This window comes from Leptodactylus fuscus, chromosome 9 (assembly GCF_031893055.1).
Source record: "Leptodactylus fuscus isolate aLepFus1 chromosome 9, aLepFus1.hap2, whole genome shotgun sequence".
In the NCBI taxonomy this organism is placed as follows: Eukaryota; Metazoa; Chordata; class Amphibia; order Anura; family Leptodactylidae; genus Leptodactylus; species Leptodactylus fuscus.
This window is the reverse complement of record NC_134273.1, coordinates 7,987,050-8,275,407: the sequence shown is the minus strand read 5'-3', so window position 1 is coordinate 8,275,407 and position 288,358 is coordinate 7,987,050. Positions and strand designations below refer to the sequence as shown.

Genomic DNA, 288,358 nt, shown 5'->3' with positions numbered 1-288,358 from the left:
GTCTGAGTCAAGGAAGAGCAGTGTATAGCTGCATCTAATGGAAATACACTGGAGATCCTGCACACAGCACTCACAAATAGTATAGGCACATATTACTATACAGTAACCTCCAATGGTTCTTTTGAGCCAATCTCTGGTCAGTAAAGATGGGGGTGACCTAAGGAGTAATGCTGGTCTGGGTCATGTCCTCTGCTGGTCTTCTCACCTCATCTCATGGGGGTCTCCAAACGAAATTAGGCAAAAAATTAGGCAAAACCTCAGCCCAGCCTCAACCTCAGCCCAGCCCCGGCTGTATAACCTACTAGGTGACTCCAAGCTCAGAAACGTCCGATGGATTGAAAGTTTATGCAGCTGAAAAGTCTCTGAACTGTGTGAAGAGCAACGATGAGGTCAGAGAGAATCATTCCTGGCAAGTCAAGTTTAATCTTAGAACGACCGTGATCCTCGCAGCCAAAGTCTTCAAGATAAAACTTCAGAGTAGACGCTCGGCAGCTGTTCTCTAAGGAGATGATAATATCAAGATATCTGACATTAAGACGAACAAGTTACATGGAAAAATCCCCAAGCCCGGGTTTCCATATCCTCAGACCCGCCATTTACCCCTGGTCTTGGCTCCTCTTGGTTCCAGTTTCCATAGAGTAACATGATGCTCACTACCCAGGGTCACCATTAGGGGGCACAAACTGAATCAAGATGTATAAAGTTCACAATGAGCCCTGTATTGAGCCAAGGAGCTAATGACAATGGACTCTTTACAGCAGCAGTAAAGCAAATTCCTGTAATGGATGTGTACCTGTTGTGGCGACATCTTCTGGACAGTATCAGGACTGCAGTCATGCAATCTCATAAAATCCTAAAATAAAAAGTACCTGAAATTAATTCTTAGTGTTCTTATGACTGTCTCAAGAAAGTAGCACTGCAGGGTAAAGCATGGAGGAAGGAAAATAACCAAAGGTAGATTTCAGACCATCTTAGGCTGCGAATGACTATACGGGGTCACCAATGTGCCCATAAGGGGCTGAGATAAAAAGGACCAGACACTGAAGACAATCTATATAAGAAGTAAATATAAACCACATGTAGAAATGTAAATATCAGTGGTGATGATAATACTACATGATGTGGGTGTTACGGCAGGAACATGTCTGATTAAACCTCTGTGTATAGAAGACAAGTCACTGTCTAGTTCATAGGGAGTGTCTGATGAGTGAGACGTTCGTAGCTGGAGGACATGATCCGCACCAACACATGAACTGCTATCCAATCCAGAAATTCATGCCAGTCTCATCATGTATTCTGGACAGATCAGTGACAGACGCGGCACATGGCAAGAATTTATTTTACTGCCAGATCTTGTCTATAATCCATCTGTATCAATTATCTATCTATCTATCTATCTATCTATCTATCTATCTATCTATCTATCTATCTAACTATGTTGTATCTATTTACATATAAATCTCTCATCTATCTGTCATGTATCTAATCTCTCTCTTAGTCTCATTGATATCATTGATCTTTCTACCTATTACATTCTTTATCCTAAGAAAAATCCTGTATTATACTCCAGAGCTGCGCTCACTATTCTGCTGGTACAGTCACTGTGTACATACATTACATTACTTATCCTGTATTATACTCCAGAGCTGCGCTCACTATTCTGCTGGTGCAGTCACTGTGTACATACATTACATTACTTATCCTGTATTATACTCCAGAGCTGCGCTCACTATTCTGCTGGTACAGTCACTGTGTACATACATTACATTACTTATCCTGTATTATACTCCAGAGCTGCACTCACTATTCTGCTGGTGCAGTCACTGTGTACATACATTACATTACTTATCCTGTATTATACTCCAGAGCTGCACTCACTATTCTGCTGGTACAGTCACTGTGTACATACATTACATTACTTATCCTGTATTATACTCCAGAGCTGCGCTCACTATTCTGCTGGTGCAGTCACTGTGTACATACATTACATTACTTATCCTGTATTATACTCCAGAGCTGCGCTCACTATTCTGCTGGTGCAGTCACTGTGTACATACATTACATTACTTATCCTGTATTATACTCCAGAGCTGCGCTCACTATTCTGCTGGTGCAGTCACTGCGTACATACATTACATTACTTATCCTGTATTATACTCCAGAGCTGCGCTCACTATTCTGCTGGTGCAGTCACTGTGTACATACATTACATTACTTATCCTGTATTATACTCCAGAGCTGCGCTCACTATTCTGCTGGTGCAGTCACTGTGTACATACATTACTTATCCTGTATTATACCCCAGAGCTGTGCTCACTATTCTGCTGGTGCAGTCACTGTGTACATACATTACATTACTTATCCTGTATTATACTCCAGAGCTGCGCTCACTATTCTGCTGGTGCAGTCACTGTGTACATACATTACATTACTTATCCTGTATTATACTCCAGAGCTGCGCTCACTATTCTGCTGGTGCAGTCACTGCGTACATACATTACATTACTTATCCTGTATTATACTCCAGAGCTGCGCTCACTATTCTGCTGGTGCAGTCACTGTGTACATACATTACATTACTTATCCTGTATTATACTCCAGAGCTGCGCTCACTATTCTGCTGGTGCAGTCACTGTGTACATACATTACTTATCCTGTATTATACCCCAGAGCTGTGCTCACTATTCTGCTGGTACAGTCACTGTGTACATACATTACATTACTTATCCTGTATTATACTCCAGAGCTGCGCTCACTATTCTGCTGGTGCAGTCACTGTGTACATACATTACATTACTTATCCTGTATTATACTCCAGAGCTGTGCTCACTATTCTGCTGATGCAGTCACTGTGTACATACATTACATTACTTATCCTGTATTACACTCCAGAGCTGTGCTCACTATTCTGCTGGTACAGTCACTGTGTACATACATTACATTACTTATCCTATATTATACTCCAGAGCTGCGCTCACTATTCTGCTGGTACAGTCACTGTGTACATACATTACTTATCCTGTATTATACTCCAGAGCTGCGCTCACTATTCTGCTGGTACAGTCACTGTATACATACATTACATTACTTATCCTGTATTATACTCCAGAGCTGCGCTCACTATTCTGCTGGTACAGTCACTGTGTACATACATTACATTACTTATCCTGTATTATACTCCAGAGCTGCGCTCACTATTCTGCTGGTACAGTCACTGTGTACATACATTACATTACTTATCCTGTATTATACTCCAGAGCTGCGCTCACTATTCTGCTGGTACAGTCACTGTGTACATACATTACTTATCCTGTATTATACTCCAGAGCTGCGCTCACTATTCTGCTGGTACAGTCACTGTATACATACATTACATTACTTATCCTGTATTATACTCCAGAGCTGCGCTCACTATTCTGCTGGTGCAGTCACTGTGTACATACATTACATTACTTATCCTGTATTATACTCCAGAGCTGCGCTCACTATTCTGCTGGTACAGTCACTGTGTACATACATTACTTATCCTGTATTATACTCCAGAGCTGCGCTCACTATTCTGCTGGTACAGTCACTGTATACATACATTACATTACTTATCCTGTATTATACTCCAGAGCTGCGCTCACTATTCTGCTGGTACAGTCACTGTATACATACATTACATTACTTATCCTGTATTATACTCCAGAGCTGCGCTCACTATTCTGCTGGTGCAGTCACTGTGTACATACATTACATTACTTATCCTGTATTATACTCCAGAGCTGCGCTCACTATTCTGCTGGTGCAGTCACTGTGTACATACATTACATTACTTATCCTGTATTATACTCCAGAGCTGCGCTCACTATTCTGCTGGTACAGTCACTATGTATATTAGTGTGTACTTGTAGTGAGTGCAGCTCTGAAGTATAATACAGGATTTATCTTTCCCCCTTCCACACTCACTGTCAACCTATTTCTGCATCTCTAAGTGTGCCATTCAGGAGCTTGGGAAAGCTGGGTTACAACAACACATTGACAGTAAAGGACTTTTGATTGCAGATAGAAATGCCAAATCTGCAAACAAATAAAGAAAACCAAGTTGGTAAAAAAAAAAAAAATTATTGAGTGAGAGAATAAAGCGTGAGCCGCAGCGGACTAATTGAATGGCAGGCAGATATCAGATCTTTGTAGATCGCACCCAGGAGCGGCGGTGTATTCAGCTGGGGAGATCTCTGTGATAGACAGAACACAATGAAACGCAACCAGCAGAGAAGTGAAGCAGGGGACATCTCCCACCACATGACAGCCTGACGTGACAGCTCTAATGACGGCTTCTAACGACCAAAATAATTAATGAATGCAGCCCAGGTATTAAATTTACATCCTACGCGGTCTGTCGGGACTCGCTGTGCAAGCGGCAATGAAAGTTTGTTGAGTTGCCGCCACTTTCATCATCGCTGCAAAAATAATGTTGATTTGAGTTGTCAGTTTTACGGTGACATTATGTGTAGAATAAACCTGAATCCTCAATTATAACAAATGCGCAACGTTCGGAGAGAAACCGCTGGAAACTTCTAGACGACAAGTGAATTATTTACAAATTGGAATATAGAAGAAGCAAAAATGTGATTTGTGTTTTTGGGGAAGAAGCCCAGGAAATATCAGCAAAGAGTATATGACTATATACAGGGAGGTGTATAACTTCTACTGGCTGTATATATATGATTATATACAGGAGATACCCAGGTTATAGCGGCTGTACATATATAATTATATACAGTATATACCCAGGTTATACCGGCTGTACATATATAATTATATACAGTATATACCCAGGTTATACCGGCTGTACATATATAATTATATACAGTATATACCCAGGTTATACCGGCTGTACATATAAAATTATATACAGTATATACCCAGGTTATAGCGGCTGTACATATAGAATTATATACAGTATATACCTAGGTTATACCGGCTGTACATATAGAATTATATACAGTATATACCCAGGCTATACCGGCTGTACATATATAATTATATACAGTATATACCCAGGTTATACCGGCTGTACATATAAAATTATATACAGTATATACCCAGGTTATAGCGGCTGTACATATAGAATTATATACAGTATATACCTAGGTTATACCGGCTGTACATATAGAATTATATACAGTATATACCCAGGTTATACCGGCTGTACATATATAATTATATTCAGTATATACCCAGGTTATACCGGCTGTACATATATAATTATATACAGTATATACCCAGGTTATACCAGCTGTACATATATATCATATACAGTATATACCCAGGTTATACCGGCTGTACATATATAATTATATACAGTATATACCCAGGTTATACCGGCATGCTCCATATCACTATGTGGTTGTGTCCTGTGGTTTGGTACAATTCACATTCTCCTTATTTGGGGGATTTATATGTATTTTATCGCCACAGCCTGATTTTCCTCCCACTGAGTATCAGATGTGACCTCTGCTGAGTCTCCGCTCCCGATTCTGGAGATTATTTGCATTCATTGTCTGTTGCGTTCCCCCCCCCCCCAGTATTGTACCTATTGTTGCCCGAATCGCCCTCCTCCTCCCCCGCTCTGTAACATCTGAATATAGTTTAGTGGAACCCGATCCGGCTTTCCTGTTGGGCAGACGCCAGGAGATCGCATCATCAAGTCATTCAGCTCCGATTTACAGAAACTCCTCCGAAATGTCTCCCTGTACTACACAATGAGGGGTCCATGATGAGAGTGGTAGTGAGACCTCGTACAGGGGACAAAGAGTAGGCCATTGTCTTTAGACATATCAATACCAGGGGAGTGCATGGATAGGACATGGCCCCACTGCAAAGGTGGGCCTGGGGGCCCTACTAGTGCTGGGTCATGCCATCACTTACAACATATATATATATATATTTGCTTCAAACTTCTTCCCCCTAGATATATTGCTCTTCCTACGTTCATAATAGATCTTTATAGTGCTCAGTTTTTCTGATATAGAGCCCCAAATCCTCTGCATGGACATAAATGATTACATACTGGCTGCCACTAGGGGGAGCTTTCTGTATACATCAGTTGCTCTGAACCTTATGATCGTACAGTCTGCCGGAACCTAATAAAGTGGGACTCTGCCACTCTGGTGGGCTCTTGGTGTCTGTGTATTTATCTACATTCCTGGATGGCAAAAATTCCCCCAAAAATCAGCTGCTGGCCGGGGATGCCGTGCTCAAGGGATTGTCTGCTCCTTTAAGATGGTTCCAGGATTCTGCCTCATAACTATCATGTAAATACCTAATTTCCCAAAATGTCGAAAAAGGAAAAAATGTTCAATCCAGTGACATGTGATAGAAATTATATTCTTCTTGTAAAAGGAATTTTGTTATTTTCTGCGGTTAAAATTCCACCCAAAAATAAATAATGTGAATGAAAAAAGTAATAAAATGTGGAAAACGTGAGAACACAATGAACACGGGCAAAATGTGCGGCCCCGGCATCATGGGTGACTACTATTAGAGACACATGTGGGATTACATAGTGGTTTGTGACTAGGAGCTGTAGTATACGGGGAGAAGAAACTGACTAGAGAGATCCAAACTAGAACAGGGCAAGAAACATCTGTCAAGACAGCACGTCTACATATATAATACATACATGACATTACTTATCCTGCATTACACTCCAGAGCTGCGCTCACTATTCTGCTGGTGCAGTCACTGTGTACATACATTACATTACTTATCCTGTATTATACTCCAGAGCTGTGCTCACTATTCTGCTGGTACAGTCACTGTGTACATACATTACATTACTTATCCTGTATTATACTCCAGAGCTGCGCTCACTATTCTGCTGGTACAGTCACTGTGTACATACATTACATTACTTATCCTGTATTATACTCCAGAGCTGCGCTCACTATTCTGCTGGTGCAGTCACTGTGTACATACATTACATTACTTATCCTGTATTATACCCCAGAGCTGCGCTCACTATTCTGCTGGTACAGTCACTGTGTACATACATTACATTACTTATCCTGTATTATACTCCAGAGCTGCGCTCACTATTCTGCTGGTGCAGTCACTGTGTACATACATTACATTACTTATCCTGTATTATACTCCAGAGCTGCGCTCACTATTCTGCTGGTGCAGTCACTGTGTACATACATTACATTACTTATCCTGTATTATACTCCAGAGCTGCGCTCACTATTCTGCTGGTACAGTCACTGTGTACATACATGACATTACTTATCCTGCATTACACTCCAGAGCTGCGCTCACTATTCTGCTGGTACAGTCACTGTGTACATACATTACATTACTTATCCTGTATTATACTCCAGAGCTGCGCTCACTATTCTGCTGGTACAGTCACTGTGTACATACATTACATTACTTATCCTGTATTATACTCCAGAGCTGCACTCACTATTCTGCTGGTACAGTCACTGTGAACATACATTACATTACTTATCCTGTATTATACTCCAGAGCTGCGCTCACTATTCTGCTGGTACAGTCACTGTGTACATACATGACATTACTTATCCTGCATTACACTCCAGAGCTGCGCTCACTATTCTGCTGGTACAGTCACTGTGTACATACATGACATTACTTATCCTGTATTATACTCCAGAGCTGCGCTCACTATTCTGCTGGTGCAGTCACTGTGTACATACATTACATTACTTTTCCTGTATTATACTCCAGAGCTGCGCTCACTATTCTGCTGGTGCAGTCACTGTGTACATACATTACATTACTTATCCTGTATTATACTCCAGAGCTGCGCTCACTATTCTGCTGGTACAGTCACTGTGTACATACATTACATTACTTATCCTGTATTATACCCCAGAGCTGCGCTCACTATTCTGCTGGTACAGTCACTGTGTACATACATTACATTACTTATCCTGTATTATACTCCAGAGCTGCGCTCACTATTCTGCTGGTGCAGTCACTGTGTACATACATTACATTACTTATCCTGTATTATACCCCAGAGCTGCGCTCACTATTCTGCTGGTACAGTCACTGTGTACATACATTACATTACTTATCCTGTATTATACTCCAGAGCTGCGCTCACTATTCTGCTGGTGCAGTCACTGTGTACATACATTACATTACTTATCCTGTATTATACCCCAGAGCTGCGCTCACTATTCTGCTGGTGCAGTCACTGTGTACATACATTACATTACTTATCCTGTATTATAATCCAGAGCTGCGCTCACTATTCTGCTGGTACAGTCACTGTGTACATACATTACATTACTTTTCCTGTATTATACTCCAGAGCTGCGCTCACTATTCTGCTGGTGCAGTCACTGTGTACATACATTACATTACTTATCCTGTATTATACCCCAGAGCTGCGCTCACTATTCTGCTGGTACAGTCACTGTGTACATACATTACATTACCTATCCTGTATTATAATCCAGAGCTGCGCTCACTATTCTGCTGGTACAGTCACTGTGTACATACATTACATTACCTATCCTGTATTATACTCCAGTGCTGCGCTCACTATTCTGCTGGTGCAGTCACTGTGTACATACATTACTTATCCTGTATTATACTCCAGAGCTGCGCTCACTATTCTGCTGGTGCAGTCACTGTGTACATACATTACATTACTTATCCTGTATTATACTCCAGAGCTGCGCTCACTATTCTGCTGGTACAGTCACTGTGTACATACATTACATTACTTATCCTGTATTATACTCCAGAGCTGCGCTCACTATTCTGCTGGTGCAGTCACTGTGTACATACATTACATTACTTATCCTGTATTATACTCCAGAGCTGCGCTCACTATTCTGCTGGTACAGTCACTGTGTACATACATGACATTACTTATCCTGCATTACACTCCAGAGCTGCGCTCACTATTCTGCTGGTACAGTCACTGTGTACATACATTACATTACTTATCCTGTATTATACTCCAGAGCTGCGCTCACTATTCTGCTGGTACAGTCACTGTGTACATACATTACATTACTTATCCTGTATTATACTCCAGAGCTGCACTCACTATTCTGCTGGTACAGTCACTGTGAACATACATTACATTACTTATCCTGTATTATACTCCAGAGCTGCGCTCACTATTCTGCTGGTACAGTCACTGTGTACATACATGACATTACTTATCCTGCATTACACTCCAGAGCTGCGCTCACTATTCTGCTGGTACAGTCACTGTGTACATACATTACATTACTTTTCCTGTATTATACTCCAGAGCTGCGCTCACTATTCTGCTGGTGCAGTCACTGTGTACATACATTACATTACTTTTCCTGTATTATACTCCAGAGCTGCGCTCACTATTCTGCTGGTGCAGTCACTGTGTACATACATTACATTACTTATCCTGTATTATACTCCAGAGCTGCGCTCACTATTCTGCTGGTACAGTCACTGTGTACATACATTACATTACTTATCCTGTATTATACCCCAGAGCTGCGCTCACTATTCTGCTGGTACAGTCACTGTGTACATACATTACATTACTTATCCTGTATTATACTCCAGAGCTGCGCTCACTATTCTGCTGGTGCAGTCACTGTGTACATACATTACATTACTTATCCTGTATTATACCCCAGAGCTGCGCTCACTATTCTGCTGGTACAGTCACTGTGTACATACATTACATTACTTATCCTGTATTATAATCCAGAGCTGCGCTCACTATTCTGCTGGTACAGTCACTGTGTACATACATTACATTACTTTTCCTGTATTATACTCCAGAGCTGCGCTCACTATTCTGCTGGTGCAGTCACTGTGTACATACATTACATTACTTATCCTGTATTATACCCCAGAGCTGCGCTCACTATTCTGCTGGTACAGTCACTGTGTACATACATTACATTACCTATCCTGTATTATAATCCAGAGCTGCGCTCACTATTCTGCTGGTACAGTCACTGTGTACATACATTACATTACCTATCCTGTATTATACTCCAGTGCTGCGCTCACTATTCTGCTGGTACAGTCACTGTGTACATACATTACATTACTTATCCTGTATTGTACTCCAGAGCTGCGCTCACTATTCTGCTGGTGCAGTCACTGTGTACATACATTACATTACTTATCCTGTATTATACTCCAGAGCTGCGCTCACTATTCTGCTGGTACAGTCACTGTGTACATACATTACATTACTTATCCTGTATTATACTCCAGAGCTGCGCTCACTATTCTGCTGGTACAGTCACTGTGTACATACATTACATTACTTATCCTGTATTATACTCCAGAGCTGCGCTCACTATTCTGCTGGTACAGTCACTGTGTACATACATTACATTACTTATCCTGTATTATACTCCAGAGCTTCGCTCACTATTCTGCTGGTGCAGTCACTGTGTACATACATTACATTACTTATCCTGTATTATACTCCAGAGCTGCACTCACTATTCTGCTGGTACAGTCACTGTGTACATACATTACATTACTTATCCTGTATTATACTCCAGAGCTGCGCTCACTATTCTGCTGGTGCAGTCACTGTGTACATACATTACATTACTTATCCTGTATTATACTCCAGAGCTGCACTCACTATTCTGCTGGTACAGTCACTGTGTACATACATTACATTACTTATCCTGTATTATACTCCAGAGCTGCGCTCACTATTCTGCTGGTACAGTCACTGTGTACATACATTACATTACTTATCCTGTATTATACTCCAGAGCTGCGCTCACTATTCTGCTGGTACAGTCACTGTGTACATACATTACATTACTTATCCTGTATTATACCCCAGAGCTGCGCTCACTATTCTGCTGGTGCAGTCACTGTGTATATACATTACATTACTTATCCTGTATTATACCCCAGAGCTGCGCTCACTATTCTGCTGGTACAGTCACTGTGTACATACATTACATTACTTATCCTGTATTATACTCCGGAGCTGCGCTCACTATCTGGCTATACGCTGTTGCTTTGCACATTAGATATTTCACCACTTATTCTGACTTTTGTATTCTTTTCCTACAGAAAAATCATCAGAACATGATGGAATTGTCGCTGCGGTTATGTGACAGTGCGGGATCTTTTACACGCTGTCAGTATGATGGCGGTTTTCCATAGACAAAGAACATGTCAAGACAGATCCGGCCTTTATCTGCGTGTTGTTTACACTGGCCGGAGTTGAGAGAAGGCGGCAGAGATCTGTAACTCGGGCCCTGACAGATTTCATCAGCCAAGGTCAATTAGCTAAGTCATTAGCTCAGATATTACAGGTGACATATTCTGTTCTGTCCTTCTCTTAAAGGGCCCAGTCACTATGGCAGACCCCAGCCCCTGGACTGAGAGGTGAAGAGACGGCAACAACTGCACCAAGGGCCAAATGGGGACACGTGTGGTCAGGGAGGCCTAGGGCAAATGGTGCACCTGCATTGGGTCCTTTGGGTTTTGGAGCCTCTGTCTCAACAGAACAGTTTTGGATTTTAGGATTGTCCCACTGTCTTGTGGCAGATACTGACATTACCTCTATGTGTGTCTTCAGGTCGCTGTAATGGCGCTCTAAAATAGAGGCCACACAGAGGGAGGGAGATCTGATTCTTGGAAAGTGTAGTATTAGCTTTAGGGGGCATTATACTTCATGTGGGGACACTATAGGTGTATAATACTGTGTTGGGACACTATAGGGGGTATTATACTGTGTGTTGGGACACTATAGGGGGTATTATACTGTGTTGGGACACTATAGAGGGTATTATACTGTGTGTGGGGACACTATAGGGGGTATTATACTGTGTGTGGGGACACTGTAGGGGGTATTATACTGTGTGTGTGGACACTATAGGGGGTATTATACTGTGTGGGGGAACACTATAGGGGGTATTATACTGTGTGTGTGGACACTATAGGTGGTATTATACTCTGTGTGTGGACACTATAGGGGTTATTATACTGTGTATTGGGACACTATAGGGGGTATTGTACTGTGTGTGGGGACACTATAGGGGGTATTATACTGTGTGCGGGGACACTATAGAGGGTATTTTACTGTGTGTGGGGACAATATAGGGGGTATTATACTGTGTGGGGGGACACTATAGGGGGTATTATACTGTGTGTGGACACTATAGGGGGTATTATACTGTGTGTGGACACTATAGGGGTTATTATACTGTGTGTTGGGACACTATAGGGGGTATTATACTGTGTTGGGACACTATAGGGGGTATTATACTGTGTGTGGGGACACTATAGAGGGTATTATACTGTGTGCGGGGACACTATAGGGGGTATTATACTGTGTGGGGGGACACTATAGGGGGTATTATACTGTGTGGGGGGATACCATAGGGGGTATTATACTGTGTGTGTGGACAATATAGGGGGTATTATACTGTGTGTGGGAACAATATAGGGGGTATTTTACTGTGTGGGGGGACACTATAGGGGGTATTATACTGTGTGTGTGGACACTATAGGGGGTATTATACTGTGTGGGGGGACACTATAGGGGGTATTATACTGTGTGTGTGGACACTATAGGGGGTATTATACTGTGTGTGGGGACAATATAGGGGGTATTATACTGTGTGGGGGACACTATAGGGGGTATTATACTGTGTGTGGGGACACTATAGGGGGTATTATACTGTGTGGGGGGACACTATAGGGGGTATTATACTGTGTGTGGGGACACTATAGGGGGTATTATACTGTGTGTGGGGACACTATAGGGGGTATTATACTGTGTGGGGGCACTATAGGAGGTATACTGTGTGGGGGCACTATAGGAGGTATTATACTGTGTGGGGGCACTATAGGGGGTATTATACTGTGTGTGTGGACACTATAGGAGGTATTATACTGTGTGGGGGCACTATAGGGGGTATTATACTGTGTGTGGGGGCACTATAGGAGGTATTATACTGTGTGGGGGCACTATAGGGGGTATTATACTGTGTGTGGGGACACTATAGGGGGTATTATACTGTGTGGGGGACACTATAGGAGGTATTATACTGTGTGTGGAGACACTATAGGGGGTATTATACTGTGTGTGTGTGGACACTATAGGGGGTATTATACTGTGTGTGTGGACACTATAGGGGGTTTATACTGTGTGGGGGCACTATAGGGGTATTATACTGTGGGGACACTATAGGGGGTATTATATTGTGTGTGGGGACAATATAGAGGGTATTATACTGTGTGTGGGGACAATATAAGGGGTATTATACTGTGTGTGGGGACAATATAAGGGGTATTATACTGTGTGTGGGGACACTATAGGGGGTATTATACTGTGTGGGGGCACTATAGGGGGTATTATACTGTGTGTGTGGACACTATAGGGGGTTTATACTGTGTGGGGGCACTATAGGTGTATTATACTGTGGGGACACTATAGGGGGTATTATATTGTGTGTGGGGACAATATAGAGGGTATTATACTGTGTGTGGGGACAATATAAGGGGTATTATACTGTGTGTGGGGACACTATAGGGGGTATTATACTGTGTGGGGGCACTATAGGGGGTATTATACTGTGTGTGGGGACACTATAGGGGGTATTATACTGTGTGTGGGGACAATATAGGGGGTATTATACTGTGTGTGGGGACAATATAGGGGGTATTATACTGTGTATGGGGACACTATAGGGGGTATTATACTGTGTGTGTGGACACTATAGGGGGTATTATACTGTGTGTGGACACTATAGGGGGTATTATACTGTGTGTGGGGACAATATAGGGGTTATTATACTGTGTGGGGGGACACTATAGGGGGTATTATACTGTGTGTGTGGACACTATAGGGGGTATTATACTGTGTGTGGACACTATAGGGGGTATTATACTGTGTGTGTGGACACTATAGGGGGTATTATACTGTGTGTGGGGACAATATAGGGGTTATTATACTGTGGGGGGACACTATAGGGGTTATTATACTGTGGGGGGACACTATAGGGGGTATTATACTGTGTGGGGGGACACTATAGGGGGTATTATACTGTGTGGGGGGACACTATAGGGGATATTATACTGTGTGGGGGACACTATAGGGGGTATTATACTGTGTGAGTGCACTAAGATGATTCTAGTATTTGTGGGGGCATGATACCGTATGGGGGGCACTAAAGGGGTAATAGATTGTGAGTGAGTAAATTAAGGGGTACTATGGGGGATGATACCATGTAGAGGACATTATACCATTTTGTACCACTAAGGGGGCGCTGTACTGTTTTAGGGCACTCACAGAGCACTATACTGCGGGAGGACTATGGGACATCATACTATGTGGGGCAACTAAGGAGGCGTCACTGTTTGTTACACAAGGGGGCGCTATTATTTTGTGAGGGTACAAAGGTTATCGCACTGGTACTTTATTGTGGGTGGAGCTTTCCCCTGTGCTCATGGTCGCCCCTTCTGTGCGCTGTATGAACTGTCTCAGGTCCATTGAATGTATTTCTCAGCAGGTCGTATATGGAGAATATCCTGAAGTGACCCGACCAGTCCGTACCATCTGTACTATATGTGGGGGGTAACGGAGCTCCAATGGGGGCAAACTCAAACAAAATGTAATGACTGACTACACCGCACGTGACACTGAACACCCGCTTTTATTTTCCGATGATTGAATTTTCGCCGCGCACATCTGACACATTCCAGGTCATAAAATCCTAATTGTGCAGATCTGTTCTTGGACGAAGGAAGTCACGTGACCGCGGCCTTGGAAGGAGATGAGAGTCTTACGCTCCGCATTTGTTTCCAGAACACAGTAACTTAATTATATGGGATTTTTTATTTAAAGGGATAGAAACAAAAATGGGGCGTTTTTAGGAATCTGGGCAACTAGATGAGGATCAAAAAGGCAACGACCCCCCCCCCCAATAAAAAATGGCCTTGTCCAATAATTGTGTGAAATCCGACCAAAGAAACTCAAAACATGTCTTACTAATTACTATTATAGTTACTATTAACTCTATAAAGTTCAGTTTGTCACTTGGCAGCTACGGACCCCAGACCCCTAAATGTATTCCGACCCCAGACTCAACACTAAAATAATTTGTACCCCATACCCGACCCCTAAATGAATTTAGACCCCAGACCACAACCCTGAATTCTGACCCCTGACTGGGAGAATAAAATTAAATTCAAACCCAAAATCTTTTCATCTCCAAAAACGAATTCAGAACCCAAACCAGACCCCTACAGTGATGAGACTCTAAGGCAGGATCCTGCATGTATTCACATCCCAAAATAGACCCCTAAATTAATTCAGATCAGCAAAAAATATTCAGACCCCAGACCAGACCAATACACTGAGTCCTGATTACCCCAGCAGCTCACAGTAGGGGGCGCTCTACCGCTTGGAGTCCAAGTAACCATCAGATCTGAACTAATATTTGACCCTTGGTTTATAGATGAGCTGCTGCATTTGCCACCACGTTTTGCACTAGCACTTAAAACAGCGCCACTCATAACTAGGTGGTTATGTCAGGTACTGCAGCTCAACCCAATTTACTTGAATGGTTGGTACATTGGTGGAATCTGCAAAGAAGGGTTGTGATGCTCCTACAAATGCTGCAACCCCTTTGCTTAGCAGGAGTCAGACCCCAGGAGTCAGATTCTATTGTATGAAAAATTCAGTGCTTTTTATGTTGTTTTTTTTTGTTTTTTTTTTAGTATTTGTCATGTACAGGCGCTCACTCACTCTTCACAAACACTCAGTGAGAACCGATGGGAATTATTTCCAGTATATTTTTGAATGTAAATGAACCTGCACCCAAAAATATTGCAAAAATAAGCGAAGTTATAACCACTGTATGATGTCGCCATCTAGTGGCACATTGAGGAACATTCACACTCGGGTTCAGCTGAGTTTATTACCAGGAATCACAAGGGCTGAAATCTTACAAATACACATTGTTCTCCTGATCGGTAGCCATAGGTCGCTATATACATTGGACAGGTATATGGAGCACAGGCCAGGGCATCACTGGCTTTATGCTGTAGATTGCTTCACTATGCTCCAGAGCTGCACTCATAATTCTGCTTTTGGAATCTTTCTTCGTCAGTCTTCCAGTTGTTCGGTGCTGAGGGTATTCGTCCAGGCCACCAAATCCTCCACCTCGTCCTCCTGTGGGTCTCCATCCCGGGCAAATGCATCGTATGTCGCCATCACACTGTCTCCACGATGTCTCTTCTGGAGATGATTTGCTGTTTCTATATTTGTGATGATCCGAACATGGAAAAAAAAACATATAAAATAATAATAATAATGATAATAATAATAATAATAATCATAATCATAATAATAATAACTGCAAACAGCTACATATAAGACGCCCCCAGCACCCGCATCAGCAGACACATCTAACACATGCCCTCTAGTGACAATAATGGGAATTACATGCACACAATTCACTAAACTGAACATTACAGTAATCTCCAACATGTAACTCAGAATACAAGACGACAACTCCCAGTCTGAAAGTGTCAGGACACCGCCTGACACCGCATCATACCTGACAACCTGCACAGAGCACACTCATGAGGCTCCTCCTCTAATCTCATACGCGGCAGAAGTCCATGAATAATAACGTCATATCTGCAAATATAAAATGTGTCACATATCCCTATTATATATACATACACTGCAATAACCTGGGCATATACTGTATGTAATTCTATACATACAGATTGTATAACATGGGTATGTATAACCGATATGTAATAAGTCATTGTGAATTTTACTGACTGGCATTAATTTACACCGCCCTCAGTACTTACGTTTTTTTTCCATTCCTCAGATCTTCCATGTCTTTAGTGAATAATCTTGATTCTTGTTCTCTGTATTCTGTTATAGACACAGGAGCAGTATTATAGTAGTTATATTCTTGTACATAGGAGTAGTATTATAGTAGTTATATTCTTGTACATAGGAGTAGTATTATAGTAGTTACATTCTTGTACATAGGAGGCAGTATTATAGTAGTTATATTCTTGTACATAGGAGTAGTATTATAGTAGTTATATTCTTGTAAATAGGAGGTAGTATTATAGTAGTTATATTCTTGTACATAGGAGGTAGTATTATAGTAGTTATATTCTTGTACATAGGAGTAGTATTATAGTAGTTATATTCTTGTACATAGGAGGTAGTATTATAGTAGTTATATTCTTGTACATAGGAGTAGTATTATAGTAGTTATATTCTTGTACATAGGAGGTAGTATTATAGTAGTTATATTCTTGTACATAGGAGCAGTATTATAGTAGTTATATTCTTGTACATAGGAGCAGTATTATAGTAGTTATATTCTTGTAAATAGGAGGTAGTATTATAGTAGTTATATTCTTGTACATAGGAGGTAGTATTATAGTAGTTATATTCTTGTACATAGGAGTAGTATTATAGTAGTTATATTCTTGTACATAGGAGCAGTATTATAGTAGTTATATTCTTGTACATAGGAGTAGTATTGTAGTATTATAGTAGTTATATTCTTGTACATAGGAGGCAGTATTATAGTAGTTATATTCTTGTACATAGGGGGCAGTATTATAGTAGTTATATTCTTGTACATAGTAGTATTATAGTAGTTATATTCTTGTACATAGGAGGTAGTATTATGGTAGTTATATTCTTGTACATAGGAGGTAGTATTATGGTAGTTATATTCTTATACATAGTAGTATTATAATAGTTATATTCTTGTACATGGGAGCAGTATTATAGTAGTTATATTATTGTACATAGGAGTAGTATTATAGTAGTTATATTCTTGTACATAGGAGTAGTATTATAGTAGTGATATTCTTGTACATAGGAGTAGTATTATAGTAGTTATATTCTTGTATATAGGAGTAGTATTATAGTAGTGATATTCTTGTACATAGGAGTAGTATTATAGTAGTTATATTCTTGTACATAGGAGCAGTATTATAGTAGTTATATTCTTGTACATAGGAGCAGTATTATAGTAGTGATATTCTTGTACATAGGAGTAGTATTATAGTAGTTATATTCTTATACATAGGAGTAGTATTATCAGTGGCGTAACTAGGAATGGCGGGGCCCCGTGGCGAACTTTTGACATGGGGCCCCCCCGACACCAAAGATCTCGACTGAGTCCCTCCTACGCATTCCTGCGCGCTCTATTATGTCCCATAGTGGCCCCTGCACACAGTATTATGTCCCTTAGTGGCCCCTACAGGACTAAATACTGTCACCGCTGACCGCTATACCAGGACAAATTGTGGATAAAAAAAAATCTGGTCCTGTGCATTACAATTTAGTAACTCCATGTACCTCATATTAATAGCAGTTAACCCCATCATCTCCCTCACATTAACCCCTGTTTGCCTCACCATAAGAGTTACTGATATGTGAGAGACATGGAGGTAATAATAAAGCATCTTCATTACTATTACCCCCATATGTCTCACATATCAGTAACTCTTATGGTGAGGCAAACAGGGGTTAATGTGAGGGACATGATGGGGTTAACTGCTATTACTATGAGGCACATGGAGTTACTAAAACACAAGTAATCCCCCCAAATGCCTGATAGTAATAAGTAACCCCAGTACGTACCTGTGTAGCTTCAGTTTCATTTTCCTGGAGCAGCTTCTTCCTCTTCTCTTCTGTGCTGGACGGCAGGGATAAGCCCCGCCTCCTCCTCTCATTGGTGGGCAGAGGACAGCAGAGAAAGGGAGGGGGGAGAGAGGGGGGGAACGTCCTGCAGCGCTGACAGGAGCCAGACCTGCAGCTCCTGTGTCTCAGCCGTTGCTGCAGCTTCGGGGCCCCCTGTTGGTGGAAAGTATTCCACCAACAGGGGGCCCCGATCATTATACTCGGGGGTCCGAAAAGACCTCCGAGCATAATGATAGCAGCAGTAGCAGCTGTCACCGGGCCCCTAATGTCCCGGGCCCTGTGGCAGCTGCTACCGCTGCTATGGTGGTAGTTACGCCACTGAGTATTATAGTATTTATATTCTTGTACATAGGAGCAGTATTATAGTAGTTATATTCTTGTACATAGGAGCAGTATTATAGTAGTTATATTCTTGTACATAGGAGTAGTATTATAGTAGTTATATTCTTGTACATAGGAGTAGTATTATAGTAGTTATATTCTTGTACATAGGAGCAGTATTATAGTAGTTATATTCTTGTACATAGGAGGTAGTATTATAGTGGTTATATTCTTGTACATAGGAGCAGTATTATAGTAGTTATATTCTTGTACATAGGGGCAGTATTATAGTAGTTATATTCTTGTACATAGGAGGTAGTATTATAGTGGTTATATTCTTGTACATAGGAGCAGTATTATAGTAGTTATATTCTTGTACATAGGAGCAGTATTATAGTAGTTATATTCTTGTACATAGGAGGTAGTATTATAGTAGTTATATTCTTGTACATAGGAGTAGTATTATAGTAGTTATATTCTTGTACATAGGAGTAGTATTATAGTAGTTATATTCTTGTACATAGGAGCAGTATTATAGTAGTTATATTCTTGTACATAGGAGGTAGTATTATAGTGGTTATATTCTTGTACATAGGAGCAGTATTATAGTAGTTATATTCTTGTACATAGGGGCAGTATTATAGTAGTTATATTCTTGTACATAGGAGGTAGTATTATAGTGGTTATATTCTTGTACATAGGAGCAGTATTATAGTAGTTATATTCTTGTACATAGGAGCAGTATTATAGTAGTTATATTCTTGTACATAGGAGGTAGTATTATAGTAGTTATATTCTTGTACATAGGAGTAGTATTATAGTAGTTATATTCTTGTACATAGGAGTAGTATTATAGTAGTTATATTCTTGTACATAGGAGTAGTATTATAGTAGTTATATTCTTGTACATAGGAGTAGTATTATAGTAGTTATATTCTTGTACATAGGAGTAGTATTATAGTAGTTATATTCTTGTACATAGGAGTAGTATTATAGTAGTTATATTCTTGTACATAGGAGGTAGTATTATAGTAGTTATATTCTTGTACATAGGAGTAGTATTATAGTAGTTATATTCTTGTACATAGGAGGTAGTATTATAGTAGTTATATTCTTGTACATAGGAGTAGTATTATAGTAGTTATATTCTTGTACATAGGAGTAGTATTATAGTAGTTATATTCTTGTACATAGGAGTAGTATTATAGTAGTTATATTCTTGTACATAGAAGCAGTATTATAGTAGTTATATTCTTGTACATAGGAGTAGTATTATAGTAGTTATATTCTTGTACATAGGGGCAGTATTATAGTAGTTATATTCTTGTACATAGGAGTAGTATTATAGTAGTTATATTCTTGTACATAGGAGTAGTATTATAGTATTTATATTATTGTACATAGGAGGCAGTATTATAGTAGTTATACTCTTGTACATAGGAGGTAGTATTATAGTAGTTATATTCTTGTACATAGGAGTAGTATTGTAGTATTATAGTAGTTATATTCTTGTACATAGGAGCAGTATTATAGTAGTTATATTCTTGTACATAGGAGGCAGTATTATAGTAGTTATATTCTTGTACATAGGGGGCAGTATTATAGTAGTTATATTCTTGTACATAGTAGTATTATAGTAGTTATATTCTTGTACATAGGAGCAGTATTATAGTAGTTATATTCTTGTACATAGGAGTAGTATTGTAGTATTATAGTAGTTATATTCTTGTACATAGGAGGCAGTATTATAGTAGTTATATTCTTGTACATAGGGGGCAGTATTATAGTAGTTATATTGTTGTACATAGTAGTATTATAGTAGTTATATTCTTGTACATAGGAGGTAGTATTATGGTAGTTATATTCTTGTACATAGGAGGTAGTATTATGGTAGTTATATTCTTATACATAGTAGTATTATAATAGTTATATTCTTGTACATGGGAGCAGTATTATAGTAGTTATATTATTGTACATAGGAGTAGTATTATAGTAGTTATATTATTGTACATAGGAGCAGTATTATAGTAGTTATATTCTTGTACATAGGAGGTAGTATTATAGTAGTTATATTCTTGTACATAGGGGCAGTATTATAGTAGTTATATTCTTGTACATAGGAGTAGTATTATAGTAGTTATATTCTTGTACATAGGAGTAGTATTATAGTAGTTATATTCTTGTACATAGGAGTAGTATTATAGTAGTTATATTCTTGTACATAGGAGTAGTATTATAGTAGTTATATTCTTGTACATAGGAGTAGTATTATAGTAGTTATATTCTTGTACATAGGAGTAGTATTATAGTAGTTATATTCTTGTACATAGGAGTAGTATTATAGTAGTTAAATTCTTGTACATAGGAGTAGTATTATAGTAGTTATATTCTTGTACATAGGAGTAGTATTATAGTAGTTATATTCTTGTACATAGGAGTAGTATTATAGTAGTTAAATTCTTGTACATAGGAGCAGTATTATAGTAGTTATATTCTTGTACATAGGAGCAGTATTATAGTAGTTATATTCTTGTAAATAGGAGGTAGTATTATAGTAGTTATATTCTTGTACATAGGAGGTAGTATTATAGTAGTTATATTCTTGTACATAGGAGCAGTATTATAGTAGTTATATTCTTGTACATAGGAGTAGTATTATAGTAGTTATATTCTTGTACATAGGAGTAGTATTATAGTAGTTATATTCTTGTACATAGGAGTAGTATTATAGTAGTTATATTCTTGTACATAGGAGTAGTATTATAGTAGTTATATTCTTGTACATAGGAGTAGTATTATAGTAGTTATATTCTTGTACATAGGAGCAGTATTATAGTAGTTATATTCTTGTACATGGGAGTAGTATTATAGTAGTTATATTCTTGTACATAGGAGTAGTATTATAGTAGTTATATTCTTGTACATAGGAGGTAGTATTATAGTAGTTATATTCTTGTACATAGGAGGTAGTATTATAGTAGTTATATTCTTGTACATAGGAGCAGTATTATAGTAGTTATATTCTTGTACATAGGAGTAGTATTATAGTAGTTATATTCTTGTACATAGGGGCAGTATTATAGTAGTTATATTCTTGTACATAGGAGGTAGTATTATAGTAGTTATATTCTTGTACATAGGAGGCAGTATTATAGTAGTTATATTCTTGTACATAGGAGCAGTATTATAGTAGTTATATTCTTGTACATAGGAGCAGTATTATAGTAGTTATATTCTTGTACATAGGAGCAGTATTATAGTAGTTATATTCTTGTACATAGGAGGTAGTATTATAGTAGTTATATTCTTGTACATAGGAGGTAGTATTATAGTAGTTATATTCTTGTACATAGGAGCAGTATTATAGTAGTTATATTCTTGTACATAGGAGCAGTATTATAGTAGTTATATTCTTGTATATAGGAGCAGTATTATAGTAGTTATATTCTTGTACATAGGAGTAGTATTATAGTAGTTATATTCTTGTACATAGGAGCAGTATTATAGTAGTTATATTCTTGTATATAGGAGCAGTATTATAGTAGTTATATTCTTGTACATAGTAGTAGTATTATAGTAGTTATATTCTTGTACATAGGAGCAGTATTATAGTAGTTATATTCTTGTACATAGGAGGTAGTATTATAGTAGTTATATTCTTGTACATAGGAGTAGTATTATAGTAGTTATATTCTTGTACATAGGAGTAGTATTATAGTAGTTATATTCTTGTACATAGGAGTAGTATTATAGTAGTTATATTCTTGTACATAGGAGTAGTATTATAGTAGTTATATTCTTGTACATAGGAGTAGTATTATAGTAGTTATATTCTTGTACATAGGAGGTAGTATTATAGTAGTTATATTCTTGTACATAGGAGTAGTATTATAGTAGTTATATTCTTGTACATAGGAGTAGTATTATAGTAGTTATATTCTTGTACATAGGAGTAGTATTATAGTAGTTATATTCTTGTACATAGGAGTAGTATTATAGTAGTTATATTCTTGTACATAGGAGTAGTATTATAGTATTTATATTATTGTACATAGGAGGCAGTATTATAGTAGTTATACTCTTGTACATAGGAGGTAGTATTATAGTAGTTATATTCTTGTACATAGGAGTAGTATTGTAGTATTATAGTAGTTATATTCTTGTACATAGGAGCAGTATTATAGTAGTTATATTCTTGTACATAGGAGGCAGTATTATAGTAGTTATATTCTTGTACATAGGGGGCAGTATTATAGTAGTTATATTCTTGTACATAGTAGTATTATAGTAGTTATATTCTTGTACATAGGAGCAGTATTATAGTAGTTATATTCTTGTACATAGGAGTAGTATTGTAGTATTATAGTAGTTATATTCTTGTACATAGGAGGCAGTATTATAGTAGTTATATTCTTGTACATAGGGGGCAGTATTATAGTAGTTATATTGTTGTACATAGTAGTATTATAGTAGTTATATTCTTGTACATAGGAGGTAGTATTATGGTAGTTATATTCTTGTACATAGGAGGTAGTATTATGGTAGTTATATTCTTATACATAGTAGTATTATAATAGTTATATTCTTGTACATGGGAGCAGTATTATAGTAGTTATATTATTGTACATAGGAGTAGTATTATAGTAGTTATATTATTGTACATAGGAGCAGTATTATAGTAGTTATATTCTTGTACATAGGAGGTAGTATTATAGTAGTTATATTCTTGTACATAGGGGCAGTATTATAGTAGTTATATTCTTGTACATAGGAGTAGTATTATAGTAGTTATATTCTTGTACATAGGAGTAGTATTATAGTAGTTATATTCTTGTACATAGGAGTAGTATTATAGTAGTTATATTCTTGTACATAGGAGTAGTATTATAGTAGTTATATTCTTGTACATAGGAGTAGTATTATAGTAGTTATATTCTTGTACATAGGAGTAGTATTATAGTAGTTATATTCTTGTACATAGGAGTAGTATTATAGTAGTTAAATTCTTGTACATAGGAGTAGTATTATAGTAGTTATATTCTTGTACATAGGAGTAGTATTATAGTAGTTATATTCTTGTACATAGGAGTAGTATTATAGTAGTTAAATTCTTGTACATAGGAGCAGTATTATAGTAGTTATATTCTTGTACATAGGAGCAGTATTATAGTAGTTATATTCTTGTAAATAGGAGGTAGTATTATAGTAGTTATATTCTTGTACATAGGAGGTAGTATTATAGTAGTTATATTCTTGTACATAGGAGTAGCATTATAGTAGTTATATTCTTGTACATAGAAGTAGTATTATAGTAGTTATATTCTTGTACATAGGAGCAGTATTATAGTAGTTATATTCTTGTACATAGGAGTAGTATTATAGTAGTTATATTCTTGTACATAGGAGTAGTATTATAGTAGTTATATTCTTGTACATAGGAGTAGTATTATAGTAGTTATATTCTTGTACATAGGAGTAGTATTATAGTAGTTATATTCTTGTACATAGGAGTAGTATTATAGTAGTTATATTCTTGTACATAGGAGCAGTATTATAGTAGTTATATTCTTGTACATGGGAGTAGTATTATAGTAGTTATATTCTTGTACATAGGAGTAGTATTATAGTAGTTATATTCTTGTACATAGGAGGTAGTATTATAGTAGTTATATTCTTGTACATAGGAGGTAGTATTATAGTAGTTATATTCTTGTACATAGGAGCAGTATTATAGTAGTTATATTCTTGTACATAGGAGTAGTATTATAGTAGTTATATTCTTGTACATAGGGGCAGTATTATAGTAGTTATATTCTTGTACATAGGAGGTAGTATTATAGTAGTTATATTCTTGTACATAGGAGGCAGTATTATAGTAGTTATATTCTTGTACATAGGAGCAGTATTATAGTAGTTATATTCTTGTACATAGGAGCAGTATTATAGTAGTTATATTCTTGTACATAGGAGAAGTATTATAGTAGTTATATTCTTGTACATAGGAGGTAGTATTATAGTAGTTATATTCTTGTACATAGGAGGTAGTATTATAGTAGTTATATTCTTGTACATAGGAGCAGTATTATAGTAGTTATATTCTTGTACATAGGAGCAGTATTATAGTAGTTATATTCTTGTATATAGGAGCAGTATTATAGTAGTTATATTCTTGTACATAGGAGTAGTATTATAGTAGTTATATTCTTGTACATAGGAGCAGTATTATAGTAGTTATATTCTTGTATATAGGAGCAGTATTATAGTAGTTATATTCTTGTACATAGTAGTAGTATTATAGTAGTTATATTCTTGTACATAGGAGCAGTATTATAGTAGTTATATTCTTGTACATAGGAGGTAGTATTATAGTAGTTATATTCTTGTACATAGGAGTAGTATTATAGTAGTTATATTCTTGTACATAGGAGTAGTATTATAGTAGTTATATTCTTGTACATAGGAGTAGTATTATAGTAGTTATATTCTTGTACATAGGAGTAGTATTATAGTAGTTATATTCTTGTACATAGGAGTAGTATTATAGTAGTTATATTCTTGTACTTAGGAGGTAGTATTATAGTAGTTATATTCTTGTACATAGGAGTAGTATTATAGTAGTTATATTCTTGTACATAGGAGTAGTATTATAGTAGTTATATTCTTGTACATAGGAGTAGTATTATAGTAGTTATATTCTTGTACATAGGAGTAGTATTATAGTAGTTATATTCTTGTACATAGGAGTAGTATTATAGTATTTATATTATTGTACATAGGAGGCAGTATTATAGTAGTTATACTCTTGTACATAGGAGGTAGTATTATAGTAGTTATATTCTTGTACATAGGAGTAGTATTGTAGTATTATAGTAGTTATATTCTTGTACATAGGAGCAGTATTATAGTAGTTATATTCTTGTACATAGGAGGCAGTATTATAGTAGTTATATTCTTGTACATAGGGGGCAGTATTATAGTAGTTATATTCTTGTACATAGTAGTATTATAGTAGTTATATTCTTGTACATAGGAGCAGTATTATAGTAGTTATATTCTTGTACATAGGAGTAGTATTGTAGTATTATAGTAGTTATATTCTTGTACATAGGAGGCAGTATTATAGTAGTTATATTCTTGTACATAGGGGGCAGTATTATAGTAGTTATATTGTTGTACATAGTAGTATTATAGTAGTTATATTCTTGTACATAGGAGGTAGTATTATGGTAGTTATATTCTTATACATAGTAGTATTATAATAGTTATATTCTTGTACATGGGAGCAGTATTATAGTAGTTATATTATTGTACATAGGAGTAGTATTATAGTAGTTATATTATTGTACATAGGAGCAGTATTATAGTAGTTATATTCTTGTACATAGGAGGTAGTATTATAGTAGTTATATTCTTGTACATAGGAGTAGTATTATAGTAGTTATATTCTTGTACATAGGAGTAGTATTATAGTAGTTATATTCTTGTACATAGGAGTAGTATTATAGTAGTTAAATTCTTGTACATAGGAGCAGTATTATAGTAGTTATATTCTTGTACATAGGAGCAGTATTATAGTAGTTATATTCTTGTACATAGGAGCAGTATTATAGTAGTTATATTCTTGTAAATAGGAGGTAGTATTATAGTAGTTATATTCTTGTACATAGGAGTAGTATTATAGTAGTTATATTCTTGTAAATAGGAGGTAGTATTATAGTGGTTATATTCTTGTACATAGGAGTAGTATTATAGTAGTTATATTCTTGTACATAGGAGTAGTATTATAGTAGTTATATTCTTGTACATAGGAGTAGTATTATAGTAGTTATATTCTTGTACATAGGAGCAGTATTATAGTAGTTATATTCTTGTACATAGGAGCAGTATTATAGTAGTTATATTCTTGTACATAGGAGTAGTATTATAGTAGTTATATTCTTGTACATAGGAGTAGTATTATAGTAGTTATATTCTTGTACATAGGAGTAGTATTATAGTAGTTATATTCTTGTACATAGGAGTAGTATTATAGTAGTTATATTCTTGTAAATAGGAGGTAGTATTATAGTGGTTATATTCTTGTACATAGGAGTAGTATTATAGTAGTTATATTCTTGTACATAGGAGTAGTATTATAGTAGTTATATTCTTGTACATAGGAGCAGTATTATAGTAGCTATATTCTTGTACATAGGAGGTAGTATTATAGTAGTTATATTCTTGTACATAGGAGTAGTATTATAGTAGTTATATTCTTGTACATAGGAGCAGTATTATAGTAGTTATATTCTTGTACATAGGAGCAGTATTATAGTAGCTATATTCTTGTACATAGGAGCAATATTATAGTAGTTATATTCTTGTACATAGGAGCAGTATTATAGTAGCTATATTCTTGTACATAGGAGTAGTATTATAGTAGTTATATGATTTGTATATAGGAGCAGTATTATAGTATATTCTTGTACATAGGGGGCAGTATTACAGCTACTGTTGGCAGTACTATAGAATCTCATTATTTGTACAGGACAATAACAGTCATACATAAAGCTTCTTCTTGGGTGAATATAATGTGACATCTTCCTCCCCTTTCATGTAGATTGCGACACTTCTCTATCACTTATCTCTTATTAATAATCCGCCTCGCTCCCTCCTTTATATCACATGACGTCACCACTTTCAATGTCCCAAGTGAATGTGACAAGGATTAATACTATATGGTAATGTCACCCAGAATTTTACTTTGTCACTTACTTTTCAGCTTTTCTTCCCGGTCGGTCTTTGAGGTGCCAATTTCACTCCATGTCTTGTGATAATTCTCAAAAGAGACAGATTTTACCTTTCTAAAAAAATATTAAGATATAATACACAGGGGCATCACAATGGCGCAGAGACTATTATGGGATTATTGTGGTGTATAATGGTAAGTACCCGTAGGCCGTCATATTGATACGGACATGGCTTGTGTTGTTATTATTTGTGGGATAAAACTTACTACTGCATAAGCTCAGACACATCCGTCATATGTATGCAAAATATAGTTACCGTAAATAGTTGATATCCTTTGTTACTGTACATGCAGACTTGTAGTGTAGCGACACAGCCACCAGGGGGCAGCGTCAGCATATTGCTGGTCGGGGTGGCCTAGGGCACAATGCAGACTGGTATTCTGTTTGTTTATTTGCTTTACAGCTTCTGCACCAGGAGACATGGCTGCTCTTCCAGGATATTTTCAATAATACAAGTCAGGCTGGAGATTTCCTGTAAACTAAGATAATGATTCCTGCAGAGCCGAGGGCCGTGTTCACACAGGCTAACGGGGTAGTCACCACAACCTCTCCCTAGACAGGCCACTCTTATGGGCACACTGTCATGGAGGCTCGCTGTCACTGTTATGGGAGCAGCGGGCAATGTTATGGGGCACGAGCAGGATTATGTGCCGACGGGTCAGTGGTGTTATCTATAGAGGGTTTATCTTCTATTGTGACACTATCTATGATTTAAATCAGATTATTTTTTTAAAGAAAATCCTTACAGAATTGGTAAGTGCCAGTCTATTATTAGGCTTAGTAGCCAGAGTAAAAATTTGCAAAATGTAGAAAATTATAACATATAGATAGAGACATGGAAAATGTGACAATAAATAAATAAATAAATTGATTCCTTAATAAATATATTTACCAAAAAAACTAGGTCATTCCCTTTAACGCCCCGAGGGAGATAATATATAAATATCAGATCCATCAACAGCAACTTGCTGACAGTTTCCAAAACACAAAATAACTGGAAATAGCAAGAGAGACTTGGAGATAAATGACAAACAGTTGGATGACTAGATAGTGAGAAGAGGGAAGTAAAGTGAGCGGGTTACACACCTGGGCGCAGGGTTGGGGGCCAGGGCTGGGGTCTGTCTTATCACAAGGCTTTCTTGTACTGATCCATCTGTAATTCACCAGTAATAAGATTATCTTAGGACACGTCAGACAGGATCTTACTGCACCTGATGGTTACACCCAAACTACATGTTGACAAGCCACAACGCTTCTGGGAGAATGTCCTATGGACAGAGGAGACTTCTTGGCAAAGCAGATCAGCTCTATGTGCACAGACGGAAACATGAAGCCTATCCTGAAAAGAAGACTGTCCCTACTGTGACACATGGAGGAGCTCTGTTATGTCCCTACTGTGACACATAGAGGAGGCTCTGTTATGTCCCTACTGTGACACATGGAGGAGCTCTGTTATGTCCCTACTGTGACACATGGAGGAGCTCTGTTATGTCTCTACTGTGACACATGGAGGAGGCTCTGTTATGTCCCTACTGTGACACATGGAGGAGCTCTGTTATGTCCCTACTGTGACACATGGAGGAGCTCTGTTATGTCCCTACTGTGACACATGGAGGGGGCTCTGTTATGTCTCTACTGTGACACATGGAGGAGGCTCTGTTATGTCCCTACTGTGACACATGGAGGAGCTCTGTTATGTCCCTACTGTGACACATGGAGGAGCTCTGTTATGTCCCTACTGTGACACATGGAGGGGGCTCTGTTATGTCTCTACTGTGACACATGGAGGAGGCTCTGTTATGTCCCTACTGTGACACATGGAGGAGCTCTGTTATGTCCCTACTGTGACACATGGAGGAGCTCTGTTATGTTCCTACTGTGACACATGGAGGGGGCTCTGTTATGTCTCTACTGTGACACATGGAGGAGCTCTGTTATGTTCTGGGGCTGCTTTGCTGCCTCTGCCACAGGGTGTCTTGAATCTGTTCAGGGTACAATGAAATCTCAAGACTATCAAGGGATTCTAGAGAGAAATGTGCTGCCCAGTGTCAGAAAGCTTGGTCTGAGTCGCAGGTCATGGGTCTCGCAACAGGATAATGACCCAAAACACACAGCTAAAAACACTCAAGAATGGCTAAGAGGAGAACATTGGGCTATTCTGAAGTGGCTTCTATGGGCCCGCACCTAAATCCTATTGAGAATCTTTGGAAGGAGCTGAAAGCTCGTCACGGGACCCCACCATTCCTAGTTATGCCACTGGATAGATATATATGAGGCAGATAGATAGATAGATAGATAGATAGATAGATAGATAGATAGATAGATAGATACAGTGGCGTAACTACCGCCGTAGCAGCAGAGGCAGCTGCCACAGGGCCCGGGACATTAGGGGCCCGGTGACAGCCGCTACCACTGCTATCATTATACTCAGGGGTCTTTTCGGACCCCCAAGTATAATGATCGGCGGCCAGGGAGAGGTAAGAAACATAAAAATCATTGTTACTTACCTCTCCACGATCCGGGCAGGCTTCGGCCTAGTCGTCTGATGTCTCATGACCCCGGCCTGTGTCCTGGGTCATGTGACATCTGACGTAATTGAAGATGGACGACAGCGGAGGAACTGGGAGAGTAACAAAGGTTTTTTTTATGTTTTTCTCCCCTGGGTCTCCGATTATTATACTCTGGGGTCTGAAAAGATATATAGAGTATAATAATTGTTTATGGGTGTCCACTATGGGACATAATACTGTGTGCAGGGGCCACTATGGGACATAATACTGTGTGCAGGGGCCACTATGGGACATAATACTGTGTGCAGGGGCCACTATGGGGGATAATACTGTGTGCAGGGGCCACTATGGGGGATAATACTGTGTGCAGGGGCCACTATGGGACATAATACTGTGTGCAGGGGCCACTATGGGACATAATACTGTGTGCAGGGGCCACTATGGGGGATAATACTGTGTGCAGGAGCCACTATGGGACCTAATACTGTGTGCAGGGGCCACTATGGGGCATAATACTGTGTGCAGGGGCCACTATGGGGTATAATATTATGTGCAGGGGTCACTATGGGGGATAATGCTGTGTGCAGGGGCCACTATGGGGGATAATACTGTGTGCAGGGGTCACTATGGGGGATAATACTGTGTGCAGGGGCCACTATGGGGGATAATACTGTGTGCAGGGGCCACTATGGGGGATAATACTGTGTGCAGGGGCCACTATGGGGGATAATACTGTGTGCAGGGGCCACTATGGGACATAATACTGTGTGCAGGGACCACTATGGGGCATAATACTGTGTGCAGGGGCCACTATGGGGGATAATACTGTGTGCAGGGGCCACTATGGGGGATAATACTGTGTGCAGGGCCCACTATGGGGGATAATACTGTGCGCAGGGACCACTATGGGGGATAATACTGTGTGCAGGGGCCACTATGGGGGATAATACTGTGTGCAGGGGCCACTATTGGCGTAAATACTGTGTGCAGGGGCCACTATGGGGCATAATACTGTGTGCAGGAGCTACTATGGGGTATAATACTGTGTGCAGGGGCCACTATGGGGCATAATACTGTGTGCAGGGGCCACTATGGGGTACAATACTGTGTGCAGGGGCCACTATGGAGGATAATATTGTGTGCAGGGGCCACTATAGGGGATAATACTGTGTGCAGGGGCCACTATGGGGCATAATACTGTGTGCAGGGGCCACTATGGAGATAAGACTGTGTGCAGGGACCACTATGGGGCATAATACTGTGTGCAGGGGCCACTATGGGGCATAATACTGTGTGCAGGGACCACTATGGGGCATAATACTGTGTGCAGGAGCTACTATGGGGTATAATACTGTGTGCAGGGGCCACTATGGGGCATAATACTGTGTGCAGGGGCCACTATGGGGTACAATACTGTGTGCAGGGGCCACTATGGAGGATAATATTGTGTGCAGGGGCCACTATAGGGGATAATACTGTGTGCAGGGGCCACTATGGGGCATAATACTGTGTGCAGGGGCCACTATGGAGATAAGACTGTGTGCAGGGACCACTATGGGGCATAATACTGTGTGCAGGGGCCACTATGGGGCATAATACTGTGTGCAGGGGCCACTATGGGGCATAATACTGTGTGCAGGGACCACTATGGGGCATAATACTGTGTGCAGGGGTCACTATGGGGCATAATACTGTGTGCAGGGGCCACTATGGGGCATAATACTGTGTGCAGGGGCCACTATGGGGCATAATACTGTGTGCAGGGGCCACTATGGGGCATAATACTGTGTGCAGGGGTCACTATGGGACATAATACTGTGTGCAGGGGCCACTATGGGGCATAATACTGTGTGCAGGAGCTACTATGGGGTATAATACTGTGTGCAGGGCCACTATGGGGCATAATACTGTGTGCAGGGGCCACTATGGGGTACAATACTGTGTGCAGGGGCCACTATGGAGGATAATATTGTGTGCAGGGGCCACTATAGGGGATAATACTGTGTGCAGGGGCCACTATGGAGATAATACTGTATGCAGGGGCCACTATGGGGCATAATACTGTGTGCAGGGGCCACTATGGAGATAATACTGTGTGCAGGGACCACTATGGAGATAATACTGTATGCAGGGGCCACTATGGGGCATAATACTGTGTGCAGGGGCCACTATGGAGATAATACTGTGTGCAGGGACCACTATGGGGCATAATACTGTGTGCAGGGGCCACTATGGGGCATAATACTGTGTGCAGGGGTCATTATAGGACATAATACTGTGTGCAGGGGCCACTATGGAGATAATACTGTGTGCAGGGACCACTATGGGGCATAATACTGTGTGCAGGGGCCACTATGGGGCATAATACTGTGTGCAGGGGCCACTATGGGGCATAATACTGTGTGCAGGGGCCACTATGGGACATAATACTGTGTGCAGGGGCCACTATGGAGATAATACTGTGTGCAGGGGCCACTATGGGGCATAATACTGTGTGCAGGGGCCACTATGGGGCATAATACTGTGTGCAGGGGCCACTATGGGGCATAATACTGTGTGCAGGGGCCACTATGGGGCATAATACTGTGTGCAGGGGCCACTATGGGGCATAATACTGTGTGCAGGGGCCACTATGGGACATAATAGAGCGCAGGAATGCGGACGAGGGGGTCTGTCGAGGGCGTCGGTCTTGGGGAGGGGGGACCCATGCCAAAAGTTCGACATGGGGCCCCGCGATTCCTAGTTACGCCACTAGATAGATAGATAGATAGATAGATTCATAGTGTAAGCCGATGGCTGGTCAGGTAATGGAGGGGGTGTACTGTACATCTCACACAGACTACTCTGGTGGGTAAGATGGGAAAACTCCAGGAATGTTTGTTCTCAGTAGACAACATTCGTCTGCTGAGCATTTTGGTAAATGCTCAGTACTGGGCTGGATTTTTAGGAATGACAGGTAGGTTGGTAGTGGGACCTGTCATTCCACCCCCCTCTAGTCCACACTTTGGGGATGTTCCGGCAGTGACTCAGCTGCAGAGAGTCTCCTCTTCAAGGAGGCTTAAGAACAGTGGCGGATCCAGGGTTTGCGGGGCCCTGGGCAATTGACTTTGGCGGGGCCCTACTTACTGGGGAGTCTCGCACTTCTAACCTGTACTTCCCAACTGTTAAAGACTAGAAAGAGAGAAAAAAACATGCAGCGCGCCGCAGCAAATTAGGTCCCGCACACTTTTATGTTGACTCCGCCCATTCTCATTCAATTTTCATGTGATTCCACACAGTATAATCCTCCTACAGTCACCTGTAAATTATATGTCCCCCCCTCCATCTCTCCCCCATTTTCATATACACCCTTCATCTACCCCTAGTTTCATGTCCCCCCCTCTATCTCTGTACCCCAGTTTCATGCCATTCTCCCCCTTTATCTTCCCACAGTTTCATGTCCCCCCTGTCTCTGCCCCAATGTCATGCCGTTCTCCCCCCCTTCATCTGCCCCAATGTCATGCCATTCTCCCCCCCCTTCATCTGCCCCAGTGTCATGCCATCCCCCATTCATCTGCCCCAGTATCATGCCATTCTCCCCCCTTCATTTGCCCCAGTGTCATGCCATTCTCTCCCCCTTCATCTGCCCCAGTGTCATGCTGTTCTCCCCCCTCCATCTGTCCCAGTGTCATGCCATTCTCCCCCCTTCATCTGCCTCAGTGTCATGCTGTTCTCCCCTCCCTTCATTTGCCCCAGTGTCATGCCGTTCTCCCCCCCTTCATTTGCCCCAGTGTCATGCCGTTTCCCCCCTCTTCATCTGCCCCAGTGTCATGCCGTTCTCCCCCTCCATCTGCCCCAGTGTCATGCCGTTCTCCCCCCTCCATCTGCCCCAGTGTCATGCTGTTCTCCCCCCTCCATCTGCCCCAGTGTCATGCCGTTCTCCCCCCTCCATCTGCCCCAGTGTCATGCTGTTCTCCCCCCTCCATCTGCCCCAGTGTCATGCTGTTCTTCCCCCTCCATCTGCCCCAGTGTCATGCCGTTCTCCCCCCTCCATCTGCCCCAGTGTCATGCTGTTCTCTCCCCCTCCATCTGCCCCAGTGTCATGCCGTTCTCCCCCCTCCATCTGCCCCAGTGTCATGCTGTTCTCCCCCCTCCATCTGCCCCAGTGTCATGCCGTTCTCACACTCACACACACACTCACCATTCCTCGTTCCCCCGCAGCTCTCTCCCTCATACACATATTGTAGGCGCGATGTGGGTTAAATTTTGGGGATTCTAATTATAGTACGGAAGGGTTTACGTTAGACATTGTGATAGGCTTGTCTGAAAAGATGTGTCTTTAGTTTGTGTTTGAAGCTGTAGAAATTGGGAGTTAATCTGATTGTCCGGGGTAGAGCATTCCAGAGAAGTGGTGCAGCTCGGGAGAAGTCTTGTATACGAGCGGGGGAGGTTCTGATAATAGAGGATGTAAGTGTTAGGTCATTGAGTGAGCAGAGAGCACAGGTTGGGCGGTAGACAGAGATGAGGGAGGAAATGTAGGGAGGTGCGGCATTATGGAGAGCCTTGTGGAGGAGGGGGGTAACTTTATATTTTATTCTATAATGAATAGGCAGCCAATGTAGTGACTGGCACAGACCCGAGGCCTCGCTGTAGCGTCTAGCCTGATAGATGAGCCTGGCCGCTGCATTCAGAATAGATTGTAGAGGGGAGAGTTTAGTGAGGGGAAGACCGATTAGTAAGGAGTTACAGTAGTTATTATTTATTATATTATTATCCATGGCCCCGGGTAGAGAGGGGTTAATGCTATCTGGCCCGCCGTCCATGGGGCTGAGCAGCACCTGATCCCCGTCCAGCACGTAGCGCGATAAGAACGTCAGAAAGGCTTTTTATATATCTTTTTGGGAACAGAACTTGAAAGCAGAATAATCAGCAATGAGTGCGAGCGCTGCCAGGCCGTATATATCAGAGGAAAGGTCTACACTCAGCTCTAATCTCAGGGCGGAAAGTCGTATTACTTGTACTCTGGAGGGACTTTGTGCTAAAGCCATTTGCAAAGCTTTTGGTGCCAGAAGACGTCTCCCTGTGAGCTCACCAGGATAGGCTGCCAGAAGGAGCAACGTGCTGTATGAAGGCTCACGTAGAAGGAGGCATTAATGTCTAGAATATAAGAGGCGTAATATTTCATAGATGTTATCTGTACCCCCACCAATGTTAGCCATGAGTAATTACTCCCATCATCCCAAATGTTGTGGTTATAGTCAAGAAAGATGTCTATGGAGAAGGGGTTTCCCACAATATAGTGGTAAGATAGGTATTTATAGTGATATCTATAGGGATCTGCCAATCTCACCTTTCTTAAGTACATTACTTATCCTGTACTGATCCTGAGCTATATCCTGTATTATACTCCAGAGCTGCGCTCACTATTCTGCTGGTACAGTCACTGTGTACATACATTACATTACTTATCCTGTATTATCCTCCAGAGCTGCGCTCACTATTCTGCTGGTATAGTCACTGTGTACATACATTACATTACTTATCCTGTATTATCCTCCAGAGCTGCGCTCACTATTCTGCTGGTGCAGTCACTGTGTACATACATTACATTACTTATCCTGTATTATACTCCAGAGCTGCACTCACTATTCTGCTGGTACAGTCACTGTGTACATACATTACATTACTTATCCTGTATTATACTCCAGAGCTGCGCTCACTATTCTGCTGGTACAGTCACTGTGTACATACATTACATTACTTATCCTGTATTATACTCCAGAGCTGCGCTCACTATTCTGCTGGTGCAGTCACTGTGTACATACATTACATTACTTATCCTGTATTATACCCCAGAGCTGCGCTCACTATTCTGCTGGTGCAGTCACTGTGTACATACATTACATTACTTATCCTGTATTATACTCCAGAGCTGCGCTCACTATTCTGCTGGTGCAGTCACTGTGTACATACATTACATTACTTATCCTGTATTATACTCCAGAGCTGCGCTCACTATTCTGCTGGTGCAGTCACTGTGTACATACATTACATTACTTATCCTGTATTATACTCCAGAGCTACGCTCACTATTCTGCTGGTACAGTCACTGTGTACATACATTACATTACTTATCCTGTATTATACTCCAGAGCTGCGCTCACTATTCTGCTGGTGCAGTCACTGTGTACATACATTACATTACTTATCCTGTATTATACCCCAGAGCTGCGCTCACTATTCTGCTGGTGCAGTCACTGTGTACATACATTACATTACTTATCCTGTATTATACTCCAGAGCTGCGCTCACTATTCTGCTGGTGCAGTCACTGTGTACATACATTACATTACTTATCCTGTATTATACTCCAGAGCTGCGCTCACTATTCTGCTGGTACAGTCACTGTGTACATACATTACATTACTTATCCTGTATTATACTCCAGAGCTGCGCTCACTATTCTGCTGGTACAGTCACTGTGTACATACATTACATTACTTATCCTGTATTATACTCCAGAGCTGCGCTCACTATTCTGCTGGTACAGTCACTGTGTACATACATTACATTACTTATCCTGTATTATACTCCAGAGCTGCGCTCACTATTCTGCTGGTGCAGTCACTGTGTACATACATTACATTACTTATCCTGTATTATACTCCAGAGCTGCGCTCACTATTCTGTAGTCACTAGCTGATATATACAGATTGCTCACCCATAAAGCTGGCACAATATGCAGACACTGAATAAGCAGGGAGTCCTTGGGAATTTTTACTGTAAATCCTGCAGAGTTGTGAATGCCGCTCTGGATCATTTGATACAATGTTGTGGAGTTGATCACATCTCATATATAGGTCTTCTTACCCTCAATCTGCCGGCTCGCCTTCACACAGTTCAGAACAATCTCCCTGTATAGAGATGAATTATTGGCCACCATCTTGGCTGCTTCTGGGTTTACTGAATTCTCCAGGACTGGATTGGAAAGCATTGCCTGCAGCACAGGTGTAGATATGACTATGGAGATATCTATATACACACGATATGTAAGTACATCATATCAGACATCAGGACATGGAGTCACAGCTGTACCTGGATCACTAGTAAGATGTACGTCATGGTGAAGGACCGACTCCATCCTGCAGGGTCATCCAAAAAATCAATGCAGGGTTTACCAGAGGTCTGTTCCACTGTAATATAAAGCCCAGATATACAAGTAAGACCATATATACCTACAGGACATTGACAGGCTGATACTTGGGGTACAGGACAATGACAGGCTGACCCTGAGGAGGAGACCCCCTATATTGGCTACCAATGTGGCAATGTGGCTTCTTGAAACAAACATGGAAAAAATAGATAAAACCAGATATCAAGAGCCCCAAGATGATTGAGCCAACCCCAAGACTCCTGAGCGATATCCCATCTGATGGAGTAGAGTCCTCCCCCGATGTACATGGTTCCTACATGATCATATGCCTATATCTTAATGGTCTCGTCGCCAACGTCTGTCAAGCCCGTCTTGCCCTTAGTCTACAGATTAGTTACAGATCCTACCGCCTGGCACAATCTCGGCCGCTCTCAGATGTTTTTCATAAGAGATATAAAAAATAGATCCATAAATCTCCACGCTCAGTTCATTATTGAAACCTTCTCCAAGATTCCAGCCCTCGGACCACTAATAAAGCATTATGTTTATCTTTCGGCATTTATTTTACCTCTCTGAAGTCCATATGGTCATTCATCAAACCACAGAGCAGACTCCGACCTCCTCATAATGCTATACAGATCAGGACCGCGTCAAGACAAAGATTCAGAAGACATTAACTTGACAAGACGTCTCTGATGTTGGCATAAAGAATCTCGTTCTATAGGACGACGGGGGAGCTCACGTTTCCCATCCATTTTATTTTAGGGCTTTGGTACTTTGTTGGCCGAGGACTTTGGTGCTAGTTGGTTGTCTGGTAAGTGAGACCAGGGTGAGGAGATAATGGTGTAATATGGTGGAACACGCTATGGGGCAAATTCCTTGCTAAGCTTTCCAAATCTGAGCAATGTATTTCCTCCATAGTCCACCACAGCGAATTGATATGTCTTATATGACTTTAGCTTCCCTTTGCTGGTGGCATATGTGTCCTGTTTTTGCTTTAGAATGATGATAGGAGATTCCACCATATCCAGGGTTAGGTAGAGTCTTGCTTCGGCAAACAAGGCTCTTGGCCCAATTGAGAACACAAAGGAAAGGGTATGGCACCGTTTTATGTGAAGAGATTGGTGACCAAATTTTGGTTGACTCCTCACAAAGACATGTCAACCAGCCAGAGACATTGCTCAAGAGTTGGAAAAGACAATGACTTATACCACGGGAACAGCAAAAAGAGACCACAAACATGAGGACTCCTTGGCCAAGTGACGACAAGGCTTGAGTGAAGGAAGGCATGGTAGTACAAGAAGAAGAGCGTCTAATGGGCCATGACTGGGTAGAAGAGAAGAGGGCTAGTGGCTACCTACGTGAAAACCACAAATAAATCCAAAAGACAAATTAAGGGCAAGGTCAGAAGGACATTTGACTTGAGACATCATTGGGGTCCTTTCCCGTTAATGACGTCACTGGGATAAAGTGTGAAGGTGACATAGATGTCCCTGGTTTGTCTTCTCTGTCACACACATGGTCAGTAATGGTTTGGACATCATCATCTCTGCATCCTCTCAACTCAAACATCTACGGTGATCTGTTCCTTTGCTCCAAAACATACGGAGCCCTAAAGAAACCTTTTGAGATAAATTCCCTTCCACATCTCTTTCTTCTTAGTCTTCAGATACGCTCTTCAAAGAACATCCAGTGGGCACGGAGGTAAATACTTCACATACTTGTGTGAACACAAAACCCAGTCACAACCACCAGTGTCATGAAAATTACCGACCCCCGGCTTTATTGAACACAGATATCGGGATCCTGACTGAGCTACTGTGTATCTGCTTACAGAAAATCCTTCTTGTCCTTGGGAAGCTGAACCTGGCCGGAGCGTGGTGCGATTCTACACCATACAGTAAGCAGTCTTACAGAATAACTGAAGTTTCCAGTTACTGGTTTGATACTTTGGGGTTTTAGATGAGGAGTGTGACCTTACAGGCCAGTCATTTCACAACATCTTATATGGTTTTCCTCCCAAAGTCTTATTTCCATCATAAATACAGAGAGAAGTGAAAATCTGAGAAGTTGAAATAAAGGAAATAGTTTTTTTTCCAATCTCAGCTTTACAGCTTTACAAATTGTTTAATGGGCCAAACTATTTAGTGATGACGTGTCCTGATCATAGCCGCTACTGGTGTAGTGGGATTAGATTGAAGGTGTTGGTCCCACAGCAGATGAGTCAGTTGTCCTGAAACACATGGTCCGTCCACGTGTCGTGGAATTTGAGCCTTACAACTCATCATCCCTTGGATAAACCTGCTATGACCCCATTTACTTCTGTTGGATGTATCTATGGGTGGAAATCAAGTCTTCAGATGTCTTCTAGCCATGGTTTTAGGGTCTTCCAAACAAATGTTCTCCAACCCATACAACTCAATTTTCTTCTATGGATGAAACTCAACTCTCAAGTATCTTCTAGTCATTGACAAGATACATGATAGGACTCACGTTTTCAGTGGTCTGCTAGCTATAGTGTTCATATGTTCTAGACACATGGTCTCTTATCTGGGCTGCTCAGCCTACGAATGGATTTCAACTTTTCACAAAAAGCCATAGTCAAGATCTTCTGCTCTAGACCAGCTTTCTTCAACTGGGTAATCAAAACTAAACCACTGAGTTGTCTTCTTGCCATTGGCAGTGCTGGCCACTCAATATTTGCAATGGATTAAAAAAAACTTGCCTTCTGATCTCAAGTCTTTTCCAACCTACTCAATATTTTGTTATGGATAAGACTCAAGCCCAAACTTATCTTCCAGCCATGGACGACCTAAGATCTTCTAGATTCGTTTTTGTCTAACCAATGCTATACAATGTTTTCTGTAAATGGTTCTCAAGTCCTTAATGACCTACCCATAGGTGAGATCTTCTAGACTTGTGTTCTCCAACCCACCCAAAGAAATCTTTTTGTATAGATAGCATTCTATTCTTCACTTGTCTTCTAACCATGGTCTTCAGGTCTTCTGGGCCACTGTTCTCCACCATTAGTAACTGAATGTTTCTAAGATAGAAATGAAGTCTTCAATCTTTGATATTTTGTAGCCTGCCCTACGTAATACTTTTATATGGATGGGACTCAAGTGGTCAGATGTCTTCTGCTCATTGACTAAAGATCTTGTAGACCAATGTTCTCCAACCTATGCTGCTCCATGTTCCTATGGATGAGATATAAGTCTGTAGTTGTCTTCTAGCCATGGATTTTGTAGAGCGTTCAGTAACCAGAGCTACTCGACTGAAGTCTTTGATCATCTTCTCTCCATGGTCTTAAGGTCTTCTGGACCAGCGTTCCCCAAGCTACTGTAAGCTACTAAATATTTTCCTACGGATGTAATTGAAGTCTTTACTAAGGCCCAAACAGGTGGCAATTCATTAGTGTGTTGGGGATACCAGGCCGCTGTTAAATCTATACGGTATGTATATTATGGATATAGTGTAATGGTACATTCCAAATCTGTTACTCAAATGGAAAAATTATGTCATATTGTATAGTTCTCCAAGAAAAGACACAAGAACGCAGGTTAAGTGCCGCCATTATATATGACATGTGATTTCTTTCCATGTCCTTCAATCAATGGACCTCAAGTATCAAAGTTCAAGGTAACATCTGGTCAGAATTAGACAAAATCTACAATAAATGACTTTCATATATGACTCCTGCGCCCTCAACTCCGCTGTAATTTGCTTTAAGAAGAGCTTGTCAACCCCATGTGAAGTCACATCACATACTGTACGTTATATATGAAAAGAAGAGAGCGCAAATTATGTTATTCCATCCAGTATGTAATGTGATACAAACATTATATATCACAGGATGCTCAAGTTATACCAGCACGGTCCATATCACTATATACAAGAAGATGTATAACTTATATCAGCTGTACATATAGAATTATATACAGTATATACCCAGGTTATACCAGCTGTACATATATAATTATATACAGTATATACCCAGGTTATACCGGCTGTACATATATAATTATATACTGTATATACCCAGGTTATACCGGCTGTACATATAGAATTATATACAGTATATACCCAGGTTATACCGGCTGTAGATATAGAATTATATACAGTATATACCCAGGTTATACCAGCTGTACATATATAATTATATACAGTATATACCCAGGTTATACCGGCTGTACATATATAATTATATACTGTATATACCCAGGTTATACCGGCTGTACATATATAATTATATACAGGAGATACCCAGGTTATACTGGCTGTACATATATAATTATATACAGTATATACCCAGGTTATACCGGCTGTACATATATAATTATATACAGTATATACCCAGGTTATACCGGCCGTACATATATAATTCTATACAGTATATACCGGCTGTACATGTATAATTATATACAGGAGATACCCAGGTTATACCGGCCGTACATATATAATTATATACAGTATATACCCAGGTTATACCGGCTGTACATATATAATTATATACAGGAGATACCCAGGTTATACCGGCTGTACATATAGAATTCTATACAGTATATACCCAGGTTATACCGGCTGTACATATAGAATTATATACAGTATATACCCAGGTTATACCGGCTGTACATATATAATTATATACAGTATATACCCAGGTTATACCACCTGTACATATATAATTATATACAGTATATACCCAGGTTATACCGGCTGTACATATAGAATTATATACAGTATATACCCAGGTTATACCGGCTGTACATATAGAATTATATACAGTATATACCCAGGTTATACCGGCTGTACATATAGAATTATATACAGTATATACCCAGGTTATACCGGCTGTACATATAGAATTCTATACAGTATATACCCAGGTTATACCGGCTGTACATATAGAATTATATACAGTATATACCCAGGTTATACCGGCCGTACATATATAATTCTATACAGTATATACCCAGGTTATACCGGCTGTACATATAGAATTATATACAGTATATACCCAGGTTATACCGGCTGTACATATATAATTCTATACAGTATATACCCAGGTTATACCGGCTGTACATATATAATTCTATACAGTATATACCCAGGTTATACCGGCTGTACATATAGAATTCTATACAGTATATACCCAGGTTATACCGGCTGTACATATAGAATTATATACAGTATATACCCAGGTTATACCGGCTGTACATATATAATTATATACAGGAGATACCCAGGTTATACCGGCTGTACATATATAATTATATACAGTATATACCCAGGTTATACCGGCTGTACATATAGAATTATATACAGTATATACCCAGGTTATACCGGCTGTACATATATAAATATATACAGGAGATACCCAGGTTATACCGGCTGTACATATATAATTATATACAGGAGATACCCAGGTTATACCAGCTTGGTCACTATATCCCCAGACTATAAATGTGAAGTATTTCCTTACCATTTGGATGGAACGGGATGGTATTGAACCTGACACTTGGAGGATGGTGGTTATACTCCTTGGGGTACGTCAGGGTGAGTTGCAGAACGGCCCCTTGGACACATAAAAGAAAATCAAAATTAGAGTTTTTTGTGATTTTTTTTTTTTTAATCTGAAATTCATTTCTTCCGGATCTTGTTATAACTTTAGTTTTCTGAACTATCCTCACATAGAATATCCATCAGGCCCGGCGCTCAGCACAGGAGAGATCGGTGCATACCCTGGGCACCTTGGGGTCACCTAAGAGACTTTGGGGTCCCATCCTCAATCTGCAGGGTAACTTTATAGTCGTAGCCTAAATTTTTTTTTTTTTTTAACATATGTTTATGTGTAATTTTTTATTCTACAACTGTGAGTATTTTTGGAAATGTGAGGGATCTGCCGCCATATTGGCTGTTACTTTTGCTCCTGGGCCTGATGACAGGTTGTCCCTTTATTATCGTGCATGATGGGATAGTGAGAGTATGTCATCAGGTGGCCAGGACTGGAGGTCACTACTGCAAACATTGCAATAAAAATTTGTTGCAAAAGTCTACACGCCCCAATAGCTGAATTGAGTAATACAGACCTTCCCACAGCGAGTCCTTCAGCCCCCGCACCTGAGCTATCCATTTGAGCAAGTTGTCAGATATCGGCGTCACACTGATCCCCTAAAACACAATTGAAGGATACGTATTATACGTCAGTCGTCGCCCTGACGTCTCGCTAACAATGAATAATTGATCCCTGCACCGGGTGCTGAGTACAGAGGAACAATGGCGCACGCCCGTCTGACTTATATGCGGTTTTCAGGCCAACATTTGCAAAGCTAATGTGCGAGTTCACAGCGGTGTAAAAACAAGTCAATGTTATCCTGGCACGTAAGGCCGATCTCCGGCATCTTGGTGAGGGCTCAAATCTAGCAGAATATGCCGAGTGGGCTGATTACAGGGGGGCGGCGCGCGCAGGCGGCTGCTGGGGTGGTCAACATGTGTTCTGCAGATGCTGCTCGACTACAACCCTCATCACCCATGGACGCAATGGGGCATCCTTCTTAGACATTGCTCCAAACCTGTTCCAAAAAAATGGTGCACAAGGAGCACGGCAAATTTATTTTTCACGCTTTTTGTACACTTTTTGTGTAACCTTCCCGCCCCACCAGGCTGTGCACCTGCACTGGAATCAAGGATCATATATCTGGTCGGGGTGGTCACACCCCCTTCCAGGAAAGGGCAACGCAATTGTGAAAAAAGTTGCAAATTTGCTGTCTCAAGGCATGATGATTGAGGCTGATTGATCAAGACCGGGGTGCACAACTCATCATAAATTTGGTGCATCCTCCTGGGTTCTACTTTCTGGCATCATTTACCCCAATGGCCCCAATCCTGGGATACGCACGGCACGCTCCCTTTGAAGTAGTGTAAGGGGCGCAAAATGCAAAAAGGTGCAGTTTTGGTAAAAATTAACTTGCACTAAAATTTTGCAAGGATTTATGGTTTGCACACACCATAATAAAACAGCACAAAGTGATGCAAGGTCATTAGTTATTGGACGACCCCGATACATCATAAAGTGCATCGTTTTACAAGATGGTGAAAATGACACAATGTGGGACAAAATTCTGTCTGTAGAAAATGTCACTTTGTAAATAATATCACACCCCAAACTGAAAAAAATGGATGAAAGGTAAAAACTTTGCACCATTTGTAGCTCCGGGCATCAAGCAGAGATCTGCACTAGACTGCTCATAGGCTGCAATCTGAAGATGTGCTGCAGTGTAAAGCATGGTGCAAGGGATACAAATACAGAATGAACCATTGATGAGACAGGAGATGGATTTCAGACTATATCAGAGTCCCATAGACCATGCACTTCAGCCGGAGTCACTTCTGTACTTCTGACTCCAGTATGATGATGTCTCCTGGTCCAGCGTTTCGCGGATGCGGCCGGTCGGTATATCGCTCTCATTTACATAATTAATCACATTGAGCGATATCAGCAAACCGCGGATTAAAGAGTCGGAAGATGGCGGCGCAGGCAGTGAATATACTCACATACAGCCCAGCTTCCTGCAGCTCCTGATATTCCCTCTCTAGTAATAGGTAGCTTCTTGAATGCATGTCCTCCGGCTCTGCACAGTATACAGATATAATAGTTATATTCATTCCAACAGGAACTACAACTCCCAGCAAGTCCTGACTTCTGGCGGCAAGAGCTCGGTATATGAGAGTGCAGACCAAACTTGGCAACTATTCACAAGGGACATCAAGGCTCAGTGATTTATTAGAGGGGAGTTTATGGCTTAACCTCAGGATATTTTGCGCTACTTTTTGCTACTTACAGCTCAGGCCCCATGTTGACAAGACGCCGCTTTTTTTGCTGCAGATTTTGCTGAGTTTTTTGAGTGGATTGAGCAGAAGGGAGAAGTATAAGAGCGTCTTATAGAGTTGCCATTTTTTTGTAGCCATTCTTGGTCTTGGCTCCAAAAATCTGCAACAAAAAAGCTGCATTTCTGCAACGTGGGGGCCTCATACTTAACAGACGTTATTACTTTAGTACAGCATATGCAATGTTTGATAGATGTGGCGCCCACTGCTGGACAACCTCCAACCTGCATGAAGACATTGATGGTAATACCCTTTAAATTGGCAACAATGTATCAGAGTTTTCTGTTTCCTAATGGTTGAGGCTTACGTGTGGCCATCAACCCCTTGGACATTGCTGGAGAGTTGTCATGTCCGGTGTAGACTATATACCCTGGACTCCACCTCGTATAGTCGGGGGTCTTGTCTTTGAGCATATGACTGGGGCCTGTCAGTAGCGTTTAGCGTGCAGGGGCCGCTATGAGAGCGCAGCGGATGCCGAATACTTTCATGCTTGTTTAGTAAATTGTATTAGTCACTTCTCATGCTCGGCTGCTCCTCACATATGGGAACGTTCGGGATTACACGTCTTAAACTAGAGGCAGATTTTATTTCACTGCGCAGCCCAAAACAATCAGGAGAAGGTAAAGAAGAGAAATCACTGCGGCCGCATCTATATATTCACCCCCAGGCACCTAAATAGACCTCTAAGATTTGCTGCAACCCATCACTGGTCCACCTCATAGTAGACTGGACCACCAGACCCAAAACATGTAACACGGCCCCCACTTAACATGTGCTAGCTATAATACTGGGCTCTGTTTGGGTGGTTGAGAGGCTTTTGGACCCCCGGAGTCTCCCGGACCTGGTAGCGATTGCAACCTCTGCACCCTCTCCAGCTATGTCCCTGGATCCAATCAATGTCTGGTTGATGGGGAGGAGAGCACATTGCTTGGACCCCTATAAGGGCCAAGAACACTCCTTCCAAAATGAGCCCAAGGTATCCAACTCCCATACTGATCGTATCCAATATCTGACGTACCACACACGTCCTGGTGCTGCAGCTCATCTTCATTTAGTGGAATAGGGTCAGGCTGCAATACTGGACACAGCCCATAGACAACAGTGGAGCTATTGAGCTGCAGTATCAGGCACAGCCTACGGACATGAGGGGCACTGTTCACCTGCAATACCGGACACAGCCTAGAGATAACGGTGGAGCTATTGAGCTGCAGTACCAGACACAGCCTATAGACATGACTGGCACTGTTCACCTGCAATACCAGACACAGCCTAGAGATAACGGTGGAGCTATTGAGCTGCAGTATCAGACACAGCCTATGGACATGAGGGGCACTGTTCACCTGCAATACCGGACACAGCCTAGAGATAACAGTGGCGCTACTGAGCTGCAGTATCAGACACAGCCTACGGACATGAGGGACGCTGTTCACCTGCTATACCCAACATGTCCTAGAGATAACGGTGGAGCTATTGAGCTGCAGTATCAGACACAGCCTATGGACATGAGGGGCACTGTTCACCTGCAATACCGGACACAGCCTAGAGATAACGGTGGAGCTATTGAGCTGCAGTACCAGACACAGCCTATAGACATGACTGGCACTGTTCACCTGCAATACCAGACACAGCCTAGAGATAACGGTGGAGCTATTGAGCTGCAGTATCAGGCACAGCCTACGGACATGAGGGGCACTGTTCACCTGCAATACCGGACACAGCCTAGAGATAACGGTGGAGCTATTGAGCTGCAGTACCAGACACAGCCTATAGACATGACTGGCACTGTTCACCTGCAATACCAGACACAGCCTAGAGATAACGGTGGAGCTATTGAGCTGCAGTATCAGGCACAGCCTACGGACATGAGGGGCACTGTTCACCTGCAATACCGGACACAGCCTAGAGATAACGGTGGAGCTATTGAGCTGCAGTACCAGACACAGCCTATAGACATGACTGGCACTGTTCACCTGCAATACCAGACACAGCCTAGAGATAACGGTGGAGCTATTGAGCTGCAGTATCAGGCACAGCCTACGGACATGAGGGGCACTGTTCACCTGCAATACCGGACACAGCCTAGAGATAACGGTGGAGCTATTGAGCTGCAGTACCAGACACAGCCTATAGACATGACTGGCACTGTTCACCTGCAATACCAGACACAGCCTAGAGATAACGGTGGAGCTATTGAGCTGCAGTATCAGACACAGCCTATGGACATGAGGGGCACTGTTCACCTGCAATACCGGACACAGCCTAGAGATAACAGTGGCGCTACTGAGCTGCAGTATCAGACACAGCCTACGGACATGAGGGACGCTGTTCACCTGCTATACCCAACATGTCCTAGAGATAACGGTGGAGCTATTGAGCTGCAGTACCAGACACAGCCTATGGACATGAGGGACACTGTTCACCTGCAATACCGGACACAGCCTAGAGATAACGGTGGAGCTATTGAGCTGCAGTATCAGGCACAGCCTATGGACATGAGGGGCACTGTTCACCTGCAATTGAATTTCTTGCCAAAACAGCAGCATCAGCACGGTTCACATGTCCTGCACATGCCTATAGACATGACTGACACCGTTCACCTGCAATACCAGATACAGCCTATAGGAAACAGTGGTGCTGTTGAGCTGCAGTACCTGACACAACCTATTGACAAGGGTGGTGCTGTTCACCTGCACTACCAGACAGTGTATAGAGAAGAGTGGGGCTGTTTCTGTGACATAAGGAGACCCCTTTTCCTTTTAAGCTCTACCATCACAAGTATCAGACTAGAAAGGAGCGATCGTGTCTTACGCAGAACTTGCGGCGACTTCCAGCAGCGTCCCCGTTACATTACCACTTCCCGTCTCTCGCCGACCTGCGCTCTCTTATGTCTCCTGTTTAATGTTAATTGTGCAAAAGCGAGTTCCGTGCGGGGAATATTTCCCATAAATTCATCGTCAGATCCCGAGAGGAAACACCGAGAGAAGTTCCGTCCCCCTTACTGGGATCACAGGTTTCGGTGTAACTGGGAGCACTGGTAACAGACATGGGAGTCGGGTTTGTTAGACTCCATTGTCTGCGTTTCTATAGCACCGAGGCTTCCAGCCAACAGGGGACGGAATAAAGATTTAACCAGTTCATGACTGCACAGTGACTACATACGGTACGGTGCGACTACTCAATCGGCTCTGCTACATCAGGGTCTCTGATAATTGACCCTGATGACGTGGAGCGACGTCGATAACTGGGAAACGCACTGGAACGGGAATAGATAACCCAGTGAGGGTGTTACTTAAGGCTTCTGTCCCCGCCATGTTCCTATACTTGTCACCTGTGCTCGCAGCAGCATCTGCACAGCTCTCATGTCCTGCACCCCAGAGGTCACAAAGACGGATCAGCGATGGTCACAAACGCACCGATGTTTCCGTCAGAACAATCTCTGAGGCTTCTGATAATTGAATCTTTTATTCCATTTCCCCCATTTTGGGTTTGCAGGACTTGACGTCTCGCGCCGTTTGATGCGAGTGCATGAGCTCTGTTTTTAATAACGCGCTGCAGGCAGGGATATCGGCGCCGGGCGATGGCGGACTGGAGCTTAATATGAAACGATCCATTGGGGAGCGAAGCCTGGCCGGAACGGAGAGTTATCCAAATATTAAGGAATGTGATGTTTGTCCAATTTCCTCATTGTAACACATCAAATGTGAACGGCGCGATAAAAAAAAAACGTGTAAAACACAAACAGGATTACAAGGTCAGAACAGGATCTTAGTGCGGGGAATAAAGCGAGGCTTAAAGTGATAGACACCAGTCATGACGTAGAGATGAGGACCAGATATACACAGGTATACAGATATACAGATATACCGCCCACCTGACCACACACCGCAACCAGCAACACCAGGAACGGGCGACGCAACTTTTTGTTTCTGGTTTTATTTTAGGTCACTACTTGGTGTCAGAAAATGGGAACAGAATATGTAGAGTATATATATATATATATATATATATATATTTATATTTATGGATGTAATATAGCTTTACAGCTGAGGGTTTGTTATATTTGCATCTAGTCTAGACAATTCATATAGGAAAAACCTGAACTATTCACCGGTGCACTATACACTACACTATAGTTTGACATTTTCTGATTTTCTGCAGCTTTACTGTGTGGACTGGCTGAAGGGCAGCAGATTCATCTCATTAACATTATAGGGCAGGGTCAGCAGAGTCATCTCATTATCATTATAGGGCAGGGTCAGCAGAGTCATCTCATTATCATTATAGGGCGGGGTCAGAAGAGTCATCTCATTATCATTATAGGGCGGGGTCAGCAGAGTCATCTCATGGTGATTATAGGGTGAAGTCAGTAGAGTCATCTCATTATCATTATAGGGCGGGGTCAGAAGAGTCATCTCATTATCATTATAGGGCAGGGTCAGCAGAGTCATCTCATGGTGATTATAGGGTGAAGTCAGTAGAGTCATCTCATTATCATTATAGGGCAGGGTCAGAAGAGTCATCTCATTATCATTATAGGGCAGGGTCAGCAGAGTCATCTCATGGTGATTATAGGGTGGAGTCAGTAGAGTCATCTCATTATCATTATAGGGTGAGGTCAGCAGTCATCTCATTATGATTAGCAGGCAGGGATAGCAGAGTCATCTCATTGTGATTATAGGGTGGAGTCAGTAGAGTCATCTCATTATCATTATAGGGTGAGGTCAGCAGAGCCATCTCATTATGATTAGCGGGCAGGGACAGCAGAGTCATCTCATTGTGATTATAGGGTGGAGTCAGCAGAGTCATCTCATTATCATTAGAGGAGAATGTCAGCAGAGTCATCTCATTATCATTATAGGGTGAGGTCAGCAGTCATCTTATTATCATTATAGGGAGGGGTCAGCAGAGTCATCTCATTATCATTATAGGGTGGAGTCAGCAGAGTCATCTCATTATCATTAGAGGAGAATGTCAGCAGAGTCATCTCATCATTAGAGGAGACTGTCAGCAGAGTCATTTCATTATCATTATAGGGCGGGGTCAGCAGAGTCATCTCATTATCATTATAGGGCGAGGTCAGCAGTCATCTCATTGTGATGATAGGGTGGAGTAGGCAGAGTCATCTCATTATCATTACAGGGCAGGGTCAGCACTTTCTTTACAGTGTGAGGTCAATAACCTCGTTATTATTAGAGGATGGGATCGTTAGAGTAATTTCATTATGATTACAAGGAGACAGCAGAGTCATCTCATTATCATTAGAGGGCAGTGTCAGGATTATCATCTCATTATTTTTAGAGCACAGGGTCAGCAGAGTCATCTCACTATAAATAGAGGCTCGCACAGCACAGTAATCCCATTATCAATAGAGTGTAAGTACAGCAGAGTCATCTTATGGTGATTATAGGGCGGGGTCAGTCATCTCATTACTATTAGGGGCAGGGTCATTGCATTATTTTAATTACAGACAGCAGCTCTTTGTACTGCTCAAGGCTCCAACAAGGCAGGATATGAAAATGATGTCCTGTATATTGTGAGTAGCCGATACGGGGCGAGACGACTGCTTATTATCTATGTAAGTAATGGGAGATCCGTGGCTATCCTACACATGACACTGGCTACACTTGTGTATTATACGGCCCTGTGTACATTACCCGGCAGAGCGCTCATTAAACCATGGGAGGTTTTGTGTGCCGTGCTGCGGTTTATTGCCGTTGCGATCCGTGGTGAATGGACGGTCTATGACTTGACGTCTTACCGTACGCAGCGAGCTTTTCCTGCACATAACTTTTTAGGATCCAAAAGAATGATTTTATGAATATGGATAAATCTCCCCCAACACTCGGGCCTGTATGTCCTCATCGGCTGGAAATATATCTTCCCCTTCAGCTCTGTACATTAAACTGTAGCATGGCGTCCAAATTTCCTTGAACAGGCTGGCTGTGAAATCTGCAGCCAGAAGGTTCCTCAAAGTTCCCATTCATTGTGCAGTCGGCTAAAGGTGAAGCGACCACGGCTGACTCTTAATATTCGGTGACACAAGGAGTATAAATATTATTAGTGTGAGAAGCCAAAATGCGTCCAGCCATCCCCCCTCGGCGGCTCTACGCGGCCCTGACACCTCCGCTACGGATAGTTAACACTTTTGTAGCCACAGACTGGGAGATATTGAGAATTTCCCGCAAGTCCTCTGACACAAAGCAAAAACAGGCGCCGTCCCTTTAATTAGACTCCGCCCTTTCCAATATTTTAGCTGAAACATGGAGCCAGCCCAGTTGTGACGGGTTTCTTCTTCTCCGACAGATTTCTATTCCTCTGTAGACTGAACTATAGACAAGACACCGCTATATGGTTTTATAGATGTATTTCTTATACTTTATTTTCAGCTGTTTTGACCCTTTAATTGGCACAAAAAGTTTTCCATAATTCAACTTACATGGACCTAAGATATACTCTCCATGGCCAAATCTAGTGACATCATACCAGGGTTGGACTGGCCCACTGGGGAACCGGTGAATCCCCCGGTGGGCTCCGACCCCAACTGTTAATACCTCATTTAGCCACTGCAGATGCATTGTTCAGGGGCCCGAACTGCGATCCTGAGCAATCAACACACAGGGGCCCCCATTAGCTAATGCAGAAGCTGTACATGGTGCCCTCCCGATATATAGGGAAAGTATATATATATATATATATATATATATATATATATATATATATAGGAGGACACCAGGTAAAGCTTCAGTATTAGCTAATGGCCACTTGTAATCCCTCACTTATCTGACAAAGGTGAGTATATTCTTTTGGTAAAATATGTATGTTTAATATGTATATATGTGTGTACATTTGTTTAAAGTATGTGTCTTGTATACGGTGTGACTATTGAGTGTTTGTATACAGGTATGTGTGAGTATATATACAGTATGCTATAATAATGTGTATGGGTGAGTGTATGTATATATGTGAGTATATATAGTATTCATGTACATTCATAGAAGTATATATATGATATATATGGTATATGAATGTATATAAATGTATATGTGTGAGTATATATGCTATAATGTTTATGTGTGAGTATATATAGTATATGTATAAGGCCTGGTTCACATTGCATTTGGTAATCTGTTCGGGGAGTCTGCATGGTGGCCCCCGAATGAACTACAAAAGCATTAGCAAGCGATGTGCAGTGATAGCACATGGACCCCGTAGACTATAATGGGGTCCATGTGGTGTCTGCTTTAATCATGTGGACAGGAAAGTAGATCGTGAAGTACTTTTCTGTCCGCATGTTCTCTGCAGACACCGCACGGAAAGCACACGGATCCCATTATAATCTATGGGGTCCATGTGCTTTTACTGCACACCACTTGCTAATATGTTTGGTAGTCTGTTTGGGAAAAGGGGGGCCATGCGGATTCCCCAAATGGATTACTGAACACAGATGTGAACCAGGCCTGAGTGTGTAGGTATATAGTGAGTGCAATCCCATCCACACATTGCAGAAAAATACATGCACTGCAATTTCTAAAACTGTTGTGGTTTTGTAAATCACAACGCCAGCACGAGACTGAACGGACAATGGACACAGATGAGTGCGCTTTTTTATTTGTTTTTTTTATTTTACACCTCCCGCCCGGCACATGAGTTGCTCCAATTCCTGGACAACCACTTTAAAGGATTTATCCATGTTTCTAATAGTGATGGGCTGTCCTTAGGATATTTTCTGATACTGTTACTTAAAATTAAGGAACGTCTTGGCAAATTCGGGACACTTGATAATTGTACTGTAGACCAGGGTCATAACTTTGGAAGTAGTTTGTGGCTGCGCCGGAGTCTACGGTGGAGTCTTTGCTGCAAAAAGTTCTGTTTGAACTATATTTCAGTATAAAAACGGTAGACCCCCAGTGGACCCCATTTTTGTCTATGTGGTCCACAGGTGTGTGTGGGTAGCCCCTGTTTTGGTGGTATGACTCTTCCCACTACAGACCCCAAAGACAGTGACACGTACACAGATGTGATCCGAGCCTGAGCCCAGTTCCTTGGCCATGTCACGGTAGCCCCGCCCCAATATTTGCCCCACCAGTGCCCCCCATTGTAGACAACCAGTAGAACCCTCCCCAAATGTAAGAAAAGAAGAGCAGACAAGGAGGTAAAAGGCAGATTTGTATTTCCACTTCTGCGGTATAAAACATAACACTTTTGTGCAAAACTCATAATACAAAACTGTAGATTTATCAGCTGCATCTCCCCCCTCCCCCATAATTACAAAAAACTAGTATTTATATACAGAAACCAACAGTGTGAAGATCATAATAACATCAAAAATACGGTCTGAACATTGCCGAGTGGTTTTCATAAGAACAATTCATATTCACTACAAAAATACGGATCAAAAAGATTCAATACAAGGAAAGAACAGAGGACGCGGGAGGGGGGAAGAGGCAAGTACCAGACTGTAAGCAGGCAGCTGCAGCTCGTCGGTGCGAACGTGTTATCTAGGCAACAGGAAGAACTTTTTGAGGTGGTGTAGGAAATCAAAAACATCTGGATACATTGTATAAAGAGGAGTGGCCTCAACCCCGTGGCTCTCCATCCGTGGCGGAGCGACAACTCCCAGCATGCCCTGCGGCAACATAATAAATAACAAAATATTCTCCCCTTCCAATCTTGTTTTTGTTCGGATAGACCCCTTCTTAAAGAGACATGAACAGTTAGAGAGACACTAAGGTCGATCCTACCCTTACAGGGACATGTAAATGCAGCCGACACGATGAACCGATTCTTGTCTTAACAATGTAATCATCTAAGAATTCAAAAATTTTCAAAAATATTAGTTTCTTCCAAAACAGCGCCACACCTGTTTGCAGGTTGCGTGTGGTATTGCAGCACAGTCCTATTCCTTTTACCACGTACCACCTATGAATCAGTGCAGCGCTGTTTTTGGAAGAAAGCCGTCATGTTTTTCTAATCAAGGACCTTTCACCAACTCCAACTTTTTGAACCGTCCCGGGATTCTTTCTCTAGCCCCCACCCTTCCTGGGCAATGATTTCTGTTAGCTTCAGCAACAAATATTCTAATTTGTCTCTCTACTGTCAGATGGGCGGTCCCGAATGGGAACAGATCATCTGGGACCTGCCACTTGACAGTAAAGAGCAGAATTAGCATATTGGGTGCTACATGTTACAGCATCGATTGCTCCGGAAAGGTGGGGGCTAGAGAGAAAATTACAACTGTGCTGGAATCAGTGGAGGGTCGGCTATCGGAGGATGCAAAAACTTGGGTTTGGTGGAGGTGGCGAAACGCAAACAGCCACCTTAGCGCTGTAGGCGGTGCAGAATATTGCATTATATTACACTTTTGGTTATGAATCTTTCAGGATTTTCTAACAAGAGTCAGACACTACATGAAAAACGTACGGCCACCATAAAAATTCACAACTTTTTAATAAGTCACGGCTCACTTGAGATCTTTGGCAACATTAGAGATGCATATATTGTATAGGATTCGAAAATACAGCTGCTTACTTCCATATACAGCGCCACCTCTGCCAATAGGTTGTGTCTGGTATTGCAGCTGAGATTTATGAAAGTAAATAGGGTTGAACTGCAATACCTCACATGACCTGTGGACAGCAGTGGCGCTGTTTCTGGGGGAAAAAAAAGCTGCAATACTTCTCCAATCCTGGACCACCCCTTTAAGGGCCATCCCCTAAGGCAATGAGATCGATATGAAACAATAGAGCCACCACATTTCTGAACTGCATAGAAGTCCGCCTGCTGAGGATAAGATTATAACTTCACAGAAGATACCTGAAGGAAACATCCGCCGAACATCTGGAATGACCTCAGTTCAATAAAAATACTTTATATAAAACTTTTTTTTTTTTTTACTTAAAATGTCCATTCGATTGTTCTCCTGCATCTGGTATGTACACGTCTACCACAAAATATTACAGCTCTGCCGAGATCATCGAGTCGTTGTGTCCATGGAGGTCTGAGTCCTCCAGTAAGGAGGACTGTTTCATGTCCACTTTGTAGGGTTTCATATTTTTGCCCCCATAGGATTGCACCCCTATACTACTGGGATGGCTCTGCATAGACATATGGGATAGTAAAGGGATGTTTGCATCCTGATTGGATCCTGAAGATGGTAAACTGGTCACGTGACCAGTACTTGTCGACCCGCTTGCACTACTCGGAGAGCGGCTCTTTGGCGGTGGGCAATGCTGGATGACCCTTGGCGGCCCAGGTGGTTGGTAGTGAGCAGTTGGAAAAGCAGCATATCCTGGTGGGATAGGGTATCCATTGATAGGTATGAATCTTTGATTTTGAGGTAATGGTGGCCCAATAAATCCAGTGATCTGGGCCTGGGGCATCCCTTGAGCGGAAAATAGGAAATTAGGATACCTTTGATTGCTCAAGTTGCTTACAGGGCTCGCACTCAGAGATGTGGTCTGCGTTGTGGCATTACCTCCCGATGGCGTGGTGGAGCTTGTGTGGCTCGAAAGTCCTTCCCATGACCTCAACCTCATGTGGATATCCTTGAACCTCGGCCTCCTGGATGGTATCTCTTGCCAACACTCAGTCATGAGACTGTACATTCTCGGAGGACAGTCTTCGGAACATGGAAGCAGTTGTCTCTTCCTGACCATCTCGATGACTTCTTGGTTACTAAATCCATAGTAGGGTTGAAGACCAAAGCTGAAGATTTCCCACAATACCACACCGTAAGACCAGATGTCCGAATCGGTGGAAAATTTCCCGTACATGATGGCCTCTGGCGGCATCCATCGGATAGGCAGAAGGGACTTGTTTTGGACTCTGTAGTAATCAGCGGAATAGATTTCCCTCGAAAGTCCAAGGTCGGAAATTTTTATATGAAGTTGTTCTCCAACTAATATGTTGCGAGCGGCAAGGTCTTTATGGACAAAGAAGTGGCTTGCCAAATATTCCATGCCGGCGGCAATCTGAACAGCAATGTGGAGAAAATCACCATGATCAAGGCTTGATTTCACCGTGCCATCCTCATCGCTGCTGCAGCCAACGTCTGAATGGGGCGACCTCATGATGAGGAACTCGTGGAGATCCCCAAGATTCATGTACTCGAACAACATACACACCGGCTGCTCCTGAGTCACCACGCCAAGAAGACACACAATGTTGGGATGGTGTAACTCCGCCATGAGAGACGCCTCCTGCTGGAACTCTGCCCACTGCTGGGGATTATTATAATCCTTCAACGTTTTGATGGCCACAAGTTGGGCATGATCCATCCCGGGGAGGTAGAGGTGACCTTTGTAGATCTTTCCAAAGACGCATTCACCCAGTTCTTCCATAAATCGCACTGCAGACAGGGGGAGCTCTTTAGCCTTGGTCTATTTAAAGTAAAAAAAGAAGAAAATCAGTGACCGGGAAGCCTTTCCACCCAAACAGTACATGACACCATAAAAGTTACCACCTATAAGGCTATAGTGTCTTACTAGCTACAATATCCAGAGAACAGATGAAGAACTGTCACTTGGTCACCTGCCAGTCTCCTACTCATACACACAACCATTGCCTGTGATTCCATCTTGTCTCTAGGCTCTATGTTCTCTGGACTCATTCCCAATACCTTACTCTGCTTACTGGTTCATCTCCTGGGTTACTGATTTTTGTCTTCTTGGTTTACGCCTCTTTTGCTGATTTGGCCTTATCTCCACTTCTTGTACTTCACCCTGACTTTGTCTATGGAAACTGCTTTGCTTTCTTCTGGGCTATTCTCCTACTCTCCTGGTTTCTGACCCTTCTGGGCCGTTCCATTCCAATGACACGTAGCAGAATACAGCAGGTCCTATCCCGCTCTCTGTCATTATAATGGATCGGAAGCTCCCATAGACATGAATGCACCATATATATATAGCAGCCCCCAGAACATCCAGGTTTCTGTCCATAGCTGTGGTAAATTCCCAGACACCTATTAATAGGCGACTATCATCAGAGCTACCGGCTACAACTACAAGATGGAAACTTCCCGGCATCTGATCTACAAACAAACAGATTGTAGGACATGTGCAGGGGATGATGAGGTTTATACTCCGGTGTATACAAGTAGTCAGAGCGCTCCAGGCTATGTGACTTACATCATGTATAGAAATGGTGGGAACTACGACTGAGACATCAATGTCCTTCTATTATATACTGTGCATACATGTCCTTCTATTATATACTGTACATACATGTCCTTCTATTACATACATATACTTATATTATATACTGTACATACATGTTCTTCTATTACATACAAATCTTTCTACTATATACTGTACAGACATATCCTTCTATTATATACTGTTCATACATGTTCTTCTATTACATACATGTTCTTCTATTACATACAAATCTTTCTACTATATACTGTACAGACATATCCTTCTATTATATACTGTTCATACATGTTCTTCTATTACATACAAATCCTTCTATTATATACTGTACATACATGTCCTTCTATTATATACTGTACATGCATGTTCTTCTATCACATACATGTCCTTCTATTATATACTGTACATACATGTCCTTCTATTACATACATGTCCTTCTATTATATACTGTACATACATGTCCTTCTATTACATACATATCCTTCTATTATATACTGTACATACATGTCCTTCTATTATATACTGTACATACATGTTCTTCTATTACATACATGTCCTTCTATTACATACCCGTCTCTCCACTGCTACCCTTGTGACTTGCACTAATAGTAAACACTATGATAAAATTAAAGTGTGACCATTAAGTAGGAAAAACATTTGTGTTTGGGTCCGATAATATCCGAATAGGGGTCAGTATTTTTATCATCTGTTACAAAGCTCCAAATCCCCTGCAGCCCTTCATACAGCCAGACTTAAAGGGATTATCCAGGAAACATGGCTGCTTTCTTCTTTTTCTCAGGAAGTGACATCACCTCTGTTGATCACATGGCCATGCAGCTGCTCATTTCACTAATAATATTCTGGCTGCTTCCCGCCACCACTAGGGGGAGCTCACATCATATGGATTTGTTATACAATTTAATGGGAGCTGTATAAATATGTCTGCAGTGAGCTCCCCCTAGTGGTGGCTTCAGGCAGTTGCGATTTTACAACTCCTATTCACAGCTAATAATTTTACTACCAAATTGGAGAGCGACTGCAGAGAGTGTCTCTCTGTCTGGAGGACCCGGCATGTCCCTGCTCTATATAGATGCGGTCAATGGCCCCATGTAATGCCTACTTTTACCTGTGGTGGCGCTGCAGGAAAATTTTTAGCAACTGCTTCAAGGTTCCACCAAGGACCACAGATGGAGATCCTAGTGTGAAAGATACTCTGTGATCAGCTTATCTTTGGAGGACCCTACTGGACAAACCCTTTAATCGAAAATTAGGGGTATCTCCAAAATCTCCTGGCACTACTGTATGGACTTGGATCAATACACACAATGTATATTGATAAAGTAGGGCCATCATCATGTGACATGATTGTGATTGGCTAATTAACTCTGGTTCAAAAAAATTGTGAAGCGTGAAATTTTGTGTGAAAAATTTATAGGGCCAGTTACCCAATATCTGATACCCCTAGCTTCGCCGTCCTCATGGCTCTTTATGCAGCCGAGATCTTCTGAATATGACACAGGCGTCCAATTTTTCTCCAATTACTAAAATATCGTGCCGATGTAACCGTAGCCGGAGGAGTCAATAGCCATGTCACTGCCTGATTTCTCTTCACACAATTAGTACGGAGAGGATATCGGACCCCGGTACTGAAATATGGAGCCAGTTAAGTGTACGGCCATGTCAGGAAATTAGCTGTGTTGTCGGACGCCAGATGGTTTACGTTACACAAATCCTTTAGGCCAAACTTGTTTACATCTGGCGTATTGTAAATTATATCCCAGTAATGAAAGCGAAGTGACCTCTCCCTCACCTCCGCAGCGCTCCGCCTGATCCCACATCACAGGAGCCTAATAATACTACCAAACCGGCCAAGAGCCGGCGCTGCCAACTGCACCGCGATGTGCGATATGACGATGTGCAACACAGACACAATAAAATAACACATTACTTATTGTGGACTGTAAAATCCAATTTTTCTGCAGAATTCTGGGATCCGACAATTGCTGGATTATGAAATCGACATAACAACATATTAGTGGAGCTCGGCTGTAACACGTTGGAAAAAAATGGCAATATAATACTACAAGAGTCTATCCAATGTTAGCACATTCAAAATGGCCGCCTGTATGACACGTATCTGACACACACAGGATATCTCACCTTTGGTTTATATGCGTTTAACATGGACATCTCGACGTTCTGCCCGCGGACATGCTTGGGTTGTCGCTGTACTGCCGGAGAAGACGCCTTCTGGTTATTGCGACAGATACAGATGAAGAAAAACAGCAAGGCGATCGCCAGCGGGATTGTGACGCTCGGAACCAGGATGTAGAGGATCTCCATTTTGTTTTTTTCTTTAGAGTCCTGGGTATCTAATATGGGAAATAAATGAAATGAATCGGTGGCCTTCAAAGTCTAAAGGAAGGATGTAGCTATAGAGGCGGACGCTGAATGGGAAGACAAACATCACTGCGCCGGACAATCAGAAAGGGACATGTGACTGTCAAAGTCTCGCAGTAGGTGCAGCCTCAAGCTTTAGGCCTTCAGCCTTGAGTAAAATGCATTTCTCCTAGGTTTAGGTTGGACTCTCTAAATGGTAACAGACAACAAGCCTCTGAGGAATTGGAGTCGGAACCACTTTTGGGTAGAGTTACCAAGTCTGATGCCGGATTCCAAATAGAATCGTGAATTATTTTTAATCGTATTTTGTATCATTAATTAGATACATAGTTACTAGAGATGAGCGAGTACTGTTGGGATCAGCCGATCCGAACAGCACACTCCATAGAAATGAATGGATGCACCTGGTACTTCCGCTTTGACGGCGGCCGGCCGCTTAACCCCCCGCGTGCCAGCTACTTCCATTCATTTCTATGCGAGCGTGCTGTTCGGATCGGCTGATCCCTACAGTACTCGCTCATCTCTAATAGTTACTTTCCTAGGAATTCAGTCACTAGTTACAGGAGCTTTCACGTTTGGGTCTGTCCGGGCCTGTCGGCCATTTTTGAAGGAGTTGAGTGGAATGGGGCTGTGTAAAAACAAAGGAGTCGGAGTTGGTGGCTTGGACTACCTACTCGACAGACCGGACCCCACTGCCCCCTACATGTTAGGAACAGAATGGGTCAAAGAGGAGCATGACTGTATGGTCAGATGACATGGACCTTGCTTGTTGTCTGTTATCATAGAAACATATAGCCCTGCATAGGATCTCTAGACACATAAGGCCGGGTTCACATGATGTATTTTGGCACGTAATGTGGCATGTAGACGGCACAGGAGCTTTTGCGGGCCATATATGCTCCCATTGATTTCAATGGGAGCCGGGACCGTATACATGGCGCTATTTTGCAGCGGCCGCAAAACAGCGCCGCGTATACGGCCCCGGCTCCCATTGAAATCAATGGGAGCGTATACGACCCGTAAAAGCTCCCGCGCAGTCTACGTGCCACATTATGCGCCAAAATACATCGTGTGAACCCGGCCTAAGAAGAAATTTTTAGTGAAAACGATTTACAAAGTTGCGTCATTTTTCATTCTTGATACATCAAAACAAAAAATGTTGCATTTCTAACAAGGACACCGAGACATCCGACACATTCACAACTGCAGCCGATGCGAAAAATCGGCACACGGAGGATTCCAGCGCATATAGTATCACCATTGTGAATAGAAACCACAGGGTCACCGATGGGAAACGGGCAGTAATGGGAGCAATTAGTGCCGTCACTGGGGCCCTTCCGCAATCTTCGCAATGCTTTGGGCCTTAGATATCAGTGCGGATATTTTCTTTCCTTCATCTAGAGTGGGAATATTTCATGTAATTTCGGGCACACATGGCGCAGCGCTGAAGCTTTGCCTTGTTGGGGAATTTCCTGTTTGAGATGTTGTGGCTTTCAGATTCAGGCTGCGCTCGGTTCCTCAGCAAGGCTCGTTTTTCATGTACTACAAAGGCGGCCTGTGTGCCGGGGCGGCCGCATCACACAGCACAGTAGCAGCGCTAACACGAAACAGGCGCCTCCCTCCATCCACAATAAAGGGACATATCAAACCTCCAGGCGGAGGGATGTGGATGGTACGTGCTACTGGGGTAGAGGCATGAGACTGCAGGGGGGATTCTAAATGACTGGGAATGTATCCTATGGGCCCGTCTAGGGGGTTTCCAGAAATGGGGCCCATTTATCAAGTCTGGTATACAAGACAGATTGCTCTTATGGATGCCAAACGCCTCTGAGTGCTCAGCAAACGTATGGACATATTTTACTGATATGTTGGTTTTGGTGAATGGGGGGCCGGGGTGCTGAGACCACCGCCTCTCACTAGGGGAGCTCCCAAAATCCCTTTGATCAAAACTTCATGTCCCTATGATTGAACCATCATAGAAATCTGCAGCAGTCGTTGCCACATTTTTCAATGGCTGTTGCCATTGGCTGCTCATCTTCCCTGCAGCGACCACTACTGGAGATATATAGTATTACATGCCGCCAGTCAATATGTCAATTGACCACGTCTGCCAGAATATCATATTCAGGAAAAAGTCAAGCTCATGGAGGCTTCAGGCCCAATGCACATGATATATTCTGATGTCCTCGGCAGGGACAAGGAGCAGGTCCCTCACCAATAGGGGGGTTATGCTCAATAATATCAGAATTTTGAGGGATTGTTCACTATTGGACTACCATTTTTGCAATAATTGTACTCATTACACGGGGGCGCTGTTCCTTCCGTTTATTCTTCCTGTAGCTCCCTCTGCAGGAAAAGTGAGGCCTAGCAGTCTGTCCATAGTAATCAATAACACTTTATGGGGCAGGCTGGCTCACTACAGGTAGATCTATCATGGACATTTCCAACATGGCGTCTCCTACTTAGGAATATCATATGCAAGGTGAATAAATGCTTACCGCAGGCGGGAATGTCGCACACCTCGTGCTTGACGTTTTCATCCAAGGTGAAGCACCAGGGGGCTTCTTTCTGATTTCCGGGGTTTCTGCAGTAGGAATGACCCCCATTAAGCTCCGGGTAGCGCATGGCGTTGAACAGGTGGGTATGCGGATACTGCGAATTCCACGGTTGACACTGACGTCCTGATTTGGTGACGCTCACTGTACCGCGATAATCCACCCCGGTGCTGTTATAGCATTTATGGTCTGCAATGAGAAGGAAAATCTTATTAAGACGGTGTCAGACCCGACCAATCACAGGTCACCCAACCGGGGCCTAGAACAACGGAACGAGGGGGGAAAAAAACGGATATCTTGATTGGACGACATAGACCGTCATCTTGTGGTATGTAGTAAAATAAGAGCCATGTGTTACTGTGCGTAGGGGGCCGTTATGTAACATCATGAAACCATTCAGTCCGTGGTTTGTAGCACATATCAAATTGCCGTGATGAAGAGCCAGGGCCGCAACCATTTCTTAACATGTGAGGGTAAGGTCTTGTTTTTGCACGCAAAAAAGTACACATGTTGTTGTAGGTGTCTTGTAACAAGAACAAAAATTTTGTAAGAATCTGCATGGATAGCAAGCCTAAAAAATTCTCATTCCAAACAGGTGGCGTCCCATGGTTTGTAGTGCTGAGCAGACTACTGGGGGCGCGACCATGTGTGACCGACAGATCTGCGCTCCGGACTTCTATGTCTTTCTCAGTGTGAGGTGGGAAAATCAAGCGATCTGAACGACTGTGACCGCGGCCTGGTCATTGGTGTTAGACTAGTCGGGACCAGGATTTCATATTTGAGGGGTGGCAACATGGGGTCTCCTGGATGTTAGAAGATTACTATGCGAGAATAGGAACGACAAGTGCACCATTATCCTTTAGGTGGAATCATTGTATTAACTCCACCAAAGAACCAGCGGGAACTCAAAACAACGAACAAGCGAACACTTGTGAGTCGGAGGAGCTGCGCGCTACGTAGTGTGGTTGGTACATTGGCAGAAGATTATGAGAATTTTGTTAGGTTTATATCCAATCCGATTTTTTTTTTTGACACAGAGCATAAGCTAAACCATGTCCTGAACTGTACAAATGACTATTTGCTTCTCGGCTGAGGTCACCACTTACTCTTATTGATGGGGTCCGCCATCGGTATGCCGATCCGTATACAGTTACTGGCCTCGGGACTATCTGGCTGCGGAAGGTCCTCACAATTGGGCAGCTTTAATGTTCTTAAAATCATAGGGTTGGATCTGGCGAAGATGTACTCGGCCTGGCACAGGAAGTTCTCCAGGATCTCGCACTCGTCCCGGCACAGGTCTCGAGGTTTGGGAGACGAGGATGTTTCGGAGCAGTATGGGAAGGCGTAGTGGCAGAGAGACGGGATGGCGAACTGAGAGCATTTATCTGATAGGTGGTTGGAGGTTCCGATCATCGTGAAGGCGGCTGAAAGAGAAGAATGGGTCAGTAGATCAGAAAAGACTATAATATAAAGCAGGTCTGCAGGTATACACAACTTCCCTGTAAACCTGCTGTGAAATTACAACTCCCAGCATGCTCCATTCACTTCCATGGGAGTTCCAAGAACAGCAGAGCAAGTATGCATGCTGGGAGTTGTAGTTTTGCAACAGCTGGAGTGCCAAGGTTCCCTACCCCTGCTTCAGCATATCACCCATCAGTTGTGGAAACATTTTCATGGTTATAGTCTGCTTTTTACCAGTCTGAATACAAGCTCCGCTCTATTCTGGGTGGCAGTGCCCGGTATTGCAGCTGATTTTTGCAGCCACATTGATCAATGGTTATTAGCTGCACTATCAGACATAGCCCATGGACAAGGGTGGCGCTGTTCCTGAGACAAAAGGACATTTTCTTTTCTGATCCTTAACTACCCCTTTAAAGGATTGGATAAGAAGGGTCCGTCACATTAGCAAAATCAGATATTTTATATGGCCTTTTCTATAAAGTTGCAAATCCTATTTGGTCATGTCTACTACTTGGAAACCAATGTGGTTGATGGTCGGGGTTGTTACTCAGCTTTCTTAGAGCTCTGAATGCCAAATCTGCCTTAATTAAGTGATATGACCTGTGCACAAATAACTTGCAAGCTGTGCCATTGAGGAGTCTGGGAAAGCAGAGTTACGTTGCATATATGTGAGCTATCACTGACACCACTAAGTAACCTAAAAATTCTCAATAGTTCCCGTACCGGTAATCTGGTTCTCTATTTCTCCTTGCATGTGCAGAGACTCCATGTAGATGGTCCGGTTCCCAATAAATCGAGCGCAGGCGATCCCTCTGTACGGCTGGCAGTATCCGTCCTCCTCAAACTCATCCCTGGTAATACAAAAATATTGATAAAATTCTGCTTTACCACAAGAGGGCGCCAGAAAACAGAGCATCAAACCTTCCAAAAATTTGAGAATCAGCAAAATAGTATCATGTGTAAAGAGGAGGGCGTCATGGAGCGGACGGGAAGCAACACAAGCTTAGCATAGTCTAAAATGTTCTTAGTATAGAAAGGGGTTAAATTTGACTCCTGGGCCCAATGCAAAATGTATATCAGGACCCCACACGTGCCATTTATATATTAGCAATGCCATATGGGGCAGAAGGGCTGCAAACTCCCTTTATGCACAAGGGGCCATCTGGCCTGGATATTGGTCGGGCTTCCTGATCCAGCCCCAGTCAGGAGTCCAGGACTCCTTGATCTATGATGATTATGTATAGTATGGCATCATAGATCATATAGCCAGTCTGGATTGATCCGTGTGCATGGGACTTAAAGGGGTTATCCAAGAGTAGATATTGACGGTGACCAAGTGGTCTACATATCTGTCTCCTTACATCGCACATAACCCAGTGGCAGCTGATCGGTGGGGGTGCCAGTGGTCAAATTCCCAAAGACCTGATATTGATGACCTACCCTAACCCACCCTACAGCTATACCACTGATATATTGTGCAGTGCCTGTGAGGCCTCGTTCACATTGTGATTTACTGCACTAAGCACTTTTCAACCTCAGTGACTCTCGGCCTCGGTAGAACAGGCGGACCCTGACCATAAATTTTGTTAATTGGCTTCTTTCATCTACCACCCAGCGGCCTCCATAGGTCCCGTGTTCAGCAGATGTTCTGGTAGTTTTTTACTACAGTATTTGGATGCTGAAAGGGGGAAACGCTGCAACGTCTGCAACAAACAGAATGCGCACCCTGCTGAAAATTGTTACAATTGTTGCAGACACCTCGGAGTGACACATGGATGTCCCCTACTGATTGATGTCTCCAGGGCGATAGTTTGTTACAATGTACGTGTGCACTTACTAATGTATCACACCAGGAATACATTCATGGTGGAGGATGGATTGCAGAGAGAGGGAGGGGCTTAAAGGGGTTTTGCATAATAAAATATTAATGACCGATCTCTAGGATAGGTATACGTGATTGGTGATGGACCAACACAGACCAGCAGCTCATTGGTGAGTGACGGTTTTGCTTCATAGTCCAGTGATACCACATCCATTGGTCACATGGTACGTTTGCACATCAGTCCCATGCAAGTGAATAGGACTGAGCTGCAATACCAAGCAAAGCCACTATACCATGTATGGCGCTGTGCTTGGTAATAGTGGAGAGGTTGTCAGCTGTAGAATGAGGAATGTGGAGGAACAAAAACTGAAAGTGGGTACAATGCACCAATTTTTTTTAACATACATGTGACTTGTAATATCTGATGCAGTTTTGGTTGTCTGTGCACCATAACATAAGATCTGCACGGCCTACGAGTTGGCAAAACTTGCGCTAAGATATATCACAATTTTATGCATAAATTATAATGAACCTCAAGTCTGTGGTAGGCCCCGCCCCTTTATCTTAGCCCCACCTATTTTGACAACACATAAAAAGTGGCAAAAGACACAAAAAGTTGCAGTTGTAATCCATAATGCCATGTGACAAAATGAGCTTTAGAATATTGGAAAATATTTCCCTGCACGAAATGTAACAGTTTTGTGTAAGTGCTGCAGAACCTAGTTTGGACCATTAGAGGGCAGTAGAGGTATAGGAGGCTCTTTACTTAGAACTTATGAATGCAGCAGAATTGTGAATGCAGCTCTGGATGTAAAGTGTTGCAGAAAGCCTGATGTAACTCAGGGTCCGCACTGCCAGATACAGTACAGGGTTGTACGCATCATATTTAGGGTAGGTGACAAGTTACCTGGCCCCAGGTTAGATCTGATCCTAGCGACTGCCCATTAGGTGGGAATTGTACACGGGTACGAGTGAATTGAGGGGAGTGATCTGGCGACAGCATTCAGCCTGGACGACTCCACTAAGAAGACGTATATGGGGACATTCAGGAGACGCCAGCTGTATTCACAGCGCCCCGGATTATTATATTGTCTGCTGGCGCTCTATGAGGTGGCGGCCGATGGCTAGGGGGCTTTGTAATATGAAGGCAGGGGTTTTGTCTCTCCTAGTTAGATCATGTGTTAGTCGGAGTTCAGACTCTGATTTCCTGGCTGGCCTCCATGCGTGGTTGGTAAAAGTACTGTAAGACATCCAGGACTGAAAGGCTGGACGAGAAAACCAGAAAGGCGCTGTGTGCCGCTATCAGGACGTCTCGCTGGTCTGCATACTCCTCCACCTTCTCTCACATACAGCCCGCTCCTCACTTATATAGACAGGGGCATTTGCTCCAGTTCTGCCACCATTTAGGGATTTCACTTTTGTTCCTGTCATGCTTGGCCCACTTACTAGGGACTCCATTTAGTGGGTCATATTAAAGGGGAAGTCTCCCTGCTTACAAGGGAAGCTGGTGGGGGTCAGCACCACATGTAGTATTACATGGCAGTCAACCACAAAAAGGCTGTCAATGGCAATGCAAAGATCTATAAGGGCCACTAGATCTTATAATGCCACATACAATGTATCCTGCCCCTATGGCGATATGGAGGAGGTTTTATATAAGCACTGTAAATATAACACTATTACATGAGCACTGTATAGCACTATTATATAAGCACTGTATAGCACTATTATATAAGCACTGTATAGCACTATTATATGAGCACTGTATAGCACTATTATATGAGCACTGTATAGCACTATTATATGAGCACTGTATAGCACTATTATATAAGCACTGTATAGCACTATTATATGAGCACTGTATAGCACTATTATATGAGCACTGTATAGCACTATTATATGAGCACTGTATAGAACTATTACATGAATACTGTATAGAACTATTACATGAATACTGTATAGCACTATTATATGAACACTGTATAGCACTGGGCTCTCCTCCTCAACTGCACCCTGTATATGCCAGGCCTGGGCTCACCTCCTCAACTGCACCCTGTATATGCCAGGCCTGGGCTCACCTCCTCAACTGTACCCTGTATATACCAGGCCCGGGCTCTCCTCCCCGACTGCACCCTGTATATACCAGGCCTAGGCTCTCCTCCCCAACTGCACCCTATATATGCCAGGCCCGGGCTCCCCTCCTCAACTGCACCGTGTATATGTCAGGCCTGAGCTCTCCTCCCCAACTGCACCCTGTATATACTAGGCCTGGGCTCTCCTCCCCAACTGCACCGTGTATATACTAGGCCTGGGCTCTCCTCCCCGACTGCACCCTGTATATGCCAGGCCAGGGCTCACCTCCTCAACTGTACCCTGTATATACCAGGCCCGGGCTCTCCTCCCTGACTGCACCCTGTATATACCAGGCCTAGGCTCTCCTCCCCAACTGCACCCTGTATATGCCAGGCCTGGGCTCCCCTCCTCAACTGCACCCTGTATATGCCAGGCCTGGGCTCTCCTCCCCAACTGCACCGTGTATATACTAGGCCTGGGCTCTCCTCCCCGACTGCACCCTGTATATGCCAGGCCCAGGCTCCCCTCCTCAACTGCACCCTATATATACCAGGCCTGGGCTCTCCTCCCCGACTGCACCCTGTATATACCAGGCCTGGGCTCTCCTCCCCGACTGCACCCTATATATACCAGGCCTGGGCTCTCCTCCCCAACTGCACCGTGTATATACTAGGCCTGGGCTCTCCTCCCCGACTGCACCCTGTATATGCCAGGCCAGGGCTCATCTCCTCAACTGTACCCTGTATATACCAGGCCCGGGCTCTCCTCCCTGACTGCACCCTGTATATACCAGGCCTAGGCTCTCCTCCCCAACTGCACCCTGTATATGCCAGGCCTGGGCTCCCCTCCTCAACTGCACCCTGTATATGCCAGGCCTGGGCTCTCCTCCCCAACTGCACCGCGTATATACTAGGCCTGGGCTCTCCTCCCCGACTGCACCCTGTATACATGAGTCCCCCTGCGAACTTCCGGTTGGCACATGCGCAATGGAAGGGCGGCAAGAAGACTTCCTGTTCCTTAGTGAATTAACCAGGGTTGGGTATGTACTTCAGGGTATGGTCCTCGGGTTACGACGAGCCTGCTGCAGAACCTCATTTTCTGAATGCTATACAGTGTATAGCATTCGGCAAATGAAGGCTGATTGTGTAGCAGGCTCGTCCTTGCTACAAGCAGGTAAGTATGCTGTTACCAGTTGACTTTTTCTCATTGAAATGAATAGACCAGCGTTGATTGGCCAGTTGCCAGTGATTTGGCCAATCAACGCTGGTTCTGCCAGAGGCTCGTCTGAGGAGGCGGAGTCTAACATCGGACTATTCATTCCAATGAGAAAAACTCTTGCCTGCCCGTAGCAAGGACGTGCCTGCTGCAGAATCAGTGTTCATTTGCCGAATGCTATACATATATATAGCATTCGGCAAATGAATATATATACTGTATAGCATTTAGCAAATGAGGTTCTGCAGCAGGCTCGTCGTAACCACGAAACAGTATGCCTATACCCCTGCTAGACATGGCAAACTCTCAAAACCGGAAAGAGATCTTCGACCGGAAATAGGAAGGGCGGGACTTAATCCTTTGTTATTGTTGTCAAAGGGGGACTCATGTATATGCCAGGCCCAGGCTCCCCTCCTCAACTGCACCCTATATATACCAGGCCTGGGCTCTCCTCCCCGACTGCACCCTGTATATACCAGGCCTGGGCTCTCCTCCCCGACTGCACCCTATATATACCAGGCCTGGGCTCTCCTCCCCAACTGCACCGTGTATATACTAGGCCTGGGCTCTCCTCCCCGACTGCACCCTGTATATGCCAGGCCCAGGCTCCCCTCCTCAACTGCACCCTGTATATGCCAGGCCTGGGCTCTCCTCCCCGACTGCACCCTGTATATACCAGGCCCGACTCTCCTTCCCACCTGCACCCACTATAAAGGGTACAACACACAGACTGATATAAACATGCCCACAGATGCGGGTCTGATCGCCATCTGTGATTGAGCGTGCCAAATCCTGGCAATGACTTTTATTACTGAATGCTAATTATTTGTTAGACGGCGCTTGTAAACCTCTGGAGTTTGATGTTTCGGAGCAGAACATCTGATTTACATCCATACACAGGCCCGCGTATAACCGCGATATACAGCGGTACAGTAATTATGGGACCAGATGTAGTGAGATCCAGATGATCCTGACGATAATCCCATTCTTCTCATCAACCACAGAGCTGGGACGTGTCTCAAGATGCAACATTTTAGGTGTGGCACAAAATCAGATTATCACCTACCTCTGGCTACACCGTGCCGTCCCCTAGGCCAGGGCGACGGTGACTTCACAAAGTGGCAATCCCGAGCACCATGTGACATCCTAAAAAAGTGCCCCATAGTAAACCAACATGGAAGACACTTCTGGTGCTTGTTCACACTATCATGAGCCTAACCACCAATGACAAGACGTTTCGCAGCTCCCGTGGGTCAATTCTTCACACCATAGATGTTGTAATGCTACCAAGGTGTGGGGTCTTGAATGGGATCCCACCACTTGCCTTGCCACCCTCTCCCTTGGCCCTTCATAGCAGCCACCTATATGTGTACATTTGAGTTGTTCTTAAAGGGGACCTTACCTCCCTTTCATTGGCTTTAACTCTTCGGACCCTTAAATAGTCTCCGCTCCACTGACTCTGACGCAATTGGATTTTTTTCTCTAGCCCATACCATTCCTGAGTAATCATTCCTGTTAATTCAGCTCTCTACTGTAAAGGGGGCGGTCCCAGACTACCCACTCCAGCCTAGGACCGCCCACCTGATAGTAGAGAGCCGAAATAGAAGCACCAATTGATCAGTAATGGTGGGGGCTAGAGAAAAAATTCCAACTACCCCAGAATCAATGGAGCCGCGCCTATTGAAAGACGCAAAGAGATGGAGTTGGTGAGAGGTCCCCTTTAAGGACTTTAACTCTAATAGAGTCTCCTTAAGATCTAATAGGAAGAAAATACTACCGTACTAAAAATACTTTATTTCCAAGCTAGTGGAGATGAGATAACACTCCCCCCTGGCACAACCTGTTGGTACGACTCAGTGAGTGATGTCATCGACCTGAATGTACAATGTACAGGGTGATGAGGTAATGTGATTAATAAGTCCGAGGGCGGAGCAGAGGAAAAGCCATTGCTGGCACCCTGTCAGATACCGCACTGTGTAAAGACGGTACACTAGATACCCGACTCCTGATATAACGAGTGGATAAATAATTGCCCCAAAGCTTCCGCCATTCTGCCCTACAATGTCTTCATTTACCTGCTTTACGGTGTCATTTTATGGGCACTATATGGCACCACTATTTTGTAGCACTCTATGCCACTGTCAAATCTTCAATACATGGCAATGTCATATACGGCAGTTTTATATGGACATTTTATGGTGCTGTAACGGAGTAGTATATGGCAGTATATAACTTGTAGTTGCTCTGGAGACACCGGCTAGGAAAGACACCATGACGTGAACGCATCAGCACCAGTGGGCGGTGTGCAGGGATGATCACATGATTATGTCATGTGACCACATGGTTGTGGCGGATCGGATTTATGTCTTATTGCCCATAGTGACCAATCTCATTGCAGCTTTCATTTTAAAATCGCTAAATATGACATGAAAGCTGTGCTGTGATTGGTTGCGATGGGCAACAGCAGTACGAAATTCTAAACTATATAGCTGTCTACCCTAGCAGCCGCTTTAAGGCCTCAGTCACGTCACGTGTGTATTCTGTGTATTCACAGACAGCTCCCGCCGTGGCACGCTGTCCGTGGTTGATCCACTTTTAACATCTGTTTTTGGCTCCATTTTCTATATTTGGCATGTTTCCGGGTTCGTGACCCATAGACTTTCATAGATGTGAGGCATTCGGGGAAAACCTACAAAAACAGGGACATCTGAATAAACACATTGGAATGAATTGGTACGTATGGCGACCACGAAGAATCCAGACGCCCATGTATGTGGTACGTGGCCGTGGCAATAAGGCCTGATATACATCATCTATGATGAGACTGGATCTAGTCAGCGCTACTAATTGTAGTCCACCTCTGTGACAGAGACCTGTACGGCGCAGGCTGCGTCTGGCAACGTAGGCCTCAATGAGGAGGCAAAGGCCCGAGGCCTAGGAAGTTCAGCCAATGTAGGTGTCATATTTACACAGCTATCTCTGCACAATGAATGCGAGCATCGGCGGCTGCGAGGGATTTATCCACAGCTGGAACACTTTGCTATAAACCCCCGTAATGTACTAATATAAATACATGGAGCTTACACGTACGGTTTAATGCCAAAATTAACTACATGCATTACGTCGATGCGATCCACATGTTTTCATTTGTGGGTGAAGATCTGTGGCATTGCTGAACAAAGCGATATTTTATATTTTTGCAGATTAGGCATGTTATAGATGTGTAGGGGATGGTATATAAAAAAGTAAGCGCGGCCTGATAAATCCTGAAAACCACATAAGATACGAGGGCTCGGAATAGGAGATTAACCCATTGTGTATGGGGTATAGCGGCAACATTATACAACACATGAGGATACGTATGGATGCCTACATAATACCCGGGGCATTGTCCTAGTGGTCCCAGTGTTCTCCGCAATAACCTCCTAGTCTCTCATAAAACATGGAGACGATCCCTATGTATGGGACACTTTTGGGCAGAAGGGTATATATGGCATATATGTCACATGTATCTGTAGGTTCCCGTGACATACAGTATGTCCGAGGCATAAGCTGGAGATATACATTAGAAAATACTCATGGCAAGCACATTATTGATCCAGTCATTGATTTACAAGCGCTGCGGTAAAAAATGATGACAATTCGAGTTTTATTCTATCCCAGTGTTATGATATGGCAGATTTACATACATGGCACAGATTGTTCTCCGGCTGCTGTAATGTGGCTCTCGCTGATTAGAATTCTATGATGTCAGGTCTAATTACAATAGAGCCAAGCTGAGACAAGTCAGATCTGTCCGAGACGTAAACACTGGCGAAGGAAGGTGACATGTTAAATGTCGTAATTAAAGGGCGGTCTACCGTCTGAGATATGGCAAGAAAATGTGCAAGCGTAGTGCTGAGAGATTGTATACTGTAGAGGAGAAACATAGCAACTATGTATGGAAACTCCTCAACCACTCCCATCCATATAGCGGTACATATGAGAAGTGATATTGCAGATATATTCTTGTACATAGGGGGCAGTATTATAGTAGTTATATTCTTGTACATAGGAGGTAGTATTATAGTGGTTATATTCTTGTACATAGGAGTAGTATTATAGTAGTTATATTCTTGTACATAGGAGCAGTATTATAGTAGTTATATTCTTGTATATAGGAGGCAGTATTATAGTAGTTATATTCTTGTACATAGGAGTAGTATTATAGTAGTTATATTCTTGTACATAGGAGGTAGTATTATAGTGGTTATATTCTTGTACATAGGAGTAGTATTATAGTAGTTATATTCTTGTACATAGGAGCAGTATTATAGTAGTTATATTCTTGTATATAGGAGGCAGTATTATAGTAGTTATATTCTTGTACATAGGAGCAGTATTATAGTAGTTATATTCTTGTACATAGGAGTAGTATTATAGTAGTTATTCTTGTACATAGGAGGTAGTATTATAGTAGTTATATTCTTGTACATAGGAGTAGTATTATAGTAGTTATATTCTTGTACATAGGAGTAGTATTATAGTAGTTATATTCTTGTACATAGGAGCAGTATTATAGTAGTTATATTCTTGTACATAGGAGGTAGTATTATAGTAGTTATATTCTTGTACATAGGAGTAGTATTATAGTAGTTATATTCTTGTACATAGGAGTAGTATTATAGTAGTTATATTCTTGTACATAGGAGGTAGTATTATAGTAGTTATATTCTTGTACATAGGAGTAGTATTATAGTAGTTATATTCTTGTACATAGGAGCAGTATTATAGTAGTTATTCTTGTACATAGGAGGTAGTATTATAGTGGTTATATTCTTGTACATAGGAGTAGTATTATAGTAGTTATATTCTTGTACATAGGAGTAGTATTATAGTAGTTATATTCTTGTACATAGGAGGTAGTATTATAGTAGTTATATTCTTGTACATAGGAGTAGTATTATAGTAGTTATATTCTTGTACATAGGAGCAGTATTATAGTAGTTATATTCTTGTACATAGGAGCGGTATTATAGTAGTTATATTCTTGTACATAGGAGGTAGTATTATAGTAGTTATATTCTTGTACATAGGAGTAGTATTATAGTAGTTATATTCTTGTACATAGGAGCTAGTATTATAGTAGTTATATTCTTGTACATAGGAGGTAGTATTATAGTAGTTATATTCTTGTACATAGGAGTAGTATTATAGTAGTTATATTCTTGTACATAGGAGTAGTATTATAGTAGTTATATTCTTGTACATAGGAGTAGTATTATAGTAGTTATATTCTTGTACATAGGAGTAGTATTATAGTAGTTATATTCTTGTACATAGGAGGTAGTATTATAGTAGTTATATTCTTGTACATAGGAGGTAGTATTATAGTAGTTATATTCATGTACATAGGAGTAGTATTATAGTAGTTATATTCTTGTACATAGGAGGCAGTATTATAGTAGTTATATTCTTGTACATAGGAGGTAGTATTATAGTAGTTATATTCTTGTACATAGGAGGTAGTATTATAGTAGTTATAGTCTTGTATATAGGAGTAGTATTATAGTAGTTATATTCTTGTACATAGGAGTAGTATTATAGTAGTTATATTCTTGTACATAGGAGTAGTATTATAGTAGTTATATTCTTGTACATAGGAGGTAGTATTATGGTAGTTATATTCTTGTACATAGGAGGTAGTATTATAGTAGTTATATTCTTGTACATAGGAGTAGTATTATAGTAGTTATATTCTTGTACATAGGAGGCAGTATTATAGTAGTTATATTCTTGTACATAGGAGTAGTATTATAGTAGTTATATTCTTGTACATAGGAGCAGTATTATAGTAGTTATATTCTTGTACATAGGAGCAGTATTATAGTAGTTATATTCTTGTACATAGGAGGTAGTATTACAGTAGTTATATTCTTGTACATAGGAATAGTATTATAGTAGTTATATTCTTGTACATAGGCGCAGTATTATAGTAGTTATATTCTTGTACATAGGAGTAGTATTATAGTAGTTATATTATTGTACATAGGAGCAGTATTATAGTAGTTATATTCTTGTACATAAGAGTAGTATTATAGTAGTTATATTATTGTATATTGGAAGTATTATAGTAGTTAAAGTGATGGTGCAGGATTAAAAAACATGGCTGATTTTCTCTTCTCAGGAAGTGACATAATGGAATGAGCTATAGCATTTCCATGTGACCAGAGGAAGTGAGGTCATCCCTTGCAAAAGGATGAGGAAATCAGACATGTTTTGTAATCCAATCCTGCACAACTCCTTTACATTCTTTTAAAAGGGGAAGAATTAATATTTTGATATTAACTGTGACTAAAATTAAACTTTCACCTAATATAACCCCAGTTTATCAGCCGGTATAGCATCCAGGGGGCGCTGTTATAATGATGGATAATCAGTTATAAATAATAATATAGTTCTTATAGATCAGATCTTGTTATTCTGTTTTACACTAGTTTTGGGCCTCTCCTATCTGACAGTTTAGGTGTCAAAGCAATCCCAGGCCACTCATGAATTGCACCTACATCCCCATTCTCCTGCACTTGTGCACTTGCTGTCTATAGACCACATGAATTGCAGATAATTTGCTCTTAATTATACGGGGTCATTTTGCAGAAGTGTAAATAAGGCTGTAAACTCTATTTGTGGGGCCGGTCACATTAGTGATCATATTAACCGCAGGAGTCAATGAGGGCGCCATTTAAAGGGTAATTATTTATTTCACCACAAACGACCTAACCACAATTAATCACAACTCTTAAAACTGGTCTAAGTTTTTCTTTCCCCCCTGCGGCCTCACAAGCTGCTGGAAATAATAATGTGCCCGCCATGATTTATAGCCATAAATACATTTACAGTACAATAAAACTGGAGAAATGTTATAGCTGTAAGTGTAATGCATCGTATATCAGCTGCAGGCAGCGAAGAGTTAAGTACAAATTAAGAGAAGAGAACTTGACACCACATGTACAGTACAGCTCCTCAAGATGGGGAGGGGGCACTTATTAAATGTATGTACACAATGACTTCACCAGCAGAATAGTGAGCGCAGCTCTGGAGTATAATACAGGATAAGTAATGTATGTACACAGTGACTGCACCAGCAGAATAGTGAGCGCAGCTCTGGGGTATAATACAGGATAAGTAATGTAATGTATGTACACAGTGACTGCACCAGCAGAATAGTGAGCGCAGCTCTGGAGTATAATGCAGGATAAGTAATGTAATGTATGTACACAGTGACTGTACCAGCAGAATAGTGAGCACAGCTCGGAGTATAATACAGGATATGTAATGTATGTACACAGTGACTGCACCAGCAGAATAGTGAGCGCAGCTCTGGAGTATAATACAGGATAAGTAATGTAATATATGTACACAGTGACTGTACCAGCAGAATAGTGAGCGCAGCTCTGGAGTATAATGCAGGATAAGTAATGTAATGTATGTACACAGTGACTGCACCAGTAGTATAGTAAGCGCAGCTCTGGAGTATAATACAGGATAAGTAATGTAATGTATGTACACAGTGACTGTACCAGCAGAATAGTGAGCGCAGCTCTGGAGTATAATGCAGGATAAGTAATGTAATGTATGTACACAGTGACTGTACCAGCAGAATAGTGAGCGCAGCTCTGGGGTATAATACAGGATAAGTAATGTAATGTATGTACACAGTGACTGCACCAGCAGAATAGTGAGCGCAGCTCTGGAGTATAATACAGGATAAGTAATGTAATGTATGTACACAGTGACTGCACCAGCAGAATAGTGAGCGCATCTCTGGAGTATAATACAGGATAAGTAATGTAATGTATGTACACAGTGACTGCACCAGCAGAATAGTGAGCGCAGCTCTGGAGTATAATACAAGATAAGTAATGTAATGTATGTACACAGTGACTGTACCAGCAGTATAGTAAGCGCAGCTCTGGAGTATAATACAGGATAAGTAATGTAATGTATGTACACAGTGACTGTACCAGCAGAATAGTGAGCGCAGCTCTGGAGTATAATACAGGATAAGTAATGTAATGTATGTACACAGTGACTGTACCAGCAGAATAGTGAGCGCAGCTCTGGAGTATAATACAGGATAAGTAATGTAATGTATGTACACAGTGACTGTACCAGCAGTATAGTAAGCGTAGCTCTGGAGGGTAATACAGGATAAGTAATGTAATGTACACTCACCGGCCACTTTATTAGGTACACCTGTCCAACTGCTCGTTAACACTTAATTTCTAATCAGCCAATCACATGGCGGCAACTCAGTGCATTTAGGCATGTAGACATGGTCAAGACAATCTCCTGCAGTTCAAACCGAGCATCAGTATGGGGAAGAAAGGTGATTTGAGTGCCTTTGAACGTGGCATGGTTGTTGGTGCCAGAAGGGCTGGTCTGAGTATTTCAGAAACTGCTGATCTACTGGGATTTTCACGCACAACCATCTCTAGGGTTTACAGAGAATGGTCCAAAAAAGGAAAAACATCCAGTGAGCGGCAGTTCTGTGGGCGGAAATGCGTTGTTGATGCCAGAGGTCAGAGGAGAATGGCCAGACTGGTTCGAGCTGATAGAAAGGCAACAGTGACTCAAATAGCCACCCGTTACAACCAAGGTAGCCAGAAGAGCATCTCTGAATGCACAGTACGTCGAACTTTGAGGCTACAGATGGGCTACAGCAGCAGAAGACCACACCGGGTGCCACTCCTTTCAGCTAAGAACAGGAAACTGAGGCTACAATTTGCACAAGCTCATCGAAATTGGACAATTGAAGATTGGAAAAACGTTGCCTGGTCTGATGAGTCTCGATTTCTGCTGCGACATTCGGATGGTAGGGTCAGAATTTGGCGTCAACAACATGAAAGCATGGATCCATCCTGCCTTGTATCTGTAACGGTTCAGGCTGGTGGTGGTGGTGTCATGGTGTGGGGAATATTTTCTTGGCACTCTTTGGGCCCCTTGGTACCAATTGAGCATCGTTGCAACGCCAAAGCCTACCTGAGTATTGTTGCTGACCATGTCCATCCCTTTATGACCACAATGTACCCAACATCTGATGGCTACTTTCAGCAGGATAATGCAATGCCATGTCATAAAGCTGGAATCATCTCAGACTGGTTTCTTGAACATGACAATGAGTTCACTGTACTCCAATGGCCTCCACAGTCACCAGATCTCAATCCAATAGAGGAGCATCTTTGGGATGTGGTGGAACGGGAGATTCGCATCATGGATGTGCAGCCGACAAATCTGCGACTGCAACTGTGTGATGCCATCATGTCAATATGGACCAAAATCTCTGAGGAATGCTTCCAGCACCTTGTTGTATCTATGCCACGAAGAATTGAGGCAGTTCTGAAGGCAAAAGGGGGTCCAATCCGTTACTAGCATGGTGTACCTAATAAAGTGGCCGGTGAGTGTTGTACACAGTGACTGCACCAGCAGAATAGTGAGCGCAGCTCTGGCGTATAATACAGGATAAGTAATGTAATGTATGTACACAGTGACTGTACCAGCAGAATAGTGAGCGCAGCTCTGGAGTATAATACAGGATAAGTAATGTAATGTATGTACACAGTGACTGTACCAGCAGAATAGTGAGTGCAGCTCTGGAGTATAATACAGGATAAGTAATATAATGTATTTACACAGAGAATACACCAGCAGAATAGTGAGCGCAGCTCTGGAGTATAATACAGGATAAGTAATGTAATGTATGTACACAGTGACTGCACCAGCAGAATAGTGAGCGCAGCTCTGGAGTATAATACAGGATAAGTAATGTAATGTATGTACACAGTGACTGCACCAGCAGAATAGTGAGTGCAGCTCTGGAGTATAATACAGGATAAGTAATGTAATGTATGTACACAGTGACTGCACCAGCAGAATAGTGAGCGCAGCTCTGGCGTATAATACAGGATAAGTAATGTAATGTATGTACACAGTGACTGTACCAGCAGAATAGTGAGCGCAGCTCTGGAGTATAATACAGGATAAGTAATGTAATGTATGTATACAGTGACTGTACCAGCAGAATAGTGAGTGCAGCTCTGGAGTATAATACAGGATAAGTAATGTAATGTATGTACACAGTGACTGCACCAGCAGAATAGTGAGCGCAGCTCTGGAGTATAATACAGGATAAGTAATGTAATGTATGTACACAGTGACTGCACCAGCAGAATAGTGAGCGCAGCTCTGGAGTATAATACAGGATAAGTAATGTAATGTATGTACACAGTGACTGCACCAGCAGAATAGTGAGCGCAGCTCTGGAGTATAATACAGGATGTAACTCAGGATCAGTAAGATTTTGAATACATCACTGGGGCGCTGTGGTGGTCTATGTCCCAGGTGGCGTTGCAAGAGTTAAATGACAGTCCCAGCATGTTTACAACAATGGCGGTGCTGAGGAGAGGTAAGGCAGTGTTGCAGCCACTGGTCAATTAGAGGCCGGCCCACATCTGGAATTCATCTTGACTCTCATTTTTAAAGAGCTGCCGCAGGATTGCTGCTTTCCCAATGACAAGTGAATGAGTGTGCGGGAGAACTTCACATCTCATTGATTATAACTTATTAAACACACGGCTCTAACGGCTTCTCCCAGAATGCTTCATTAACCCAACCTGAGCAGAACTCCCCCTCCCCCTAAAAAATATATACTTCAACTGGAAAATGATTGAGGTTTATGAACTCTAAAGGACACACCAGACTGAGCCCATTCTGTACGTGATTTACATGGAGAAGCCGCATAATAATCACCACCGGGGCTTTATAATTCCAATGTCAAAATTGTATATTAAAGGGAAATCTGGCCGAGCTTCACTAATTATGTAATAATAGATCATTAACCGGCCATTATTCCACCCCACAGCTACATTCACATTGTAGGGTCACAGCCATAGTCTGCCCATACCGGAACCTGAATTCTAACATTACCAAAACTTAAAGGGACACACAAAAAAAAAATAATAATCTGGCCATCAAGCTATCATCCGTTTTCTTGATCCTCTCCGTGTCATATCAGATATCTATTCCAAAGGTCAAACATTTGATAAATCGGCCTGTTATATGTAAGCCTGGGGTCAGACATTTTGCTTTCCATCGTCACTTTCTATTGCTACAGCCTATGCACAATAGGATTCCTAAAAAGTGTGTGGCTGAGAGGAGGCTTGCTGATGCTGTAACCTCCTGCCATTGATCAAGACATAGCCCCATCCTTTTCAATTCAGTTCCATCCTACTGAAGATGGTATGAGCAGGAGGCAAGGGGATTGTGAGTATTTTACATGGCTTGGCTCCTCTTCGTATATACAGAACATGCGCCGACACACTTGGATAGAATGTATCATTCCTAACATCTATCATCCCATAAGCAATACACTCTAGGGGTAACTGCTTGGCTCCATATGGGGTTCTTCTGCTGGACCAATGGAATATTTGAGTTCTATCTCAAAAGGGTTTTTTGGCTTTCTCTGGATCAAAGTTCAAGGTTTATAGGTTGGACTTGATGAACTTCTGCTTTATCAGCTGTTACTACATTTCTTTTGGGGCCCATTATTGCATCAAAGGCTTTGATAACCTGTGGGGCCTAATTTTTGATGACCCAGAATTTCTTCCAAGAGATGGCGATCGGTCCATTGCTATTAAGTTGGGAATTCTGCTTGGTATTGGTGTCAACTTTTTGGAACTGGGTAACCTTATCAAATGGTGGAACGACCAACTTAATGAGTTTGGTTTCCCTGTGTATGACATCAATGAGCTGATCCTAATACAATCCTACGGACACTAGCACCATATGTTAGTGACCAGATTCAGGAGCCATATCCAGTTTTTCATCTACACCTAGATGAAGGTGTCTAAATGGACGTCCAAGGGTGACTGTAAGCCCCCAGACTGTAATGCAGACACCATGTAGCAGTGGCCGCTCCGTGGAGGAGATGTCCTTCGACTTCTCGAGTGTAACATTTTATGCATCATGTAACATATGTAGATTTCGCTTTCCTTACTACTTGTACGTTTTGTCTCTGGGATTTTGGTCCAGATCCAAATGCTGATCCGTAAATGAGCTCCTGGAGATGGGTTTATCTCAGAGATTTCCCTGTCCTGCTCTTCGTCTCTCTAACTTGGTATCAAATTTCTGGACGTTTTTCATCCCACCCAGTGGAGGAAGGAGATTGCTGGAATTCCTGACTTGCTGTATGGACAAAAGGAGCTACTGCTGGACGGAAAGCCATTCGGCTGGTTTCTTCTCTGGTATGTACAAGGTTATTTTAAGTCTATGCAAAGAACGGGATCTAAAGGGTCTGAAACTGGGGAAAGAGGTGTTAGCAAGAGCAATGGTGTAAGACACTATAGGAACTTCTAAGTTTGAGGGGATCGACCCACGAGGGTCAAGTTCTCCAGGACTATAAAATTGATGACTTATCCTTAGGACAGTCCATCATTATGGGATTGGTGGGCACCACTGTTGATCAGCTCATTGAAGTGGCTGATGATTTTGCTGGTATTGCAATGGAGTCTCCTTCACTTGGGTTGTAATACCAGGTATCACCACTACTAAGAGCATGGAGCTATGTCTGATAAAGTAGTTATCAAGGGGTGGGGTAAAGTGGCAGGGTGCCTAAAGTAGGACCCCCACTAGAGATGAGCAAATAAGTTCATATCGAACCAGGTTCTCTGCAAATTTTCCAAAAATTTAGGGATTGAGTCTGTCATTTTTGGGGTTCGCCACCCACTAATCATTATTTTAATCTAAGGTCTCTTCAGACTCAAGGATAAAATCGTAAGGTGCAGAAATATTTAATTAAAAAAAAACACTTATTCAGCTCTCCTCGCCCGGTCTTCTTTCCTGGGTTTCTTCCAGCCTGTTCTGTGAGGTCACAGCCCCCCACTGAGGCTTGTAGAAGCCTAGACAGAGAGTACATCTCCTTCTGGAGGACCATGAAGGTCCATTCCTTGAGGACACAAGTTGGTGAAAACAATGGGTGAAAAAGTAATACTTAATTTCCCCTGTGGTGACGCTGTAAGGGAATTGAAAACTTACTGCCACGTTGCCAAGCAAATTACAGCTGAGAACCCCTCAATCCATCCATTGGTTTTTGGGGAACACATTGGTGAAAAAAAAAACAAAAACCTCATCTATTTAGAGGTGAGCATCTAAATAAAACCTAATGCTCAAGACACAAAAAAATTGGAAACCCTAGTGGGAAATTGTGAGTTAATATAGGGGGGCTCAGAGTGGAGAACGTTACAAAGAGCGCCTCTTCCTTTGGAGGACCTACCCTGTCCTGCACTAAACATAACCCATTGATGTGAATGAACACTATGTAATGCCTCCTTTCTCCTGTGGTGGCGCTGCAGGGAATATAAACACATACTGCTAGGTTTCTCTAGAGATTTCATCAGATCACTGGGGGTCCGGTGCGATCAGCCTAATGCCAAGGGACCTTTTATTAAGTAGTGGTTTACCAAAGAGGAGAACCTCTATAATACGTAAACCACCATTGCCCCAGGGGCCAAACAACGTCCAATGGAAGCCAATGACTCGCAGATGAGCCTGCAGTGCGGTTCAATGTAAATACCGGCACATACGTGAGAACGATTTTGCCCGACCACAGACAAAACCACATCCCTCCTGTTGTTAACAAGATCAATAAAACCAACACGGTTTAAATACCATTTATCCAGAACGTAATGGAGGCGACTGGATTACGTGCGCTGCGTCCTGCGTATGGCTTTAATTATAGGACTATATTATGTAACACCTCGTAATTGCCTTTTTGTTGGACCTCAAATGAAATATTTTTTTTTTTACAAAATGCGACGGGACAATTGGTTACTTTACCGTTTCCAGCTCTTCTAACCGTAGAGGGTAAATTATATCGTCGCTCGCTTTAAGGGCTTTTTAAATGCTTTCTAATGCGCGGCTGTAGAGGAAAGTATATTGGGCTGGGGGGAGATTTATGGCCCCATTTAATGTTTTTATTAGGCCAGATAAACACGTTCCCCAGGCCGCGGGTGTGTGGAAACAGACTGGTACAAAGGTCCCTGCGCTGTGATTGACAAGTCCCTACAACAATGGCTTCCATTGTCACACCAGAGCCTTCATTGTTCTCCTCGGGCCCCTATTATGTTTCCCGGTGCCCAGGTGGTCCTGGAAGCACAAACACCGTCCTGATTAATGACATCTGAAAGAAGCTGAAATTTCCAAAACACTAATCCTAAAGGGAAAGGAGGGGAATAGAAATGTGTCCGCCGGAAGGTCACGCCGAGACCACAGTAAATCTTATGCAATAAAAATATTTTTGAAATTTTTTGACTTTCTTTGTACCTGAAAAAGTTCAATGGGAGACTATAGAATAGAGCGCTTTATGTTGGACCCCAGTGGTTGACGGATACTGATAGGGTATGCTGCAACTTCTTGATGGATGGGGTCCCTGACTGCTGAGACACCCCCCCCCCCAACTGATGATGAAGAGGATGAAGGGGCCAAGGTGTTGTGCAAACAATTGCACTTTGGCTCCATTCAATTGATTTGGCTGGACAAGAGTGGGACAACGTAGGAAAAAGTTCATGTTAGGGGTCGAAAATTTGCAAGAGTTTTAGAGTTTCTGGTAATAATAAATGAAGGATTACTCTTTGATGGGATGTGATGAAGAACAATATACAACTTTTTTCAGTATTTGATTACTAATGTCTTATTGTTCAATAGCACCTCTGTGGCCAAATGCGGTACTGTATGAAATTTTTTTATAAAACCTGTAAAGTCATTGCTTTCCAAGGAAAGTTAGTTTTGGATTATTTTTGTAAAACAGAATAACGTGGCACAGGTGGACTAGGCAGGGCGTGTATATATAAATAGGTCCACGTGGCATACATGTCTATGGCACATATGGTGAAAGACACCTGACCATACTTGCCGTTTCACTTCCATGTTGCTTATTTCTTCCACTTATTATAGAACTGGCAGATGCCTGCACGCCTTGGGTGGATGTCGGAAAAAAGCTTTTTTTATGTGACTAGAGCTGAGGACTGTAAAGAACCATCTGGCCGATCACTAGCATCTCATTTTTGTACAAATACAGATCTGAGGGGTCCGCATTTCTTGAAAAACCCAGGAGAATGCTGGGACCCCCACTGATCAGCTGCAATCTGTGGGGTCATTCCAGCAACGTGTGTTCAATTACCCTGCAGCGCCACCACAGGGGAAATGGAGCATTACAAAGTTTTCATTGAAATCAATGGACTGTCCATGTAATACAAGGATGTATCGAGTCCTCTAAACCAAGGGACCCTCTTTCTAGGGTGCATTCACATTTGCATTGTTTAGTCCATCGCAGGACCATAATAATGGAAAACTGAATCAACAGGACAACAATGGACCACAAGGGACACCATTGACTATGATGGGGTCCGTCAGGGCCATATTTTCATTGACATTACTGGACACTGGACTTTTCTTCCTGGATTTCCCATGACCTCTGTGCTGGATATAAAAGTAACCTCAGCGGCTCCCTGTGCAAAGGATTTACATGGATCTGGACCATTGTGCAATGCTATCGCCCCCTATAGATTGTAAGCTTTGGTGCGCAGGTCCTCTGTGCCAAAGTCTCAGTCTTTGCCTGTATAGAGAAGAAAGAACAGAGGTATCTGCAAGCTTCCAGCTCTATAATGTGTACAGTGGTCATAGCCATTATTACAGTATTACCGTCATGGCCCCACAGGGCCCAGATGTGACTGTTACCTCTGCACCCTACAGACTCACCACTGAATAATAACAGGGCTAATAATAGTAATATGTAGTAATACGGCGGAGCTGCTGACATCTGGGACAAGATACATAAAAGTCCTTGTCTGATCCCATTAAGACGCTTCTTAAGTTCTATTAGCGAGAGGCCAAATATAGTCATTAAGTCTCATTGCCTGAAATGAAAACCATTCGGGAACAATTCTCTGTCGCTGTTATTAATTATCTCCCGGCTATTTGCTCATCCACATCAGAAGAGTCTCCGTTACGTCCCCTCCACCCCGCGAGCATGACCAAGCACAAGCAAATATAGATGAAACAGACCAAAGCCGCCGCCAAAAAAACACAGAATAAACAAGAGAAAACAACAATTATAATCCCGAGAGTCCAATAAATAGAATATACAATACAGAATACCGCGCCCAGCGGGTGGGACAAGAACCGCAGGTCTATGGTCCTACAGAATTTCAAGATGTCTCTGCTCTAGAAGATTCAGACTACCAAAGTATGTCTTGTATGTACGGCATGCAATAAACTAAATGGAGCTGAAGAGAGCGAGATATCCAAAGTTCAGAAAACCAGAAAAATTTTGAGTGCTGTGCTTCCAGGAAACCTGCAAGCACACCATTGTTTCCTAGAAGATTCAGACTACCTAACTGTGTCCTGTGCAACAAAGGTCAGGCCCTGAACCAGAAAGGGCTGTAGAGAGAAGTGGAGTTCGGAAACCTGAGGGTTAAAAGAGAATCAGCGGAATCTGGAGTGGTGACATCTCTTGAACTTCCCTGGAAACCTGCAAGTACATCAGGAGCAGAGCATTCTTCTCTAGAAGCTTCAGACTATCACTATATGTGTTGTGCGTGCTCTGCTCAGACACTGGACCAGAAAGGGTTGCAGAGAGATGTGAAGTTCGGAAACGTGAGAGTTAACAGAAAACTAGCAAAATTTCGAGTGGTGGCATCACATGCACTTCCCAGGAAACCTGCAAGCACACCATTGTTTCCTAGAAGATTCAGACTACCTAACTGAGTCCTATGCAACAAAGGTCAGGCCCTGAACCAGAAAGGGCTGTAGAGAGAAGTGGAGTTCGGAAACCTGAGGGTTAAAAGAGAATCAGCGGAATCTGGAGTGGTGACATCTCTTGAACTTCCCTGGAAACCTGCAAGTACATCAGGAGCAGAGCATTCTTCTCTAGAAGCTTCAGACTATCACTATATGTGTTGTGCGTGCTCTGCTCAGACACTGGACCAGAAAGGGTTGCAGAGAGATGTGAAGTTCGGAAACGTGAGAGTTAACAGAAAACTAGCAAAATTTCGAGTGGTGGCATCACATGCACTTCCCAGGAAACCTGCAAGCACACCATTGTTTCCTAGAAGATTCAGACTACCTAACTGAGTCCTATGCAACAAAGGTCAGGCCCTGAACCAGAAAGGGCTGTAGAGAGAAGTGGAGTTCGGAAACCTGAGGGTTAACAGAGAACCAGCAGAATTTGGAGTGGTGGCATCACCTGAACTTCCCTGGAAACCTGCAAATATTTGAGGAGCAGAGCATTCTCCTATAGAAGCTTCAGACTATTACAATATGTGTTGTGCATGCTCTGCTCAGACACTGGACCAGAAAGGGCTGCAGAGAGATAAGACGTTCGAAATCCTGAGAGCTAAAAGAAAACCATCAGAATTTGGAGTGGTGGCATCACCTGTACTTTTTTTGGGAAACATGCAAGTACACTAAGAACACAGCATTCTGCCCTAGACGTTTCAGACTATGGAACTTTGTATTGTGCCAATGGTCTGCTCAGACACTGAACCAGAAGGGGTTGTAGAGAAATGTGAAGTTCAAAGACCTGACAAATAACAGAACAGCAGCAGAATTCTTAGGGCTGTGCATCACCTGAACATCCCGGGAAACTACAACCACCGGCCAACGTGCAGTAGCTTCAGATTTACTGATAAAAAAGAGCATTCTAGAGTCCAGGTGCAGCACAGGAGAAGTCATAGTATGGAGAAAATGAATTGCTGACAATTGCAGCCCGATAGGCGTTGTCTTTGTAGCTTATAGATTGGCTATGGCTGAGCATTTGTCTTCCTTCCAACCACAAATTCATAGATTTTTAATAGTTAAATACAATTGTAGACGTTCCAGCGAGAGATTTACAAAACATCTGCAATGAGCTATTAGGGGCATCAGGCCCCGACACTCCGCTAGATGCCTTTTATGTATCGTACATGTCAGTTTTAGCACTCTGGGCATCGCTAGGAAACATAAAATCTAAAACATACATCCATATTTGTCAAAAGCAAAATCGTACCCCTGCAGTGCCAGGGAAATTGGCAGGATATTAAAGGGATAATATGCTGCAGCGTCGGCCATTGCAAGCAGCGAGTTTGGCAGCTTTCAGTAACCACTTTTGGGATATTTTTCTTATTATACTAAAAGCAAGGAGAATGGGGGACAGAGAAGAAATACAGCGGGGGAGGGAGAGACACGGGCTGGGGCGGGGGAGTTATGGGGCATAACAATGTTTGGGCACACTGGTCAAAGTGAATACAATATGTTCACATTAAGTACCAGAAATACTACACTATAGTGAATGTTGCCCTATAGCGCCCCCTCTGGAATACACGCTCATGTAAAACCTACAATATCTTTGCTAATATGTTGTTTTGCTTATCTGTTACCAGTCATAATCAGGTCTTACTCTAGTCACAACCAAAGCAGCATTCATGATAATGACAGGCGCTCCTAAGGATCATGTCACTTCCATAATACATAACAATGTTTGTATAGCTCTGTGTCAGGGCACATTGCAACACATGCAATATTCTGACCCCACAAATCGCAGACTGAAACAGAAAAATCTGCACGGAAATGACAAGTTCAGAAACCTGAGAGCTAACAGAAATCAGCTGAATTTTGAATGCAGGTTTAGATGTGACTAGAGTATAAAACTAGATGGATCTTCAAAATAGTAGAATAAATTGTCAAAGAGGATGAACAAAGTTGGAGTTATGAAAGTCTTACTTACACTGAACCTGGACTTGCTGTCGGAGGAGGACCTGGAAATAAAAAAGAAAAAACTAAAATTAGCAAAAAAATAAATAAAATTAAAAAAAAAAAATAATTTATTTGTCAAAAACTTACCAAATTTGACAAACAAGACCCCGGTGGTGGAGACGGTTTTCCTCCCGTTTGTGGCCACACACTGGAAGTATCCGGTGTCGGTTGTGTCCAGGTTTCGTATCCGCAGCCTGGAGCCATAATTGGTGGCGCGGAAGGATATCCTGCGGGGTTCTTGTACGACAGGAGCGTCATTCTTTAACCATCGGATAGTAGGGGAAGGATTCCCCGACACCCTGCAGTGCATCTCTGCCGTCTGGCCCAGCGACGTTGTTATGTTATTCATTGGTTCATCAAGCGTCAAATAAATATCTGTCAGGAGAGAAGAGAGGAGATTATTAATGCTAAATAGTGTATATTTGTCTTGTATGGAGGCATGGGGGTTCCCAAGGAATCCCAGCATTCAGCGCCCAAATGATCAAACACTCTTCCCCCTATCCTGGGGGTTGGTGGCAAGTGGTGTCTATGGGAAAATCACTCTGTACCTACAGTGTGCAAACAATGATAAGGACACTGAACAAGCAGGGGCCGCCTGGAGATTCTCTTTTGCTGTGAGACAGCAGGTGACAAGAAAAATTGAGGAGATCAGAGTAGATGTGAGTAATAGACAAGACGTAACGTAAGATCTGCACCGGCACAAGTAGTTTCTGCATTGTATAACTATATATATAGCTGGGAAGTATAGGATTTTAAGAATCGTAGCAAAGATCTTGCAGCACGTGATGTTTAACACTGAGCACAACCACCATTACAAGCTCTGGAATCCATATAGATACATTGTATATAGAGGACTCTTCTCATGCTCTCAGCCTTTCTGTAGACCCTGCTGGTTCAGTGTCTTTACAACTCATGCTCAGCCAATATACTGAACAATCAACATACTAGTCCCTAGCCAATGGCTTTGTCTCATGTACACAGTATACACTTCATCATTACAACAGATACTGAACAAGCAGGGACTGCTTCAACTATCTCTGTCCTATAGACTTAGATCCAACTGGAGAGCAGCAAATGTGTTTTCTAAATAGTTGCTAGACATTGTATGTATACTTATATAGCTGTAAAGGCAAATACAGAGCTCAGTGTATGGCCAAAGGTGACTGCAATTAAACTGAGGACGAGTTCTGCAGCACATTACCAATGAATATGATCCTTTGTTACATATTGTATCTGGAAGAAGCTGCTTAACATGAGTCGTAAGGAGCTGGAATAAAGTCTCCAGGATATGGATACATTCTGTAACTTGTCACATTACTTTCCACATACCCTGCTGGTTCAGCGCCTTTACAAATCATACTCAGTCAGTTTGTATATCTGTATACAATTAGTGACTAATAATTATAATATTTGCATTCTAGGGGATACCATCTTACAGGCCATGTCCGTGGCCACTGAATGAAGGTTCCCCTAAAAGTGTAAATATGCCACAAATGATGTATTAAGTGTATTATACGATATTGGTAACTCTAAACTAAAATTCAAAATAATGAATCATTTTATTTTGAAGCCACAGTAAAAAAAATAAAAAAATGACCGACTCGGACTTCACCCTAGAAATACTCGCGACTTCAATGCTACAAAGCCCTGCTTTCCTGACCTACGTGATTCTATGGCAGCAGACAACAAATAACCCCTGGTGTAAAGAAGAAAAAATAGTTTATGGCTCACCCCACTCTCATAACCACGTGAGAGACTCCTCCGGCTGTTCAGACGTAAATGGATTCCCAGGCTGCTCGGACGTGAACGGACTCCAATCCACCACAAAGCACCACAAAATTCGGAATGAATCCAGCGTCACCAAGAATCCTTAAAATGTAGCTTTTATTTTTTCATCTAAAATATTTCATTCAGCATACTGAGGTGGCAGGTACACGTGCATGGAGCTGACTTTTGATGCTACGCGTTTCGGAACGCTACTGGTTCCTTCGTCATGGCATACTGAGGGTTTTCTATATCACATGTTTTATATCCCACTCATTAAAATTAACCCCTCCCCTTAAAAACATAAGACACTCCATCCGGTAAGTATATCTGCCACCTTTTACAAATAAACATATGTTCTTCTACTTGTGTATTTCGTATCATGTCATTACACACTTTACGCATCCATATTTATATCCATTTTACCTGTTATAATACATACTCGTAATACATAGACTATATATTACTACATATATCCCCTTTATTCCTTAAATAAACCTACAAACCTGATCATACATTAATCATGGCCCTTGTACCTCCCAATTCATTTCTCTTCTAATATTTTCTTCATATTATAACCGCTATTATATATATACCAAGATCCCGGTCTTATATCATAGCCGGTCATGTGATCGGTCACCTGACCACCAACTACACACCCCTATTCCGGTCATGTGATACTAGTATATATAAACTGCGGAATTTATGGGCCGATATACAGTTTCGTTTCATCTCAGACCTATCCATCATCTGGGTAAGTATATATCTAAAAAGTGTAATTGCCTCTTCATCCCCCAAGTATTTTATTATACCCTTGTCTGCTACCTTATAGTCCATTAATGGGAAAGACACACCAGACCAACACCAAAATCTATTGCTATATATTTGATGTTATAATTATCAAAACAAAAAAATATAATAATACGAAAATAATAAAAAAGAAAAAATATATGAAAAAATAAAAATATATGAAAAAATGAATGAAAAAACACCACTGACCATTCAATAAATATAAGACAAGTCTGATCGTACATTTAACCCCTGAGGATACCGCGTATTTAATGTCATAATCCAGTATGCCTCACGGGTTAACAGTTTTTTCCTCCAGTCTCCTCCTCTAATAGGTTTAGCTATCTTTTCAATTGCATAATATTTAAGTTCCGATGTGTCTCCTCCATGTTTCTCAAAAAAGTGTCTAGATACGCCCGACATATTGTCCTTATTTTTTGAACTGTCTTGAATGTGTTCCGACACTCTAACTTTGACGTTACGAATTGAACACCCTACATACTTTAGATTGCATTCTTCACATTCTATTATATACACTATATGGTGACTCATACAGTTCAAAAAATGTTTTATATGATATTGTTTTTATATAGCGTATCTGTAAATGTCTGGGTTTTTTTGACATAATTACACATATTACAGCGGGACATCCCGCATTTAAAGAACCCTTTAATTTTTAGCCATGTTTCTGACTGTATTTTATCTTCTCCTATAAACAGGCTAGGGGATAATATATCCCCCAAGGTGCGGCCACGTTTAGCTACACATTGTACCCCCTGATTCAATAGATCATAAGTGATCGGGTCCTGATATAGTATGGGGATATTACGGTTAAATATCTGTTTAATTTGATTGAACTGCCTGCTATATGATGTGGAAAATACCAGTGTGTTAGGAAACTTATTTTCCAAAGTGTGTTTTTCTTCATCTCTCAATAGTATATTCCTTGATTTTTCCTCCACAATTTTTATTGCCCTTTCCAAGGACCATTGTGGGTAGCCTCTGTCTTTAAGTCTACTTACTGTTATATGCCGTTGCTGTCTATTTGTTTCTTCCGTAGAACATGCTCGGCGAGTACGGATTAATTCGCCAACGGGAATAGACTTTATAGTATGGGCCGGGTGATGGCTATTAGCCCGTAATAGGGTGTTCCCTGCTAGATCTTTTCTAAAGATGGTAGTATCAATTTTACCCTCTCCGATGTTGCCAGTAAGGCACACATCTAAGAAGGAAATGCTATTGGGGTGATGGGAGAAGGTGAACTTCAGACCCACTTCATTACAGTTAAAATAGGAGATTAGGTCTGGTACGGACTCTGATGACCCTCGCCATATTATTAGGACGTCATCTATATATCGTCCGTACCAGACCATCTCCTTGTAAAAGGGGTTATCTGTAGAATATACTGAATTCTCCTCCCACCACCCCAGCACCAAATTCGCCACTGAAGGTGAGAAAGGCGCCCCCATTGGGGCACCTTTGATTTGCAGGTAGTACTGTTTGTCAAATATAAAAAAGTTATGCGTGAGTAAATATGATGTAACCTCTACAACATACTCTTTCAACATATCGGAGAAATTGCTATATCTTTCCAGGTGAAAACTCAAGGCTATAGTAACAATGAAGTGAGGTATATTAGAATAAAGTGCCTGAATATCACTAGTAATCCAAGAGAAGTTTTTCTCCCATGTAATTTTATCCAATGAATTTAACAACATTTTTGTATCACGTATGTGTCCTGGCATTCGACACACCAAATTTTGGAGCAGCGAATCAAGCCATGAACACAACTTTTCGTTTAATGATCCGATTCCAGCCACAATAGGCCGAAAGGGAACTGGGTTTTCTTTTTTATGGGTTTTCAGAACCCCGTGAAAGATAGAAGTTACCGGGAATTCCGGAACGAGGTGCTTAGATTGCTCCTTAGTAAATATTCCATTCCGTACACCTTTTTCCACTATATTTACCAAGGAATCCCTAAATACTTGTGTGGGGTCTGTGTCCAATTTTCTATATGTGGCACTGTCATCCAATATTCTCATACATCCTTCTCTGTAATAATTTTTATCCATCACCGCTATTTTTCCATCTTTGTCAGTTTTTTTGAAAACTAACCCTTTTTGATCTTTAAGTATATTTAACGCTTTTTTCTCCCCATAACTTAGATTGTTTTAGATCTGTTAACCCGTGAGGCATACTGGATTATGACATTAAATACGCGGTATCCTCAGGGGTTAAATGTACGATCAGACTTGTCTTATATTTATTGAATGGTCAGTGGTGTTTTTTCATTCATTTTTTCATATATTTTTATTTTTTCATATATTTTTTCTTTTTTATTATTTTCGTATTATTATATTTTTTTGTTTTGATAATTATAACATCAAATATATAGCAATAGATTTTGGTGTTGGTCTGGTGTGTCTTTCCCATTAATGGACTATAAGGTAGCAGACAAGGGTATAATAAAATACTTGGGGGATGAAGAGGCAATTACACTTTTTAGATATATACTTACCCAGATGATGGATAGGTCTGAGATGAAACGAAACTGTATATCGGCCCATAAATTCCGCAGTTTATATATACTAGTATCACATGACCGGAATAGGGGTGTGTAGTTTGTGGTCAGGTGACCGATCACATGACCGGCTATGATATAAGACCGGGATCTTGGTATATATATAATAGCGGTTATAATATGAAGAAAATATTAGAAGAGAAATGAATTGGGAGGTACAAGGGCCATGATTAATGTATGATCAGGTTTGTAGGTTTATTTAAGGAATAAAGGGGATATATGTAGTAATATATAGTCTATGTATTACGAGTATGTATTATAACAGGTAAAATGGATATAAATATGGATGCGTAAAGTGTGTAATGACATGATACGAAATACACAAGTAGAAGAACATATGTTTATTTGTAAAAGGTGGCAGATATACTTACCGGATGGAGTGTCTTATGTTTTTAAGGGGAGGGGTTAATTTTAATGAGTGGGATATAAAACATGTGATATAGAAAACCCTCAGTATGCCATGACGAAGGAACCAGTAGCGTTCCGAAACGCGTAGCATCAAAAGTCAGCTCCATGCACGTGTACCTGCCACCTCAGTATGCTGAATGAAATATTTTAGATGAAAAAATAAAAGCTACATTTTAAGGATTCTTGGTGACGCTGGATTCATTCCGAATTTTGTGGAACCCCTGGTGTAGTCTGATCCTGCAGTCATATTGCTTCCTATAAGTCCCCTAATTCTTACTAACCATACAGTTGGCAGTAAGAAGACGTAGGATCCATATAAAGGTAGGGATCAGACTGCACCAGGTCTGTTGTCTTTGTACCATGCAGATCTATATGGCAGCTGCTGCAGACACCAAAATAATAGAATTTACTTTCACTAGAAGCTAAAGCAGCAATGGTGGACAAAGTCTTTAAGTACAGTATACAAGAACTAAACAGGGAAGACACTGACCGAGCAGGATCTGCAGAAGGTAATACAAGACCTTGGAGGTTTGCAGTCCAATAGTTTGCAAATTCAAAACCAATAGAACAATAGAAGCTAAGATGTAATGAAACGTAAGAAACAAGAACTTGCAGTGTTACCAGAGAAGAAGAAGATGTTTTGTAACTTTTCTTAGGTGGAAGCAGCTGGATAACATTGACGGTTACGACCTCCATTACATATTCCGGGATTCATATGGATACATTGTGTCAACACAGGAATGTTTCCCATGTCAAAATAACAAGGGGGATGACTAATAAAGCTATCCTTGTTTAGTTCCTACTAGAAATTGTCTGTTTAATAGCATTCTTGGTTATTGCCAAGACAAACGCATCGGGCCAGTCTGTAGATAGAACGTGGACATCAAAGCCGGGATCACATAAAAACAGAAGCTTTCCAGAACCAGTCAAACAAAAAGTTATTTTTCCCTTCTTCTTGGCACCGCGGCCGCATTGTTCAGCTGCCGGCACCATGTGCGTCTCTTTCATGTCAATCTCAGGCTATTCTTTAGGAAATTAATACTTTTGGTTTGGCCTGGGCACGCGCTGTATAACGGTAATAATCTCCGATTTTGCCATGATTGTCACCAGACCATCTTAAAAACAAGCCAAGACTGACGGCTTCAACGGGAGGGTCCGGAGGATGAGACCTGGCAGACTGAAGGCTTAGCCTGTAATTGTACTGTAGTGGAAGGCCAAAATGTCCCCCTAATTCTGATGTATTTTATTATCATAAGACACTGACCGCAAACCCCGCAGTCTCTTGTATATACCAGACTAATTCTATAAGACGAATGGACAGGAAAGGGAAGCCAAGAAATAATTCAAGAAATTGCATGGAAAATACAAGCACAAGCGTAACCATACTATGTACACGTGGACCCTACAACTTAGCAGGACAGAAAAACCGCCCCCTGGACACAAATACTATCCATTATATATGACACGGGCCCTAAAGGAGCCTGCATTAGATTATGTAATTCAGGACTACAATCTTCTAAAATAAAGCAAGGCAGTATTATAGTAGTTATATTCTTGTACATAGGAGTAGTATTATAGTAGTTATATTCTTGTACATAGGAGGTAGTATTATAGTAGTTATATTCTTGCACATAGGAACAGTATTATAGTAGTTATATTCTTGTACATAGGATCAGTATTATAGTAGTTATATTCTTGTACATAGGAGGTAGTATTATAGAAGTTATATTCTTGTACATAGGAGTAGTATTATAGTAGTTATATTCTTGTACATAGGAGCAGTATTATAGTAGTTATATTCTTGTACATAGGAGCAGTATTATAGTAGTTATATTCTTGTACATAGGAGTAGTATTATAGTAGTTATATTCTTGTACATAGGAGTAGTATTATAGTAGTTATATTCGTGTACATAGGAGCAGTATTATAGTAGTTATATTCTTGTACATAGGAGCAGTATTATAGTAGTTGTATTCTTGTACATAGGAGGTAGTATTATAGTAGTTATATTCTTGTACATAGGAGCAGTATTATAGTAGTTATATTCTTGTACATAGGAGCAGTATTATAGTAGTTATATTCTTGTACATAGGAGCAGTATTATAGTAGTTATATTCTTGTACATAGGAGCAGTATAGTAGTTATATTCTTGTACATAGGAGTAGTATTATAGTAGTTATATTCTTGTACATAGGGGACAGTATTATAGTAGTTATATTCTTGTACATAGGAGGTAGTATTATAGTAGTTATATTCTTGTACATAGGAGGTAGTATTATAGTAGTTATATTCTTTTACATAGGAGTAGTATTATAGTAGTTATATTCTTGTACATAGGAGGTAGTATTATAGTAGTTATATTCTTGTACATAGGAGTAGTAATATAGTAGTTATATTCTTGTACATAGGAGTAGTATTATAGTAGTTATATTCTTGTACATAGGAGTAGTATTGTAGTAGTTATATTCTTGTACATAGTAGCAGTATTATAGTAGTTATATTCTTGTACATAGGAGCAGTATTATAGTAGTTATATTCTTGTACATGGGAGCAGTATTATAGTAGTTATATTCTTGTACATAGGAGCAGTATTATAGTAGTTATATTCTTGTACATAGGAGTAGTATTATAGTAGTTATATTCTTGTACATAGGAGTAGTATTATAGTAGTTATATTCTTGTATATAGGAGCAGTATTATAACAGTTATATTCTTGTACATAGGAGCAGTATTATAGTAGTTATATTCTTGTACATAGGAGTATTATTATAGTAGATATATTCTTGTAGATAGGAGTATTATTATAGTAGTTATATTCTTGTACATAGGAGTAGTATTATAGTAGTTATATTCTTGTACATAGGGGCAGTATTATAGTAGTTATATTCTTGTACATAGGAGTAGTATTATAGTAGTTATATTCTTGTACATAGGAGTAGTATTATAGTAGTTATATTCTTGTACATAGGAGGTAGTATTATAGTAGTTATATTCTTGTACATAGAGGATAGTATTATAGTAGTTATATTCTTGTACATAGAGGGTAGTATTATAGTAGTTATATTCTTGTACATAGGAGGTAGTATTACAGTAGTTATATTCTTGTACATAGGAGTAGTATTATAGTAGTTATATTCTTGTACATAGGAGGTAGTATTACAGTAGTTATATTCTTGTACATAGGAGTAGTATTATAGTAGATATATTCTTGTACATAGGAGTAGTATTATAGTAGTTATATTCTTGTACATAGAGGGTAGTATTATAGTAGTTATATTCTTGTACATAGAGGGTAGTATTATAGTAGTTATATTCTTGTACATAGGAGTAGTATTATAGTTGTTATATTCTTGTACATAGGAGGTAGTATTACAGTAGTTATATTCTTGTACATAGGAGTAGTATTATAGTAGTTATATTCTTGTACATAGGAGCAGTATTATAGTAGTTATATTCTTGTACATAGGAGTAGTATTATAGTAGTTATATTCTTGTACATAGGAGGTAGTATTATAGTAGTTATAATCTTGTACATAGGAGTAGTATTATAGTAGTTATATTCTTGTACATAGGAGTAGTATTATAGTAGTTATATTCTTGTATATAGGAGTAGTATTATAGTAGTTATATTCTTGTACATAGGAGCAGTATTATAGTAGTTATATTCTTTTATATAGGAGTAGTATTATAGTAGTTATATTCTTGTACATATGAGGTAGTATTATAGTAGTTATATTCTTGTACATAGCAGGTAGTATTATAGTAGTTATATTCTTGTACATAGGAGGTAGTATTATAGTAGTTATATTCTTGTACATAGGAGTAGTATTATAGTAGTTATATTCTTGTACATAGGAGCAGTATTATAGTAGTTATATTCTTGTACATAGGAGTAGTATTATAGTAGTTATATTCTTGTACATATGAGGTAGTATTATAGTAGTTATATTCTTGTACATAGCAGGTAGTATTATAGTAGTTATATTCTTGTACATAGGAGGTAGTATTATAGTAGTTATATTCTTGTACATAGGAGGTAGTATTATAGTAGTTATATTCTTGTACATAGGAGGTAGTATTATAGTAGTTATATTCTTGTACATAGGAGTAGTATTATAGTAGTTATATTCTTGTACATAGGAGTAGTATTATAGTAGTTATATTCTTGTACATAGGAGTAATATTATAGTAGTTATATTCTTGTACATAGGAGTAGTATTATAGTAGTTATATTCTTGTAAATAGGAGGTAGTATTATAGTAGTTATATTCTTGTACATAGGAGGTAGTATTATAGTAGTTATATTCTTGTACATAGGAGTAGTATTATAGTAGTTATATTCTTGTACATAGGAGCAGTATTATAGTAGTTATATTCTTGTACATAGGAGTAGTATTATAGTAGTTATATTCTTGTACATAGGAGTAGTATTATAGTAGTTATATTCTTGTATATAGGAGTAGTATTATAGTAGTTATATTCTTGTACATAGGAGCAGTATTATAGTAGTTATATTCTTGTATATAGGAGTAGTATTATAGTAGTTATATTCTTGTACATAGGAGTAGTATGATAGTAGTTATATTCTTGTACATAGGAGCAGTATTATAGTAGTTATATTCTTGTACATAGGGGCAGTATTATAGTAGTTATATTCTTGTACATAGGAGTAGTATTATAGTAGTTATATTCTTGTACATAGGAGTAGTATTATAGTAGTTATATTCTTGTACATAGGAGGTAGTATTATAGTAGGTATATTCTTGTACATAGGAGCAGTATTATAGTAGTTATATTCTTTTACATAGGGGCAGTATTATAGTAGTTATATTCTTGTACATAGGGGCAGTATTATAGTAGTTATATTCTTGTACATAGGAGTAGTATTATAGTAGTTATATTCTTGTACATAGGAGGTAGTAGTATAGTAGTTATATTCTTGTACATAGGAGGTAGTATTATAGTAGTTATATTCTTGTACATAGAGGGTAGTATTATAGTAGTTATATTCTTGTACATAGAGGGTAGTATTATAGTAGTTATATTCTTGTACATAGGAGGTAGTATTACAGTAGTTATATTCTTGTACATAGGAGTAGTATTACAGTAGTTATATTCTTGTACATAGGAGTAGTATTATAGTAGATATATTCTTGTACATAGGAGTAGTATTATAGTAGTTATATTCTTGTACATAGAGGGTAGTATTATAGTAGTTATATTCTTGTACATAGAGGGTAGTATTATAGTAGTTATATTCTTGTACATAGGAGTAGTATTATAGTAGTTATATTCTTGTACATAGAGGGTAGTATTATAGTAGTTATATTCTTGTACATAGAGGGTAGTATTATAGTAGTTATATTCTTGTACATAGGAGTAGTATTATAGTTGTTATATTCTTGTACATAGGAGGTAGTATTACAGTAGTTATATTCTTGTACATAGGAGTAGTATTATAGTAGTTATATTCTTGTACATAGGAGGTAGTATTACAGTAGTTATATTCTTGTACATAGGAGTAGTATTATAGTAGTTATATTCTTGTACATAGGAGCAGTATTATAGTAGTTATATTCTTGTACATAGGAGTAGTATTATAGTAGTTATATTCTTGTACATAGGAGGTAGTATTATAGTAGTTATATTCTTGTACATAGGAGTAGTATTATAGTAGTTATATTCTTGTAAATAGGAGCAGTATTATAGTAGTTATATGCTTGTACATAGGAGTAGTATTATAGTAGTTATATTCTTGTACATAGGGTCAGTATTATAGTAGTTATATTCTTGTACATAGAAGTAGTATTATAGTAGTTATATTCTTGTATATAGGGGCAGTATTATAGTAGTTATATTCTTGTACATAGGAGTAGTATTATAGTAGTTATATTCTTGTACATAGTAGTGTTATAGTAGTTATATTCTTGTACATAAGAGTAGTATTATAGTAGTTATATTCTTGTGTATAGGAGTAGTATTATAGTAGTTATATTCTTGTACATAGGAGCAGTATTATAGTAGTTATATTCTTGTATATAGGAGTAGTATTATAGTAGTTATATTCTTGTACATAGGAGTAGTATTATAGTATTTATATTCTTGTATATAGGAGTAGTATTATAGTAGTTATATTCTTGTACATAGGAGGTAGTATTATAGTAGTTATATTCTTGTACATAGGAGTAGTATTATAGTAGTTATATTCTTGTACATAGGAGTAGTATTATAGTATTTATATTCTTGTACATAGGAGTAGTATTATAGTAGTTATATTCTTGTACATAGGAGTAGTATTATAGTATTTATATTCTTGTATATAGGAGTAGTATTATAGTAGTTATATTCTTGTACATAGGAGTAGTATTATAGTATTTATATTCTTGTATATAGGAGTAGTATTATAGTAGTTATATTCTTGTACATAGGAGGTAGTATTATAGTAGTTATATTCTTGTACATAGGAGTAGTATTATAGTAGTTATATTCTTGTACATAGGAGTAGTATTATAGTATTTATATTCTTGTATATAGGAGTAGTATTATAGTAGTTATATTCTTGTACATAGGAGCAGTATTATAGTAGTTATATTCTTGTATATAGGAGTAGTATTATAGTAGTTATATTCTTGTACATAGGAGCAGTATTATAGTAGTTATATTCTTGTACATAGGGGCAGTATTATAGTAGTTATATTCTTGTACATAGGAGGTAGTATTATAGTAGGTATATTCTTGTACATAGGAGCAGTATTATAGTAGTTATATTCTTGTACATAGGGGCAGTATTATAGTAGTTATATTCTTGTACATAGGGGCAGTATTATAGTAGTTATATTCTTGTACATAGGAGTAGTATTATAGTAGTTATATTCTTGTACATAGGAGGTAGTATTATAGTAGTTATATTCTTGTACATAGGAGCAGTATTATAGTAGTTATATTCTTGTACATAGGGGGCAGTATTATAGTAGTTATATTCTTGTACATAGGAGCAGTATTATAGTAGTTATATTCTTGTACATAGGAGCAGTATTATAGTAGTTATATTCTTGTACATAGGAGTAGTATTATAGTAGTTATAATCTTGTACATAGGGGGCAGTATTATAGTAGTTATATTCTTGTACATAGGAGGTAGTATTATAGTAGTTATATTCTTGTACATAGGAGGTAGTATTATAGTAGTTATATTCTTGTACATAGGAGTAGTATTATAGTAGTTATATTCTTGTACATAGGAGTAGTATTATAGTAGTTATATTCTTGTACATAGGAGCAGTATTATAGTAGTTATATTCTTGTACATAGGAGTAGTATTATAGTAGTTATATTCTTGTACATAGGAGTAGTATTATAGTAGTTATATTCTTGTAAATAGTAGTGTTATAGTAGTTATATTCTTGTACATAAGAGTAGTATTATAGTAGTTATATTCTTGTATATAGGAGTAGTATTATAGTAGTTATATTCTTGTACATAGGAGCAGTATTATAGTAGTTATATTCTTGTATATAGGAGTAGTATTATAGTAGTTATATTCTTGTACATAGGAGGTAGTATTATAGTAGTTATATTCTTGTACATAGGAGGTAGTATTATAGTAGTTATATTCTTGTACATAGGAGGTAGTATTATAGTAGTTATATTCTTGTACATAGGAGGTAGTATTATATTAGTTATATTCTTGTACATAGGAGGTAGTATTATAGTAGTTATATTCTTGTACATAGGAGTAGTATTATAGTATTTATATTCTTGTATATAGGAGTAGTATTATAGTAGTTATATTCTTGTACATAGGAGCAGTATTATAGTAGTTATATTCTTGTATATAGGAGTAGTATTATAGTAGTTATATTCTTGTACATAGGAGTAGTATTATAGTAGTTATATTCTTGTACATAGGAGCAGTATTATAGTAGTTATATTCTTGTACATAGGGGCAGTATTATAGTAGTTATATTCTTGTACATAGGAGGTAGTATTATAGTAGTTATATTCTTGTACATAGGAGGTAGTATTATAGTAGTTATATTCTTGTACATAGGAGTAGTATTATAGTAGTTATATTCTTGTACATAGGAGGTAGTATTATAGTAGGTATATTCTTGTACGTAGGAGCAGTATTATAGTAGTTATATTCTTGTACATAGGGGCAGTATTATAGTAGTTATATTCTTGTACATAGGGGCAGTATTATAGTAGTTATATTCTTGTACATAGGAGTAGTATTATAGTAGTTATATTCTTGTACATAGGAGGTAGTATTATAGTAGTTATATTCTTGTACATAGGAGCAGTATTATAGTAGTTATATTCTTGTACATAGGGGGCAGTATTATAGTAGTTATATTCTTGTACATAGGAGCAGTATTATAGTAGTTATATTCTTGTACATAGGAGCAGTATTATAGTAGTTATATTCTTGTACATAGGAGTAGTATTATAGTAGTTATAATCTTGTACATAGGGGGCAGTATTATAGTAGTTATATTCTTGTACATAGGAGGTAGTATTATAGTAGTTATATTCTTGTACATAGGAGGTAGTATTATAGTAGTTATATTCTTGTACATAGGAGTAGTATTATAGTAGTTATATTCTTGTACATAGGAGTAGTATTATAGTAGTTATATTCTTGTACATAGGAGCAGTATTATAGTAGTTATATTCTTGTACATAGGAGTAGTATTATAGTAGTTATATTCTTGTACATAGGAGTAGTATTATAGTAGTTATATTCTTGTACATAGGAGTAGTATTATAGTAGATATATTCTTGTACATAGTAGTAGTATTATAGTAGTTATATTCTTGTACATAGGAGTAGTATTATAGTAGTTATATTCTTGTACATAGGAGTAGTATTATAGTAGTTATATTCTTGTAAATAGGAGGCGGTATTATACTAGTAATATCTTTGCCAACATGCTCTTGTTCAGAAAAGTGAATCACCAGAGAAAATCCTATATAGTATTATAGATTTGTTGTGTCTCCTTAGAGGGATGAAGGTTTGGCACAAGACTTTGTACGTGTTATAGTTGTAGGCAAAAAAAAAATATAAAAACAAATTACAATAATTATGTTATTCTTTAACGCCATCATTATTTCCAGATTACACCGGTGAAATGCAGCGCAGATTTTCTTTAATAGATTTGTCTTCTATACGGGAGGGGGATGAAATATGTATTCTGCACAGTAATTGTATAGAAAATGGATCTGGTTCTGCCAGAATGTGTTTGGAGAAAGTCATTCTGAGCCCATAATTTATTACAGTCAGGCGTAACCCCTTCCCACAATGAGTAATATAGCAGTAATGATGTATGTATATTGGTCCAGGAGGGCTGGTAATGGGTTAATAAGTTGATAATGGTCCAGTACCACTTTGTTAAAGACCTTCTCCTTCCTCCATGTACCTTATCCTCATCCAAGACATCTGCAGCAACTTAAGTCCTTGGCACTTTGCTCTGCATGATGCGAGCCGTACCAGTTCACAGTTCTCCATTCACTTTCACCAGAGTGAGTTTGGCTCGGGCGGCCGAGTCTGCAGCCAGATACATACACTTTCTGCCATTCAGGGTGATACGCCTGCCAGCTACTTCTCAGTCCCAGATCTTGGGAAGTACAGAAAGAAGTAAGAAAACCCGGTAATTAAAACTGAGGCTGAAATACTAATTATTTTGTCTCAAAGCGTATCTTCCATGCGATAAACTTGGATTCGCGCATTTCCTGGAAATTTTAATATTTTCTGTTGGAGCTACAATTATAATATCATTTCACCACTTCAATCTACATAAGGAACGGAGTCACTTCTCCAATACTTTGCTTTGTTGGTTTTGTAGCCATTTTGAGCTACTGTGTGTTTTTTTTTTTTACGCATTTATTTTTATACCTGTTTTTAAAAGTCTATGGGTTGCTGTTGGAAACAGACACCAGTTTAGTTCCATCCCAAAGACAGTCATATGATCCAATAGCTGAGCACATGTATAGCATTGTGGTAAGAAGCAGATCTTAGGCGAAAGCAGTACAAGGTCATGGGTGATGCTTCAAACTCGTAATGTTATTGGGGCCCCAAAAAGGAACTGGGGTCTGGACCCTCCACTGAACTGTCCACGATGTCATGTGATGCTACGGTATAGAGAATGTATGTCCAGCAATGAGACTGTAGTGACCTCTATGCTCTATGTGTATAGCGAAATTCAAATTGGAACCCCACCCTGAAGCTGGTCTGTCTTCATCCCTTCCTCGTCTTCATCTTAGTCTGGTCTTCATACCTTCCTTGTCTTCATTCTAGTCTTGTCTTCATCCCTTCCTCGTCTTCATTCTAGTCTTGTCTTCATCCCTTCCTCGTCTTCATTCTAGTCTTGTCTTCATCCCTTCCTTGTCTTCATCCCTTCCTTGTCTTCATCCCTTCCTCGTCTTCATCCCTTCCTTGTCTTCATTCTAGTCTTGTCTTCATCCCTTCCTCGTCTTCATTCTAGTCTTGTCTTCATCCTAGTCTTGTCTTCATCCCTTCCTTGTCTTCATCCCTTCCTCGTCTTCATTCTAGTCTTGTCTTCATCCCTTCCTTGTCTTCATCCTAGTCTTGTCTTCATCCCTTCCTCGTCTTCATTATAGTCTTGTTTTCATCCCTTCCCCATCTTCATCCTAGTCTCTCATCTTCCTCCTAGTCTGGTCTTCATCCCTTCCTCGTCTTCATCCCTTCCTCGTCTTCATCCCTTCCTTGTCTTCATCCCTTCCTCATCTTCATCCTAGTCTTGTCTTCATTCTAGTCTCTAGTCTTCATCCTAGTCTTGTCTTCATCCCTTCCTTGTCTTCATCCTAGTCTTGTCTTCATCCCTTCCTCGTCTTCATTTTAGTCTTATCTTCATCCCTTTCTCGTCTTCATCCTAGTCTTGTCTTCATCCCTTTCTCGTCTTCATCCTAGTCTGGTCTTCATCCTTCTCAGCAAAAAAGACTAGAATGGCCGTCAGGCTGACTTCGTTCATATTAGTAATGCTTATGCTAAAGACTTGGGACACTCGAAGAAGGAGCTGCGACATATGTATCATCTAGGCTGAGGAGTCCGTCGGACAACAACATTTCTATTCTTACACAGCCTGACTACGACTACATTCATGACTCCCGCACCAACTCCTTCATCAGTAGCCAGGGTCAGTCAGAAGAAGTAAAGCTCCACCAACTCATAAAAAAGCCAGAGATTGAATTCCTATTACTAGTAAATATGGAACAGATTATACATTTAATTATACAATATTAATTATTGAATAATATAATTAAACATAATTGATCAATTAGGTTCTGAGGCTTAGGATGGCACCAAATCACTGACTATGTAGGTTAAAATAAATCACTGACTGTGACTCCTCTATTATTGACTACGACTACAATTAGGACTCCGCCTACAGCTTATAGCCATGGACTGACACAAGCAGTAAAGCTCTTCTAATTCAAGGAAGAAGCCAGTGACAAAATTCCTATGGAACAAACTCTGCATCTTATTATGTAATATTCCCGACTCTGATCTCGCCCAAAACTGGCCCTAACTCCGACTCCACGACTCTGACTCCACAGCCCTGGCTGAACCCATCCCTATGATTGTAAAGTGGGCTGACACACAGCAGCCATAGGGAAAGGGTCAGAATTGGGGCCACCTTCTCTACGGGTCCATTACACGTTCCCTCCTTGACTGTAACAAGATCCTATACAGTCCAACTCCACTACAACTCCCACAATCCTAGTCATACTTTCCATCCCTATATCGGTTCATCTAGCCCCAATAATCCCCCCTCGGAGCTCCTTCAGGCAATATCTCCATTCTCTGTATCCCATTTTTATCACCAGTTGTTAAACTTGTGAAAAAGTAGAGAAAGAGTTTAATTCTATCCAAAAATAAGCAAAGCCGGAGGATAGTAGAGATATATGGTGGACGTTAACGTCTTGTGATGTTTGCTGAGATTTACGACCCTCTTATGTATAGTTTTGCTGTAACACTCGACATAAATATTGTTTAAAGCCTGTAAATGTATCAACCGCAAAGCATGAAACGTATGGGAAGAGCCGTCGCTGGCACGAGGAGAGCTGGGAGTCTTAAGGAATCGGCCTCTTTCCTCACTAATGAGAGAAGTGTTCCCAATAGTGTTAATTTTTTTCTTCTTGCTCCAAAAAAATTGGCTTTATAACAAGTTCTTCAACATTTTTCTTGGCCCATCATTTCACCAGCGGAGGATACAACTATTTCCTTAAATGTATCAATCCTGGTGTGACTTCCTTAAAGAAAATAAGAAGCTTTACTGATGAAGGGTCTCCAAGCAGGCACTGCCTTGCACTGAGGGTGTGTGAGGAGGGGGTGAAAGGCAGCGCTGGGAGTAGTTGTTCCCCTGCCAAGTTGTAGACTCATGGTCTGAAATGGTTTTGCTGGCCATCGCTTCTTTCTCCATTCTTGATGTTTATGTGAACACTTAATGAGATCCGTGCTGTAAGTATGAATCAAAGAAAAAACACGGAGCAGCGAGCGGGGACAGTGGAGCGATTCTACAGGGCCGAGGCTGTCAGGACAAGCTGTGAAACAACAGGGAGTCAGAACAAAGAGGCATGTGTAGGCCAGGGAGGGGCCGGCCATGGACTCTGCAAAGGGGCAACCTCAAGTTTTCTTTTCCAGTAACTATTCAAATTAACATCAATGGCGCAGAGAACGTCCCGAGTTATATGGTAAAGAGATTATAACATAGATCTTGTTATATAAAATGATCCCTTTGCACTGGGAGACGGTTATATTTATGTGCTCATCCTCCTCACCCCCTGCTGAGTTATGGACTTTGTATGAACTACCAAGAGAAGTGGAGGATGGGAATTGACAACTGCCCTGAATATACCTACAGTACACAAATATAGTAGACAATTCAGCTGTGACTGATCACACTATGGAAATATCTTATGTTACAATTACATTGATCTTATCTTCAGCACAATGTAATTATTACAACACTGACCTTGTGTACATGAATACAATGACCACAATACTGCCCCCTATGTATAAGAATATAACTACTATAATACTGCTCCTATGTACACGAATATAATGACCACAATACTGCCCCCTATGTACAAGAATATAACTACTATAATACTACTCCTATGTACAAGAATATAACTACTATAATACTGCTCCTATGTACAAGAATATAACTACTATAATACTGCTCCTATGTACAAGAATATAACTACTATAATACTACTCCTATGTACAAGAATATAACTACTATAATACTACTCCTATGTACAAGAATATAACTACTATAATACTGCTCCTATGTACAAGAATATAACTACTATAATACTACTCCTATGTACAAGAATATAACTACTATAATACTATTCCTATATACAAGAATATAACTACTATAATACTACTCCTATGTACAAGAATATAACTACTATAATACTACTCCTATGTACAAGAATATAAATACTATAATACTACTCCTATGTACAAGAATATAACTACTATAATACTGCTCCTATGTACAAGAATATAACTACTATAATACTACTCCTATGTACAAGAATATAACTACTATAATACTACCTCCTATGTACAAGAATATAACTACTATAATACTACTCCTATGTACAGGAATATAACTACTATAATACTGCTCCTATGTACAAGAATATAACTACTATAATACTACTCCTATGTACAAGAATATAAATACTATAATACTACTCCTATGTACAGGAATATAACTACTATAATACTGCTCCTATGTACAAGAATATAACTACTATAATACTGCCCCTATGTACAAGAGTATAACTACTATAATACTACTCCTATGTACAAGAATATAACTACTATAATACCACTCCTATGCACAAGAATATAACTACTATAATACTACCTCCTATGTACAAGAATATAACTACTATAATACTGTCCCCTATGTACAAGAATATAACTACTATAATACTACTCCTATGTACAAGAATATAACTACTATAATACTACTCCTATGTACAAGAATATAACTACTATAATACTACTCCTATGTACAAGAATATAACTACTATAATACTACTCCTATGTACAAGAATATAACTACTATAATACTACTCCTATGTACAAGAATATAACTACTATAATACTACTGCTATGTACACGAATATAACTACTATAATACTGCCCCCTATGTACAAGAATATAACTACTATAATACTACTCCTATGTACAAGAATATAACTACTATAATACTACCTCCTATGTACAAGAATGTAACTACTATAATACTACTCCTATGTACAAGAATATAACTACTATAATACTACCCTTATGTACAAGAATATAACTACTATAATACTACCTCCTATGTATAAGAATATAACTACTATAATACTGCTCCTATGTACAAGAATATAACTACTATAATACTACCCCCTATGTACAACAATATAACTACTATAATACTACTCCTATGTACAAGAATATAACTACTATAATACTGCTCCTATGTACAAGAATATAACTACTATAATACTACTCTATGTACAAGAATATAACTACTATAATACTACCTCCTATGTACAAGAATATAACTACTATAATACTGCTCCTATGTACAAGAATATAACTACTATAATACTACCTCCTATGTACAAGAATATAACTACTATAATACTACTGCTATGTACACGAATATAACTACTATAATACTGCCCCCTATGTACAAGAATATAACTACTATAATACTACTCCTATGTACAAGAATATAACTACTATAATACTACTCCTATGGACAAGAATATAACTACTATAATACTACTCCTATGTACAAGAATATAACTACTATAATACTACCCTTATATACAAGAATATAACTACTATAATACTACCTCCTATGTATAAGAATATAACTACTATAATACTGCTCCTATGTACAAGAATATAACTACTATAATACTACCCCCTATGTACAACAATATAACTACTATAATACTACCCCCTATGTACAAGAATATAACTACTATAATACTACTCCTATGTACAAGAATATAACTACTATAATACTACTCCTATGTACAAGAATATAACTACTATAATACTGCTCCTATGTACAAGAATATAACTACTATAATACTACTCTATGTACAAGAATATAACTACTATAATACTGCTCCTATGTACAAGAATATAACTACTATAATACTACCTCCTATGTACAAGAATATAACTACTATAATACTACTCTATGTACAAGAATATAACTACTATAATACTACTCCTATGTACAAGAATATAACTACTATAATACTACCTCCTATGTACTGCTTCTATTATGCCTATAGGGAAACTGCCAACTTTTCTGCAGGTATAATTGACATGCTGCAATTTCCAAAATATATGTATGGGATTCGTTAGATTCCATTTTGCAGTGACTGTAAAACGTTGCAGTTTTATCTGCGGTATTTGAGCCACGTGGGGCCACGGTATTATTGCTGTTCCTTATGTAACATTAATTATTAAGATCCTGGGAAAGAAGGTTTGTGATAACTTTTGTCTTTTCTGGATTTTCTCCGTACGGGTGGTTGTTGTATATTCTGGACTTTTCCTTTAGTCCGCCACCAGATGGTGAGTTTCAGAGGAGACTGTTTGTGATGGATGCTTAGACTGTGGATTTTTTTAGATCATTAGGTGCCAGATTAATAAATAGCCCCCTCCCCACCCTATAACATCAATATAGGGCACACCTCACCACCCCCACGCTGACATACACAGATTTTCTGGGATGTAACGTCCATTTTTCATTGCACCCAGCACATGATTCATGGTCCCCCAGGTGTCCAGAGGGGTCTCCAGACTCAGCTGATCACAAGAGAACAGTGGTAGCCTTTCACCTCCAGACCATGAGTGATCTGCTGTCACAGGGGGGCGCACATGCACACGAGAGGGGAGAGATGGAAACGCATATCATGGCCTCATTTATAAACGTTCAGGAATATCTCTGCGCTCGGCTTTTAATAACAAATATCCACGTTAGATCCATTTCTTTACACCCCATAATTCAGCCGCTTTGTGTTTTCGGCTGGTGGATGACATTTCCCAGGCTGGAGGAATGTAGCAGAGCTGTGCGCGAAGCCATCGCACATACAACATGCTCAGTCACTGGAAAGATGGAATAGCATGCCAGGGCTCAGTGACTCCCACCGACTGTCCATGGCTGCCATAACTCCCGACATCCCGCCCTCTCAGACACCCACACTAAATATTCTTATTCCAATTTCTTTTCTACTTTTCGTCTAGGTTTTTTCTACTTTGTAGCCTTTAGCTTTGGTAAAATGAAGACATTGGCGACTGGGCAGTGTCAGGAAGCAGAAGGACCCACTGGTCAACCTCTACAACTGTGCCAGGTGATTGGCTCATTTGGTCATTGTGTGATGTCACTGCACTGGTCTGATGATGTCATCAGTCAACCCTTAACACCGCACTATCACTGCAGTCTATTGCTAGATTGACAAAGTTCCAACAATGGCAGGAGATTTACTAAGGGTGCGTTCACATCTGGATCGTTCTGTCCGTTCTTGTGGTCCATTGAAGGACCGGTAAAACCATTCGCCTAACGGCAAACAACGGATCCTGAGGGACCCCGATCCACTTTGGGGGAAATTTACGAACACTACCACTTCCTCCAATAGTCCTACCCCTAGAGATGGCATGGGAATCCCATGGTCTTATTGCCCACTGGTCCAGTGACCATGGGTCATAGGAGACAGAGGCACGTGGGCGTCTATATGATGTTAACCTATGGGGTGCTAAAAACAACCATAACCAAAGGCTACAGACATGGCGGGCATCCAGCTGAATAGGACCTATAGGAGGAGTATTTCAAGAAGAACACCGCCCAACAGGGTCACCAGAGCACATGGCATGGCCGGACATCTGAATAACGCCCCTAGTGACCACAGAGGTCCCAGCAGGGTCACTGCCCTCTATTCGGACACCATCGAGAAGGTTCTTGATACAATTCCATCAGACTTTGGGTTTTTGCAGCAGTCACCCTCCCATTGTGTTACAGCGTGCCGTAGCGTAAACAGTTGTCACTGCCGTTACATGCTCCACATTGCCGTATACAGGAAACATTACTCATCGATTTCTGCCGTAATCTAATCCAGGACATTTTATTTACCCGATCCCATTCTTAATTTGTTCCAAAATCTGTGTTCTGTTAAGAAAATGTTTTTGTTACTCGCAGAGCGCGGCGGAGCCCATGCGTTTCATTTCTGTATACAGTATATGTTACGTGAACTAGGAGGGTGAATTATGATGTGTTTTGTGGGACTTGGCAAAAAATCAGAAAATAGAAAATATCTCAGACCGACTTTCCAGATATCGACGAACATTCCCAAGTCTGACTGGCCCATTGTTATCCTGTATTTATATAGTGCTGACATATTCCATGGCGCAAGGCAGGGAGGTTGCTGATAGGCCGACAGAGCTTGCAATCTAAAGCTAAAGACCACAGGCAATCTAGACTCAGGTGCAGTGGATACATAAAGGAATTAGGAATGGAAGCAATGGCCCCCTTACTGTAATGGAGCCTATGTCGCCCCTATGGCCATTCCGGGGCCTAAGGACAGACGGGTCCGGCACTGCTTGGCCCATATTCCACTCCACGGCAAAAAAAAGCCCATTCCCATTTTTGGTTTGGGGCCCAGCAGAGGCGCTGCGTGAAGCTCCTGGTCCATCCTAACACCGAGGCATCCAGGCCCATATTATGGCTTTTACCTTAGCTCCGCACCCCCATAACTAACCCACTGTGCCCCATGCTCACTAGTTACAGACCTGACTATAAGAAAGCAAATCTGAACATCTTCTTCTGAGCGCCCTCTATTGGTTTGCAACACTGAGGCACCTGACTTCCTAATTACATCATGGAAGACAGATTTGCATATTCTTCCCATGGTCCCTTGCACAGTGGAGTGCTAAAGGCTTAATAAGTCTCCACACACCTATATGGTGGTCTCTCCCCAAGGAGTGACGATATCCCACTAACCCTGTCTAAGCCTCTCACCTCTACCAGGTTAGTCTTCTCTACACCGGGCTGACGAGATGCAATAACATAGAAACGGCCGTCCTCGATTGAGAGACTATACCTGGTAATAATCCCAGCATCATTGCAAAACAAAGGCCTCTTGGAAGGTCGAGCATGATGTTAAAGGGAGCAGCCTCTATTGGGCTATACCACTGAGATTCTGTCTTCCTAATTACATCAGGGAAGACAGGCTTGCACATTCCAATGAGCGCCCTCTATTGGTTTGCAACACTGAGGCACCTGACTTCCTAATTACATCATGGAAGACAGATTTGCATATTCTTCCCAACTTCTTCTTTTATGCTTAAACGGGTTTTATTAAAGATTTTTCAATAAAATACAGAACGAACAGAAGAAATACAGTCGAGCAACAATGCAGGAGCATACAAATCAGCGGGCAGGGAAGCCAAAAGGGCCCCCCTCCGCACAAACCAAATACAGCCCAACAAGAGAAGGAAAAGGGAAACAAGAGAGGGACACAGAACAAACAAACAAGCACGAGACAAATACGGAGAAACAACAAGTAAGACAAGAAAAGCAAGGAAAAAAGGGAGAAGGAAAATAGATGGCCAAGTGACACTCAAGCGAAGGCAGAAGAGAAGGCAGATGATTCCTGAAACATAACCCAGGGACGCCATCGAAGTTCAAACTGGGGATAAGCGGGAGAGTCTTCCGCCACCAAAGTCTCCATCCGCTGAATAAGAAGGAACTCCTGGAGGAAGTCAAGCATGGAGGGGGGAGTAGGGCTGCGCCAGCGTCTAGGAATGACAGCCCTGGCGGCCGTGAGGAAGTGCCCCAGAAGGTCCTTCTTAATCTCCGACAGACGGCCAGGGATGACCGACAGAAGTGCCAGCTGAGGAGAAACAGCCACCGAGCGCCCACTGACCCTGGAATACAAAGAAAACACCGCATCCCAGAAGGGGCGCAGAACGTCACAATCCCACCAAATGTGCAGCATAGTACCCCTAGTGGAACCACAGCGCCAACATGAGTCCGAAACAGCAGGAAAGATCCTATGAAGAAGCACTGGACACCTATACCACCGGGACAGAATCTTATAATTCCTTTCCTGAGCGCTACACGGGAGGGCCATCTTGTGAGAGAGCAGGAAGGACCTGTCCCAATCCGCAGACGACAGACTCACAGGAAGATCGGCATTCCAGGCGGCAACGTATGAGGGGAGTTCCGCAGTGACATCCGAGAGGAGCACGTCGTACAACAGTGAAAGGGCTCGAGGAGGGGAGGACCGTCGCCCGACATAGGATTCCAAAGCCAAGGCAGGAGAAGAGAGGCGAGAAGTGAGCGAGAACCGCTGCAGAAAGGATTGAAGCTGGGCATACTCCAACCATGAGAGGCGCAAGTCGGGGTGAGAACTACATAGCTGGGCAAAAGGAAGGAGCGGGGAATCGCCCGCCACCTCCTGAAGACAAGTACAATCCAATCTGTCCCAACAAAGGAACCGATCAACCGAACAGCCAGGGGGGAACATAGGATTGTCAAAGAGGGGAGTCAGCGGGCCCGGAACACGGGCCAAACGGCCAGAGGAACAAACCGAATCCCACACTTTCAGGAAGTGCGAAGGGAGGATGTAAAGGCCAGGGGATTTGGGACGAAAGTGCGGTGGAATCCAGGGCCAAGAGGACAACGAGGACAAAATCAGGTCAAATTCGATGGAGACCCACTGCTTATCACGGCGACGGAACTGCCAATCAAACAAACGAAGCAAGACCGAGGCCTGATAGTAAAGGCGCACATCCGGGAGGCCAACGCCTCCCCTGTACTTGCGCCGGACAAGGGTACTAAACCCAAGTCTGCTCCGGGAGGAACCCCACACAAATTTCCCAAACAGAGACTGTACCCGAGCTAAGAAAGCACGTGGGAGAGGGATGGGAAGGGCCTGGAATAAGTACAGGAACCGAGGGAGGACATCCATCTTAAGGGCATGAATTCGGCTAAACCAGGAGGGGAGGCGGGCGCCATAAGAACGTAGATCAGCAGCAATGGAGTCCAGAAGCGGGATATAGTTAAGCTGGAACAGGGAAGAAGGATCAGGGGAAATGTGAATCCCCAAGTATGTGAAGGAGGTAGGTTGCCACCGAAAAGGGAAAGACTGCGCCAGGAATTCAGCCTCGGGAGAGGGAAGCGAAACATTAAGGGCCTCACTCTTGGACAAGTTGACCTTAAAGTTACTAAGGGCACCGAATCGGGAAAATTCACGCAAGACCGCCGGAAACGATACCCGCGGTTCCAAGACGTACAGTAAAAGGTCATCCGCATATAGAGCCGCCTTGACCATACGGGATCCCAATTGAATACCATGAACATCGGGGCAACAACGCAGAGCAACCGCCAGATGTTCCATCACCAAAGCAAAAAGCAACGGCGAGAGGGGGCAACCTTGGCGGGTACCGTTCCGGACCGGAAAAGGATCTGAAATTACGCCATTCACCCGAACACGCGCCGACGCAGCCCCATAGAGAGCCAAGATCTTGCCCAAAAATCCCGAGCCAACCCCAATCTGTGCGAGAGTCTCCCTAAGAAATCCCCAGTGAATGTGATCGAACGCCTTTTCGGCGTCAAGCGAAAGCAAACAAAGAGGAACCCCAGAGGAGCGGGCAACCGAGACGGCCAAAACAGTTTTGCAAACATTATCTCGCGCCTCCCGACCCGGGATAAAGTCAACCTGATCACTGTGAACCAAAGCGGGCATGAAAGGAGAAAGACGGTTAGCCAACAATTTTGCATACAATTTCACATCAATGTTGATTAAGGAGATAGGCCGGTAACTCCCCGGACATACAGGATCTTTACCAGGCTTAGGAATCACAGTGATCAGAGCAGACAGGGATTGCGTGGTGAACGGAGACGAGTCCCCCACACTATTAAACACCCGCGCCAAATCCGGGGAAAGGAGAGAACTGAAACATTTAAAAAAATGAGCAGTGAACCCGTCGGGACCCGGCGCCTTACCCGCAGGCGTGGACTGAATTACCGCGGCAACTTCCTCTAACGAGAACGGCGTCTCAAGAGCTTCCGCATCGTCACAAGAGAGGGAAGGGAGAGCAGTGTCAGAGACATACTGACGGATCTTACCTCTAAGCACGGACGGATCCAAATCCGCGTATTGACCGTGAATATTGTACAAGTCTGAGTAGAACGAGCGGAACCCCGCGGCAATGTCAGAGGGATTGTGAACGAGACCACCCGAATCCGTACGCAGACGCGGAACGTACGCAGGGGAATCACGCGGATGAAGACGACGAGCCAACGACCGACCACATTTATCAGCAAACTCATAATAATGTTTTTTAACGCGGTCCCGGAAGCGCAAATATTTCCCATCTAAGAGGGCGCGAAGTTCCTCCCTAGCATTAAGAAGCTCCGTATAGGTTGAGCGGGAGCCGGACTGTTTATGAGATAACTCCAGATCATGGATCCGGGTCAAAAGGGTGGCAACCCCAACGGCTCGCTCTCTCTTGAGACGAGCGCCATGCTGGATAAGGACCCCCCTTACCACGCACTTCAAAGCCTCCCATTGCATAGGGAGGGAAGTAGGATCAGAAGCGTGATCCAGCCAAAAATTCCGGATGGTCTCCCCGACAGCCTCCTTACAGGGGATATCTTTCAACAGGCCCTCGTTCAAGCGCCAGTTGAAAGGGCGCCGCAGTAAACCAGGGATGTCCAATGTTAAATGGACAGGGGCATGGTCCGACCAAAGAGCCGAGTCAATACGGACTGCCGGGGACCAAGACAGGGCGTGATGGCTGGTCAAAAAAAAGTCGATGTGACTATGCGAATTATGAGCCGGGGAAAAGTAAGTATAATCCCTACCCTGAGGATGTAGGATACGCCAAACATCAACCAGTTGGGAATTGTGAAGGGCCGACAATAAACGGCGCAATTGTGAGGGAGCATGGGAGGGGCGCGGGGGGAGGAGTCAACCTGAGGGTCCAGGACGAAGTTAAAATCACCACCCAAAACCACAACCCCTTCGCTGAAGTCTGCCAATCTGCGGAGAAGGGATCTACAGAACGCCAGCTGACCCTGATTCGGGAGATAACAACCGGCCACGGTGAGAACCGTACCGCCCGTACGCAATTTCAAGAAGAGGAACCTACCCTCAGGGTCGATACAGGTGTCCAGGACCTCGTGCTGTAAGGAACGGTGGATAGCAATCGAGACTCCCTTGGACTTAGCAACTGGATTGACGCTGTGGAACCACTTAGGGAAGTGACGGCTGCGAATATCCGGGACGTGATCCTTCTTAAAATGGGTCAGTTTTCGGCACAGGCACGCACCTAAATTACTAAGAGGCGGGGGTGTCTATAAATCGGCACGCCTTGTCCCCTTTAGTGAGAATGGCGTGCGAATCGCCAGTCTTAATAAGTCTACCCCATAGAGTCTACGGTGTTCTTCAGATTCTGCAGACTGAACCTCTGTTATTTCTCCTTATCTCTGGCGGTCGGGCCGAGGAAGGAGGGGCCGCGAGGACTCAGCCTAATAATTTATCCCCCACTACGATGAATATCAGAAGTTGGACTCGGAGAATTCCTGATATGCACGGAGAGACAAACTTTTCCGATTATCTAGCAGTCAGCACATACCTAATCAGAGTCATGAGAGGCCCGATGAAACAAGGCTAATGTGATAGCTGTCTAACACTATTAGGTTGAATGAGGTTATACCCCCTCCCCCAACCCACTTTCATTTTTTTTTTTATAAATTGGGAATTATTGCAAAACTGTGATGGAGCCGGCGGGGATGGAGCACAGCTGGACGTGCAGCTGTAAGGACCATCTGGGTCATCTTACAAGGAGAAATGATAACAAAAATATTAACAGGAGGTTCAATGATCCGTTACCCTGCTCACAAACATCAAGGAGTGTTTAAAGGGCAGCTCCATCCACAACGCCGGAGCAGCAGAGCTGACGTTAGACCTACGTATACATTACGGGGTGATAATGCTCCTTAAAGGGGTTGTCTAATTTTGAAATGTCCATATATGGAGGACGGTCAAGTCAGAATGAATACAGCGAGTGTCTCTTGGTCGGGAGGACCCAGCCCGTGCATCACATGGGCAGCCCATTGGTTTCACAGGGAGCTGTGTCATGTTATTAGTGCTGTGGGGGCCCTGCGGGATGACCGGACAGATCCTTGTTAGGTTCACTCAGAGATTTCAGAGAATTGTTAGGGATCCCTGTAAACTGGTTAAGGACATCAGATCGGTGGGATCGAACATCAGCCCATCAATCACAGGCTTAATCAAAGTCTAATAAATGGGGCTGAGCTGTAGTATCGGGCACAGCCACTATGCAGATGCTGCAGCTCCTTTAATCAGCTGTGACATCACTGTGTATATTATCTCTGTACTGTGACATCACTGTGTATTATCTCTGTACTGTGACATCACTGTGTGTATTATCCTATACTGTGACATCACTGTGTGTATTATCTCTGTACTGTGACATCACTGTGTGTATTATCCCTGTACTGTGACATCACTGTGTGTATTATCCTGTACTGTGACATCACTGTGTGTATTATCCTGTACTGTGACATCACTGTGTGTATTATCTCTGTACTGTGACATCACTGTGTGTATTATCTCTGTACTGTGACATCACTGTGTGTATTATCCTGTACTGTGACATCACTGTGTGTATTATCCTGTACTGTGACATCACTGTGTGTATTATCCCTGTACTGTGACATCACTGTGTGTATTATCTCTGTACTGTGACATCACTGTGTGTATTATCCTGTACTGTGACATCACTGTGTGTATTATCCTGTACTGTGACATCACTGTGTGTATTATCTCTGTACTGTGACATCACTGTGTGTATTATCCTGTACTGTGACATCACTGTGTGTATTATCCTGTACTGTGACATCACTGTGTGTATTATCCCTGTACTGTGACATCACTGTGTGTATTATCCTGTACTGTGACATCACTGTGTGTATTATCCCTGTACTGTGACATCACTGTGTGTATTATCTCTGTACTGTGACATCACTGTGTGTATTATCCTGTACTGTGACATCACTGTGTGTATTATCCTGTACTGTGACATCACTGTGTGTATTATCCTGTACTGTGACATCACTGTGTGTATTATCTCTGTACTGTGACATCACTGTGTGTATTATCCTGTACTGTGACATCACTGTGTGTATTATCCTGTACTGTGACATCACTGTGTGTATTATCCCTGTACTGTGACATCACTGTGTGTATTATCCTGTACTGTGACATCACTGTGTGTATTATCCTGTACTGTGACATCACTGTGTGTATTATCCTGTACTGTGACATCACTGTGTGTATTATCTCTGTACTGTGACATCACTGTGTGTATTATCCTGTACTGTGACATCACTGTGTGTATTATCTCTGTACTGTGACATCACTGTGTGTATTATCCCTGTACTGTGACATCACTGTGTGTATTATCCCTGTACTGTGACATCACTGTGTGTATTATCTCTGTACTGTGACATCACTGTGTGTATTATCCTGTACTGTGACATCACTGTGTGTATTATCCTGTACTGTGACATCACTGTGTGTATTATCTCTGTACTGTGACATCACTGTGTGTATTATCCTGTACTGTGACATCACTGTGTGTATTATCTCTGTACTGTGACATCACTGTGTGTATTATCCTGTACTGTGACATCACTGTGTGTATTATCCAGTACTGTGACATCACTGTGTGTATTATCTCTGTACTGTGACATCACTGTGTGTATTATCCTGTACTGTGACATCACTGTGTGTATTATCTCTGTACTGTGACATCACTGTATGTATTATCCCTGTACTGTGACATCACTGTGTGTATTATCTCTGTACTGTGACATCACTGTGTATTATCCTGTACTGTGACATCACTGTGTGTATTATCCTGTACTGTGACATCACTGTGTGTATTATCTCTGTACTGTGACATCACTGTATGTATTATCCCTGTACTGTGACATCACTGTGTGTATTATCTCTGTACTGTGACATCACTGTGTGTATTATCCTGTACTGTGACATCACTCTGTGTATTATCTCTGTACTGTGACATCACTGTGTGTATTATCTCTGTACTGTGACATCACTCTGTGTATTATCCTGTACTGTGACATCACTTTGTGTATTATCTCTGTACTGTGACATCACTCTGTGTATTATCTCTGTACTGTGACATCACTGTGTGTATTATCTCTGTACTGTGACATCACTGTGTGTATTATCCTGTACTGTGACATCACTGTGTGTATTATCTCTGTACTGTGACATCACTGTGTGTATTATCCTGTACTGTGACATCACTGTGTGTATTATCCAGTACTGTGACATCACTGTGTGTATTATCTCTGTACTGTGACATCACTGTGTGTATTATCCTGTACTGTGACATCACTGTGTGTATTATCTCTGTACTGTGACATCACTGTATGTATTATCCCTGTACTGTGACATCACTGTGTGTATTATCTCTGTACTGTGACATCCCTGTGTGTATTATCCTGTACTGTGACATCACTGTGTGTATTATCCTGTACTGTGACATCACTGTGTGTATTATCTCTGTACTGTGACATCACTGTATGTATTATCCCTGTACTGTGACATCACTGTGTGTATTATCTCTGTACTGTGACATCACTGTGTGTATTATCCTGTACTGTGACATCACTCTGTGTATTATCTCTGTACTGTGACATCACTGTGTGTATTATCTCTGTACTGTGACATCACTGTGTGTATTATCCTGTACTGTGACATCACTGTGTGTATTATCTCTGTACTGTGACATCACTGTGTGTATTATCTCTGTACTGTGACATCACTGTGTGTATTATCCCTGTACTGTGACATCACTGTGTGTATTATCTCTGTACTGTGACATCACTGTGTATTATCCTGTACTGTGACATCACTGTGTGTATTATCCAGTACTGTGACATCACTGTGTGTATTATCTCTGTACTGTGACATCACTGTGTGTATTATCCTGTAGTGTGACATCACTGTGTGTATTATCTCTGTACTGTGACATCACTGTGTGTATTATCCTGTACTGTGACATCACTGTGTGTATTATCTCTGTACTGTGACATCACTGTGTGTATTATCTCTGTACTGTGACATCACTGTGTGTATTATCTCTGTACTGTGACATCACTGTGTGTTTTATCCCTGTACTGTGACATCACTGTGTGTATTATCCTGTACTGTGACATCACTGTGTGTATTATCTCTGTACTGTGACATCACTGTGTGTATTATCCTGTACTGTGACATCACTGTGTGTATTATCTCTGTACTGTGACATCACTGTGTGTATTATCTCTGTACTGTGACATCACTGTGTGTATTATCCTGTACTGTGACATCACTGTGTGTATTATCCTGTACTGTGACATCACTGTGTGTATTATCTCTGTACTGTGACATCACTAAGCGTTTTAACCCAATGTATAAAGGAGTACAACATACACTTTTCAGGTTCTGATCTTGCTGCTTTAGCTGGTCATGGTATATTAGGGCCACATTATAATTTTTGCTATGGGGTCACATGTTTACTTTTCACACCCCTGACCCCACTGATCCTAAGAATAGGTCATGAATATTACAACCTTTAAGTCTCCATCTATGTAGAGGGTTTGGAGCTTTGTGTCAGTAAAGCAGAGATCCAACTACTATAAAGATATACACAGTCTACAATAAATTTGCAAGCCTTGTGACCTATATCATTCTACATATATAACATCTTATACTGTCTGAGTTCTTTGCTAAACTGCATCCTGGTCCTAAATGAAGACCACCTAAACTGGGACAAGTTTGCCCCCAATGTTATATTTAAACATTCCCATATATTCCACCCATAAATACTTGTGTTTAGGTCGGAGTAACATCTTAATGGGATTTTCCAGTCTCTCTGTGCTGCGGACGCCCGGGAGAGAGTCTATTAGCATTGGGCATTATGGAATGCAACGGCGGGAACTTAATGGCAAAAAGTTCAAAAATAGCGACTATTATTCTGACACTAAGACATATGGCTTTTATTGACTCTGGGTTCCATTAGCCCCAAGTTTACCTGCTAAGCGTCTGGTTAACAGCAGTGTCATATGACTTCAAGCAGAAACCTATAATGGGACAAGTCTCTTGACCTCTTCATCACTTAACGTCGCCAAGGAACGAAAAAAGTGTTTGGCGAGCCGGGGCAGCCCTTATTAATATAATGTGTTTAATTAGTTATTTACGAGCGCTCCGTGTGAGATGAATGGACCCCAGGAGAATAACATTACCGGCGGTGACTTGGGGTTGTGATTTGTGATACAGTATTGTGCGGCCTATAAATATTCATAGACGGGTAGTAAAAAAAATAAATAAATTATCATAGAAAATGCCGTTCCCTCCACTCCAATGGAAAAGAAAACAAAAGGAGTAAATGTTCTGCATCTACAATAATGTTTAAACAAACTCCCGGTAATTTATGGCTGCGGGCCGGGGGATGGGGGGTGCGGGGCCGGGGGATGGGGGGTGCGGGCCGGCCGCTGCGCTGGGCGTGATTTACTAAAGGTCTGAAAAAAAGAGAAATAAAAAAGTTAATTGGGCATTTCAGACGTGTTTGTGTTCCGGTTTATCGGGTAAAAGTTATTTATTAACACAAGAATTAAAGGGGAGGATAAAAAGTTCAAAAGTTTAGAGAGAATCAATATCAATGGAGTGAAGGGTATTAAAGGGACGGTAAGCCTATAAAAGCAAACATGGCCATAACGATTAGACTAAAGTCTGTCAAACACCCAGATCTGGGCAGGAATGGCTGAGCATCGAAATGTACTGGAGGAAGGAGAGCGATCAAGGATCGAGCATGTTGAATTTCAACATGCCCATCCCTTAATCTCCAGTTGACACTAAGGGGCGCTGTTACTGTGCAGTAAGTTGGCATTATATCTCTATTACTGCATAGGGTAATAAGGGCTTACTAGGACTCTTAGGTGGGCACAAAGGGGGCAGTATTACTGTAAGGCAGGCACTATTTTATTAAGGAGGGGACTATTAATGTATAGGGTGAGTAAGGGCTCATTATAAGGGGGCACTATTACTGTAGGGGGAGAGGGGAACAGTATCATTGTGTGGAGGGTACTATAGGGACACTGGTACTGTGTGAGCCGCACTTAGGGGGGGACTATTGAGTGGAGGCAGTAAAGGGATACTGTTATTGTGCATGCGCAGTAAGTCGGCACTAGTTCTGTGAGGAGGGCACTATTACTGTGTAGGGGGTAAGGGTTTACTAATACTGTGAGGAGGGAACTAAGTGGTGCACTATTACTGTAGGGAGGGCATTATAGCTACCGTAGGGGCAATAAGGGTGCTGAATTAGTGTGAGGAGGGCACTAAGGGGGTACTATTACAGTAAGGAGGGCACTAAGGAGGCACTATTACAGTAAGGAGGGAGCTAAGAGGGTACTGTTACTGCAAAAAGAGCACTAAGGGGGGTTATTACTGTAAGAAGGGGCCCTATTACTGTGTATGGTTGAGGGTTCACTATTAATGTGAAGAGGGCACTATTACAGTTGCAAGGGCACCAGTACAGTAAGGAGGGCACTGTGACTGTGAGAAGAGCACTAATGGGGGCCATTACTGTAGGGAGGGCACTATTACTACTGGATGGGCACTAAGGAGGCCAAATTAGTTTTAGGATGACACTAAGGGGGCATCATTGCAGTTGCAAAGGCACTTTTACAGTAGGGAGGGCACTAAGGGGTCACTGTTACTGTAAGGTGAGCACTAAAGGGGATTATCACTGTAAGGAGGGGGCCCTATTAGTGAGAAGGGGTAAGAGTTCATTATTAGTATTTGGAGGGCACAAAGAGGGCACTGTTATTGTGAGGAGATCACTAAGGGGCGCCATTACTGTAAGGAGGAGGCCATCTTACTTTGTAGGAGTAAGGGTTCACTATTACTGTAGGGAGGGCATTAATACTATTGAGGTGCAACAAAGGGGGGCCGAATTAATGTTAGGGGTGCCTTTTAATCTTGGAGAGAGAAGGGGTGTAATTGTGCCTTTTAATCTTGGAGAGAGAACTGTACATAGTCAGTGATAGAGAAATAACGATGGAGCCCCTTTCTATAATATTTTCCTGGTCTTTCAGTGATGTTGACCTGGTATTTCTATATAATGGAGAACATGAGGCGGTATATAACCTCCAACCATTATAATTAATATGTAACATATCCTCGCAGATATTACATCGCAGGACTGCGTCCAATTTCCACCCGTCAATCAAAGGCAGGAAAATTGCTCCACCTGTACCTGACATGTGTCAGGGAGTCATGAACTGCTATCACCATCGGATTAGGTCACTTCCACATGTGCTGAATTTATGAGGCAATAAGAAGCCGCTCTTCAGCGGGGAAGTTGACGCGCCGGGTCAGCGGTGACGGCAAATTAGAGAACAATGGAGAGTATTGAGTGCAGATCCCTTCCTGGCCGCTGGTGTCATCCTTCAGATCTGGTCGTTTGCTGTCTGAACGTCGCTGGTGTTTGCAGGACAAATACAAAATTTTAAGTTTAGTTACAGGCCCAAGGCCTGAGGCTGCACTACTGAGAGTCACTGACGACAACATGTTCCCTTCTGATTATAGCAGACTCATGACAACCAATCACAGAGCAGCTTTCACTTCTTTTACTGCTCTTGAGTCATGAAAGCTGAGCTCTGATTGGTTGCTATGGGTAACCAACACTGCCAGGTTAGGGCCTACATGGTTTCCTGCTGTTACACTACAATTAATGGCCTAAATCTGACGGCTCCCCAAAAAAGGGTGACCTCTCCTGGAAGAGTAGGCATATCTCCTAGCCCACGGGGGTAGCAGTCACCTTATGCCCATAATTTGGGTGCGGCCAGCAGATTTAGCGTTTATATCACAATATAGGCAAGACCCTATGGGCATGGTAATATCTAGAAGAGACGTGACCTGGGGCTTCAGCCAAAAATGTTTACGGCACATTGTACAGTGAACATGGTCACCATGTGTCCTGCTATAATCAGAACAAGCTCCTTTCCTAACATCCTCTGTGCTGCTGGGGACAGGGTCCCCGTCACTTATCCCTCCTCCTCTATCTGTCACATGCAGTTCTATCTTCTTAACCATTATCACAAGCATTGACAGGCCACACACCATATACTCACTCTCCACTTCTTAAACACTCTGTGCTGCTGTGTAAGGGCTCGTTCACACGGAGTAAACGCGCCACGCAATGTGACGCGTTTACGGCGCGTTTAGGCGAGTGTACGCTGCGTTCTTTTACGGTGCGCGATTACGCCGCGTAAACGAGGCGATAATGCGGCGTATTCGCGCACCATAAAAAAACCACAGCGTACACGCGCCACATTGCGCAGCGCGTTTACTCCGTGTGAATGCACCCTAATACTGAAGCTCAGCTCCAGTTCTAGTGTATGAATTGGAAAAGTCTTGGGCTGTCCATAAGGTGAATATGGGGCAGATCACAAGTAAGCACCTAGGCTCCCTGTAATATACTGGGGGGCAATAAAAAGGGTTATACATTGGCAATGACGCCACCAAATCTGCGCCAAATCTGCATGGTGTGATTGAAGATCTTGGCAATCATGTCAGGCACAACCCAGAATACCAAATGGGTCATCACTGGGCTATGGCGTCATTGCGGCCTGGTACGGGGCATGGTGTAAGTACAAAATAATTGCTGCAATTATAAATGTGCACAAGCAACAAGCCGCCCAATTGTGCCCGCTATCTCCATAATACAAGCCAGGCCTCACAAAGCTGCAGAACGCTGAGGTCCGAGACATCTTGAAACATTTTCACCATGTGGAACATTTTATAAAAAAAAAAAAAAAAAAAAAAAAAAATCCCGTCAAATCACCAAAAATATCACTAATTAAATGTCAGAGCGATTACGAGATGAACGCAGCTGCCTGCAGGACCGGCCCGCTATGATGGGACGCACCTTTGTCGAGGTCACTTGAAGCGTTCCACGTTGAGGTAGGCTGTAAATCAGCGTCAACTGTCAGCTCAGTTCCTGTGCGGGACAAAACAAGACATATTTAATATACATCAATTTATGGGCTGCCACCGAGCCTGAATATACGAGGCCAGGTGAAATCATACGAGAGATATTGAGTTACCAGGAACTAATGAGATCTAACTAATTCCAGAGATAGCGAGCGCCGCGGCGCATGGACACGGAAACGGGGCGGCTATATATTAGAAAGTCATATAGAGTGATGAAATGTATATTTATAAATGATACTATAAATCATCAATATATATCAATAGATGAATCCCATATCACACTATAGAACTATACATTCATTATATAGAATATTTAGATTAGAATTTCAATTAGAATTTAGACATTCTATAAAGACATTATAAGACTTAGAAACATTATCAATATTTCTATATAAAGAGTGATATACAGATGTAGCAGAGTATGTCCTGTAAGGTCAGACCCCCACGGCACATGACCCGACCCCTCTACCATAGAGCTGTTGGGCCGCAGACACTGAGCCCCCCACAAATCATATTTCAAGGCGAGTTCTTCCCCCGGATGCCCCTGTTACAATATTGATACAATGTTTTCCATGTTAAACAGGACGGGCCTACATTACATAAACATGAATACTAGATAAATAACCAAATCTTCTTGACAGGCCCCGAAAACACAAATTCTCTTTTCTTCCCAAGGTCCATGCTGCATACTTTGTGTATCAGACAATGTCCCCCATTGACATTCTTCCACCCCGATCTTATCTTCCTGCCGGCTTCATCTCTACATGAGGTTCTAGTCTGATCTGAGCCTTCATTGTGACCAGTTTTATGATAAGACATAAATTAAGAAAATCTATCAGACCACCCCGGAGACGATGACAGATGTTCCAGAGGCCTCCAGCACCTTAAACCTGACTGTACAGGGGACGGTGTCTGATCCAGAAGGGACAAAGATCTTCTGTCAAGGATTTTTAGGTATATCTGATTCTGGGAAAGCTGGGCTGGCAATGCCTGCTGGGAATTGCAGTTTTACCCCTGGCAGCAAACACTACTCCACATAGGTCTGCAATCTTTAGAATTTCAGCTGCTGTGAAACTACAACTCCCAGCATGCACACTTGTTCAGCTGTGCTCAGACCTTCCATATAGGTGCATGTAGTATGCTGGGAGTTGTAGTAACATCCAGAGAGCCAAAGGTTATATAGTTATATATAGTGTGATAAGTAAATGTTAATATGAATCAACGTAGAAGAATTTTGCTGGTTTCTGAGCTTTTCTGTTTCTGGGAAAGCTGGGTTTTGACTGCTTAGGGGGAGTCTTAGCAATCTTTGGTACTTCAGCTGTTGTGAAACTACAACTCCCAACATGTACCGTTGCACGACGCAGACTTTCCATAGAATTATATAAACATGCTGGTCATTGTAGTTCCACAAAATCTGACAAGCCAAAAACTGCTGACCTCTGCAGACGATATAGATAATATATAATGGGAATCAACCTGCAGAAACCTGGCTGTGTTCTGACTGTTGTCTGTTCCTGGGAAAGCTGAGTAAGAGCCAGCATAGAGCAGCTGCTATGGATTCTACTGAAGTTGCCACCCAGCTTTCCCAGATTCCTAAAAGACAAATCTACTCAGTTTTATAGTAATACATCAAATTCTCATTTCTTTCTAAGTAGAAGAAGGAATGTGAGCCCCCCAACAGCTCGGCTGCTAGAGACACCTGGGGTGAGCAGATTCTGGGTGCAGTCCCCCCCTCTAGGTGCGCGCCCCTCCCAGTCCAGGCTGCACCTGCTTCCCAATAATGTCCCGCACTGAATTATTTTCCCCCAATTATCCTGACAATAAATATTTGGCTCTGGCTGTCAGCGGGAAGGGCCTGCATCGCCTTTGGACACATCAACGACTCCATACACTTCCTGAACGACTGCAAAAACGCTTATTATTTTCAGCCCCGTCTGGCGTGACATACGATTTCCATACAAGGCCCATATTGTCCGGCGTGAGAGGGACAGCAGACCATCTGGACAGTGCCGGAGATTGTTTATACAAGTGTCAGCGAGACGGGGCGGTAGGAACAAGTCAGATCTTCCCCTACCATCGTGAGGGTCGGATCAGAAGCCTAATATTTGATCTAATATATATGTATGAGTCTGTGGATAGTGAAGAACTGCAGAAATCGCCGTAAATCTCCCTGACTATGACCTGACCTGACCTTAAAGGGAGTGTGTCACCTCACCAAGCATATCACCCCGGCCCCGCAGATGGATCGGTAAGGGTCACCTGAATCAAACAATGTTTTCGCCTTGTAAATCGCTGACTCCATTGCTGAGATATCATCTTTTTTGTCAATATGCAAATGAACTCTATTACAGTAAAGAGGCCGCCATTGCTGCAAAGAGCTAATCTGCACATTGACAAAAACAGCGATATCTCAGCAATGGAGGCCCCGATTCACAAAAGGTAAACACTGTTTGATTCAGCTGACTCTAACCTATCTATCTGCAAGCTGAGTTGATAAGCTAGGTTCTGGACACAGACTCCCTTCAACCTCAGATCCTTACACCATATACATCATTATCCATGCACAGGCATCAACTCTGCTCTGGGTTCTCAGATTTGGACAATATCCGCGTTCTTGAAAGTCCCTTGGCTATAATTTGTCCCCCTGCCAGGACCTCCAGGAAAATTTGGTATACCAAATTAGCGCCACCACAGGAGAAAAGAAGCATTACACGTGCCCAACTCAATGGATTATTTATATAATTCAGTACAGGAGAAGTCTTCCTCTTTATAAGTACACTCCACTTTGGCCAAGGGATGAGAGTTCTAAGCAGAGGACCCCTCCTCTATAATTCTATAAAAAGTAATAGAAAATAATATAACAAAATATTTAAAAAAAATATGAAAAATAAATATTAGAATTTTCCAAATGATTGAATCAACTCACACCATATAAAATTTCTACTTCTGAGATCCTTTAATAAACCTCATTTAGTCTTTTGAAGGCTGTAGGAAACCTTGGCAGTCTTTCATATCCCTGCAGCGCCACCTCTGGACAAGTGAAGCATTGCACAGTGTCCATTCAAATCAATGTGTCATCTCTATAACGCAGGACAGTTCGGGTCCTCCAAGGTGAGAGATTGTCTTTATAACCACTCTGGCCAAGAAATACGGACCTTCTATAATTATATCATATAGGAATATAAAATAAGAAAATAAAATATAAAAAAAATATTTAAGATAATGCTAAAAATAAAAATTATAATTCCCCAATGATGGAATTCACACAAAAATTCGACATATTTTTGAGACCATTTGATGGACCTTCCAATATTTTCTTGAGTCTTATGAAGGTTGCAGACTATGGTATCTACAGCAAATGGTAAAAGTGCAGCTCGGCCATGTGTGACGCCCCCTCGGCTCTGCTAAGTCATACAAGTTACATCTGTCCTGTGCCGTATAAACTGCATTAGAAACAGACATACGCAGGACTCATGCATCACCAATGCTGGTTACAGGGCTCCAGAGCTTATAAATCACAGATCATTACCGAAACAGCCCGCAGGAAACAGGACTGGACGGCAACAGCGTTCTCAAGAACCTCTCTACACCATGGCTCTTTTGAAGTTTATGCCCGCCCTTTGCCCCAAAAAATCTATACCAAATATTTCCAAGCATCTTCAAGCTATGACATATAAGTTTGCTGTGCTACTAGTGACAGTCTTTACTGTCATTTTTGAATTCTATTCATGTCCTGCCCTTATAGGAAAGCATTGCCACAGAGCAGGGAATCCTGGGGAAATATCAATGGTTATAATAGAAAAGAAATCTAACAAAATATAATCTACAATCATTCATACACCGTGTTACATCGCCCCTCAGGCAGTATTGCAGCCCAACTCTATTGTAGTGAATAGTACTGAGCCGCAATACCACACACAACCTGTGGACAGGTGTGGCGCTGTTTTTGCACACAAAGCATGCATGTTTTTCTAATCCCTTAAAATCCCTTTAACGATTACGACAAGCCATCTATCCTGTAGTGTTCTGACATGGGACAGAATCCAAATCCTGCAGGCAAACTCATCTTGCATTCAGCTCCACCACTTCGGGCAGCCAAAACGATCAGTAGGAATTTACCTACATTAAAATACGCCGAGGGATTACACAATATTCTCTGCATTTGTTTTGGCACTTTGGAAGGACAGCATGGCGCCATTTCTGCAAACGTTGCGATCCCTCAGTCCAGGATTGTTCAGATCAGGTTTATTGAATAGTTTGAAGAAATAATAAAAAAAAATCCAATCTTGTCCCAATTATTTGGGGGGGGGGGGAGAGACAGCGCGGGCTGCAATAATAACACGGAAGGAATGTTTAATAAAAAGGAAAAAAAAAATGTTTTTTTCAGAATTTCCAGAATTTTTCATGGTTATAAATACGACGTCAATCAGACTGAAACTATAACACCGTATAGTACAGTAGTATAAATGTGTCATTGAAAATGAATTGTGCTGAACTGCAATACCAAAGACATCCAATAGACAATGGTGGCGTTGTTTCTCAAAAAAAAAGAAATAATCAGACTGTTCTATTTTAATTCTGGATGATCCCTTTAATTATAAACCGTCCCTTCAATACACAAAGGTCATTGGTTTGTAGGAAAAGGCCACATTGCGTAAGATGGGAACCAAGACAATTTACGAAGCGCATAAGATATTGACAGACTTAATGGATCGCCTTAAGACCTATCATATGGCAGAAGATTGCTCAGGTTTCATTATGTGCAGAATGGAGGGATTACCCCAGAGACCGTTCAAGCTGCAATGTTTTCCTTAAGAGGAAAGAAGCAGAAAAGCCGCGACTGATATCAACAGATTTGTTGTGTGTTAAAAGAATGAAGTAAATCCAATATTGTCAAAACAGTGGATGAAGTGGATCCTCCATAGCTCCAGGGGAGAGAAGCGAGCACTCCGAGAGCGATGAAAGGAACCAAACACCTTGTGCTAATGATATACTGGAGTAATGAATGTGAGAGGCGAAGAAACCCGACCTAGACTGAAGACAAGCCGTGCAATATACAGGGATAAAGAAAGGGTTAAAAGATATGTTTATATTTGACATATTAAGACAAGTTACTTTGTTATTATATTACTTTGAAGATATATCCTGTATTATACTCCAGAGCTGCGCTCACTATTCTGCTGGTACAGTCACTGTGTACATACATTACATTACTTATCCTGTATTATACTCCAGAGCTGCGCTCACTATTCTGCTGGTGCAGTCACTGTGTACATACATTACATTACTGATCCTGTATTATACTCCAGAGCTGCGCTCACTATTCTGCTGGTGCAGTCACTGTGTACATACATTACATTACTGATCCTGTATTATACTCCAGAGCTGCGCTCACTATTCTGCTGGTGCAGTCACTGTGTACATACATTACATTACTTATCCTGTATTATACTCCAGAGCTGCGCTCACTATTCTGCTGGTGCAGTCACTGTGTACATACATTACATTACTTATCCTGTATTATACTCCAGAGCTGCGCTCACTATTCTGCTGGTACAGTCACTGTGTACATACATTACATTACTTATCCTGTATTATACTCCAGAGCTGCGCTCACTATTCTGCTGGTGCAGTCACTGTGTACATACATTACATTACTTATCCTGTATTATACACCAGAGCTGCGCTCACTATTCTGCTGGTACAGTCACTGTGTACATACATTACATTACTTATCCTGTATTATACTCCAGAGCTGCGCTCACTATTCTGCTGGTGCAGTCACTGTGTACATACATTACATTACTTATCCTGTATTATACTCCAGAGCTGCGCTCACTATTCTGCTGGTACAGTCACTGTGTACATACATTACATTACTTATCCTGTATTATACTCCAGAGCTGCGCTCACTATTCTGCTGGTGCAGTCACTGTGTACATACATTACATTACTTGTCCTGTATTATACTCCAGAGCTGCGCTCACTATTCTGCTGGTGCAGTCACTGTGTACATACATTACATTACTTATCCTGTATTATACTCCAGAGCTGCGCTCACTATTCTGCTGGTGCAGTCACTGTGTACATACATTACATTACTGATCCTGTATTATACTCCAGAGCTGCGCTCACTATTCTGCTGGTGCAGTCACTGTGTACATACATTACATTACTTATCCTGTATTATACTCCAGAGCTGCGCTCACTATTCTGCTGGTGCAGTCACTGTGTACATACATTACATTACTTATCCTGTATTATACTCCAGAGCTGCGCTCACTATTCTGCTGGTGCAGTCGCTGTGTACATACATTACATTACTTATCCTGTATTATACTCCAGAGCTGCGCTCACTATTCTGCTGGTGCAGTCGCTGTGTACATACATTACATTACTTATCCTGTATTATACACCAGAGCTGCGCTCACTATTCTGCTGGTACAGTCGCTGTGTACATACATTACATTACTTATCCTGTATTATACTCCAGAGCTGCGCTCACTATTCTGCTAGTGCAGTCGCTGTGTACATACATTACATTACTTATCCTGTATTATACTCCAGAGCTGCGCTCACTATTCTGCTAGTGCAGTCGCTGTGTACATACATTACATTACTTATCCTGTATTATACTCCAGAGCTGCGCTCACTATTCTGCTAGTGCAGTCGCTGTGTACATACATTACATTACTTATCCTGTATTATACACCAGAGCTGCGCTCACTATTCTGCTGGTACAATCACTGTGTACATACATTACATTACTTATCCTGTATTATACTCCAGAGCTGCGCTCACTATTCTGCTGGTACAGTCACTGTGTACATACATTACATTACTTATTCTGTATTACACTCCAGAGCTGCGCTCAGTATTCAGTTCATTCTAGAAGGTTCCTTGTATTAATCCTCCAATATTCTGATCTCCTCGGCCTCTCACTTTGCATGTATTCGTCTGCCAAGGCTCTGGTAACAGGAGACCTTCAGTAACAACACGGCCTTTGTGATGCTCGGAGACAGCAGATGTGATCCTTCAGGTTAAGGAGGAATAGAAATACCTCGCAGACCTTACAGCAGATGTCAGGGGCTCTATAAATATATCTAGAACAATGTTGAGTGAAATTCTTTAATATAAGGGATGGAATTTTCCATTTACAACCTTCAGATGAGTGATGTCACTCCTGTCACATGACATCATCAGAAGCCTCCCTATCAGTGAGATACAATGTCTCAGTATACAATAATAGTATGATATAAAGGTATTTGACCTCCTTTAAGGGTAACATTCTTCTTAGAAGTGCGGTCTGATACAGTAAATGATAATAATGAAGACCTGACGATCCTTAAAGGCACATTACTCTCAGGGCTGGGACATTCCCAATTTGCTATGCCCAAATTAATGAGTTTGTCCCGGGGCTTCAATGACATCATCACTAAGCTTATAAGCCATCCATGGTGGCAGCCATATTGCCTCCAGGAGTAAGGTAAAGCTTCTGGGTCCCAATACAGAATCAGTAACAGGCCCGCCCCACTACCTTGTGCCAATTTCAATATTGGAATCTTCTAAGTCTTAGCGCCTGGGTGTGACTTTTACTCCTGCACCCCCGATAGCGACACCTCTGCTCCAGGGTAAAGTGTCATTCTGGTTTTATTAATATTTCACTGTTTGGATCTGCATACAATTTAAGTAACTTTGCATTTTCCCCTTTCTATTTATTTTAGATAGTGTTCTCCATTCACATCCAAAGCTGCAATTAAAGGAGACCTTTCACCACCTCCACTAAATCCAGGTCTTTGCATCCTTTAGTAGATATCAGTCCACTGATTCGGGCACTGTTGGATTTTTTTTTCTAGCCCCCACCATTCCTAAGAAATTGGTGTTGTTAGTTTTGCTGTCTCAGGCAGGAACAGGCAAGGGGCGTGGCCAATGCTGTCCAAACAGAGATGGATAGCGTCAGATGCCATAACTAAATGCACCATTTGCTCAGGAGTGGTGGGGGCTAGAGAAAAAAAATTGCAACTGCGCCAGAATCAATGGATTGATACCTACTAAAGGATGCCATAAACTGGTGACTGTACTCTGGACTCTATAGTAGCAACAAAGATGTGGAATGCTGCTTTAGATGTGACTAGAGAAGAAAATATTATTTAACTCAAAACTAGTGCATGGTAACAAATGCAAAGTATTCACAAAGTTTATCAAGATGTTAAGGCTGGAATTTAGTATTAAAAAGCGGAGTGCTCCTTTAAGGAGGCTTAAGGGCAATTGACTGAAGACCGGTTTTCCTGGCAGGGCATCTGTCAGATGACCGGGAGACGTCTCAGATCCTAATATTTAGCCTTGGTGATAGCAGGAGCTTTGTATGGACAGCCAGTAACATGAGTCTTGGCAGGGGCTGACGGAGGCTAATTCCTTTTATCACAGGGGCCTTGCTGCAACATAATGGAAGGCCTGTCCCCTGGAAAAAAAAATTCCAAAATGGAGTCAATTTTGCAGGGCAGGAAGGTGCACGGCGTAAGCTGCATGGGCGTTACGTGTCAGGACGACAACTAACCTCATCAGATGGAAAAATTAACCACAAACACATGGGCAGGTAATTGCCCCTAAACTCGCTGGTTTTAGGAATCATCATTTGGTCATTTTCGGTCACACGATACGGCAGATTAGACAAAAAAGTGAAAATGACTAATTCCTCGTGACCTCCGCTCTAATCCGAAGACTTAGATACACTGCAAAAAATTGTGGGGTTTGGGTCACGTCGCCCCATTACGGGATGTAGATGTCACAACCTGAACACGAGTCAATTGCCTGCTGGAATTTCTATGTAATTTTCAAAAAGTTCTTCACGTCGTCCTTGGATCTTCACAAACCTCAGCATGGAGGGTGCGCGACCTCCTCATGGGCTCGGGGGGCTTCCTTATAAACTCCCAAAATTGACGAATTCCGCTGGTATGTAGATATAACGTATTCACTAGATGAATGAATGATACTTTGCTGACAATTTTGCAAAGTTGCAAATTTTGGTAAATGGCCAATGGTCCCTTAAAACGCTCTAATTTATGTAAAAAAAAATTGGTGTCCACTACAGCACAAATCTACGCCAGCTCATCGATGAAGATTTCATCTTGCAGAGCGCTGTCCTGTCCGGAGGGGTTACCATTAAACTCACCGTGTGGATTGGAACAGTCTGCGGCGAGTGCTGGCAAAAATTGTAAAAGAATTTACTGTTTACTTTAGGTAAAAGTTGCAAATTTTGTCATATTTGATCAAAAATGTTGCCCTTAGGCCACCAGAGTGGGTGGAGCTTATGTTCCCCTAACAAAATAACTAGAATTTATTTTTTTAAAAAAAATGTCAAAAATTGTCACCAGCTGACCAATAAAGATTTCATCTGAGCTCACAGAGCATTGTCCATGCTGGATACAATTGTAACCACCATGCGAGTGAGTTGTGGTAAAAGTGAAATATTATGAAATTTTAATTTACAAAATTTTAAAAAATTTACGCAATTGTGCAGAAAGCTTATCAGAACGGTAGTATAGACCTAGAGAAAGGAACTTGCTTATAGTATCTCATATGATTCGTGACCTCAAACGGCCCAGCTAATACATGACTATTAAATCTTATTTCTGTCCCTCCCTATTATATCAGTTTGGGAAATCTATCATGAGCGTGACCCCCCCTCCGAGAGCCACAATGGGCCGGTCCTCCAGGTTTAGGGATAAGCCCATCAAGGAATGTTAATAACCTAAAGCAAAGTCATGTGTAGTCCCTGTGCCCGGGAAAACCGAAAACCTACAGAATCCACATCGCTCCATGCTCTATCTCCTAAATCCGTGCTGAAAGCCAAGGAAGCCATTGGGAGATAGCGGCCACCGCTGATAACTGATATGGTTTGGGGGGTGGGGGTGGGGCTTGTAACAAATGACCTGGTATCTCCATCCCTGTGATCGTTCACATACAATACACCAGGCGGAGGAGATAATATATCAGTCCTGGTACATTCTGTATGTTCAGTCCCAAGTTTATCTGAAACGTCTGTCGTTGGAGTGATGGGTAACAAGTTGCAGAGCCAAACAAGACCTCTACAACAACGTCCTGGCTCCTCGCCGAAACTCTGCCGCCAGATACGTGACGGGGCTACGAAACCCAGAATAGAATTTGATCCAATATGAAAAGGTATTTCATGAACATTCCCAACGAAAACACATAAAAAAATCACACAAAAAAAAAAAAAAACTTACAAAAATTTTGGGAATTTTTTTAAATTGTGAGCACAGTTCATTTAATAATATTTCTTAAGAAAATATTTTTTAACTGGTGTTTTTTAAAAAAAAAATAAAAAATCTATCGCTTTGATCATGTGATTGGCAAAATATGCACAAAAATAAAAGCCCCTTTAAATCTCCAGCATGGCCGCCCACACGAGACAATTTAAGACCTGCAAAATTGGTAAAATTTGTATAAAATACCATTCGCCCGTGAACTGTACAAAATAGGCGTTTTCAGTTCAAAGGCGGGTTCCACTTTAATTTAAAGGGGACCTCTCACCACCTCCATCTCTTTGCATCCTTTAATAGAAGGTCTTTTACTGATTTAGGCACAGTTGGAATTTTTTCTCTAGCCCCCGCCATTCCTGAGCAGTCAGTGCAGTTAGTTTCAACACCAGATATATTGATTATGTCAGGTAGGCGGTCCCTGTTGCTCATACCCAGCCAGGAACCGCCCACCTAGACAGCCTAATTAGCATACCAGGTGCTGAAACCAACAACACTGATTTCTCGGGAACGGTGAGGGCTAGAGAAAAAATTCCAACTGAGCCAGAATCAGTGCAAAAGATGCAAGACGCTAGGATTAGTGACAGGTCCCCTTTCATCACCCCTGAAACTGAAAACTTGAGTATTACATTTACAGGTGAATTAGCTCTAGGTGGTTTATGATTTTTTTGTACAAAGATGAGAATTTGTTTTAATAAATAGCGCCACACCTGTGTCTAGGATGGTTGTGGTATTGCAGCTCACCCTCCAAAAAATGAATAAGCTGAGGTGTAATACCGAAAAAAGCCTATACGCAAGAGTGGCGCTGTTTCTAAAAAAGAAAAAAAATTAGTAGACACTTGAAAATCTGCCCTTATGGAGAATGACAGTGAGGAGGTGAAATGGCCACCGCCCCTAATGGAGAATTAACTATGTGATGGTGAGCGGCCAAGTCAATATTGCAGTTAATAAACTGGATCTCTCCTCTCGTCCCTCGCGCAGGAATTCCCGGGTTCTGATCTTCCGCGGCATTAAATTTCCATGAAATGTTTTCATTCCAAGACCACAAGTAATAATCTGTCTGAAGAGGCCTGGAAGGATTAGGAGATTTATGCTCCTTACAGGCCGCTCCAGGTACTTTCTTCTTCATGAAGGAGCTGATGACAATGTCTTTGTCTTTAGAGGCTGAAAACGAAGACACGTTAAGTTGTGAAAGGCTTTCGTAATTATACGAACAAGTCCGGGTGCCTAAGACGGCAATAAAATCTGAGTGTCAACAAGAGCGTCTGAAAATAATCCACCAGAAAATAGGAAAAGTCACAAGATTCCACGGAGAGAAAGAAAAAGGAAATATTGTAACCCCCCAAGGTGAAGAATATTAGATACAGGAGGTCAACTGAGGTTAATGGTTTTCTTATAGCGCCACTCCTGTCTATGGGTTGTAAGTGGTACTGCAACTCAGCTTCATTGTAGTAAATGGGACTGAGCTGCAATACCATGCACTACCTATGAATCAATGTGGCGCTGTTTCTGAAGGGAGGCAACCATCTGTATCATTTCATCCTTTCTTCTAAGACCAGATGAATCGATTGGAGAGGTTGTCCAGGATTTGGAGCAACTCATGGGGCGGTTGGGGTGTAAATGTATCTCATGGGGTGGCTGGGGTGGGTATAAACGTAAAAAAAAGGCATACTCAACTGCCCCATCGCTCCACTGTCCACTACTAGTCACCTTTCCGTCACTCACTTGACCACTGAGACTAATCGGTGGTCTATGGGGTCCTTAAAAAGGGACCAGTGATATCACTCACACACCGGTTCCCCACCATTAAGGCCATTGATTGGTTTCCGCAGTCATATGAGTATCATGGCTTCCATGACAGAAAGGGAACCAGGAGCGGACAGCAAAGCGCTGGGGACGGGTGATCATGATTTTTTTATTTTTACACCCACCCCAGCTGTCCATGGGTTCCAACCCTAGACTATAGTGGGGTCCATCAGGCAACAAGACTTAGGCGATGTGAACAACCTCTAGTAAACTTCTCCTCCCCCAAAGTCTTTGCTGATAGTCAGTAGATAATTCTATTTGGGTCCTATGGGGAGGAGACACTGCTCGGCTGGTGGTCATTGGTGGTTGGACCTAAAATGCGCAAAAGTCATACAACCACTATCAATGAGGCTAGGGTAGGCCTTAGAAAGTCAGAGTAGCGATCACGACTATTTTGGGTACGTTCCTCTATGAAAAGAGGCGGAGTACATACAAAAACTGCCCAAAAGGGGCTGGATTTGCCCAAACCCCTCCCATGAGGAGCCGTCCTAAAGGGAAAGTCTTGAGGAGGGACTTAAACATCTCTATTTCCAAGGCTGAAATGTGGATAAGTGAAACATGTGACCTTTCAGGGGTGACGTCACCATTCGCTTCCATTACGACCCTGGGAATACAGATTGATATCAGTACGCAGTAAGGATATACTTTGCAGGTTATTTTCCAGATATTCGTGTCACTGGTGTAATATATAGTTATATACAATGTGAGCAGGTGTGCTAATTGGCAAGCGTCAGGCCTACGCAGCATTCCTGAATCATTGTGTGATCATTTTTGGCAATTTTAAAGGATTTTTTATGTTATTTTTTATTTGTTTTAATAAATCTGCCTCGTCCTTTCTGGTTTATTACGCGAGCAGGATGTGCGCGGACCCAGCGCTGTCGCTCTTGTTTTATTATTATTTTTTTACAAGTATTTTGGTGCAAAGAGCCTCAAAACTAAAGTATGTTTTCCTTGGCCAATATGTCACTTTTTAATGCAATTTCTACTGACATTTTAAGATTTTTTTTATTGCCGTACTCTCCGTGTTTAATGTCCATGGAGGTCAAAAAGGAAATAGCTGTTCTAGGAAAATACAGATCTGTGGCATGGAAGACAGGAGTCAGCTGTGAATGGCTGCATTGTGGGCGCTCTACATGTTGGGTCTTCGGGGAGGCCGGCAAAATTCAGCTTTTATTCACAGGTTACTTTATAGGAGGAGAGAGGAGAAGTTAAGTCTCATTTTTAACATTTATATTTTTATGATCCCCTTCTATGGCCCCAAATATCAATTGATATCTTTGATATAAAGCTGTTTGTTCCTCATGGGCAGGGCTAATTTACAATAACCACACCCACTTCATGGAAAACAGTCCTGCCCCTTCTTAAACTATGTAAATTGGGCTTTTAAATAGCTTGGTAGCCATAATATGGAGTACTTAAGACGAATTCTTCCAGTTAGTACAGCTGATCCCTTGGGATTTTAGCAACAGAACAATTTTTGCTCAATTTCAGGGACAGATTTATGATATATTGCTAGATAGATAGATAGATAGATAGATAGATAGATAGATAGATATATAGATAGGAGATAGATAGATAGAAGATAGATAGATAGATAGATAGATAGGAGATAGATAGATAGATAGATAGATAGATAGATAGATAGGAGATAGATAGATAGATAGATAGATAGAAGATAGATAGATAGATAGATAGATAGATAGATAGGAGATAGATAGATAGATAGATAGGAGATAGATAGATAGATAGATAGATAGATAGATAGATAGATAGATAGGAGATAGATAGATAGGAGATAGATAGATGATAGATAGATAGATAGATAGATAGATAGATAGATAGGATATAGATAGATAGATAGATAGATAGATAGATAGATGATAGATAGATAGATAGATAGATAGATAGATAGATAGATAAATAGATAGATAGGAGATAGATAGATAGGAGATAGATAGATAGATAGATAGATAGATAGGAGATAGATAGATAGATAGATAGATAGATAGATAGATAGATAGATAGATAGGAGATAGATAGATAGGAGATAGATAGATAGGAGATAGATAGATAGATAGATAGATAGATAGATAGATAGATAGGAGATAGATAGATAGATAGATAGATAGATAGATAGATAGATAGATAGATTGGAGATAGATAGATAGATAGATAGGAGATAGATAGATAGATAGATAGATAGGAGATAGATAGATAGATAGATAGATAGATAGGAGATAGATAGATAGATAGATAGATAGGAGATAGATAGATAGATAGATAGATAGGAGATAGATAGATAGATAGATAGATAGATAGATGACAGACAGACCTAGATAAATATGCAGATAGATAAATGGATATTTTTACCCCTCCTCGTACTTTTTAGCATACACTACAATAGGCACAGCAGAGGTTTGGTCTGACAGTGAAACATCTGTATCAGGAGTCTTTACAGGGCGGAAAGAACATTCCACAAGAGCTGACAAGTAGCCGCTCTTCAAAGGTGAAGGATTTAGAGGATATGAACTCGCACACCTCACAGGTCACATCAAAAAATCAAAGCTAAGAACCTGGATGCTTAACATAGCTGAGAGAAGCTTCTGTGCTGACTGGAACTAATTCATTGAGCGCTCCTGATGTGATGCCCCGGGGCAGGAGACGATATCCATCACACACAGGACCTACACCAGGCAACAGACAAAGAACAATGGGGCAAACACTGACCAATGATAATGGACGAGGAGATCCAGGAGCCCCAGGATTCAGTATAATGAGAAAACCCCAATAATAATAATACAGTGAACTCCTCAGCTCCCTCTAGTGGTGGTGTCAGGTGGGCAGAATTTTATCACATCCATTCAGGGCATTTGGTGATCTAGAACTCTGTATATGGAAAACTAAGCTCGGATCACTATAGGGATTTATTAAAAGAAAAAAATCAGTACAAAATTCTGGACCTAAAAACAACTCGGTATTAAAACATGAAGCTTGTATTATTACCGCCGAAGATATTCTAAGACAAAGCGTCTCCTGGTTGTTTAGATGATCTGAGCCCTGTCTGCAATCACAGGTCCTCACATACACAATCTACTTAGTCAAACATGGCCGCTGGACAGAGCAGACCCTTTATAATACATTATAGTACTAAATAGGAGGGGGGGGGTCCTGTACACTCACCCCCCCAGGGGTATAATAGATGACACAGGAAAGGGACCAGCGCTCAGGTACAAAGCACAGACACAAATATTTAGAATTGCTTTGATTTTGTGGTAAGTGAAGCCTATGAGTAACGGCGGGGCTAGTTATAGGATGTATAGGACGTGTGTATATATATAGGATGTTATATAGCGGGAGACGGGAGAAAAATATCTAATGAGCATAATCAATTCTAAGAGACCAGGAAGGATTGTCATACTATAATAGTGTTATACTACTGCACTAGTATATGAGACCACACTATAATACTTCACTAATACTACACTGCCATCATAATAATAATACTTTATACTATAATACTATAATAACACTACACTACTATAACATTAGACTTTACTATATTACTTCACTATTACCATACCAATAGTATAAGACTATACCATTATACTCTACTATACTGCACCAATACTATACTGCCATAGCGTTATAATATATTACTTTACTAATACTGTATTATTATAACATCATGCTGTTATAGTTACCATAATACTTTATAACTGATACTATATTATACTACTCTATTATACTGTTATACTATACTATGTTACTATATTAGGTATACTACACTATGATATGCTTTTTATATTATACCGCTACACTATATTTCTTATACTATATTATTATAGCACCGATTATAGTCTTCTGTGCAGAACTTTCTCTCTGCCAAAGAGACTCCAATGCAGATATGAACCTAGCCTAACTTGTACTGCGCTATTATATTATGCGGTTATATTATACTATACTACTTATGTTATGTTATAATAGTATATAATATGACATACGGTATTATATCATTCTACTAGATTACTTATACTGTATTATATTATATCTTTATACTAGATTACTTATACTGTATTACTATATATCATTATACTACTTGCACTACACTATTATATTGTGCTGTTATATACTATATTACATATACTATATTATTATATGACACCACCACACTCTATTACTTGTACTACACTATTAGATGATGCGGTTATATACTATAATACTTGTACTGCACTATTATATTATTCTGTTATTATATTATATCGGTATACTTTATGACTTTTACTACACTATTATTTATATATTTCCATCTCTGCTCCTATTCGCACACCGCTTTGCTTGCCGTAAATTCCCTTTCCATCACTTCCTACGTTTTTGACACCACAATGACTTTACCCTGATTATTTATCTTATCAGCAGGATCTAGCGGCTGCGCGGACACATGACATCATGTGATGACATCACGAGGTGCGGATGAAATTACAGCCATTAGAACGCGGCCGTCTCCCGGGGCTCAGAACTTTGAATGATTTCCAATTTGTCAATGAACTGTTTTACATTTCCTGCGCAGATCGCCGCTCACTCCGTCTTCCTTAGACGATATTAGTCATTGGGAACAATTTAGGCCTCCCTTAGGGGAAATGGAGAATGGAATCCGATTCCTCCAGCACTTCATGGAAACGGCGAAAAGGAAGACGGATTGTGTTATGTTTTGTATCTTGTGCAGCCATTTTACAAGTCAGTGCTCTGGGCCTGGAAGAGGCTTCTGTAAAGCATCAGCGGCCATGACACTGTCAGAGAGTCGGGAACGGGCAAAGGGATTACACTTAAAGGGATTTACAGGATTATAAAGTGAATAGGGCTGAGCTGCAATACCAAATGCGACCTGTGCACAGGTGTGGTGCTGATCTGCTAAGAAAGGACTTACCTTTTCTAATCCGGGACAACCCCTTTAAGAAAGACCCCTATAATTCAGGGCACCTAATATGTGTATGTCATCAATATCGGATCAGTGGGGGTCCAACACCCAGCACCCCCATAGATCAGCTGATATCAGCACAAACCATAAACGGATGACCCCATACACCACGTAGTGGCCATGCCGTGTTACTGCAGCTCAGACACCATCCAAGTAATGTCTTATTCCCATGATGTCATACGTATAAAGTCATTGTTTATGGAGATTTTGTGTCCCTTTAAATCCATTAAGACCCCCCCAACGCGACTTCTGTCCGACCATCTATATAGAACACTCCAGCAGATAATCTCGCTCTAATCCTCCTTATACACACAAGTGTTTGGCCCGGACGTCTTACGCTCTGTACTATGTCGTCCTCCCTCCCGCCGCGTATTATCTCGTCGCCATTAATGTGGAAACCGCCATCACTTTCTTGTCGTCTCAGTAACAATAGTTTATTTACAGTTTATCAGCGCTGACAACGCGCCAACAACGCTGACAACGCGCCAGCAACGCCGACGTCCAAAGTAAACCCATTAGCGCAGCTTGAAAGGAAGCAGTTAATGCTATCTGGCGTAAAACCACTTTAATAAGATTATGGGAGCGATATCAGAGACATGGAGACCGTCAGCAAGGAGAGAACCAGGAGCATGTGCTCATTTATAGAGTCATAGCGGAGGACGATACAGGGCGGAAATGTCAGAGAGATAGATAGATAGATAGATAGATAGATAGATAGATAGATAGATAGATAGGAGATAGATAGATAGATAGATAGATAGATAGATAGGAGATAGATAGATAGATAGATAGATAGATAGATAGATAGATAGATAGGAGATAGATAGATAGATAGGAGATAGATAGGAGATAGATAGATAGATAGATAGATAGATAGATAGGAGATAGATAGATAGATAGATAGATAGATAGATAGATAGATAGATAGGAGATAGATAGATAGATAGATAGATAGATAGGAGATAGATAGATAGATAGATAGGAGGTAGATAGATAGATAGAGAGATAGATAGATAGATAGGAGATAGATAGATAGATAGATAGATAGATAGGAGATAGATAGATAGATAGATAGATAGATAGGAGATAGATAGATAGATAGATAGATAGATAGATAGATAGATAGGAGATAGATAGATAGATAGATAGATAGGAGGTAGATAGATAGATAGAGAGATAGATAGATAGATAGATAGATAGATAGATAGAAGATAGATAGATAGATAGATAGATAGGAGATAGATAGATAGATAGATAGATAGATAGATAGATAGGAGATAGATAGATAGATAGATAGATAGATAGATAGATAGGAGATAGATAGAAGATAGATAGATAGATAGATAGATAGATAGGAGATAGATAGATAGATAGATAGATAGATAGATAGATAGATAGGAGATAGATAGATAGATAGATAGATAGATAGATAGATAGATAGATAGGAGATAGATAGATAGATAGATAGATAGGAGGTAGATAGATAGATAGATAGAGAGATAGATAGATAGATAGATAGATAGATAGATAGATAGAAGATAGATAGATAGATAGGAGATAGATAGATAGATAGATAGATAGGAGATACATAGATAGATAGATAGATAGATAGATAGATAGATAGATAGATAGATAGATAGGAGATAGATAGATAGATAGATAGATAGATAGATAGGAGATAGATAGATAGATAGATAGATAGATAGATAGATAGGAGATAGATAGATAGATAGATAGATAGATAGATAGATAGATAGGAGATAGATAGATAGATGATAGATAGATAGATAGATAGATAGATAGATAGATAGATAGATAGGAGATAGATAGATAGGAGATAGATGATAGATAGATAGATAGATAGATAGATAGATAGATAGATACTGTAGATAGATAGATAGATAGATAGATAGATAGATAGATAGATAGATAGATACAAGGCCCTGAATATACATTTTATATTGGATCACTAAAGCCGGCTAAGAATAACACCATGTGTCTGAGCTGCTGCGTCACTTCTTTGCTACCACTCTTGAGGTGAACCCCTGAGTTGCTATGTGGATCCCTAACAACCCCAGTCATGGTGCAGGTCCGCAGTAACCAGAACCTTCCTACTGACTCCTGTACAGACTCTGCAGCTTTAGATTGTGCTGTTGCGGGGCCTTTGCAGACTGGAGGGGTTTCCGGACCATCAGGTGTCAGATACAGGACGTGATTTAGGGATGCACGCCGCTCCATGGTCATGTCATGTTTGGAGGTGCCGTAAAGGGTTAATGGCGCCTGCACAGATGACATCATGCTGGGTGGGTAGAATATTACACTCAATTAGTCCTGTGAAGCTATTTCGGGGCAGATTAGGGCCCCAGCCAAAATGGGGTTTAGCAGCATTTGCCTGGTTTGGGTGGAGATCCCTCAGACATGTCTGCTCTGCCTGGAGAATTGATTACGTGAGATTTCGGAGCCCCCCGGGGGTGATTTACCTGCGGACAGACGCTCTGACAAATCGCATTCAGCCGCACGTAGGCCTGCGTCATACTGTAATGGAGGCCCAGCAAGCACTGCACGTCAGACATTGTTCACACTGTGCGGCAGCTGTAGCAGAGCTGAGTTTGTCAATATAGCAGAAAAGCAGCCCATTATGTACCAGGTCAATGTAGCAGAGCTGTAGAAACAAGTCCATCAGTGTATAAGGGATCTGTGTCAATGTAGCAGAGCTGAGTTTGTTAATGTAGCCGAAAAGTGTGTTCATGTAGTAGGGCTGAGTTTGTTATCATAACAAAACTGTGTCTGTCAAGGTAGCCCAATCATTTTTGTTAATGTAGCAGGACTAAGTGTGTTGATGTAGCAGAGAGGAATCCGTTAATGCATTAGGGCTGTACGCAGCAGATCTGAGTTTGCCAACACGGTGGAGTGAAGTCTGGTAATGTAGCAGAGCTGACTTTGTTATTATAATGTAGCTGAGTCTGTCAATTTGTCAAGGTTGATATAGTCAATGTAGCAGTGCTGAGCTTGTTAATGCAGTGGTGCGGACTTGGATAATGTAGCAGAACTAAGTTTGCTAATATGGCATCTCTCAGGCCTGAGTTTGTAAAGAAATCAGAGCTGAGTTTGTTAACTGAACCCGTCCATAGATCAGTGTCGAGTTTGTCATAAGCAGGGCTGAGTTTGTCTATGTGGCAGGGCTGAGTGTGTCTATGTAGCAGGGCTGAGTGTGTCTATGTAGCAGGGCTGAGTGTATCTATGTAGCAGGGCTGAGTTTGTCTATGTAACAGAACTTAGTTTTTCTACGGTAAGTAGCAGGGCTGGGTTTGTCTATGTAGTGGGCTGAGTTGTTCTTTGTACCGGGGCTGTGTCTGTATATGTAGCAGGGCTGAGTGTGTCTATATAGCAGGGCTCAGTTTGTCTATGTAGCAGGGCTGAGTGTGTAGATGTAGCAGGGCTGAGTGTGTATATGTAGCAGGGCTGGGTTTGTCTATGTAGTGGGCTGAGTTGTTCTTTGTACCGGGGCTGTGTCTGTATATGTAGCAGGGCTGAGTTTGTCTATGTAGCAGGGTTGAGTTTGTCTATGTAGCAGGGCTGTGTCTGTATATGTAGCAGGGCTGTGTCTGTATATGTAGCAGGGCTGAGTGTGTAGATGTAGCAGGGCTGAGTGTGTATATGTAGCAGGGCTGAGTGTGTAGATGTAGCAGGGCTGAGTGTGTAGATGTAGCAGGGCTGAGTGTGTAGATGTAGCAGGGCTGAGTGTGTAGATGTAGCAGGGCTGAGTGTGTATATGTAGCAGGGCTGGGTTTGTCTATGTAGTGGGCTGAGTTGTTCTTTGTACCGGGGCTGTGTCTGTATATGTAGCAGGGCTGAGTGTGTCTATATAGCAGGGCTGTGTCTGTATATGTAGCAGGGCTGAGTGTGTAGATGTAGCAGGGCTGAGTGTGTAGATGTAGCAGGGCTGTGTCTGTATATGTAGCAGGGCTGAGTGTGTAGATGTAGCAGGGCTGAGTGTGTAGATGTAGCAGGGCTGTGTCTGTATATGTAGCAGGGCTGGGTTTGTCTATGTAGTGGGCTGAGTTGTTCTTTGTACTGGGGCTGTGTCTGTATATGTAGCAGGGCTGAGTTTGTCATTTCTTGGACAAATGCCAATATCAACCATGGAGAAATAAAAAAAAAAAAAATGACTAAATCACATAATTATGCAAACGATTCAGCGTCCCATGAAGATTGTGCAGTCATGGACACATTCACACACACATCTCCTCCCCGGCCTGTGTCATGCCATGGTAGGGGCGCAGTAACATGTTCCCAGCAGGAGGCCGGCGGGGAGAAATACAGTACAGCAGCAACAAAACCATCAGGTCATTTATTAACAGTGACGAGCCGCTTCATTAATGGGCACAAGTTCACTGAGAGGTTAATACAGAGACGGCCATTGAGGGCCCGAGTGTCAATCACAAGATGGATGGATGGATAGGAATATTGGGCAGGGTCTCGTCTCTGTCCTGGTTTCCCAGGAGGGGACGTTACAGTAGATCTGATACAAAAGCCACATTCATCTGCCCATAACTCAACAGCTGCTAATAAAGTCTCAATAATGAGTGACGTATAGCAGGGCGGCAGCAGGGGGGCGCTAGAGGGTGATGGAGGGAACAACAACATCCACTGTAAACTTTGGGGCTTTACCTTATTTAATCTGACACCCTAATGTAAAATTTGTATCTGAGCCCCTCACTTATCATACAGGTATTCAAGGCTCCTGTTATAGATAGGGACAGAGGTTACACACACCCAAGAGTCCTCATCATGTAATACTGCTCATACCCTCCAAATAATATGCAGTATACCAATAATACTGCCATATAGTCCTCACATAATATGGCCATATTGTAACCAAGTAATATACAGTATTCCAATAATACTGCCATATAGTCCCCACATAATATGGCCACATTGTAACCAAGTAATATGAAGTATTCCAATAATACTGCCACATTGTAACCAAGTAATATGCAGTATTGAAATAAAACTGACATATAGTTTCCAAAGAATATGCAATGCTCAAATAATGCTTAAATTCCATGTACTATTGCCATATAATTCCCATATAATATGAGCATATAGTATACAAATAATGCTGCAATAAATTTCCGGTATAATAATGCCATATAGTTCTCAAATAATATTGAAATAAAACTAACATATAGTTTCCAAATAATATGCAGTACTCAAACAATACTGCCAGTTAGATTCCATATAATATTGCCATATGATTGTCATAATATAACCATAGATTTCCAAAATAATATGCAGTGTTCAAATAACACTGCCGTTATGTTTCCGTATAATACTACCACATAGTTCCTGTCGAATACTGCCAGATAGCTGTCAAATAATATGTGGTATACAAATAATACTGCAATACAGTTCCTATATAATGCTACCGTATAGTTTCTAAAAAATATGCAATATTCAAATAATACTGCCATATACTTCCCATGTCATTTCTATATAATGCAGTATTCATAGATCACCACTATAGAGTTCCCACATAGTACTGCCATCTGGTTCCCAAATAATATGCAGTATTTAAATAATATCGCAACATAGTTTCCATATATTACGACCAATACTAAAACCAGCCTTCTACTTATGTGATATTGAAGAATGCAGAGCTGTATCACACGCTGAGCTTAGATACACGTGGCAGTCCTGCAGACACCCAATCCATTGCGGTATTATAATGGGGGAGATGATATGGCAATACATTGAAATTCTCCTGACTTCAGAGACCCCCAGGGTCTGCCATGGTGCCGACAGACAAACCAGCGTGTCGACAACTGCCAAGTCGCCAGGTCATGGGTCCGGACACAGGAATCTGGGCCGACACTTGCCCAGTTGGTTTGCCCTATCGATAACACAGCTGTCATTTGCCATTGTATCAGGTAGACCGTGGGAGATCGATCTTGTACACTGCTGAGCCCCATCTTCTCAGATTCTCATGTAATGTGCCCCGAGCCGGCCCCTGCCAGGGACTGAGTGCTGCCATTTAAAGGCACAGAGCACCGCAATGACAGATGAGGATTATGATGTCCTACTGGGAGAGTCCTCCGGCCCTGCAGTTGTCTCTTTCCACATCGATAAGATCTCAGTAGATTTGTCAATGACAAAACCGTAGGGAGATGATCCGCATCAGAAGGCGGCACATGATAGGGGTTACACATGAGCCGGTGAAACAAAGTATCCAGCAATGCAAAATACAAACAAATATGATACAATGTAACACTGCATGGAATGGTGGACTTAAAGGGACACTCCATACTAAGCATTCCTTAGGACAGACAGTCAGGACATGATGGGAGTTGTTGTTCTCCAACTCCTGGGGACTACTACCTTATCATCCAGGTGATGTCAACTATCAGTTTGTCACCGTCTAGATCCTAGTAGATGTCTTGTTTCCTTAGAGCATATAGGGTTAATAAATAGGGGTCCCCCCAATGTAGGACTCTCATCTATGAAAGAGAAGAAAGGCCACAAGGAGCATCTCCATCTGGAAGGCCCGACGGGTCCAAATATTACAGGGACAGCCCATTCTGTATAATGAGGGCTATGTAATACTTGATATACCCTGTGGTGGCGCTATGGGGTCAGGTTCCTTCCTAGGTTTTGGATTATTGCTGGGCCAGTTGGACACCCTGTGATCAGTTTATATTTGGGGGACCCCTTTACTTACTATTACAGATGAGCAGGCCGGGTTCATTAAGAATTTAGCAAAAATTTCAGGATCAGGTGAACCCAAAATTTTCAGGGTTGGTCACCCACAAATCATTATTATACTCTGATCCTAGACGATAATGATGGGAGTCCCCGCAGAGATCCAGAAACATAATAAACACTACTGCTCACTTGTCTTCACCCCTCCTGGGCTGCACTTTGGTGTTTGGCGCTGCCTCCAGGTCCTCTTCAGGCCTCTGCGGCCTCCTGGGTGACATCATGGGTCTACTAAGGCCTGTGATTGGGCCTCAGCGCTCATGTAGGGCCACTCACATAATGATACTTGTGGTATAGCATCCTGACAGGCCCCACAGGCCTCGGGACACAAAATGTCACCCAGGTGGCCAGAAGAAAACTGAAGAGAACTGCAACAGAGAATCAGATGCCGCCAGGGAGCCCAGAAGAGGTGAGAATGAGGGTTTATTGTGTTCCGGCACCTTCCAGGGGCTTCCGATTATTAATAGCACCTTCTAGAGAGGAGACTGGCAGCGAACCGCGCGAATATTCACAAAACAAATCCTATGAGGTTCTCCCATCTCTTCTCACCATTATTACGTATCCATGCTGCAGATTCTGGGGATTAGGCCCTTTCTGCTCCATATCTGGATACAGAAGTTTCTGGCTGTACCTCGACCTCTTTCATCATCCGCTGATGTATATGTGACCAGGAATCCAACAGAATTATCTACTGATCAAAGACGTGAGGAAAGACAGACATGGCCCCCGCAACACCCCCAGACATGATGCTGCAGAGCCCATCCAGTATTACATGAGGACAGAGATTATATCCCGGCCTGGACTGCACCTCGTATACTGACCAAAGACTCCGCTCTATCATCTATCTATCTATCTATCTATCTATCTATCTATCTCCTATCTATCTATCTATCTATCTATCTATCTATCTCATATCTATCTATCTATCTATCTATCTCATATCTATCTATCTATCTATCTACCTATCTATCTCCTATCTATCTATCTATCTATCTATCTATCTATCTATCTATCTATCTATCTCCTATCTATCTATCTATCTATCTCCTATCTATCTATCTATCTATCTATCTCCTATCTATCTCTCTATCTCCTATCTATCTATCTATCTATCTATCTATCTATCTCCTATCTATCTATCTATCTATCTATCTATCTCCTATCTATCTATCTATCTATCTCATATCTATCTATCTATCTATCTATCTATCTATCTATCTCCTATCTATCTATCTATCTATCTATCTATCTATCTATCTATCTATCTCATATCTATCTATCTATCTCATATCTATCTATCTATCTATCTATCTATCTATCTATCTATCTACCTATCTATCTCCTATCTATCTATCTATCTATCTATCTATCTCCTATCTATCTCTCTATCTCCTATCTATCTATCTATCTATCTATCTATCTATCTATCTATCTATCTCCTATCTATCTATCTATCTATCTCCATCTATCTCTCTTCTATCTATCCATCTCCTATCTATCTATCTATCTATCTATCTATCTATCTATCTATCTCCTATCTATCTATCTATCTATATATCTATCTATCTATCTCCTATCTATCTATCTATCTATCTATCTATCTATCTATCTATCTATCTCCTATCTCTCTCTCTTCTATCTATCTATCTATCTATCTATCTATCCATCTCCTATCTATCTATCTATCTATCTATCTATCTATCTATCTCCTATCTATCTATCTATCTATCTATCTCCTATCTATCTATCTATCTATCTCCTATCTATCTATCTATCTATCTATCTATCTATCTCTCTTCTATCTATCTATCTATCTATCTATCTTTCCATCTCCTATCTATCTATCTATCTATCTATCTATCTATCTCCTATCTATCTATCTATCTATCTATCTATCTATCTATCTCCTATCTATATATCTATCTCCTATCTATCTATCTATCTATCTATCTATCTCCTATCTATCTATCTATCTATCTATCTATCTATCTATCTATCTCCTATCTATCTATCTATCTCCTATCTATCTATCTATCTATCTATCTATCTATCTATCTCCTATCTATCTATCTATCTATCTATCTCCTATCTATCTCTCTTCTATCTATCTATCTATCCATCTCCTATCTATCTATCTATCTATCTATCTATCTCCTATCTATCTATCTATCTATCTATCTATCTATCTCCTATCTATCTATCTATCTATCTATCTATCTATCTCCTATCTCTCTCTCTTCTATCTATCTATCCATCTCCTATCTATCTATCTATCTATCTATCTATCTATCTATCTATCTCCTATCTATCTATCTATCTATCTATCTATCTATCTATCTATCTATCATCTATCTATCTATCTATCTATCTATCATCTATCTATCTATCTATCTATCTATCTATCATCTATCTATCTATCTATCTATCTACCTATCTCCTATCTATCTATCTATCTATCTATCTATCTATCTATCTCCTATCTATCTATCTATCTATCTATCTATCATCTATCTATCTATCTCCTATCTATCTATCTATCTATCTATCTATCTATCTCCTATCTATCTATCTATCTATCTATCTATCTCCTATCTATCTATCTCCTATCTATCTATCTATCTATCTATCTATCTCCTATCTATCTATCTATCTATCTATCTCCTATCTATCTATCTATCTATCTATCTATCTATCTATCTATCCATCTCCTATCTATCTATCTATCTATCTATCTATCTATCTATCTATCTCCTATCTATCTATCTATCTATCTATCTCCTATCTATCTATCTATCTATCTATCTATCTATCTATCTATCTCCTATCTATCTATCTATCTATCTATCTATCTATCTATCTATCTCCTATCTATCTATCTATCTATCTATCTATCTATCTATCTATCTATCTCCTATCTATCTATCTATCTATCTATCTCCTATCTATCTCTCTTCTATCTATCTATCTATCTATCTATCTATCTATCTATCTATCTATCCATCTCCTATCTATCTATCTATCTATCTATCTATCTATCATCTATCTATCTATCTATCTATCTATCATCTATCTATCTATCTATCTATCTATCTCCTATCTATCTATCTATCTATCTATCTATCTATCTATCTCCTATCTATCTATCTATCTATCTCCTATCTATATATCTATCTCCTATCTATCTATCTATCTATCTATCTATCTAGCTATCTATCTCATACACTTTATGGACTGGAATTGCTCACCTGAGGCTAATAAATGGGGCGCTAATACTGGTAAACCTGTTCCCTCGTACACATACACCATCTACAAGGTGCCGGCTTGTATTAACCTCTTCTTGCCCTCACACCCCTCCTACATGGCGGCCATAACCCTATTTACTGACGATGTTTGATCTGGAACTGTCCCTTATTAGCAGCGTTCGGTGTAATTAGTAATATCATTAAAGTGTCTTTAGTACTTTCTTCCAAGAAACACAAAATGAAAAGTGATCCGTCTGTATTTAGGATAATTATTGGTCCCATACGTAAAATTACAGGGCGCTGTGCTGTGACAGGCAGGATCCTTAGGGCACAGTATTTTCTGGATCTCCGAGGACTTTCCATCTAGAAGAGTTTGTGGTTGTGACGGCCCTGGAAGAAGGCGCCCTCCTGGAGGATGTCTCCTTAATTTATTGGGCCTGCCATATCTGGTGCTCTCCAATAAATAAGAGTTCAGAGAGAATCAGCATGAGCCCCGAGATATATGTCTGCTATAATGGATCTGCGGTCAGGAATGCTGGGAGCGCGCTACTATAAATCTACCGCACATTTTCCCTTTTAGAAAAATTGTTCTCATAAACCATAACCTACTATAATTTGGAAGGAATATGGAGCTGCGTGTGTTCTCCGCCGCCCATACTACCACCAATTATTAAAGGGGAACTCGCAACACACTGTCTGGGTGGGTCTATGCAGCTGACTAGCAACAGTTCTGGGTGACCCCTAGTGGTCTGCACCCCTAGAAAGCTCTCATATCCTAGGCAGGTTATTATTGCAGCAACCTCCCGCCCCTGCCTATAGTGCCGCCATATACAGTGCTACAATCATACAGTAGCCGCTTACACTGTAGCCTTGCCAAGAGTTAGCAAACGCTCTGTCCTCCGTTCATCATCACACCCCATACGGGCAGGGCTATGCCCCCTTTTCTTGTGACATGGGCACAATATTGGACGTCATACTCCCTTTTGGATGAGATTGTACATAAAGTACCCAAGTCACTCCGTGAGGATTGCCAGGTCTTCTGGGAGTCACAAAGGTCACCCCTTTTCTTGGGGAAAGTTGGCAAGTATGGCCATGACAAACAGTGTCCCAATATACAGTCCTGCAGGCAGTGCCCCAACTGGACTGCCCACATGTCTACTGCCCAAATTAGAGAATTCCCCATATACAGTGCCCCTGAGACCCCAACTAGTAAAGGGTGTCATGTAATTTGGATAACCTTATGATTCTATATAGAGAACAAGTATTGTATTACACAGGACCCCGGGATATTGGGCACCTATGACCCTGCCAGGGCTGCGCTTTGACCAGTAGTGGGGGATTACAGGGCAACTCAATTTGCTGAGTATGACCTAAATAGGCTCCATTTAAAGGCGTATTCTAGACCGTGTCCGTCCTAAATACTGTAGAAAGTTATTTCCAGCTCTCTACAATTGTGTTCCAGGAAAATTTTCAAGAAAAGATTAAAGATTTATCCTCGAAGTCGCTGAATAAAGCGGAGATTTCATGTGAACGGTCGCCTCGTAAATAATCTTCTGTAAATCTGACTCTGAATTCTTCCCTAATAATCTTAGCACATGGCGCACTCCATTGTTTCATCATATCCACTTTCCAGTGATGTCACATTTATTCCATTGTAATATACCTCGTATTAAGGACTGCGGACGATTATAGACTTCTTGTTATAGACTGGATTACACACTGGGGGTTATAGGCTCCAGGTTATAGACTTCTTATTATAGACTGTGGGTTATAGACTTCTTGCTATGGGGTCAGATTATAGACTGCGATTAGACTACAGACTGCAGGTAATAGACTACAGGGTACAGACTACAAGATATAGACAGAGGGTCACAGAGTAAGGAAGAAAGGAGAGAAACAACATAAGAAAGAAAGAGAGAGAAGACAAGGCAAAGACAGCAAAAAGGAGAACAGGTGATGGGAAGTGATAGACGAGGAGGAGAAAGTTCTCATCTACTCAGGTTCAATCACTTCAGATTATTTTACCGGTTTCTTCTATTTCCAAGCAATGAAATACTGAACCAGCAATAGCCGAGGATTGCTCAAGACTGTACTGAGAACTGTATTAAGAGAATAAGCTTCACCTATTGACCTGAGCAGTGAAATCTAAAAGTACAATGAATGTCATAAGACGTTCCAGGAAATCATTTACCGATAAAGAACATCTGAAGCCGATTGTTCACAACTGGAAATTCCTGCCAAAAATTGTGAACGAAACCGACATTACACAGCAGGATTTACATCATAACTGAGTGATCTGCATCAATGTGTAATATACATATATATCATCTATACAGAGACTAACTATACGTCTACTATAATACTGCTCCAATGTACAAGAATATAACTACTATAATACTGCTCCTATGTACAAGAATATAACTACTATAATACTACTCCTATGTACAAGAACATAACTACTATAATACTGCTCCTATGTACAAGAATATAACTACTATAATACTACCTCCTATGTACAAGAATATAACTACTATAATACTACTCCTATGTACAAGAATATAACTACTATAATACTACTCCTATGTACAAGAATATAACTACTATAATACTGCCCCCTATGTACAAGAATATAACTACTATAATACTACTCCTATGTACAAGAATATAACTACTATAATACTACTCTTATGTACAAGAATATAACTACTACAATACTACTCCTATGTACAAGAATATAACTACTATAATACTACTCTTATGTACAAGAATATAACTACTATAATACTGCTCCTATGTACAAGAATATAACTACTATAATACTACTCCTATGTACAAGAATATAACTACTATAATACTACTCCTATGTACAAGAATATAACTACTATAATACTACTCCTATGTACAAGAATATAACTACTATAATACTACTCCTATGTACAAGAATATAACTACTATAATACTACTCCTATGTACAAGAATATAACTACTATAATACTACTCCTATGTACAAGAATATAACTACTATAATACTTCTCCTATGTACAAGAATATAACTACTATAATACTACTCCTATGTACAAGAATATAACTACTATAATACTTCTCCTATGTACAAGAATATAACTACTATAATACTACTCCTATGTACAAGAATATAACTACTATAATACTACCTCCTATGTACAAGAATATAACTACTATAATACTACTCCTATATACAAGAATATAACTACTATAATACTACTCCTATGTAGAAGAATATAACTACTATAATACTTCTCCTATGTACAAGAATATAACTACTATAATACTACTCCTATGTACAAGAATATAACTACTATAATACTACCTCCTATGTACAAGAATATAACTACTATAATACTACTCCTATATACAAGAATATAACTACTATAATACTACTCCTATGTACAAGAATATAACTACTATAATACTGCTCCTATGTACAAGAATATAACTACTATAATACTACTCCTATGTACAAGAATATAACTACTATAATACTGCTCCTATGTACAAGAATGGAAGATTATATAGATAATCTGTTTTCCCTTAGCCCAAACAGCAACACAAGATGGGGTATTCCTGCCCCTGTGTACTGTTAGGACAGGTGGAACTTTTAATAAACTAACAAGTTCCCTCCCATAAAAGGCCCAGGAGACCTCCCCCTCCCTGTGTTAGTCTCCAAGTACCATATAGCATAAGACCGCATATAATTTTAACAAGCCAAGGGAGGGAGCTTTGTGCTGCTGTTTGGGCTAAGGGAAAACAGATTATCTATATAATCTTCCATTCCCCCTACGCCCAAACAGCAGCACAAGATGGGGATTTAACAAGTAATACCCCTTCTAGGGAGGGCGATCCTGACAGGCCGAGGTCAGGATTGAGTAACCAAAGGACTTCGCCTTGGAGGTATGCCAGTCCAATCTATAGTGCCTGGTGAAAGTCAAGTGGGAAGACCAAGATGCAGCTGCACAGATCTGGTCTACTGAGAGGGACTGCCTCTCTGCCCAAGACGCCGCTACCGCCCTGGTAGCATGGGCTCGCAAAAATTCTGGGACAGGCAGCCCCTGTGTCTGAAGGGCCGCTGAGATGGCTTCTCTGATCCACCTTGACAGAGTAGCTTTGGACGCCTTATTACCCTTGTTGTGACCAAAAAAATTGACAAGTAGGTTTTCTGACCTGCGGAATGGGCCTGTCCGGTCCAGGTATATCCGCAGTGTTCGCACCAGATCCAAACTATGCATTTTCTCCTCCCACTCCGAGGAAGGAGAGGGGAAGAAGGTAGGTAAGGTTATAATCTGGTTTATGTTTTCCACTGAGGGAACCTTAGGCAGAAAACCTTGAATAAACCTGAGCTGGACTCTGTCCGGAAAAAAAAGTTGTGTATGGCTCTGATGCCGCCAAAGCCTGGAGCTCTCCTACTCGCTTGGCAGATGTGATTGCCAGAAGAAAGGTTACTTTCCATGAGAGGTATTTGAATTCCACCTCTGTTAAGGGTTCAAATGGAGGGCCACATAGCCCTTGTAGGACCGCAGCTAGGTCCCACTGGGGGGCCGGGGGCCGTACCGGGGATCGGAGCCTAGAGGCCCCTTTCTGGAATTGCCTTATGAGAGGATTCTGAGACAATCTAGTCCCCAATAGAGCGGATAGCGCCGAGACATGCACTCTCAAGGTGGCTGGGGACAATCCCTTGTCCAACCCTTCTTGTAAGAACTCCAGGACTGATTCAATGGACGATGTATCACACTGTCTCCTGGCCCCCCAATCCTTAAATACTTGAGCGATCCTCTGGTAACTGCGATTGGTTGAGTCCGCTCTAGAGTGGGCCAATGTCCTTAAGATGGCCTGTGTTATGTCAGTCCAGGTAGCTGCAACGGGGCTAAGGGATTGCAGTAGGGAATCTCGCCCTGCACTACTCCCACTAGCTAACCCGGTCCCTGCCTCACGGGTGTAGGTCGGCTGTTCTCAGGCTAAACCTGACCCCGACAGCTCCTCTCTCACTGACACCGTAGGCCTAGAGGGAAGTGGGAGAAGGAATGCCCTATAAGATCTCTAGGGACTGGAGACTAAAGGGGGCCACCCCTAACGAACAAGTGAAGCTGCTACTGACAGGGACTGACAAGGGTGTGCGCTGACTAACAACACAAGCAGCACACAGGAAACATGTAGGAAAGGAATTCCCCAAACCAATATGGGAAGGAACCGTACACTAGGAAACAAACACAGGGAAACTGAGTAGAAATCAAAGGATAAGGCAATTCACTCACACAGTCAATTATACACGGAGGGAGGATTGGTGAACACAGAAGGGAAAACACACAAACCAACTTGTTCACCCAAAACCTCCCAAAAACCAACCACGGAACTTCCTCTATCCAAGATAACCACCTACTCCTCCTGCTAAGGCCTAGCTCTGTAAAAGCGACACTCAGCACAGAACCATGGGAGGCATGGGTTTATATACAGAGTAGAGACCACTCCTCCCAGGTGCAAATGGGAGGACAGACTAATGAACCAGGAAATCAAGCTGCCTACCAACAGTGCGTGCGAGCAAGTCAGAAGGTGTGCACCAATACCCACGACACAAAATACTCCTAACAGCCTGGGACAATCTTCTGTCTCCACGTACGGTGCGGTCAACCTCCAGGCAGTGAGGTTGAACCTGTCCAGATCCTGGCAGAGCTGACTGTTTAGAGTTACCAGGTTTTGGACACACGGAAGCCTCCAGTAGGTCCCTCGACTCATTACCATGAGGTGGGTAAACCATGCCCTTTTCGGCCAGAACGGCATGATGACAATGGCCGAAGTCTGGTCCTGCCTGAGTTTCGCCAACACCCTGGGAACCATTGGAATCGGAGGGAAAACGTATGCTAGTTTGAAGCTCCAGGGTATTGACAGGGCATCGATCGCCAAGGGATTGCTGTCCCGATACAGGGAGCAGAATTGTCCCACCTTGGCGTTGTGTTGGGTGGCCATCAGATCCACCTCGGGGAGACCCCACATCCTGGTGAGCTGTTGGAAAACTTCCGGGGACAGAGACCATTCGGCTGTTGTTATTAGTCCCCTCCTTAATTGGTCTGCCAGGACGTTGAGGTGGCCTTTGATATGCACCGCTGACAGCCGGGACAAGTTCTTCTCCGCCCAGGAGAATATCAGGTTGGTCACCCTCATCAGGGAGGGAGACCTGGTGCCTCCCTGTTTGTTGATATATTGGACGGCCGTTGAATTGTCTGTCCTTATTCTGACAGCCTTCCCCTGAAGGTGGGGAGTCAGAGTCCGTAGTGCCAGATAAATTGCCGTAAGCTCTCGCCAATTGGAGGAGTGAGTTTTCTCTTGTTGGTTCCAGGTTCCTCGTATTAGGGTCTCCCCCAGATGCGCTCCCCAGCCTGTAAGGGAGGCATCTGTGGTCAACAGGGTCCAGGAGGTCTGGACCGTGGACCTCCCGTCCTTGAGTTGAGACCACCATTCCAGTGATCGACGGGTACTGATGGAAAGCTGGATAGGCTTCTGAAGTCCCGAAGGACTGTGGTTCCATACTCTCAGGATCTCGAGTTGTAAGGGGCGCATATGCCATAGTGCCCAAGGAACTGCCTCGATGGTCGCGGACATGAGACCTAGGACCTTCATAGCTGTCCTGATTGTAACCTTCCTGGTTCGGGATAGGTAGTGAACCGCTCGACCAATCTTCTCCTTCCGAGGAGAGGGCAGGGAGATCATCATACTGAGAGAATCCAAGTTGAACCTCAGGAACTGAATCTGGGTTGATGGAACCACTACCGACTTTTGCCAGTTTACCAGCCAGCCCAGCTCGCTCACGAAGGCCACTGTGATACCCAACTGTGTGGCCAAAACCTCCCTTGACTGAGCTTTTATCAGCCAGTCGTCTAAATAAGGGACAATAAATATCCCCTGGAGGCGCAGGGCGGCTATGACCGGGGCCACTACCTTTGTGAAGGTGTGGGGGGCCGAGGATATACCGAACGGGAGAGCTGTAAACTGGAAGTGATGTAATCTTCCGTTTAAATACGTGGCAATCCTTAAGTACTTCCTGTGTGGAGGATAAATGGGGATATGGAGGTATGCGTCCCTCAGATCCAAGGTGACGAATAGATCTCCTGGCTGCAGAAAGGGGAGAACCGACCTTATGGTCTCCATACGGAACCGGACCTTGCGGATGAATTGATTTACATACCTCAGGTCGATAATCATGCGCCACCCTCCGGTGGACTTTGGTACTAGAAACACGGGTGAATAGACGCCTTGACCCTGTTCGTCTAGAGGGACGGGTTCCAACGCAGCCTTGTCCACATACTCCTGCATGGATCTTTGAAGATGAAGCTGTTTGGTGCCCTGAAGAGGGCGAGTCCTCCTGTATCTGTCTGGAGGGGGGGATAGGAAGCTTATTTTGTAGCCTTCCCGTAAAAGCTGGAGAACCCATGGATCCTGGATATGATGGTGCCAGGCGGCTAGATGTAAAGAAAGCCGACCCCCCACCTTGGCCCTGCAGGCGAGGGAATCGTGATAGTCAGAAGGTGGATCTTTTCCCACCACCACGGGAGGAACCTCGACCGCCTCTTGGGCCAGAGGGACGCCCTCGAAACTGGCCTCTTGACATGCCTCTCGTGGGGGCGTAGCCACGAAAGGATCGTTGCCTGGATCCTGTTGACTGAGGCAGGTTCTTACCTTTTGAATCGGCCAACCCCTCCATTATCCGGTCAAGTTCACTCCCGAATAGCCTGCCTGGCTCAAAGGGCAGGGCGCATAAATTGAATTTTGAGGCGTTATCTGCCTTCCAGGGCTTGAGCCAGAGGGGGCGCCTCGCAGCGGTAGACAATGCCATGGTTCTCGCTGCCAGCTTGGTCTGATAGAAAGCGGTCTCAGAGAGGTAGTCGGACATGAGGCTAATGGTTGTCATAGCCTTTAACAGATCGTCCCGATGGACACCAGAGTCGATGTCCCTCTCCAGATTTGAGACCTCCGATCGCAGCCTAGCGACTAACTCACTAGCCGCGATGCCCACCGAGGCTTGGGCTGAGGAAGAGGCGTAAATACGCCTCAGGGACCCCTCCGCCCTGCGATCCATCACATCCTGGAGGTTAGAGCCATCCTCCGCTGGCACTACCGTGCGTTTAGATAGTTTGGAGACCGCTATGTCAACCTTGGGCGGGGGGCCCCAGGAGCTGGACTGGGCCTCGGCCAAGGGAAAGAGCGCCCTAAAGCGCCTAGAAGCATTGAATGGACGCTCAGGGAACCTCCATTCAGCTTCAAACCTCTTGACCATATCAGAGTTGGCCTTAAAGGATTTGAGGGAGGTAGACGGAGTCTCCTCAGTAGCCTCCTCTACCTCCTTGGCCCGTAAGACCTTAAGCATCTTGGGCATCTTATCCACCGGGAAGACCGGCTTAGTTGGGTCCAGGTTGTCCTCTTTTGAGGAAACCTCATCCAAAATTTGCAGCGCCTCCATTGGTGGAAGAGAAGGGGGTGATGACTCCATACGCGGTCTCTTGGACAGCAGAGAGATTGAGACCGTCATCTCTCTCATTGACTCCTCAACAAATTCTCTCACCCAACCAACCACGTCACAGACCGAAGTGTCTTCTGAAGGGGGACCTCGGCACCCGCGACAACACTGGTAGGCATAGCCGTCCGGTAAAGGCACCTCACACTTAATACAGGCAAGGTGACGACGTTTGCTAGAAGCTTTCCTCCTAGGATTCTCCGCAACAGAGGAGGAAGATGACATCTTGGTTATGGTTCAGAAATCTCCAAACGTAGGGAAATTCAGCCTTCTGGTTCTGGTTGCCCAGGAACAGTAGGAACCTGCAAGCTAGAGCTGACAGGCAACCTACACTGGGCAAACCAGAGCTAAATAAGGGAAAGGGGGGGGGCGGAGTTATGTTAGCTCCGCCCTCTCCACCTCTCTTGCCCCCTACAACGGCTGGGGATTACAAAATCCCCCCCAGCCTAACATAATCACAGACTGAGGCGGGGGGGGGGGGAACCTGTCCCCCTGAAACAGCCTTCTAAGGAGGCACTGAGCGCAGAAACGAAGCGCCCTGGAGTGCGCATGCGCGAGCCGGCAAAGCCGCGCATGCACGAAGCAAATTCCCCCGCGCATGCGCGGAGAACAGCGGAAGTCCGTGGCGCACCAGATAGTGCCCGCGGCAGAAACTATAGAGGCGGTGGGGGAAGCGCGGCGGGCCGGCGACTGCAGGACACAGTCCGCAACACAAAGAATGCGCCGCAAGCCCCACTCCCCCCCCCCCGGCCGCCGGAGCATCATTACCCAGGCGGCGGGGGAGCAGAAAACGAGCGGAGCAGAAAAGGATCCCCCTACCCCAGGTAAGACCCAGAAGGGGAGGGGGGGACCTTAGAAATCTGAAAAAGAAAAGAGATCTTTTTAAATTGTGGGAGAGGAAAGGAGACCTCTCCCTCCACCTGTCCTGGTAACAGGACAGAAAAAAACACAGGGAGGGGGAGGTCTCCTGGGCCTTTTATGGGAGGGAACTTGTTAGTTTATTAAAAGTTCCACCTGTCCTAACAGTACACAGGGGCAGGAATACCCCATCTTGTGCTGCTGTTTGGGCGTAGGGGGAATATAACTACTATAATACTACTCCTATGGACAAGAATATAACTACAATAATACAACCTCCTATGTACAAGAATATAACTACTATAATACTACCCCCTATGTACAAGAATATAACTACTATAATACTACCCCCTATGTACAAGAATATAACTACTATAATACTACTCCTATGTACAAGAATATAACTACTATAATACAACCTCCTATGTACAAGAATATAACTACTATAATACTACCTCCTATGTACAAGAATATAACTACTATAATACTGCTCTTATGTACAAGAATATAACTACTATAATACTACCTCCTATGTACAAGAATATAACTACTATAATACTGCTCTTATGTACAAGAATATAACTACTATAATACTACCTCCTATGTACAAGAATATAACTACTATAATACTGCTCCTATGTACAAGAATATAACTACTATAATACTGATCCTATGTACAAGAATATAACTGCTATAATACTACTCCTATGTACAAGAATATAACTACTATAATACTACCTCCTATGTACAAGAATATAACTACTATAATACTACTCCTATGTACAAGAATATAACTACTATAATACTACTCCTATGTACAAGAATATAACTACTATAATACTGCTCCTATGTACAAGAATATAACTACTATAATACTACTTCTATGTACAAGAATATAACTACTATAATACTGCTCCTATGTACAAGAATATAACTATTATAATACTACTCCTATGTACAAGAATATAACTACTATAATACTACCTCCTATGTACTAGAATATAACTACTATAATACTGCTCCTATGTACAAGAATATAACTCCTATAATACTACCTCCTATGTACAAGAATATAACTACTATAATACTGCTCCTATGTACAAGAATATAGCTACTATAATACTGCTCCTATGTACAAGAATATAACTACTATAATACTGCTCCTATGTACAAGAATATAACTACTATAATACTGCTCCTATGTACAAGAATATAGCTACTATAATACTGCTCCTATGTAAAAGAATATAACTACTATAATACAACCTCCTATGTACAAGAATATAACTACTATAATACTGCTCCTATGTACAAGAATATAGCTACTATAATACTGCTCCTATGTACAAGAATATAACTACTATAATACTGCTCCTATGTACAAGAATATAACTACTATAATACTACTCCTATGTACAAGAATATAACTACTATAATACTACTCCTATGTACAAGAATATAACTACTATAATACTACTCCTATGTACAAGAATATAACTACTATAATACTGCTCCTATGTACAAGAATATAACTACTATAATACTGCTCCTATGTACAAGAATATAACTACTATAATACTGCCCCTATGTACAAGAATATAACTACTATAATACTGCTCCTATGTACAAGAATATAACTACTATAATACTACTCCTATGTACAAGAATATAACTACTATAATACTACTCCTATGTACAAGAATATAACTACTATAATACTGCTCCTATGTACAAGAATATAACTACTATAATACTGCTCCTATGTACAAGAATATAACTACTATAATACTGCTCCTATATACAAGAATATAACTACTATAATACTACCTCCTATGTACAAGAATATAACTACTATAATACTGCTCCTATATAAGAGAATGTAAAGCACCATGGAATTAATGGTGCTATATAAATAAATAAATAATAATAATAATAATAATAATATGCTATAACGTATAACATTTTCCGCCTTTATCTGAACACTTCCCTCTCTGCTTAGCAGAATGTTTTCGGCTCTGGTCTTGCTGACAGTTTCCTGATCTCCATTCCTTTAGGTCTGACATTCTCAGATCAAAAATTCTGAGATTTCTATCTCTGAGCTGAGATTCAGTGTAATGTTTTCTTCTCGGGGACGGTACAATTTGCGGTGACTTCTGGCGGTGACTTCTTGTTTGGCCAATGATTATTGTTCATTCAGGATATTTATTTACATTCCAACAATGAACAATTTTCGTGTCTCTACAAATGGCGGCCGCTAAGTCCCTTCTTGTTTTACATCCCCTTGTGTTTTAGTTTATTATTGTACTCTCGGCAAAGTCCTGTCCAAATAAACGTGACAGGCTATTTATTCGGGAGTTGGCTGCGGCCCGGCTGCACCGGCAGGGGTGATGACAGAACCTCTTGGGTGCCTGTAGTTTTGGGTTAGCACATACAAATATCAAAAACAAAGGCTGTCAAATCAAAAATTTGCTCATGCAGGAAAATAGTTTTAACACATTCGGGGGCCCGGGGGATGGGGGGAGGGGTGCACTAAATAAATAATGAACATAACATTGCAGGATGTAACATTAAGATCGTTAAATTCGTTCAGGTCACATGACCAAAGAATTTCAAGGGACTTTCCATCCAGATTCCAAAATTCTCCATTAAATATAAATATAATAAAAAACCTTAAATGATTCAATTTCCTCAAATTTTTTAGACGTTTTGGTTCACCATTTTTCAGTTACACGTAGATCTTCTTCCATCTGTGACAACAGGAAGTCGTGGCCATTACAGTTTCTATAGAGGTTGTCACCAATTTCTTCCAGACAACCAGTTACACATTGATACATTGTTGCGCCTTCATCATTACATTGTCAGTCTTTCTGTAGTCTATGGAGACTAGTATCAGACATGGCTGCCACTTTTTGGCATTGCTAAAATTTTGAAAAAATTGGAGGAAAATTTTTCAACGGAATATAGTGGTTGGAATTTTAATTTGGATGCTTAATTCAGATTAGATGTTAGAATTGATAGTTCTTTAACAAAATGTATATAAAACTGAAACATAAGGTGTAAATGAAAGAAAAAGTATGAAAATTTGAACCATTTTTGGCCATAGAGGGCGGTATTATAGTCAGTTCTAGATCATGACACATGTATATAATGCTACCATATAACCAGAGATGATACGGGCCTTGCAACACTTACTCACATTAGCTGAATATTATTTAGGATAGGTGGTAGCGGCACAGAGTTGGTTACTGATATGAGCACGGTATGGCACTATTATTTAGACTGTTGAAATGTTTTGCTATCTGAAAGCAAAGGATATGACAACACCCCAAGGGGGCCTGACCTGCACCTTCATTGCCTCTAGATGGGTGGGGGTCCCAAAGGTCAGACTCGTAAAGATCATAAAGTGATGGTGGATCTTAGTGACGTGTCAGTGCTATAGGATATGCCGCTATAATAGACAATACCTGGAGCTTGACCTATAAGCTTAAACCCCCCACTCAAAACAAAATTTACTGCCCCCTGGTTTGGACCCAGATTATAGTAGTAAATCCTGGATTTGCCCAAGTAAACCAAAACCAAAACTCAGCCAAGACTGACAGATCCAGAAGTGTGCTCTGAGCAGTTGTCGCTTCCCTTCCCCCACTCGTAAACCCTGCAGGGGGCGACAATGAGCTCAGCATAACATGTATCTAGTCCGCGCTCCATCCTGTGACACATTGTGAAGAATAAGAACCTCAACTTTTTGAACTTTTTTGGATCTGAAGCCTCGTCCTCATCCTTGACCTTATTTCCCTCCGACTGTTAATTCTTGTATTTGGGGCTCCTGAGAAGTTGGTGCGATATGTCATAGTTGTAGGAATCTGGTTCAGGTCTCCTCCGAGCCGAACGACGGGAACGCCAGCCTTAAATAATTAGCGGGATTAGTTTTGTATAACACACAACGTAGATTACTAATGATGTTATGATACAGGATGGCGGGCACCGGCGCGCACGGGGATGGAACACTTAACCCTCCGCTGGTCCTCAGCGCAAGTTATTTAAGGACACGTTAAGGAACAGATTAATAAATGTGAGTAAATCCACATTTCTGGCCTTCAAGCCAAAAATCCAAAAAAGCCTGCGTTACTGGGATAGACATTCGACGTGAAACCCGACCTCTCCGCCGCTTAAATCTTTAAGTCCTCCAAACAAACATCTTGGAGGAAACCACTGGAAAGCGACAGACCCTTCAAGAACTCAGAGATCACGAGGCTGAATTTTAGACTTAGGAAGGAAAACCATTAATTCCTAGGAGAGGAAACAAAAAAAACCCCATTACAATAAATTATGGAAATCCGTCAGACCTCCGGGAGCAAAGACACGTCTCTATGGTGTATCTAAGCCGTACAGGCCTGCAGGTTTCCAAAGGGTTGTCCCCAAGCTCTTCCAGGCAAATGATCTCACACTAACCAGCGAGATCTGCCTTCAGAATTCCAGTAAAGTTGACTGACAACCCCTGCGGGAGATGTAATGGCAGCCATACTAGTTGTCAATCAACTTTCCACCAAACCGTTACTGTTTACTCACGTTTTGCAATCCAATTTGTGAAAAAGGTGCCTCAAAGTAAATAACTTCCCCCCAGGTATCAGCTGTGATATCCAGGAGAACAAAGCGGCATATTCAGTTTCCCTGCAGCGCCTCCGCAGGAGAAAAGGAGCATTACATGGTACACATTAAATTCTATGAGCTTTTTATGTACTGCCCGGGTCCTCCAGAGAGAGAGCTGTGATATTTGTAGATGCTCTCCTATCTAGATAATGGATTAAGGACCCTATAGAGTCTTCTAAACCCCTTTGCCAGGAATTCCACTGTCTTCAGTAATTTCTCACATATTTTAGAAAATTGATCCAGAGACATTGCAGATGAGTCTTCTGACCTCATATTCCCCTATGGGCCCAGACACTGAAGCAACAGCAGCATCTGCAGGCCGCACTGTACTCCCATGGAGAACACAAGTCTCAGGTTCCAACAATGACCAAACCAGCTGCCCCGATAATTTCACAAGTCCACGGGGGCCTGGCTCCAAATCTGTAGGGGCTCAGGTATCATTACATGTCTACAGTATGAGCTGCAATATGTCACATTTTACTTTAAAGGGAGTGTCACCAGAACCAGCAGATAGATAGGTTACTGTCACCAGAACCAGCATATCACCCCAGCCCTGCAGATAGATAGGTTATTGTCACCAGACCCAGCATATCACCCCAGCCCTGAAGATAGATAGGTTACTGTCACCAGAACCAGCATATCACCCCAGCCCTGCAGATAGATAGGTTAGTGACACCAGAACCAGCATATCCCCCCAGCCCTGCAGATAGATAGGTTAGTGTCACCAGAACCAGCATATCACCCCAGCCCTGCAGATAGATAGGTTACTGTCACCAGAACCAGCATATCACCCCAGCCCTGCAGATAGATAGGTTAGTGACACCAGAACCAGCATATCCCCCCAGCCCTGCAGATAGATAGGTTACTGTCACCAGACCCAGCATATCACCCCAGCCCTGCAGATAGATAGGTTACTGTCACCAGAACCAGTATATCACCCCAGCCCTGCAGATAGATAGGTTATTGTCACCAGACCCCAGCATATCACCCCAGCCCTGCAGATAGATAGGTTATTGTCACCAGACCCAGCATATCACCCCAGCCCTGAAGATAGATAGGTTACTGTCACCAGAACCAGCATATCACCCCAGCCCTGCAGATAGATAGGTTAGTGACACCAGAACCAGCATATCCCCCCAGCCCTGCAGATAGATAGGTTACTGTCACCAGAACCAGCATATCACCCCAGCCCTGCAGATAGATAGGTTACTGTCACCAGAACCAGCATATCACCCCAGCCCTGCAGATAGATAGGTTACTGTCACCAGACCCAGCATATCACCCCAGCCCTGCAGATAGATAGGTTACTGTCACCAGAACCAGCATATCACCCCAGCCCTGCAGATAGATAGGTTAGTGTCACCAGAACCAGCATATCACCCCAGCCCTGCAGATAGATAGGTTACTGTCACCAGAACCAGCATATCACCCCAGCCCTGCAGATAGATAGGTTACTGTCACCAGACCCAGCATATCACCCCAACCCTGCAGATAGATAGGTTACTGTCACCAGAACCAGCATATCACCCCAGCCCTGCAGATAGATAGGTTACTGTCACCAGAACCAGCATATCACCCCAGCCCTGCAGATAGATAGGTTACTGTCACCAGACCCAGCATATCACCCCAGCCCTGCAGATAGATAGGTTACTGTCACCAGAACCAGCATATCACCCCAGCCCTGCAGATAGATAGGTTAGTGTCAACAGAACCAGCATATCACCCCAGCCCTGCAGATAGATAGGTTAGTGACACCAGAACCAGCATATCACCCCAGCCCTGCAGATAGATAGGTTACTGTCACCAGAACCAGCATATCACCCCAGCCCTGCAGATAGATAGGTTAGTGACACCAGAACCAGCATATCCCCCCAGCCCTGCAGATAGATAGGTTAGTGTCACCAGAACCAGCATATCACCCCAGCCCTGCAGATAGATAGGTTACTGTCACCAGAACCAGCATATCACCCCAGCCCTGCAGATAGATAGGTTACTGTCACCAGACCCAGCATATCACCCCAGCCCTGCAGATAGATAGGTTACTGTCACCAGACCCAGCATATCACCCCAGCCCTGCAGATAGATAGGTTACTGTCACCAGAACCAGCATATCACCCCAGCCCTGAAGATAGATAGGTTACTGTCACCAGACCCAGCATATCACCCCAGCCCTGCAGATAGATAGGTTACTGTCACCAGACCCAGCATATCACCCCAGCCCTGAAGATAGATAGGTTACTGTCACCAGAACCAGCATATCACCCCAGCCCTGCAGATAGATAGGTTACTGTCACCAGACCCAGCATATCACCCCAGCCCTGCAGATAGATAGGTTAGTGTCACCAGAACCAGCATATCCCCCCAGCCCTGCAGATAGATAGGTTACTGTCACCAGAACCAGCATATCACCCCAGCCCTGCAGATAGATAGGTTAGTGTCACCAGAACCAGCATATCACCCCAGCCCTGCAGATAGATAGGTTAGTGTCACCAGAACCAGCATATCCCCCCAGCCCTGCAGATAGATAGGTTACTGTCACCAGAACCAGCATATCACCCCAGCCCTGCAGATAGATAGGTTACTGTCACCAGACCCAGCATATCACCCCAGCCCTGCAGATAGATAGGTTACTGTCACCAGACCCAGCATATCACCCCAGCCCTGCAGATAGATAGGTTACTGTCACCAGAACCAGCATATCACCCCAGCCCTGAAGATAGATAGGTTACTGTCACCAGACCCAGCATATCACCCCAGCCCTGCAGATAGATAGGTTACTGTCACCAGACCCAGCATATCACCCCAGCCCTGCAGATAGATAGGTTAGTGTCACCAGAACCAGCATATCACCCCAGCCCTGCAGATAGATAGGTTAGTGTCACCAGAACCAGCATATTACCCCAGCCGAGCATACATGTCTGCAGACTGTCCGGGCATGCTGGGAGTTGTAGTTTTCCTATAGCTGTATATACAGAGGTCAGAGTGCATTGCTCTATGGTGTACGACCAGCACTAGCTGCCGGCGCTCTGACTACAGGACTATTCACATTACAACTGTTTGCCTTTGATTGACTCCTTCCAGATAAAACATGGTTTTCATATCTTCAAAGATTTATCCAAAAGCCATAAAGTCTGCAGAATTTTCACATTTCAGTCAAAAATATTATTACTGCAGATATGAAATAGAGATAATAAGCTTTTGCCTGGCAGCTCGAAGAAGGAACGCAGGCCTGATGCCATGACATACGCCTGGAAGCCGAGGCTGCAGGACCGGGGGGTTAAAGGGGTTTTACTGAAATTGTAATATCGATGATCTTTAGGAAAGGTCATCAATATCAGATCAGCAGGGGTCTGACATCCAGGACCCCCACCGATCAGCTGCGGGAAGTGACTGGGCACAGTGCCAAGTACAGCGCCACTCATTGTATAGTGGCTGTGCTTTGTATTGCAGCTTCAAAAAATAAAGCTTTTATGTTAAAAAAAATTTATGAATTTTGCAATTTTTTTAATTTTAATTGCCCATCTATATTTTGAAAAAATGTCTATATACTGCAATTGTCACTCTGGCTACTAAGCCTAATAAATGACTGCCAATTGCGCAGTGGTTTTATTTGCAGTAGCAACCTCATTTACATCAGAACAGGATCCCAATAGAAGATAACACCTCTATAGATAACACCATCCTATCAACCACTGACAATAGAGGACGTCACTTCTTATCTCCTCCCCCTCCCTGCACTGAGTCCAGTCTATTGCCCATGAGACTGCTGTAAAGCAGATCACTAAATGCTGTTAACAGAGCAGAGAAGAAGCTCAGGCAAGATGGCCGCCCCCATAATCATGGACAGAAAATGCAATAAAAAAAAATCTACAATCAGAAAATAAATCTAAATAAATTAACCCTTGGAAATCCAATTTAAATGAGAACCTGCCCATGATTCACTTATGGGTAGGGGTCCCAGGCGCCCAGAAGATCGTCCGGATCTATCTCCAGTTTTTGCACTTATTGTAGGTATTTGTGTTGCATACTATAGGTATAAACACCTTTTCCAGGGCATTAGCAGTGCAAGTAATTGTAGCTTCTGAGCCTTGGACTTAAGACCCCTAATGTCATGAATTTAGTGCACTTTAAGGCCGGGTCAACCGCCCTGACCCCGGGGCTTCACTCTCAGACACTTCTCTTTGAAGGGGTTTCCATTCCGCTCCTGGCAACTGTTTACAAACTGCTCGGCCTCCATGTAAGTCAGAGCCGGGCGTCTGGAGGAGGGCGAATCTCTGATACCTCTGGTGGTTACCCTATAGCTCATGTTATACCAGTTACAGGGGCTGTACACGCCAGGCTAGAGCATATGCACTTCATAATTTGGGGGTCCAATATATAGAGGTACAATATGGCCGCCATGTAAGGGCCCAATGCAGGAGATAGGCCTGGCAGGCCATGACTTGAAATTTAGATATTTGCCTGGGGCCTCAGGATTGTAGAAAAACATGGCTGCTTTATTCCAAAAACAACAACACGTCGGGTTGCATTTGATGTTGCTGCTTAGCCCCATTCACTTCTATTGAGTTGAGCTGCAGTACCACACACAACCTGTGTATAGGGGTGGCGCTGTTTTAAGAAGAAAGCAGCCACATGGGACAGATCACCCTAATTTCTGGATAGGAGGAAGGCGGTATTAATGCAAAAAATATTCTCCAAAAATAAGGATTGGCCAATGGCATCTATGGGCACCCATTCATTTCAATGAGCTTCAATGGTCCTTGATTCAAGAGAGTCAAACTCGAGCATGTGCCGGTCTCTGCTACCTTGTGGCTGAATTATCCACAGCAACATTGACATGGGGTTTGTATGTTCTCCCCTTGTTCACATTGGTTTCCTCCAATGTTTTTGAACTTTTTAAAATTTTTGTAAATTTTTGAAAATTAAATTTCGGATATAAAAAAAAGCAAAAGAGAAGTAACGTAAGACAGACGTGAAGTATTGAAGGAGCTTCTGGCCAGGCTGTACGCCTCATTCATGCGCTGCTCGCACTTAGCTCAGCGGTCGAGGCCGGTCTGGTGATAGATCAGATCCCGCTGCCTCCGCACAAAGAACCTGCAGTCAGAGTTACACGTCCATTCATGAGACTAACCGCTGTTCTTCCCCATTACATGGGCCGGGGTCATCCGTCAGGGTCTTTGGGGAATGTTACAGATGTTTAAGTCTTCTCTGCCAAAGGGCGCAGCTCAACGTGTCGTAGATCCATCCCGCTCTCTGGGGCTCAATGAAGTTTTAATCTTTGGATGAAATTACATTCCGAGAGTTTTCTTAAAGGTAAAGTTTCTGTTTCTTTACAAGGATTTATTAAACGTTTGGGGCTCATACTACAGGGGTTCTAATAGCTGGTCGCCCGAGGGGGGATCTATCCTGGCCAAAGGGTTAATGAACTCTAGGTTTTAGAATGGTCCAGACTGGCCCAGTATAGACAACCCTGGAACCTAGGGAGGTCAATAACCCAAAAAACATAAGGCGTTTAGTCCTCCAGACCACCAGGGATAGTGGCTGACATTCAATAGAAAACCAGGTATGGTGGCATTAAAGGGGTTGTCCACTGGAGAGAACATAAATGTCTGATTGTTGGGGGTCTGACCTATGATAACGGTCCCATAGAAGCGAATGGAGTTGTGGTCATGCATGCACACCATCTCTCCAGTCACATGGGGCCCTAGTGGCCAATTGTGGGCCCCAGTTCCTGTAATCACTGGGGGTCCCTGACAATAGGAGATACGTGTCTACAGAGGGAAAACTGCTTTAAGCCATTCACTGCAATAGACCGCCAGAGATGACGTCAAACCCTTCTAGACCACCAGGGATGATGGAAATAAGTTCTATACTACCTCAGCTCACCAGGGATGCTGACTCTGCCCCATCTGGTAGATAATCAGGGATGGTGGTATGAGGCTCTTCACTGTGTGGACTACTAGAGATTTTGGCAACAAAAAATGTAACTCCCGAGATGTTGACCTAATTCCTTTATTAGACCACCAGGGATGGTGCTATTAAGCTCTTCACTACCCAAGACCACCAGAGATGCTGTTTTTTTACCTCTTCCTAGACCACCAGGAATGATTACCATAAAGCTCTTCACCAGCCTGGACCACCAAGAATGGTGACATTAAAGGGATCCTATCATAGAAACCCTTATTTTATGAGTAACACGTCAGAATAGCCTTAAGAAAGGCTATTCGTCTCCTACATTTTGTTGTCTTCTCCGCGCCACCGTTCGCCTACAATCCTGGTTCTTGTCGGTATGCAAATGAGTTCTTTCGCAGCACTGGGGGCGGGCCCCAGCGCTCAAACAGCACTGGGGGTGGCTCCAATGCTGCGAGAGAACTCTCTCCAGCGCTGACTCCATCTTTGTCAGCAGCGTCGTCTTTGTCCTCTTCTTCCAGCACAGGTTTACGACTTCTAGGCCTCGGGCCTTGGCTTGCACAGTATTGGAAGTGGCCATTTTCTCGTGGCCTGTGGGCATGCGCAATCTGCTCTGCCCAAGGCCCGAGGCCTAGAAGTTGGAAACCTGCCCCAGAAGAAGAGGACGAAGACTACGCTGCTGATGAAGATGGAGGCAGCGCTGGAGAGAGTTCTCTCGCAGCATTGGGGCCGCCCTTAGTGCTGTTTGAGCGTTGGGGCCCGCCCCCAGTGCTGTGAAAGAACTCATTTGCATACCAACAAGAACCAGGTTTGTAGGCGATTGGCGGCGCGGAGAAGACAACGAAAGGTAGGAGACAAATAGCCTTTCTTAAGGCTATTCCGACCTGTTACTCATAAATAAAAGGGTTTCTATGATAGGATCCCTTTAAGCTCTCCACTACCCTGGACCACCAGGGATTCTGGAAAATAAAACCTTAACCACTCTAGATCTACACATGGTGACCTGGCCCCTTCACCATCCTAGATCTCCAGGGTTATCACCATTATCTTACTGAGAAAACCTGGATAAAAGATATTTGGTATTGGACCCCCCCCCCTAAACCACTGGGGATATTACAACCCCTTAGCCATGTCATATTAAACCTAATGCAGATGGGGGACAAGGATTTCGGGGCCTGTAACTTTTTGGATGTCTCATACAAGCAGGATTATATATCACATCTAGGGCTGCTGTCCTGTGAGGGGTCAATAATGAAACCCAATGGGACTAACCTGAGGCCCCGACATCTACAGTAGGTACAGAGCTGATGTTTTTGGGATGGCGCCTCTAATACATACACATTATACCTGTACCAGTATCTGTATGGGACAACATTAGAGAACTTACATGGTAAAATACATTAGGCAGATGCGGAGAGAAGTGACAGGTGTTTATATCCCGGGATCTGCTCCTGAATACAATGCCGCCCTTTAATGTCCAACACACAAACAATAAGGAGCTGGACACAATTACTCAAGAGATCGGCGCAGGCGGAAAAAGTGACCGCCATTCAAATCCATCAAACTTTGTTGTCCCCCTGAATTGACGGCCATAAATCATGACGTAGTGTTTACTAAACCCCAGTCACATGACATAGTGCAGGATTTAGGATCCCCGACAAAGACGGCCCTATGTTTAACAGTCATTAGTCTTAATGATCCCGCTAATGATCCTAAATGGCGGCTGCGTCTGCTTTCAAGCTCTGCTAAATGTTACATGACAGGAAATGGTCTAACGGTATTAAACGGCTAGTGGTGCGGCCGTCTGGAGACATTTAGGAAAAATGAAAGCCCCTGACACTGGGCACAGGCGATTCCCACTGCAGAAGAGCCGAACATGGTGGGGGGCACGATAGGACCTTATTATATAGGTAGGCCACAACTCCTAATATGCCACGACTACTGGTCATAACCATGATAGCAATCTATTACACTATACACAGAGCACTACAACCCCCGACACGACCATAATACAATCCTATTATACTCTCTATATATAGGGCACTACAACCCCCAACATGAGCGACCACTGGACACGACCATAATACAATCCTATTATACTCTATATATAGGGCACTACAACCCCCAACATGACCCGACCACTGGACATGACCATAATACAATCCTATTATACTCTATATATATAGGGCACTACAACCCCCAACATGAGCGACCACTGGACACGACCATAATACAATCCTATTATACTCTATATATATAGGACACTACAACCCCCAACATGAGCGACCACTGGACACGACCATAATACAATCCTATTATACTCTATATATAGGACACTACAACCCCCAACATGAGCGACCACTGGACACGACCATAATACAATCCTATTATACTCTATATATAGGACACTACGACCCCCAACATGAGCGACCACTGGACACGACCATAATACAATCCTATTATACTCTATATATATAGGACACTACAACCCCCAACATGAGCGACCACTGGACACGACCATAATACAATCCTATTATACTCTATATATAGGACACTACAACCCCCAACATGAGCGACCACTGGACACGACCATAATACAATCCTATTATACTCTATATATAGGACACTACAACCCCCAACATGAGCGACCACTGGACACGACCATAATACAATCCTATTATACTCTCTATATAGGGCACTACAACCCCCAACATGACCGACCACTGGACATGACCATAATACAATCCTATTATACTCTATATATAGGACACTACAACCCCCAACATGACCGACCACTGGACATGACCATAATACAATCCTATTATACTCTATATATAGGACACTACAACCCCCAACATGACCGACCACTGGACACGACCATAATACAATCCTATTATACTCTCTATATAGGACACTACAACCCCCAACATGAGCGACCACTGGACACGACCATAATACAATCCTATTATACTCTATATATAGGACACTACAACCCCCAACATGACCGACCACTGGACACGACCATAATACAATCCTATTATACTCTATATATATAGGACACTACAACCCCCAACATGAGCGACCACTGGACACGACCATAATACAATCCTATTATACTCTATATATAGGACACTACAACCCCCAACATGAGCGACCACTGGACACGACCATAATACAATCCTATTATACTCTCTATATAGGGCACTACAACCCCCAACATGACCGACCACTGGACATGACCATAATACAATCCTATTATACTCTATATATAGGACACTACAACCCCCAACATGACCGACCACTGGACATGACCATAATACAATCCTATTATACTCTATATATAGGACACTACAACCCCCAACATGACCGACCACTGGACACGACCATAATACAATCCTATTATACTCTCTATATAGGACACTACAACCCCCAACATGACCGACCACTGGACACGACCATAATACAATCCTATTATACTCTATATATATAGGACACTACAACCCCCAACATGACCGACCACTGGACACGACCATAATACAATCCTATTATACTCTATATATAGGGCACTACAACCCCCAACATGACCGACCACTGACATAATGCTATTTTTACTACTTCTTATAAAGTATCTCTCCCCCCAGCGTGCCCTGACAATCCATAAAGTCATTCCAGTCTAGTCCTGAGTCTGTTGAGATCTTCTGCATGTTCTGGACTTTGTCCGGCCCCAGTTCTAATTACTTTGTGTCCTTATGATGCCCTTAGCCTAATCCTTCTATTCCACAAGACCCTTCCATGTATTATCCCTGGACACCGTCCACTACAACCCCCACCATGACCCGACCACTGGACATGGCCATCATTCACAGCCTAGACTTTTGTTAGTTTGTTTGCAAGTTGGCAAGTAAAAGTCTGTATACAAAGAGGAGGAAGGGAAAGCCTCTGAGATCCTGGAGCTCCTTGGATCCATGATTGTTGAATAAACATAGGTAAGAAGACACGGATCATGTGTCGCTGGAGAGTTTCCCTTTCATATACAGCTCCAGCAAGGTCACGGCCACATGTGTTCAGGAGATCACAGGGCACTTTCACGCTGAGCGGGCTGTCATTAGTCACATTCTTGGTCCAAACCCCCCAGACCCAAGGCTGCGGAGATGTCTCCTGCAACAGGAACGTGGGACAAACTGAAGGCTAAATCAACCTGTGGTCAGCAAAAAATTCAGGATGTCTTTGCTCCCCATCCTGAAGAAGGCTCCAATTTATAGAATGATCTCCAACACCCCCTAAGTACAGACCTCTAAATTTTGGTATCTTTTACTGGACCATTATTGTCCTAGAGTTCGGGCCCACCCTAGTCTGACACCGAACACACATATCAGGTCTTCATGAGACAACCCCTTTAAGATCTGACGAACTGACACGTCTTCTACTATATTTGGTAACCTATATCTCAAAAATACCCGTTTTATTAAGATCCGATGTGGAATTCCAGATATTTTTGGCTTTTTCCATTGTATATAGACTGGAAATTCAAAGTCATAACATTAAGTCAAAATCTATAATATTTGCAGAAAAAAAACAAAACATCAAATACATTGTATCAAATTATGTGAAAGTGAAAAAGCTACAAAAAAATACAAAAATACCTATAATAATAATCCTAATAATAATAATAGATCTCTATAAGCTGCGGCCAAGACTTCTCCTGCGGTCACGTCTACGGCTTTATGAGCCACCACATCCTGGTGGTCTGCACGCTACACAAATTGGGTTGTAATTTAATAAAAACTTTGGATCGCTCGGGCATTCCTGGGTCGTCCAAAAGCCCTTTGTGGCTCCAAGCTTCTCAGCTGGTCAGTGACTAGAGGCCAAGCCAATATCCACTGGTATCAGAGGCTATAATAGGGTAATTTTAGAAGAATACCGTCCTGCCTGTTATTTATGCGCCTGTCGTCCTTATTAGGCCAAATTTCAATCAAGACGCCCACAGGGGAATGAAAGGGACGCTACGCCTAAGGCGGACGATAATGGAGAACAAGAGATTCGGTGCAAAGGACACAGAAGAAAGAAGAAGGGTCTCTGTAAAGAGCATCTCCCTCTCTGGAGGACCCATTATGTCCATGTGTAACACATACAGCCCAAGGACTGCAATGGACACAATGTAATGCTTTATTTGGCCTGTGGTGGCACTGCAGGGAAAATGAACACGTTCTATGATCGGTTCTAAGTCGTAAAGTGAAAAGTAAATATAAGTTTTTCTTACTGTTGCACCATTGTTGGCCTGTGTGAAAAAGTTTTAAGACTTATAGGATGGAATAGGATCCCTTCCATTGCACCAGATACATGAAGAAAAAAGATCTGTCAACAGCAGCTTTTTGATAGTTTCTAAGGATCGAATACATACTCGTTTACCGTTGTAATGTTACTGGACTAAGAATAAGTCTTAAGATTTGCACAGGAAGGGATCAGACCAACAAGCTGCATAGCACATAAGGATAAAAGATCTGTCAACAGCAGCTCCTTGATGGCTTCTATGTATCAAAGTAAAAAGCAAGCATTGCTTTCCATTGCAATATTACTGGTCTATGTGAATAAGCCTTAAGGTTTGCATAGGAAATGCAACAAACCTCACAAGGTGTAAGGACAAAAGATCCATCAACAGCAGATCTGTGATAGTTTCAAAGCAGTAAAGTATAAAGCAAAAACATTCCTTGCTTTTCGTTGCACCGATGCTGGCCAGTGTGAATGAGCCTTAAGCTTTGTGCAGGATAAAATCAGACTGACAAACAAACAGAAGAAAAAAAGATCCGTCAACAGCAATTTGTTAATGGTTTCTAAGTAGAAAAGAGAATAAAATCATTAAGAAGAAGCCTAAAATCGCCCCGTGCAAAATCTGCAAGTCTTAGGATCAGAAGCTCAGAGCCAATGGAGCAACTTCAGCAATAGTAATACATCGGTCTAGGTTAGAAGTTTACGCCAGATTGTTGGACATGGGATTTACGGAATTTAATAATGATTATGACGTCATACGTGGCAGACTCCTGACTATTGTACAGCTAGGACTACACCTAGAGGTTGCACTTGCTGACTGTTCTGGAGGTTCCAGGTATCTGGACTAGGACTATAATCTAGAACCGGACCGGGAGTTGATTATCCCTCGCACCAGGAGCAGCAGGTGTGGATGAAGCGACCAGCGGGGGGCTCATATCCTATCCGAACATTCCTCATCTTCCTGGATATGGGATCCTGCCCTCCTCCGTACTCCGCACACTCCATCAATCACGTCATGCGGGGTACACGATCACAGGCGGACGGGATTCTGGTACAACAATTATCTGCCCATCATGATACACAATATACACAAAAAAACGAGCCCCCCGTGGATTAGGACTATGTTGCATGGATTTAAAGGAACAGTACACCATATTCACAAAGAGAGTAAAATTCTGTTAAAATAGGTCTGATGGTGCAAAGTTGCATCATTTACTAAAATACTGCACAGTTTGCATGATTTATGGTGATGTAATATCATCATGTGACTGCGATACCCATGCTGGGACTTGTTGCACTTACTGCTGGACACGTCCTACTGAGGCTTCGACAACTGTGCAGATGATAATAAGTATGAAAGTTCATACACATGGCGATATTACGGATTTATTACGTCCGAATCCATATTATGCCACCTATACGGCACATGGATCTATATTTAATGGAGACGGTGCAATCTCCCCTAACAACTACAGACGGCACAATGTCAACATATGTCAAGAAAATATAGGATCCACATAAAACCACCATATGGTGCCCAGAAAATATGCAGCACCCAAATAATATTTCCTAATACAGCTCATATAATACTGCCATAAAGCATAAAATTGGTGTTACTTTGTAACTGGGGACTTTGCCTAGGAGGCCCCCGGTAAATAGCAGTGCCCAACAGACATAAAGCGCCCAAAACACATATAGAGTGATGGCTGTCCCAGAGGTGCGGGGGATTTGGTTGCACTTATAAGCGTGCGGGTAGGTCATCCCATTCTCCGGACACCCCAGGGGGGCAGGCGAGGATGACCCATCTACATCGGTGATTGACACATTTAGGAAATTGGGAGAAAGTGAAGCCAAAGGTGAGTGACCCAGTCTGTAGAAGAAGATGAGCACCATCATGTCCTCCAACACAGGCGGAGAATCCCGCTCTCACAGGCGTCTATACTCCATTTTATCCTAGAACATCACAGACTAAGAAAACAGCCTTGGATTCGAGGTCCTCAGCGGGTCGATGATTTGCAAGCAAAGTTTCTGATTTTCAAAGGACTCCCACAAAAAGCTGAAGTAACCCAAATTTGGCCTTGACAACCAACGATAAATTACATCCTATGATAACAGCAACACCATGAAGAGATGTCAGCTCCACCAAAGAGATGTCTACAGAGCCGCAGTGTGCGCTGACAGGCCCCATATGTCGTGTTTAAACAAGAGTTTAACGCTAAGAAGAAAGATCTGAGGCCTGACATAACAAATGGATCACACCTCAGTAATCCGGCCCAAGGAGGTACCGCAATAATACTACAAGGAAGTGGTTAACTCCTTCACAACAGCCATAGCATCGCATTCACAGTTCGGCAGATAAATTCTCACATAATACTGCCCCCTAGATCCAAGAATATAACTGCTATAATACTGCCCCATATACAAGAATATAACTACTATAATACTACTCCTATGTACAAGAATATAACTACTATAATACTGCTCCTATGTACAAGAATATAACTACTATAATACTACTCCTATGTACAAGAATATAACTACTATAATATTGCTCCTATGTACAAGAATATAACTACTATAATACTACTCCTATGTACAAGAATATAACTACTATAATACTACTCCTATGTACAAGAATATAACTACTATAATACTACCTCCTATGTACAAGAATATAACTACTATAATACTACTCCTATGTACAAGAATATAACTATTATAATACTACCTCCTATGTACAAGAATATAACTACTATAATACTACTCCTCTGTACAAGAATATAACTACTATAATACTACTCCTATGTACAAGAATATAACTACTATAATACTACTCCTATGTACAAGAATATAACTACTATAATACTACTCCTATGTACAAGAATATAACTACTATAATACTGCTCCTATGTACAAGAATATAACTACTATAATACTACTCCTATGTACAAGAATATAACTACTATAATACTACTCCTATGTACAAGAATATAACTACTATAATACTACCTCCTATGTACAAGAATATAACTACTATAATACTACCCCCTATGTACAAGAATATAACTATTATAATACTACCTCCTATGTACAAGAATATAACTACTATAATACTACTCCTATGTACAAGAATATAACTACTATAATACTACCTCCTATGTACAAGAATATAACTACTATAATACTGCTCCTATGTACAAGAATATAACTGCTATAATACTACCCCATATGTACAGTCATCAGGACGGTCTTACGTTTCGTACACTTGCTCATTGTATGCGGTTCCACCAATAGTGACATTTTCTCTATCTCTAGTAGTCCAGACTGTGACTTTGGTAGTCCCATTTTCAGAATATAAATGGCCGCCGGATGCCCATGTATCTGACCTCAGGGTTCTGTTATCTGATTGGTCAGGTTCGGAGTTCTGTCCATTTCCTCCTGACTACAAATCTCACAGAGCTAAGTGACCCCGGCAGGGGCAGAACAGCAGGGCCCGGCTCACGCTGCTCTCCCAGAGACAGGCGGCCCCTGTGCAGCACATCAGAGCGGAGGCTCCAGTGTCGGCCGCCCCAATCTATGAAAGCCAGATGTGTGAGGAGCGGCCTAAGGTGACTACACAAGAGATTCTCCAAGAATAGGCCCAGGACTCCCTGTAATGTCAGCTCTCTGACAACTACAATATCACTTCCCCCAATATCTTAGATAACGCTCTGCTGGAGGAGCCAAGACAGCGTTTCCCTGTGCGAGAGCGCCGGATGCCGAGCAACTTGTACGACATCTGTACAACACATTGCAAAAACATGGCCGCCGACCGGGCCTCAGCTGGGAGAGCGGATCAGCCATATCACAGGGCGACTTCCGTGAATTAATCACAGGAACCACTCACAATTTTTGTTACATTTTTAACCTCTTAAAGTCCAGGTTCATTTTTGCATCAAGAATTTTTCCATCTTTTTGCACCTGTCCTCCTCCAGCACCACATCGTCGGCCATGTTTATTTTTATGACTATGTTGGTTTCTGAGGTCTTGTTTTTTGTGGGATGATTTCCAGATTTTTTTAGCGCTTAACAACGGAGTTATCTCAGCAGACAATATCACTAGTGATGGGCTTAGATACATCATATTAGCAGACAGTATCACATGTGATGGGCTTAGATACATCAGCTCAGCAGACAGTATCAGACATGATAGGCTTAGATACTGCAGCTCAGCAGACAATATCACATGTGATGGGCTTAGATACATCATATTAGCAGACAGTATCACATGTGATGGGCTTAGATACATCATCTCAGCAGACAGTATCACATATGATGGGCTTAGATACATCAGCTCAGCAGACAGTATCAGACATGATAGGCTTAGATACCGCAGCTCAGCAGACAATATCACATGTGATAGGCTTAGATACATCAGCTCAGCAGACTGTGGTTTAATATATCAGCTTGGAAGCACTGTATCATACAGGATTAGATACATGGTATCCACATATGGAATAACACATGATATGTATCCAGATTGGAGAGCAGACCACATCCATCCATCTTGGTGAAGTCCATCATTATGACAACCCGCGTCACTCTCACTCTATAATTTGCCGCGCTAACCTGGTGACGGTCGTCTTTGAAGACAATACACACAGATGCTCCAAGATAAATTCCTTCCTCCACCGTCCCCGTACAATCATAGATACCCCCCCCCCCCCCCGTCATCTCCCCAGATTCCTAGAAGAATAACAAAGGTGTTCCCCCCGCCCCGCAGGAGCAGGAAATACCGAGCTGATTAAAAAGTACAACGACACCGGCCAAAGCAGCAAGTCAATAGCGGATATGGTAAGAAGCGAGCTCAGCCGCATACTTCACTCCAACACACAAATAAACAATAGAAAATATGCTTTATTATAGGCTATGGGAACACGCTCCCAACACCACTTTTTGGCTTACAACTAAAATTTCTAAATAAAAATACAAAATACAAAAAGTCTAATAAAAAACAGGTTATTTTTGAGTTAACAATTTTCAGATGGGGCTCAGACAGGACATCACATCTACTACATGATGAAGGCAAACAATACTGGAGTCATTAAAAAAAAAAAAAAAATGAAGGAAAAATTTTTTTTTGTAAAAAAGAAAAATTTCAATCAATTTTAAGTTTAACTTTAATTTACAAGATGCAACTTTTTCCCCCCAATTTACAAATTTTAAGATGTAGATGTAGCGTAGCAGTGTAAAGGTTATTATTTGTATCAATATTACAAGTGCAGTCGATACAAAATGTGAAAATTTTATACTTTAAAAACAAAAAAACACTATAATAAAACAAAAACAAACGGTAAAATTAAAAAATTTTATAAAAAAAACTTATAGATGGGGACAACATATGATGACACTGTAAGAAAAAAAAATTAGATAAAAAAATTTAAAAAAAATAAAACAAAAATTCTCAGGTAATTATTTATGAAAATTGCAAAAAATTACAAGAAAAAAAATGAAGAACATAAATAAAAACAGGATAATATTTTCTGGAGTATTTTTTTTTTTGTATTTATAACACTTAGACGGGAGATCATGCCGAATAACGTAAGGATTCTTACAAAACTCATTACACAAACCGCATCTGCTTATAATATTAAAAAAAAAAATTCCAAAAACTACAATATATCATAATAAAAAATAAAAAAAAATGTATAGACAACAGTTTCCCCTTATTTTCAGTGTTTGATTGCCTTGAGGTTCTTATTTCTACCTATTAAAGAAACAAAGACACCAAATTCTGTATTTAAAAAAACAAACAAAACAAAACTAAAAATTTTAAAAAATTTAAATAATGAAATCAAAATACTAATTTTTAAAATAACTTTTTTTTAATTTCAAATTTTCACCCAGGACCACCAAGAAGGAGTCTCTATTTAGGATCCAACTACTTCTGTATGGGTTCGATGTATTAAAATATAGTAATAGAATTGTTTTTTAAAAAATTATTTTGAGAATTTTTTGTTGATTTCTTATCTAGTTTTGAGGATTTCCCAGGTTTTATTATATTTTACACGACATTGTCCTATGAAGAGAGTTTTTGCTTTCCCCGGCAGGACTTGTGTGTGAGGAAATTACGGGTTACGGGTCACCGACTCCCAGAAATCAGAGTCTTTTTCACCTTTGCCCTAAATTGTAGATTGTGGTAATCTTCCTTTAAAGCCACAGGGATTGGCAGCACATTGCCGGGTTATGGGCTGGAACTTTGTAGGATTTTCCCTTCACAGAGGGATTAATGGTGACCCAGACTCAAACACCCGAAATTCCTATAAATAAGGAAAAAGAATGTTAAGTCCTGCGACAATTACCAATCTATTGATGAAGAAAAGTCAACATGGCCGTGTGAAATCGCTCGTAATAAATGACACCTGTCTGACGCCATCGTATAGGCCAAGGAGGAAGAGGTCCCTATGTAATAATAGGTAAGAAAGGCAGAGCAATGGACATGGAGGGTAAGACGGAAGAAACAGAGAGATAATTCTATAGATAAATAGACAGAAAGACAGATAAGGAGATAGACAGATAGATAGATAGATAGATAGATAGATAGATAGATAGATGAGAGATAGATAGATAGATAGATAGATAGATAGATAGATAGATAGATAGGAGATAGATAGATAGATAGATAGGAGATAGATAGATAGATAGATAGATAGATAGATAGGAGATAGATAGATAGATAGATAGATAGATAGGAGATAGATAGATAGATAGATAGATAGGAGATAGATAGATAGATAGATAGATAGATAGATAGATAGATAGATAGATAGGAGATAGATAGATAGATAGATAGATAGATAGGAGATAGATAGATAGATAGATAGATAGATAGGAGATAGATAGATAGATAGATAGATAGATAGATAGATAGATAGATAGATGATAGAGAGATAGGTGATAGATAGATAGGAGATAGATAGATAGATAGATAGATAGATAGATAGATAGATAGATAGGAGATAGATAGATAGATAGATAGATAGATAGATAGATAGATAATCAATAGTCTGTCTTTAGTTGTTGGTAATATGGGGTGGGCCCCAGTTCCCCATATTTCCAGTGATCCGCATACAGACAGCTCAGACGGTTTCTTCTCCATGTCAGACTGGACTCCTAGGTCTACGTCGCTGTTGAATAGCAAGGCCTCCGATGTGAGATCCAGGCCGGTCTGTACTGTGGTGAAGAAAGGGACCATTGATGGCCCAATATGACTGCCTCATTGTCCTTCCCTCACACCGGGAGCTGCAATTATCCTCATTCCTTCAAAGAACTGCGCAGTCATTCAGCCCCGTAATCTTATCATTATGATGTCAAATTATATCGCAGGAACCATCTTCTCTAAGAATAGGCCTTTATAAGACACGAAGCCGGGGTAGGCCGGCGGATCAAAAAAAAGATATCGTCTATATATCTGTGTATACATGAAGCAAAAGTAACTAACTGTAACTAATAGGGTGCAGGAGATGTTATCTGTGTACAACGCCGCTGCGAGCAAACCCAAACAAACACGCCGCAGGAGACACGGATCACACGTAGTGTATACATAGTACAAATAAGACTGGTTGGAATAGGGGCTGGCGGCTTCTCAGAATGTCAGGGCTATGCTATAAGACACATAGACTAGAACCTAAATGACTACATGTATCCATATACAATCAGACGCCTAAAGTATCGCTATATAAACATCTATGGGGACCCCAATAAAGAGGATTCAGGGACCTATTTAATGATGGCCCAATGCTCAGAATAGGTGAACATTATATGAATGGTGGGGGTCCCATACCCAGGACCCCCACCGACCAGCTAGATGAAGAGATCATATCTGAATAGTTGCTATAAATAGCAAGCACAGCGCTGTACGTATTGAAGTGGCTGTGCTTGGTATTACAGCTCAGCCCCATTCACTTGAATGGATCCGAAATGATACTGTACCATGTGACCAATGAATGTGATGTTATCAACACAGGGAAAAGACTGCTTCGCTCACGGCCTCTTCAAAGAGCTGATCAGCAAGGGTCCCATGAGTCAGACCCCCATCGATCACATATTGGTGGCCTATTCTATGGATAAACCATCAACACACAAGTCCCAGAAAACTCCTTTAAGGGGGTTATACATAACAGTAATATGGCTGGGTATATCTACCTTCCCTAAAAATAGTTACAAATATAAAAAGCAGCAATGAATGTTTTTGCTCTACAGTGCCACATTTAGGTCACTCGCAGTACTGCAACTGTTATGGATGCACCAATGGATATTCCCAGATTAGTCATCAGTCGGTACCTCTAAAATGAACCTTTCACCGCCTCCTCCAACTACAGCTCTTCGCAGCCTTCTGTTCCTAAGCAGTTGGTACTTCTAGTTTCAGTCTAGGACCGCCCAACTGACACTAGAGAGCCTACTTAGAATATTGGCTGCCTAAACTAACTGCATTGATTGCTCAGGCATGGCAGAGGCTAGAGAAAAAATTCCAACTGCGCTGGAATCAGCGAATCAATGGCTTTCCTATTTGAAATAGCCACTTCGATGGCAACGTGACTGAAGACATCTCCAAGGAAGTGCACAGAGGATACATATCCCCCGCAGCGCTCGCATCTCGTAAAACTCTAATGTTGGACAGGCCTTCATAATAATATTCTGGTAAAAGACAATTACTCAGGGATGAAACTTTGGGCAGTGGATCCACCTGTAAATACACTGACTCAAGACACAGGGGAGGGGGAGGAGGGGTGGACAGCTGCATAAATCAGAAGTGACGGCCCTTGGAAGATATTATGAATGAGTCAACACAACTGACAGGATCATGAGGAACCGTCTCTCTGATCAAATACATGGCCCCAAGGTCTGGGAAGATGGGAGGATTAGCCGGACCTTGCATCCCTGTCACTGGAAAGACCCTGAAGCAGAAGTTATTACTTAAAATACAAAAAACCAACATGTCTGGGACAGCAGACAGTGTGAGGCGGAAAGTACAGCGCTGCAGATCTTCTCCTCTATCAGCCCAGACTATATGAATTTCACCACCTCCACCATCTTGTAGGCTTTCTTGTCCTTTATTAGTCACCCCTCCACTGATTACAACGCAGTTGGAATTGTTTCTCTAGCCCCCACCATTCCTGAGCAATCACTGCAGTTATTTTTGGTGTCTAGACTCCCTAATGTTTAGTGGGTATAGGTAAAATTAGGCAAGGAGGAGGGAATCTGAGCCCTGATTGGAGGTCTGAATCATGCCCCCTTATCTGCTCCTGCCTGACACTTACAGCCTCCGATTGTTGCTCTGAGTCCTGCCCCTTTGCCTGCTCGAACCGGAAACCACCCACTTGCCATTAGAGAGTCTAGTTGGATATTAGTCACCAAAACTAACTTTACTGATTGCTCAGGAACGGTGGGGGCTAGAGAATAAATTCCAACTGTGCTGGAATCAGTGGAGGGGCGGCTATTAATAGATGAAAAGAGCTCAGGTTGGTGGAGGTGATGGTTAAGGGTTCTGTTTAAAGGGGTCCTATTTTTTGGGAAATAATAGTACTAAATAGGGTAAAGAATAGATAGTGCTAGATAGTCTCCATATCATACCGCTACAGAGTACAGAATGCATTGGACGGTAATGTAGAGGAAGGGTGTGGATCCGCAGAGCTATGCAATAAACCAGAGCCGGCACGCATGGGGTTAATCCCTTCCAGTAAAAAAATATACGAGTCAAAAAGGCATTTGGGAACATTACCAATTGTGTTAATTTCCTCCCCAAGACCCATGTGTCAGAAAATCACTCCTGATACAGCCTTGGCCGCCTGCACGCCTCCTGCACGCCAAATATTAAACCCGCAGAGCTTAGGAAACGTGACACAAAAATTCTTCACGTCTGTAGGATGGACGGTTCAGGGACCCGGAGGGGGTTTTATATCGGAGTAAGGCGTCGTGGAAAAACACATAGATCCAGACTAGGAACCCTTACACGGCGGTGACAATTGTCCTGGCTGGATGGATGGAATATTTAATGTGAAAGGGGGGAGTGGGGTGGAGGTATTATGGGAAAATGGTGCACAGTAATCCGCTGTATTGGATCCTAACAAGGAAATAATGGACTCAACCCAAGACGTGCAGTAGTGAAATAATGTCTAGAACAATCCGTCACTATTATAATCACTTCTATCTGTATAGAAAACCTATCTGACAAATAACACAGGAGCAGTATTATAGTAGTTATATTCTTGTACATAGGAGCAGTATTATAGTAGTTATATTCTTGTACATAGGAGCAGTATTATAGTAGTTATATTCTTGTACATAGGAGTAGTATTATAGTAGTTATATCCATGTACATAGGAGCAGTATTATAGTAGTTATATTCTTGTACATAGGAGGTAGTATTATAGTAGTTATATTCTTGTACATAGGAGTAGTATTATAGTAGTTATATTCTTGTACATAGGAGCAGTATTATAGTAGTTATATTCTTGTACATAGGAGTAGTATTATAGTAGTTATATTCTTGTACATAGGAGTAGTATTATAGTAGTTATATTCTTGTACATAGGAGGTACTATTATAGTAGTTATATTCTTGTATATAGGAGTAGTATTATAGTAGTTATATTCTTGTACATAGGAGGTAGTATTATAGCAGTTATATTCTTGTACATAGGAGTAGTATTATAGTAGTTATATTCTTGTACATAGGAGCAGTATTATAGTAGTTATATTCTTGTACATAGGAGTAGTATTATAGTAGTTATATTCTTGTACATAGAAGTAGTATTATAGTAGTTATATTCTTGTACATAGGAGGTACTATTATAGTAGTTATATTCTTGTATATAGGAGTAGTATTATAGTAGTTATATTCTTGTACATAGGAGGTAGTATTATAGCAGTTATATTCTTGTACATAGGAGGTACTATTATAGTAGTTATATTCTTGTACATAGGAGAAGTATTATAGTAGTTATATTCTTGTACATAGGAGGTAGTATTATAGCAGTTATATTCTTGTACATAGGAGTAGTATTATAGTAGTTATATTCTTGTACATAGGAGTAGTATTATAGTAGTTATATTCTTGTACATAGGAGCAGTATTATAGTAGTTATATTTTTGTACATAGGAGCAGTATTATAGTAGTTATATTCTTGTACATAGGAGGTACTATTATAGTAGTTATATTCTTGTATATAGGAGTAGTATTATAGTAGTTATATTCTTGTACATAGGAGGTAGTATTATAGCAGTTATATTCTTGTACATAGGAGGTACTATTATAGTAGTTATATTCTTGTACATAGGAGAAGTATTATAGTAGTTATATTCTTGTACATAGGAGGTAGTATTATAGCAGTTATATTCCTGTACATAGGAGTAGTATTATAGTAGTTATATTCTTGTACATAGGAGTAGTATTATAGTAGTTATATTCTTGTACATAGGAGCAGTATTATAGTAGTTATATTCTTGTACATAGGAGTAGTATTATAGTAGTTATATTCTTGTACATAGGAGCAGTATTATAGTAGTTATATTCTTGTACATAGGAGGTAGTATTATAGTAGTTATATTCTTGTACATAGGAGGTAGTATTATAGTAGTTATATTCTTGTACATAGGAGGTAGTATTATAGTAGTTATATTCTTGTACATAGGAGGTAGTATTATAGTAGTTATATTCTTGTACATAGGAGTAGTATTATAGTAGTTATATTCTTGTACATAGGAGCAGTATTATAGTAGTTATATTCTTGTACATAGGAGTAGTATTATAGTAGTTATATTCTTGTACATAGGAGCAGTATTATAGTAGTTATATTCTTGTACATAGGAACAGTATTATAGTAGTTATATTCTTGTACATAGGAGTAGTATTATAGTAGTTATATTCTTGTACATAGGAGTAGTATTATAGTAGTTATATTCTTGTACATAGGAGTAGTATTATAGTAGTTATATTCTTGTACATAGGAGTAGTATTATAGTAGTTATATTCTTGTACATAGGAGGTAGTATTATAGTAGTTATATTCTTGTATATAGGAGGTAGTATTATAGTAGTTATATTCTTGTACATAGGAGCAGTATTATAGTAGTTATATTCTTGTACATAGGAGTAGTATTATAGTAGTTATATTCTTGTACATAGGAGCAGTATTGTAGTAGTTATATTCTTGTACATAGGGAGCAGTATTATAGTAGTTATATTACTGTATATAGGGGGCAGTATTATAGTAGTTATATTACTGTATATAGGGGGCAGTATTATAGTAGTTATATTACTGTATATAGGGGGCAGTATTATAGTAGTTATATTACTGTATATAGGGGGCAGTATTATACTAGTTATACTACTGTATATAGGGGGCAGTATTATAGTAGTTATATTACTGTATATAGGGGGCAGTATTATAGTAGTTATATTACTGTGCATAGGGGGCAGTATTACAGTAATTATATACTATTAACCAGTGTAAAATGTTCTGTAATAATACACAAGGATCTGATTGTCAGCAGTGATTTCTGCCGGTTACTTATTGAGCAGACGCACCAGATATTACAGAACGTGCCGCAATTACAGGGGATCATTTCTTTTTTATTATGCCTTTCTGAGTGCTCGCGCTCTTACAAATCCCCCTGTAGCTTTGGGAAACTCTTCTGTCTTAATGAAAAATTTCACAATGAAACAATTGTACTGAGCGGATAATAAGTTGTTCCCAAATGAGTGTTGACATCTGAGTAAAGTCACTGAGTCTGGGACACGGGATCAGCTGACGGCCAACAGGGAAAACCGAGAGAGGAGAACTTTGTGCCGCTCGGCATCTCGCTCACTACAGAATGTGGAGTAGATTGTTGATTTCGACGCTTTTCGCACCCAGCGCTCCCTCGCTGTGGTGACTGTTCGTGCTCCAAGCCCGCATTTCCCGGAATATATTATTGTTCTAAATATCTCCTGGAAATCCCAGACCCGGCTGCCTCACTGACTGCTCATGGCAGGAATGTTCCTCATTTTCTGCTTCATGTAGTGAACGCTATTGCATTTCAGAGGCCGGGGCGGCGCGGTCATTATCATTGATTATCTGTGGTCGGGGCAAATTATGGGGTTTACTTAACTGGCATTCCTGGTGTACCGTACTGCTATATAGCAAGGTCATCCTAGTGTTTAGGGGCCCTGGTGAGAGCAGGGGCCCAAAGATCCTCAGTCACATGAGAAGACAGAAGTAATAAAAATAGCACATGGTAAGTGACCTTGGGCAGGTAGCAGAGGCGCCTCATCTGACTCTGGGTAGGGAGCAGAGATGCCTCATCTGACTCTTGGTAGGGAGCAGAGATGCCTCATCTGACTCTGGGTAGGGAGCAGAGATGCCTCATCTGACTCTTGGTAGGGAGCAGAGATGCCTCATCTGACTCTGGGTAGGGAGCAGAGATGCCTCATCTGACTGTGTAGGTAACAGAGATGCCTCATCTGACTCTGGGTAGGGAGCAGAGATGCCTCATCTGACTGTGTAGGTAACAGAGAGGCCTCATCTGACTCTGGGTAGGGAGCAGAGATGCCTCATCTGACTCTGGGTAGGGAGCAGAGATGCCTCATCTGACTGTGTAGGTAACAGAGATGCCTCATTTGACTCTGGGCAGGTAGCAGAGGCGCCTCATCTGACCCTAGGCAGGGAACAGAGATGCCTCATCTGACTCTGGGTAGGGAGCAGAGGAGTCTCATCTGACTGTGTAGGTAACAGAGATGCCTCATCTGACTCTGGGTAGGGAGCAGAGGAGCCTCATATGACCCTGGGAAGGTAGCAGAGGAGCCTCATATGACACTAGCCACGTAGCAGAAGCGCCTCATATGAACCTAAACTGATAGCTTAGGCGTCTCATCTGACCCTGAGCAGGTAGCAAAGACGCCTCATATAAATCTGGATTGATAGCAGAGGCACCTCATCTGACCCTGGGCTAACAACAGAGGAGTTTATCAGACCCTGGGCAGGTAACAGTGGAAATTCATCTGACCCTGGGCAGGTAACAGAGACGCCTCATCTGACTCTGGACAGGTAGCTTCACTTGAGCTACAATGTGAGATCCTGGAGCACAAACTGTGGAAGGTTTAATATAAATTACATTACGAAATTGGCAGACGCAGGACGAGATTTATGGTAAAGCCGCGGATCCTGCCGCAGAACATTTATCCAGGCACAAAAATCCACTGGATGCAACGTGATCCTGGACGCCGTATCCTGGACACTTGTGCTGGAAATCTGCAGCTGGGGGGATTAGATACGCGAATCGCTGCCGATCATAGCGCTCTACTTCTTGTTAACATGGACAGTCCAAACAGGGCTATAAAGAACGAGGACCCTATAAGAGAATTCAGGGTTAATCGAGTCCTATCAATCACAATGCTGCAGGGGGCTGTAGAGAGCGGCTCCGAGCCTGGAGGACCCGACATGTCCACCAAGTACATTAGAAGCCTATTGGATTGTGTTATAATTCACTTCTCCTCTGGGGGCGCTGTAGAATACTAAACACTTACTACACAGTTCTCTAACAGATCACACATAGGTTTCATAGCATAGCCGTGTCAGTCTTAATGCTGTCTTGCATTTTATTCAAAAATCCAGAAGTACAAGATGAACATCTCTATAGATCCAGACTGCATAGAGACATTATGAAGCAGTGCACAGAATTCTGTAACATCACATACATGTATGAATCAAATCCAGGACTGCAGTGTAGACTGACACCGCACTTCACATAGAATATCCCTCTCTATTCGTCTATATAATAAAACCTCTTGGTCTGAGTTTGAATAAACCAGAGTGGGGGGAGGGGGGTCTTCGCACACCCAGAATTTTCTTTTAAGTGCCTTATTTTTCTACTTGTAAAACACGATTGAAATTGCAGTAAAACGCCAATGAAATCAACGAAACTGCAGCGGCGGGAAGTCAATGAGCAATAAACTGCAAATGTCTCCAGTATATAAAACAGCCATTGCTCCTCGTAAACGCCGAGACTGGGAAAATCCGCTCAGTGAACCGTCAAGTGGAACCAGCGCCGGGTACACGGCACCAATAAAAGCGTCCATGGCGGTCACGTAAACAGACGCAACGACAGAGCGAAAGAAAACTGTTACATGGAAGAAACCGAAATGTGAAGACTGATGAAGGGAAGGCGGCCATGTTGTCCACAGCAACCAATCAGAGATCAGATTTCTAATATGAGATATAAACATCAGTGGTTGATATGGGGATAAGAACAATTAACTAACGAAGCAATTGTGGAATCTACAGAACATTCTTATACAGAGGCCCCAATACAAGAAACGCGGCCACGAGACGCAGGGGGCAAGGAATGTGCTGAAAGTGGCCAAGAAAGAAGATTGTACAGAGGATTTACAAGGACTCAGGTAAAATACTCCGGAGCTGCACTCACAATACTGCAAGTGACAGAGGAGAAATCTCACAGAATTCACGGATTGTTCAGTGTGTATACAGCTCTAGAGGTTTGTAATCTGGATGTGTCATCTGTACAAAATAACAAAGTGCAGCTCTGGAGTATAATACAGGGTAAGTAATGTAATGTATGTACACAGTGACTGCACCAGCAGAATAGTGAGCGCAGCTCTGGAGTATAATACAGGATAAGTAATGTAATGTATGTACACAGTGACTGCACCAGCAGAATAGTGAGCGCAGCTCTGGAGTATAATACAGGGTAAGTAATGTAATGTATGTACACAGTGACTGCACCAGCAGAATAGTGAGCGCAGCTCTGGAGTATAATACAGGGTAAGTAATGTAATGTATGTACACAGTGACTGCAGCAGCAGAATAGTGAGCGCAGCTCTGGAGTATAATACAGGATAAGTAATGTAATGTATGTACACAGTGACTGTACCAGCAGAATAGTGAGCGCAGCTCTGGAGTATAATACAGGATAAGTAATGTAATGTATGTACACAGTGACTGTGCCAGCAGAATGGTGAGCGCAGCTCTGGAGTATAATACAGGATAAGTAATGTAATGTATGTACACAGTGACTGTACCAGCAGAATAGTGAGCGCAGCTCTGGAGTATAATACAGGATAAGTAATGTAATGTATGTACACAGTGACTGCACCAGCAGAATAGTGAGCGCAGCTCTGGAGTATAATACAGGGTAAGTAATGTAATGTATGTACACAGTGACTGCACCAGCAGAATAGTGAGCGCAGCTCTGGAGTATAATACAGGGTAAGTAATGTAATGTATGTACACAGTGACTGCACCAGCAGAATAGTGAGCGCAGCTCTGGAGTATAATACAGGGTAAGTAATGTAATGTATGTACACAGTGACTGCACCAGCAGAATAGTGAGCGCAGCTCTGGAGTATAATACAGGATAAGTAATGTAATGTATGTACACAGAGACTGCACCAGCAGAATAGTGAGCGCAGCTCTGGAGTATAATACAGGGTAAGTAATGTAATGTATGTACACAGTGACTGCACCAGCAGAATAGTGAGCGCAGCTCTGGAGTATAATACAGGATAAGTAATGTAATGTATGTACACAGTGACTGCACCAGCAGAATAGTGAGCTCAGCTCTGGAGTATAATACAGGATAAGTAATGTAATGTATGTACGCAGTGACTGCACCAGCGGAATAGTGAGTGCAGCTCTGGAGTATAATACAGGATAAGTAATGTAATGTATGTATACAGTGACTGCACCAGCAGAATAGTGAGCGCAGCTCTGGAGTATAATACAGGATCAGTAATGTAATGTATGTATACAGTGACTGTACCAGCAGAATAGTGAGCACAGCTCTGGAGTATAATACAGGATAAGTAATGTAATGTATGTACACAGTGAATGTACCAGCAGAATAGTGAGCTCAGCTCTGGAGTATAATACAGGATAAGTAATGTAATGTATGTACACAGTGACTGCACCAGCAGAATAGTGAGCACAGCTCTGGAGTATAATACAGGATAAGTAATGTAATGTATGTACACAGTGACTACACCAGCAGAATAGTGAGCGCAGCTCTGGAGTATAATACAGGATAAGTAATGTATGTACACAGTGACTGTACCAGCAGAATAGTGAGCACAGCTCTGGAGTATAATACAGGATAAGTAATGTAATGTATGTACACAGTGACTACACCAGCAGAATAGTGAGCGCAGCTCTGGAGTATAATACAGGATAAGTAATTTATGTACACAGTGACTGTACCAGCAGAATAGTGAGCACAGCTCTGGAGTATAATACAGGATAAGTAATGTAATGTATGTACACAGTGACTGCACCAGCAGAATAGTGAGCGCAGCTCTGAAGTATAATACAGGATAAGTAATGTAATGTATGTACACAGTGACTGCACCAGCAGAATAGTGAGCGCAGCTCTGGAGTATAATACAGGATAAGTAATGTATGTACACAGTGACTGTACCAGCAGAATAGTGAGCACAGCTCTGGAGTATAATACAGGATAAGTAATGTAATGTATGTACACAGTGACTGCACCAGCAGAATAGTGAGCGCAGCTCTGGAGTATAATACAGGATAAGTAATGTATGTACACAGTGACTGTACCAGCAGAATAGTGAGCGCAGCTCTGGAGTATAATACAGGATAAGTAATGTAATGTATGTACACAGTGACTCTACCAGCAGAATAGTGAGCGCAGCTCTGGAGTATAATACAGAATAAGTAATGTAATGTATGTACACAGTGACTGTACCAGCAGAATAGTGAGTGCAGCTCTGGAGTATAATACAGGATAAGTAATGTAATGTATGTACACAGTGACTGTACCAGCAGAATAGTGAGTGCAGCTCTGGAGTATAATACAGTATAAGTAATGTAATGTATGTACACAGTGACTGTACCAGCAGAATAGTGAGCGCAGCTCTGGAGTATAATACAGGATAAGTAATGTAATGTATGTACACAGTGACTGCACCAGCAGAATAGTGAGCGCAGCTCTGGAGTATAATACAGTATAAGTAATGTAATGTATGTACACAGTGACTGTACCAGCAGAATAGTGAGCGCAGCTCTGGAGAATAATACAGGATAAGTAATGTAATGTATGTACACAGTGACTGCACCAGCAGAATAGTGAGCGCAGCTCTGGAGTATAATACAGGATAAGTAATGTAATGTATGTACACAGTGACTGCACCAGCAGAATAGTGAGTGCAGCTCTGGAGTATAATACAGTATAGTGAGCGCAGCTCTGGAGTATAATACAGGATAAGTAATGTATGTACACAGTGACTGTACCAGCAGAATAGTGAGCACAGCTCTGGAGTATAATACAGGATAAGTAATGTAATGTATGTACACAGTGACTACACCAGCAGAATAGTGAGCGCAGCTCTGGAGTATAATACAGGATAAGTAATTTATGTACACAGTGACTGTACCAGCAGAATAGTGAGCACAGCTCTGGAGTATAATACAGGATAAGTAATGTAATGTATGTACACAGTGACTGCACCAGCAGAATAGTGAGCGCAGCTCTGAAGTATAATACAGGATAAGTAATGTAATGTATGTACACAGTGACTGCACCAGCAGAATAGTGAGCGCAGCTCTGGAGTATAATACAGGATAAGTAATGTATGTACACAGTGACTGTACCAGCAGAATAGTGAGCACAGCTCTGGAGTATAATACAGGATAAGTAATGTAATGTATGTACACAGTGACTCTACCAGCAGAATAGTGAGCGCAGCTCTGGAGTATAATACAGAATAAGTAATGTAATGTATGTACACAGTGACTGTACCAGCAGAATAGTGAGTGCAGCTCTGGAGTATAATACAGGATAAGTAATGTAATGTATGTACACAGTGACTGTACCAGCAGAATAGTGAGTGCAGCTCTGGAGTATAATACAGTATAAGTAATGTAATGTATGTACACAGTGACTGTACCAGCAGAATAGTGAGCGCAGCTCTGGAGTATAATACAGGATAAGTAATGTAATGTATGTACACAGTGACTGCACCAGCAGAATAGTGAGCGCAGCTCTGGAGTATAATACAGTATAAGTAATGTAATGTATGTACACAGTGACTGTACCAGCAGAATAGTGAGCGCAGCTCTGGAGAATAATACAGGATAAGTAATGTAATGTATGTACACAGTGACTGTACCAGCAGAATAGTGAGCGCAGCTCTGGAGTATAATACAGGATAAGTAATGTAATGTATGTACACAGTGACTGCACCAGCAGAATAGTGAGCGCAGCTCTGGAGTATAATACAGTATAAGTAATGTAATGTATGTACACAGTGACTGCACCAGCAGAATAGTGAGCGCAGCTCTGGAGTATAATACAGGATAAGTAATGTAATGTATGTACACAGTGACTGCACCAGCAGAATAGTGAGCGCAGCTCTGGAGTATAATCCAGGATAAGTAATGTAATGTATGTACACAGTGACTGCACCAGCAGAATAGTGAGCGCAGCTCTGGAGTATAATACAGTATAAGTAATGTAATGTATGTACACAGTGACTGTACCAGCAGAATAGTGAGCGCAGCTCTGGAGTATAATACAGGATAAGTAATGTAATGTATGTACACAGTGACTGTACCAGCAGAATAGTGAGCGCAGCTCTGGAGTATAATACAGGATAAGTAATGTATGTACACAGTGACTGTACCAGCAGAATAGTGAGCGCAGCTCTGGAGTATAATACAGGATAAGTAATGTAATGTATGTACACAGTGACTGTACCAGCAGAATAGTGAGTGCAGCTCTGGAGTATAATACAGGATAAGTAATGTAATGTATGTACACAGTGACTCTACCAGCAGAATAGTGAGCGCAGCTCTGGAGTATAATACAGGATAAGTAATGTAATGTATGTACACAGTGACTGCACCAGCAGAATAGTGAGCGCAGCTCTGGAGTATAATACAGGATAAGTAATGTAATGTATGTACACAGTGACTGTACCAGCAGAATAGTGAGCGCGGCTCTGGAGTATAATACAGGATAAGTAATGTAATGTATGTACACAGTGACTGTACCAGCAGAATAGTGAGCGCGGCTCTGGAGTATAATACAGGATAAGTAATGTAATGTATGTACACAGTGACTGTACCAGCAGAATAGTGAGCGCAGCTCTGGAGTATAATACAGGATAAGTAATGTAATGTATGTACACAGTGACTGCACCAGCAGAATAGTGAGCTCAGCTCTGGAGTATAATACCGGATAAGTAATGTAATGTATATACACAGTGACTGTACCAGCAGAATAGTGAGTGCAGCTCTGGAGTATAATACGTATAAGTAATGTAATGTATGTACACAGTGACTGTACCAGCAGAATAGTGAGCGCAGCTCTGGAGTATAATACAGGATAAGTAATGTAATGTATGTACACAGTGACTGCACCAGCAGAATAGTGAGTACAGCTCTGGAGTATAATACAGTATAAGTAATGTAATGTATGTACACAGTGACTGTACCAGCAGAATAGTGAGCGCAGCTCTGGAGAATAATACAGGATAAGTAATGTAATGTATGTACACAGTGACTGCACCAGCAGAATAGTGAGTGCAGCTCTGGAGTATAATACAGGATAAGTAATGTAATGTATGTACACAGTGACTGCACCAGCAGAATAGTGAGTGCAGCTCTGGAGTATAATACAGTATAAGTAATGTAATGTATGTACACAGTGACTGTACCAGCAGAATAGTGAGCGCAGCTCTGGAGTATAATACAGGATAAGTAATGTAATGTATGTACACAGTGACTGCACCAGCAGAATAGTGAACGCAGCTCTGGAGTATAATACAGGATAAGTAATGTATGTACACAGTGACTGCACCAGCAGAATAGTGAACGCAGCTCTGGAGTATAATACAGGATAAGTAATGTAATGTATGTACACAGTGACTGCACCAGCAGAATAGTGAGCGCAGCTCTGGAGTATAATACAGTATAAGTAATGTAATGTATGTACACAGTGACTGTACCAGCAGAATAGTGAGCACAGCTCTGGAGTATAATACAGGATAAGTAATGTAATGTATGTACACAGTGACTGTACCAGCAGAATAGTGAGCGCAGCTCTGGAGTATAATACAGGATAAGTAATGTAATGTATGTACACAGTGACTGCACCAGCAGAATAGTGAGCGCAGCTCTGGAGTATAATACAGGATAAGTAATGTAATGTATGTACACAGTGACTGTACCAGCAGAATAGTGAGTGCAGCTCTGGAGTATAATACAGGATAAGTAATGTAATGTATGTACACAGTGACTGTACCAGCAGAATAGTGAGCGCAGCTCTGGAGTATAATACAGGATAAGTAATGTATGTACACAGTGACTGCACCAGCAGAATAGTGAGCGCAGCTCTGCAGTATAATACAGGATGTAACTCAGGATCAGTACAGGACAAGCCATTTTGCTTATTTTCCCCCTGCTGACAATAGTTAGAGCCCCTTTAATGATATAAAGCTGTGAATTCGGCTCCGCATACAATGCACTGGACGTTGATGGCTAAATCCCATTTTAATTGTGTTAGTTCCCTGACAAGGCGGTGAATGTCCCAGATCTCGTCTTTCGGAGGCAGGAAACAAGATATATTTGTAGTTCGGTGCGAGGAGCTTATCTGCCGCACAGAACACCTGCCTTCACTTAACCCAAAGGGAACTTTCTGTCTCGTTTCGCCTTTTCAGCAAGGTCAGTAAATCAACAGGGGCCCCGGGTTCTTTGGAAGGAGAGCACTTTCTCTAGACAATGTCTCACCGGCCACCTCTCTCTTCTTGTGAATTCAGTCTCCGGCGTCCTCGACATCACAGAAAGGCGGTTTTGTTCCGGCTAAGCGTTTCAATGATGCCTTCTCCGCTCACGATGCCAATCAGTCGCTTTCTCATAGGTCAAGAGTTACTGGCCGGCCCTGGAGCTGTACGATCCTCACAAGACAGGCATTTTTTATATTTCTGGGAAGATTCTTGCATGCCTGACCCCGAGATGCGAAGTCACTTTATTTACAAGGTGATATTGTTTTCTAGGCATTCTCATTGTGATGACAGAATCGGGTCCTTGTCTAATTACCAGCTTTGTTGTGTCTTTAAAGGGGTCTCCACAACCAAATACTCACTAAAGAGTGGTGTGGGGGGATAAAATCATATTTCATGGCCGTATTACCAGAATATTCTACATTTGTTGTAATAAAAGGCATGAAAATATATCAGAGGGGGGAGGAGAGGGACAAGGGGCCGCCATGCAGATATGTCAATAGTAAGTTCACAATCCATGTTTTTATAAATGATCCAAAACAGAGGCCTCAGGAAATGAAGACCCTCATAGAGCGGCTCCTGTGACCTCTCCTCCGGGGGGATCTCTCGGGGGGATCGCTGAGCCCCTTCCTGCTCACACACTTTGAACTTATTTGAAGAAAAATCCATTTTCTGTGACAGGACATGGGGAAGTGGCCGCCATCCCCGAATCCTGAGAGCTCGACTTCTCCAAACACGTAGTTATATAAGACACAAAGACAGAGAAATGTTTCTTAAGTAGGAGACGCTCAGATCAGATATCAGTCTCATCCCAGATACAAGAGAAAGACGACAGAGGCAAAGACATAAACCAAGACATCTACAAGATCTTGGGATCAAGTCACTGAACAACATGTAGTCTTATAGAAATATTAGATAGATAGATAGATAGATAGATAGATAGATAGATAGATAGATAGGAGATAGATAGATAGGAGATAGATAGATAGATAGATAGATAGATAGATAGATAGATAGGAGATAGATAGATAGATAGATAGATAGATAGATAGGAGATAGATGGATAGATAGGAGATAGATAGATAGATAGATAGATAGATAGATAGATAGATAGATAGATAGATAGAATAGGAGATAGATAGATAGCTAGGAGATAGATAGATAGATAGATAGATAGATAGGAGATAGATAGATAGATAGAATAGGAGATAGATAGATAGCTAGGAGATAGATAGATAGATAGATAGATAGGAGATAGATAGATAGATAGATAGATAGAATAGGAGATAGATAGATAGATAGATAGATAGATAGATAGATAGGAGATAGATAGATAGGAGATAGATAGATAGATAGATAGATAGATAGATAGGAGATAGATAGATAGATAGATAGATAGATAGATAGATAGATAGGAGATAGATAGATAGATAGATAGATAGATAGATAGATAGATAGATAGGAGATAGATAGATAGATAGATAGATAGATAGATAGAATAGATAGATAAATTCAAGACAAATATATATTCTTCTATGATATATTCTCCAGATTCGTCCCTCCCCGCTATAACCTCCAGCAGATGATAGATCTTCCCCAGACCTTTCAGCCTCCGTACAGAAATCCTCTCCCAGCTGCAGAATTTGTTCCATTATCTCATATGTTTAATTAAGCGGCCGGAGCGCTCGCGTCTGTAAATGTAACGCGGAGACATTTTCTCGGAAAGCTCTCTCCAGTCATCTTTTTACTGCGCACCCAGGGCTGATGGAATGACGATAGGCACCGATGGGAAGATTGTGAGGCCCAACTCCAACGTGACGCCCATTAACGCTCATTATCTGTCTCTTTATCTAGAGAAACCACTGCTAATTGCAGCCACATTACAGATGATCAGGACGACCTGCTCTTGGACATTATCCAGGACCACCAGCATGGAGTCACTTACAAGAAGAACCCGGGCCTGTAACACAAACAACACGGCAGGAACATTCTCTAAGATAGACAAAAGAGAGGAGGGACGGGAACGTTTGAGCAAAAATCACAAGAAATCCATGTCCTTAGAATATCCCACTGCAAAAACATTCACTGATGGCCCCTTTAAAGGGTGGAGACCGTCAGAATGTGACACATTATTTACTTTGGATTTTTATTATAAGAACTTTTTAAAAAAATTTTACCATTCATATACAGTCCTATGAAAAAGTTTGGGCACCCCTATTAATCTTAATCATTTTTCGTTCTAAATATGTTGGTGTTTGCAGCAGCCATTTCAGTTTGATATATCTAATAACTGATGGACACAGTAATATTTCAGGATTGAAATGAGGTTTATTGTACTAACAGAAAATGCGCAATATGCATTAAACCAAAATTTGACCGGTGCAAAAATATGGGCACCTCAACAGAAAAGTGACATTAATATTTAGTAGATCCTCCTTTTGCAAAGATAACGGCCTCTAGTCGCTTCCTGTAGCTCTTAATCAGTTCCTGGATCCTGGACGAAGGTATTTTGGACCATTCCTCTTTACAAAACAATTCAAGTTCAGTTAAGTTTAATGGTCGCCGAACATGGACAGCCCGCTCTCAAATGATCTGAAAACAAAGATTGTTCAACATAGTTGTTCAGGGGAAGGATACAAAACGTTGTCTCAGAGATTTAACCTGTCAGTTTCCACTGTGAGGAACATAGTAAGGAAATGGAAGACCACAGGGACAGTTGTTGTTAAGCTCAGAAGTGGCAGGCCAAGAAAAATATCAGAAAGGCAGAGAAGAAGAATGGTGAGAACAGTCAAGGACAATCCACAGACCACCTCCAAAGAGCTGCAGCATCATCTTGCTGCAGATGGTGTCACTGTGCATCGGTAACAATACAGCGCACTTTGCACAAATAGAAGCTGTATGGGAGAGTGATGAGAAAGAAGCCGTTTCTGCACGTACGCCACAAATAGAGTTGCCTGAGGTATACAAAAGCACATTTGGAGAAGCCAACTTCATTTTGGAAACAAAGATTGAGTTGTTTGGTTATAAAAAAAGGCGTTATGCATGGCGTCCAAAAAGAAACAGCATTCCAAGAAAAACACATGCTACCCACTGTAAAATTTGGTGGAGGTTCCATCATGCTTTGGGGCTGTGTGACCAATGCCGGCACCGGGAATCTTGTTAAAGTTGAGGGTCGCATGGATTCCACTCAGTATCAGCAGATTCTTGAGAATAATGTCCAAGAATCAGTGACGAAGTTGAAGTTACGCCGGGGATGGATATTTCAGCAAGACAATGATCCAAAACACCGCTCCAAATCCTCAGGCATTCATGCAGAGGAACAAGTACAATGTTCTGGAATGGCCATCCCAGTCCCCAGACCTGAATATCATTGAACATCTGTGGGATGATTTGAAGCGGGCTGTCCATGCTCGGCGACCATCTAACTTAACTGAACTTGAATTGTTTGTCCAAAATACCTTTATCCAGGATCCAGGAACTGATTAAAAGCTACAGGAAGCGACTAGAGGCTGTTATCTTTGCAAAAGGAGGATCTACTAAATATTAATGTCACTTTTCTGTTGAGGTGCCCATACTTTTGCACCGGTCAAATTTTGGTTTAATGCATATTGCACATTTTCTGTTAGTACAATAAACCTCATTTCAATCCTGAAATATTACTGTGTCCATCAGTTATTAGATATATCAAACTGAAATGGCTGCTGCAAACACCAAAATATTTAGAACTAAAAATGATTAAGATTAATAGGGGTGCCCAAACTTTTTCATAGGACTGTATAAAATCTTGATATGTTGTAGTTCTCACACTGACCACTAGAGCAGACAATAGACTAATACTTATTTGGCAGCTTTTCTGTATAGACTGGGGCAAAGGAGCAGAGTCATCTCACTAACATTAGAAGGCGAGTGAGATAGTGAGGTCTGTATTATATGGATAGAAGACTAGATGAGGAAGCATAGTAGCACTATACACACAGATAAGGCAGGGTATGGAGCTCTCCTATCCCTCACTGTTCCCTGCAGTTCGCTCTTAGCTTTGCTGTATGGACTAGGACAAAGGAGCAGAGTCATCTCACTAACATTAGAAGGCAGGTGAGATAGTGAGGTCTGTATTATAGGGATAGAAGACTAGATGAGGCAGGATAGTAACACAGATAAGGCCTGGCATGAAGCTCTCCTGTCCCTCTCTGTTCCCTGCAGTACGCTCTTAGCTTTTCTGTATGGACTAGGACAAAGGAGCAAAGTCATATCACTAACATTAGAAGGCGGGTGAGATAGTGAGGTCTTTATTATATGGATAGAAGACTAGATGAGGCAGGATAGTAACACTCCTGTCCCTCTCTGCTCCCTGCAAAAGACTAGTCAGCTTTGGGGTATGGACTGGGAAAAGGAGCAGAGTCATCTCATTCTCTTTACAAGGGGATGAGGTAATGACAGTTGTATTATACAGCTAGAGGCCTAGTATAGTAACACTATGCACACAAATAAGGCTTGGTAAACAGCTCTCCTGTCAATTTCTGTTCTTTGTAGCTCACTTATCAGCTTTGCTGTATAGACTGGGACAAAGGAGCAGAGTCATTTTACTAACATTAGAAGGCGGGTGAAGCAATGAGGCTTAGATAAAACGGGATAGTAACTCTATACACACAGATAATATTTGCCAGGCAGCCCCCTCTTGCTAAACTGGTCTCCCTGGGGGAGGGGCTGTAGTTCCTCACTTCCTGGAGACTGTAATAGTCTATAATGTCTTTCGGTCAATTCAATGCTTTCCAACTCCCCAGTACGTCTGGGAGGTTCTCAAAAAAAGGGATGACCTTGAAGTACAGGTAAATCCCCTGGGCGCAGTGGCATGCTCCCGCATACGCTGGGCTACCAGGAGTTTTATATGAGACTTGGGCACTTTATGTGAAAAAGGGGCACGGCCGCCATATTTTGTGACCGCTAGGACTTGTGTGTTTCCAACATGACTACTCCTTGTGAATGGCGAAGTGTCTGCAAAGAGGTGATCAAAGCTGTCCTTATGCTAAGACTGTCCTTATTGCCCATTGCACCCAATCCAAGCTCAGAGTTCGGTTTATACACTGCCCTGCAACACTGACAGCGGAGTTCAGATTGGTTGCTGACTGGACGGTCTGACTGTGAGACAGTTTTGATAAGTATGAGGCCTGTAGATTTGGCGTTGGCGGCCGCGCTCGCGCCCCTCCTCGCCTTCTAGCACGTCCGCCCCTGGTTCCCACAGTCTATTACCCCACAGCTCTTATTTCCAGGCTCTGGTTTGGATTCGTGGTGACTGTGCGGTGGCGGCGATGTCCAGGCCCGAGTAATCCATCACTGTCTAGGTGTTTGAGTCGGCGTCAGGCCGGTCCCTCTCGGTCTGTTCACTGTCAGCCTGACATCCTGCGCTCTCCGCTTCCGCCCTATTATCAGCGCTGGGAGCGACGTCATCCAGTCCTGAAATGTGCAAATGTTCAGCGAGTCCTCGGGGTCTCCAGATGAGCCCATTGTAGGGGTCAGTCGTCGGCTGGTTACCATGGACAGGTTCACACAGGGGCGAGGGAGACGCGGTACTCGACAGGGAGCAACAAACCGTAACGTTACGCCATGTGCGAGCCTGTATCACATCCGTCTTAGATTTTAGGTTTGTCGGATCAGGTAGGTTTAGGGGGTAACAGGGGGGGCGGTGCAGTCATTTTACCACAAATTACTGAAGTTTTGTGACACTGTTTTTAGCTGGTTCATCTAAACGCATGGACAACCAGTGTGAATACAGCCCTAGATACAGCAATAGCGCACCTGACACATTGAGATACACGGCCCAGCCATGATGAGCTTAGATACACAGCCTGGCAGACAGGATCACACAATAGGCTTAGATACACAACCTGGCAGACAGGATCACACAATAGGCTTAGATACACATCCTGGCAGACAGGATCACACAATAGGCTTAGATACACAGCCTGGCAGACAGGATCACACAATAGGCTTAGATACACAGCCTGGCAGACAGGATCACACAATAGGCTTAGATACACAGCCTGGCAGACAGGATCACACAATAGGCTTAGATACACAGCCTGGCAGACAGGATCACACAATAGGCTTAGATACACAGCCTGGCAGACAGGATCACACAATAGGCTTAGATACACAGCCTGGCAGACAGGATCACACAATAGGCTTAGATACACAGCCTGGCAGACAGGATCACACAATAGGCTTAGATACACAGCCTGGCAGACAGGATCACACAATAGGCTTAGATACACAGCCTGGCAGACAGGATCACACTATATACTATTAGATACAGCAGCTAAACAAAACATGTAAAACATGATAGGCTTAGATACAGCATATCACAAATTACAGAGTTAGACATAGAGACTATGCAGACAGTATCACACATGATAAGCTTAGATATACACATATGAGACGCTTGGATACAGCAGGTCAGCATGCAGTATAACATAGGATAAGCATAGACAGCACAGCTGATCATATTATTGGCTTAGATACACAGCCCATCAGACAGTATCACACAATAGGCTTAGATATAGCAGCACAGCAGACGGTATAACATAATCATAAGCTTAGATACACCAGCTTTTCAGCAAGTATCGCACATAACAGGCCTAGATACAGATGTCCAGCAGACAGTATCACACAACAGGCTTAGATACACAGTTTATCAGACAGTATCATACATAATAGGATTGGATACTCCAGTTTATCAGACAGTATCGCATTGCACATAATAGGATTAGATACAGCAGCTCGACAGACAGTATCACACAATAGGCTTAGATACACAGTTTATCAGACAGTATCTCAAATGACAGGCTTAGATACACATGTACAGTAAACCCCCCCATATGGTACAGTTGCCCCTGATATATAATAACTCCGCCCACTATAAGTCTCCTCCCCCTTGTTAGCGCTCGGCGTTGTGCGGATAATGGGGGTTATCCCTGCAGGAGCCGAGCACTAAGCCCTGATGGATCTCTTATTAGCCGCCTGCTCTCCTGGATATCGCCGGGTAATGATACTGTTATGGGGGTTTGGCGCGGGGCCAGATGGCGACCGGTGCCAACATATGAAGACTTCCAAGAGGAAATGAAATAACTGCCCAGCTGGAAACAGAAATCCATTTGTAGTGGTCAGAGCCGAGCGTATCCACAACCCTGGTCTACTCAACGTGAGAGGAGAGCGGCGTAACTGCATCTGGACAGGCAGGGGTTAAGAGGGGTGTCTGATATACAGCTTCATTCCACATTCCAGGAGGAATAACAGAGGGACGCCCAACATACAGTAATAAGAATTGTTATTTCATTGGAAATGTCAGGAGAGTATACAGGCCCTAATGATAAAACGCTCTATGCCTGAACCTCCACTAGGGGGAGCTCTGGAGAGCCCAGTGTAATGACCTGTATGCTGTAAGCTCCACAGCTCCCTCTACTGATGGCTGGAAGCAGACACAATTATATCATTGACTCTATGTCTTTGAGATTAGTTGTTGATAGTTATTATAACAGCACCCAAAGGGGTTGTCACTCTGCTTTCCCAGAACCCTGAATGGCAAATCGTCTTACAACCATATAACACCAGGACTTTGCAGATTTTACGTTATTGTGCTCCTTCTACTAAATTGTTAAAATCTAGAAAGTTCTCTAGTGGAATTCTCCAGAACAGGGCGGCCCCGATGCTTCAGCCTCCAGTCCACTACACAGGACACCGCTAAGGTCACCGCTCCGCACACACTGAATAGAATTAGCAGCAAGACTGACAACGCAAAGTAAACACCGGCTGATGTCCGCACCGCGCTGGAACAGGCGAACAAAAGGCAGACGGCACTAAACCAACACCCAGGCTTTCCCACTATTGAAAAACACTCGGATAAATCGCTGGTGAGGCCTTAATCCCTGTAAGTAGAGCGTACAGAATGGCTTACCGAGGGGAAAGTCTGTGCAAATCACAACGACAATACAGGAGGAGAGGGGTACAGGAGACAAGGGGTTAATATAGATATTACTATAGATAGATGGATAGATAGGAGATAGATAGATAGATAGATAGATAGATAGATAGATAGATAGATAGATAGGAGATCGATAGATAGATAGGAGATAGATAGATAGATAGATAGATAGATAGATAGATAGATAGGAGATCGATAGATAGATAGGAGATAGATAGATAGATAGATAGATAGATCGATAGATAGATAGGAGATAGATAGATAGATAGATAGATAGATAGGAGATCGATAGATAGATAGATAGATAGATAGATAGGAGATAGATAGGTAGATAGATAGATAGATAGATAGATGATAGATAGGATATAGATAGATAGATAGATAGATAGATAGATAGATAGGAGATAGATAGATAGATAGATAGATAGATAGATAGATAGATAGGAGATAGATAGATAGATAGATAGATAGATAGGAGATAGATAGATAGATAGATAGATAGATAGATAGATAGATAGGAGATCGATAGATAGATAGATAGATAGATAGATAGGAGATAGATAGGTAGATAGATAGATAGATAGATAGATAGATAGATAGATGATAGATAGGATATAGATAGATAGATAGATAGATAGATAGATAGATAGGAGATAGATAGATAGATAGATAGATAGATAGATAGATAGGAGATAGATAGATAGATAGATAGATAGATAGATAGATAGGAGATAGATAGATAGATAGATAGATAGATAGATAGGAGATAGATAGATAGATAGATAGATAGATAGATAGATAGATAGGAGATAGATAGATAGATAGATAGATAGATAGATAGATAGATAGGAGATAGATAGATAGATAGATAGATAGATAGGAGATAGATAGATAGATAGAGAGATAGATAGATAGGAGATAGATAGATAGATAGATAGATGATAGATAGATAGATAGATAGATAGATAGATAGATAGATAGATAGGAGATAGATAGATAGATAGATAGATAGATAGGAGATAGATAGATAGATAGATAGATAGATAGATAGGAGATAGATAGATAGATAGATAGATAGGAGATAGATAGATAGATAGATAGATAGGAGATAGATAGATAGATAGATAGATAGATAGATAGATAGATAGGAGATAGATAGATAGATAGATAGGAGATAGATAGATAGATAGATAGATAGATAGATAGATGATAGATAGATAGATAGATAGATAGAAGATAGATAGATAGATAGATAGATAGATAGATAGATAGATAGGAGATAGATAGATAGACAGATAGATAGGAGATAGATAGATAGATAGATAGATAGATAGATAGATAGATAGATAGGAGATAGATAGATAGATAGATAGATAGATAGATAGATAGATAGGAGATAGATAGATAGATAGATAGATAGATAGATGAGATAGATAGATAGATAGGAGATAGATAGATAGATAGATAGATAGATAGATAGATAGATAGATAGGAGATGATAGATAGATAGATAGATAGATAGATAGATAGATAGATAGATAGATAGATAGATATTATAGTATAGATAGAGATGACGGATTCTTCTTATACATGTGACCGGTGACTTTGGCCTCTGTGCACACTAGTACTGTCAGACTCTGGGGCTTATTTTGGAGGGGGTTCTGGGTCACTGAAGTTTCCACCCTTCCATGTGTAGTTCAGGTCTCAGGACCTGGCGCCGGTGACCCCTGCACATGACCTGTCTGTATACCTCTTGTGTCTGCCATCGTAGCCCTAGTCTTAGTCCATGTATACACTGAGCCGTATCAGACATCACTGGGCAGCCATATTTATATCTCCACAACATCTGGACTCCCAGCGGATCTACAGAACTTACGTTATATAGTCTGCAGCAGTCCGCCATTTATTTTATATTCCTTGAGTGTCCCTTTAAGAGGGCCTGCATACATAACACATGAAAAATACCACCGATCCTTCCAAAATCATAACACGTCTACGGTATAGAAAAAACCGACGGCATGAAACAGAACTCCGACTCCCTGACACCGGTAATTTGGAGCAGGTAGAGCTGACATGGCATGGCGGGACGTCTTCGGCAGCGTCTTGGCAGCGCACGTCCCGGCATTGTAAGGTAGCGTGTTTTTCTTTCGTATTATTTTATTTGACTTTTTTTTTACATTGTAATTTGGGCTGCGTTGGGGTCGGAGAGCAGAGCGCCATCGCCTGGGGACCCCTTAACTCCTGAGATAGTTTCCTTTTTATGGGCCGGGAGGTTCTGGCTGCCTCGGAAAACGTTCAATGGCTGCCGTCCAAGGCCGACTGTCTGTAACGGTTACTACAGCGACAGGACACAACATGGCAGCGAGGTAGGAAGAGGCCAAGGCATCCAAGCTGGAGTTCGCTGAAATTTTTACTGTTTTTTTTTACAACAAAAAATTTTCCCTACAGAAAATTGAACAGCAGTCAAGTGCGGGAGTATTTTTGCAGCACCGTCATGGGGCAGCTCTCTGAGACAACATTACTGGAATATGTGCAGGCAGCCTTAGCGTACGTTCACATGGAGGAATCTGGAGCGCATTTAGAGGCGCTCTACTTGGACCAGATTCACAGGGCCGAAATTTGGAGAGGAATCTAAAACGGAAGACCACTTCAGACTCGTCTGTGTGAATGGCCCATACGAGTCCATATTACAACCTCCTGCAGTTTTAGGTATCAGTACTGAGATCCCAAATAGATGTTGAGTTCCTGCAGTGCCACCACAGGTGACATGAGGTATTACATCATTCTGTGTACTGTATGGACGTGTCGGGTCCTCCAGAGTGGGAGGCGCTCTTTGTACGCTCTAGTATGGGTCAATGCAATTCCCCTGCTACAAGTGATGTTCCAATTTAAAGGGGATTTTTTTACCACCTCAAACAACTCCAACGCTTTGCATCCTTTGCTAGTCACTGCTCTACAGATTCTGGCACAGTTGGAATTTTTTCTCTAGCCTCCACTGTTCCTGAGCAATCAGTGCTGATAGTTTCAGCATCAAGGTAGGCTAGCTACCATCAGGTGGGTGGTCTAAAGTTGGAGAAGAGAGACAGGCCCCGCCCACCTGATAGTAGAGAGCACATGGGTGCTGAAGCTAACAACACTGATTGCTCAGGAATGGTGGGAGCTAGAAAAAAAAATTCCAACTGTGCCAGAATCAGAGGAGCGGCAACTATAACAACATTGGTGTAGCTGGAGATGATGAAAGCCCCCTCTAATTGTCAATAATAGTAGTATACCCAGTTTATTAACCCTTTTTTCACCAGTCAATCGCCAATAATCTATAATGGCCGTCTTGTCTTTTACTCCGATTCTGCAAAATAATACCCTTCTTCCTATTCCTTCCATCCTGCAATTCTACAGAAACCACTCTCCCCCCGGCCCGGGGCGGCCAAACCTCAGCCTGATCTAATTTGCGATTTAAATGTTATTCATAAGAAAATGTGAGATTTCAAAATTTCGTTTTTCTCGTTCTAAACCGCAGGAAAATCTGCACTGAGAGTGAATCGCAGACGTGTCAGGAGCGCGGTGCCGATTACGCCGCGCGTTTCCAAATAACATCTCTTCCAAAGCGAAGACGGGAGGGTGCGGGAGGATTTGGTTTCTTGACGGTAATGATTTCTGACATGGAAATAGAACGGCACAAAAGCTCAGACGTGATATCATGTTAAAGACCGTGGCCTGCGTTACATACACGTTTGGCAGCGCCGGCCCCGGAACAATATAGAACAGAAAAGTAAATAAGTACAATGAGATCTGTCAAGAAAGAAGCATCATTGTCCCAATACACGGGGATCATCACCCCTAAAGTGCAACGCTTCACTAAGGTCAAGTGCTTTCACTACTGCGCTCTCCAAAGTCGCCATCTGCAAAAATACTTGAGTTGGCAGTGATCCGCAAGGTGACTCGTAACGTATCATTCATCGCAGCGCTCAACAGACGAGTCTATGTACTTATCGGGGAGTCTTTATAGGACTTACGATTGACCTCGGCCGTACAATCTGTGACCTCGGCCGTACAATCTGTGACCTCGGCCGTACAATCTGTGACCTCGGCCATACAATCTGTGACCTCGGCCGTACAATCTGTGACCTGGGCCGTACAATCTGTGACCTGGGCCGTACAATCTGTGACCTGGGCCGTACAATCTGTGACCTGGGCCGTACAATCTGTGACTTCGGTCGTACAATCTGTGACCTCGGCCGTACAATCTGTGACCTCGGCCGTACAATCTTTAACCTCGGCCGTACAATCTGTGACCTCGGCCGTACAATCAGTGACCTCGGCCGTACAATCAGTGACCTCGGCCGTACAATCAGTGACCTCGGCCGTACAATCTGTGACCTCGGCCGTACAATCTGTGACCTCGGCCGTACAGTGACCTCGGCCGTACAATCAGTGACCTCGGCCGTACAATCTGTGACTTCGGCCATACAATCTGTGACCTCGGCCGTACAATCTGTGACCTCGGCCGTATAATCTGTGACCTCGGCCGTACAATCTGTGACCTCGGCCGTACAATCTGTTACCTCGGCCATACAATCTGTGACCTCAGCCATACAATCTGTTACCTCGGCTGTACAATCCGTGACCTCAGCCATACAATCTGTGACATCGGCCATACAATCTGTGACCTCGGCCATACAATCTGTGACCTCAGCCGTACAATCTGTGACTTCGGCCATACAATCTGTGACCTCGGCCATACAATCTGTGACCTCGGCCGTATAATCTGTGACCTCGGCCGTACAATCTGTGACCTCGGCCTTACAATCTGTGACTTCGGCCATACAATCTGTGACCTCGGCCATACAATCTGTGACCTCGGCCGTATAATCTGTGACCTCGGCCGTACAATCTGTGACCTCGGCCGTACAATCTGTTACCTCGGCCATACAATCTGTGACCTCAGCCATACAATCTGTTACCTCGGCTGTACAATCCGTGACCTCAGCCATACAATCTGTGACATCGGCCATACAATCTGTGACCTCGGCCATACAATCTGTGACCTCAGCCGTACAATCTGTGACCTCGGCCATACAATCCGCTGCAGATTTCTCCGTATGGCCTTTGCTTGCTCTGACCTTACAACACACTATAGAATGTAATAAGCAGACGGGTCGGGGGATCTCCTAATAACTCTTTGTGTCTCTCCTTAATACGGACATTAACTCATTATGGGATCTGCCTTCCCGCAGCCGCCTGCGTCCTCCTCTTTAGGAGTTTCCTGTAATTTCCATTTTTCTTAAGGCAGCGTTTCGGGCGCAGGCTCGGCTTGTAAAATAATAAATTACATGTTGTGTGTAATTCTGCGGCTGCAGCTACTCATTTACCGGAGACAATGTTACACGCCCACGTACAATAGCCGTACTGCGCCTTTAAACGTCATGACAGCGCTTTCCAACACAATTATGGTTTGAGAGATTGCCCGTCAGTGTGGACACTCGTACTATAAAATTCCATAACATATTAATCCTCTCCTTGTGCTATAAACAGTATCAAATATAACAGAACACTGCCACCTAGTGGCCACTTCATAGTGAAATTTCAGAGATTTTTTTATGCTTCCTATGCCTATGCAGCCGTTACCAAGATAATCCTCCTTTATATGATGGCATACGGGTACCCTAATATCACATGACCAGAGAGCACAATGGCGCCCCCTAGATGCCCAACTAAAATGCAAACCTAGAAACAAAATAAGAGCTTGTCCTACAGGCACCAATGAACCCTCGAAGCTAAGAAGGATCAAATGACTTCCTTCCCTGCAGACCTGACCTCTAGCAAGCAGGAAGTGCCCTGTATTTAAATTATCAAGGGGGAGGGGTGAACATTTTTGCTTCGTGATTGGCACTTCAGGGGACTATTTTTTGGAGAAAAAAGTTGCACTCACATGCTCAGCGTTGATAGGATATTGTATGGTATCTCTAAAAAGTAAAGACAGGCTTGTCCTTGAAGGGGACCTTTCACCACCTCCACCAACTCCATCTCTTTTGCATCCTCTAGTAGGCGCTCTTCTGTGGATTCTGGTGCAGTTGGAATTTTTCCTCTAGCCCCCACCATTCTTGAGTAATCAGTTCTGTTACTTTCAGCACAAATATGTCCTTTACTGTCAGGTGGGCGGTCCCTGTTTGTCTGCTCTTGCCCAGGACCGCCCTCCTGACAGTAGGGAGCTGAAACTAACTGCACTGATTGCTCAGGAATGGTGGGGGCTAGAGAAAAAAATCCAACTGTGCTGGAATCAGTGGGGGGGGGGGGGCGGCTATTGAAGGAAGGATCAGACTGGAGTTGGTGGGTGAGTAAAATATTATAATCTGCCTATGTACCGGTAAATCAACGGATCAAAATTAAAGGCAATTGGATTCATTGTGTTTCACCTTGTGCAGGGCCTGAGGGGGTGGAGCATGACCCCAGGATTTTTCTTTGTTGCCCTGTGCTATGCTCCGCCCCTTCTTCGCTGGATACTTTGTATCTGTTCGGTTGGAATGTCCATTTAAATTTGTTTTTAATCATGTAAATCCTGGTGGTAAAATATCCAATTACAGTATCTGGAGGAATTCCCCAAAGGTTATCAGAGGTCTCGACCTTTGACCTGTTTACTAAACCCCTGGATAAAGCAGAATCTATTACATCTGTAAATAATAGTGGTGTGTTCAGTCTCACAAGTTCAGTCTCTACTGCGGCCGCTCTGCCACCCCCACCAATGTCCTACTGTCCACATATCTTCCTTCATCCCAGCTATGCCTTATATAGGACAATCTTCTCCTTCACTTCTGGAGGACCCCACAGATTGTGGAGGATTCACAGGATCGGTCAATTTAAATAATATTCAGCTCCCCCTTGATAAACTGCTCAAATCCCCAATGATCGTCTGGGATCTATGAACCAGCAATTGTTCCATTTCTCTGCAGTGCCCCCGCAGGTGAAGTGAAGAATTACATGGCACCTTGAAATCAATGGGCTGTCTGTGTAATGTAGTGATGCTCAGAGTCCTCCACAGACAGAATTTTTTTTTAGGTCTCTCCATTTGAGGTCCGGAGTACCCCTATCTAACGCCCCCTTTATGTCTACCCCTTTAATAAATCTCTCCAATGGTTTTGGGGCATTGGCTTTGCGTTGATCAGTCAAGCGGCCAGACCCAGAGACCTGGCAGGATGGTGACGTGGATGTGGTAGCCGCATATCGTATTTTGACCCCTGACATTCTGGTACTTGTAGTCCCTCTGCGGCCGCAGACGAGATCTCCTAATGGAGACGTGAGGACAAAATGCTATTGTGCTTTTCTTTTTGCAAATGTAATTTTTGGGCGACGCAGGAGTTTATTTTTACAGTTTGAGGGGAACTTCAGGTCCATTTAAGTGGAAAAACAGAGCAGGCGGGCCGGTGAGTAAGACACAACATGGGACAGGGGAGCGCGGCGGCGGACTCCATACATAAAGGGGGGAATTGTTCTGTCTCACGTCTTTGTTTATTTAGTAATATTTGACATGCGGCGAGTAAAATGTGTTGCTTTCTTTCAGTCTGCGCTGTAAGACGCATGGCACTCGTCAGCCGTCTCACGAGGAACGTGCCAGATCTGCTCCATTCTCTGGACCCCGGCCCCTGCCACAATCCACAGACGGATCCCAGCGGCCGTGCACCGATGCCAATGGAGGCGGGATCCCGTATTGTTCGCTCTGATAAAGGAGTATTCACACTGGAGGCTTTGATGCATTTTTGTGGTATAGATTTTTTTCCCCATTTTGGCTAATGGCCGTGTAGGCTGGTGTACGGCTATATAGTGGCATATACTGGAGGTAAACGTCAGGGAATACTCCCATCATATACACTGCAGTATATTCTGATTGAGCTGATAACAGATCCTCACCTGCACTGATACATTGTAACAAACATCAGGGGAGGAGAGAGATTTGTCTTGCTGCAGGGAAAACCACAGGACAGATAATTCCAGAATCTGAAATAATACCGCCATACAGGGCACATATAATAGTGCCATGTAGTATCTATATCACAATACCACTGCCAGTAATTATGCCATGCAGTGCCTATATAAATTCATAGCAGTGCCATACATTGCCTGCGTAATAGTGCCTTCATAATAGTGCCATACAGTGCCGTCATAAGAGTACCTTTATAATAGTGCCACCATAATAGTACCTTCATAATAGTGCGATATAGTGCTGCCATAATAGTACCTTCATAATAGTGCCATACAGTGCCGTCATAAGAGTACCTTTATAATAGCGCCCTATAGTGCCACCACAATAGTACCTTCATAATAGTACCATACAGTGTTTCCATAATAGTACCTTCATAATAGTGCCATACAGTGCCGTCATAAGAGTACCTTTATAGTAGTGTCATATAGTGCCGCCATAATAGTACCTTTATAACAGTGTCATACATTGCCTCCATAATGATACCATCATAATACTGCCATACAGTGCTGCCATAATAGTACCTTCATAGCAGTGTACAGAACATGTAGTGCCCAATTAACAGGGCAAACAATGTTAATAAGGTAGTAGTGGAGAGAGGGCAGCAGATAGCGGGGCCATACATGGTGACACGGACGGTTTAGCAGTGGTTACTCCCAGCATTGCAATGTGTTTATCACAGGTGACCCCGGGCCAGATACAGCTCCACGTATCTCAGCTCCCTGGTCCCTTGTGTGACAGTAGTTCTAGCTCTATTAGGACTACTCCTCCCATCAGGTGCAGTATTATATACGGATGTGTCATGTACTTAGCAGGTTTATTGCAGTCTGGGCCGGGTGATTACCCAGAGACATCTCAGTCCTGTAGTGCTGACTTATGGATTTCTGTGTACAGCGCCCCCCTGCTGGGATTATTAATGAGCGATCATTAAACCTCTCTTTTATCTGATATTTACTTAACTAAACCTCATTAAATGAGATTACCTGAGAGCAGACACAATGTCCCATGCGAGCAAATACCCCAAGCCTGGTGACTACCCAACCCTGAGGTGTCACATTAAGCCATGTCCATCAGTGTTCAGAGCTCAGCCCCGGCTGCTTCACATCTGCACCGTCTACACTACACAGGTTACAGTCAGCCTAAGGAACGCGCTACACCGAGACGCAGCCAGGCAGCATTATAAGAGGAGCGATTGATAGCAGCTACATAGATGTAAATGTCTCTGGAGGGTCCCGGCACATAAAGTACTAATAATGGGGGGGTATGAATTATACTGGGCCTGTTAGTCCTCTCCTGCGGGGTGCAGATGTAGCAGATACCAATCTTCATTATTTGTAAAGAGAAATAAGGAGGCAGTACTATCTGTGCCTTCATCATTTGTATAGAGAAAGAGGGAGTCAGTACTATCTGTGCCTTATTCATCTGTATAGAGAATTAGGGAGGCAGTACTATCTGTGCCTTATTCATCTGTATAGAGAAAGAGGGAGGTAGTACTATCTGTGCCTTGTCCATTTGTATAGAGAAATAGGGAGGCAGTACTATCTGTGCCTTATTCATCTGTATAGAGAATTAGGGAGGCAGTACTATCTGTGCCTTATTGATCTGTATAGAGAAATAGGGAGGCAGTACTATCTGTGCCTTATTCATCTGTATAGAGAAAGAGGGAGGTAGTACTATCTGTGCCTTGTCCATTTGTATAGAGAAATAGGGAGGCAGTACTATCTGTGCCTTATTCATCTGTATAGAGAAAGAGGGAGGTAGTACTATCTGTGCCTTGTCCATTTGTATAGAGAATTAGGGAGGCAGTACTATCTGTGCCTTCATCCTTTGTACAGGGAGACAGTGAGGTAGCATTTTCTGTACCTTCATCATTTATATAGAGTGAGTGTAGGAAGTGCTATCTATACCTACAGCATTTATATGGAGGAACTGGTAGGCAGTACTATCTGTACCTATACAGTATTTATAAGATACACAGGAGAACAGGACTTCATGTGCCTACATTATTCATATAAGAGATGGGTAAGCAGTACAATCTGTGCCTACATCATTTATATACAGTGACAGAGATGCAGCACTATCTGTACATCATTTCCATAGGGAGACAGGACTATCAGGCGGTACTATCTGTGCCTATATAGAGAGACAGGATGGCGGTATTCTCTGTACCTACATCATACCTGCATGGCTTTTCTATAGAGACAGTGAGGCAGTACCTTGCACAGTGGCAGTAGCGGTGTCATCGCCCTGTTAGGGGTCAGTTTCTAAAATTAACCCCGATATGAGAGGGCGACTCATTACTGAGGATCGGCCATTAATCAGCCCTAAACAAAGGTCATTGGTTTACAAGCGGCGAGATAAGCGCTGTGTGCTCTCATTCACACAGTATCTGCCCAGATAACTTATCTCCTGAAGAAGAAAAAAATGCAATTTCTTCAAAAACCCAAAAAACTGAAGAAAAAAAAAAAAAGGAAGATGGCGGAGCAGCGAGTGTGCACTGCGATCAATCACCTTGTGTGTGTTTTACACTGACGTCTTATAAACAGGGGGCTTAGTGCGGCCACACAACTTAGCACATGGACAATCCCATAACATAAATTCTGCTCTGTGTTTGGAAATGGAGGGGGGGGGGGGGGGGGTCAGTGTCTGGGGGTCGTTCCTATCTGTTCCTGGGAAAGTTGGGTGACAACCAATACGGCCACCATCACAGACCTGCGGGAGACTTTTCACATAAGCACAAATTTAAAGGGATTTTTTGGGACTTTATATGAAAGCACAATAGATTATATTGTAGTCATACCTGGGAGTCTTTCCTATCTGTTTCTGGGAAAGCTGGGTGACAACCAATATGGTCACCACTTTATGACTATTCACTTTGATGACCTGTCCATAGAATATTATCAATATCTGACACTCACCGACCAGCAGCGGTCGGGCTCTGACACCCAGCTTTCCCAGAACCAGATCAGATACTGGAGACGTCAATCACACGTGGTGACACCCAGATTTTACTGCTTTAGTTTAATGGATTACCAAGTGTATCATGTTTTAACCCCTCAGGCCCTGGACACTGCCTTGTCAGCCCATGCAGATTTATGCGGCAGCCATCAAAGGCCAGCCCAGCTAGGGGTGTGATGGCCCTTTGTGCCCCGATGCCCCCTGCAGGGCCAGCATATATACCCAGGATCTTCCTATTAGCTTTTCCGCCAGCCCCATTAGCCATGCATTACAATGGTGTCAGCTTCATCACCTTCATCATCTTCCTCATTAACCCCTCTGTATCCCTGAAGGGTTATCTCCTACATTACTGCTGACAAGGGCCCACGCAGGATGCCCAGGCCTCTATCTGTCTCTGTCACCACATGCACGGCTGCAGATGAAAAGCACATGGACCATTAGAAATATCTGCTGCAGAAGGAGGCGTCTGGGGGCTCGTACCCCCCGGACCCCCAGGACACCGGGATGTAACGTCTCTCACCATCTAGGATAAAGCAATTAGAAAATACCCAGACGGACAAGAAAAAGTTGTCAGAAAATATGGCGGGTGCAACGTCTATTACAGAGATGGGAGATCAAGTCCAATGTTTGCGATTTGTTGTCACCTCGGAGTCACATGACTACTTTACAGTGCAATTAAAGATTCGCAACACAAAGATGCGGCGACCTGCTGTCTGTGACCAAAAAGTCGTCAGGTTTGGATTTTTGGTGACTGTAGTCGTAGTCAGGCTATGACGCAATCACATGCACAACCAGAATGTATAATGCAACCCTGAGATAGATGTGTTACGTCACCACAGATGTCATGTAACCCCCCTATGGTATCTGAGAGGGCGTGGCCAATCAGTCGCAACATTGTTACATACGTATCAATTACAGGACACAACACATGAAATTCTGGGACATATTGGCTACAATAAATGTCCCACAAACAGCACAACGTATACAGGGCACCCCGAGTGTCCAACAAACAGCACAATGTATACAGGACACCCCGAGTGTACAACAAACAAAACAATATATACAGGACACCCCGAGTGTCCAACAAACAGCACAATGTATACAGGACACCCCGAGTGTCCAACAAACAGCACAATGTATACAGGACACCCCGAGTGACCAACAAACAGCACAATGGATACAGGACACCCCGAGGGTCCAACAAACAGCACAATGTATACAGGGCACCCCGAGTGACCAACAAACAGCACAATGTATACAGGACACCCCGAGTGTACAACAAACAGCACAATGTATACAGGACACCCCAAGTGTAAAACAAACAGCACAATGTATACAGGACACCCCAAGTGTAAAACAAACAGCACAATGTATACAGGGCACCCCGAGTGTCCAACAAACAGCACAATGTATACAGGGCACCCCGAGTGTCCAACAAACAGCACAATGTATACAGGGCACCCCGAGTGTCCAACAAACAGCACAATGTATACAGGGCACCCCGAGTGTCCAACAAACAGCACAATGTATACAGGGCACCCCGAGTGTCCAACAAACAGCACAATGTATACAGGGAACCCCGAGTGTCCAACAAACAGCACAATGTATACAGGGCACCCCGAGTGTCCAACAAACAGCACAATGTATACAGGGCACCCCGAGTGTCCAACAAACAGCAGAATGTATACAGGGCACCCCGAGTGTCCAACAAACAGCACAATGTATACAGGGCACCCTGAGTGTCCAACAAACAGCAGAATGTATACAGGGCACCCCGAGTGTCCAACAAACAGCACAATGTATACAGGGCACCCCGAGTGTCCAACAAACAGCACAATGTATACAGGGCACCCCGAGTGTCCAACAAACAGCACAATGTATACAGGGCACCCCGAGTGTACAACAAACAACACAATGTATACAGAACACCCCAAGTGTCCAACAAACAGCACAATGTATACAGGGCACCCCGAGTGTCCAACAAACAGCACAATGTATACAGGGCACCCCGAGTGTCCAACAAACAGCACAATGTATACAGGGCACCCCAAGTGTCCAACAAACAGCACAATGTATACAGGGCACCCCGAGTGTCCAACAAACAGCACAATGTATACAGGGAACCCCAAGTGTCCAACAAACAGCACAATGTATACAGGGCACCCCGAGTGTCCAACAAACAGCAGAATGTATACAGGGCACCCCGAGTGTACAACAAACAACACAATGTATACAGAACACCCCAAGTGTCCAACAAACAGCACAATGTATACAGGGCACCCCGAGTGTCCAACAAACAGCACAATGTATACAGGACACCCCGAGTGTCCAACAAACAGCACAATATATACAGGACACCAAGTGTACAACAAACAGCACAATGTATACAGGACACCACGAGTGACCAACAAACAGCACAATGTATACAGGGCACCCCGAGTGTCCAACAAACAGCACAATGTATACAGGACACCCCGAGTGTACAACAAACAGCAAAATGTATACAGGGCACCCCGAGTGTCCAACAAACAGCACAATGTATACAGGGCACCCCGAGTGTCCAACAAACAGCACAATATATACAGGACACCAAGTGTCCAACAAACAGCACAATGTATACAGGACACCCCGAGTGTACAACAAACAGCAGAATATATACAGGACACCCCGAGTGTCCAACAAACAGCACAATGTATACAGGACACCCCGAGTGTACAACAAACAGCACAATGTATACAGGGCACCCTGAGTGTCCAACAAACAGCACAATGTATGCAGGGCACTCCAAGTGTCCAACAAACAGCACAATGTATACAGGACACCCCGAGTGTACAACAAACAAAACAATATATACAGGACACCCCGAGTGTCCAACAAACAGCACAATGTATACAGGACACCCCGAGTGTCCAACAAACAGCACAATGTATACAGGACACCCCGAGTGACCAACAAACAGCACAATGGATACAGGACACCCCGAGGGTCCAACAAACAGCACAATGTATACAGGGCACCCCGAGTGACCAACAAACAGCACAATGTATACAGGACACCCCGAGTGTACAACAAACAGCACAATGTATACAGGACACCCCAAGTGTAAAACAAACAGCACAATGTATACAGGACACCCCAAGTGTAAAACAAACAGCACAATGTATACAGGGCACCCCGAGTGTCCAACAAACAGCACAATGTATACAGGGCACCCCGAGTGTCCAACAAACAGCACAATGTATACAGGGCACCCCGAGTGTCCAACAAACAGCACAATGTATACAGGGCACCCCGAGTGTCCAACAAACAGCACAATGTATACAGGGCACCCCGAGTGTCCAACAAACAGCACAATGTATACAGGGAACCCCGAGTGTCCAACAAACAGCACAATGTATACAGGGCACCCCGAGTGTCCAACAAACAGCACAATGTATACAGGGCACCCCGAGTGTCCAACAAACAGCAGAATGTATACAGGGCACCCCGAGTGTCCAACAAACAGCACAATGTATACAGGGCACCCTGAGTGTCCAACAAACAGCAGAATGTATACAGGGCACCCCGAGTGTCCAACAAACAGCACAATGTATACAGGGCACCCCGAGTGTCCAACAAACAGCACAATGTATACAGGGCACCCCGAGTGTCCAACAAACAGCACAATGTATACAGGGCACCCCGAGTGTACAACAAACAACACAATGTATACAGAACACCCCAAGTGTCCAACAAACAGCACAATGTATACAGGGCACCCCGAGTGTCCAACAAACAGCACAATGTATACAGGGCACCCCGAGTGTCCAACAAACAGCACAATGTATACAGGGCACCCCAAGTGTCCAACAAACAGCACAATGTATACAGGGAACCCCAAGTGTCCAACAAACAGCACAATGTATACAGGGCACCCCGAGTGTCCAACAAACAGCAGAATGTATACAGGGCACCCCGAGTGTACAACAAACAACACAATGTATACAGAACACCCCAAGTGTCCAACAAACAGCACAATGTATACAGGGCACCCCGAGTGTCCAACAAACAGCACAATGTATACAGGACACCCCGAGTGTCCAACAAACAGCACAATATATACAGGACACCAAGTGTACAACAAACAGCACAATGTATACAGGACACCACGAGTGTCCAACAAACAGCACAATGTATACAGGGCACCCCAAGTGTCCAACAAACAGCACAATGTATACAGGGCACCCCGAGTGTCCAACAAACAGCACAATGTATACAGGGCACCCCAAGTGTCCAACAAACAGCACAATGTATACAGGGCACCCCGAGTGTCCAACAAACAGCACAATGTATACAGGGAACCCCAAGTGTCCAACAAACAGCACAATGTATACAGGGCACCCCGAGTGTCCAACAAACAGCAGAATGTATACAGGGCACCCCGAGTGTACAACAAACAACACAATGTATACAGAACACCCCAAGTGTCCAACAAACAGCACAATGTATACAGGGCACCCCGAGTGTCCAACAAACAGCACAATGTATACAGGACACCCCGAGTGTCCAACAAACAGCACAATATATACAGGACACCAAGTGTACAACAAACAGCACAATGTATACAGGGCACCCCGAGTGTCCAACAAACAGCACAATGTATACAGGACACCCCGAGTGTACAACAAACAGCAAAATGTATACAGGGCACCCCGAGTGTCCAACAAACAGCACAATGTATACAGGGCACCCCGAGTGTCCAACAAACAGCACAATATATACAGGACACCAAGTGTCCAACAAACAGCACAATGTATACAGGACACCCCGAGTGTACAACAAACAGCAGAATATATACAGGACACCCCGAGTGTCCAACAAACAGCACAATGTATACAGGACACCCCGAGTGTACAACAAACAGCACAATGTATACAGGGCACCCTGAGTGTCCAACAAACAGCACAATGTATGCAGGGCACTCCAAGTGTCCAACAAACAGCACAATGTATACAGGACACCCCAAGTGTACAACAAACAGCACAATGTATACAGGACACCCCAAGTGTACAACAAACAGCACAATGTATACAGGGCACCCCGAGTGTCCAACAAACAGCACAATGTATACAGGGCACCCCGAGTGTACAACAAACAACACAATGTATACAGGACACCCCAAGTGTACAACAAACAGCACAATGTATACAGGGCACCCCGAGTGTACAACAAACAGCACAATGTATACAGGGCACCCCGAGTGTACAACAAACAACACAATGTATACAGGACACCCCGAGTGTCCAACAAACAGCACAATGTATACAGGACACCCCGAGTGTCCAACAAACAGCACAATGTATACAGGGCACCCCAAGTGTCCAACAAACAGCACAATGTATACAGGGCACCCCGAGTGTCCAACAAACAGCACAATGTATACAGGACACCCCAAGTGTACAACAAACAGCACAAGGTATACAGGACACCCCAAGTGTCCAACAAACAGCACAATGTATACAGGACACCCCGAGTGTACAACAAACAGCACAATGTATACAGGACACCCCAAGTGTACAACAAACAGCACAAGGTATACAGGACACCCCGAGTGTACAACAAACAGCACAATGTATACAGGACACCCCGAGTGTACAACAAACAGCACAATGTATACAGGGCACCCCAAGTGTCCAACAAACAGCACAATGTATACAGGACACCCCGAGTGTCCAACAAACAGCACAATGTATACAGGACACCCCGAGTGTCCAACAAACAGCACAATGTATACAGGGCACCCCAAGTGTCCAAGAAACAGCACAATGTATACAGGACACCCCGAGTGTCCAACAAACAGCACAATGTATACAGGGCACCCCAAGTGTCCAACAAACAGCACAATGTATACAGGGCACCCCGAGTGTCCAACAAACAGCACAATGTATACAGGACACCCCGAGTGTCCAACAAACAGCACAATGTATACAGGACACCCCGAGTGTCCAACAAACAACACAATGTATAATGAAGAAAGAAGTACGTATCCACAACCCGGCTTCTAAAATTTAACTTTTAATCCATGATTTTCGTAAAAAATATAAAGTGAAAAAAGTAGGAAAAAACATACAAAGTGAAAAAATATAACGTTGCGTATTTTACCAGCTTTCTATATTTTTTCACTTTGTATGTTTTTTCCTACTTTTTTCACTTTATATTTTTTACGAAAACCATGGATTAAAAGTTAAATTTTAGAAGCCGGGTTGTGGATACGTACTTCTTTCTTCATTAAATGTTACCCAGCTCCGTTGAGTCCCGGAGCACGAATCGCACACCCCGAAGTCTTCCCAGGTGTATATGGTGAGTGGCAACTGATTTTTCTATTCTTTTGAACACAATGTATACAGGACACTCCAAGTGTCCAACAACAATATATCCGAGTCACTGACTGCACTGGACAGAAGACCACAGTCCCATTCACCACTATATAGATTGTAAGCTCTTCAGCCAAGGCTCCAGGCTCACTCAGAACCACAAGCATATCATTGGTGCCAGATATAGAAATAAGTCAACACCTTGTAGAGAGATTACAGCAATTACATAGAAATGCTCATTGCTGGGGCCCCCGGGGCGTCTGGAGCCCTGATCGTAACAACGTAACGTTTCTTGGTGACACTTTATTACTATGGAACAGAATGAACACATAATGTAATAATCTGGATACACGAGATGAGAATAAGCCCCAGCTCAGATCTAGGGGGACTGGGGAACACCGGCCATCACATATACAATGTCCACTCCAAATACTGCACATGACCTAGCCATCTACTTATATATCCAAGTGACCCCCACAAGTCACATGACTTACCCCTATATTACAGATCTGTCTTATATACGTCACCTCCAAAATGTGCAATCTTATGAGTGACCCCATTCATATGGGTCTATGCGCATGACAGCCCCTTTATTATAGGGAGTCCACCTATATAAGTCACCTACATGTCTTATCATATGGCAGCTTCTTTATTACAACACAGTTCACCCATATATGTCTGTATCATATGAATGACCCCTCTAATAAGGAGCACCCCCATATAGCCAATAACAAGGAACAGTCCCATATAGCCAATAATAAGGAGCACCCCCATATAGCCAATTATAAGGAACACCCCCATATAGCCAATCATAAGGAACACCCCCATATAGCCAATCATAAGGAGCACCCCCATATAGACAATCATAAGGAACACCCCCATATAGCCAATAATAGGGAACACCCCCATATAGCCAATAATAGGGAACACCCCCATATAGCCAATCATAAAGAACACCCACATATAGTCAATAATAAGCAACACCCTCATATAGCCAATAATAAGGAACACCGCATGATGAATGACCCAATAACTATAGAATTATGCACTTTCATGTGAATGACCCCCACACATTGTGATTAAAAGACTCCCCCTCCATATATTACAGTCCACTGACCCTCCTATATATATATATATATATATATATATATATCACATTTCCCTTACCCCCTATATATATATATATTACAGTCCACTGACCCTCCAATATATATATATATATATATATATATATATATATATATATATCACATTTCCCTTACCCCCTATATATATATTACAGTCCACTGACCCTCCAATATATATATATATATATATATATATATATATATATATATATATATATATATATCACATTTCCCTTACCCCCTATATATATATTACAGTCCACTGACCCTCCTATACATATATTAGTCTGCTGACCCCCTATATATATTACAGTCCATTGACCCTTCCATATATCACATTTCCCTGACCCCCTATATATATATATATATATATATATATATGTTACAATCCACTAACCCATATATATATATATATATATATATATATATATATATATATATATATATGACAGTCCACTGACCCCATATATATATTACGGTCCGCTGACCCTCCTATATATATATCACATTTCCCTTACCCCCTATATACATATTACAGTCCACTGACCCCCTATATATATATTACAGTCCACTGACCCTTCCATATATCACATTTCCCTGTCCCCCTATATATTACAGTCCACTGATCCCCTATATATATTACAGTCCTCTGACCCCCAACCATATATCACAGCTCACCCCAGTGTGGTTCTGTCCCCCTGCCCCCTTCTCTTACCTTCTGTCCAGTGTCTCCCCATGCCAATGTCCAGCAGCACAAGGAGCCATAGAGAGGACCAGGCGCATCCCCGCCGCTGTCTGCCCGGGCACATCCCTGGGATTCTGCTAGATCCTCGGCAGAGCCTGGCTGGTGGGTCCCTGTGGCCCCTGGGATGCCCCTGCTGGGTGTGGGCAGTTGCAGAGCTCCTGGGGCAGCTCCTCTCCTGTGCTGAGGTTTCTGTGACTGTGCTCCTCTCCGGAGAGGTCGGGGCTGCTGCTGCCTCCTCTGCACAAACTTTCTCAGCCCCCTCCTCACTTGTCACTTTCCAAACTCTGCAGGAAAACAGCGCAGAGCAGCGGGGACCGGGCAGAGAGCGCCCCCTGGCGGCCGGCACCTGTCATAGCGGCTATGCAAATAATCAAGTGGCAACAAAGTAACAGCAAGTGACGTCACAGGATTAGATACACAGCTCAGAAGACGGTATCACACATGATAGGTTTAGATCCACCAATATGGCAGACTTTACAATTCCCTGTGGCCCCGTCTCCTAGTGGGCACTTGTTGTATATTAGCCCCTGGAGTGATATGGAATCTGATGGCGATATATAAGGGAAATAAATAAACCTGCCAGTATTATTAGGGAGCCTTCACACGGAGTAAACGCGCGTGTATTTTTGCAAAATACACGTGTAAAAATAAGACTCCCATTGACTTCAATGACATTTTACAGGCGTATTTTTACATGTGTAAAAAATATAATTTTTTTACTCGCGCGTTTACTCTGTGTTATATGGGAATTATAGGGCGGTGATATTATGTTGGATTTCTACAAGACTATTATTGAGATATTACAGGTTATTTGGTCACTGTATTGTGATAGTTTTTGTACTGTATATGGCAGTATGATGATATTATATGTGCTAAGATTATAGGAAAAACTGGTAGATATAGTCAGCACCCTCCGCCCTATATGAGGCTAATACTGGGGAGTGTAGGGCGCTCTATCTGTGGCACCACACCAGCAGTGCGCCATTATTCTACAGTGTATTGTGAGGTGACGGTGAGGATTATAGCGGATACAGCTCTTATATATACAGCCCCATATTTACTGATCCTGCTGACCTCTCAGCAGCCGGACAGTGGTCAGTGGTCTATATACATACAGTGGTCTATATACATACAGTGGTATATATACATACAGGCAGGTTTCTATAAGGGTGAGGAGAGGACTGAAATATTCCCGAGCTCCCCCAAAATAATGTGCGTCACACTATAACATCATATCCTTATAGACATCTCCAAGATAGATAGATATTTATTCATAGATTGTGAGCCCTCGGGGGCAGAGCCCTCTATCCCCCTGTGCCAGTCGGTCATTAGTATTATATTTGTATATTTTGTGTACTGTATGTGAACCCTCAAATGTACAGCACCATGGGATTAATATAATAATGTCCAGCACCATGGGATTAATATAATAATGTACAGCACCATGGGATTAATATAATAATGTATAGAACACCATGGGATTAATATAATAATGTACAGAGCACCATGGGATTAATATAATAATGTCCAGCACCATGGGATTAATATAATAATGTACAGAGCACCATGGGATTAATATAATAATGTACAGAGCACCATGGGATTAATATAATAATGTACAGAACACCATGGGATTAATATAATAATGTACAGAACACCATGGGATTAATATAATAATGTACAGCACCATGGGATTAATATAATAATGTACAGAACACATGGGATTAATATAATAATGTACAGCACCATGGGATTAATATAATAATGTACAGCACCATGGGATTAATATAATAATGTACAGAGCACCATGGGATTAATATAATAATGTACAGCACCATCGGATTAATATAATAATGTACAGAGCACCATGGGATTAATATAATAATGTACAGAATCATGGGATTAATATAATAATGTACAGCACCATGGGATTAATATAATAATGTTCAGAATCATGGGATTAATATAATAATGTCCAGCACCATGGGATTAATATAATAATGTCCAGCACCATGGGATTAATATAATAATGTACAGAGCACCATGGGATTAATATAATAATGTACAGCACCATGGGATTAATATAATAATGTACAGAACACCATGGGATTAATATAATAATGTACAGAACACCATGGGATTAATATAATAATGTACAGCACCATGGGATTAATATAATAATGTACAGAACACCATGGGATTAATATAATAATCTACAGAGCACCATGGGATTAATATAATAATGTACAGAGCACCATGGGATTAATATAATAATGTACAGAACACCATGGGATTAATATAATAATGTACAGAGCACCATGGGATTAATATAATAATGTCCAGCACCATGGGATTAATATAATAATGTACAGAGCACCATGGGATTAATATAATAATGTCCAGCACCATGGGATTAATATAATAATGTACAGAACACCATGGGATTAATATAATAATGTCCAGCACCATGGGATTAATATAATAATGTCCAGCACCATGGGATTAATATAATAATGTCCAGCACCATGGGATTAATATAATAATGTACAGCACCATGGAATTAATATAATAATGTACAGAGCACCATGGGATTAATATAATAATGTACAGCACCATGGGATTAATATAATAATGTACAGAATCATGGGATTAATATAATAATGTACAGAGCACCATGGGATTAATATAATAATGTACAGAGCACCATGGGATTAATATAATAATGTACAGCACCATGGGATTAATATAATAATGTACAGAATCATGGGATTAATATAATAATGTACAGCACCATGGGATTAATATAATAATGTTCAGAATCATGGGATTAATATAATAATGTACAGAACACCATGGGATTAATATAATAATGTACAGCACCATGGGATTAATATAATAATGTACAGAATCATGGGATTAATATAATAATGTACAGCACCATGGGATTAATATAATAATGTTCAGAATCATGGGATTAATATAATAATGTACAGCACCATGGGATTAATATAATAATGTACAGAGCACCATGGGATTAATATAATAATGTACAGAGCACCATGGGATTAATATAATAATGTACAGAACACCATGGGATTAATATAATAATGTACAGAGCACCATGGGATTAATATAATAATGTACAGAGCACCATGGGATTAATATAATAATGTACAGAACACCATGGGATTAATATAATAATGTACAGAGCACCATGGGATTAATATAATAATGTACAGAGCACCATGGGATTAATATAATAATGTACAGAGCACCATGGGATTAATATAATAATGTACAGAGCACCATGGGATTAATATAATAATGTACAGAACACCATGGGATTAATATAATAATGTACAGAACACCATGGGATTAATATAATAATGTACAGCACCATGGGATTAATATAATAATGTACAGAACACATGGGATTAATATAATAATGTACAGCACCATGGGATTAATATAATAATGTACAGCACCATGGGATTAATATAATAATGTACAGAGCACCATGGGATTAATATAATAATGTACAGCACCATCGGATTAATATAATAATGTACAGAGCACCATGGGATTAATATAATAATGTACAGAATCATGGGATTAATATAATAATGTACAGCACCATGGGATTAATATAATAATGTTCAGAATCATGGGATTAATATAATAATGTCCAGCACCATGGGATTAATATAATAATGTCCAGCACCATGGGATTAATATAATAATGTACAGAGCACCATGGGATTAATATAATAATGTACAGCACCATGGGATTAATATAATAATGTACAGAACACCATGGGATTAATATAATAATGTACAGAACACCATGGGATTAATATAATAATGTACAGCACCATGGGATTAATATAATAATGTACAGAACACCATGGGATTAATATAATAATCTACAGAGCACCATGGGATTAATATAATAATGTACAGAGCACCATGGGATTAATATAATAATGTACAGAACACCATGGGATTAATATAATAATGTACAGAGCACCATGGGATTAATATAATAATGTCCAGCACCATGGGATTAATATAATAATGTACAGAGCACCATGGGATTAATATAATAATGTCCAGCACCATGGGATTAATATAATAATGTACAGAACACCATGGGATTAATATAATAATGTCCAGCACCATGGGATTAATATAATAATGTCCAGCACCATGGGATTAATATAATAATGTCCAGCACCATGGGATTAATATAATAATGTACAGCACCATGGAATTAATATAATAATGTACAGAGCACCATGGGATTAATATAATAATGTACAGCACCATGGGATTAATATAATAATGTACAGAATCATGGGATTAATATAATAATGTACAGAGCACCATGGGATTAATATAATAATGTACAGAGCACCATGGGATTAATATAATAATGTACAGCACCATGGGATTAATATAATAATGTACAGAATCATGGGATTAATATAATAATGTACAGCACCATGGGATTAATATAATAATGTTCAGAATCATGGGATTAATATAATAATGTACAGAACACCATGGGATTAATATAATAATGTACAGCACCATGGGATTAATATAATAATGTACAGAATCATGGGATTAATATAATAATGTACAGCACCATGGGATTAATATAATAATGTTCAGAATCATGGGATTAATATAATAATGTACAGCACCATGGGATTAATATAATAATGTACAGAGCACCATGGGATTAATATAATAATGTACAGAGCACCATGGGATTAATATAATAATGTACAGAACACCATGGGATTAATATAATAATGTACAGAGCACCATGGGATTAATATAATAATGTACAGAGCACCATGGGATTAATATAATAATGTACAGAACACCATGGGATTAATATAATAATGTACAGAGCACCATGGGATTAATATAATAATGTACAGAGCACCATGGGATTAATATAATAATGTACAGAACACCATGGGATTAATATAATAATGTACAGCACCATGGGATTAATATAATAATGTCCAGCACCATGGGATTAATATAATAATGTCCGGCACCATGGGATTAATATAATAATGTCCAGCACCATGGGATTAATATAATAATGTCCAGCACCAAGGGATTAATATAATAATGTACAGCACCATGGAATTAATATAATAATGTACAGAGCACCATGGGATTAATATAATAATGTACAGAACACCATGGGATTAATATAATAATGTACAGAACACCATGGGATTAATATAATAATGTACAGCACCATGGGATTAATATAATAATATACAGCACCATGGGATTAATATAATAATGTACAGCACCATGGGATTAATATAATAATATACAGCACCATGGGATTAATATAATAATGTACAGAGCACCATGGGATTAATATAATAATGTACAGAACCATGGGATTAATATAATAATATACAGCACCATGGAATTAATATAATAATGTACAGCACCATGGGATTAATATAATAATATACAGCACCATGGGATTAATATAATAATATACAGCACCATGGGAATAATATAATAATGTACAGAACCATGGGATTAATGGTGCTATATAAATAAACAATAATATATAAGTTGTGTAATGTCGGTATATAAGACTGTATATAGGTGCACTAGCAGTGTGTTCAGTATCTGGTGTGTGGTATGGGCTGTTTCCATCTGTCCCCCGGTCACCCCGCCGCACTATTCTCCGGAATATTCTGGCACGTTATAAATAAATGTTAATAATATTAATGAGCTGTTGGTGAAACGTTTCAGTGCAGTCTCATGATCGCAGTGAACGCTCACCCGGGAAATGTGCGACTTTTCCCTCCTCCAGCCGGCCCCGCGTCTACAGGAGCGCGGCAGACACTGCGGAGCAGGACACAGGTCAGGGCTGACAGGGCCGGATTATGGCCAGGACCGGACATTGTTAGTGATCCTACATATGACGTGAGATCATTTTGGCTGCTGCTCTTAGACCTGGTACTCAGGAGCTGCGCTCCCTCCAGGCCTCCTTACTGACACATGTTATAGGAAGATAGGTCTGTTACTAAAACTGACAGCTCCTGGGGCCCCAAGATAAAATCTGTTTGAGGGCTCCCATCTACCAAGTGCTTTTTATGATATCAGTGTTCTCTTGTGTAATAGATGGGCTTTGGGGGCCCCGAGACACCAGGGCCCGAGTTCTGGCTGCTATATCTGCACTCTATAGCTGCAGCTCTTGTGATATCCTAATGGTCAGAAGAGGGCGACCTCCACAGTGACCAGCCCAGATATTATAGGAACTGGTTCACAAGTCAGGTAACACATCTACAGGTATCCTAATAACACTGAACTAGAGACAGTCCAATGCATCAGCTCCTAAGCTGTGACCTGTCCTCTCCTGTGCTGATGTTGGTGAGGTCAGGGCTGCAGCAGAGGAGTGTGCTGATCTTGCGGGAGCAGTGACCTGTTCTATCCTGATGTGGGTGAGATCAGGGCTGCAGCAGAGGAGTGTGCTGATTTTGTGGGGGCAGTGACCTGTACTGTCCTATGCTGATGTTGGTGAGGTCAGGGCTGCAGCAGAGGAGTGCGCTGATCTTGTGGGGTCAGTGACTTGTCTTCTCTTGTGCTGATGGTGGTGAGGTCAGGGCTGCAGCAGAGGAGCGTGCTGATCTTGTGGGGTCAGTGACTTGTCTTCTCTTGTGCTGATGGTGAGGACAGGGCTGCAGCAGAGGAGTGTGCTGGTTTTCTAGGAAGCAGTGACCTGTCTTACCTGGATGTTGGCAAGGTCAGGGCTGCAGCAGAGGAGTGTGCTGATCTTGTGGGGGCAGTGACCTGTCCTCTCTTGTGCTGGTGTTGGTAAGGTCAGGGCTGCAGCAGAGGAGTGTGCTTATCTTGTGGAGGCAGTGACCTGTCCTGCCCTATCCTGATGTTGGTAAGGTCATGGCTGCAGCTGAGGAGTGTGCTGATCTTGTGGGGGCAGTGACTTGTCCCGTCCTGTGCTGATGTTGGTGAGGACAGGGCTGCAGCAGAGGAATTTGCTGATTTTGTGGGGGCAGTGACCAGTCCTGTCCTATGCTGATGTTGGTGAGGTCAGGGCTGCAGCAGAGGAGTGTGCTGATCTTGTGGGGGCAGTGACTTGTCCTCTCCGGTGCTGGTGTTGGTGAGGTCAGGGCTGCAGCAGAGGAGTGCGCTGATCTTGTGGGGTCAGTGACTTGTCTTCTCTTGTGCTGATGTTTGTGAGGTCAGGGCTGCAGCAGAGGAGTTTGCTGGTTTTGTAGGAGGCAGTGCCCTTGTCTGATATCCCTTCAGTGACTGCTTACATGGCTGTGGTTGTTGTGTACATGATGTAGTGATCACTGGGATGTGACAGCTTTGAGAAGTTTTGCGCTCTCTCTCACACGTGGAAGTGATTTTCGGACGTGTTTGTGCTTTGATGCGGAGACGTTGCGTTTCTTTTATTAGCTGCACATTTCCTGATCCTCTATAGATGAAATGTAGGAACAATCCTTTCATTCCATATCTTGTGCTGTATCTGGAGCTCCTTACTGGCACAATGCAGGGGCCCCGCCGACCGCTCCAGAGCCCATCACTCACCTCACTGCGGATTATGTATCTAAGCCTATCATGTGTGATACTCTGCTTGTGTATCTAAGCCTATCATGTGTGACACTCTCTGCTGTGGTGTATCTAAGCCTATCATGTGTGACACTCTCTGCTGTGGTGTATCTAAGCCTATCATGTGTGATACTCTCTGCTGTGGTGTATCTAAGCCTATCATGTGTGACACTCTCTGCTGTGGTGTATCTAAGCCTATCATGTGTGATACTCTGCTTGTGTATCTAAGCCTATCATGTGTGACACTCTCTGCTGTGGTGTATCTAAGCCTATCATGTGTGACACTCTCTGCTGTGGTGTATCTAAGCCTATCATGTGTGACACTCTCTGCTGTGGTGTATCTAAGCCTATCATGTGTGACACTCTCTGCTGTGGTGTATCTAAGCCTATCATGTGTGACACTCTCTGCTGTGGTGTATCTAAGCCTATCATGTGTGATACTCTCTGCTGTGGTGTATCTAAGCCTATCATGTGTGACACTTTCTGCTGTGGTGTATCTAAGCCTATCATGTGTGACACTCTCTGCTGTGGTGTATCTAAGCCTATCATGTGTGATACTCTCTGCTGTGGTGTATCTAAGCCTATCATGTGTGATACTCTCTGCTGTGGTGTATCTAAGCCTATCATGTGTGATACTCTCTGCTGTGGTGTATCTAAGCCTATCATGTGTGATACTCTCTGCTGTGGTGTATCTAAGCCTATCATGTGTGATATAGGGCAGATGTATTAAAATTATCTAAAAACAAAACTGTCTTAGTCACCCATAGCAAGCATTCACATCACATAGCAACCAATCACAGTGCAGCTTTCATTTTTCAAACGCAGAATACAACATGAAAGCTGTGCTGTGATTGGTTACTATGGGATCATGTGATCTGTAACTATCTAAGATTGCATCATACCATGATGTCCATATGTCCTAAGAGTATTGCCTTTATGAGACTCCCCTTTAAGATGATAAGATGCATTGATAGAACTATAATCTTAGAGCCTCAGAACAATCTTTGGACTGTCCTCCTCCTCCTCCTCCTCCTCCTCTCCCGCAGCGCACAGTGAGGTAACACCCAGCAGCGGGGTGAGAGAGGCGGCAGTGTTCATAGCTGCTTCAGCAACACCAACTCGCCAGCCTGATGATGATCGGGAAGATTTGCTGTGGGCAATGGAGGCGAGAGATGACCACTGCTAGTGCTGCCAAATGTGCCACAAGGGGCCCCTCCCCCTCCGGGCCGTCATAGCCATACACAGCACGACCATACACTGTAGGACTATCCTTGTCTGGACACTGAATGGCCACTTTTTTTTTTAGAAGCCCCCCATGTAGTAGAGCGTTGGTCTTCAAAACCACAGCAATTCATGGTGGTGTATACAGGGGACGCAGGGTCCGCCAAGAAAACCTTCCCCTCCATTCCTGCACCTCCACCAGCCGGACAAGATGGGTTCATGGATTTTGCTCTTTGTGCCAAATTCTGCCCCTCCCATCATCATGGCCCTATGAAATCTGCCTCATCTGCCCAGGCCGTGTCTCTCCACTGATCAGCATTGGCCCCTGCGCTCTCGTCTTTGTGTTTCCCTTAGACAGTAATGGCGCTCGCACTGGTCGTCTCCATGTTATTGCCCTTCCGTGTTAGTCGGACGTCAGCGTTGCATGCTCTGCGGTTTTCCGGATTGTTCTCGGCCTGTCATACCTATAATGAACGTTCAAAGACTGGAATCCATAATGTGCCACCCTAAGGACCGGTACTGCGCACACTCATGAGGTCCATAAGGTGTAAGGCCGTGTTCACACACACCTTGGCCCTTGGTCGGAGTGACATCATCGCCACTTGTGTGCCACCTTGTTACTCCGGGCTCTCATGTCAGTTTTATAGAATTGTTCGTCATGTTGAACACATTTTATTTTCAGATTAGGGGTTTTATGGACTCTCTCAGTCGGGCCGCCCGCCAGGGTCTGTGCCATATGTGCCGGAGCCGCTGCAGCACATTCCAGAGAGATTGCACATGGGGTGTACGGTAGGATAGAGTACAGGGGGCTGTAGATGGAGGAGTGGGCACACCGTGGGCGCAATGGCAAAAAGCCTATTGTCTGCCCCAGATACGATAGAAGCAAACGCCCAGCTCTGCTCTGTCATGTCCCCTTTAATAAGCTGCATACATTAATACTGTCACATGGTAACAGATATAACACATAGCGCTGCCCAGCTGTGACATCACCCACTCCTTGATTTTTCCGATGCAGTCACTTCACCAACTTCCTGTCCTTATTTTTCCTATTATTCACATGTCAATGATCTTATCAAGATGAATGAGGTCCCAAATATTAGTTCATAGAAGGCTATAAATAAGGTCCCGGCTCGGTCTGCGCAGCATCTGTCTGACTAAGCCCAGCGGAATTTCCATTCAGAGCTGATTTTATGTCCATGCAACTTGTTACCTGACACATGAAAGAAACTGCAGCCAGAAGAGACCCCGAAACTGGGAGAAAAAGAACATAACCATATGTGTGGCCCGCCATATAGTGCACAGAGTATCATCTTATACCGTACATAGTATAAAGGAGAACATGATGATTAATATGTAAGGAGCAAATAGAGCCCGCAACACAATATTGTATATCGGGAGACATAATTATAAAAGTTATATTCTTGTACATAGGAGTAGTATTATAGTAGTTACAGCGTTGGCCAAAAGTATTGGCCCCCCTGCAATTCTGTCAGATAATACTTGTGTTCTTCCAGATAATGATTGCAATCACAAATTCTTTGGAATTATTATCTTCATTTCATTTGTCTTCAATGGAAAACCACAAAAAGAATTGTCAAAAAGCCAAATTGGATATAATTCCACACCAAACATAAAAAAGAGGGTGGACAAAAGTATTGGCACTGTTTGAAAAAATCATGTGATGCTTCTCTAATTTGTGTAATTAACAGCACCTGTTACTTACCTGAGGCACCTAACAGGTGGTGGCAATAACTAAATCACACTTGCAGCCAGTTGAAATGGATTAAAGTTGACTCCACCTCTGTCCTGTGTCCTTGTGTGACCACATTGAGCATGGAGAAAAGAAAGAAGACCAAAGAACTGTCTGAGGACTTGAGAAGCAAAATTGTGAGGAAGCCTGAGCAATCTCAAGGCTACAAGTCCATCTCCAAGGACCTGAATGTTCCTGTGTCTACCGTGCGCAGTGTCAGTAAGAAGTGTAAAGCCCATGGCCCTGTGGCTAACCTCCCTAGATGTGGACGCAAAAGAAACACTGACGAGAGATTTCACCGCAAGATTGTGCGGATGGTGGATAAAGAACCGCGACTAACATCCAAACAAGTCCAAGCTGCCCTGCAGTCCGAGGGTACAACAGTGTCACCCCGTACTATCCAGCGTCAGCGTCTGAATGAGAAGGGGCTGTATGGTAGGAGACCCAGGAAGACCCCACTTCTTACCCACAGACAGAAGCCAGGCTGGAGTTTGCCAAAACTTACCTGAGAAAGCCAAAACCGTTCTGGAAGAATGTTCTCTGGTCAGGTTGTGCTACCAAGTATTAGGCTGAGGGCGCCAATACTTCTGTCTGAACCATGTTTGGAGTTTTGTGTAACATGATCAATGATGTGACTTTTTTTTCATTCTCTTTTGTGTTTTTTCATTGCAAACAAAATAAATGAAGATATTACCAAAGAGTTTGTGCTTGTGATCATTATCTGGGGGACACTGAGGACTATCTGACAGGACTGCAGGGGGGGGGGGGGGCGATACTTTTGGCCCACACTGTATATTCTTGTATATAGGGGGCAATATTATAGTAGTTATATAGAAAATACTTGAAAGGAATTATTAACCACTTGACAGAAGCTTTTAGTTACTGAAAATTTTGGGTTATTTTTAGCAGATCTCGTGTAATCCAGCCCTGAATAATAGGAATACAAAGTATCTGACCCCTCCTATCACACAGCAGGCCCCTTCCAGTAACATATGCCATGCATGACCACTATCAGGTTGCACATGGGAACAGCGTACCCTGAGTGCGGTGTTATCTGCGGGCACCATGATCCTGTGACAAGGTGCGCGCTGTCTGGAGGTTTTCATCGTACGGATATAACGCACTCGCTGCAGTCTGTCACCTCAGGGCACAAAGTAACAGGTTCAGTCTGTTCCCTGAGAGTGCGCAGCACATGACGGGGCTCCCACACTTCATTACAGGCTCTCCTCTCCTTTCATCAGATCCATTCTTTATCCCTGATCTTCTACGGAAAGTTCAGTTCACACATAATAATGATTAGACAAATGTGGCAGCAATTCATTGTGTGAACCATCACCTACACCTCAGTATGTAACACCAAGGGGAGAAGGCGAGAAACATAAAATAGAAATCCTGAAAATGGAACATAAAGGAGAAGACTGAAAACTGGAGGAAAATAGAGAAGACTAGACAGTTCACATCTATCCCATATCTATCTATCTATCTATCTATCTATCTATCTATCTCCTATCTATCTATCTATCTATCTATCTCCTATCTATCTATCTATCTATCTATCTATCTCCTATCTATATATCTATCTATCTATCTATCTATCTAATTCCTATCTATCTATCTATCTATCTATCTATCTATCTAATTCCTATCTATCTATCTATCTATCTATCTATCTATCTCTCTATCTAATTCCTATCTATCTATCTATCTATCTATCTATCTATCTATCTATCTATCTATCTAATTCCTATCTATCTATCTATCTCCTATCTATCTATCTATCTATCTATCTCTCTCCTATCTATCTATCTATCTATCTATCTATCTATCTATCTATCTCTCTCCTATCTATCTATCTATCTATCTATCTCCTATCTATCTATCTATCTATCTATCTATCTCTCTATCTATCTCTCTATCTAATTCCTATCTATCTATCTATCTATCTATCTATCTATCTATCTCCTATCTATCTAATTCCTATCTATCTATCTATCTATCTCCTATCTATCTATCTATCTATCTATCTATCTATCTATCTCTCTATCTATCTATCATCTATCTATCTCCTATCTATCTATCTATCTATCTATCTATCTATCTAATTCCTATCTATCTATCTCTCTATCTAATTCCTATCTATCTATCTATCTATCTATCTATCTAATTCCTATCTATCTATCTCCTATCTATCTATCTATCTATCTATCTATCTATCTCCTATCTATCTATCTATCTATCTATCTAATTCCTATCTATCTATCTATCTATCTATCTATCTATCTCTCTATCTAATTCCTATCTATCTATCTCTCTATCTAATTCCTATCTATCTATCTATCTATCTATCTATCTATCTATCTATTTAATTCCTATCTATCTATCTATCTCCTATCTATCTATCTATCTATCTATCTATCTATCTATCTATCTATCTCTCTCCTATCTATCTATCTATCTATCTCTCTCCTATCTATCTATCTATCTATCTATCTATCTATCTATCTATCTCCTATCTATCTATCTATCTATCTATCTATCTATCTATCTATCTATCTCTCTCTCTCTCTCCTATCTATCTATCTATCTATCTATCTATCTATCTATCTCTCTCCTATCTATCTATCTATCTATCTATCTATCTATCTCCTATCTATCTATCTATCTATCTATCTATCTATCTATCTATCTCCTATCTATCTATCTATCTATCTATCTATCTATCTATCTCCTATCTATCTCCCATCTATCTATCTATCTATCTATCTATCTATCTATCTATCTATCTATCTATCTATCTATCCAGTATATATGCCCTCGTGCTCCTCTCTTGTACACTGTAGGGGGCGCTCTGTCTTGTCCAGGTTTCTCACCATAGAATTATCTCTCCTTTCATTCATTCCTCCATTACAATCCCTACCTCGAAAGGAAAATAGTGAAATGCAGTAAAATCTCAATTCCAATCCTCTAATAAAAATACATTTGTGGCCGTGGCTTTATAAATTACATTGTAATCTCTGTAATATAGCAACCTCCCCTCCCCCGGCCGCCCTGCGCCCGGCGCTACAATAAATAACCCTCTACCCCTATTTCCATTGATCAGATCCAGAGGAGAGGAACTGGCCGAGATCTGATAACGGGGATGAAGTCACCGCTCAGACATATTATTTTATTTCCATCGTATTTTTTTTGAAACTTTTTGGAATTTTTTGTATTTTTGTGCTCCAGTTCCTCGCTCGCTGCCCCAGGGATTTCATGTGCGCTGCTCGGCGAGGTTCTGGGTTTGATTATTTTAGCTCTGTAGACTGGTTAAGGGGGGAAAAGTGCAAACTCGCCGGGTCACAGTCTGTAACGTGAGATCGCTGAAACGTTCTGAAGTTTTATGGGAACGAGGAGGAAACTCAATACAGTTCAAAAGATGGATTTAATGTTGCATCATGTGAAAACAATTGGAGGCCCTTAATCCCGTCCTGCAGCTTTTAATAACCCGCCCGGCCATCGATCACACGAAAAATCCACTTCATTCGCCTGATCTAAAATACAATCAGAATTGTCACGACGTTCCGGCCCCGGTCACCGCGACTGACCAAGTCTGACCAAGCAGCAGGCGCGATGGAAGGCCAGGAAAAAAACATTTAAAAAAGAGCAAGAAAAAAATATAAATTGTGTCACAGGGAGATTTGTTTTCTTTTCATTACATGGAGGAAAAACAAATGTTCTGGCGAATGGCGAAAAACCGACCCCCGGACTACAGACGTATGGGAGAATCCATAATGGCCGACCACGGGGAGGGGTCAAGATGTAAATGGGGCGGAAAAGTTATGGAAGGATGAAGAGATTTGTATTATTTTTTTTTAAATGTTTTTAAGATCTCTGTTTACTGTCAGTGACTGAGCAACAAATATAGAAAAAATATCTCTTAACAGCTCAGAGGTCGTTACAATGTTATCTGGAGACAAACAAATCAGCAGCTTAAATCTCTCCCTGGACTAATAGTGTGTTACTATGTATCTATACAGGCAATAGTGAGCGCAACTCTGGAGTATAATACAGGATAAGTAATGTAATGTATGTACACAGTGACTGCACCAGCAGAATAGTGAGCGCAGCTCTGGAGTATAATACAGGATAAGTAATGTAATGTATGTACACAGTGACTGCACCAGCAGAATAGTGAGCGCAGCTCTGGAGTATAATACAGGATAAGTAATGTAATGTATGTACACAGTGACTGCAGCAGCAGAATAGTGAGCGCAGCTCTGGAGTATAATACAGGATAAGTAATGTAATGTATGTACACAGTGACTGCACCAGCAGAATAGTGAGCGCAGCTCTGGAGTATAATACAGGATAAGTAATGTAATGTATGTACACAGTGACTGTACCAGCAGAATAGTGAGCGCAGCTCTGGAGTATAATACAGGATAAGTAATGTAATGTATGTACACAGTGACTGCACCAGCAGAATAGTGAGCGCAGCTCTGGAGTATAATACAGGATAAGTAATGTAATGTATGTACACAGTCACTGTACCAGCAGAATAGTGAGCGCAGCTCTGGAGTATAATACAGGATAAGTAATGTAATGTATGTACACAGTGACTGCACCAGCAGAATAGTGAGCGCAGCTCTGGAGTATAATACAGGATAAGTAATGTAATGTATGTACACAGTCACTGTACCAGCAGAATAGTGAGCGCAGCTCTGGAGTATAATACAGGATAAGTAATGTAATGTATGTACGCAGTGACTGTACCAGCAGAATAGTGAGCGCAGCTCTGGAGTATAATACAGGATAAGTAATGTAATGTATGTACACAGTGACTGCACCAGCAGAATAGTGAGCGCAGCTCTGGAGTATAATACAGGATAAGTAATGTAATGTATGTACACAGTGACTGTACCAGCAGAATAGTGAGCGCAGCTCTGGAGTATAATACAGGATAAGTATTGTAATGTATGTACACAGTGACTGCACCAGCAGAATAGTGAGCGCAACTCTGGAGTATAATACAGGATAAGTAATGTAATGTATGTACACAGTGACTGTACCAGCAGAATAGTGAGCGCAGCTCTGGAGTATAATACAGGATAAGTAATGTAATGTATGTACACAGTGACTGCACCAGCAGAATAGTGAGCGCAGCTCTGGAGTATAATACAGGATAAGTAATGTATGTACACAGTGACTGTACCAGCAGAATAGTGAGCGCAGCTCTGGGGTATAATACAGGATAAGTAATGTAATGTATGTACACAGTGACTGCACCAGCAGAATAGTGAGCGCAGCTCTGGAGTATAATACAGGATAAGTAATGTATGTACACAGTGACTGCACCAGCAGAATAGTGAGCGCAGCTCTGGGGTATAATACAGGATAAGTAATGTAATGTATGTACACAGTGACTGCACCAGCAGAATAGTGAGCGCAGCTCTGGAATATAATACAGGATAAGTAATGTAATGTATATACACAGTGACTGCACCAGCAGAATAGTGAGCGCAGCTCTGGAGTATAATACAGGATAAGTATTGTAATGTATGTACACAGTGACTGCACCAGCAGAATAGTGAGCGCAACTCTGGAGTATAATACAGGATAAGTAATGTAATGTATGTACACAGTGACTGTACCAGCAGAATAGTGAGCGCAGCTCTGGAGTATAATACAGGATAAGTAATGTAATGTATGTACACAGTGACTGCACCAGCAGAATAGTAAGGCGCAGCTCTGGAGTATAATACAGGATAAGTAATGTATGTACACAGTGACTGCACCAGCAGAATAGTGAGCGCAGCTCTGGGGTATAATACAGGATAAGTAATGTAATGTATGTACACAGTGACTGCACCAGCAGAATAGTGAGCGCAGCTCTGGAGTATAATACAGGATAAGTAATGTATGTACACAGTGACTGCACCAGCAGAATAGTGAGCGCAGCTCTGGGGTATAATACAGGATAAGTAATGTAATGTATGTACACAGTGACTGCACCAGCAGAATAGTGAGCGCAGCTCTGGAGTATAATACAGGATAAGTAATGTAATGTATGTACACAGTGACTGTACCAGCAGAATAGTGAGCGCAGCTCTGGAGTATAATACAGGATAAGTAATGTAATGTATGTACACAGTGACTGCACCAGCAGAATAGTGAGCGCAGCTCTGGAGTATAATACAGGATAAGTAATGTATGTACACAGTGACTGCACCAGCAGAATAGTGAGCGCAGCTCTGGGGTATAATACAGGATAAGTAATGTAATGTATGTACACAGTGACTGCACCAGCAGAATAGTGAGCGCAGCTCTGGAGTATAATACAGGATAAGTAATGTAATGTATGTACACAGTGACTGCACCAGCAGAATAGTGAGCGCAGCTCTGGAGTATAATACAGGATAAGTAATGTAATGTATGTACACAGTGACTGTACCAGCAGAATAGTGAGCGCAGCTCTGGAGTATAATACAGGATAAGTAATGTAATGTATGTACACAGTGACTGCACCAGCAGAATAGTGAGCGCAGCTCAAAAGTATAATACAGGATAAGTAATGTAATGTATGTACACAGTGACTGTACCAGCAGAATAGTGAGCGCAGCTCTGGAGTATAATACAGGATAAGTAATGTATGTACACAGTGACTGTATCAGCAGAATAGTGAGCGCAGCTCTGGAGTATAATACAGGATAAGTAATGTAATGTATGTACACAGTGACTGTACCAGCAGAATAGTGAGCGCAGCTCTGGAGTATAATACAGGATAAGTAATGTAATGTATGTACACAGTGACTGCACCAGCAGAATAGTGAGCGCAGCTCTGGAGTATAATACAGGATAAGTAATGTATGTACACAGTGACTGCACCAGCAGAATAGTGAGCGCAGCTCTGGGGTATAATACAGGATAAGTAATGTAATGTATGTACACAGTGACTGCACCAGCAGAATAGTGAGCGCAGCTCTGGAGTATAATACAGGATAAGTAATGTAATGTATGTACACAGTGACTGCACCAGCAGAATAGTGAGTGCAGCTCTGGAGTATAATACAGGATAAGTAATGTAATGTATGTACACAGTGACTGTACCAGCAGAATAGTGAGCGCAGCTCTGGAGTATAATACAGGATAAGTAATGTAATGTATGTACACAGTGACTGTACCAGCAGAATAGTGAGCGCAGCTCTGGAGTATAATACAGGATAAGTAATGTAATGTATGTACACAGTGACTGCACCAGCAGAATAGTGAGCGCAGCTCTGGAGTATAATACAGGATAAGTAATGTAATGTATGTACACAGTGACTGTACCAGCAGAATAGTGAGCGCAGCTCTGGAGTATAATACAGGATAAGTAATGTAATGTATGTACACAGTGACTGCACCAGCAGAATAGTGAGCGCAGCTCTGGAGTATAATACAGGATATGTAATGTAATGTATGTACACAGTGACTGTACCAGCAGAATAGTGAGCGCAGCTCTAGAGTATAATACAGGATAAGTAATGTAATGTATGTACACAGTGACTGCACCAGCAGAATAGTGAGCGCAGCTCTGGAGTATAATACAGGATAAGTAATGTAATGTATGTACACAGTGACTGTACCAGCAGAATAGTGAGCGCAGCTCTGGAGTATAATACAGGATAAGTAATGTAATGTATGTACACAGTGACTGTACCAGCAGAATAGTGAGCGCAGCTCTGGAGTATAATACAGGATAAGTAATGTAATGTATGTACACAGTGACTGCACCAGCAGAATAGTGAGCGCAGCTCTGGAGTATAATACAGGATAAGTAATGTAATGTATGTACACAGTGACTGTACCAGCAGAATAGTGAGCGCAGCTCTGGAGTATAATACAGGATAAGTAATGTATGTACACAGTGACTGCACCAGCAGAATAGTGAGCGCAGCTCTGGAGTATAATACAGGATAAGTAATGTATGTACACAGTGACTACACCAGCAGAATAGTGAGCGCAGCTCTGGAGTATAATACAGGATAAGTAATGTAATGTATGTACACAGTGACTGCACCAGCAGAATAGTGAGCGCAGCTCTGGAGTATAATACAGGATAAGTAATGTAATGTATGTACACAGTGACTGTACCAGCAGAATAGTGAGCGCAGCTCTAGAGTATAATACAGGATAAGTAATGTAATGTATGTACACAGTGACTGCACCAGCAGAATAGTGAGCGCAGCTCTGGAGTATAATACAGGATAAGTAATGTAATGTATGTACACAGTGACTGTACCAGCAGAATAGTGAGCGCAGCTCTGGAGTATAATACAGGATAAGTAATGTAATGTATGTACACAGTGACTGTACCAGCAGAATAGTGAGCGCAGCTCTGGAGTATAATACAGGATAAGTAATGTAATGTATGTACACAGTGACTGTACCAGCAGAATAGTGAGCGCAGCTCTGGAGTATAATACAGGATAAGTAATGTAATGTATGTACACAGTGACTGTACCAGCAGAATAGTGAGCGCAGCTCTGGAGTATAATACAGGATAAGTAATGTAATGTATGTACACAGTGACTGCACCAGCAGAATAGTGAGCGCAGCTCTGGAGTATAATACAGGATCAGTAATGTAATGTATGTACACAGTGACTGCACCAGCAGAATAGTGAGAGCAGCTCTGGAGTATAATACAGGATAAGTAATGTAATGTATGTACACAGTGACTGTACCAGCAGAATAGTGAGTGCAGCTCTGGAGTATAATACAGGATAAGTAATGTAATGTATGTACACAGTGACTGTACCAGCAGAATAGTGAGCGCAGCTCTGGAGTATAATACAGGATAAGTAATGTAATGTATGTACACAGTGACTGTACCAGCAGAATAGTGAGCGCAGCTCTGGAGTATAATACAGGATAAGTAATGTAATGTTTGTACACAGTGACTGTACCAGCAGAATAGTGAGCGCACCTCTGGATTATAATACAGGATAAGTAATGTAATGTATGTACACAGTGACTGCACCAGCAGAATAATGAGCGCAGCTCTGGAGTATAATACAGGATAAGTAATGTATTTACACAGTGACTGCACCAGCAGAATAGTGAGCGCAGCTCTGGAGTATAATACAGGATAAGTAATGTAATGTATGTACACAGTGACTGTACCAGCAGAATAGTGAGCGCAGCTCTGGAGTATAATACAGGATAAGTAATGTAATGTATGTACACAGTGACTGTACCAGCAGAATAGTGAGCGCAGCTCTAGAGTATAATACAGGATAAGTAATGTAATGTATGTACACAGTGACTGCACCAGCAGAATAGTGAGCGCAGCTCTGGAGTATAATACAGGATAAGTAATGTATGTACACAGTTACTGTACCAGCAGAATAGTGAGCGCAGCTCTGGAGTATAATACAGGATAAGTAATGTAATGTATGTACACAGTGACTGTACCAGCAGAATAGTGAGCGCAGCTCTGGAGTATAATACAGGATCAGTAATGTAATGTATGTACACAGTGACTGCACCAGCAGAATAGTGAGCGCAGCTCTGGAGTATAATACAGGATAAGTAATGTAATGTATGTACACAGTGACTGCACCAGCAGAATAGTGAGCGCAGCTCTGGAGTATAATACAGGATAAGTAATGTAATGTATGTACACAGTGACTGTACCAGCAGAATAGTGAGCGCAGCTCTAGAGTATAATACAGGATAAGTAATGTAATGTATGTACACAGTGACTGCACCAGCAGAATAGTGAGCGCAGCTCTGGAGTATAATACAGGATAAGTAATGTAATGTATGTACACAGTGACTGTACCAGCAGAATAGTGAGCGCAGCTCTGGAGTATAATACAGGATAAGTAATGTAATGTATGTACACAGTGACTGTACCAGCAGAATAGTGAGCACAGCTCTGGAGTATAATACAGGATAAGTAATGTAATGTATGTACACAGTGACTGCACCAGCAGAATAGTGAGCGCAGCTCTGGAGTATAATACAGGATCAGTAATGTAATGTATGTACACAGTGACTGCACCAGCAGAATAGTGAGAGCAGCTCTGGAGTATAATACAGGATAAGTAATGTAATGTATGTACACAGTGACTGTACCAGCAGAATAGTGAGTGCAGCTCTGGAGTATAATACAGGATAAGTAATGTAATGTATGTACACAGTGACTGTACCAGCAGAATAGTGAGCGCAGCTCTGGAGTATAATACAGGATAAGTAATGTAATGTATGTACACAGTGACTGTACCAGCAGAATAGTGAGCGTAGCTCTGGAGTATAATACAGGATAAGTAATGTAATGTTTGTACACAGTGACTGTACCAGCAGAATAGTGAGCGCAGCTCTGGAGTATAATACAGGATAAGTAATGTAATGTATGTACACAGTGACTGCACCAGCAGAATAATGAGCGCAGCTCTGGAGTATAATACAGGATAAGTAATGTATGTACACAGTGACTGCACCAGCAGAATAGTGAGCGCAGCTCTGGAGTATAATACAGGATAAGTAATGTAATGTATGTACACAGTGACTGTACCAGCAGAATAGTGAGCGCAGCTCTAGAGTATAATACAGGATAAGTAATGTAATGTATGTACACAGTGACTGCACCAGCAGAATAGTGAGCGCAGCTCTGGAGTATAATACAGGATAAGTAATGTAATGTATGTACACAGTGACTGTACCAGCAGAATAGTGAGCGCAGCTCTGGAGTATAATACAGGATAAGTAATGTAATGTATGTACACAGTGACTGTACCAGCAGAATAGTGAGCGCGGCTCTGGAGTATAATACAGGATAAGTAATGTAATGTATGTACACAGTGACTGTACCAGCAGAATAGTGAGCGCAGCTCTGGAGTATAATACAGGATAAGTAATGTAATGTATGTACACAGTGACTGCACCAGCAGAATAGTGAGCGCGGCTCTGGAGTATAATACAGGATAAGTAATGTAATGTATGTACACAGTGACTGTACCAGCAGAATAGTGAGCGCGGCTCTGGAGTATAATACAGGATAAGTAATGTAATGTATGTACACAGTGACTGCACCAGCAGAATAGTGAGCGCAGCTCTGGAGTATAATACAGGATAAGTAATGTAATGTATGTACACAGTGACTGTACCTGCAGAATAGTGAGCGCAGCTCTGGAGTATAATACAGAATAAGTAATGTAATGTATGTACACAGTGACTGTACCAGCAGAATAATGAGCGCAGCTCTGGAGTATAATACAGGATGTAACTCAGAATTCATTTCAAAGTTAAATTCCTATTCCAAATGACAATTAAATAATATTGTGTGACCTCCCCTATATCTCCCCTTTACCGGTATACGGTGTGTTCTATTAGCATACTATTAGGTTCGCTTCACACACAGTATAACAATAAATCTGTGCCGATATCTATTCGCACTTTTCCTGATTTGGGGAGTTTCCACATTAAAGAAACGATGATAAAAAATCCAGCACGCCCAATAATTGAAAAATAAAATATAACCTTTACTTCATAGTGGTTAAAAACAGAAAAAGCTCCTTAGAGCATGGATCCAGAATAAAACAACAGCCTACGCGTTTCGAGACTCACATCCAGGTCTCTTAATCATAGTTTCCACATTAGCTCCTGCAGTACAGCCATTGTGCGGTATTATTTCTATTACTGTACGGTCAGTCCATATTATTCTGTTTCTTGCCACTAATGTCTTCTGTACAATTTCGGAACATGCAGAACTTCAGAGATCCCTCATCCATCTGCCCGCACATTGACTGCAGGACACGTAACACTTTGTGCTCGACAAAAGACTCCACTAAGACTTTAGGCAAAGATAAATAATTGATCAGAACGTTTGTCCAGAGGCGAGGAGGAAAACACAGATGGTTCCCCGACCGTATCAGGCAGAGGGTTCTGGTGTGTGGAATGTCGTGGAGTGGATAGAAGGGGCCATATAGCTGGAGAGGTCTTAGAAATCCGGATCTGACCCCCCTATGATCTGGCGGAGGGGCCGTGGGCTTGCAGCATCATCTTCGGGTCTGACACTTTTCCCAAACTAGACTTGCAAACTAGACTCCCTAAAGACAAATGGGTGGTGTCAGGCAGGAGCAAGTAAGGGGGCGTGACCCACAGCTGTGAAAGTGTCCACCACCTATTAGACTCCTGACACACCCCTTTGCCAGCTCCTGCCTGACACCACCCACTTGTCATTAGGGAGTCTAGTTAGAATATCATATACCAAAACTGACTGCACTGATTCCTCTGGTGTGGTGGGGGCTAGAGGAAATATTCCAACTGTTCCAGGCTCAGTGGAGCGGTGGCTATCACAGGATGATAAGAGTTGGTGGAAGTGATGGAAGTTCCATTTTAATAATTTTGGTAGATCTCACGCCGGTGGGGATTGTGACTGGTGTTAATAAATTCAGCTGGTTCAATTCATCACCATTATCAAGATCTCTGCTTGCGGTCAATTAGAAAGTTTCCGTTGCGATTTTTATTGTCTGTGACTATTAGATAGACTGTATGAACTGCAGTATGTGAACATACCCCGACTGATTCTACCTGCGCTGATACATTGAAGCAAACCCTCAGGACAGGAGATGGACAGCGAACGCATTTAGAGGATTGTCCAGCCTGGATACAATTGTAGCAAAACCTTATCCATATCAATGTCCGCATAGATTTGCACAAAGTTTCCTGTCTTTCCATCTGACGTGATGAACAATCATTCCCCCCTCCCCCACTTCTTACATTATTTTATTAGATTTGGGATTGATTTGGCTCCTTCTCATTGGCCGGCCTCGTTTCTCATGGTTGGAGACCCTTCAGTTTTATGGTCACTGGCCCCAATGGTGAGGACGGCAGACGCTAATGTCTTATTTACGGAACAATTATGTCTTTTGGGGATTTTTCACCAATTGGTGTTAATGGAGTGGCCCGGGGGAGGGGGCGGCCTGTTAAGGGTTAATTGTTTTATGGCCTAAATCACAACTAGACCCTGTAATAACATAATAAGGTAAATGAGCCTATAAAAGGGGAGGAGTTTAAAAGAAATCTTCTAACCATTTCTTGTTCCCTGGATATACAAGGGCTGCACTTAAAGGGACGTCCCATCTCCGCACCCCCTCTGTCCATTGACCTCTACAGGTTTGACCATTACAGCCAGGGACAGTTAGAGCCAAGCATTCATTTATCCTATAGTGGCCTCTAGAGGAGAAGCCTGGTATGACATGGTGCCCTTTCATATGAATGGTCAGCTGTCAGATATATGGACAGGTTGGGTCCTCCACAGAGACGTCATTTTACTCCAGGGCTTCATTTGCAACTTTTATTTTTGCACATTTTTGTGATTTATTTTGTCTTTAAAAAAGACCTTTCACCACCTCGAGCTCTTTTCATCTCTCTTCCACCGATTCTGACTCACTTTTTCTATAGCCCCCACCGTTCCTGAGCAATCCTAACAGTTAGTTTTGGTGCCCAATTTGCTAACTAGACTCCCTAATGTCAAGTGGGTGGAGTCAGGAAGGAGCAGGTAAGGGGGCGTAACTCAGAGCTCTGACATTGTCCACCCCTGATTTGAGCTTTATGTGACACCCCCTTCCCCGTTCCGGCCGGATACTGATTGCCCTTACCCGATCCTGCTAGACACCACCCACTTGACATTAGAGAGTTTAGTTAGCATATTTGGCACAAAAATTATAAGCATTGATTGTTCAGGGATAGTGGGAGCTAGAGAAAAAAAATCGAACTTTGCCAAAATCAGTGGAGGGGCAACTATTAAATGATGAAGAGACCTGGAGTTGCTGTAGGAGGTGAACGGTCTTCTTTAAGCTGCCCTGTTCACACCCACCCAGAGTATACAGGACAGGGTCTCCCAGCTGAGTGCAGGGGCTGTGTACTCATCTCTGCGGAGGCCTCAGGTGAGCACACAAGTCCTGCTGTAGATCCAGTCCCCCGCTGAGGTCGGGTAAATACAAGACAATGTGCAGAACGATATTATTTGTGGAGCTTTCTGCTGCAGTCCTGACATTTATAGGAGGCCAAATTATACATAATTAACATGCAAACATCAGAGTGTCAGGACTAATGTAATGCGGGGGTGGAGGTGGGGGGGGGGGGGCAAGAGGAGTCATCAATGGAAGGAGCAGGGGGTCAAACTTCTTAGTAATAGTCTGTAGGAACCATCAGACAGAATACAGAAGAATACCGCGAGTAATAGAAGGAGAAGAATCTGCGGAGAGATCGGTAATAATAATAATGATGAGAAATGAATCAGAAGATTAAGTGTTATAAAGTGTCCGAGCCGCATCCCCCCCCAGGCCCATCATAATTATATACCGCACCACAGCTTTCATGTCACCGACACAGAGTGCAAGTATCAGCCTGCGGAGAGCCCAAATAATCTGCAGGAATAAGAGAGACCGGAGTCATAAAGTAATAGCGTTTCCCCCCCCCCCCCCCAAAGATTAAAGATCAAGAGGAAGAGATATTATACATTGTTTCTGTGCATGTAACGAGTGTCAGATGGGGGTTATAAAGATGTATAACCTTATAGAGGAGGCAGTAGTATTATAGTAGTTATATTCTTGTACATAGGAGGTAGTATTATAGTAGTTATATTCTTGTACATAGGAGTAGTATTATAGTAGTTATATTCTTGTACATAGTAGTAGTATTATAGTAGTTATATTCTTGTACATAGGAGTAGTATTATAGTAGTTATATTCTTGTACATAGGAGTAGTATTATAGTAGTTATATTCTTGTACATAGGAGCAGTATTATAGTAGTTATATTCTTGTATATAGGAGTAGTATTATAGTAGTTATATTCTTGTACATAGTAGTAGTATTATAGTAGTTATATTCTTGTACATAGGAGTAGTATTATAGTAGTTATATTCTTGTACATAGGAGTAGTATTATAGTAGTTATATTCTTGTACATAGGAGTAGTATTATAGTAGTTATATTCTTGTACATAGGAGCAGTATTATAGTAGTTATATTCTTGTACATAGGAGTAGTATTATAGTAGTTATATTCTTGTACATAGGAGGTAGTATTATAGTAGTTATATTCTTGTACATAGGAGGTAGTATTATAGTAGTTATATTCTTGTACAGAGGAGTAGTATTATAGTAGTTATATTCTTGTACATAGGAGCAGTATTATAGTAGTTATATTCTTGTACATAGGAGTAGTATTATAGTAGTTATATTCTTGTACATAGGAGCAGTATTATAGTAGTTATATTCCTGTACATAGGAGGTAGTATTATAGTAGTTATATTCTTGTACATAGGAGTAGTATTATAGTAGTTATATTCTTGTATTTAGGAGCAGTATTATAGTAGTTATATTCTTGTACATAGGAGTAGTATTATAGTAGTTATATTCTTGTACATAGGAGCAGTATTATAGTAGTTATATTCTTGTACATAGGAGGTAGTATTATAGTAGTTATATTCTTGTACATAGGAGTAGTATTATAGTAGTTATATTCTTGTACATAGGAGCAGTATTATAGTAGTTATATTCTTGTATATAGGGGGCAGTATTATAGTAGTTATATTCTTGTACATGGGAGTAGTATTATAATAGTTATATTCTTGTACATAGGAGTAGTATTATAGTAGTTATATTCTTGTACATAGGAGTAGTATTATAGTAGTTATATTCTTGTACATAGGAGGTAGTATTATAGTAGTTATATTCTTGTACATAGGAGGTAGTATTATAGTAGTTATATTCTTGTACATAGGAGTAGTATTATAGTAGTTATATTCTTGTACATAGGAGTAGTATAATAGTAGTTATATTCTTGTACATAGGAGCAGTATTATAGTAGTTATATTCTTGTACATAGGAGGTAGTATTATAGTAGTTATATTCTTGTGCATAGGAGTAGTATTATAGTAGTTATATTCTTGTACATAGGAGTAGTATTATAGTAGTTATATTCTTGTACATAGGAGGCAGTATTATAGTAGTTATATTCTTGTACATAGGAGTAGTATTATAGTAGTTATATTCTTGTACATAGGGGCAGTATTATAGTAGTTATATTCTTGTACATAGGAGCAGTATTATAGTAGTTATATTCTTGTACATAGGAGTAGTATTATAGTAGTTATATTCTTGTACATAGGAGTAGTATTATAGTAGTTATATTCTTGTACATAGGAGTAGTATAATAGTAGTTATATTCTTGTACATAGGAGGTAGTATTATAGTAGTTATATTCTTGTACATAGGAGCAGTATTATAGTAGTTATATTCTTGTACATAGGAGTAGTATTATAGTAGTTATATTCTTGTACATAGGAGGTAGTATTATAGTAGTTATATTCTTGTACATAGGAGCAGTATTATAGTAGTTATATTCTTGTACATAGGAGCAGTATTATAGTAGTTATATTCTTGTACATAGGAGTAGTATTATAGTAGTTATACTCTTGTACATAGGAGTAGTATTATAGTAGTTATATTCTTGTACATAGGAGGTAGTATTATAGTAGTTATATTCTTGTACATAGGAGCAGTATTATAGTAGTTATATTCTTGTACATAGGAGCAGTATTATAGTCGTTATATTCTTGTACATAGGAGTAGTATTATAGTAGTTATATTCTTGTACATAGGAGTAGTATTATAGTAGTTATATTCTTGTACATAGGAGCAGTATTATAGTAGTTATATTCCTGTACATAGGGGGCAGTATTATAGTAGTTATATTCTTGTACATAGGAGTAGTATTATAGTAGTTATATTCTTGTACATAGGAGGCAGTATTATAGTAGTTATATTCCTGTACATAGGGGGGCAGTATTATAGTACAGTATGTTATAGTAAATCCACATGTTTTTACAGGACTGGACCATAAACAATCTTGTCAGTACTTACATCTTTGCAGATATTACACATGAAGTCAGAACATGGCTTTAGTCATTATCACACAAGAACCTCCTGACATTTTGGCTCCGCGTCTTCATCAGGATTATACATCTGAAATCTCTTATTTGACATCAAACAGATCTATAACATGGAGCAGGAACATTAAGATAAAACAAGATGATGAGGAATAAATGAGTCCAAGAAACATTCTGCAGGTCGTAGAATATTCCATCCCATATGGACCGATGTATGAAATCAGTATAGACATAAAATGGAGCTGTAGTAACCAATCAGATCACTGCTTTCAGTCACCAGATGTTACACTGTAACAAAACGGCTTCACTCCCTGCTGTAGAAATACTAAAGACGCTCAGAGATTGTTAGATATTGTATTTTTAGACACAGCACAATCACTTGGTTACGGTTTTTGACACAGTTTCCTGCGCAACAGTAGACTGTCATTCAGAACCCTGGGAAAGTTGGGTGATAATCTTTGTAAAAGCTGAATTGTGTCTATATTGATTACTACTCAGTAGAATATAATTCCATATTATATTTTCTGAGATCTGTTTCTATTCTGAGCCGGTTACGCTCTAATCTAATGGTATTAAACTACAACTCCCAGCATGCCCTGCCCTATTAGAGGTCACCTAACTCCCATAGTTCTCACTAGGCCTTATGTCAAACATTGGGATGTCCATTATTTAATTTTTTTCCCCAAAACAGTGCCACTCTCGATCGTGTGGCCAAGCCTGGTATTGCAGCTCATCTTTATGCAAAACCTTTTAAAATCAGTCCAATATTTTACAGCGCTGAAGCGACACTAAACCTTCTCGTATTCTGCTATATACAATCTATTGCTCTCTGTTATCAGCCATCGAGGCCAATATTAGGATCTGTGTGTTCACACCTTCGTCGCCATCTCCATAATCCTTGCTCATTGAAGAACGGAATCTGAGGGACACGACCAGTTATAGTGGGTCAGTCGGGTGCCTATTATTTTTGCACAGACATCACCAGACAAAAAGTTGGCCTTGCAGGACGTTTTTGTTGGGGACTTATGATAGACTCCGCTCAGATGTGAACATCGCCTTAACCAGGCCTTTATATTGTGAATATTTAACCCTTTCATCAGGACTCTTCCCGTCCCCCGGACCCTACGAGGACTCTCAATACTTTTTGTGCTTTCCTATTAATAGGCGAGTCTTTCACGGTTGCTAATTCTTAATCCTGCAGAAAAAAAAGGCGGGTGGCGATATTTGACTCCAGGTCCCTACAGCGCTGATGGAAGCCGAGAGGGCAGATTAGGCCAATGTCTTCACAAGGTGGCCTCTCTCCCCATCACTAAATAGGAACCTTGTTTAATAATCTTTCACTGGAGCCCGAAATGGAAGGAGAGGTTTTTTTTTTCCTTCTTCTCCGTACATGACATTTTCAATGACTGGGGTCTGCGGCATTACAGTACGGCACTGTTACATGCACGCATGATGTCATTAGGAAGGGGTTAGGTTCACGAGAAGAGCTTTCATTACTGCTTGGAGCGCCGCCAGCACTTTTCAGTCGAGTGTCTACCGCAGAAAATTGGGTTGTTTTGTGCCGGCGTAACACGATCCAGAAAATATGTCAACTTTAAAAAGAGACAATTCACGTATCATATCATCTTAATAAATAATTGGTCGGGTGCCAGAGGGGTTAAATTATCGTTTTTTTTGGAGGCATCAGACCGATCTGGAAATTTTTGTGAAAATGGCGACACCTAGTGGCCAGTGATCACACGGCAGTCAGAGGTTTTGTAAAGTTGGAGAAGATTTTGAGAGAGGGGCCGGGGCCTAGGTGTGTGGACACAACGCAGCAGATTTATCAGGGACAGTGTTTGGTACGCCGTCTCGATAATCCCTGCCCTACCTCCATTGTGACCCACTGGATCCTCCGCTGCAGCTTTATGCCGGGACTCAGGTTTCCAGGAATCGTTTTACATACATATCAAATCTGATGGGGTCGGCCGCCCTGCTCATGTCTGACCCTCATAAATGGCAACTGAAAATGATAACTCTACCCCAGTAAGTTCAAGCAGTCTCAGACTGAGGTTTCTTGGGCCCACCAGATAAGATGATTCTGGGGACCCCATCCTCCAAAAATCCCTAGTAAAATAGACAGTGGTACCCTTCAGGTATGAATGTCATATCGTTGTCTTAGATCCTGGGCCCACCCTGTGATCCTCTGGTACTATGGTGGGCCAGTCCGACACTTGGGGATTAGAGATTATCCCCCGCCCACGTGTCCCCGCTCTCCATAGAACAATACCAGCTTTACCAGAACTATCCCTTTAAGACAGACACATGGCTGACAGTAGGGTTGAGCCGATCTTGAGATTTCAGGATCGTTTTTAAAATCCGATTTCTGATCATTTTCCATTCGAACTCGATCCCAACCCGATCCCAATGCAAGTCAATGGGATTTTTTTAATAATCGAAGATCGGATTTTAAAAACGATCCTATTCACTACACAGCATGGAGTCTAAAAATTGAACGCTTTCATTGTTAGACTCCACGCTGTGTAGTAGAATCCTCTGGCTACTTAGTCCCCCCCTGGCGTCCACTTACCTGCACAGAAGCGCTGCCACTGTTCTGGTCCCCGCTGCTCTTGCTGCCCCCGCCTTCCAGGTTAGTGTTACAGACCTAGAAAGAAGGAGGGGCTTGTGGCTTAGGAGAGTGTGGGCGGGGAGACATGAGTAGTCTTCCTGCCCAGTACCCACCCACACTCTCCTAAGCTACAAGCCCCGCCTTCTTCCTAGGTCTGTAACACTAACCTGGGAGGCGGGGGCAGCGAGGCTAGAAGAGGAGCGAGAACAGCGGGGACCAGCAGCAGCGATATGTGCAGGTGTTAGCTACTAGAGATGTTAGCTAGTCTCCCATTAGGATGAATGGACGCAGCCAGCACGCAGGGGGTTAAGCGGCCGGACGCCGGCACAGACTGTGTGCCGGCTGCATCCATTCATTCCTATGGGACCTAGCTAACATTGTTAGCTTTTCCCACAATGCTTGGCCAGTAGCAAAGCATCGTGGGAAATAACCTCCGACCTCGATCCCGCCTAAAAAGATCGGGATCGTAATTCCGATAGCGATCGTGAAATTTACTCGACGCCGATCAGAATCCAATTATTTCTGATCGCTCAACCCTACTGAAAGCCAATAATGCAGCTGCAGCTTCAGGCGACTCCACCAATGACCAGTCTTTTGCAGAACACGACCTCGGGGCCCATCATCTACAAGAACAAGACAAGCCTCCATTTCCAATCACTTTTATTCCTCCCTCTCTCCATCCCTGGTACATACTGGTGTGTGACGGACTTGGACAGGACAGGGACACTATGGGGACATTTATGGGCGTCTAGACAAAAATAATACACTTCTGAGGTCGAGATGGAGCGCGGCGCTTTATGTGATGACCGTCGGGGCTGTGCGGCCTGTCCGTTCCTGTAATTTGGAGAGTTTTAGTGCAATTGTGACGAGGGGAGCCAACATGACCTGCAGGGGAGAGAGAAAGAGGAGTCATGAGAGCGCACAAGGATGACATTCACCGACAGATACCAGGAGACATTGCTATCAGTACATATGCTTTATTTAAAGGGTCTCGTGAAGACAACCCCCTGCCGATACACCCCATCAGGGGATAAGGATATCATAAGGGCAGGGAAGGGGGAACATTACAACTTGATCCCATCAATGGAAACCCCTTTAAGGGCAAGTCTACAAAAAGTGGATTTACAATGGATTTCGCATCATGTATGAGCCAGATAAAATCCACTGTGAAAGTCTAACCCTAAAATAACTGGATCGGCATGAATAGGGGCGAACCTGCTTCCGGCCATGTACCTTGTCAGCTGATCAGCCAGACCCCACCGATCAGACAGTGATGGCCTATCATTAGGATAAGTCATTCGCATCCATTACCTTTGGCTTTTGAACAACCCCTTTAAGGTCACTTTCTGATGACACATTTCCTTTAAGTTTGTGCCCCCCCTTCACCACAGCTGTGTATACAAAAGTGACTACGGTGACTGTATTAAGGGAGGGTACTACTCCCCCCCTCCCTCAACACACCTCCACCCACCCCAAAAAATACCAGTCTAACTAATCCAACTCCCCCACCCCCTCGGCTGCGCAACCACATGCGTCGTCTTTTACGGCCTCTGACATATTGTTGGATTTTCCAATTTGTAACTACCAGGGTATAAAAAAGTGAAAATACTTCATTTATTTTCCTACCCCCCCATTTTATTATACTGGACCCGCTGTGTGTCAGAGCTGCCTAAAACGACAGGAAACGCGACCGGAGCCAAAAACCACAGCAGAGAACAGGAAGGAATTCAAGTTTGGCAGCGTCGGGGAGAGACACTATCTTGGGAGCGTAAGAAAGACACGAGGAATTAAGAACTCATTAGAGGTTCCATTCCGGCGCTGCACTGCGCTACAATGGACCGCGGCGCGCGACTAACCCCGCCATTGTGGGCTCACAAAAGGTTAATTGTGCTAATCCACCAGGTAGGAGGTAAAGATGATTAAAATGTCATTCACGTTGTAAAAGATTAAATTAGGTTATGTCGCTTTTCACACGGGGAACAATTCGCTGGCGCGGGGAGAGGTGCAGGTGCGAGGAACCGGAGGAGTCAAAGGATCCGCCAAGACATTTCCTGCTGCGGAGCCGGCGCACTTAGAAGCAATAAATGAGGGATTTACAGGTGACAAGTGCACATGGGCCGGACCCGATACAGCAGTGACATGAGTGACAAAAACCACACAACACCCCTATGGGCGCAGGAGGGAGCCCGGTACTAAACCCCTCCACCAGTATGTGGCCTAGGAGCCTGGCACTGAACCCCCCCCACTAGTATGCAGCTTAGGAGCCCGGCACTGAACCCCTCCACCAGTATGCAGCCTAGGAGCCCGGCACTGAACCCCTCCACCAGTATGCAGCCTAGGAGCCCAGCACTGAACCCCTCCACCAGTATGCAGCCTAGGAGCCCAGCACTGAACCCTTCCACCAGTATGCAGCCTAGGAGCCTGGCACTGAACCCCTCCACCAGTATGCAGCTTAGGAGCCTGGCACTGAACCCCTCCACCAGTATGCAGCCTAGGAGCCCGGCACTGAACCCCTCCACCAGTATGCAGCCTAACAGCCTGGCACTGAACCCCTCCACCAGTATGCAGCCTAGGAGCCCAGCACTGAACCCTTCCACCAGTATGCAGCCTAGGAGCCCAGCACTGAACCCCTCCACCAGTATGCAGCCTAGGAGCCCAGCACTGAACCCTTCCACCAGTATGCAGCCTAGGAGCCTGGCACTGAACCCCTCCACCAGTATGCAGCTTAGGAGCCCGGCACTGAACCCCTCCACCAGTATGCAGCCTAGGAGCCCGGCACTGAACCCCTCCACCAGTATGCAGCCTAGGAGCCCAGCACTGAACCCCTCCACCAGTATGCAGCCTAGGAGCCCGGCACTGAACCCCTCCACCAGTATACAGCCTAGGAGCCCAGCACTGAACCCCTCCACCAGTGTGCAGCTTAGGAGCCTGGCACTGAACCCCTCCACCAGTATGCAGCCTAGGAGCCCAGCACTGAACCCCTCCACCAGTATGCGGCCTAGGAGCCCAGCACTGAACCCCTCCACCAGTATGCGGCCTAGGAGCCTGGCACTGAACCCCTCCACCAGTATGCGGCCTAGGAGCCTGGCACTGAACCCCTCCACCAGTATGCAGCCTAGGAGCCTGGCACTGAACCCCTCCACCAGTATGCGGCCTAGGAGCCTGGCACTGAACCCCTCCACCAGTATGCAGCCTAGGAGCCCGGCACTGAACCCCTCCACCAGTATGCAGCCTAGGGGCCTGGCACTGAACCCCTCCACCAGTATGCAGCCTAGGAGCCCGGCACTGAACCCTTCCACCAGTATGCAGCCTAGGAGCCCGGCACTGAACCCTTCCACCAGTATGCAGCCTAGGAGCCTGGCACTGAACCCTTCCACCAGTATGCGGCCTAGGAGCCCGGCACTGAACCCCTCCACCAGTATGCGGCCTAGGAGCCTGCACTGAACCCTTCCACCAGTATGCGGCCTAGGAGCCTGGGCCCTTCCCTCTGAGCCCTTCACCAGAAGGACCCCTAGCATTGGTGTATCACTGCATCCTCCTCTGAGCCCCCCTGCACAGCAGTTATTTTGGCCGCCCATGTGACCATTCAGATGTGACTGCGCTGCACAGCGGGTGGCCGAGGCTCTGATGTGCATGGCCAGGGGCGCAGTCAGATATTTGTCAGTGACCTTTATCTCCTACATAGACATTCTCTGAGGTTATAGCACACATGACTGCACTCACCTGAGGGTCCTCGAATATTTTGGGGGCGTCCTTCTCATAGCTGTCTATATACAATCGTACAGTTGCTCCGGCGCTGCCGGTACCGCTCAGTCTGAAGATGATGCGGGAGCCATCGGTAAAGATGAGCCGTAACCCCTAATGACAGAGATTGATGCCGCCTGTTATCTCTCCATATTAAAGCTTCACATTGGCCACAAAGACATTAGTGCGGTGATTCTGCAGAACTACAACTCTCAGCATGCCCCACATCCATCCACTATCCAGACCTGCTGCTAGTCGTACTTTAGCTACAGCTCTAGGACTTTACATGGTAGACCATAGCGCTAGGGAAAGTGGCCCAAACCCCGACACCGCACCGCTGCCCCCGCACTTACCTGGTTCCTAGAAATACTGCCGTCCACTGGATCACAATACTCAAAGTTATCGGCCTTCTCCACCGTGTAAACCTTGTCCCCGACAGAGAACTTCTGACCGATAAACGCCCGGTCAAACATCAGAGTCTCCAGGTCTTTCATCATTTTGTTGGCGCCTTCAGAATCAACTTCTTCATAATCATATCTATAAGGCAAGAAAGTAATATCACAGCGGAATCTAACCCAAGACATCCAAAGTCCCATATCAGGAACCCAACTCCTGGATAATAAGAAAGGGAGCATACAAGTAACAAAGATAAGATACATCATCAGAATCGGAAGATTCCAGAATAGTGAGCGCAGCTCTGGAGTATAATACAGGATAAGTAATGTAATGTATGTACACAGTGACTGCACCAGCAGAATAGTGAGCGCAGCTCTGGAGTATAATACAAGATAAGTAATGTAATGTATGTACACAGTGACTGCACCAGCAGAATAGTGAGCGCAGCTCTGGAGTATAATACAGGATAAGTAATGTATGTACACAGTGACTGCACCAGCAGAATAGTGAGCGCAGCTCTGGAGTATAATACAGGATAAGTAATGTAATATATGTACACAGTGACTGTACCAGCAGAATAGTGAGCGCAGCTCTGGAGTATAATACAAGATAAGTAATGTAATGTATGTACACAGTGACTGCACCAGCAGAATAGTGAGCGCAGCTCTGGAGTATAATACAGGATAAGTAATGTAGTGTATGTACACAGTGACTGCACCAGCAGAATAGGGAGCGCAGCTCTGGAGTATAATACAGGATAAGTAATGTAATGTATGTACACAGTGACTGTACCAGCAGAATAGTGAGCGCAGCTCTGGAGTATAATACAGGATAAGTAATGTAATGTATGTACACAGTGACTGTACCAGCAGAATAGTGAGCGCAGCTCTGGAGTATAATACAGGATAAGTAATGTAATGTATGTACATAGTGACTGTACCAGCAGAATAGAGAGCGCAGCTCTGGAGTATAATACAGGATAAGTAATGTATGTACACAGTGACTGCACCAGCAGAATAGTGAGCGCAGCTCTGGAGTATAATACAGGATAAGTAATGTAATATATGTACACAGTGACTGTACCAGCAGAATAGTGAGCGCAGCTCTGGAGTATAATACAAGATAAGTAATGTAATGTATGTACACAGTGACTGCACCAGCAGAATAGTGAGCGCAGCTCTGGAGTATAATACAGGATAAGTAATGTAGTGTATGTACACAGTGACTGCACCAGCAGAATAGGGAGCGCAGCTCTGGAGTATAATACAGGATAAGTAATGTAATGTATGTACACAGTGACTGCACCAGCAGAATAGTGAGCGCAGCTCTGGAGTATAATACAGGATATAAATCAGGATCAGTACGATACATAAAGGCCTATATTTGGGATTCTTCAGTTACCTGGTGAAGAAATTGCGTCCGTATTTTTGCCAGTGATCTTTCAGGATGTCTTCTACGCTCTGTTTGCGTGCGGCGATGATTGACAACCAGGCCAGTACAGCCCACAGTCCGTCCTTCTCCCTGATGTGATCCGAACCTGTCAGGATTCAAGCAACAAAAAAACAATGTAGTCAGAGGTTATAGAGGGATATATATCTACACCGTCTTAGGAGTTGTACATTGGTGGGGGTGTCTGGAAGCTGAACCCCCCCCCCCCCCCCCCTGCTGTCATAGATGATTTTTGGCTTGGAGGAATTTCCATATAAAATGCTGAATTTAATTTCTACATTTGTAAAATAATAGAAGTTATAAAAAACGTCCCACAAAGCCGTCGCCAAATCAAATGTACTCGGCAGGAAGAGACGTGCGAGGCGCGCTGGTGTCAGGGCATATTCAGACCTGACAGTGTGAGCAACACCGAGCTGTCCCGACCAGAGATGAGCGCGCTGGAAAAACGGATACAGGACAAGGCGGATTATACGGAAAATCTCCTGTAATCCAGCATTTACCAAAACACAATATACAGAAGGTTATAGAGAAAAACTCTCCTGAAATATCTCTCCCCTCATATGTGAGATATGTAATGTATATATGGATATGCTATAGATAATCCAAAATATGGAGCCGATTGGGATGCAGCGAGTCTGGATTATAGGAATTTGTATTATTAATGTAAATTATAGAATAAGGCAACATTCACATCTGCATCAGAGACTGATACCGAGTTAGAATACAGTTATTATACTCCAGAGCTGCACTCACTATTCTGCTGGTGCAGTCTCTGTGTACATACATTACATTACTTATCCTGTATTATATTCCAGAGCTGCACTCACTATTCTGCTGGTGCAGTCACTGTGTACATACATTACATTACTTATTCTGTATTATACTCCAGAGCTGCACTCACTATTCTGCTGGTGTAGTCACTGTGTACATACATTACATTACTTATTCTGTATTATACTCCAGAGCTGCGCTCACTATTCTGCTGGTACAGTCACTGTGTACATACATTACATTACTTATCCTGTATTATACTCCAGAGCTGCACTCACTATTCTGCTGGTGCAGTCACTGTGTACATACATTACATTACTTATCCTGTATTATACTCCAGAGCTGCGCTCACTATTCTGCTGGTGCAGTCACTGTGTACATACATTACATTACTTATCCTGTATTATACTCCAGAGCTGCGCTCACTATTCTGCTGTTGCAGTCACTGTGTACATACATTACATTACTTATCCTGTATTATACTCCAGAGCTGCACTCACTATTCTGCTGGTGCAGTCACTGTGTACATACATTACATTACTTATCCTGTATTATACTCCAGAGCTGCGCTCACTATTCTGCTGGTGCAGTCACTGTGTACATACATTACATTACTTATCCTGTATTATACTCCAGAGCTGCACTCACTATTCTGCTGGTGCAGTCACTGTGTACATACATTACATTACTTATCCTGTATTATACTCCAGAGCTGCGCTCACTATTCTGCTGGTGCAGTCACTGTGTACATACATTACATTACTTATCCTGTATTATACTCCAGAGCTGCGCTCACTATTCTGCTGTTGCAGTCACTGTGTACATACATTACATTACTTATCCTGTATTATACTCCAGAGCTGCGCTCACTATTCTGCTGGTACAGTCGCTGTGTACATACATTACATTACTTATCCTGTATTATACTCCAGAGCTGCGCTCACTATTCTGCTGGTGCAGTCGCTGTGTACATACATTACATTACTTATCCTGTATTATACTCCAGAGCTGCGCTCACTATTCTGCTGGTGCAGTCACTGTGTACATACATTACATTACTTATCCTGTATTATACTCCAGAGCTGCGCTCACTATTCTGCTGGTGCAGTCGCTGTGTACATACATTACATTACTTATCCTGTATTATACTCCAGAGCTGCGCTCACTATTCTGCTGGTACAGTCACTGTGTACATACATTACATTACTTATCCTGTATTATACTCCAGAGCTGCGCTCACTATTCTGCTGGTACAGTCACTGTGTACATACATTACATTACTTATCCTGTATTATACTCCAGAGCTGCGCTCACTATTCTGCTGGTGCAGTCACTGTGTACATACATTACATTACTTATCCTGTATTATACTCCAGAGCTGCGCTCACTATTCTGCTGGTGCAGTCACTGTGTACATACATTACATGACTTATCCTGTATTATACTCCAGAGCTGCGCTCACTATTCTGCTGGTACAGTCACTGTGTACATACATTACATTACAGGATAATACAAGATAAGTAATTTAATGTATGTACACAGTGACTGCACCAGCAGAATAGTGAGCGCAGCTCTGGAGTATAATACAGGATAAGTAATGTAATGTATATATACAGTGACTGTACCAGCAGAATAGTGAGCGCAGCTCTGGAGTATAATACAAATCACAGTAAGTACTGTATGTATGTAGAGACACGTTTATATGTAAATGTAATACATATGTTAATTATAATTTACTTTCAGGGGTTCTCTAGGACTATTCTTAGGGCAGGTCATTATCAGGTGGGGTCCATTTTCATCTGACTGCAGGTGGGGGGAGGGGACAGTAGATCTCCAGTGAGTACAGTGTCCGGTCCATGGTTTACCAGGCTGTACTAGCAGTTTTGGTCTCTCGCCACCCTCTCTCTACCCTCGGAGATCCTCTTTATAGCACATGCAGATCCCGTGTTGTCATTACCCTCAGGATCGCCTCTTACCGGTTCCGAAGCTTTCCTCTCCGCACAGCGAGAGTTTATTCGCATCCATTAAATTTCCAAAGAATTTCCACCCGGTCGGGGTCTCGTATAAAGCGATCTTTGTAGCTTTCGCCACTCTAAAAGAAAAAGAACGAAATGCAAACACTGGATTATGGTTTTCACAGCTCGGCCCGGCGTTGCGGCCTCGCTCGCTCTAATTAAGCTCCGGCTTTTCTTTTTTATTTCGCTTTTGCGAAGTGTTTTACTTCATATATTTTTTTTAATGAAAGAAGAATTTTCACGCGCCGACAGGACATGTAATAAACACGTTCACTTTTTAAAGTTTTATGGACTTACAAATCCAGGCCTCTGCTTTCTCACAACTCTTATTTTCCGCGTGGTCATGGCGACATGGGGACGGAGGTGAAATACAAGGACGTGTGTGTTTGGCGGGTCACTTACTTTAGTATTTATTAAATGTCACAACCTGACAGGTTCTGTTTTTGATGGCTTGGAAAGGGGTGGGGGTGGGGGATCATTAAAATGGGCCAAGTAGTGTTCTTGGATACGTCCTGGGGACTAATAAGACGTCTTTGATCCTGCTCGTACGGTGGATATATACATAAGGTACTGTAGACCTTCTGTAATAATCAAAAAGATTCTGTGCTGTACATTAAAAATGTGAAAACCGTTTTTAAATATCTTATTTCTATCCTGAGATAAGATCGCTTGAAGTTACAGGCCCAAAGCAGGAGGCTGCACTACTGAATGAAGACGTTTTCTGCCTGGTGTACGTTTGGCATGTAGACTTTATAAGAACACATCACTATAGACGCCGAGTAGGATGTATGGATGTAGAGGGCACGCTAGATCTGCACAAACACTGAATTCTGCAGATATTAGGTTCATGTCTCAGTAGTGCAGCCTCAGGCTTTCAGTCCGTGACTTGAATTGATCATATCTCAGGACTGAAGTAAGATATTGTAAAACAGTTTTCACATTTTTAATATTCACCAACAGGCCTTGTAACCTGTATGACTGGGGAGGGGGATAACTGAAGGACTAATCCTTCAGTTATCCCCCTCCCCAGTCATACAGGTGACAAGGCCTGTTAGTGAATATTAAAAATGTGAAAACCACCGTACACCAGTGTCTAAACACTGGTGTACGGTGGTCTCTCCAGGCCCTTATAGCTGCTTTAACTGTTAAAACTACCCAAAAAACCCCACAGATTTCGCCCCTCCTCCACCCAGCACAAACACACTACACAACTTACCTGTCAAGCGCTCCGCTGGTTGGCATGCTCCTGGCCAAGCCACGAACACCCGTCTGTTGGAAGTAGGGGATACTGAATATATTAGCGGCAATCACTGCCACGGAGTCCGATGGGTTAACAAAGAAACTGTTTTTCCCAAGAATCATATTCCGGTCCTGGGGACAAAAACAAGAAGATCAGTAAAATATAAAACCGCAACAAAAGGAATAAAACCCTGGCAGGGCCTCCGAACCCCCACGTGCCGCCCTCCCCCGCTCTGCAGCTACTTCTAATGGGCCGATTCTTCCGTCACCTGGTCACTGGGCAGGAAGTAGCTATCTGACCGCTATCATTGTCAGCCATATCACCGCTAATGGGTTTACAGTTTTTACATCTATGACCTCTAATGGGGCAGATTCATATCACCCGCCCTCCAACACCACCATCTAAGAACCAATTACCCCGGCAGAATCCTCCCAGGCTGCCCAACCTACCCCATCTCCATCAAAGGCAGCACCAAAGTCGTGTTCTCCAGTCTTCATAGTGTCTACCAATTCTGATGCATAGGTTAAGTTTGGATCAGGATGGTGACCCCCAAAATCCTCCAGCGGGATGCAGTTTATTGCAGAGTTTGCAGGGGCGCCCAGCTCCTCACAGAGAATTTTTTTTACGTAGGGTCCAACAACTGGTTGAGAATAAAAATATATATTATACTGGCAGAAAGACCCGGCTTCGCATGGGTATAGTTCACTTTTTTGTTTGTGTAGTGGCCCCAAAAGAATAGGTTGGTTGCTATGGAAACCTGGTGTAAAGCTATGTGCATGTGAAGAGTGAAGAATCTGTGAGTTTCCATTGGTCCGTAAGTGTCATGTGATCATGCAGGTCTCAGTTTGGATCTCAATGAAAAACCTGCAATTGGTTGATATGGAAACCTGGAGTAAAACTGTGTGTGTGTGACCTTGTGCAACAGTGTCATCCACAGAACCCTGCCCCTTTAAAGCTGACCTATAGCAGTGAAGACAAATTGCTGGGTTGTTATAGAAACCTGGAGTAAAGCTGTGTGCATGTGGAGACTATGCGCCTGCGACATGTGACCTTTTGTCTAATGCAGGTCCTTTTTTGGGAACACTATATCTCAGAAACGGTACGTCCTAGAGAGCTGAGGTCAGGTCTAAAACGTCCCCGGACACCTGATGTACCGGTGTCCCAAATTTGGTGAGGATTGGTCCAGTCGTTTGGTCGCACATAAAGAACAAACAGACAGAAACTCATTTTTATATATATGAGATAATCTACGATCACTCGATGCACAAAGGAAAGCAATCAGAACTCAAGGGCCCCTAGACAGATCTATTGTGGGGCCCCTACAGCAGGCTGGTTACCTCCATGCATGGCGTCAATCCGGATCTTCAGCCTGTTCTCTCCTGAGAGAAGTTCTTTTAAGGCACTGAATTCGAAGATGTTCCTCAGCATGTTCGCGTACGACTCCACCGAGTCCACAATCTCCACTGCAAGTCACAGACATAGACAGAAGATGGCGTCAGAGATGGAGGGCATCTGAAACACGTCAATTAATCGGCTATTAACCCCTTATAGGGATACACCTCTGGGGCCTAGACCCATCTATGGAAACCCAATATATTAGATTACATCTGTGTAACCCCTAATGGGGCAGAGGCCCTGCACTCGCCATCACCCAGCCTCAGGTCTGCCGGGCGTGTTCCCTGACGTGTTCCATGCTACAGGACTTTTTTTATGTGTAGCCAAGGCACAGGCGGTGTGTTTTGCCGCACTCACTTTTACCAGTGAACCAGCAGTGGGTGCCCTGCAAGTACATCATCATTAGGTTAGATTTTAGCTGAGGGGTACAGATTCCTGGAGGAGGGGTCTAGCGTGTCTTTGGGTTTAGCGCATCCTCCTCTTGTGCAGAGGATATAAAGACCGGAGTACAATACGCCAGTCACGATGAATCCCCCCATTGTAGTGGCTGGCCTGTCACGTGCGGCACATACTCTCACTCGTGTTGGCGCCCCCCTCGGCAGTGTGGGCATTAGGACTTACTGCAGACCTGCGGCAAGTTACTGTCTCACCTGTAAACGGCTTGAACTTATTCTCCAGGTCGAACTGCTGCTTCCCGATGGTGGAGAGGTCAACCTTGAGGTCGGGGCAGATGGCGTATTCCTCGATGGTCTTACTGAGCTGGAAGATTTTGTCAGTGATGGCTTCGGGTGCGGGGCCTGGAGGAAACATGAGACGGTTAGCACGGATTGACCCTGCTTTACACCGCACCTGCCAAAACCTTATCTGACCCGTCACCTCCTACTTATGTGCCGCCCCCGCGACGGAGAAGAAAAACGGTAAAACTTCCTTTACTCTGGAATCTGACAATCCGGCGAGCTTAACCCCGTAGTGACTGCTGGCGACCAATATGGGGCTTATTGTGAACACCTTGTTACGGCGTACGTATCGGCACACAGCATTGTACGTCCATGCCGGATGAAGCTGGGCACCTGACCATAATACCCAGGATCGGAAAAACTCAGGTCCTTGGCATTTAGCCCTTTACGTATCCTTTTATTAGACATCAGCACCCCAGGAAAGCAGGATGGCGATGCTATTACATGTCAGTAAGATCTATAGAAGGTTCCCACGTCTGACCGGACGACTACATCCATAAAGACCAAGCAAATACTTGCCATCACTGCACTCACGTGGGCTCAGACTCTCTTTCTGGGAGAGGACAGAAGTAAATCAATGAGAAATATCTCCCCCAAAATGGCGCCATTAAACCTGTCAACCTGCAAGAGTTACCAGTCACATTGACAGAAAAATAAAGACGTTCTGGTACTGGACAGTAAAAAATGCAAAAACCGGCCTGGTCGTTGGCTGCCAAATCAGGCCGATCATTGACTGCAGGTTCATATCTGTGCAGAATCCCTGAGCGCTCACAGAGCCTAAAAGGTTAACAGCGCATAGATTTTGTCATTCAGTTTTTCACCATTTCCGAGTGCTCCGGGTGTGATGTTCCCATTCACTGGCTACAAACAGGGGCGCTCTGTCTCACAGATGAGGGTTTGTTACAATTTCATTAGATTCCCTGCAGCTCAAATCTTTCTCTCGTCCTGATAATTTGTTACAATGTGTCAGTGCAGAACGGTAGGCTCAGGATTGCATTACATCTAGTATATACCTACAAGTCTGATGATTTTCATTCCGGTTTGGCGGTAGGTTTTTTCTCACCTCCATTGGAAGTGTTGAACTTGATGCCAAAGTCACCATTGGGGCCCCCGGGGTTGTGACTGGCCGTCAGTATGATTCCTCCAATGGCTTTGATTTTGCGGATGATGCAGGACACAGCAGGGGTGGACAAGATGCCGTTCTGTCCAATGACGAGACGTCCAATCTGAGCACAAGACATTAGAAGAAGATTATTATATAATAGGGAAAGAATCCGACAGGAAGAAGAAAGGAATCAAAAAACTGTGACATCACTGTGTGTATTATCCTGTACTGTGACATCACTGTGTGTATTATCTCTGTACTGTGACATCACTGTGTGTATTATCCTGTACTGTGACATCACTGTGTGTATTATCCTGTACTGTGACATCACTGTGTGTATTATCCTGTACTGTGACATCACTGTGTGTATTATCTCTGTACTGTAACATCACTGTGTGTATTATCTCTGTACTGTGACATCACTGTGTGTATTATCCTGTACTGTGACATCACTGTGTATTATCTCTGTACTGTGACATCACTGTGTGTATTATCCTGTACTGTGACATCACTGTGTGTATTATCCTGTACTGTGACATCACTGTGTGTATTATCCTGTACTGTGACATCACTGTGTGTATTATCCTGTACTGTGACATCACTGTGTGTATTATCCTGTACTGTGACATCACTGTGTGTATTATCCTGTACTGTGACATCACTGTGTGTATTATCCTGTACTGTGACATCACTGTGTGTATTATCTCTGTACTGTGACATCACTGTGTGTATTATCCCTGTACTGTGACATCACTGTGTGTATTATCTCTGTACTGTGACATCACTGTGTGTATTATCCTGTACTGTGACATCACTGTGTGTATTATCCTGTACTGTGACATCACTGTGTGTATTATCTCTGTACTGTGACATCACTGTGTGTATTATCCTGTACTGTGACATCACTGTGTGTATTATCCTGTACTGTGACATCACTGTGTGTATTATCCTGTACTGTGACATCACTGTGTGTATTATCCTGTACTGTGACATCACTGTGTGTATTATCCCTGTACTGTGACATCACTGTGTGTATCATCCTGTACTGTGACATCACTGTGTGTATTATCCTGTACTGTGACATCACTGTGTGTATTATCCCTGTACTGTGACATCACTGTGTGTATTATCCTGTACTGTGACATCACTGTGTGTATTATCTCTGTACTGTGACATCACTGTGTGTATTATCTCTGTACTGTGACATCACTGTGTGTATTATCTTTGTACTGTGACATCACTGTGTGTATTATCTTTGTACTGTGACATCACTGTGTGTATTATCTTTGTACTGTGACATCACTGTGTGTATTATCTCTGTACTGTGACATCACTGTGTGTATTATCCTGTACTGTGACATCACTGTGTGTATTATCTCTGTACTGTGACATCACTGTGTGTATTATCTCTGTACTGTGACATCACTGTGTGTATTATCCTGTACTGTGACATCACTGTGTGTATTATCCTGTACTGTGACATCACTGTGTGTATTATCCTGTACTGTGACATCACTGTGTGTATTATCCTGTACTGTGACATCACTGTGTGTATTATCCTGTACTGTGACATCACTGTGTGTATTATCCTGTACTGTGACATCACTGTGTGTATTATCCTGTACTGTGACATCACTGTGTGTATTATCCTGTACTGTGACATCACTGTGTGTATTATCTCTGTACTGTGACATCACTGTGTGTATTATCTTTGTACTGTGACATCACTGTGTGTATTATCTTTGTACTGTGACATCACTGTGTGTATTATCTCTGTACTGTGACATCACTGTGTGTATTATCCTGTACTGTGACATCACTGTGTGTATTATCTCTGTACTGTGACATCACTGTGTGTATTATCTCTGTACTGTGACATCACTGTGTGTATTATCCTGTACTGTGACATCACTGTGTGTATTATCCTGTACTGTGACATCACTGTGTGTATTATCCTGTACTGTGACATCACTGTGTGTATTATCCTGTACTGTGACATCACTGTGTGTATTATCCTGTACTGTGACATCACTGTGTGTATTATCCTGTACTGTGACATCACTGTGTGTATTATCCTGTACTGTGACATCACTGTGTGTATTATCCTGTACTGTGACATCACTGTGTGTATTATCCTGTACTGTGACATCACTGTGTGTATTATCTCTGTACTGTGACATCACTGTGTGTATTATCCTGTACTGTGACATCACTGTGTGTATTATCCTTGTACTGTGGTTACTTAGGCCTAGTCTTTACACTGCTGCTCCATTCATCTCTATAAGACTGCAGCACTGGACCGCCCCTGAGAGCTGAATGAAGCAGTGGAGGGGACACTGGAGTCCTGTTCTCATGAGCAGTGGTGGTCTCATCATTCGGACCACCATCACTATAGCAGTTATCCTCTATTGGGTGGGTAGATAACCTGCAGTGACCCTCAGGCCTCATTGGGGTAGTATCTGTCCTGTATAACCACTATCCTTGCTGTAATAATACTCCTGGGCTTGTGTTTATACAAAGTAGCCAATCAGAGCAGGTAAATCTGAGGAGGTGGGAGAACGCAGAAGCCTGGACCAATAAGGAGGCAGGGGGCGTGTCTCAGACTACCACAGACTCCAGGCACTGTAGATACAATTATAGTCACCGACCACAGCTATAAAGCAGCAAGATCTAAGGAAACGGATAACAGGTAAGAACTCTCTGGACACATGAACCTATATATTCATTATGTATTTGTGCACCACATTATATCAAAACATAATATCATATATATATATATATATATATATATATATATATATATATATATATATATATATTCATATATGTATAAACAAAACACAGACATAAAATTAAACGTAATAAAATTTTGTAAAGTAAATGATAGGAATAATGGATTAATAAATTATAGAAAAAAAATCATAACCATAAGATAAGATAATATATAAATATACTGCAAAATAATCTCCCTTGAGCTGCCCAGACGGCGAGCAGTGAGCGGCGCGGTATATCCGTCTTTCATGCCACTTGTCAAATGTAAAATCTCACTCATTCATGGAATCTTAAAAGCTTCCGCTACAATATGCGACTTACAGGAGGGAGGGGGGCAAAAAAATAACCAAAATATAGGAGACAGAAAAAACAGGATACATTGTTTCAATAAGTTATGTTCTAGATTATCGAATGAATAACAAATAGAAATAAACTAATATGACAGATCTCCTCGAAATCAAAATATTTATCTAAAATAAAACTCACAAAATCACAAAGACACAAACACAACCTTCTGCCCATCCTAGAAGATATCTCAGCAGAGTCTTATACCCACCCCATTCGCAGCAGCCATCTGAACTATCGTTTCAATAGCAGATTTATTAAAATATCTGCCGTCCCCGCCGACCACCATGGTAGACCCCTGCCGGTCCCGCAGGTCAATGGAAAAAAATATACTTTGGACAAAATTCTGAAGGTAGTTGATCTTGGTCTCGAAATAATAAGTCTTCTTCCTCAGTCCACTGGTTCCCGGCCGCTGGTCATAGTACGGCGCTGTTGGTAACGTCAGTAATGGGATGGGGCCGTCATCCATTGCGTCAATGCATAGAGGCAGCGCGGTGAAAAAAAAAACACAAAAATGTGCAAAAATTTAAAGAAAAATAAAAGGAAAAAGGGGTGAAAAAGAAGAAAGTGATTTAAGGAGCAGCAATGTCAAATCCAGCAGCAAGACATTCAACCAGGGGAAACCAAAAATAGCTCCTGGATGCGAGGACGATGCGGTTTCTAAGTGTAACTGAAGAACGCTCCGTACACATGTCCCCAACCATCAATGTCACAGGAGGGGATATTAAACGTATACATGGATTGTGCTTCACACCTTAGCAGGAGGATCTGCCGGGATTTCATGTTGAAGGTTTCGAGGTGAGGGGTCCGGGAGAAGACGGCTGAGGACAAAGGCGATATCTCCTCCATCTAGGCCGACCGAGAAAATGAGGAGTATTCCAGGATTCACCCGGTAGCCCTGGGCCGCTGCCAGCCAACACCAGGCACAGATTGTTGGGGAGTGACAAATGCATAAGAGCCAGGTCTCCACCTGCACGGGGCGTCACCTGGCGCAAGAGCAACTCCAGACTGACATTTCTATATAGATACCACCGTCCTGTATCCTAATACTACATATGGCCAAAGATCCCTGGCACTGCCCTGCATACCAATCGTGTCAAATACAGTCTGCCCTCTAGTGCCCACCTACTACATACTAGGTATAACTGGTATGGTCTGCCCTCTAGTGCCCCCTACTACACACTTGGTATGCCGGGTATAGTCTGCCCCCTAGTGCCCACCTACTACATACTATGGATAACTGGTATGGTCTGCCCTCTAGTGCCCCCCTACTACATACTTGGTATGCCGGGTATAGTCTGCCCTCTAGTGCCCACCTACTACATACTATGTGTAACTTGGATGGTCTGCCCTCTAGTGCCCCCCTACTACATACTTGGTATGCCAGGCATAGTCTGCCCTCTAGTGCCCACCTACTACATACTATGTATAACTGGTATAGTCTGCCCTCTAGTGCCAACCTACTACATAATATTTATAACTGGTATGGTCTGCCCTCTAGTGCCCCCATACTACATACTTGGTATGCCGGGTATAGTCTGCCCTCTAGTGCCCACCTACTACATACTATGTATAACTGGTATGGTCTGCCCTCTAGTGCCCTCCTACTACACACTTGGTATGCCAGGTATAGTCTGCCCTCTGATGCCCACCTACAACTCTCCCCCACCCCACACACACTTTACTAGCTTTATTAGCCAAATACCTATTCAGACGTGCCAATAAAGCTTGTTTGATTCTTGAACATGCTGTGTATAACTGGTATAGTCTGCCCTCTAGTGCCTCTCTACTACATACTGGGTATACCAGGTACGGTCTGCCCTCTAGTGCCCACTTACTACACAGCAAGTTTCTCTTCTACATGCCAGGTATACCAGCCCCCTGCTTCCTAGTGTTTCTAGGTTTCTTCCCTGCTACAGACTTGCTCTCTAGTGTCTCTCCTAAATACTGGATATCCAGGTGCTTCCCTGCAGTTATCCCGGGTACTTCTCTGTTCTCTGCCCTTCTTGTTTCGGAATCTCTCCTGTACTTATTCCAGGTGTTTATCTGCCCTGCTGTTGTAGGTCTCTCTTCTGCACTTATCCTTGGCTCCTCTCTGCCCTGCTCTCTTATGTCACTCTCTTGCAGTTATCTTAGGTACTTCTCTACTCTATGTATACACCCAATGTTCTTCTCTGCCCTGCTCTTATGTCTCTCACCTGCAGCTATCCTGGGTGCAGCCCTGTTTGCTCTTGTCTTTCTAAGGCAGTTATCCCAGGTGCTTCCCTACTCTCTTGTCCCTCTCCTGCCGTTATCCCAGGTGCTTCCCTACTCTCTTGTCCCTCTCTTGCAATTTATCCCAGGTGCTTCCCTACTCTCTTGTCCCTCTCCTGCAGTTATCCCAGGTACTTCCCTACTCTCTTGTCCCTCTCCTGCAGTTATCCCAGGTACTTCCCTACTCTCTGGTCCCTCTCCTGCAGTTATCCCAGGTGCTTCCCTACTCTTGTCCCTCTCCTGCAGTTATCCCAGGTACTTCCCAACTTTCTTGTCCCTCTCCTGCAGTTATCCCAGGTGCTTCCCTACTCTCTTATCCCTCTCCTGCAGTTATCCCAGGTACTTCCCTACTTTCTTGTCCCTCTCCTGCAGTTATCCCAGGTACTTCCCTACTCTCTGGTCCCTCTCCTGCAGTTATCCCAGGTGCTTCCCTACTCTCTGGTCCCTCTCCTGCAGTTATCCCAGGTGCTTCCCTACTCTCTGGTCCCTCTCCTGCAGTTATCCCAGGTGCTTCCCTACTCTCTTGTCCCTCTCCTGCAGTTATCCCAGGTGCTTCCCTACTCTCTTGTGCCTCTCCTGCAGTTATCCCAGGTACTTCCCTACTCTCTAGTCCCTCTCCTGCAGTTATCCCAGGTACTTCCCTACTCTCTGGTCCCTCTCCTGCAGTTATCCCAGGTACTTCCCTACTCTCTTAACCCTCTCCTGCAGTTATCCCAGGTACTTCCCTACTCTCTGGTCCCTCTCCTGCAGTTATCCCAGGTACTTCCCTACTCTCTGGTCCCTCTCCTGCAGTTATCCCAGGTGCTTCCCTACTCTCGTCCCTCTCCTGCAGTTATCCCAGGTACTTCCCAACTTTCTTGTCCCTCTCCTGCAGTTATCCCAGGTGCTTCCCTACTCTCTTATCCCTCTCCTGCAGTTATCCCAGGTACTTCCCTACTTTCTTGTCCCTCTCCTGCAGTTATCCCAGGTACTTCCCTACTCTCTGGTCCCTCTCCTGCAGTTATCCCAGGTGCTTCCCTACTCTCTTGTCCCTCTCCTGCAGTTATCCCAGGTGCTTCCCTACTCTCTGGTCCCTCTCCTGCAGTTATCCCAGGTACTTCCCTACTCTCTTGTCGTTCTCCTGCAGTTATCCCAGGTACTTCCCTACTCTCTGGTCCCTCTCCTGCAGTTATCCCAGGTACTTTCCTACTCTCTGGTCCCTCTCCTGCAGTTATCCCAGGTACTTTCCTACTCTCTGGTCCCTCTCCTGCAGTTATCCCAGGTACTTCCCTACTCTCTGGTCCCTCTCCTGCAGTTATCCCAGGTACTTCCCTACTCTCTGGTCCCTCTCCTGCAGTTATCCCAGGTGCTTCCCTACTCTCGTCCCTCTCCTGCAGTTATCCCAGGTACTTCCCAACTTTCTTGTCCCTCTCCTGCAGTTATCCCAGGTGCTTCCCTACTCTCTTATCCCTCTCCTGCAGTTATCCCAGGTACTTCCCTACTTTCTTGTCCCTCTCCTGCAGTTATCCCAGGTACTTCCCTACTCTCTGGTCCCTCTCCTGCAGTTATCCCAGGTGCTTCCCTACTCTCTTGTCCCTCTCCTGCAGTTATCCCAGGTGCTTCCCTACTCTCTGGTCCCTCTCCTGCAGTTATCCCAGGTACTTCCCTACTCTCTTGTCGTTCTCCTGCAGTTATCCCAGGTACTTCCCTACTCTCTGGTCCCTCTCCTGCAGTTATCCCAGGTACTTTCCTACTCTCTGGTCCCTCTCCTGCAGTTATCCCAGGTACTTTCCTACTCTCTGGTCCCTCTCCTGCAGTTATCCCAGGTACTTCCCTACTCTCTGGTCCCTCTCCTGCAGTTATCCCAGGTACTTCCCTACTCTCTTGTCCCTCTCCCAGAAGTTATCCCAGGTACTTCTCTACTCTCTTGTCCCTCTCCCAGAAGTTATCCCAGGTACTTCTCTACTCTCTGGTCCCTCTCCTGCAGTTATCCCAGGTACTTCCCTACTCTCTTGTCCCTCTCCTGCAGTTATCCCAGGTACTTCCCTACTCTCTTGTCCCTCTCCTGCAGTTATCCCAGGTACTTCCCTATTCTCTTGTTGCTCTCCTGCAGTTATCCCAGGTACTTCCCTACTTTCTTATCCCTCTCCTGCAGTTATCCCAGGTACTTCCCTACTTTCTGGTCCCTCTCCTGCAGTTATCCCAGGTACTTCCCTACTCTCTGGTCCCTCTCCTGCAGTTATCCCAGGTACTTCCCTCTTACTTGTCCCTCTCCTGCAGTTATCCCAGGTACTTCCCTATTCTCTTGTTGCTCTCCTGCAGTTATCCCAGGTACTTCCCTACTCTCTTGTCCCTCTCCTGCAGTTATCCCAGGTACTTCCCTACTCTCTTGTCCCTCTCCTGCAGTTATCCCAGGTACTTCCCTACTCTCTGGTCCCTCTCCTGCAGTTATCCCAGGTACTTTCCTACTCTCTGGTCCCTCTCCTGCAGTTATCCCAGGTGCTTCCCTACTCTCGTCCCTCTCCTGCAGTTATCCCAGGTACTTCCCTACTCTCTTGTCCCTCTCCTGCAGTTATCCCAGGTACTTCCCTATTCTCTTGTCCCTCTCCTGCAGTTATCCCAGGTACTTCCCTATTCTCTTGTTGCTCTCCTGCAGTTATCCCAGGTACTTCCCTACTTTCTTATCCCTCTCCTGCAGTTATCCCAGGTACTTCCCTACTTTCTGGTCCCTCTCCTGCAGTTATCCCAGGTACTTCCCTACTCTCTGGTCCCTCTCCTGCAGTTATCCCAGGTACTTCCCTCTTACTTGTCCCTCTCCTGCAGTTATCCCAGGTACTTCCCTATTCTCTTGTTGCTCTCCTGCAGTTATCCCAGGTACTTCCCTACTCTCTTGTCCCTCTCCTGCAGTTATCCCAGGTACTTCCCTACTCTCTTGTCCCTCTCCTGCAGTTATCCCAGGTACTTCCCTACTCTCTGGTCCCTCTCCTGCAGTTATCCCAGGTACTTTCCTACTCTCTGGTCCCTCTCCTGCAGTTATCCCAGGTGCTTCCCTACTCTCGTCCCTCTCCTACAGTTATCCCAGGCACTTCCCTACTCTCTGGTCCCTCTCCTGCAGTTATCCCAGGTACTTCCCTACTTTCTTGTCCCTCTCCTGCAGTTATCCCAGGTACTTCCCTACTTTCTTATCCCTCTCCTGCAGTTATCCCAGGTACTTCCCTACTTTCTGGTCCCTCTCCTGCAGTTATCCCAGGTACTTCCCTACTCTCTGGTCCCTCTCCTGCAGTTATCCCAGGTACTTCCCTCTTACTTGTCCCTCTCCTGCAGTTATCCCAGGTACTTCCCTATTCTCTTGTTGCTCTCCTGCAGTTATCCCAGGTACTTCCCTACTCTCTTGTCCCTCTCCTGCAGTTATCCCAGGTACTTCCCTACTCTCTGGTCCCTCTCCTGCAGTTACCCCAGGTACTTCCCTACTTTCTTGTCCCTCTCCTGCAGTTATCCCAGGTACTTCCCTACTCTCTGGTCCCTCTCCTGCAGTTATCCAAGGTACTTCCCTACTTTCTTGTCCTTCTCCTGCAGTTATCCCAGGTACTTCCCTACTCTCTGGTCCCTCTCCTGCAGTTACCCCAGGTACTTCCCTACTTTCTTGTCCCTCTCCTGCAGTTACCCCAGGTACTTCCCTCTTACTTGTCCCTCTCCTGCAGTTATCCCAGGTACTTCCCTACTCTCTGGTCCCTCACCTGCAGTTATCTGCTCTACACAAGCTCCTTTTCCCTTCATGCCCTGACTAGATAACAGACAGATGGGCACTTTGAGGCTGGCGCTGTCACATGGTCACTGATCAGACCTCGGCGCGGGTCCCTGCACTTTGCTCTTACATATATTGCTATGTACACTAATTGAGGTAAATGCCTGGAATCAGTTTCTCGCCAGGAATTTGTTGGAGGTAACTTCTGTGGTTATAGAAGCTCGGCTGTAACCGGACCCGACCCCAACACCTGTTTCTCTTCCCTCCTCGCTGACCTTTTGGCTGAGTCCACACGATGGGGATAGGTGGACACAGTCTGGTATTTAGTTCCCAAGTCCTGTAACTTAATCCTTTCTAATTTGATTAAGGTCACAGGAACAAGAATCTGCTCTGCAAATAGGAGCGCGGCCCCTGGGAGAAGCGGGGAAACCGCCATGACACCACCAGCAGACCCAGGGCCATTCACTACGATAAAATGTGGTGTAGGCTATACCTATACAGGACTCTACCTACGCAATGGTGTAATAATCCACATGTTGTCTCTACCTCTCTAGATCTCAGGATCTCACCTGTGAGTCATTTGTAACCCAAATTTCAGCAAATATCTATCAGGTATAATACTACTACTATAGTGATAAAGGCAGCGCCGGATCTATGATCTAAGGTCAGCAAAGAGACTGCAAATACTATAAAGGAGAGGTGACAGATTTGTCAGTACATGATCGCCCCCTGGTGGTGAACATAAGGAATTACATCACTGCAACCTGTCTATTTTTTAATAGCACAAAACACTAATAAATTATTTTTTTTTATTAATTTTTCCTCTCCATTACGGTAATTTTCATGTAGGCGACACATAGTTTTGGGTTAGAACCTGTAATATGGGTGTTGAGGGAAGGGTTCATTTTTTTTTCTGCAATTAAAAAAAACCTTATTTTTACACTTTGTGCCCCCAGGACATAATAATAGTTATTAATATGACATCTTTAGATTTCCCCTGTACATTAGGGGTACGCAGCCTCCTCACACAAATGAACTGAGTCCTCTAGGACCCAGCAGCTCCTGGCGGATCACATGACCACTGAGCCAGGGGGAAGCATCATGGCGGCTCCCATAGCTGTAAACAATACTTAGTGACAATATATCATCGCTGCCTTCTCTCTGAGGTCCGGCTGTCACTGGCAGGCAGCAGGTTACGGTGACAGACACGTATTATTTACGTAGATTTACGCCGTTTGTGAATTTCTATATAACTTCTATTATATCTATCACCTGAGGAGCTGCAGACCCCATTATAGCGTGACTGCTATTTTTGCGGTCTGCCCCTGCGTTGCTCTGGTCCCCTGATGGACCAGAACAACGGACAGTGAGCATTAGAGAGTACGGCTCCATTCACATCTGCACTTTGGTTTGGCATCATTTTTTCTGCCACATTTGACCAAATCGGTAACATGGGCTCCTAAGAGAAGCATCAATGTGAAGAGAGCCCCACATGCGGTATTATGGCACGGCGCCCACATCAGACAGTCCTACTAAAGCCCCCGCTATGGGACGTGTAAAGGATTCTCCTCTCACCGCAGACCAATGGAGGATTGTTTGTAAGTCTCTGCAACCTTTGACCAGGACGTGGAGTGTTTACTGCAGAACATCCAAGGCCAGAACCGCGGCCCCTCTGCCCTATGACGGGCGGCGCAGCCAGAAACAGGGGCAGCAGCGTTTAATACTGTCATTTCAGGTTAAAGGTTTTCCCATGAACAGAACCAGATTCATTATAGACAATTAAGAGTTAAACATTTATGCAAATATAAATTTAAATTTTGCAGTTGTATAGATTTTCTCGAAACATCTCAGTGGTGACATCTTTTCTCTTGAAATGCAACCCGCCCACAATAAGGACATCATGGCTGGTTATCAGGAGGACACTACATGTATCAGAAGATCACCTGACCACAATAAGGACATCATGGCTGGTTATCAGGAGGACACTACATGTATGAGAAGATAACCTGACCACAATAAGGACATCATGGCTGGTTATCAGGAGGGGACACTACATGTATGAGAAGATAACCTGACCACAATAAGGACATCATGGCTGGTTATCAGGAGGACACTACATGTATCAGAAGATCACCTGACCACAATAAGGACATCATGGCTGGTTATCAGGAGGACACTACATGTATGAGAAGATAACCTGACCACAATAAGGACATCATGGCTGGTTATCAGGAGGGGACACTACATGTATGAGAAGATAACCTGACCACAATAAGGACATCATGGCTGGTTATCAGGAGGACACTACATGTATCAGAAGATCACCTGACCACAATAAGGACATCATGGCTGGTTATCAGGAGGACACTACATGTATGAGAAGATAACCTGACCACAATAAGGACATCATGGCTGGTTATCAGGAGGACACTACATGTATGAGAAGATAACCTGACCACAATAAGGACATCATGGCTGGTTATCAGGAGGACACTACATGTATGAGAAGATAACCCGACCACAATAAGGACATCATGGCTGGTTATCAGGAGGATACTACATGTATGAGAAGATAACCCGACCACAATAAGGACATCATGGCTGGTTATCAGGAGGACACTACATGTATGAGAAGATAACCCGACCACAATAAGGACATCATGGCTGGTTATCAGGAGGGGACACTACATGTATGAGAAGATAACCCGACCACAATAAGGACATCATGGCTGGTTATCAGGAGGGGACACTACATGTATGAGAAGATAACCCGACCACAATAAGGACATCATGGCTGGTTATCAGGAGGGGACACTACATGTAGGAGAAGATAAGGAGACTTACTGTACCTGTCCTGATACTTTGTGGTATTTTTAGAATGGTAATGGGATTAAGATCCGCCACAATCAATAACGTCTTGGACAAGGTCACGGGAAAGAGCTGGAGGAATGTACGTAATATACAAGAATAATCCCATTATACAGGGAGACGCTCGGGCATTACATTAGGGTCACACTAACATTCTGGTTTCCATCCTTTGGGTTTTCTTAGGGACCCAAAAGACAGGAACCCTATTCTCCTGAAAAGAGGTTACAGGCGGAAACCTGCGGACCCCACAGACTATCAGGGGATCCTCCTCGCAGGTCTCCTCTCTCTGCCGACTGTCAGTGAATAGAAACATTCTTGTCTATATCCAGAGGATTGAACTAAGTACAGAGCTGAAACGTGTCACAGCTGAGGGTTTGTTACAGTTGTATCCAGTCGAGACAATCCTCTATGAGCGATACAATTCTTTCTCCCATCCTGATTTGATACAATGTGTCCGTCTGGTTGTAAAACATCAAATGTTTCTATTCTGTAACATCCAGCAGGTATCTTGGCAAATGGAGCTGAGACGCAAGGCATGATGGGAAATGGCAGGAGTCAGCCATGTCCTGGGGACTGTGTATAAGCGGCAGATCCTAGAGATCGGTGGGGTCGCCATTGTTGTGTCCTCAGTCACCTGACCCTGCTAACTCCTGCCCTAAAGTGATGGCACAGTCAGACGTGCGTGAGGTCCGGATCTCCATGGCCTGGAGTATATGATTCACCAGCCGAACATGCGGGCGCGGCACTGACACTGTACAAGAGCCAAGTCCTCTCACAACCTGACAACTCCACAGCAAAACTGTATCCCGACACCAGATCACTGTGACCAAGAGCCCAGACACCCGACAACTCCACAGCTGATCTGTATCCTGACACCAGATCACTGTGACTAAGAGCCCAGATACAACCCGACAACCTGACAACTCCACAGCCGATCTGTATCCTGACACCAGATCACTGTGACCAAGAGCCCAGACACAACCCGACAACCTGACAACTCCACAGCAGATCTATATCCTGACACCAGATCACTGTGACCAAGAGCCCAGACACAACCCGACAACCTGACAACTCCACAACAGATCTGTATCCTGACACCAGATCACTGTGACCAAGAGCCCAGACACAACCCGACAACCTGACAACTCCACAGCAGATCTGTATCCTGACACCAGATCACTGTGACCAAGAGCCCAGACACAACCCGACAACCTGACAACTCCACAACAGATCTGTATCCTGACACCAGATCACTGTGACCAAGAGCCCAGACACAACCCGACAACTCCACAGCCGAACTATATCCTGACACCAGATAACTGTGACCAAGAGCCCAGCCATCCGACAACCCGACAACTCCACAGCCGAACTGTATCCTGACACCAGATCACTGTGACCAAGAGCCCAGCCATCCGACAACCTGACAACTCCACAGCAAAACTATCCTGACACCAGATCACTGTGACCAAGAGCCCAGACACAACCCGACAACCTGACAACTCCACAGCAGATCTGTATCCTGACACCAGATCACTGTGACTAAGAGCCCAGCCATCCGACAACCCGACAACTCCACAGCCGAACTGTATCCTGACACCAGATCACTGTGACTAAGAGCCCAGCCATCCGACAACCTGACAACTCCACAGCAAAACTATCCTGACACCAGATCACTGTGACCAAGAGCCCACCTGACAACCCGACAACTCCACAGCAGATCTGTATCCTGACACCAGATCACTGTGACTAAGAGCCCACCCGACAACCCGACAACTCCACAGCAGATCTGTATCCTGACACCAGATCACTGTGACCAAGAGCCCAGCCATCCGACAACCTGACAACTCCACAGCAGATCTGTATCCCGACACCAGATCACTGTGACCAAGAGCCCAGCCACCCGACAACTCCACAGCCGATCTGTATCCTGACACCAGATCACTGTGACTAAGAGCCCAGACACAACCCGACAACCCGACAACTCCACAGCAGATCTGTATCCTGACACCAGATCACTGTGACCAAGAGCCCAGACACAACCCGACAACCTGACAACTCCACAGCAGATCTGTAGGCAGAAATTTCCCTCACAACAGATTTTTTTTTTTTAATGTTTGTCAGCCAAAATGGCCAAGTTGTCAGCACGATCGAGCGTCTATCTGACGTGTATACAGAGCCTTTCCTCTTCCAGGCCCCTGTGACCGCTCAGAGACGTGAGCGACATTCATGAAACCTTCCTTCTACAAAATAAAGCACAATCCGAGGCCTCGTGCCAAAGCAGAGCCGGGCGCAGGGATGCGGGGCACATTTTTTGGCCCTCGGTACAGGAAGGAGAGCACATCCATAAGAAGCCAGTTATGTGAGACATTGGTTAGTGAAGAATCACCATAAGGAGCGCGGAGTGTATAATACAGCGCAGCGTCCTGCACACGGCTACGCCACCGAGCCAGCATCTGTAGTAACATGGCAGCCCTGGGATCCGGAGGGACGACTCAAGCCTTCCTGATCATTGCTTTAAAGGGGTTGTTTCGTATAGACAACCCCTTTAACTGATGGGTATTGAAATGACGGTTAGGAAAAGAGATTCCCATTCTCTGGTCACATGGCCTGATCACAGCTCAGTCCAATTCTAATGAATGGGCTGAGCTGCAATACCAAGCACAGCCACTATACAATGTACGGCGCTGTGACTGGTAAGCAAGATCTATGTGATCGTATAGGAGTATGTACACGCAGACGACATACAACGTGTGAGGCCATAACCCGGCCGTGTGGACGACTCCCTGTTACATATGCAGGGAGGAAGTTTAGTCACAGCTCACACAGCGCAGATTATTACATTGTGGTGAAATCTTACTACACTGTTACTCTGTGTACACACACGTAGATGACAGGACGAAATACTGCAGCGGGCGCCGTACAAGTGTCCTGAAATGGGGACAAAACATTACCTGCATGCACTCTATAGGTATATAGTCAGTCAGGGAGTATACACAGGTACCCGCTATATACCAATGGTGTCCTTTAGTATACGCTGGCTCAGGGTGTCTTGGAAAGGAACTGTACAAAAATGGGCGTCAATGGCCGACACATGCCACGCTGTATCCGGAATACTCGCCTATACTGATCTGAAACCTACCGCATCAGTATAGACAATGGCAGACGGTGCGGCAACAAGATCTGGCTCCGGTCGCTCCAGACATCAGGCCGAGGTCATCCATCCAAACAGTGAACGGACAGACAATGAGTCCACACGGAGCGAGAGCAGGTCACATGACGTATACGCTCCATGTACTGCTGTATGTGTCATGTAACATATCAGCAGTTACACGTCACATAGATGGTGGTCATGGATGGGGGATCATGTGGACGGCCGGGTGTGCATGTGCGTCACTTACCTGGGGAGGAGATGACACTAGGGGGCAGTATAATGTGTGATGATGGTCCAGGCAATGTTCTTCTGGAACCATCATGTGGATGTTACTGTGTAATCTACCACCTACCTACAGACCAAGCACATGGCAGCAGTGCCCCCTGATGGCAGTGGCAGGATAATGCCCCCTGCCACACAGCAATGGTCTGAAAAAGGCGACAAAGTGGTCACAGTGGTGACTAAATCCAATTCCAATCCGGTCGATCATCTGTGACAGGAGCTGGAAATACAAGCCTGATCCCTGGGGGGCAGCACTGAGCACCTAAGGCTAGGTTCACACACAGGAATGTGAGGCAGTCTTCAGGCTCAGCATCCTCTCCAGATTCCTCCCCTGTCAGACGGTAAGATGAAGCAGAATTTCGACTTTTCGACACAGGTTTGCTCGCTGATGAACCTCAGACACAAAGGAGTTAAAGGGGTTGTCCAGGACCTGAAGGTCCCCAAGATGGGTCATCGGTATCGGACTGGTAGAGGTCTGACAACAAAATCCGTCCTGATCAGGTGTTTTGGCTACTAGAAGCCGTATACTAGTTATACAGGCAGAACCAGCTCCACTTCCAGGCGTAACCACTATAATGAGCGGGCCCTGGGCTGCAGACAGTGCTCGGGCCCTGGGCTGCAGACAGTGCTCGGGCCCTGGGCTGCAGACAGTGCTCGGGCCCTGGGCTGCAGACAGTGCTCGGGCCCTGGGCTGCAGACAGTGCTCGGGCCCTGGGCTGCAGACAGTGCTCGGGCCCTGGGCTGCAGACAGTGCTCGGGCCCTGGGCTGCAGACAGTGCTCGGGCCCTGGGCTGCAGACAGTGCTCGGGCCCTGGGCTGCAGACAGTGCTCGGGCCCTGGCCCTACAGAATATTGGTTAGGTGGTTTTAATGTTATGGCTGATAACAGAATATTCCGGATTCGTCCCTGAGGTTTCTATATAAAGTGTCCGGGATTCTCAATGACATTACCTCGCCCAAATCCAATGAGACAGATCGCAGGCAGCTGTAAGCGCACACTCCAGTCTAGATTCCTGCAAGGTCACTTTAAATGTCAAAGGTCACATGATGCCATCTACAAGGTGACACCAAGTTCACGTCTGGCAGGACTCAGCTGTTCTCTGCTGCACTGGCATCTCTGCGGGCTCTGAGGATTGTCCTCCCCGGGTCTAATGATCCGTACAGGCAGGATGGGGGGAGGGGTGGCTATAACAGGGACCCCTGGGAGATGAGGGATCCAAAAGCATCAGGCCGAGGCTGTGGTACTACAAGTCTCAGCATGATGAAGTCAACAACAACAAAGGTGGCAACACTGATGAAATTAAAGACCCCTCCCCCCTTTATCCTCCCTGTCAGATGGGTTTGTGTACACAACATCACACATGTAATATACAGACGGGATATCATTGGGGTGAAGAAATATACAAATAGATTGGGCAGCAAAAGCATCTGCAAGGCTGTGTGAGTGCACCCCAAAGTGTCCGCAGCATACTGAACCCCAGCACTGACTGATCTGCAGCCCATCGCACCCCAGCACTGACTGACCTGCAGCCCATCGCACCCCAGCACTGACTGACCTGCAGCCCATCGCACCCCAGCACTCACTGACCTGCAGCCCATCGCACCCCAGCACTGAGTGACCTGCAGCCCATCGCACCCCAGCACTCACTGACCTGCAGCCCATTGCACCCCAGCACTCACTGACCTGCAGCCCATTGCACCCCAGCACTCATTGATCTGCAGCCCATTGCACTCCGTGACAGCACCCCAGCATTAACTAACCTGCAGCCCATTGCACCCCAGCACTCACTGACCTGCAGCCCATTGCACCCCAGCACTCACTGACCTGCAGCCCATCGCACCCCAGCACTCACTGACCTGCAGCCCATCGCACCCCAGCACTCACTGACCTGCAGCCCATCGCACCCCAGCACTGAGTGACCTGCAGCCCATCGCACCCCAGCACTCACTGACCTGCAGCCCATTGCACCCCAGCACTCACTGACCTGCAGCCCATTGCACCCCAGCACTCATTGATCTGCAGCCCATTGCACTCCGTGACAGCAACCCAGCATTAACTAACCTGCAGCCCACTGCACCCCAGCACTCACTGACCTGCAGCCTATTGCACCCCAGCACTCATTGACCTGCAGCCTATTGCACTCCAGCACTCACTGATCTGAGGATCATTGCACCCCAGCACTCACTGACCTGCAGCCCATCACACCCCAGCCTTCATTGATCTGCAGCCCATTGCACTCCGTGACCTGCAGCCTATCGCATCCCAGCACTGACTGACCTGCAGACCATTGCACTCCATAGTATTAGCCTTGCAGAGGTTTGCACTCCATCCTTTCCACCCCAGCCTTCATTGATCTGCAGCCCATTGCACCCCAGCACTGATTGACCTGTAGCCCATCGCACCCCACAACTCACTGACCTGCAGCCCACTGCACTCCGTGACAGCACTCCAGCATTAACTAACCTGCAGCCCATTGCACCCCAGCACTCACTGACCTGCAGCCTATTGCACCCCAGCACTCACTGACCTGCAGCCTATTGCACCCCAGCACTCACTGACCTGCAGCCTATTGCACCCCAGCACTCACTGACCTGCAGCCTATTGCACCCCAGCACTCACTGACCTGCAGCCTATTGCACCCCAGCACTCACTGACCTGCAGCCTATTGCACCCCAGCACTCACTGACCTGCAGCCCATTGCACCCCAGCACTCACTGACCTGCAGCCCATTGCACCCCAGCACTCACTGACCTGCAGCCCATTGCACCCCAGCACTCACTGACCCGCAGCCTATTGCACCCCAGCACTCACTGACCTGCAGCCCATTGCACCCCAGCACTCACTGACCCGCAGCCTATTGCACCCCAGCACTCACTGACCCGCAGCCTATTGCACCCCAGCACTCACTGACCTGCAGCCTATTGCACCCCAGCACTCACTGACCTGAGGACCATTGCTCCCCAGCACTCACTGACCTGCAGCTCATCGCACCCCAGCACTCACTGACCTGCAGCTTATTGCACCCCAGCACTCACTGACCTGCAGCCTATTGCACCCCAGCACTCACTGACCTGCAACCCATCGCACCCCAGCACTCACTGACCTGCAGCCTATTGCACCCCAGCACTCACTGACCTGCAGCCTATTGCACCCCAGCACTCACTGACCTGCAGCCTATTGCACCCCAGCACTCACTGACCTGCAACCCATCGCACCCCAGCACTCACTGACCTGCAGCCTATCGCACCCCAGCACTCACTGACCTACAGCCCATCGCACTCCATAATATTAGCCTTGCAGAGGTTTGCACGCCATCCTTTCCCTGTCCTTGCAGGACATCGCCCCCCATTTCTTTGCCCTTGAGCTGCAGCACATCTCCCCTCACACCCGCACTACTCACCCCATTGGCGGCCGCGATCTGGATGATGAGCTGGATGGCCTCCTTCATGTAGAAGCGTCCGTCACCCCCGACTACCAGCACCCCGTCCTGCCGCTCCCCGGGCTCGGTGCAGGAGATGATGCTCTGGATGAAGTTGTGCGCATAGTTCGGGCTGTTCTGGAACACGGTGACCCGCTTCCTCAGGCCGCTGGTGCCCGGCTTCTGGTCCGGGTAAGCCTTGGTCTTGACGATCTCAATCTTCACCATCTCTGCGGTAGGCAATGAAGGAAGCGAAGCCTGAGGAGCCGGAGTGTGTGAGCACAGGCCGCTCCGTACACGGGGAGGAACCGGGGGGCGGAGGGAGGGCGGCCGGCCCAATGATCACCATAGCCCGGGGACTGAGCTGTCAGCCAGGAGCGGCCCGGCCCTCCTCACCGCCCAATAAGCGGCGAGACCCCGCCCGCGGCCTCCTCCTCACTGCCGGGATCGCGTCGTCACTCGGAGCTGTCACCTCCACTTGTGACGCCTCACACTGCGCTGTATACAGAGAGCAGCTGTTACCCTCAGCAACCAATAGGAAGGCTGCTTGTTACCCTTAGCAACCAATGGGGAGGCTGCTTGTTACCCTGAGCAACCAATAGGAAGGCTGCTTCTGTTACCCTTAGCAACCAATGGGGAGGCTGCTTGTTACCCTGAGCAACCAATAGGAAGGCTGCTTGTTACCCTTAGCAACCAATGGGGAGGCTGCTTGTTAGCCTTAGCAACCTATAGGAAGGCTGCTTCTGTTACGTTTAGCAACCAATGGGAAGGCTGCTTCTAATCTCAAACCTTCTGTGGTAACATGAAAGCTGCGACCTCATTGGCTGCTGTCAGTTACTGTTC

General features: G+C 42.5%; 3 protein-coding genes across 4 annotated transcripts; all 3 read right to left on the bottom strand.

The window, feature by feature from the left end:
- Positions 1-16,123: 16,123 nt before the first annotated feature.
- Positions 16,124-45,088, bottom strand: UBE2U (ubiquitin conjugating enzyme E2 U). Its single transcript, XM_075286401.1, has 10 exons — positions 45,016-45,088; positions 43,551-43,632; positions 42,944-43,036; positions 37,404-37,501; positions 37,179-37,305; positions 28,906-28,972; positions 27,785-27,873; positions 16,843-16,909; positions 16,578-16,660; positions 16,124-16,275 (listed from the first exon to the last, which is right to left on the bottom strand). Exons 1-10 carry the CDS (start codon positions 45,079-45,081, stop codon positions 16,124-16,126), a joined length of 924 nt encoding a protein of 307 aa, XP_075142502.1. The 5' UTR covers positions 45,082-45,088.
- A 9,622-nt stretch (positions 45,089-54,710) lies between these two features.
- On the bottom strand, positions 54,711-225,902 carry ROR1 (receptor tyrosine kinase like orphan receptor 1). Its single transcript, XM_075287943.1, has 9 exons — positions 225,697-225,902; positions 124,479-124,550; positions 87,936-88,223; positions 87,820-87,850; positions 64,637-64,764; positions 63,559-63,876; positions 62,396-62,641; positions 59,658-59,869; positions 54,711-56,726 (listed from the first exon to the last, which is right to left on the bottom strand). The coding sequence occupies exons 1-9, from the start codon at positions 225,788-225,790 to the stop codon at positions 55,302-55,304; spliced, it is 2,814 nt and encodes a 937-aa protein (XP_075144044.1). The 5' UTR covers positions 225,791-225,902; the 3' UTR covers positions 54,711-55,301.
- Positions 225,903-256,493: 30,591 nt separating this feature from the next.
- Positions 256,494-287,919, bottom strand: PGM1 (phosphoglucomutase 1). Of its 2 annotated transcripts, none has more exons than XM_075287947.1 (11): positions 287,498-287,919; positions 268,661-268,823; positions 267,511-267,657; positions 266,803-266,928; positions 265,915-266,105; positions 265,442-265,596; positions 264,187-264,302; positions 261,392-261,527; positions 259,948-260,131; positions 259,574-259,708; positions 256,494-256,735 (listed from the first exon to the last, which is right to left on the bottom strand). In XM_075287947.1, the coding sequence occupies exons 1-11, from the start codon at positions 287,741-287,743 to the stop codon at positions 256,646-256,648; spliced, it is 1,689 nt and encodes a 562-aa protein (XP_075144048.1). In that variant the 5' UTR covers positions 287,744-287,919; the 3' UTR covers positions 256,494-256,645. The 2 variants fall into 2 exon arrangements, with proteins under 2 accessions (XP_075144048.1, XP_075144047.1); XM_075287946.1 differs by lacking the exon at positions 287,498-287,919 and adding an exon at positions 272,031-272,303.
- Positions 287,920-288,358: the final 439 nt, after the last annotated feature.

Bases quoted from the DNA above. Each gene is read 5' to 3' on its own strand.
- UBE2U (XM_075286401.1), bottom strand. From the start codon at position 45,081: ATGCATTCAAGAAGCTACCTATTACTAGAGAGGGAATATCAGGAGCTG. The intron at 37,306-37,403 runs GTACAGCTGTGA...CCTGTGCTGCAG, and splicing joins ACATCTTACTAGTGATCCAG to GCAATGCTTTCCAATCCAGT. The intron at 16,276-16,577 runs GTATGATGCGGT...TCACAAATATAG, and splicing joins TGCTCTGTGCAGGTTGTCAG to AAACAGCAAATCATCTCCAG.
- ROR1 (XM_075287943.1), bottom strand. From the start codon at position 225,790: ATGTGCCCGGGCAGACAGCGGCGGGGATGCGCCTGGTCCTCTCTATGG. The intron at 124,551-225,696 runs GTAAGAGAAGGG...TGTCCCGCACAG, and splicing joins GGGGAGACACTGGACAGAAG to GAACTGAGCTGACAGTTGAC. The intron at 87,851-87,935 runs GTAAGTTTTTGA...TTTTATTTCCAG, and splicing joins GGTCTTGTTTGTCAAATTTG to GTCCTCCTCCGACAGCAAGT.
- PGM1 (XM_075287946.1), bottom strand. From the start codon at position 272,288: ATGGATGACGGCCCCATCCCATTACTGACGTTACCAACAGCGCCGTAC. The intron at 266,929-267,510 runs GTGAGACAGTAA...TGTGACTTGCAG, and splicing joins TAAGTTCAAGCCGTTTACAG to TGGAGATTGTGGACTCGGTG. The intron at 261,528-264,186 runs GTAAGAGGCGAT...GAATCCTGACAG, and splicing joins AGAGGAAAGCTTCGGAACCG to GTTCGGATCACATCAGGGAG.